Source organism: Talpa occidentalis, unplaced genomic scaffold (assembly GCF_014898055.3).
Source record: "Talpa occidentalis isolate TD23 unplaced genomic scaffold, MPIMG_talOcc4v2.1 talOcc4.10, whole genome shotgun sequence".
Taxonomy (NCBI): domain Eukaryota; kingdom Metazoa; phylum Chordata; class Mammalia; order Eulipotyphla; family Talpidae; genus Talpa; species Talpa occidentalis.
This window is the reverse complement of record NW_023600993.1, coordinates 30,782,099-31,070,456: the sequence shown is the minus strand read 5'-3', so window position 1 is coordinate 31,070,456 and position 288,358 is coordinate 30,782,099. Positions and strand designations below refer to the sequence as shown.

The 288,358-nt window shown below is 41.3% G+C and overlaps 3 protein-coding genes across 13 annotated transcripts; 1 reads left to right on the top strand and 2 right to left on the bottom strand.

Annotated features, from left to right (window-relative positions):
- Positions 1–19,166: 19,166 nt before the first annotated feature.
- Positions 19,167–46,508, bottom strand: ABHD5 (abhydrolase domain containing 5, lysophosphatidic acid acyltransferase). Of its 3 annotated transcripts, none has more exons than XM_037527233.2 (7): positions 46,398–46,508; positions 32,641–32,726; positions 29,747–30,119; positions 23,926–24,080; positions 22,731–22,842; positions 20,087–20,273; positions 19,167–19,522 (listed from the first exon to the last, which is right to left on the bottom strand). In XM_037527233.2, exons 1-7 carry the CDS (start codon positions 46,442–46,444, stop codon positions 19,433–19,435), a joined length of 1,050 nt encoding a protein of 349 aa, XP_037383130.1. In that variant the 5' UTR covers positions 46,445–46,508; the 3' UTR covers positions 19,167–19,432. The 3 variants fall into 3 exon arrangements, with proteins under 3 accessions (XP_037383130.1, XP_037383123.2, XP_037383140.1); XM_037527226.2 differs by lacking the exon at positions 46,398–46,508 and adding an exon at positions 45,673–45,777; XM_037527243.2 differs by lacking the exon at positions 46,398–46,508 and adding an exon at positions 45,609–45,638.
- A 31,917-nt stretch (positions 46,509–78,425) lies between these two features.
- ANO10 (anoctamin 10) lies at positions 78,426–217,709 on the top strand. 5 transcript variants are annotated; one of them, XM_037527155.2, is made up of 14 exons: positions 78,426–78,509; positions 85,639–85,776; positions 86,829–86,981; positions 90,597–90,794; positions 92,215–92,349; positions 99,632–99,751; positions 101,983–102,552; positions 103,896–103,951; positions 106,201–106,275; positions 108,492–108,674; positions 116,425–116,616; positions 116,820–116,948; positions 173,332–173,448; positions 212,835–217,708. In XM_037527155.2, the coding sequence occupies exons 3-14, from the start codon at positions 86,843–86,845 to the stop codon at positions 212,901–212,903; spliced, it is 1,983 nt and encodes a 660-aa protein (XP_037383052.1). In that variant the 5' UTR covers positions 78,426–78,509; positions 85,639–85,776; positions 86,829–86,842; the 3' UTR covers positions 212,904–217,708. The 5 variants fall into 5 exon arrangements, with proteins under 5 accessions (XP_037383052.1, XP_037383082.1, XP_037383063.1 ...); XM_037527166.2 differs by lacking the exon at positions 78,426–78,509 and adding an exon at positions 78,703–78,748; XM_037527175.2 differs by lacking the exon at positions 78,426–78,509 and adding an exon at positions 79,174–79,371.
- A 1,802-nt stretch (positions 217,710–219,511) lies between these two features.
- Positions 219,512–266,262, bottom strand: SNRK (SNF related kinase). Of its 5 annotated transcripts, XM_054693394.1 has the most exons (9): positions 266,098–266,186; positions 263,051–263,100; positions 260,661–260,710; positions 252,301–252,358; positions 248,621–249,314; positions 231,169–231,310; positions 229,317–229,529; positions 226,792–226,926; positions 219,512–223,388 (listed from the first exon to the last, which is right to left on the bottom strand). In XM_054693394.1, exons 5-9 carry the CDS (start codon positions 249,207–249,209, stop codon positions 222,170–222,172), a joined length of 2,298 nt encoding a protein of 765 aa, XP_054549369.1. In that variant the 5' UTR covers positions 249,210–249,314; positions 252,301–252,358; positions 260,661–260,710; positions 263,051–263,100; positions 266,098–266,186; the 3' UTR covers positions 219,512–222,169. The 5 variants fall into 5 exon arrangements, with proteins under 5 accessions (XP_054549369.1, XP_037383015.1, XP_037383025.1 ...); XM_037527118.2 differs by lacking the exon at positions 260,661–260,710 and having other exon boundaries at positions 266,098–266,262; XM_037527128.2 differs by lacking the exons at positions 260,661–260,710; positions 263,051–263,100.
- Positions 266,263–288,358: the final 22,096 nt, after the last annotated feature.

Here is a 288,358-nt window from a genome sequence, read left to right as displayed (position 1 = left end):
GGCGCGCCCGTGCTAGCGCCTGCCGGGTTATGTCCTCTTCCTGGCCCCGCCTACCGGCCTGATTGGGCGGTTTTCAGTCCCGGAGCTGCGTGGACCGGCCGTTGCCCAATCAGCTCCGCGCCTGCACCTGATTGGCACCTTCCACACTCCAGGTAATCAGCTCAGCGCCTGCACCTGCTCGGGCCCCTTCCACATTCCAGGAGCCAACCCCGGGCCTCTCTACTGCCTGCAGCTGGAGAGCCACAGCGGTGGCGCCTCCGAGCGGGGCCCCGTGCTCCTCCCCGCAGCCCTGAACCAGGGGCTGGGCTCTGGGGCGGCGTTTTAGGGGAACCACAGCTGTCTGCCATCACCGCTGGCAGTGAAATGCCCACGACGTGCTGACGCTTTCACTGCCCCAAAGTAGTTTCTGGGGCCAAGCCCTGAGGCCCCCAGGTCAGGGTGAGGGTGGGGTCTCAGTTTGAAATTGACCAAGCGCCCTTGCCTCTGCCACTCCCCTTGCCCACAATGTCCTCAAACTTCCAGCCTATATTAGCTTCCTGTTGATGCTGTACAAGCGACCACAAAGGTAGTGGCTTAAAATAACAAACTCATTCTCTTCTAGAAGGTTTTGGAATGCAGAAGTTCTGGATGATGTGTCTCTCTGAACTGAGATCGAGGTTCCATAAGGCTAGGCTCTTTTCTGGAGGCTTGAGGGCAGAAGAAATTTCCTTGCTTCCAAGCTTCTAGAAGCTCCTTACTTTCCCTGTGTAGAGGCAGGAACAGGAATGGACACAGGGCAGGTTTTCTGATCCCATACAGACAGGGTAAAGGAGGAGTCAGAGTCCTCAGTGGTTTTGCAGTCTTTTATTGGGATTACCAGGTACACGGCAAGCAAGGGTGCTGGGGGGCCGGGAGGCGGGCAGTCCTCCCAGCCCCAGCAAACCTGCACTCTCTCTGGGCTCTCTGGCGTTCTCTGCTTCTGCTTCTTTGCTTCTCTCTTGGCTTCTCTTTGGCTTCTCTTTCAGCTTCTGCTGGCATCCCTGTGACGCCGCCCTTAAAAAAAAAAACAGTCTTAGCCCAGGTGAATCCCATCTACCTATGCCAACACCCCACTCCAGGTGCCCGCCATCAGGCATGCATTCAGGACCGCAGGGTTCGTCATCTATCCTAATGGCGGGAGGGCAGAAAAGCCTGACATTTTTCCTTACCCTACACCCTGACCCGTGGCTCCCTTCTACCTCAAAGTCAGGAACAGCTGCCGAGTCTTACATCACAGCTCTGTGATTTGACTTCCCTGCCTCCTTCTTCCCTGCTGAAAGGCCTTTGTGACTACATTGTGCCCACCCAGAAAATCCAGCACACTCTGTCTAAAGTCAGCTGGTTAGCAACCTAATGCCATCTGCTGCCTTAATTCCCTTTTGCCACGTAATACAGACACTCACAGGTTTCAGGGGTGAAGACCTGGATCTTTGGGATTTGTGAGAGTCCCTTACACATGCTAAGGTCATAATACCCCCCCACTCTCCCTGTCTTCTCCATACAAAGCAGCCAGAAGTAAGTTTCAAAGAGGTTATCAGTGAGCCCATCCCTGGTGTAGGGTAAGGAAAAATGTCAGGCTTTTCTGCCCTCCCACCATCAGGAGAGATGATGGATCCTTGCGGTCCTGAATGCATACTTGATGGCGGACACCTGGAATAGGGAGTGGGCATAGGTAGAGGGGATTCACCTGGCCCGAGACTGGGCTTTTAAGGGCAGCATCACAGGGACGCCAGCAGCAGCAGAAGCCAAGAGAGAAGCAGAGAACGCCGGAGAGCCCAGATAGAGTGGAGACTTGACGGGGGCTGGGAGGCCTGCCAGCCTCCTGGCCCCCCAGCACCCTTGCCTGCTGTGTACCGGGTAAATCCCAATAATAAAAGACCTGCAAAAACCACTGAGGACTCTGATTCCTCCTTTACTCAGTCTGCTGGATTATAGAAAACCTGCTCAGTGGTCTTTCCTGACCTTACACCTGGCTACACCCCTCCATTGATAGTAAGAAAAAAATCTTTAACCAAATCTCCAAGGCCTGGATTATCTGGCTCCTGCCTCCACTCTGGGCCTCACTTGGCTCACTCTTTCCTCTGACCTACAAACTCCTGACAGTTCCTCATCCTCCCCGACCCATCCTGCTGCTTGGTCTCCACAGGGGCTGTTCTCTCTATGGAACCATCTCTCTTCACCTCTCTAATCTTCCCCAGCCTCCAGGTCTTGGTCCCAGGGTCACTTCCTCAGGGAAGGCCCTGACTTCCCTGATGAGGCTGTCCTCTCCTCTCTTGCATTAGCCATGGTTTGTTTAATACAGTCACACAAGTTTAATCACACAAATGAAAACTGCTGTGGGGACGGCTAGGCAGGCAGTGTGCCAGGATGACACTCGCTTTGCTCCCCACCAAACAGATCTATATCCAAAGGCCCAGAACTTGTGGGCCTATCACCTTTACAACAGAGGGGCTTAGTAGATGTGATCAAGTTAAAGATCTTGAGATGGTGTTTTGCAACCATTCCAGGCTAGGTAGGTTCTTTGTCAGTTCTCACAGATGGAGATTTTGGAGCCTTCTGTAGATTTCTATAGGCCTTTAATGCCAAATCATAGTCAGACCAGCTTTCTCTCTGTATTTGGCTGGCTGTCTCCACCCTCTGCCCTCCAGCCTTAGCCCATACAGCCCCTCGCCTCTGGGCACAGAGTGTCCCCGCTTACATATGCGTATGCCCCATGCTCTCTGAGCCCAGGTGCTCATAATTATAGGTGCGCATGCAAGACTGCAGGTGCTGGTCATAGATGCTAATGACAGGAGGGTGTAAAAAGCCTGTTAACTTCATTTACCCTACAGATGGCGAGATTGGTGGGGGCGGGGAACCTGTCATCACAAGAGTCCTTCTAAGAGGAAGGGAAGGAAGGAGAGTCAGAGCATAAAGAGGAGTGGTGAGGACAGAACTAGAGGTCAGAGTGATGCACTTTGACAATGGAAGATGAGTCCGTAAACCAAGGAATACCAGGGGCTTCTAGAAGCTGGAAGAATTTGGAAACAGCTTCTGCCCTATGGCCTTTAGAAGAAACCAGACCTACCAACAATTTTGCCATGAGAGGGAAATCAACAGCTTTGAAAGGACGCCTGGGTTGTCGGGGTGAAAGAATTCACCAGAGACAGTATGGAAAGCAGAAAAGGCAGATCTATCGATTATCCTGCTGGAGAAATGGGGTGAGACGAGAGTGTCTACACAGGGAGGGAAGTTTGAAGCACTTTTTCTACCTGACCTTGTGGGGCTTCTAAGATTTAGGACACAGGCCTGTGCTGGCCGCTATACTAAAATGTGAGACTCTGATTGGTCCCTGCATTTTTCAGAATTTACATCAGCCTTTAACGGCCACAGGTGGGCTTTATGGCACTGCTTCCACAACAATCATTTGGTTCCCCTGCCTGCCCAAGGTCTCAGGCCTGTCTTCCCTGATAACTCTTCAGTTCCCTTTATCTTTTCAAAACTTCCCATCCCAGTCTACAAAGCATGGAAGAGACTGAGCTTTTAACCTTATAAATACCAACAACTTTGATTTTAGGCTTCTGACTCAAGAACTGCAAGACAGTAAGTTTGTGTTGTTTTAGGCTACAAGCCTGTGGCAACTTATCAGAGCAGGAGTAAGCAACCAATACAGAGAGGAGCTGGCTCTCCATGTGCTCAGCACGGTATTGGTCTAGCCCAGGACAGTGCTTCCTACATAGTAGGGGCTCAACGCATCTTTGATAAATGAATGAGTGACCCTGACAGGCACTAATGAAAAAAATACCTGGCAGACAGGCTGGGACAGCCCCAGTACCTAACTATCTTCCCTGTGTGCTTCCCGGATCCTTCCAGTTTCCACAAGAAGAAATGTGGAAAACCACGATGTAGAGCTAATTCGTGAAAGACAAAAAAAAGGGAAGGGTAGAAAAACAGGCTAGACTGTTGAGAGCAATTAGGAGATGCTACCTGTCCTACCACTCTCCAGCCTAAAGGGACCACAGCTTGCTGCCCATGTGCCCTGGCACCGAGGAAGAGGCTGTGCTGCTGGCAAAGGCTTTTCCAGGTCACATAGCCATAAGGCCAGAGCAGGGCATGCTTTCTGGCCTCTGCCTGATGGGGATGCTCTTTGAGGCACAGAGTCACAGGGGACAGCTCCTGGAGCAGCATCTTCCCTCCCATGTTAGGAAAGCAGCAAAACAACAAAGGAAGCCCAGAGCCTAAGTGGAGAGAAAGAAGGGAGTGGGGGAGGTGCTGAGGAGGGATTCAAATGTGTGCACGATGTTTATATCCTCAAAAATAAAAGAATCTGAAAATGGCAAAATGCTAACCTTTGTTGAATGGGTCAGGAGGGGGTTATATTGTTCTCTCTCATTTTGGAAAGTGAAATATGGAACAAATACTACTCTCTGATATGCATTCACAAAGGGGCCATTCTCTCTCTCTCTCTCTCTCTCTCTCTCTCTCTCTCTCTCTCTCACACACACACACACACACACACACACACTCTCCTACATGGGCTAATCGGCCATCCTCTTCTTTTCCTTTCATCACTACAAAAATTTTCTCTGTATATAGAATTTATATAATCTCAGTAAGTAGTCTTAGTGCTTTTTAAAAATTCAATGTTTTCTTATCACTAATTATTTCAACACATTGTTCAAGTTAATTGACTTTCATTGAGTTGATTTACTTTTATAGTAAAAAAAAAGTTTTTCAAGCTCAATGCAAAAGGTTTTTACAAGTCAACAGGATAAAAATGCATTTTTGTTACTGAAATTCCAGTTCTGAAAATATTTATTAGCATTTTCCAGTCGCCCCATCAACAACCAGACAGACATAAACTCTTACCATTTGTATACACACTGTGGATGGCTTTTTTAAAAAACATGTGAAAATATAACTTATACAGATGTGTGTCCTTTTTCCTCTTAACATTCTACCATAGCACCTTATCTTATCATTAAGAACACTTTCTGAGGATAATTTTTTAGCAAATCCTCAACATTCATTTTAATATGTGTCCCATAAACTACTGAGCTACTTAGACTCGGCCCTGCGCCAGCATCTGGGATAATTTTGACGTTTCACCATCACGCGGTGCTGAGGCAAACATCTCTGTGTGTGAATCTTTGACCCCAGCTCTGTTTATTTTCTCAGGGTAGTTTCCTAGAATCAGGGTTACAAGGTGAAAGGGCATACAAGTGTGTAAGGTTCTCGATAACAGCTGCCAAATTGCCTTCTAGAAAGAATCTAACGATGTAATGTGGCCACCAGAGAGTGTCTGGCTGCAGTCAGCTTGGCTAGGGTGCAGGCAGCCTACCTCATCGGTTTCATGTGCCTTTTTTGATCATTAGTGAACTTGAACATCACTTCCCTATGACTTGAGCATTTTTATATCTGCTTTTATGTGTCCACAGTGTTTGCCCAGGTCAAGTCCGGAGTCTGCATAGGTGTGAGAGCTTTGTCCACTCAGGGACAGCATCGTGTGTCTGTCATTTCTTTAAAAACCATGTTGCCTCACTTTAACATTTGCCTCTGGTCCAGGTAAGCCGATCTTGGCTGTGATTCCTTGATTTTGCTTGTCTCTCTGCATTTGGGGGTGGCAGCTTGCCCTGTGGCTTCAGTTCTATGATGGGTCATTCATTTTCTGTTTTGTTTTGTTTTGTTTTTCTCCGGCTTTTTCTTGTTTAAAAATGGAGGTAAGGAATTCAATGGTTCTTTACATATCAAAACTGAGAGCTAAAATCAGAAGAGATTTGGGTTGTTTTTTTCAGATTTTCAACCCTGAATTAAATTGCCCTTGTGGTTATAGGATTATTCAACCATTAAGGAAGTTGAAATTGTCATTAAAAAGCTCCCCCAAAAGAAATCACCAGGCCAGGTGGTTTCATTGGAGGAATCTACCAAACAGTGAATAATCCTAAAATTTTGATTTAAAAAAAAAAGCCCTGCTGAATAATTTTCAATATCTAATCCTCTCCTTTCATTGCCACACATTTTTATTTTAACCTAAAACCATTTCTAGTTTGTATGTGTGGTTATGTATTTCCTTATGTCTTGAGTATTGTCCTCTGGACTGTGGCTTGCAGTAGTTTTAGTCATGCATACTTCCCAGTCAGTCACCACAGTCACTTCATATTTTAGCATATTTTCTTAGACTTCCATTTGCAGTCTTAATTGCCTTCCTTGCTTTCTCTATAATACTGTATGACTTTCCTACCAGAATGTTAAACACAATCAGATAGATATGAGCAATCTCTTGTCTACTTGCCTTTGACCGTGGCATGTGATGGCCCTTTAGCTTTTCGCCAGCATCAATAAAAAATAAAGAGGACAACTTTTCATCACTTTCCTGCTTTGCATGTATGCTCCATTTAAGAGTTGGTTTCCCTAACACTTGATCCGTGGCCCAGGAGGGACGGGAAGCTAGTGCTGTGATGTAGACATTGCATGGGGGGGGGAGAGGGTCTTGAAGGCAAGAACTTTGTCCTAGTCTTGAGCCCCTTGTGTTCCTCTTCTGGGCCACTGCACAGTCAGGCAGAAGGGCCAAGGGCGCCCTGGGAGTGTGGCTACAGCTTGTGGCAGTCACTTCCATTCTGCCCTAGGGCCAGCAGGAACCTCAGATGTCCCCTGGCCAGAATCCCCAAACCAGGCTGTATGTCCAAGGCATCTAGGAAACTTGTCAAATTCTCGTTCGTGGCCTCCCCACCAAAAGAGTCCAAGTCTCTGAAGCTTAATAAGACCCCAAAAGTCATTTCTAGCTTTGGAAGGCTTTAATTCAGTGCCTTCCTTTAACTCCAGGAAGTGACGGCTTCTTTCTTTGGCTATCTTCTGTAGAAGGCTATTTTTGTTACCCCTGCCTGGTGGTGTTAAATGTGTAAACTTAGAGCAAGTCATTCAGCTCCTGAGCACGCTATGGGACACCCACAGGGCCTGAACCAAAGCAGATGAGACATTTAATTTCTGGGCAAGCAAGGAAACTGTTATGGCCATGTAAAGAAAGGATGCCCAGCCCCATGGCCAGGTGCAGATGCTGCTGTTTTCACTAGAACCTGGCCTGAGCATGTCCTTTGCTGGGTAACCCTGTGGCCCTGCTGAGCAGGCCAGCTTCTTGCAAAGCAGTTGCCATTTGCATTTCCCATGGGGACCTCCTTTGCTCTCGCTGACATCTTCCTCTCTGGTGCCAAGTCCTTTCTCTGTGCTGGTCTCATTTAGCCCCCAGCTCCCCAGCATGGCACCCTGTCTCAGCACTAGCTAGCCACACTCCCCTGTCCAGGGCAGTGCTCCTTGTGTGGTCTTTACCAGCAGCCTGGAGCTTGTCAGAGAAATGGATGATTTCCATCAACTTCTCCAGTCCTTGACGAATTTGCTCAAAGCCGCACCTGCTTCAATTGCTCCCTGGGACTTTGCCCTGCTTTCGATCTGCTGGAGCACCTTGTCCAACAGCAACCAAAGGTTAACTCCACCGTACGCACAACTGAGCGCCCGCCAGCTCTGGGAACCCAGGTGTGGAGTCCAAGGAAGTGAGTCCGATGACTTTTCTAGTCCATTAGATGTGTGGCTTTGCCTCATAAGGGTTTTCACTGTGTCTCGCTGACCCAGCCATGCCCTGCTTCCACCATAGAGCCCCATGTAGCAGAGTTGCCAGGTTCCACAGGTCACCAGGTGGGCGGGCCTCACTTACCCTCTGGGAAGTAAGTTCAGGCATGACACTACACCCTCCTCATAACCCGAGGCCCACCCACTTTCCTCTCCAAAGCCCTTTCACCACTTATCATTTGTACCCCACCAAAGAGCAGGGAGCTCACCAGGGCCGTGCCCTCAACTGTGCCCAGGGTAGAACAGTTTATACTGCAAGGCTTGTTTCCTTTTTATCTTACCCTCTGATGATCGTGTATGGTTGTGCAGCCCGTGTAGTGCACAACTCCATGGACGACCATCTACACACACTGAAGGGAGTGAGGTGAGGCCCTGAGAACACTAGTCCTTCCCACCGCTTGTTGCACCCTGATCCTTCCGACCTGTCTAGATCACGTGTTACATCAGCAGTGGCAAATCGTGACCCACGCCAGCTGTCTGGTTATGTAACGTGTTGGACACACCACCACTTACTCATTGTCTGTGGCTACTTTTTGCACTAACATGTCAGAGTTGAGTAGTTCTGGCAACGACAGCGTGACCCACAAAGAACAAAAATGTACTGTCTGGCAGAAACGTGTGCCATCTTCTGCTAGAAATGGCAGGCACTCAGGACCTCTATCCTTTCACCTAGTTATCCAAAGCCTCCCAGGTAGAAGCCCTCAGGGTCTCCCCTGCTGAGGTTGCCAATGTTCCAGAGTCATTTGGGAGGCTGGGCCCAGATGGGCCCACCTAGGCCGGGCCCACCTACACCTGGTTCAGGCAGGTCCTCAGGATAAGGGGAGAAAGAGAAGCATGATGGAATCATGGCAAGAGCTAATGAGGATGTGGTTTCAGTTGGAGACTAATTTCAGCCTGATACCCAGCTTGGGTTTAACCACCCAAGCAAGGAAGCGCTTATTTGGCTAAAGGCAATTCTTCTCAGGGAAGGAGAAAGCTATTAGCCAGTCTGACCTTTCTCACAACAGTTGGGAAAAGAGGATCTGGGCACCACAGCGCCTAACCATGGTCAGCCCTGAGAGCTCACTGTGGAGTGATTGGTCCCTGGATAAGTCTCAGAGATTATTCCTCCAAACCCATCATTCCACCAACAAGAAAACTGATGAGGACAGGGTGGTGGCTTGCCAAGGCCACTCAGCTCATCCGTGGCAGGCTGGGACAAGGGTCCAGACCCTACACCTTCCGACATGGCTTTGCAAGATGAAAGCCAGCCTGATGCCTATGCCAAGGAAACAGTAACAGTCTCCAAGAACCATTTCTCATCACGTCATCTGAAAGCTCTTAACTGAGGGGCTAACATGGTGCAGTCACTCACTGCCCTTGTGCATGAAGTATTTAAAAATTTATGGCACTCTGGTGGCAGAAAAATATGTATGTACCCCTGAATATGTTTTCCTCCTTGAGCAAAGGACATCTGAAAGGAAGTCCTATATTTGCTGGAGTTTCTTCAACAGAGAAACGTGATTCAAATGTAATGGCTGTGGGTGGCAGGACACAACAGCAGCCCAGATGTGAAAGGCAACCACAAGGGCATGCAGTGGAAAATTTTTCTTGCATGACTCAAAATGTTGACCTCTTACTATGAAAAATGGCCAAATCAATTTTATGATGCAAATTTTAAACAACCTATTAAATGCTGTCAGGCTATTTTTTAAAATGGCATTCATTTGAAGCAAATTGATATATTATATGATTGCACTTGAAACCTTGTACTGGTATTTATGAGCAAGACATTTATGCTGTCAACCACAGGGAGGATACGGAGGCTTTATGTCAACAAGCATATCACCAAGTCCCCTACCTGCCAGATCTGAGTGTGAATGTGGGTGCTGACAAGTGGGCTCTAAGATGGCATCATAATCTCTGCCGCCTGGCATTTTTGCTCTTGTGTGACCTCCTCCCCTTAGTGTGGCTGGGACCTGAAACTTCCTTCTAACCAGTAGAATCTGGCAAAGGCAATGAGCTGTCACTTCTATAATTATACTACATGAAATTATAACTTCTGTCTTGCTAGCCTACTCTGTTGTCTTTTCAGGTTACATGTTTGATGATGGAAGTGACAACAACGAGAAGGGTCATGTGGCAAGGAAATGCGGGTGTGTTCCACTGACAACAGGCTATGAACTGAGGTCCTTGATCTGAACCCCAACAACGACCACATGAGCTTGGAAAGAGGCTCCATGCCCACTCAGATTTTCAGGTGAGACCCCACCCCTGGCCACTACCCTGGTGGCAGCCTGGTGAAAGATCCTGGAGTAGAGACCCCAGCTCACCACACCTGGGTTCTCAATCTATAGAGACTCTGGGATTATAAATGCATTTTGTTTTAAGCCACTAATGTTGTACCTTGTTACATGGCAGTATACACACAAGACATCTATTGGGGAAAATGTCTATGAAAGAAAGTGAGTGGGGGAGGGTGAGCTGACAGTAGGAGAGGGAGGAGGAAAGATGAGGCAGAAAGGGTCTCAGACAGCAGTGCAGTTTCAGGAAATTTCTGCCAGGTTGGTGTGAGTACCTGAGCGAAAGTTGTCCATTTTGAGGAGTCTTGCAGGGGCAGGCGTGACACTCATCAGCTTGTTTTCCTATTTTCTATCTCTTTCTCAGGAGGTTTGTTGGACTTTGGCTTCAAGAGGACATCACCAGGTAAGGCTTCTCTCATCAGCCAAGAACAGCGCCCAGGAGAAAAGTCGGTGTGAACCAGATGGCAGTAATGCTCACAGAAGCCACAGCAGAGGTCACATGGGCGGGGCACCTCCAGTATCTGCTCCAGCAAGCCCACCCTCTGCAAGAAGCTGTCTTTCTCTTTGGGTATCTACGAGGAGCAGATCAAACACTGGTGCAAAGCTCATGGCACAAAGCTACTGTTCCATAAATACTGGTTCTTATGAAAGATATCAAGTGTTTATAAACACCAACTTCTTAACATTTCAGTCCAAACACCACCACCCTGCTTCTACTTTCCTGAGCCCCCAGGGCAGCTGCAATCTCTCTCCCCTTTGTAATGAAAATGTTTATACCTCTGTACTTCACAGCACAGTTAACAAAAGTACTCAAGGCAAGGCTACGCAGAAATAGACTCCCAAGAAAACACATAATGCTCATTTTCTTGACTGGTCTCTGTACTGAATACAGTTTTGGCTAGCACTGTTATAGCATTTATTTGTAATAAATATCTATTGTAGCACTGTTAGGGGGAAAGGATGTCCTGAGCTAATTCCATGCAGGCTTTGTGGACTCCACCCGCACTCCAGACCAAAGCCATCAAGACACTGGGAAAGACAAATCCCATCACCACCAAAGGGAAGGTGGCTGGGACCTGAGGGTGGAGTTGAGCAGCCAGGTTGGGTATAAAAACCAAACACGTGGACCTTGGGGCTCTCGCTTTCGCTCGCCTCCTGGCTTCACGGCTCCTGGCTTGCGGCCAGCTCTCAGAGAGCCATTTGGGATTCCTGATCGGCGGATCGGGTAGGACGCATTTAAAACTTTGTCTCCCACTTTTCTCCCTGAGCCGTACATTTCCTCATTTCCCCTTCCCTTGTAAATAAACCTTTTATTAACCTTTCGCATGTGCCTGCAGTATAGATAAGTCCTTTTAAGCGCGTGGGTGAGGACCCACAGTCAGGCACCCCGTTTTGTATCGGGGCTGCCCTGTAACAGAACGATTGTAATCATTCTGAAAATACCTCCTGCCTTGCCAAGGCACTGGCATCTTTGTGATCTCAATCAAAACTTAGCTAGATAAACAAATTATCTACCTTTGTCAAGTGTGTGATCTTTTGTAAAGATCCTGCCCACTCTACCACATAGCAGGTCAAACCTACACTATTATTTACAATATGTGGCAACACAATATAGAAGGAAGCCTGAATGAAAAGAACTAAAGGCGAGACCATTTGGGTTCCAATGTCTTGGCTGACCACTCATTAGCTGTGTGATTTTGGGCAAGTCACTTAACATTTCTGAGCTTCATTTTCCTCCTTTGTAAAATGGAGATGTTTTTGGACATACCTCCCCTCCACTCCCCAGGGGCACTTCCACATCCGCATGTTGTGGAATGAAATCAAAACATCTTAGAAGGTACATGGAACAAGGACAAAAGCAGGTATTTATGGCACTTTTTAAAAAAATGCTGTTTGCTGTCTTTATCCACAGGAAATCACCTTCTTCCAGCTCTTCAAGACGACCTCCTTTCCATTCCTCAAACACACCAAGTTCCCAAATGCATGTTTTCTGTCAAGCTTTTGCCGAGGTCACTGTAGCTGAACATCCTTTTAAACTGTCAAGGAAGGAAAGGTCTGCTTTTCTACAAGAGTAGATCTCTTGGGAGCTCAGTCCAAGACCATTATGAAAAATTCCCTTTTACATAAAATTCTCAGCCACCCAGCAGATTAAAAAGAACCATTTGGAAGTGCAGTGAGAATGCAGCTGCTTGCATTCTGAGGGAGGCCTCTGTCTTCCTCCATTCAGGGCTCTGTGCAAGGCTGAGAGGTGTCCATTTTGAGTGCTCAGACCTTATTCCTCTTCCTTCCTTACTCCTCTCCCTCGCCTTCCTTCCTGGAGAACTCGTTCCATGTCTCAGCTATGGCTTGGATAGTGGAAGATGCTCAGTGGCTATGTGTGTGACATCTAACTTAATGACTGGGGACATGACTGGCTCCTGTTCCCAAGGCCAAAGATTAATGAATGATGAGGCAGTTGTCAGAGCAGCAATTGACAAGTCACAGGACTGTGATTCTCAGAATTCCAGATCCTATTACCCAGCGTAGTAAGTAAACCCTTTATTAGTGTCAGCTCACTGTTTTTGAATTCTTTTTTTTTTTATCAGCACTGGAGAATGGCAATATGGAAGAAATAAATCAGGAGCATCATCTTTTAGGTTTTTTAAGGGCTAGTCTTAGGGAATCATGAAGTTTCCACGGGCAAACCAGAAGTTTCAAAGCATTCATCTCTCAGATTTTTGCTGACTCCTTGACTTATTCATTAATCTTATCTTGTAGTTGGTTCTCTGGGGTTCCAAATAATGCAGAATATGGGGTACTTTACTATTTGAAGCTGTTAGAATCTTACTGATTTATAAGAATTTAGCATTGCTCAAAAATTTAGCCATTTTGCTTTTGCTGGCTTAGTAAAAAATTACAGCATTAGGAGTATTTGATTATAATGACCTTACATGGCTGCAACTACATAAGCATGAAAAATACAATTGCAGAGAGGGCGGAGGCTTCCAGAACAATGGACCAAGGAATTGTTCCAGGCGTCTGGGGCCGCTGGCGGGCAGAGTAAGCAAAGCCTGTGAAGCCAGCAATCGCTAAAGATAGAAAGGCTTAAAAGGAAGCTGCTTTTGAAAGAGACAGAAATGGTGATTTCCAGATGGGATTATTTACTGAAAACTATATTTGGTTTTCATCTCTGCTAGTTTGGGGTTTCATTCTCCTAAAGCAGTGCAAATACCACACTGCTTTTCCTATATTCGCTGATTTTTGTTTGCATTTCCATAATAAAGTGAAATGCCCATATATTAGGTGTGGCCACAGTAAGCTAAGGGTAAAGTAAACTAAGAGCAAGAAATAAGATGCAAGTGTATCTTACAAGACAAGCCTCTATGATCAAAGTCTCAAGCTTGTGCAAAATGAACACTAGAAATCAGTGATCTCTACTCTGACCCAGGAGACCTCCTTCCAATACAACTGAGGAAGAACCCATGGGGGCAGTACATACCCAACAGATAACAAACTGGACAACTAGCAACCACCTGAAGACACTGCAGAATGAACAAAAAGCAAGATGCAGGAAGGGACTCAACACTTAGAATATTTTCATAGCTGCTGGCTTGAGAAGGCCACAACTGAGGGTCAGGAAGTGGTGAGGGGGCCAGAACTCTGGTAAGAAAACTAGTAGCTTTTCTGGCTTCAAGAACCAGACAGCAAGGTTCAGGACAAGCACAGCCACTTCAAAAATGAGGGGGGAGTCCTGGAGAGAGCCAGAGGGAGCCTCAAAGTCTAGATAAAATCTCTGCCCAGTTTTCTGACTGTATGGGGCAAACTACAGCTAAGGATAAAATAATTGAACTGAGATTTCAGCTGCCACCCAGAGATGACATTTGTATTTTGGGTCTAAACAAATTAATTGCCTAATAAACCAAGTAAAAAATCAACGCTCCTATGTCAGATGTACTGGGGCAAAGACAGCACACCCCTTAAAAATGTAGATTCCGTACCCAGATCTGCAGAGTCAGAATCGCCTAGAGGTAGTGCCTCAACTCTGCATTTGTAACAAGCAGCCTTGATGACTCAGGCACACTAGAGTTTGAGCCTGGCCTCAGAGTTGGCATAGTCCATATCTCACGCTCACATGTTTGATGAAACAGGCTATTTGAGGGTGTGGTGTCTTTCTCTGGCTGCCAAGGAAGTTATGTCAGCTGCCCACGTCTTTGGTGCTCCCTATAGGAAACTGAGGTCATTTGGAGCCTCAGTAGAGATGCTTCAACTCCTTAAAATCATACTGAAAACTTTTTGATTTAAAAGGGGGACCCTGGAGAGAGGACAGCTGTCCTGCAGTAGTCTCCTACAGGTGAGCATGAGGCCCCTCCTCTGCCATCCTTTACTCTCTCTGTTGCCTAGCCCCGTGCCTCTCCACCACACAGAAAGCCACATTTCCAAGTCAAATAGATATAAAGATGGTTGGACTTTTCATACATCAGAAATATAGCACGCTGGCTGGCACAGAAAGGCCAGTCATTCATGTCTGGCATCTGGTCTCAACATTCAGTTGCTTCCATTACCGTAACTTCGTATTATAAAAAATAGGAAGCATTTATAGGTTTAGAAGTAGGATATAGCTCATTATAAACATAGCAAACACAGCAGTAATGTTTGTAACGCGCCCATCCCACCACTGTAGTCATTGTGGCTAATATGTCTTAATTTTGCCAAGGAGAAAATGGGCAGTCATTGAGTTTGTCAAACCTGTCTCCACAACAAGTGGCCAGAGTAAGGCAATGTGGCAAACCAGATATACAACACCAAACAAGTGCATTAAGTTTTTCTAAACTTTCAGTACCACCATCACCATCTTTATTTTATACCTTCACTTTTGCTGAAGAAACTGGATTTTTTTGTCCCATGGAATTTCACACATTCTGGAATTAGTATGCTAACATGTTCCTTAATACCCTGTGTTTTTATAAACTGATCATTAGATGCACAGGCTTATAAGACGCAGGTTTAATGTGTTTCTTTTGGCAAGTAATTCATGGCTGATGTGGGTTCTTGCTATTACAACCCATCAGAGCATGTAACATCAGGTTGTTCCTTTTTTTTTTTTTTTTTTTTTTTTTTTAAAGATTTATTTATTTATTTATACATGCACTGGGTACAGTCAGAAGCGCGGGAGGGTGAGAGAATTCACCAGAGTAAATGAAGAAATTTTCCTTCATTTTAGCTGATATGCCAAGAAATCAGGAAAAATACTTCCATTTTTCCAGTTAGTAATTTTTTAAATGAGTTAGTGCTCCAATAACCTCCAAAGGTGATCAATAGTTTATTATTATCATGACCTCATGGAATGCTATATTTCTTATTTCAATCTACTATTCTTTCTCATGCTCAATTTTTTCCATCTTTGACCAATGGGAGTCCCTACAAGTTGGTTCTCCTTTCAGCATGATCTTACTCTGATTGCTTCTGCTTTCAGATGCAAGACTTTCCAGACTCATGTCCTTTCCCTGCCCCTTTCAGTGGGACAGTCTGGGTGTCAGGGTGAACCTACCTCTAAGGGTTATGACTGCTTCTAAATCTCTTCAAGGTCTACATGCTATGTAACAGGCATTTTTCTGAAAGACAAAACCAGTCACAGTATTTCACTGGCATTTCCTATTAAAAAACACATTACAGGATTTTTTCCCCCTTGATTTTATTCATGTCTCTCGTGCTAAAAATTTTGGTTCAATCCCACTGAAATAAGTAAATATTTTCTTTGTCATATATAAATATGCACACAGTTTCAAAATGACAACACCATTATCATTACTAAAAATAAAAATACAGAATGCAATTTAAGATTTCTTTGTGGTTATTTTCTCTGTAGGATATATTCCATTAGGTAAGTGGAGACATAATGCTGGGCTTTAGAGTCATCTGAAATAATTCTTGTATATGTAGTTATATCACCACCATGTTTTAAGAATTGCTTTTAAAGTTTTAATTATAGAAAATACTGACAGGGTCCCAAAGCAAAAAAGTATGAAACAAAGTACAGATGTAGATGCCATCCCTATTAACTCCCTACCACCACTACCACCAAAGGAATTGATTTACTGGCTATTGTATAATACTGCCAATGCTTTAAATAATAAAAAAGCAAACACATATTTTGTCTGTAATTTCGTCTCCTCTTTTCTCAGACAACATATGTAGTATTCCATAGAATAGATGTATCAGAGTTTCTTCCATCGATTCCCTACCTTGGAGATTTGAGTGGCTTCCCATCTTTAGCTGTCATAGTATTGTAATGAAGATTTTCATATGCATACATCATTTCATATTTTTTGTCAGTGCATCTCAGATAGATTCTTAGAAGAGACTGCCAGGTTGAAGGATAAATTCATATTTAATTTCGCTAGTTATTAACAAATCCCATCCACAGTAATTTGTACATTTCACTATTCGACCAACACAGTGCATTATATGAATTGGATTTCTGCAAATCGGACAGATACAAAATGGTATCATAATGGTTTTAATTTGCATTTCTCTTATGCATATTCTCACGGTTAAGGGCTATTTGCATTCCATTTTCTGTGAACTGTCCATTCATCTTTTTGCCCATTCTTTTGGGCAAAGACTCTCAAAATTTAGAAATTCTTCACTTATTAGGGCTATATAAGCCCTTCATGGTAAATACTAAAAATATTTTTGCCAGTTTACTTATGTTTTTTGGCCATCCAAAACTCTTATTTTCAGTTAAAGACATAAGTTTTCCTGTAAAATGTCAGTCATAATAAGGTTTTTTCCTCTCTTATAAGAGAATTCATTCCTTTAGAAGGTTTAATTTTTACAAGTGCCTCTCTGATTCATTTGGATTTTTATCCTTGTGTGCTGTGTGAAAAATGGATTCAATTTTATTTCTTCCATATAAACATACTCGTCTAAATACCACTTTCAAAGTCCCCTCAATAAGCTGCTTCCTTTATTATAGGCTAAATTCCTGGACTTTCTTTATATTGTTTATAGTATGTTATAATATCTAGGAGGATTATCCCTCTGTCCCCATTGATTTTTCTAAAGTTCTTCTGGCTATTGCTGTTTATTCTTTCTAATACCTTTATACAGGAAAAATTCTTCTTGTTTCACTGGGATCTACTATGCCCCTTAAATATGTGAAATATGCATAAATGGAGACATTTCAATATTATTTTCTAAATAATATTCTACAACCAGTTCTAGGCAAACTTATCTTTGAAAATTAGTTTTAGAGAAAACAGAAATCATACTAAGTGATGCTCGGACACAGGTAAAACCAACATGGAGGTCACACAACCACAGAACAGCCTTCTCTCAAAATGCCAGCCAAGTGTTACTGAACACTCGCTGGATTCATGGTTCTATCACACTAGTATGAACAGACTGGGCTGTACCAAAGACTCAAGAAAATAAACAGCAGCTGTCTTATGACTACCACAGTAAAATTTATTCCATAAAATGAATTAAAGTACATTATGCATAATTTAGCAAAGATCAAACACTGTAATAGATTTTTTTCAAAAAAATACTTCACACTGACTTTTCACAACTTCAAGGATTGTGACCTTCTAGGCTGGTTCAATCTTTACAAAATTACATACACTGTATCCCAAAGTAAAAATTAACTTTTAAAAAGAGTTGTGACAACATTTTTGAAATAAGTAACATCAGTCAATAGGAAAGGAAGTTCCACTTGACATTTGGTACATATTTTTCCTGAGTTACTTGGCACACAGCGTGACCAGACACCCTCTTTAATGGTGAACTTAGAAACTGGGGACAAAGTTTCCTGCACAGAAACCCTGTTATAAAAGTGAAAACTGTCATTTACCAGCAAAGGACAATTAAGAGATTGGGTCATATAAAAAAAAAAAAATCACCCAATTTATTTGTACCACTTAATAGGTTTGAATCTGGTCACTGAAAATACTCAAGGCTAGGGTAGAGATATATGACAACATATCTTGGTTCTTATGCTACTTTCTTGCACTAATAATCTGATAAATAAGACAAATCATTCATTGGGAAGCTACCTGTGCTTCAGTATAATCTGTTTTTCTTTTGTAGTGAAGATTTTGTTGAAAATATAACATTCAGTCTTTCTGGCAGTTAATCAACAATGATACCACCTTACATTTCTTAACAACTACAAACTTCCTTATTATTTTTAAAAGGCAACAGTCAAAACCATTAAACCATTATCTTCTTTAGTTCACTGTTTTTATTTATATAATCACCTTTCTTCTAGACAAGCTATGTTAGTAAAACATAAGGCAAAGATGCCTTGTTGGTAACAATTGTTGGTAACAATCCTATTCAATTTTCTTTTGCAAAGGGTCACTCAGCAGCCAGTTACCACGTAGAGCTTTTTCACAGCTTCAAATTAGTTTTCCTCATTTTAAAACAGCAAGAAAGTGCTACACTTGATACTTTGATGGTAGTTATTGTCAAATAGTTCAGTCTAACTTATAGAATTTTTGTAATGTAACTACTTCAAGTATGTATTTTTATCAACACAAGACTTAAAAAAAAAATACCACCAAATCCAAATGCTAGCTCATTTCTGGTGCCATGAGACATAAAAGCACCACCTATTTTTATATTTTAGTGGTAAAAATATCCAGTTTTAGCACCCATCTATAAGTTAGCTATTAATGAAAATATATGATTTGGCTTATGACAGGTAACAGTCTTAATATTCTCATCAAGGAAACATGTTCCTTTTGCTGCACCCTGGCTCACGGGAAAGAAGAGTATTATTGAGGGGGAGAAGAACAGGCTGTTAAGGCTTTTCAATACATAAATCGCGTAAGTATTAATACCACGTTTCCCTGGAATTATAGAATTATATCACACATTGAAGGTTTCAAGGGGCATGTTGTTGCAGATCATATTTTAAATGCTGAACAAGGCTTTATAGCCTAAATAGAGAACAGAAGAAAATCAGAAAAATTAACACTACTAATCAACTCCCATCTTTTTATCCAAAATGCTGTCTCATCACTCCATTTCAAAAATGAAGTATTCTAAACAACTGACAAATTTTTGCCAAAAAATACATTAAATTTTGATTAACTATATCAAATTATTAGACATGGCAAATACAAGCAGTAAAAGAAAATAAAGTGCACATTTATAGTATATAAAATAGACCCAGAAATCACTTTTTAAAATTGGCAATATCAACTACAATATAAAAAGCACCTGGCACAGCAAAGTTAGAAATGAAAAAAATTTCAGTTGAAAAATTACAATTTTTCAATACAGCAGAGGGACAAATAACCTTTTATTAAAGCTAGTAGATCTGGAGACTCTTGTATATTTCAATTTTGTGTAGGAGAAAGGAAAGTCATTCTTCTAGAAGGCACTAACTGGTTTAAATGTGCAAGCGACTTCCTAAAGAAAACATGTGAAAGTACAGTCAGGAAGACTGCATGGTTCTTTTGTTGTATTCCTTACTCTTCATCGTAGTTAGGACTTATTGCTGAGGAATTGTGCCATTCAGCAGGTTTCTCAGGTCACCCTCAATGTGCTCAGTCTACAGTGTCACAGATCTCCTTTACTTTCTGGTTGAAGTCTTCTGGTTGATCTGCATACACATAATGCCCTGCCCCAAGAATAGCCTATAAAGGAAAAGAAGTCAGATAATATGTAAATAAAACACAATGACAGACACAAAGACACTTAGCAATGAAAGTAAGAACAGCTATATCTAAGACAAAAAAGAATAAGCATAAGCAACACTGGTCCATAGATACTATTAATGTATTTTCATCAAATAAAGGAACTGATAATAAAGTGAAAAGTCTGTTGACTTTTCTAAATTTTTTCATATACAAAAAAATCTATTCTAATTTGACCACTAGTTACGGGACCAGTAGGTAAACTAAACAAAGCAAGGATGTGCTGCCCTGTAAGGTGGGACTTAGTTGAGGACCATGGCACCTGTCTTTCAGTCTCTCCCACCTCAGAGATGTTGTGGCTCTCAGGACAGGCAAGTCCCCAAAGAAAGGTGATTCAGTATCTGACATGAAGATCTCTGTGGGTCAAACCCTGCCCCATCAGTCTCTGATTGAGGCTGTAGGTACAGCTCAGATGTGAACAAGCAAGAATGACCTGCAATCTCTTTGAAGGCAAAAATAATAGAGCAGATTTAACCTACAACTGAAAATAAGGCACACACTTACTATTGTCTTCACGTATGAATGTGGTCTTAACGACTGGATGCTAGTGCCAGAATTACCATCGATGCAGGACCGGGCACCATAGATCACTGAAACTGGAATGTCAGGGTGCATTTTACCAATTCGCTGGAGCATTGGCCGTTTTGCCCATCCGTATGGAATAGTCATATTTTTGAATGCTGTCTCACCACTTAAAGGAAATGGGGAAAATCATAAATATGACTCCTGAGGATGAGACTGCATCACTCTCATCAAAACACATTCATGTTTAGCTTCTCCTCTATTTAAGAAAAACCTTAGCTCAAACAGAAAATAATGTACTGGAAAGTATATGGAACAAACACCACAGAAGGTTATACATTTCTGTATCTATGCCACAGATGATATAAACTTTCGTTAAATAAACAAGGCTGCTATAAATTCTAGTTATTAAAAAAATTATTTTCTAAATCAAAGCATACAACCCTAAGTCCTTATCATTAAATTACCTGCAATGATAAAATCTAATACCAAGGTAAGAAGAAATTCAGATTAAGTATTCTTTGTGTACTGTTTATATTTTTCAGTTTTTTGCACATTATGATGCTTGACATCTGAAAAACATGTCTCTGGCTGGGGAGAGACTGTGCATCCCAGAACTAGCCAGTTCTTAGGGAGAGCAAAGGACTCTATGGGGAACACGCCTTTGATATGCAACCTTAACAATCTAGAGCTGTGGTCTACTGTCCTGCCTGCCCATTCATCTCAAGAAGCAATATTCCTTGGCCTTAATCATCCCAAGACCAGGTACCAGGTAATCAGAGAATACCCCTGTATCTCAGAGTCCTCTGAAATTATTCAACTAGCTAATCCTGAAGTGTTTACTCTACTCTGCTTTGCCTTTTCTGCAAATCCCAAAAAAGGCTCTGGCCTATGCTTTTCCTTCACTCTTGCCTTCTACCACCTGACCAAAATCTGGTACTCCCTGTGACTCCTCATGGTGTTCAGTGCCTCTCCTCTCTGATATCTGTGAGTACAGTAATAAACTCTGCTTTACTGAGCCTCTCCCATCTTGTCACAACTAACGTATGAGCACATGGGAGAACACAGAATAATCTGAAAACTCCCAGGATATATCCTGAAGCATGGGTCCTATTTTTGAATGCTCATCACTTAAAAGGAAAAGAAGCAAATTTTGCTTTCATTTCTATTTCCCTTGTGATACTAGACATATTTCTGAATGGCTTTTATGAAGAATTCAAGTTCTACCATAAGAAAGGTAACAAAGTAAGACCATATGGGTACACATAATCATGAAACATCAGTGTAAGAATAAAAGAATAAAACACTAAGACCATGCAGGAAAATGGATGCTGTACCTGGGACAGACCACTAAAAACTATTGGAACAAGTCAAAAAATATTGTGTAGACCTAATTCACCAAACCCAATTGCCTACTGAGTCTTAAATATCAATCTCTTGAGGATCCACAAACCTTTCCAGCCTTCCTCACTCTTGGCAGAGAACCTCTAACCTACATTATAAAAAAGACTGGACTACAGTTACACCTCAATTGCCTCCACGTCCTCAATCTTTTAATGAAGTAGTTGTAGATATTCTGCCAAAAGTGGACTAAGTTTTCCACCCAAATATCAATCTTAGAAAGGATGAGGTACCAGTTCTATGCATTCAAGTGTGATCCATGGCACATCTATACTAGGATCATTGGAAATATTTTATTAAAGATGCAGCCCAGAACTACTGAATAAGAGTCTAGAAACTGGGCTCAAGCATCATATTTTTTACAAGCTCCCCCAATAATCCTGGTACCCAATGAAGCATGAGAACTGGATCTCTCACTTTCCTACTCCATTCCTGATCATCTCCTTAACCCTACGATGTTGTTTGTCAGTCTCCTCCTAGCTTTCCACAATCTTTAGGCTCTGTTTTCTCTGTTAGTGCCTTATACTCAACATCTCCAAGTCCTATTTTTTAATTTTTAAATAAGAACCATCTTTGTTTCTTGACCCTCTTGCTCCCTCTGATTGTTATGCACTCTGCTTCTAATCATTGTAAAAACACATGCAGAATTCCTCTCCCCCTCTACCAACCTCCACTTACTCCTCACCACAGCTGCAGTTTTTCTCACACTGGTCTACAAACACTAAATGCTGCTTAGTAAAAGAGGAGTACAATCATCAAATGAATTTAAAAAATGATGCCAAGTATCTCCTACGTACCTGGTAGATTTAATACCCTTTGTCTAGTCTAAAAAGCTCTAAAAAGATCCATGATACACAAAACCATTTATTTGCTTAATAAAGCACCCTTTCTTTGTAGAACGTTCAGACTCAGTTTGGGAGTGCTATTTATTTGAAGTTCTTCTTTATCTCTCAACCTTGCCCACCTCCTAGACATGCCCAAGAAGACCAACTTCTTCAACTTATCCATAAGTACTTTAGGGGAAGAATGTATGTCAATAGAATCTAGTACTTGTTTTACATAGTAAGCATTTCATGAACAGACAAAAATGAGTATTAGTAATTTAGTTGTCTTTTAAAACTTAGTCATTTAATTTCTGACCAAAGTCTCCTGGACACTCACATATTTTCAAAAGAGGAAAGTCTAAAACACACACACACTATAAATTTAGAATCATAATTCTTACCTTGGAGTTTGCACATTACAGTGATAGATATATTCTGTCACAGTATCATCTTCAAACATTGAAGCATACTTCCTTTTGAAATCAGGCCTTAAACGTTGCACCAGACTTAAACCTATTTAATAGGAAATAAATGTTTAAAGTCATATCAGGGATTTAAATGATAATTAACTTATAGACTAATACAGAAAGTTTTAGTGTTTGCTTGTATAATGAATGCTATGCGAATACGTGTATACATGTATTCATACAGTTTAGATGCAAAGAAGCACAGAGCCTCGAAGTTGCTCACTTCAAGTTCCTTAAGGAAAGATTAAAATAAGTATTAGAGAGTATTATACACTGACTTACAAATGTGCTTTAGGAGCCCAAAAACATGTTAATTTTCAATGACTTTTTTTGCAGAAAAATAAATTCTATTAACAAGGTGGGAGAATAGAGTAACTCACACATAAAATTAACTTTTTTTTTTGTAAAGATTTATTTATTTGTTTGTTTGTTTGTTTGTTTATACAAGCACTGGGTACAGTCAGAAGCGTGGGAGGGTGAGAGAACTCACCAGAGCCAGAGAGGGGAGCAGAGCAGGCAGAAGGACCAAAATACACTGCTGAGGGGAGCAGCGGGCACGGCAGGAGAGGTCTGCGCGCCATGCGGGACCCTCCTTCAGTGGCCGGGGAGCAGTCGGGTATTGAACCGGCGCCGCAGAGGCTGCGGGCAGCTTCGCAACCCAGCGCTCAATCGCTGCGCCACCGGGGAGGCCCAAAATTAACTTATTATTAACTTACTTTTTTCCCCATAATTACAACACATTAACATCTAATTAAAATGAACCAGGACATATTTTTTTCTGTAGAAAAATAAATTCAGAGTATCTTCCCGAGATACTAGCAATACTCTCTGCTAAGGCAGTCCACAGTAACCCCCCACAGTCCCACTCCTGAGGTGAGAGGCTTTAAAGGGGGTGTAGGGCCCCTCCTGCCCCCCACCTAATTACTTATTACAATATAGAGGCTCCTTTTTGTGGAGAGGAACATAGTTTCATTCATCTTTATGCCAGGAGTGGTACTTTTCAGAGGAAGAGGAGAAAAAGTAAGGTTCAGTTTTTCTGTCTCTAAGATTTTAAATATTAATACTAATCAGTAAATACTGTTAATCTATCAACATTTTGTTTTCCTAGGACACAGTCATATGCACTCACCAAAGGGTCCTGCAATCCTGAGGCCAGCCAAAGGGTTAAAGGGAGTCAACGCTGCTCCCAAGGCTCTGATCCAAACTGGAATTGGTCTGTCTTGATCAGCAAGGTCTGGTCGCTCAGGAAAACCCCAAGGTTCCACTAAAATTAGATGACTAACCCTGTTTGGGAAAGAATAGATTTAAATTCATTTGACAACTTCACCCCAGGACTATGAAGAACTAATATGACTGTACAAAATAAAGGTAGAATGAAACACTTTCAAATACCTTCAAATTAAAGACTAATAGCTGGACCTCCCTGGTGGTGCAAGGGATTAAGACACAACCTATGAAGCTATCCGCAGCCACTGCAGCACAAGTTCAATCCCTGGCCAGGGAGCTACACACATGACACAGCAGACCTCGCCTGACTCACCTGCTGCTCCCCTTAGCAGTGTATTTCTAGTCAATCCGCCTATTCTGTTGCCCACTCTGACTCTACACCTCTGAATCCTCTCACCCCTACACCTCTGGCCTCTACCCCAGTTCTTGTATGCATAAATAAACAAATCTTTAAAAAAAAAATAAAGACTAATAGCTGAACAATGGTTGTATCATGCTTTTGTTACACACAAACTTTTGAGATATGGTAGGATTTGAGAGGTGGATGGTAAAAAGAGGGCTTTGTTTTCAATATGTCTAAATGTGGACAGTAAAGGAGCTATAAAACCATGTGGTAACTGTGTGACTACTCTTGAGAAACAAGACAGCATTTGTTGTTTAAGCTACTGGAGATGACATAGATCATTGACCACTCAGAAAAATCCAATGGTTCATGTATCTCAAAACTGATATTGCAGAAATGACTAAAGACTAACATTACATCCATAAAATACCTTCAGACACTAACAATAGCTGTTGCCTATGCATTACTATTCTAAAAATTTAAAAGGCACTGAAACTTTAGATGGGTCCAAAGGGACTTTCAATGAACTTTTCACAAGCACGAGGATAATGCTGAAAGTATACCCCTATGTCTGGGATTGCAGTTTGATGAAGAGAACACCTCTCCCCTACCCATGAATGACATCATGAAATACTGGGATTAGATTCTACCTAATCGCTTCCTAATTTTCTTTCTTACTGACTAAAGGGATACAAAGTCTTTTGTCTAACTGCATATAAAATTGTTTCAGGTCGTAATAGTTTTCATTTTTTCCATCTTACATGACCTGTTTCTCATGAAGGAAAACCAGTATTATCAGCAATAGTTCCATGTGGCTGTATCCAGTTATTATATATCATAAAGATCCCAAACTAAGCAAAAGGTCCTGCCACAAGATGACATTCAGCTGTAAATAAAACCACCAACAAATGCTAGCAAAATCTTCAAGAATGAACTAACAATGATTCTAACATGGCTTTCCAGATGGTTCTCATTCCTAATATAAAATTTTTTCTTATTTTTGTCAACACAGATATGGATGAATTAGTAATAAGACCTTTGCATTTTCTCAAACAGAAACTTCAGAGCATAGACCCAGCACAAAGCAAGGGACTTTGGGAAATATTCAGCAGTCTTTCATCTCACAGATGAGAAGCTGAGATGCACTATGTGATCCATCCCAGGACACAGGGCTAATTAATATAGAACTAGGGCTAAATCCGATATTTCCTTGACTCAAAGATACTACCAGATGTCAAAACAAGCTATTGGCCAGAAGGTTCTCCCTCCTCAGAACAGGTCAAGCAACCTAAGACAAACATGTTAGTAAAGGTAAAGCTTAACTTTGGCTAACTTTGCTCAACTTTGCCCAGGCTTAATATTAGACTCTAAATTTTATGACATCAGGATGATTTAGAGAATGTAACTATGCATCTAAGGAGTGATGTAATTATGTGAGATTTCCACATACTTATGATGACTTCACAGCTTAAAAGTTATATGAGACTATTTTCTAACAGTTAATGTGAAGGGGGATAGAAATGAGGGTTTTTGTTTGTTTTTTAATGGCAGATACTATCTCCAAAACTCCTCTTATTACAGCCCACAGTGAGATTTGATAGAAAGAGGGGGAGATATGTCAGAAGTACGAATATTAAGGAAACAGCCAGTATTATACCACTAAATTACCTCCTAAAGAAAAAAATGAACTCTTTATTAAAATATATTTTAATATTGGGAGTGTGGTGCTTTCCCGTATTTCCTTTAGGTCCTCATTTATAAAAATAACAGTTTTTAGGAAGTATAATTATAGAGTAAGCAGATGAGTTAATCCAGTATGAATTTTCCTGGTCCCCGAGATGACATCAGAATATCACTATTATTTCTTATATTAGTCCTGCATTAGTGGCTAGTAAAATTCATTTAGAGAGTCCGAGATAATCTGTTTTTAATAAAATTATATAATTTGGAATGGAAAGATATATATAAATATATTACTTCACAAAACTTTTCTTTCAGACACACACACACATATAATTCTTATGGAGGTTTATCGTTGATTTTGAAAAAAAAATTTCAAAGCTCTGCAACAATATCTAAACTGTAGCTATATATGGTTTGCTTCCATTATAGGTAAAAGGCCTCAGAAAATAATTATTGCTTACATTTGATGATAAGGATTTTAAAAGAAATAAGCCATGCAAAGCACTTAGGTTTATGGTTATCAAATAATATCCAATAAATGTTAGCTGGTTATAGTAGCACAAATTGGAAGACTACTGGAGAATAACTTATTCAGGAGCATGGGTTGATAGTGGCTAGAGCCACATGAACAGCAAGTGACTTAACTTTTTTAGGCAAGCCTGATCACACATCATTCTAGCCTTGGACCTGTAAGTTCTCAGGCTCTTTGCTAGTGAAAAGGATTATAATAATGACTGGAATTATTTGGTGTTACCATGTATCTAACCTATTATAATAATCCAGAACACACCTCTACTATTCTATAGATAACCTGATGGGATTGTTAGCTCACATCTAAGAAATGGGTCTAGCTGCATGACACATGTAAGTCTGCCAGACCCCTTTGTTAAGAATCAGAAGCAGATTCAAACTGTAGGAAAAATAATGAACCAGCAAAGCAGGAAGAACAGAACATCCCATCAATTTCAAAACATCAAGAAGCATTCTTCTCTAGGTTAGTCATTAGAATAGGTCTTGAGTTTGAGGAGGGTGAGAAGATCACAGCCTAAAGGGCAAAGTGGTAGAAAACAGCTGCTCCAACATGCTGGGACAGTTGAGTCCAAACGCAGGAATATATAAACTTGACTTAGATAAGATTGAAAGTCAGCCACCATCTGGAAATAATGTAATTAAGAGATCAGACAAAGAACCAAACTGCATAAAGGAGTCTACAGGACCTACTTATGGAACAATGAAAGGAGCAATAAGAAAAAGGACCAGAATGAACTCCAGTCAGTGTACAAATGATGCATTCTCAAGATGAAGTTAGCCCCAAATGTTTTATATTGACTTTAAGCCACTAGAGGGAGAATGGGGCAAGCCCAGAAAACAATAAACCAAATAATATGCTTCCAACTTCATTTCAGTAGAACGGCCTTGCTTCTCAAGAAGGGTGGACAAGAAATGCACAGCCCAGGTCTAGGAAAGGAAGTATAGAAGGAAGGAACATAGTCAGGAAAGAAAGCCTGCGAAGGTCAAAAGGCAAGATAATCTCACAATCTTTTACTGGAAAAGAGCAGACTACTTGTAATCTATTCTATTTTATTTGAATTGGATCTCTTTGATAAACATATTCTGACCAACAGGTATCAGAAGGAAAGGAAAATTAGAAGAAAACACTGAACATACAGATGCAAGAAAGGAAGTAACACTTTGGCTATTATAGTTGGCTTACTCTACGCTCCATTCATTCCCATCTTAAGGCAATTGATCAGATACTGTGTGGTGAAGATTTTGCAGAGTGGCACACCAAGATTCCTCAACACAGTGAGTAACCATACACAGCACATTAATCTAAAAGTGAAATCACAGAAGGCATTTCCAATTATTTTATTCCAAAAATAAGTGAAGGGGGGCCTCCCCGGTGGGGCAAAGGGTTAAGACACAGCCTATGAAGCTGTCTGCAGCCACTGCATCACGAGTTCAAACCCCGGCCAGGGAGCTACCCACATGGCGCAGCAGACCTCTCCTGACTTGCCCGCTGCTCCCCTCAGCAGTGTATTTCAGTCAAACCACCTGTTCCATACCCGCTCTGTCTCTGGTGAGTCCTCTCAACACCCACACTTCTGGCCTGTACCCTAGTTCTTATATGCATAAACAAATAAATCTTTAAAAAAAAAAACAAAAAACAAAAATAAGCAAAAGTTCTGTCCCCAAAGCCATTCAAAATTTGTTCTTCTCTCCTGTAGGTGGTTTTAAAGTGGTCATTCCCTTCCGATTCACCGAAGCCCCTTAATTTCTTTATAGCATTTCATAATTGCAAATGACAATTTTACCACATGATCCAAATAGTCAGAGCCATGAAGGGTCAGGATTCTAAAAGTGTAGGGATTTCATGACCATAATCTAGCCCACAGAGTCTCATGTCACATTTCCAGGGGATAAATGCACTAAGACAGACATAATAAACATCTGGCAAAAAACAAAAGAAGGCGAACTCCTACAAATAGATTTTTGTGTTGCACAAGTAATCCTCTCTTCCTCTTCCTACAACTACAGGTAGACTTTTGTCACTAAGCATAGGTTACAATAAAAGATGGCAACCCCAAAAGCTAACTAAGAAATATGGATCTGTTTTGAAAGAAGAGGTCTGCCAGTTGACAAGACTATTACTGTCTAAGGACTATGAACTGGAAAAATCAGGTGTAAATGCTAAAGTTTAGATAAAACTACAATAAATTTTCTCTATTAGAGAAAAAGTTGGCTGCACTAGAGAAAGAAAAACTCAGGTACACAAGACTCCTGGCTCCCCTTGTCAAATTCTACATAAACAATACACCTGGAGTTATGCAATAGGATAGCCTCACAAGTGCATACCCTCACCTTGCTACCATTCATGTCTCATTAGGACTTCAAGGTCAAAGTCAGTTCCAGTTTTGGATTTAAAAGTGAGTATAATGGAAGAACACACTGGCAACACAAAAATGCCTATCTTTTTTGCTTCTTTCCCCCAAAATAAGCAAACTAAAAATGAACTTTACTTCTATTTTCTTAACAATAAAATGTGACCTCCCCCCAGAATACCAATGTAAATAATAGGAAATATCACAAGTAAATAAGGCATAGAAAGGAGGAATTGCTACAAAGTTCCAATGCAAACACTCATCAATTCAATGACTGAAAAATAATTCTTAATTCTTAATAAAGGTTAGGGCATAGTATAATAATAATTAAAAAACCTCTCTAAGAGAAACTATATAGATATATTTTCTGTAGTTTAGAAAAGAGGAAACTAGAGCTTTGCTCTAAGTCACAAAGATAGTACACTAATGTCTAGGTCTTCTAATTTCTAACCTTCTGGCTTCCCATGACAGCTTACAATAACCTGAAAAAGGTTAAGAAAAGTCTGCTGCATCCATAAGTCTAAGGATAGTAACAACAAGCAGTGGCATCACAATAATTATTACTTGTGGCTTAAACTGTATACACTCTAAATTTAACAAATAGAAAATCCTTTCTCAAACCTTTACATTGTGAAGCATGTAACATAATCATTTCTACTAATAAACTGGCCATCAATTGTGGCTACCAGTTTATAAGGTTCTTTAAGAGAATGTCTATCTTGTGATACTCAGACATCAAGAACCTACCCGGATAGGAGTGGGATGGGAACTAGAGACTAGCACTGGGGTACCTCTCTTCTGTTACCATCGCTTACCTTGATGGGTACTTCAGTGAGTAAGCAGCAGCCAAAAACCCACCCAGGTTGTGTCCAAGCAATATCACTTTGTTCAGTCCTAGGGCACATCTCCACTCTTCAATGGATTCCACAAACTGATTCTCTACTTCTTCTGCATCACTGTCAAATCTGGGTCTACTACTTCGTCCAAAGCCCAACAGGTCAAAAGCATAGACAGGTCTATTAGTGCAAAGATCTCCAAAATTCAGTGCCCAAAGTCCAAGACCTCCTCCAAAACCATGGAGGAGGACAAGTGGAGTCTTATTTGAAATATTATGAGAGAACTTCAGTGTCCATATTTTATTTCCATTAGATATACGAACAGGTTCTTTTTTGTATGTGCCGGGGACACCTAAAAAAAACATAAAAGAGAAAATTAAAAGCCTCACATCTTCTAAGAAGGGAAATATTTTCAAAGTGATCATAAATAGAAATCATCTGATATCCATTCCTATGACTTCAGCCTTTATGTCAACTTTTTTTTTTAAAAAAAGTACCTTTTATTGACACAAGTAATTCTTAATTACTGTATTTTACATCTTAGTGGGAAAATCTATCTCAAACAAATCTGAAATACCTGTGGCCAAGGTATTTTGTCAAGTCATGTTAGTGCTTTGTGCTTCTTTCCACATCTATGAAATGAAGGTACTTCACTCCTAAAATCAGAGAGGAACTTAGTGGTCTCTGAATTCATTACTTTAAGGTCGCTAACGACAATAATAAGAGAACATTTAATTTGTAGAGCAAGTGAAGATTAAGCATTGAAGACTGAAGTCAAAATCAAAAGAAACAGTTCTCCCTAAAAAGTAATCATTAATTTAGGAAAGATTAACAGTATCTGTAATAGACACCTAACTGAAATCTTAAGTCATTTCAAAATTTTGTAGAAAGATGGTGGCAGGCATGGTGTGAATGCCACAGCATAAAGCACCAGGTAGTCCCAAGTTTAAGTCCAACAATCTCCCATGAAAAATGCAAATGGTCATAATTTTGTAAATAAAATTTCTTACTTGCCTTCAATACTGTGGGGCAAAATACCCCGTCTCTCCTAAAACTGACAAAAGATGAAACTAATTTGAAGTTAATTTTCATTAAATAATCAACTGAAAAGCTACACTTTAGACATACCCCTTAATTGTGCACATTTCACCTACAGTGGACTAAGGCTGGAAAACCAGGAGTTTTTGTGCTTTAACAAAAGAAACAATTTCAGATTTTATACCCACATAGTGGCAACAAAGAGGAAACCCAGTATTCATTCAGAATATTAACCGAGTCCATGCCATCAAGTGGGGAAAAATACCAACAGTTTAGAAAAGGAAGTGATCCAGCATTAGTGCCAAGTCAAACCACTTTAGCATTTTTGAACACAGATCTCTGCATATTTCAGTAAAAACCACCAGCAACCACATTTAGAGCAGTCCCCCACTGTATTAGTTACTTCCTTTCATGTCTGATATTCTAACAGGTAAATTCTTACTCCCATCTGAATACCTAAAACCAAGTAGCAGGAAATATGTTTGTTGAATGAATGAATTGAGCAGCTAGCACCCTAACTAATCTCTTGACAAGAATTTTTTTTTTAATTATAGTAAACCACAACAACTTCCCCAGCTATTAGCCAAGTATACAGAGTGAATAAGATTTATTTTTATGTTAAAAATCCATGTAAGGTAGCTAACTGTCCCTTCCCTATGGATATATTCTGTTATGGTCACTTACTCCTGAAACATTCAAATATGTAAACAAGAAAATTCATTTATGGTAAGATGACAATCAAGCACAGACAAACATTTGCACATACACAATAATCATGCATGTGAGTTGTACCACTTAATCCAATTCTCTAATTGCACAATAAACACTATTGCTTAAAAGTATTCCATAGATACCTGGGAATCCTCTGACAGTACACATATGGGTAAATTTCAGTGTTCATTAGAAATAACAATAACAAAAGGTTGTACACCATTATAAATGCAGAATCAAAGGCTTGTACTATAACCAAAAGGAATTCTAAGGATTTTGTGACCCTTTCCTTTCACAGGAAAAAAAAAAAAAAACAAAACAAGAAAGCACAACAAAGTGACTTGTCCAAGATCCTGTAACCAACCACCTGATTGCAGACCTGGGCCTAGACCAGGTCACCTGATTCTAGTACAGTATTTGTTCTGTTGTACAAAGCTGCCTGTTCTGAAACATCTAGAGTCTGTTCTCAAAGTGCAGTCTGAGGACACCTGGGGTGTCCTTGAGGCCCTTTTAGGAAGCTCTGAGGATAAAACTATTTTCACAGGAATATTAAGACTGCCTTTTCACTCTCATTTTCTGATGGGCATCTAATGGAGTTTTCCAGAGATCACATGCTATGTGATTATCAACATTCTGAATGCAGAAGCAGATAATGAGTCAGGCTACCTGATATTAAGTCAGACACTAAAGAAATATGTGAATATGTAAACAACGCTACTCTTCTCACTATATTACTGTGGGGAAAATAGTTATTTTTTAGAAAACATGCTATTTATTTTAACATCTAATGGATTTATTACTATGATTTTAAAATAAATAAATTAAAATATTTTAAATTATTCAATTTTAATTTCTAACATGGAAACATCAAAAGCTTTAATCTATAAACAAAGCTCCTTGTGGTCCTTACTATTTAAGAGTTTATCAAGAATGCAAGACCAAAAACTTTGAGACTCCCTGTCTCCCCACATTAATGCATTTGCTGATGACCTAGAAAAGGAAAAAAGATTCTTTTGCCAACAACTAAAACACCATAGAATCTTATCTCGAGTTTTAGGGCCATGCAATACCTTGGGCCTATTTTCATAAAATAGCTCAGTTAACTTAAAAGAAGAAAACCTTACATTTTAAAATTTTCTCTTCAGCTTCTTTAAGGTGTGATGTGGATGTAGGGCACCATGTGGGAAGCCAACCAGTTAGCCATCCTGACCTAGAACATCAAAAAAACAAAATACAGAGTTAAATTAAGGTTCTTCTTAAATCCTAACTGTTGCCTATGGAGAGGAAAATCAGAATAGGGAATTTACTGTCTGTGTGATGGTTATGATACCTATATGTGACAAAATTCACCTAACAGATACAAAGTATTGTGGTGCAGTGCTGAGATACAGACAGGCTGTGAACATGGAAGTAGATAATCAAAGTCTATCTCATTTTCATGGCTAGCGAGACTCCAAATAATAAAACAGAAGCTAAAAACGGGCAGAACAGAAGAAAAAGGCATCCCACATCCCATGCCTTATACCACTTACAATGTATATAAGTACAAAAATGTGAAAAACCATGAGTAGTTTCATTTCAATGGAAGGAACACAGTGGTATTAAAATATATCCATTATGGGCCTCCCCTGGTGGTACAGCGGTTGAGCACTGGGCTGCGAAGTTGCCTGCAGCCTTTGCAGCACTGCTTCTATCCCCCGCCACCCACATGAGATGAGGGTCCCACATGGCGTGACAGACCTCTCCTGCCACGCCCGCTGCTCCCCTCAGCAGTGTATTTCGTCAGTCTGCCTGTTCTAGTCCCCACTCTGGCTCTGGTGAATTCTCTCACCCTCCCGCGCTTCTGACTGTATCCAGTGCTTGTATAAATAAATAAATCTTTAAAAAAAAAAGTACCCATTATAAGGGTTGAGAGACAAGAAATCTTATTAAAATATCTAGGTTAAGAGTAGTAACATATCTCTAAAACAAATCTGCCTAGGCTGAACCGGTTAACTCTTAATGGGAAAACCTCACATTCCAGCAAACAGTAAATGAAAAGAACAACGCTGGCATCACACAGAACACAGCTGAATAAAGAGAACAAAGTGAGAAGATTTGAAGCAATAGGTGAGGAAATATGGGGAGACTGGAAATGACCATTTTCCTAACAGCCAACCAAGGAGAGGTGAGCCTTCAACTTCTGACCTGGCAGCAGCTCACCCAGGCTTATTATCACATATAATCTGAGATAATGTAGCCTGTCAGCAGTTCTCTGACAATTAGCAGGGGCTTAGCACAAAGCCAGTATTATTTAAAGTGAGAACTTTCTGATAAGAGAAAATGAAATTGAGGAAGAGAGACCAAATACTGCAGATTCCAGATGAAAGCGATGGTTATGAAATAAGGCTTTGGCAACAGAGATGGAGACAAGAAAGAAGATCAAGAATACTTTAAAATAAAACAAGCTAAAGGGCATAAACTTACAATTAGAAGATGAGTAATTTCTAAGATCTAATCACACACAGTGAATAATACCATATTACATACTTCGAAACTGCTAAAATACCCTCACCACACAAATTATAAGTTATATGACTTGACAACCTAGGTTAGCTAAAGCTGAGTGTTGATAATATTGCAGTATATTAATGTGTCAGATGAACACATTGTACACGTTAAGGGTATACATGTTATGTCTAAATAACAATACATATAAATAATATGTATAATACATATAAATAATACATATAAATAAATATACATATACATAATACATAATACATATAAATAATAATACATATAAATACATATAATGTACATATACATAATACATATAAATATATCTCAAAAACAAGTAACAACAAAAAACAAACAAAAACAACCCAAAACCTAATGGACCTAATGGTGAATAATTATAATACATGACAAAAATTCACTTCACAAGTATTTGTTGAGCTATTACTATCTATGAGGAACTATTCTAGTCATTTGTGACATTTTACCAAAGGTAAGAGTGATTAGGTCAGGAAATTGCTTTTAAGCTGAATCTTTATAAAAGAATAAAGTTATCTTAACAGGTGGAGTGGTGTTCAGGCATTTCCAGTGAAGGAAAGGGCATGCGCATATACAGAGAAAGAAGCCCATTATGGGTTTTCTGAATAACAAGTGCATTGTTTCCAGTGGCTGCAGTAACATTTTACCACAAATTTAATAGCTTAAAACAACAGAAATTTATTCTAGCACAATCAGGGAGACAAGTCTGAAAAGAGTATCTTTGGGCTGAAATCAAGACATCAGCAGGGCCACACTTCCAATAGATGCTCTCTGCAAAAACCTATCCCTTGCCTTCTCTGGGTCCTGGGGCTGGTGCTAGTCCTCACTCTGTGGCAGTGTCACTCTTCATCTGTGTCCATGACTATCAATACATTGCCTACTCTCCTTTGTGTGTCTTCTCTTCTACTTGTCTGTAATGTCCCTCCGGCCCTTCATTTATAAGGACGCTAGGGATTACAGTTTGGGCCCATCAGGATCATCTTACAACTTTTGAAATTCATTTCTTAAATTCTTATTAAAGCAATATTTATTTAAAACATTATGTAGGTCCTCCAGAGGAGGGTCCCACATGGCGCGCAGACCTCTCCTGCCGCCCGCTGCTCCCCTCAGCAGTGTACTTCGGTCCTTCTGCCTGCTCTGCTCCCCGCTCTGGCTCTGGTGAATTCTCTCACCCTCCCGCGCTTCTGACTGTACCCAGTGCATGTATAAACAAAACAAACAAACAAATAAATAAATAAATAAAACATGCCTCTATTAAAAAAAAAAATTAAAAAAAAAATTTAAAAAAAAAAAAAAAAAACATTATGTAGGTCCTAAGTGTACATTATAATTCAATGTCTGTATAAATTACATTATCATCGCCACCAAAATTCTAGTTTTTATCCACCACTGCCATGCAAATGATCCCCTTTACCCTTTAACCCCTGTGGTAGCCACTATTTTGTCCTTACAATCCAAGAATATGTTTTTATTTTATCTGTCCTTTTATTTTATTTACTTTCACATAGAATGAAGTCATATATTATCTCTTTTCTCTGCTTGACCTATTTTACTTATCATTAATATCCTCTAGGTCCATCCATGTTGTTGCAAATGGCAAAATTTTATCTTTTTTCATACCATTGTATATACTGAGTATATATACATCTTCTTTATCAATTCTTCCATTGGTGGTCACTTAGGCTGTTTTCAGATCTTGGCTATTGGAAATAATGCTGCAATGAACACAGGGGAACATATATCTCTTTGAATTCATTGTTCTCCTATTTTTCAGATAAATACCCATAAGTGGAGTAATCAGATAATATGGTGTTTCTATTCCTAATTATTTTGATGACTTTCCATACTTTTTTCTATAATGGTTATACCAGTTTATTTTCCTACTAAGAGCGTATGAAGAATTCCTTTTTTCCACACCCTCACCAATACTTACTGTTTATCTTTTTTATATAAGCCATTCTCACAGGTGGGAGATGACATTTCATTACAGTTTTGATTTGCTGTTCCTGATAATAACTGATGAACATTTCTCATGTGCCTGTTGGCCATCGTATGTCTTCTTTGCAGAAATGTCCATTCAGATTCTCTACCAATTTTTTTTTTTTTTTTTTTTAATTTTCTAGAGGCATGTCTTATTTATTTATTTATTATTTGTTTGTTTGTTTGGTTTATACATGCACTGGGTACAGTCAGAAGTGTGGGAGGGTGAGAGAATTCACCAGAGCCAGAGCGGGGAGCAGAGCAGGCAGAAGGACCGAAGTACACTGCTGAGGGGAGCAGCGGGCGGCAGGAGAGGTCTGCGCGCCATGTGGGACCCTCCTCTGGTGGCCGGGGAGCAGCCGGGGATCGAACCGGCTGCAGAGGCTGCAGGCAGCTTCGCAACCCAGCGCTCAACCGCTGCGCCACCGGGGAGGCCCTCTCTACCAATTTTTAATTTGGTTGTTTTTATGATGTTGAGTTGTCTCATAATTTTTACTGCAGTTAAGTCAAAAATCTATAAAGACCCAGCCATACAATGTTCAGAGGTTCCAAGGTTAAAACATGGACATAATCCTAGGTGACCATTATCTTTGGGGATCACTACCACAAAATGTAAGCAGAGAGTGTGTTTTAAGGTAAGACACCTAGAAATATTCAATAAGCTGTAGGTGATATACTGATGACAACAATAACAATAATTTACTATTATGTAGCACTAATTAGGAAACAATTCCTAAAACAAGAGTTTAATTAAGGTTCAGAAGGAGTGCAAAGGCAGGAATTAATAAAATTGTCATTTTACATCATCCCTGTCTCAAAGGTAAGGCTACTTTCAGTTGACCTAAAAAGGGAAACTCAAGTCTTGTTTACAGTATTTTAGTTGTACTCTTGGATAATTTTGCCTCTCCAGCTATACAATATTTCCTGCTCTTTTGTTTCCTGGCCCTGAATATCCTTGGAACATGCATTTCTCCTTCCTTTCATACTTCATTATTATTTCCTATCAAATTCAAGTTAGATTTTATTTTCACTTTGCCCACACACCCAAACAGGATTAGATCAAGGTAGCATGACAACACCCTAGGTTGAAGTTCTATTTTCTTCTTAAGTTGTGTTATAAAGTTCCATTTACTTATCAGTATCCTCACTGAATTGTAATAAGGACTCTGTGCTCACCACTGCATTCTTAGTTTCCATTCCAGCACCTGGCACATTAACATACACTGATGATATGAATGAATAAAGCTACTGCTTCATCTGAAATGTATTGGTTGTGAAAAATCAAGTAGATCACTTGAGCAACATGAGAATTTTCTGATAATTAGGTTTTCTCCTAATAAGAAACTGGATTACACATACATGCATATGTTAAAATTCAGCAAATGAACACTTAATATTTAAGCAGTTTATCATAATAAAATTTTACACACAAAGTTAAACAGAATGCATTTGATAATTGGTTGTAAAGAATGTATGACAGATGATTCCTAGTTTCTGTCTTAGGGGCTACTAATAATAACAATGACAGAAAACACACGAATAAAAATAGGTCTGAGTAAAACAATGTGCTAACTTTTGAATAGGTGATCCAGCTTTTTCTAAGCTTTGTATATTCATCCTACTACATTTCTCTGTATAATTTCTCTGGGGCTTATATATAATAGGCACTCAATAAATTATGTTTGCTGGATAATTAAGCCCACTCCAATATAAGTTATTCTCAGTACAACTTATCCCCATTTCACAGATGTAAAAACTTAGGTTCCAAAATGTTAAGTACAAGGTCCAAAGCTATACAACTTGTAAGTAAATAAGTAAGTAACACAAGGAAAAATAAGTTCAATTCTGAGTGAATTTGAAGACCTTCTCAGGTGACTACTTTCCTTAAAATGTCTGAGGACTGACATTTAGGGCTCTTTAATCACAAGGGCCACTAACACACTTCAGGTTTTCACAGCAACCCTTTTCTTCACAGTAGATAATTTCTTTTTTAAATAGAGTTTTTCTAAAGCATATTTAAAGTGAAAGATCTGTATTTAACAAAAGGATAAAGTTGAATTACAAAGTTACATTCCTTTAGCCTACAAAGAAGGTAACTTAAATCCATTACAGCTTACCATCTTCCAATCTTGTCTTTCGCACATTGCACTTTTATAGTACTTCATAACTCTTAAAACTTCACACTATTGTATGCCTCTATGACTTTGCACAGCTCTTCCCTCTGCCCTGAATCCCTTGTGTCACTTTTTTTTAGATATTGTCCCTAATTCTGATGCCAAGTGCAGAGGTCATTAATCACTACTCTAGCCCTTGATACAGATACAGTTACTACTGCAGTAGTTATTTATGTTTTTATCTGCCCAGCTGCACTATGAGCACAATGAATGCTAACCCCATATTAAAAATCATTTTTATATTGCCAGTGTCAACCACATTAAATGGCTGGAAGTCATGTGAAGACTTGACAATTGTGCTTGTAAACTAAAGGCCTTGATCATAAGACATACCAGAAGTAGATGAGGAAAGGCAGATGAAGTTCATTTCTATAGGAAGAGAGCACTTACAGTACAGTGGTTCTTAAATAGGAATAGGGAGATAGGACATAAGCAGGGAAAGGGCCTAAACCATCCCCACTCCAAAACGAAACAAAACAAAAAACAAGAAATACTGATGCAAATAGGTGAATCCAGAAAAGGGTAATCAACAGTACGAACAATATAGGAAGGTTACAAGAACCAGCGTAACCCATATTTTTTTCATATATATGAGGCATATTAAAAGGCTTGAGTATATTATGGCTTTTATCTGCTAGTCAATTTTCTTGTCTCTTTATCTTTAGATGTAAGAATGTCCTAGTAAGTTTAGTATCATTACATATGTATGTATATATGCAAATATATACACACATAAACAGACAGGATTAAAGGATAGGACTATAAGCAGATGTGTATTCAGTCAGGTTTTCATGGCACATGGTTATACTGTGCAGATATTATATGAAGAAAGACTATTAGAACAGAAGATACATAATAGCCTGCAACAGGAAGTGACCTACAACTCAGTATCATTATTTATCTTAAATAAATATCTCTCAAATAATAGCATAGTTCTTTGCCAGAGAGAATCAGAGGTCAGTACAAAAAAAAAAGGAAAATTAAGGGGAAATGAACTATAATCTACTATTGTTCCAAGTGACACCATAAGCCTGCTAAGGCAAAGAAAAAACAAATATAATATTTTTTAAATTAAAAAATTACATTCAAGAAATAATTCAATATCTGAATATCTACTCTGTACATGGCAGTGAAGTTTAAAATGCCCTGTAGCACAGAAACTGTGCCTAACTCTCATCACAAAACCAACTTTCAAAGGATAAAATTGTCTAACCCATGCATTCTGCCTCCTAGTAATGGGTTTATCTGGAAAAAGAGGCAGTATTTTTTTTTTTTTTTTTTTTTTTTTTTTTTTATATTTGCAAGACAAATGCATTACATTAAAATTTTAGGGCTCTTTAAACACAAGAGCCACAAACACCCTCAGGTTTTCACAGCAACCTTTTTCATCACAGTAGATAATTTCTTTTTTAAGTCGAGTTTTTCTAAAGCATATTTAAAATGAAAGATCTTTTTTTAACAGAATAAAGCACAATATTTTATTTCCATTCTTCATGTAACTGTAAAGAAACCTATCTTCTAAGCCCTGATGTCTCAGCCCAGTCCGTTTTGTCTTAACTAGATAAGATGTTTTAGAGAAACTGTCTTCTATTTTAGTCATTGGGATACTTTACAGGATTCAGTGCCGCACACTTAATAGGGCTCAAAGGGACAGTTTCTAAAAAGTGGAAGCAGGGATCTATTTTTCCTTTTTCCATCCTTTAGTTAATTACCCTTTGTTCGTGAGTTCCCACCTTTCGGCTTGCCGCTTCTATTGCTTCAACCCTATAAAACAACCATTCAACTTCATCTCCTGTCTTTGGGATAAATTCACTCCATCTTCAAAGTGATCTTCTGCCCTTTTCACAAGATCCCAGATGCTATTCAGTGCTGTACAGCTCTCGGTTTAGTGGAAGACTGGACCTGTGGAAATGATACTGGAACTAAGGACAGCAGATTGAAGCTAGTTAAATATCCAGTCATTTTTCTGAGGTCACAAGTTTCAAAGTGAAAATTAAGTTTTTGTGGTCCACCTATAAAAAAGAGTTAACAGGACACAGGACTGTTTCCTTAAAGCTATGAAAAATAAATAGAAAAGCAAAACTTAACTTCCCCAGCTTACTTAAACAGATAATCAATGAATACAATCTCCATTGCTGAGACCCTAACTTCTCAATTGTCAATCATAATATAAAAAGCCATTTACCATGTGTACTCTATGACAACAAAAAGACTTAACAGTTTACACCAAAAGGTTTCTCCAAAGCCCCATCAGTGAGCACTAACCATATTAGTGAGGCTGAAGATCCAAGCCCTAAAGCATCTAATAAAATGAGCAAATAAAGGGAATCTTGGGGCCTCCCTGGTGGCACAAGGGGTTAAGATGCAGCACTATGAAGTTATCTGCAGCCACTGCAGCAGGAGTTCAATCCCAGGTCAGGGAGGTGACCCACATGGCACAGCAAACCCCTCCTGTCTCTCCCACTGCTCCCCTCAGCAGTGTTTTTCAGTTGATCTGCTTGTTCTGTTCCCTACTCTGTCTCTGGTGAATCCTCTCACCCCCACCCCCATGTCTGGCCTGTACCCCAGCTCTTGTATGCATAAATAAATCTTAAAAAAAAAAAAAAGGAATCTTACATTATAACCACTGTAACCGATACAGAGAATCACTTCAGTCATCAGACTTCTAAGAAAAGCTTTAAAAAACTTCATTAGTGGTGACCATTCAAGAAAAGCCAAATAAGATGTGCTTAACGAATTAATAGTATTAAGAGCCTAATTTTTAAGTATCCTGAGTTTAAAAGATAAACAGTTTTCCTCCATTTTTTAATATAATTAACATTTTACTTATATCCCATGCCATCAACATATAAGTTGTCTAGTAGTCCCTGTTTTGTCTCTAAGACATTTGACTATCTATAGTATTACTAAACTTGAATTGCTCAATCAATAAATATTGTGAAACAGTGAAAGAGGTTTCAGTGTATTCTGAAGAAAATATACAGAAGTCTGGCCAATTTCCACACACTCTTGGCCACTTAAATAACATTTCTAATTAGGTTATAAGTAAAGAGGATTTCATTATATTACAATGTTTAAAATGACCTCCATTCCTATATTGCAGCTCTCAAAAGACAAAAAATATGTTATTAATGCTTTCTATAAGCTACTCCAAGCACAGAGAAACTATAAGGTTTTGATTTTTATTATGATTATTCAAATCTATTAGCAGTAAGGATATACATATTCCTCTGAAATAATTCCTCAATTAATGGATGGCCTTCTTTCCTGAGAACTACTTCCTAAATCTTACTCTTGGAAAAGAGAAAAAAATAGTACATATAATACAAAAGTGTAAGTTAGGCACTCATACAACATATAATTTAAATGACTAACATGCCATTTTAAATAAATGATACTTAAATGGTCTAAATTGTCAATAACCATTACATCAGTGACAACAAAGGCCCTTTCGTATATTTTAACACATTAATTAGCATTCTTTTAACCTTTTTAATTCCTAACCAATAACTTTTAAAGATCCAGAGTTGGAGAATCAGTGTTTTAGACATATCCAAGTGCTATCTAATATTTTTTCCCCTAATTGTTTTCTACCATCTCTAACACAGAAAACCAACCATTTTGGAATCAGGCACAATATCATCCAACATAAAGGAGTATATTAAGTGCACTTAGATTTGCATTGCTTAACAAATCCAAGTGACATTTCATGTTAGTTCTAAGAGAAGTTCATCCACTAAGTAAAGAAAACAAAATTAAAAATCCTAGGTCTCAAACTGGCCAATATTTCTTTTAAAAATCATCTTTCCACATAATTTTACCGATTCACGATCAGGAATAAGTAATTACAGAACCATGAGGTTTGACTAAAAAATTCCAACACTTGGGCCTCCCCTGGTGGCAGAGCAGTTGAGCGCTGGGCTGCGAAGCTGCCTGCAGCCTCTGTAGCGCCAGTTCGATCCCCGGCCAGCGAGGGTCCCACATGGCTCACAGACCTCTCTTGCTGCCGGCTGCTCCCCTCAGCAGTGTATCTCAGTCAGTCTGCCTGTTCTGTTCCCCGCTCTGGCTCTGGTGAATTCTCTCACCCTCCTGCGCTTCTGACTATACCCAGTGCTTGTATAAATAAATGAATAAATCAAAAAAAAAAAAAGAAGAAGAAGAAAACATCTTAAAAAAAAAATTCCAACACTATGTTTATGAATGGTTATTATAAGTAATATAGGTCAAATTTTTAAGGACTCATTCAGAGATATCTGTAATCCCAAAATGTATTGTCTAGTGTTGTTTTTATTAAGTTGACCATCCATAGGCCTTTATAATCTTTTGTCAAGTTCTCTGTCACAGGACTGAAATCTGAATTTGCTGGTCTGTGATTGGCACTTTGGACATAGTAAAGCATGGGTTCGTTCATCCAGGGTCAAGAAACAGAATCATATTCTTAGCATCTTCAATATAATTCAAGTCCATGATCCTAATTGTTGTCCTAATCAAATTCAAACTTTGAATTTCTTATAGTGTTTGATGTTCCTTGAGTATCAAAGGACGAAAAAAATTTAAGTAACAGCTGTAAAATGTGTAATCAACTACTAGGGTTTTTTTTTTTAATATTAATGTTTGTGCTAGTGCAAACAAAAATTTATTGATGCTTACCATTTATAAAACTCCTTTTTTAAAATTTTATTTTATATATTTTTTACATCATTTTTCATTTTTGCACAATGTATGCATTTTCACCTTGGTTATATAGTCCCCATACAATTCCCACCCGCCCCCCCCCTTGTAATACTCCTTTAGGCTTTATCAGATATTTATGGTATCTTCAAAAGCACATTTATCTATACTACAAAACATGGTATAAGTGGTATAAAGAACATTTAAGAAAATATCATGGACTTCAGAGAGAAGGGAGATCACACCCTTGGGTCACAGAAAAGAACGTGAACCAAGCTATGGGGAAATGGGAGGTGCACAAGGATCATGTCTGGGAAACAATGAAAGCTACAGCTTGGCTAGAGCCAGGGCCCAAGGCAGAAACAAGATTCCAAAGATAGATGGGAACTATGCAGCCTGCAAAGGGCTCTGAAGTCAGGGAAGTCAGATGATAAAGCCACTCTGTGTGGCTGTGCTACAAACAAGGCTCAGCTTCTTGATGATACAAAAGCAACTAATGAAATAAACCAAGTTGAGAGCATAGGATCTGAATGTGTCACTAAATTGGGCAATAATCCAGAACAGGGAATAGGGGGTCTGAAGTAGGTGGCTCCCAGGTGGCAATGGGAATGGAAAGGTGGAAATTTACAAAGGTGTAAATACCATCCTAGTCTGGACATGTTATGTTTGAGGAATTAGGTACAAACATTTGTTACACAATTAGATGTATCACTAGAGCAATATTGAGGAGGGCTCCAAAATAAGGATGAGGTGCCCATCCTATCACAGTCAAGACAGTTCAAGGAATGTGAGTGAACAAAAAGAAAGAACACAGAGCTGAAGACTGACTCTTGGTGAATGACTACATTAGAAAGTGGAAAAAGAAGGGAACCTAATAAAAGTGACTACTGGTCTGACGTAAAACAAGCTAAATGCCATGAGAGCTAGAATGTCTGACAAGAGTTTAACAGAGTAGCTATCCTTACAGTGTCAAACACTAAAAAGGACTCATGAAAAATAAGTACTAAGAAAAATAAAAGCCCACTGATATGTGGCATTGAGGATATCTGTGATTTTTAAATGAGGTGACAGGGTTTCAGAAGGGGAGATGACAAGAGGAAGGAGTCACTAATCTTAGCAGTCTTTTAAAGGACAAGTGATAAATCCACTCTTACTTCTGCAAGGCAGTCAAATTCTACTATAAATCCTACAGTAGGGTGCTAGGAAACCCATGGAGAAGAAAAGGAGGGGAAAAAAAATCCCTTATCTGTAGCATTTTTCTTTATGATTTCATGATATAACTACTACGACCATAGCTGATTTCAAGCTGCCAACAGTTGGCAAAATTTCTGAAAATTTAGCAATTACTTACTTGCTGGTACAAGCTAATTCTAACATACGGCTGCAAACCACCTATTTTATAGTCTCCTATGCAACTGAGCAATACTATGACAGCTTCCCCTCTAAACTCATCTGATATTTAATCATTCTCTAGGACAACTTTGCAGCAATTCACAGACGTCTACCCTACTCTTATTACATCTAACTTTCTCAACTGTATTGCAGCTGAAAGGGTTAGATGTTGAAAGTCAAATGGCTTTCAAGTATGCCTGTCTTCACTAAGAATCACAAAGGAAAAAGACAATAATCATACACTCCAAAAGCCTTCTGCTAGTCATTTTATTGCTTCCTTTGCTAATGTCATCTCCCCAGCAAAACCTGAAATGACACTTAAATAAGTGTCAAAATAAAAGATACAACAAGAACCCAACATTCCACATAAGTACCAATCCCAGTGAAAGTTAACAAAGATAAAGATACTTATACTAAATCCTAATTGGATGTGGGGGAATGAGGAGTGTCAAACCCAACCCTGCTATTTGCTAGTGGTGTACCAGTAGCCCCCCACTTGCAGTTACAACTGAAAAATGGTAACAGTAATAATACCTACTATATAGGGTCACCCTTAGGTTTAATATGAGCACTTTTAGGGACTAGTCAGCAGGCGTAGGAACTTGCTGGGCTGGTACCCTTCAGAAAGCCATACTAGTTTGGTTACAGTACACTGCTTAAGTGTATGCCAAGAGTAAGGAGGAGGTTCATCTCTGTCATGGGACAGCTGGTCACCTGAAAAGGATGTTAAGTCTGTCCCCCAACACTTCCAGTTATCACCTGAAGCCAAAAATTCTTCTCACAGTTGTCCCTGGGATTCCCTAGACCCACAAGATGGAGACCAAAGAGCCCACCTAAACGCAGTCTCAGAGAGAGACAAAAATGTTGACAAAATAGAAAGGAAGAAGCCAACAGTTAGGTTCCTACTTGTGTCCATGTGACATTCAGCATCTCACCTCAACCAGGAAGTTCATCAACACCAGGAAGTTCATCAACCAAAACAATGGACCCAATCAACATAAAAACAAGTCAAGAACAAAACCTAGTTTCTAATATTTCACAACTTTTTCTGTCTGGCATCTTTCCAACTACCCATGATTTCATGGTATTCCATATGATCTTCTATCACTTACGGTATTTCTTCAGACATCTGAATAGAAGTGTTATCAAAATATTAAACAAATGTAGACGGAGCATAGAAGTTATCTACTTTCCACAACAACAACAGCGAGCTTTGAGAAATAAGGCAGTAACGTTCACAGCAATTTAATTTTGCCACTGCTAACTACTATTCCTTTACTGACAAGGGTATTAAATTCGTTACTGGCAAATACAATAATTCAAACTCTGTATATTCGTACATCAAAAAGTTTCACCTTAGACATCCGTCCCCCAACTTCCATAAAGTTTGCTACACGCACTCACACTTCTCCAGCAACGCCAGCTTGGGAGCAAAGGCAGATCTCCATGGTAAAGATCACTAACTGTGAACGTACATTCCATTCTGTAGAATAATTGTGAATCGAGTGTTTTCCACAAACCAAAGCCATATATCCACTCACCCAACCTCCTTTCCCTCACGCTTGGCTCCTCCTTCCCTCGACACCCCCATATCTCCCAGGCCTTCAGGGGTGAATTCGGGCTTTTTCATCTCCCACTAAGCCAAGCAGCGCCGCCCCTGCCTCCAGGGCTCGGGAGGCTGGTCCGCGCGGCACCGCACAGGGCCGTCGCCCGAGCTGGACAGAGCACAGCGCCTACCTGCAGAGCGAAGCCGCGGACAGAGTGACGCACTCGGCGGGCTCCCGTGACAGCGGGTCACCGTCGCGGCCGCGCAGGGTCAGAGCGCGGGTCCGAGGCCCTCGGCCGCCGGGGCCGGGTCTGGACGCCGCGCCGCCCTCCGCCGCCCCCGGGAGCGGCTGGCACCACAGCGCGGCCGAAGACCCCCTCAGCCCCCTTCAGTCCCCCTCAGCCACCCTCAGCCACCCTCAGACACCCCCGCACCCCGCAGCCGACCCGGTCGGGGCTGCTTCTCCCCGGACGCCCGCCGGGGCCGCCGAGCGGGTTACGCGTCCTCAGAGCCCCCGCCGGTCTAGACCCCGCCCGCGCGGAAAGCGCGCGCCCCAGGCTCACGCAACTCCGGCCGCACACACCTCTCGCTAGCGTCCGCAGGGTCCACCTTCTCCTCCGCCGCCGCCATGGCCGCCGTCGCCGCGCGAGACCCAGCCGTCTCTCCAAGCCGGCTGACAGGCCGACTGGGGCCGCCCCAGGCCGCCGCCGCCCTTAAGGCCGCCGCCGCCCGCGCATGCGCCGCCCGCCCCCACCCGCAGCCTTGGCGGCGCGACCGCGCTTGCGCGAGCTCGGCCAGGCCTCACCCCCAGCCTCACCCAAGCCGCGCATGCGCCTCCCCGCCCGGCGCGCGGGGTGTGGGCGTAGGGCCCGTCACTCTGTAGGGGAACCGGTGAGACAGGCAGTAAATAAAGTCAACGATGATCGTATGAACGCATCATCCCCTGACCTTCACGGTCAGGTGCTGGGCACTGGGCAGGCACCTGGGAGTACCCTGGGGACTTAGGTGCCCTGGAAGGACGGTGTTAGATGACTGGTAGTTGCTGTAATGGCGACTGGAAATTTTGTAATGAGTATAACCTTTCGCCAGCACATTCCCACCGGTAGGTAGACAGGGGAGAGGACAACTCACACGACTCTTTAGTCAAACTGTATCCTCTGACGTGCGGGGCACTGGGTTGGGCACTCCCAGACCAGCAACTCCCATCCACCTCGCGCTCTGTATACACGAGAGACCGCAGAAAGTCAGTGGCTAGGTGACTGTGGAAACTGACCCTCTCCTACCCCCGCTTCTTGGACCCTAAGAAGGGTCCTGCATCTATATCTGGGGGGCACCTGCATCTATATCTGACTGGCTGGTTGTTGGGAACTGGACTGCCTGGAGTATGGTTTCCAGCTCAGTGGTGCTGAGTTCAGTAACAAAACTTAACGGATGTGGCAGCCCCTTCAGAAAGATGGGTGGTATAGGCATGCATCCCCAAGAGGTCTTGTGGGACCCGGCTATGAAGGGTCCATCACTCTGTAGGAGTGCTTTTAAACTGTTGCACAGTTTAAAAGGAGAGGGGAGAGGCACATGATTAAGGTTTCTCAGGCTCTAATCTACCTGCAAACTTTTGTGGATCTTGTTAATATACAGATTCCAATTTTGCAAGTTTGAAAAGGGACCTGATTCTCCGTTAATTAATAGAGTTTCTCTATTCTAACCATTGCCCAGTGATGCCTGTGTTTCTGTGGCCAGTCAGCAAACTACGATTTAAATTACAGAGTTCTAGAGCAGTCCTGTCCACTGGAACTTTCTGCAATGATGGAAATACTCTAAAGCTCCCTGGTCTAATATAATAGCCATGAGTCATATGAAATTATGGCGCACTTGAAATTTTAAGTTTTAAAATTTTACTTAAATTGTAAAAACCACATGAGATTAATGGCCAACACGTTGGATAGCAAGGTCTAGATTTATTTATTTATGCATACAAGAACTGGGGTACAGGCCAGAGTTGAGGGGGTGAGAGGATTTACCAGAGACAGAGTGGGAACAGAATAGGCAGACTGACTGAAACACACTGCTGAGGGGAACGGTGGGCAAGACAGGAGAGGTCTGTGCCATGTGGGTTGCTCCCTGGCCAGCTGGGGATCGAACTTGCACTGCAGATAGCCCCATAGTGCTGCACTCAACTCCTTGTGCCACCAGGGAGGCCCGATAAGGTCTAGATTTTAAATTCCTCGTGTATAAAAATGAGAGTTTGAGATGAAACCATTTCCAAGGTTCCTTCTGACATCCACATTGTTGGGGTAAGTGGGGGGGGGGTTGATGAAGGGGCAGATATTAAAGTCTAGAATGAAGCATAAGAGGTTGAGAGTGCCATCAAACGGGAAGAGGGAAGAGGAACATGGTCACCTGGAGACTAGATTCTAGAACTCACTAGTGGAACTTATCCTCCAGACACAAGGCATTCTGACTAGCCAGTGAATGTCAGTTGAACTCTCAGAACCAGATAAAAAGCAGGGCCATAAAGGAAAAATAGAGATTAATTAACCACATCAAAACCTAAAGCATCTGTGTGAAAAAAAAACAACAACAATAAAACACAATGCAAAAATATAGAACAGACTAGGAAAATTGATTTGGGACATATGAAGAAATCAAATTTAATTTACCAAGAAAAAAATGAAAAAAAATACAAAGTAGATTTTAAAAATTCTTCTGAGAGGAGAAAACCCTCAAGCCAAAAATAGCCACAAGATGCTAACACTCATCTGTGATCAAGGGAATGCAAATTGAAACCACAATGACTTAAATGAAAAAGGCTCATGGTACTTATTTGCAAGAACCTAAATCAGGGCCTCCCCTGTGGTGTAGCGGTTGAGCGCTGGGTTGCAAAGCTGCCCGCAGCCTCTGCAGCGCCGGTTTGCTCCCCGGCCACCAAAGGAGGGTCCCACATGGCCACCAAAGGAGGGTCCCACATGGCCACCAAAGGAGGGTCCCACATGGCATACAGACCTCTCCAGCCACCCACTACTCCCTTCAGCAGTGTACTTCGGTCCTTCTGCCTGCTCTGCTCCCCGCTCTGGCTCTGGTGAATTCTGTCACCTTCCTGCGCTACCCAGTGCTTGTATAAATAAATAAATAAATCTTAAAAAAAAAAAAAAAAAAAAAAGAACCTAGATCAGTGCTACCACTTAGTTGAGAGTGCCAAGTCATTTTGAAAATGGTGTAGTAGTTATCTCTGAAGCTGTCTGCAGCCACTGCAACATGAGTTTGCTCCTCAGCCCCGGAGCTGCACACATAGCGCTGCAGACCTCTCCTGACTCGCGCGCCACTCCCCTCAGCAGTGTATTTCAGTGGATCTGCCTGTTCTGCTCCCCACTCTGTCTCTGGTGAATCCTCTCACCTCCCACACCTCTGGCCTGTACCCCAGTTCTTATATGCTTAAACAAATAAATCTTTAAAAAAAAAAAAAAAAAGTAAAACTAATGTGCCCTCGGCCTGGAAAATTGACTTCTGGGAATCTGACCTTTCTCATGTACATGTAGAGAAGACATACACAGATGTTCCCATCAGTATTCTAATAGCATAAAAAATGTTATTAAGAATGCCCATAATTAAGTAAATTTTTGTTCCCCCTCCTCCCATAACATTAAATATTAAGGGGATAATAGGAACTAAGAAAAATCAGGTATATCTTTGTATGCTAATATGGAGAACTGCAGACCATTGATGTGTAAGAAAAGTAAAATCCATTAAATATTAGCCAAAAGTTGATATTAGTATGTTTAATTTTATTTTTTTATTTTTTAAAAAAGATTTATTTATTTATGCATACAAGAGCTGGGGCACAAACCAGAGATGCGGAGGGTGAGAAGATTCACCAGAGACAGAGTGGGGAACAGAACAGGCAGACTGACTGAAATACAATGCTGAGGGGAGCAGTGGGTGAGACGGGAGAGGTCTGCTTCGCTATGTGGGTTGCTCCCTGACAGGCCCGGGATCAAACTCGCTGCAGAGGCTTTGGATTGCTTCATAGTGCAGTGCTTAACCCCTTGCGCCACTAGGGAGGCCCTATGTTTGATTTTAATAAGATAAATTCCTAACTAACCAATCAAGAGAAAAAGAAGAAAAAGAAGGCATGCATTTAACAAAGAGAAAGAGCACAAATAAAATAGAGTGAGCATTGCATGATGTTGTCCCCTCCTGTCCCCATAGCTTATAGTGCTTACAACACTGGGACAGTGGATGTGTGTGTGTACATCAGACCTACAGCAGCACCAAATCTCCCCATCCACATTCAATCAAAAATCACATAGTCGTGGCCCATAAAATAGTTACCAAGTTTGTACCAGCTCTCATAGTGTTGTCCTTCTAATGCTTTTCATGACTCATTAGGAAACCCAGACTTAGAGAAGAAAGTTATAGAAATGTTTGTCAGTGTTATGCTACGATGCCACTGAAGGTGGGAGCAGGAAAGAGAGGAAAGGATGAGGCAAGAGGGGCTAGCATTCAATTTTCAGTCATGTTCCCTGATCCTAAGAAATTTGAAGTCATCATGATTTGGGGACAGAATTTTAACAATGTTCCTTTCCTCCGCATTTCGTTTGATTATAAGAGAAGAGCCTGGACTTTTATTTTCAGTAGAATCAATATTTTTAAAAGGATATGTCCCATCATGTTTCTGATCTTTTATCTTTCTCTGGGCTGCTTTTTTCTGATCAATCCATGCTGAAAATAACAGGCATCCTAATAAATCATGGAAAATGTTGCCCTCCAAAATGTTGACATTGAAAATGTCAGTTGCCTTTCTGTGTTTGAACTTCCAAGGGCAAAATGCATGTCTGTAGCCATTATTTATGCCACTGAATGTTGGTAGCAGGGGATGGTTTATACATTAGCAGAAAGAAATCATTCATACCCATAATTCCCCCTGACATTAATGTTGCCTGTTTATTCACCACCTCATCATTTTGAAAATGCATCCTTGAATTTCATACAGCTTATTGAATAGCCATTCCATTTAGTCTGCACTTGTGGTAAAAAGGCAAATAGCAATTGGTGTCTTGACTCTCTTGCATTTTCTGATGAGTGGGAAATAGCTGTTTAGGATGCAATAAATACTTGGTTCTAAATAATTCAGCAAACTGTCTTATTTAACTTTAGCTCTTCAGGCATGCAGAGAAGAAACAATTTTCACCCATCATTGATTCCATACTGAAATATGTTCTGATTGTCCATGTCCACAGCTGAAGAAAATTTGGGTGGTGTGAGTGGATGAACAGTTAGTGAAAATGCTATTCTAAGTCAGTGCAAAACTAGCAATGATCTTACTGCTTACCTACATGACTGGAGCCGTCACTTAACTGATTCATGAGTTTGCTGTTAAAATATTTAGGAATTTTATGAGGAGGGTGTTAAACCTTAGAACTTCAAATGGGAAGTATTTACAGCACAGGAATTAGAAATCACCTCGAACTGGAGTTCATTTTCTTTTTTTGAGAGCTGGTCTACTAACACACTATTGCCTACCATTTCTCAATGTAGGAAGGGAGATGGCAGGCAAAGAAATGAAGGCTTCACAGGGGAAAAAATTGTACAAATAGACTGAAATACACAAAAAAATAGACAACAGAGATATAATTAGTATCTCTAAAGGGATACAGCTAGAGATAGACATAGTTAAACATTTGAAAGACATACACCTGGTTATTAGATCAAGTATAGTAATTATTCATGAAAGGGAGTCTCAAACTTGTTGTCTTTTAAGTTGAAGTATATAGCACAAATCATAATGATAATCACAGAGTGAATGCCTCCACACAGGCACAATCCAAATTACTAAGCAAATATTGTAAGAGAAAAAGGGGCACTCTGGAGGAAATAATGGAGCAGGCAAGCCAGGCCATCATGCTGCAGAAGAGATGATTTGCAGCTCCTTCATGGATATTTGAACTTCAGGAATTCAGCTGGATGATAAAACCTGCTCATTTTTTTAATAAAATAAATGCTGCAAATCAGTTTATGAAAGCTTTTTTTTTTTTTCAGCTGTGCTGCTGGATGTACATTTAACAGCTAAATTTAAGGGTTTTGGGGGGTGATTCTTCTCCATTTAGACATGAAGGTGTTTCTTAGCTACCCTCCCCTCTTCTTGGTGCAGTCTTTGATTTAATATAATTTCTTCTAAATTCGGGGAAATGGACTGTTATTCTTTTTTCTTTTTCTTTTTTTTTAGGATTTATTTATTTATTTATTTATTTATTTATACAAGAACCAGGGCACAGACCAGATGTGCAGGAGGGTGAGAGGATTTACCAGAGACAGAGTGGGGAACAGAACAGGCAGACCGAAGAAATACACTGCTGAGGGGAGCACCGGGTGAGACAGGAGAGGTCTGCTGCGCCATGTGGGATTCTCACCGGCCGGCTGGGATCGAACCCGCACTGCAGAGGCTGCGGACAGCTTCACAGCGCTGCGCTCAACCGCCTGCACCACCAGGGGAAGCCCGAAATGGACTGTTATTAAACATCTTTTGAGTTTAGCAGCATATACATTATGTGTATTGTTATCTGCTACTCTTGTATTAACTCACCACTCTGCCCCAACTAGTTATTTAAACCAAAGTTGTATATAAACAAAAGTGATAACTAGTGATAAGTAACCCGTAGTTTTATACTTAATTGAATCTATCATTTTTATCCTAATTTTTTTTCATCATATGTGGAGTAAAAAGAAACAGCAAAGGGACAGACAAACCAAAACCAAAACAAACCCTAGAAATCTGACTGTGGTGGTGGGTTGATAAAAGGCTATCCTACCACTTGTGCTAAGGCATTCCCCTGGAGTTGTTTCCAGCAGTGGTGAGAGCTTTGCATTGCTACAGAGCAGTTGAAAAGAATTGGGATTGTGACTGTCTATGAACCTACCAAGACAAGTTCTGTCAGCCTTCTTAGTATGAAACAATAAACTACTAGCCAATGATGTAATTTAGAGTCATAATGCAATGATGGTAAATAAACAGAGCCAGGTAAATAAACAGAGCCAGAGGGTCTATTCCCATTGCCAGTCTGCCCATCCAAGTAAGATACAACCAGTGAGTTAGAGCAACTGAGACCTCAGCTATCAATTAAATTTGTAAATCGCTTATTCACTTTGGCTATTTAATTACAGGAATAATGAATTCACCTTTTTTTGGCCCAGCTTCGCGTCTAAGGATTGGATCAGATGGATTATTTTTCACTCTAATTGAAAACTTGGAAGCCGGGTTGGTTAGTTATAGAAACATTATGTAAAAATACCACCAAAGTCTTCTAAAAAACTTGGATTTTTTTTACCATAACTCTTCCAATCCATTAGTATATAAGGAATGAGCTCCAGATTTTGGGGGTAGAATTTCATTTTAAAATAAACTGAAAATTTGCTTTAATTAAAATATATACATGATAGATCGATATCTCTGATGGACAGACTTTGGTGGTATTTTTACATGTTTCTGTGTTCAACCTTTTTCTCTTTCCTGACCTTTTCCTTATCAGTATAATGAGTCCTCATTTCGTTCTTGAGCGGAAGTCTCAAGAACCCTGTGACCCTGGTTGAATTCCAAAGCAAGAGAAAATTTAGATCTCTTAAATGATATTTTTTTAAACTTTTTAACAGCTTTCAAAAAAGTGATGACTGGATTTAGTAAACAATTTAAATTCCCTAATCCAGAACTAGCTGTTTCATTCCCCATGTAACTACAGTTCTGCAACTTTTCATAACTAATTGTTTGAGTTATCACTGTGATTTAGTCTTTTTTTTTCCAGTGGAAGCCTTTTTTTTTTTTCCTGTTCAGAGAAAGAAACAAAGCAATATTAAATAATTCTTCTTGAATTATTCTTTATCACTCAAAAGATAGGTTTAATCCCAACCAAAACAAACATTTGCATTTTGAACAGCTTATAAATATATGACATAATCATATCTATAACATTATACAGTATACAGCAGTATTGAATTACAACAATATAATGGTGTTTTAAATTAAAAATCTATTTAATATGTAAATGACAAAATTACATTAATATAAATTTGTCATCTATGTTTGTTCTTCTTTCTTTGAAGTTATTGTAATACAAATACATTGAAAACACACGCTAGAAGCACAACCCAGAACCACTTTATAATCGCATAGTTAAATACCCTCATGTTAGGAAACAGCAATCATTTCCCCATGTTTCTTACAAAGAAAGCATTGTCCAGTGTGATTTAACTAATAGAACCACCTTTATGCTACTTGAATTTTCAGCATGGGAGCTATGGCCAAGGAGTAAATCCTTAGGATTTTGCTTACTACCCACACTCTATTCTTAAGTAGAAGTGATATGTTTTTTAGAGAGGCATTGATAGAAAGTAGGGAAGGTAAATAAACAGACAATACAGCAATCAATAACAAAGAAACTTCTTAAATTTTCAGTAATAAGCTACCTTAAGTATCAACATCCAAGAAGGCTCAGATCCAGATTTCTCTTTTAAACCAAAATAAGATATTGCCTTTCCCCCCTCATTTTATAATCTTTTTTCCACTAAAAATACATGGAAGTATGTATATGCATAAATAATCTGTATACAATACAGAAAAATGTACAAAGCAAATACTCATCTCAACATATTAGTATAAAGAGGACAATCATATAACCTCTACCCAGGTCAAGAAATGGAGTAGGCCAACATCTCCAAATCCTCTCCCCTACATCAGTCAATCCCTCCTCTTCTCTAAAAGTAACGCCTCTCAACTTCTAATACCTTAGATTAGTTTTGCCTGGTTAAACTTTATATAAATAGATTCATCAAGAATGTGAGTTTTGGGCCTCCCTGGTGGCGCAGCGGTTGAGCGCTGGGTTGCGAAGCTGCCCGCGGCCTCTGCAGGGCCGGTGGCGCTGCAGACCTCTCCTGCCGCCCGCTGCTCCCCTCAGCAGTGTACTTCGGTCCTTCTGCCTGCTCTGCTCCCCGCTCTGGCTTTGGTGAATTCTCTCACCCTCCCACGCTTCTGACTGTACCCAGTGCATGTATAAACAAAACAAAACAAACGAACAAATAAATAAATAAAACATGCCTCTATTAAAAAAATAAATAAATAAATAAAAAGAATGTGAGTTTTCAAGTCTGGCTTCTTTTATGCAACATTCATTGGTGTGATTACAATTTCCTGTAGATATTCATGCCTAGCATCCAGAAACACCACAATGATCCATGCTATTGTTCTTTCTTCGACATCTTGCTTTGTGTCTTTTGATATGCTTGAATAGTTTTCTATTTAATTTATAACCCTCTTGAATCCTATCACATGGGCTTTAAAAATATACCTTTACTTAAGATATATTATTCTTAATTGTTCAATTTCTCAAAAGAGGCAATTTTTAAAGCACTGTTTCACTATAATGTGTACTACTATAAGTATTTCATATTATTTCCAAGGTCTATTTAAATATCTGCAGTTGTGTGCTCCAATGGTGAGTTTTATTGTGATAGAAGAAGAACGATTAGTACACAAAAGAGAAAGATGAAAACTCAAAATATAAATACATAATACTTATTTATAACCCTAGGAAGAAACATCAAACTGTACAGATTGAATGCATGCTTTACAAGAACGAACTAAGGGTTGTGTGATTTGTTGAAAACTTCACATTTTCCCACATAATAATACATGAAACATAGCTGCTTCACCGATGGGATTTGTGAGGCACTGAAACTCTATCAGTTCACTTTTTTGGCTTCAATCATAGCAATTTATGCAAAAAGAATGTACCGGAAGGTGCCAGAGGCAATAGAGTGGATGGGAGCATAGATAGTGGAGTCAGAATAAAAGTCATCCTGGTGCCTAGAAAGAGAGATCCTTCGCCATCTCATAGAATGAGGAATAGAGGTGGGCCTCCCCTGGTGGCGCAGCGGTTGAGCGCTGGGTTGCGAGGCTGCCCGCAGCCTCTGCAGCGCGCCAGTTCGATCTCCGGCCACTGGCGAGGGTCCCACAAAAAATAAATAAATAAATAAATAAAATGAGGAATAGAGGTAAGTGCCACCAGTCAGGCAGAATTTAACTAAATTTCAGACTCTTCATTCCTCAGTTCAAGATTCACCTTCCAAGGAGGAAGCAAAGGATTACTTTGACTTGAATTAAACTTTCCTTTTAGCTGAGCAGAGGAGATAGTGAGAAGAGGAGAATTTTAGTGACAACCCCACCAATGCAGTGATTTAAAGGAGAAAGCATGCGTTGTACAAAAAGGAAGAATGATGTAAAAAAATACATATATATACAAAAATAAAAATAAATAAAATATAGGTAATTCTAGTAAAGGAAACCAAACGGCAGATAGGAAAGGGAAAAGAAGTCCCAAACCAGTAGTGTCTGCTGCATTCTCCTACAATACAACCTCTGTTTTGGCTCCAATGTGGGCCAATGAAAGTTAAAGCTCCTGCTTAGTGGACAGAGCTTGGAATATATACTCTATATGTCACTATTGCCCCTACCCTTTTCAGATTTATGGACTGTTGGAATCATTGCTATTCCCAGACTTTATTTCTGGGCATCTCCATTCTGATTAAGGAAAACAAACAAACAAAACAAAAGTTGTAAAAAAAAATCAATGGAGTGGGCCTCCCTGGTGGCTCAAGGGGTTAAGCACAGCATTATGAAGCTGCCCGCAGCCACTGCAGCATGAACTAGATCCCCTCCCAGGGAGCTACCCACATGGTGCAGCAGACCTCTCCTGTCTCGCCCACTACTCCCCTCAGCAGTGTATTTCAGTAGCTCTGCCTGTTCTGTTCCCCACTCTGTCTCGTGAATCCTCTCACCCGCCCCCGACTCTGGCCTGTACCCCAGTTCTTGTTTGCATAAGTAAAAACATCTTGAAAAAAAATCAGTGGAGTTCCTCAAAAAAGACTGAAGACGGAACATATTAAGATTATTTCGTGGTGTGAGTTGCATCTGGTGGAATGGAAAGATTTATTTAATTTTTAGATAGAATAGTGTATTCCCTTCAAAGGATTTGTTTACAAAAATACTGGTTTAAAAAAAAACTGAAAGGAAGTCTTTGCCCTTTAGGCTCCACATCATCCTTCATTTTTGTACAATGTATGACTTTCCATGAAATTCCCACCACCAATTCACCCATGCACCATCACCACAGTCCCTTGTGCTCTTCCTACCCCTGTCCTTATCCCTCTCCCTACTCCTCCCCTACAGAATGTCCCTGGTCTATGGTTGTCTGTTGATTTTGATTTTTACTTTATTATAGTTACTTTTTGTTTTCCTGATCCCTAATTTGGTTCCTCTCATTCCTCTTATAAGTGAAACCAACCGATACTTTTCTTTTTCTTTCTGGCTTATTTCGCTGAGCATATTCCCTTTCAGCTCCATCCATGTTGCTGCAAATGGCATGAGCTTATCCCTTTTGATTGCTGAGTAATATTCCATTGTGAATATATACCACATCTTCTTGATCCAGTCATCTATTTTTGGGCATTTGGGTTGTTTCCATAGCTTACTTATTGCAAATAGTGCTGCAATAAATATAGGAGTGCAGGTGTCTTTTTTAATTAATGCTTTCTTGTTCTTTGGGTAGATACCTAGAAGTGGAATTGCTGGATCATATGGAAGCTTCATTTTTAACAGTTTGAGGAACCTCCACACAGCTTTCCATAGTGGTTAGATCAGTTTGCATTCCCACCAGCAGTGTAGGTGAGTTCCTTTATCTTCACACTTTCACCAACATTTGTTGTTGCTAGTTTTTTGATATGCACCATTCTCACTGGTGTAAGATGGCTTCTCACTGTGGTTTTGATTTGCATTTGCCTGATTACAAGTAATGTTGAACATTTTTTATATGCCCGTTGGCCATTTGCATTTTCTCTTTGGTAGGCTCCAATTCTTACCTATAAATGAGTTAAAGTCTTTTTCTTTCATTGGAATCATGTGTGACATTTAAAAAAAAATACTTCTCTCTGATCTCAGTGTGTATACATATAAAATGAAAGTGACTCTTGGGAACTTTTCTGTGTTCTGTGATCACAATGCCCCCTGGAATTTATCTGAAGCGTATACTTTCTTTCTAAAAGTCAGTAACCGAAGTAATATCCTTTATCCTTGGCACCTCAGGCTGTAACTCAATAATTTTGCCTAGACCAAGCATAGAGACATAAGGGAGAAAATTCAGGAGCTGTGGCCAGCATTTTCTGCCAGTCTGGTGCACTAGTTTTTTGGGGCAGGCATCCATTCTGACTAGTCACTGCTTGTTCTAAAAGTGGGTATATAATGTGCAAGATAAGCCTCTCTACATTTGATATATTTATAAAATTTGTTTTTTTGATATAGAAATTATAAAAATGATAATCAAGTATACAAATCATTTTTGTTTTATTTTTACTAAAGCAACATGCTTAGGAAGGCCCTCTTTGGCTCTATATTATATATTCAACTATATTTTCCTCTAGTGAATTAATTTAAATCCTTTAAAGTAGTTTTATTGAGATATAATCCATAAGCCATAAAATCTACCCATTTAAAGTATAGTATTAATGATTTTTAGTATATTCATGGAGTTGTACAACCATTAGCATTATCCATTATCTATTTTTAAAATATTTTTTATCACTCAGAATGGTTACATTTAGGTTTATACTTCATTTTGAGTTAATTTTTCTATATGGTGTTAGGTAAGAATCCAGCTTCATTTTTTTGCCTGTGAATATCCACTTGTCTGGTCACCAATTTTTAAAAAGACTGTTCTGTCTTGATGGACTTGCTGAAAATCATTTGACTATAAATATCATGATTTATTTCTGGATTCTCAATTCTATTCCACTGATTACAGGTCTATCATGAGGCCAGCACCACACTCTCTCAATTATTGTATGTTTGCGGGAAATTTAGAAACAACGAAGTGTGAGCCCTCCAATTTTGTTTTTCTTTTTCAAGATAGTTAGCAATTATGAATCCCTTGCATTTCCATATGACTTTTACCATCAGCTTAGCAGTTTCTGCAAAAAAGGCTGTGGGATCCTGATGGAGATTACATTGAATCTACAGATCATTTTGGGAACTGCTATCTTAGCATTATTAAATCTGGCCCCCTAAACATAGGATATATTTTCATCAATTTAGACCTCTTAAAAAATAGTCTGTTTTGTTAAAAAAAAAAAAAAACCACTTTCCTTATCATGTCTCTAGACTATGTCGTAAGAGAGAAGTGATTTGCATCAGATGATATTAAGCTTTGACTTCACTGGATTAAGTATTAATATCTAAAAGGATCTAGAGATCTAGATCTGGAACAAGAACAGGCTGCCCCAAGTGTTATTGAGGGTCAGGCAAGGAAGATTCAAGACAGACTGCTTGAAGAATGATTGGGAAAGCATGATTAGAAAAAAATGTTTCCCAGGCCTCCCTGGTGGCACAAGGGGTTAAGCACAACACTGTGAAGCTATCCTCAGCCTCTGCGGCACTGGTTCGATTCCCTGCTGGCTAGGGAGCTGACCTACATGGCACAGCAGACCTCTCCTGCCTCCCCCACTGCTCCCCTCAGCAGTATATTTCAGTAGATCTGCCTGTTCTGCTCCCACTCTGTCTCTGGTGAATCCTCTCACCCACCCTACCCCCCACACCTCTGGACTCTACCCCGGTTCTTATATGCATAAATAAATAAATCTTGGAAAAAAGAAAAAAAAATGTTTCCCATGTTTATAAGTCTGTGGCTTAAGATTTCATTAAACCTGTTGGCACAAAGCTGAATAAGACAAGAGCTCTCCTCTCAAGGATTGAATGACTGTCCAGTCTGCCTCTGGCCTATCTGGCATATCTGGGCTAGTTAGAAACATCTCCATCCTTTCTCAAGCTATGTCACTTTTGTTGCCCAAGAAATTGTAAGAAATCACAAATCTGCAGTATCTGCCACATGAACAGTGTGGCGTAGACATGGGCTACACAACTCCCACCAGTTCTTAGAGGAGGAATTTGTAGCGTTTTTACAGCATGTCTTTATGGCATAAACTTACCTATTCTTTTATGTGGTTCTTCTATCTGGCATAGGTTTTTCTTCTGTGCAAGATTATGATCTCTGTGAAAGTGGAGCAGACTAAGCCATAAAATAATATCTATCAATTATTAGGAGACTTGGCTTGGATAGAACTGAATAAAATATTTTGAGAGATGCTGTCAATAGGTTTCCTCCTAAACATAATTCAAATTTCACATCCATTATTTCAAATAATTTCACTGTCCTCTAAAAATACATTTATTTGGTATGACTACAGGATATTAATTGAATGGAACATATACTGCTGGAACATCAGAGGACAACACATAAAAGATGTGATGAGCTCATTATTCACTTGATCTAAAGGTGCTGCCTCACACAGGGCGCTGCTGTATTATTTGTGAGGGAAAGGAGTGCAGGTGTTTGTTATTAGCAATACAACTTCCACCAGCATGTTAGAGGCTGTTGGCTTCTTTCAGAGATAGCAAATTGCTCATTTATTAGATTAGCGTTAATATACATGACTTAATGCACACAATTTATAACACAGGGGGGAAAAGAAGCTGAATTAACACAAACAGAACACAGCTGGCTTAAGATAATTATTTAGGGCTATGGGGAAATGCTCAAAACAACCTAAAACTTAAACAGTAACCCAGTACTTTAATTCTTGCATGTGTACTTTTCCCTAAGCCCTGCTCTCCACTTACCCAGAAATCCTTTGATGACAGCCTCAATTTTTATTGAAGTTGTTTTTTTAACTTCTATGATATAACTTCTGATTGTATTTCTTCTGTGATTATGGTTTATTCAGAAAAGTTCAAGATAACTGCATCTTGTATTCTAAAGTTCAATTTTTTGTTGTTTCTTTTTTAAACCACCCACCAAAGGATAGCAGACTTGACATCCTTGATGATTCTGCTCAGCAACTCCATGATTTTCCTCAATATTCAAAGCAGTTTCCTTTCAACAACCTGTTATTTTTCTTATCTCGCAAACTTGAATGTCCCTTTACCTATTTATTCCCAGCACCTCCCTGTCTCAGACCCATGTTCTACTGTACGTGGTGAATTCCGCATTCTCTACAGTCTTTCACCTCCAACCCACTATTCTTGTGACATCTGTCCTCATGTGGGTGTATGTGTGTCAGTCACAGAAAGGTGTGTATCTCTGTAGGTGAGAGGGACTTTGCATGTGTGTGTGCAACATTTAAGAGACTTATGGCTAACTCAAAGTGGAGAGGATGCAGACTAGACTTACAGGCAGACATCAACATTGGATACCTTAATATAAAGAATGAATTATAATATAAAGAATGAAACATAATATAATATAGTTTGGTAAAACTCATCAGTGAAGCGTTCTGGGCATGGGCTTTACTTTGTAGGACGTTTATTAGATGACTAACTCTTGTTATTGGTATAATCAGATTTTGTATATGTTCTTGAACTGGGTTTTTTTTTTTTTTTTGGTCTATCTCATCTTGGTTATCTATTTTGCTGTCATACAATTGGTCTTGATGTTGCCATAGTTTCTTATTTATGAAAGGGGAGCAGTGATGGCCTCTTTTTCACTCTTAATGTTAGTAATTTCTTAATATTTTCATTCTTGATAGCAGTCATTCTTAATGTTAGTAATTCTCTCATTGTTAGTATCAGCAACTTCGGTCTTCTCTCCCTTTTTTCTTGTACAATCTAGGGAATGGTTTGTCAATTTTGTTGAACCAACATTTGGTTTCTTTGACGCTCTCTCTTTTTTTTTTCTATTATCTATTTCATTTAGTTCCACTCTGGTATTTGTTATTTCCCTCTTTCTGTTTACTTTTGGCTTAGTTTCCTCCTATTTTTAAATTTTCTCAAAGTAGAAAATTAGGTTATTGATACAGATTTTTTTCTTTTTTTTTAAGATTGATTTATTTATTTATACAAGAACCAGGGCACAGGCCAGGTTCGCGGGAGGGTGAGATGACTCACCAGAGACAGAGTGGGGAACAGAACAGGCAGACTAACTGAAATACACTGCTGAGGGGAGCAGTGGGTGAGACAGGAGAGGTCTGCTAGACATGTGGGTTGCTCCGAGGCCGGCAGGGATCGAACCGGCACTGCAGAGGCTGCGGACAGCTTCACAGTGCTGCACTCAACCACCTGCACCACCAGGGGAGACCCCAGATGTTTTTTCTTTTTTTAGTGAGGTATAACTGACATATAACATTCTTCTTTTTTTAATATAGGAATTTACAGCTATAAAATTCAAAGCACCAGTGTTTTTCCCATAAATTTTGCTACCTCATGTTTTCATGTTCATTCATAGCAAGTTATTTTCTAATTACCTTTGTCATTTTTCTTTCTATTACCCATCGGTTATTTGAGAATTTTTACTCATATTTGAGAATTTATCAAAATGACTTCTATGATTGATTTCTAATTTCATTATTATTGTTGTCAGAGAACATTCTTTGTATGTTTTAAATTCCTTTGCCTGTATTCAGGCTTGTTTTATAGGCTGTTTAATAAATCTTGGAGTATATTCCATGTGCACTTGAGAAGAAAGAGTATTTTGCTGTGGCTGGGTAGAATGTTCTCTTACGATATGGGAAAAGTAAATCAAAACTCTTTTGAATCTAAAAATTTGATAACATGCTCTGTGTAGGGTGGGAGTGAAAAATGGGACAAACCCAATGGAAGCTATTTGGTGAAATTTAACAAAATCATATATACATTAATCTTTTTGCCACAACAACCCCACTTCTAGGAATCTACTCCAAAAGCACATCTCCAAGAATTTGCAAAGGGTTAGGCAACACAACATTGTTTTTAGTAGCAAAAACTTAAAAACCTCCTAAATGTCCACAGGCAGCAAAGTCAGTAAGTAATCTGCAATCTGTACACAAATTTGATATCAGGTAATCAAACAGCAGAAGAAAATGTCTGAGAACTGTAAGAACTCCAAAAACACTTGTTGATTTAAAAGGCTATCACACAGCAGTATATAGAGTATGCTATATATATATTTTTAGATTTTTATTTATTTATGCATACAAGAACTGGGGTACAGGCTAGAGGTGGGGGAGGTGAGAGGATTCACCAGAGGCAGAGTGGGGAACAGAACAGGCAGACTGACTGAAATACACTGCTGAGGGGAGCATCGGGTGAGACAGGAGAGGTCTGTCATGCCATGTGGGTATCTCTGCAGCCAACTGGGATCAAACCTGCACTGCAGAGGCTGCAGTGATACAGATTTTTTCCTTTTTTTTTTTTTTAAAGATTTATTTATTTATTTATACAAGAACCAGGGCACAGGCCAGGTTCGCCGGAGGGTGAGAGAACTCACCAGAGACAGAGCGGGGAACAGAACAGGCAGACACAGACAGAGCGGGGAACAAGAATGCTTGCATCACCAGGGAGGCCCTAGAGTATGCTATATTTTGAGGGAAAGAATAGCAATAAGAATATACTTAGATACTTGCTTATATTCAAAAAGAAGCAATAACAATGATTGTTTATAGGGGGTGAGGGGAATGAAGCAAAGGGAGAGGGGATGTGAAACTTTTGTGAGTTTGGTTACCTTTCCATACAGCCTTTACATTGAATCATGTAAATGTTTTACATATTCAAAGAATTAAAATAAAAACAACAAAAAATAAATTCCTAAAATGGAAAACAAATTGGGACAAATGAGGTTAACTCTATTTCATATGTGGGAACAGAGCTACCCAGAATATAATTATTTCAGCACTCTGATTATACACCCTGTGTGGGATATGATCTAAGGATAAATGAATAAAAAGAACCCTTAAACTTCATGGAGATGTTTATTGTTAATATAATAATAGAACTCTAAATTAGGAGACAAGAAAACTTTTTTAAAAAAAAAGATTTATTTACTTATACAAGAACCGGGGTATAGGCCAGATGTGCGGGAGGGTGAGAGGATTCACCAGAGACAGAGTGGGGAACAGAACAGGCAGACTGACTGAAATACACTGCTGAGGGGAGCAGCGGGAGAGTCAGGAGAGGTCTGCTGCGCCATGTGGGTATCTCCCTGGCTGGCTGATCTCGAACCCACTCTGCAGAGGCTGCGGAAAGCTTCACGGCACTGTGCTCAAACTCCTGTGCCACCAGCGACACCCAAGAAAACTTTTTTAATAAACCAAAATTTTCAGTATAAGGAAAAGAAGATGCAAAAACTAGTACTAATCAGATGAGTGTTTTAAAATTAAACACTGTAAGGTTAAAGATGAATTGAGACTATTATATGAACACATCTTTTAAAAGAGCATATGGTGGATGTAGAAAAACAAAACAAAGGCTCAGATAAAACCAAACCAATACAAACCCCAGGAATTTGTCTGTAGAACTGAGGGACTGGGAGGGGAGGTGGGCCGAGAGGACAGTGGACAACGGTGGAGGACTATGGGTATCTGGGTGGTGGGTGTGGTGTGGTAACCTAAAGGGGGAGATTCTATAACTCTAAATCACATATAATGTCAACAGAGTTACCTCAATTCAAAAAATTATATTATCCTAGGGAAAAACAATCTGTATTCTATATATGTCTTTCCTAGCTCTGTATTTCCTGAGAGCACCTGGAAACAATGATACTCCAGTGTCAGTGAGCACATCCCAGATTTTGGACTCTATGTTTCTCAATCATAAGGAGAATGTCCTTATTTTCCAGGATATGCCTGTTGAAATATTTAGGAATGAAATGACATGAGTCTACAATTTATTTTCAAATGTCTCAGCTGTGTGTTGTAGGTGTGGGTAGGTGAGAGGTATCTAATTATTACACTAAGTAATGCTCTTTCCTGCACCTGACATAACCTTGCCAGCTGCCCACATTCTCTGGTAAAAATGGCCTCCATTCTGAAGATGAATTGAAGGCCAGAAGAACACTCACAAAAACATCTAAATTATTCAATTGCTTATCCCTGACACTCAGGGATCCTAAATATAGACAAGGTTATGTATGCTCTAATTTTAAGTGCGTAAAGCTACTTAAATCCCTTCAATTCAGATATTTAAAGTAGAATGCATGATATTTCAACCTTAATAGTCAAATGAATTTATTAAAATACCATCTCCCAAATGCTTTTTCTGGTTTCTTTGCTTGTGGTAGATGAGAACTTTCATTAGCAGTTTTTGATCTTTGATCTTTCCTTGCGAACTGGGAAATGCAGATTGTCATTGAACTGTGCAACTTGCTAGTAGCTTTGGGTCAGTCATACCCATTTTGGGATCTTAGTTTTTCTTTTCTTTTTTTAAAAAAATATTTATTTATTTGTTTATACAAGAACTGGGGTACAGGCCAGATGCAAGGAGGGTGAGAGGATTCACCAGAGACAGAGTGGGGAGCAGAACAGCCAGAATGACAAAATACACTGCTGAGGGGAGCAGCGGGCGAGACAGGAGAGGTCTGCTGTGCCATGTGGGTAGCTCCCTGGCCAGCTGGGATCGAACCTGCGCTGCAGAGGCTGCGGACAGATTCACAGTGTGGCGCTCAACCGCCTGTGCCACCAGAGAGGCCCCTGGGATCTTAGTTTTTCAACTGCCAAATGAAGGAGTTGGATTGATTTTTCCTCCATTATAAATTTTTAAGATTAAATTTTTTTCCAAATAGGGTAATATAGCTGAGGATAGTAGAAGCAGGAAGAACTAGACAAGAGTAAGGCTTCACCGGAATGTGAAACCTGGGGAAGGAAAGTTATTCCTCATTGCAGGTAATTTGTTGACATCAATCCAATGTCAAATTCTTTAAACATGTTAAAGTGGATGAGAGCAACAAAAGTTTCCTCAATTATAAGAACAATGTTTTGGATTATGATTTTATTTATAATTATCCTTATTTCCAACATTTTTTTTTAATTTAGAAGGAAAAGAATGGATGATTCTCCTGACGACTGTAGCTCATTTGACAGCCAGCGCAACTGTGCTAGAGTTAGTTAGGAATCTGTACACACCTCAGATTTTGGCTGAATATGCTCCCAAATAACGTATCATGGCAGAATCATTGCAACACAGTAAATCCTCTGTTCACTCGCATGACTGGGGAATCAGACAATCAACCATGACCAGCTATCAAAAGTGCTAGAATATAAAAAGCACTCAGCATGAAATCTTACTGAAAACCATTTCATTCTCTTAATTATTCATTGGTTTCCTCAGTGTCTGACAGACCTCCAAGGTCATTATTATGAATATTAACTATCACTATAATGTGGCCATGGGAAAGTGTATTTAGGAGTTCTGCCTGTGAGAATCCTGCCAGTAAAAGAAGTCACCATTCTATCTGTTGTGTGAGTAAAGCCACCCTCTGTTACATAGTGAGAAGATGGTAATATTGGAATAAAATCTTCCCCCGCCTTTTGGGTCCTGCAACAGGTATCCACTCTGCATAACTCTTGGGCAGACACCTGAGGGGAGAGGGCATTGGCTGATCGGGGTGCCGGGCATAGAAGTGGCATGGACTGGGACCAGGCAGGGAGGGCAAGTTCTTCACTGGGCACAGGCGATGCTTTGTCCTCTTATCAGTTGTTTTTTTAATTCCACCAACATTGATTAGATGTTGACAGATGCCTTCTGTCTCTTCGTTCCTGGCAAGTGGTGGCAAAATAGTGCTCTGGTTTTCTTTTGAACACAAAAAAGACGAAATAATTGGCTTGAAGCTCAGCATCCCTGAGAAGTTCATTTATTCCTGAGGATAGCTACATTCTGTAGTTGAAATACACTGCAGTATAACTTTATATAATTTTCAGGTTGCACCATTAAAAATCAACATCTATATTCACTACATTAAGTTCACCACTGGAACCCAATTTCTCTTTCACCATACAAGTGACCCCTTTTACTCCATTTAGCCATAGCCCTTCCCCGTTCCTTTTTGGAAACCACGAATTGTTGTTATAGTCTAAAAGTGGTTTTGTTTTTTTTTTTAAAGATTTATTTGTTTGTTTATTTATTTATTTATTTATTTATTTATTTATTTATTATTTATATAAGCACTGGGTACAGTCAGAAGCGCGGGAGGGTGAGAGAATTCACCAGAGCCAGAGCAGGGAGCAGAGCAGGCAGAAGGACCGAAGTACACTGCTGAGGGGAGCAGCGGGCAGCAGGAGAGGTCTGCGCGCCATGTGGGACCCTCCTCTGGTGGCCGGGGAGCAGCCGGGGATCGAACCGGCATTGCAGAGGCTGCAGGCAGCTTTGCAACTCAGCGCTCAACCGCTGCGCCGCCGGGGAGGCCCAAAAGTGTTTTTTTTTTCAAAGATTTATTTATTTATGCATACAAGAGCTGGGGTACATGCCAGAGATGCGGGGGGTGGGGTGGGGTGAGAGGATCCACCAGAGACAGAGTGGGGGACAGAACAGGCAGACTGACTGAAATACACTGCTAAGGGGAGCAGCAGGCGCGACAGGAGAGGTCTGCCTTGCCATGTGGGTTTGGCAGACCGGGGATGGAACTCATGCTGCAGAGGCTGCGGATTGCTTCATAGTGCAGTGCTTAACCCCTTGCGCCACCAGGGAGGCCCTATAGTCTTAAAGTTTATTTTTGTTTTATTTAGCTCATTAGCTGTGAAATCACAAGGCGTCTTTCTCCATCTGGCTTATTTCATTAAATACAATACTCTCTAGGTCTGTCCATGTTTTTGCAAATGGCAGGGTTTTATCAGGCTACCATCCTGTGTGCTGGTTTGGAAATGCCGTCAGAATGGAGTAGGTTGAGTAGATCAGCTTCAAGTCAACTTTTTCTGCAGAACAAGCTTTTTAACCATTTCTTCTACGTCCTCTCAAAACATACAACTTGTTGTAAGAGGTACTCTTAAGCCTATTAGAAATAAACATCTAATGGCTGATATGTTTAAATGTCAGTTCTTCTGGCAAAGCATTATAAAGCAATTCATTCTGGAGTCACTATAAAGAAACACTATTTATAGACTTCCTCAGTGTCCTTCACTCACTGCTATCCCAGCATACATTTCTATAGACCCTCCTCTCAGGCCTAAGCTTGCTTAGGTGAGGTACACTCCTATAGGTTCAACTAATGCTGGAGAAGTTCTCTGAATGAACTGGGCTGCCGTCAAAACAAAGTCATAGTTCACAATATACTCATATGTCAGAAAGTAGTTTCTGGAAAAACAGAATTGCCCATATTTTTACTAAAAACTGATTCCTCAATGTATTTTATGTGTGCAGCTTAGGATTTACATCTGAAACATTAATGCTAGGAATGCACCATGAATACCTAGGCAGGAGGGGATGTGAGTGTTCCTGGCATGTGAGCGGGAGTTGGCTGAGTCATCTAATCTCTGGGTTTATGGGTTTACTACCTTGCAGTGATTTAAAAGGTCAAATTCCCATTCTCTCTTCAAAAGATGAAGCCAAATTCCCCTTCCCAGTGACTGTGGTTTGGACTTAGTGACTTGCTTCTAGCCCATAGAACAATGAAGAAATGGTGTGGACTTTGGGGAGAAGGCGATTAAAGGCTTCCTGCTTGCTCGCTCTGATCCTTCCCTCAACACGAAGCCAGATACCCTAGCATGAGGACACACAGCATTCCTGTGAAAGGGTCCATGTGTGAGGAACAGAGGCCCTGACCAACAGACATGATGTAAAAGCCACCTTGGAAGCTGACCCAACCCAAGTCAAGCCTTCAAGGACTGCCACTTCAGGAGAGACCCTGAGCCAGAACCAGACCCTCAGAAGCTGTGTGAGATAATAAGTATTTGTTGTTTTAATTTCCTGTGTCTGAGAGTAATTTGCTTAAGAGCAATAGGTAACAACAGGCACCTACGTGAAGTACCTGTACACTCGATGGCGCCATTGTGCAGTTGCACATCCTCTGAAGAGCTCCTTCTTATCCTGCAGAGACCCTCCAGCTCCTGCCCCAGTGCACTCTGGGAACCAGGTCCCTGACCCCTGATTCACATAGAGAGCCAAGCACCTGCTCTCTGGACATTAGTGAGCCAAGTCTTTTTACTCTTAATATACACAATTCAATTTTAAGAAGCATCTTGTTTTTCAGAACACGAAGGTAGCAAAAAAGATTTATCACTATGTCCCATCCGTATCCCATTTAGCAGAATGAAAATCCAACATTACATGTCTTCATTGCTCTGATTTTGGCAGTTAAAAATATCACTTAAATGACAAATAATTTAATAGGAGTACTTACAGGCTCAATTTCCCAATTTGTATTATTATTAACACTGTGTAAAAATGTATCAAAAAAATTTCTCTTTAACTTTTTAAAATTGTGATCAAAGATGACCAATATAAATTGCACAAGTTGAACACATTCAGTCTACCTCTTGCTTGTGAAAAGTATTTCTCTCTCAAATATTTCTCTTCTCGATTGTAGTGCAAGTTGGAAGGCTATCATTATAAATGAGGAGTTATAGTCTATTTAAGTCAATGACTGAAACGCTTTGGTTTAGGGAGGAGCATTTTTCCCAGGAAAATTTTAGAGTTGGGCTCACAAAAGAAGACCAGAACATGTATTAAATTAGACTAGTTCTGGTAGGCAATAGACCTTAATACACTGCCATTTTCTATTTTGTCATATGTATTAAAGGACTATATTTATTTTAGAGGTCACAGTTTGCTTTCACTTATGGACTTAGGTTTACTAGGCAATACTGAAATAGAATAATATCCCTAAGATATATTAGAAGTCAAATAGAGAAATTTTTACTTTTGTCTAGAACACATGAAAGAGGACAGAAGACTTTCAGATTTATTGTACAACAATGGTTAATTTTTGCTTCTAGTTTATTTTCTTTAAGATAAGACAAAAACACAGGAGATGAGAGAGATGCATGTATCAGAAGGCACCATCAGTTTAGTTCTACAAAGTTGAGATCCTGGGGGTCATTGTGTGTCTCTGACCCACCAAGTGTCTGGAAGTCCAAGAAGAAGCCATCAACTCAGGTACTGCATTACTGTCCTGTGCTTCCTATATTTAATAGATAAAAGAGAAGTGGCCTACTTTTGTGTCTAGAACACATGAAGCTATGGTCAGGGCCTTTGGGGCCTCAGGCCTTTTGGGTCTGACATGAATGGTGAGCAATAATTTGGCAGAAGGACTTGGGGACTCAAGTTAGATCCAGAATGTTTTGCTTGCTCTGGGGGAAGGAAGTAGATGTTAGTAACAAGGTTTCTTATATGATGTCTGAATTGTTAGACCTGGGCTTAGTGCCCTCATTGTCTTAAAGCAGGGCCGTAGAACATTGTACAGATTCCCAGGAAAACTATCATGGCAGGGCCATCCCATTTGGGGTCATCATCATAAACGACTCCTCTTTTTTCCCTTCCTTCTTCACGACTCTCTTTCCCAGCCCCACAGTCTCCGAAATTTTGCTACCTGTGTAAGATATAGAATATTTTTTCTGTTGGGAAAACTCCTGAGATGTGCTGGTAGCAAGGCTGCTCCTGACTGTTGGGAGAGAAGTCTACATGGGTCTTTGTGTGTCTGCATATCCTGTGAGTAAAGGAATTGACGTCCTTTGTTCCAGACTATCCTTTGAAGGATGTTTTTATATAGCAAACACTCTTGAAGATAGAGCTGGTTTCTCACTATGAAGAGGAGGGCAGATATGTTTTCTGTCTAGGATAATAAAGATAATGTCTCCCTCATGAGTAAAGTTTAGTGGGCCCTTTAAAAGACTAAGGCTTTCTAAACTCAGAGTCTAAGCTCCTACGCAAACACAGGGAGCATGCAGAATCCACACTGCCCCTGTAGGAGCTGAGTCGCAAAGGGAACTGACACAAAATCGGAGCTCATGCTGACTGCCGTGCAGTGAGTGAGCAAGTCCTCTGTCTCTGCCACCTGAATCTTTTGTTTTCCGTTGGCATCCATGAAACTGTGACAACTTATTAGCTCACAAGTATGATAAAATGCCATATATAGTTCTCGAAATTAATGGTACAGATTTTGATAGTTGAAGATACCCATCAGAATCAAAATCTAATGTTTAGGCTGAGCAGTGCTCCTCAGGTGAGCAATCTCATAGAGGAATTCTATTACTTCAATGGCTTTATTCCAGGAATGTATTAGGTACACAGAAGAATCAGAAAAGACCCATTAGCCATTTAGCCTGTTTCCTGCTAAGACAAGAAATTGGAATAACACTAGGAGCCAAATTGTGTCCTTGGTTATTTGGCAGATGTCAAATGGTCATTACTCCTTATTACAGGTTCCCAGTAAAAGCACTGTGGAAATAAAACAACGCTTTCCCCAGGATATTCAAAATATGCATATGACCTTTCCTGTACTAGTTGTTTGTATTCAACACCTATAGGGCAGATGGAACTGTTTACATATTTCTTTCTAGGAGGATGAGAGCTTTTAATGTGTGAAAATACATTTGATTTTCATTCCTAGACATCAAAATGGAAAGCAGAAAGATTTTTTTGTTTAAGTCACCAATCTATGATGCTTTCGTTACAGCAGCCTACACTGACTAAAACACTCATCTTTGACAAAACAGGGAGACATCTGAGGCTCAAAATCACACAAAACAGATGGAACCAGGCCGCAGGGCAGTGAGGATCAGTGGGGACACATGCAGGAGTTGAGAGAGCACACTCATGGTTGCACATCTCAGGCAGGGCTGGTGGGTACTCCAGGGTAAAAGGCTGGGGGAGAGGGTGCACAAAGCTAAGCCCCAGCTAGAGGAGCAGCTTGCAGAGAATGGAAGTAGAAACAACGGGGGCTGGGCTGAATGAGGATACACAGGCAAGCCACGCATTCGCAGAAACAGTCTGCCAGTGCATAGGGAAAAGGCTAGACTGTGAGCAGCCTATTTTGGGGGGTTGACAAAAGGAAAGGCGAAAACAATTCACCAACTTCATTACTAAGACAAAAGACAAACTCCTTCTAGTTAGAAAGCCAAACTTCACCAACATAAACCTTCTTCACATAATTCATGTGAGATGGGAGACAAAGAGATAAAACATGAGCTGGCAGTGCTTTGAAAAGAAGTAAAAGGGGGCCTCCCCGGTGGCGCAGCGGTTGAGCGCTGGGTTGCGAAGCTGCCTGCAGCCTCTGCAGCGCCGGTTCGATCCCCGGCTGCTCCCCGGCCACCGGAGGAAGGTCCCACATGGCGCGCAGCCCTCTCCTGCCGCCCGATGCTCCCCTCAGCAGTGTACTTCATCAGTCTGTCTGTTCTGCTCCCCGCTCTGGTTCTGGTGAATTCTCTCACCCTCCCGTGCTTCTGACTGTACCCAGTGCTTGTATAAGTAAATAAATAAATAAATAAGTCTTTAAAAATAATAAAAAAAAAAAACTATGTATACTTTATAAAAAAAAAAAAAGGAAGTAAAAGGGAAAAAAAAGCCATCAAAGAATTCAGGAAAAAGCTGGAAGCCATCTATGAAAGAATAGACACTAAAGAAAACAGCTGGGGCCATGGAGAGCTCGAATGAAAATAGCAAAACAGAGTTCAGAGGATTAGAGAGAGATAACAATTTTAGATAGGGAGGTCACGATAGGAGGATCTATTGAGAAAATGACAGTTGAACAAAGTCTTAGAGGTGAGGGAGTTAGCTGTGCTTTAGGAAAGAGTATTGCAGGCAGAGGAAGTGAGTGCAAAGACCCTGAGGCAGAGACAGCAATGCTATTTGGTACCTACATATTTACTAAGGTATAATCTCATTGTGAGTTCTCTCCATCGGCATCCTTAACTACCCTTCTTTGTGTTAACTTACATCTTACTAACTTACATCAGAACTACCCTTTTTTGTGTTAACATGCTATGTTAACAGCATCCTTAACTACCCTTGCTTATTGTGTTTTGTTCTCATTCAGCCTTGTTAAGATCTTTATCTTGGCTTTATTTGTGTTTATATTTATGCCTGACTGCCTTTGCCCATGCTTTTATTTTAAAACTTTGGAGTTAATTTGTCTTAGGTGTGTCTCTTACATAGTATATAGAACTGAGTTTTAATTTATCCAGTTTGAACATCTTTGTTTATTCACAAGTGATTTAGTCACATTTACAATAATTTATAGAATAAATGTTTGATTTAATGCTGTCATATCATTTTATGATCTCAGTTCTCATCTTACTTGACACATCAGCACATAGCACAGCTCCTCCTTAATTCAAGTCCTTCATTTGCTTCTGAGACACCACTTTGCCCCACTCTGCCCCCACTGGATGTACTTCCCATATCACTGACCAGTCCTTTCCAAGCTCCTTTGCTATTTTCTCTTATCTTATCCTCTTATTATTGGAGGACTATGGCTCAGTCCTTGATCCTTTTCTCTTCTCTCACAGCCCCTACGCCTCTGCTGAACCCACCTAATCTTACAGCTTCAAACATCACATGTGCATTGATAACTTGCAAATTCATACTTTCAGCTGTCGCCTTTCTCCTGAGTCCCAGGGACCAATATTCCAACTCGGATTTCCAAAAGGCATCTCAAACTCATTGTGTCCAACAGAAGATTCCTGAATTTCACCTAAATTTTCTCCTCCCGTGATCTTCTCTATCTCAGTTAATGACAATGTTGCACTTAACTCCCCTCCTTCCTTTTTTATTTTACATCAAATAGATCATCAATTCCTGAGAACTCTAATGTCAAAATATTTCTAAAGTCCAACTGCTTCTCATCTCATTATCTCTTGTTAAGGACAACGATGAACAAACTTCACTATTGCTAAGAAAAAAAACCACGTGAATATCTCCATGGACAATATGGAAAAAGCATATAACAAAATTCAGCATTTATTCTTGGTAAGTAAAAAAAGTAGCAAGAACTATTGAAGAATAAAATAAGAACTAATGGATTTTTACTTTCTGATAAAACATTTATCTCAAACCCAAAGTAAATCTCCTATTTGTGAGTAAACACCAGAAGCATTTCCTTAATATCAGAAACAAGACAAGAAAGGAGGGAAAAAATCATAATTATTTTCAGATTATGTAAGCATAAGCTTGGAAATATTTTATATTTTATTCTCACGTTGAGATTTTCAACATCTGCCATTTGCTCAGTATAGCAATGATTTTTAACCTCTTTTTTTCTATTTTGGACATTTTTGTGTAAACTTGAAAATCGTAAGGGAATCTTACTACCATAGGAAGTTTTCTTCTGAATATAAAATTAACATAAAGAAATTAGTATTTGTATAACAAGCAACAAGCAAATAAGTTACAATGGAAGAAAAGTTTTCATTCATTCTGGCAACAAGAAAGGCAAACTATCTAGGAACAATATTCGAAAGAAATGGACAAGATTTATGTGAAGATGTGTTCAGTATAGGGGCTGAGAGGGTAAGATACTGTCAGGCTATTTAGTTGATGCACTCACTTGAAATCAGGTAGGTAGAAATTAGGAAACCAGCGGTGCGCAGACCTGTCCTGCCGCCTGCTGCTCCCCTCAGCAGTGCACTTCAGTCCTTCTGCCTGCTCTGCTCCCCGCTCTGGCTCTGGTGAATTCTCTCACCCTCCCACGCTTCTGACTGTACCCAGTGCTTGTATAAATAAATAAATAAATAAATCTTAAAAAAAGAAAGAAAGAAATTAGGAAACCGTCTTATTGTGACTCCTGGCATCCTCTCTGGATAGGAAGGTTGTAGTTTCTTTGTGGCAAATTGCAATCTTTAGTCTCAGGAATCCTGAGTGTCAAGAAGTGGTAGTGATTGTAGCAGCTTTGAGCTGGGGACCAGCTAAACTGGAAACAGTCTGCTAGGCACAATCAGCAAAAAGTCAGAGATTCTGACCACATAGTCCCATGGGCGGGAGAAAAGACTGCAGCAAGTTGGAAAACGTGGTGAAAAACTCCTGATTGTTTTTTCTCTTTTGTTTTGAGGCCAGTACTGTTACAGGGCAGGGAGAGGGGCAACCCAGACCCACAAACCTGCCTGCTCTAAATAGATTCTGCCATCTGCTGCATCAACATAAAACATATGAGACTTTAATGGGAAGGAACTTTAATACAATTAGGAAACAATACAGGAAAGGCAAAGAATCTAGTTTCTAAATCAAGCACCCAAAGTTACCCGTCCCCTCGTGAGTAAAAGTCCACCCAAATGGGATTGGCCCAGACCAAGGCCCCAAAGCCTGCCACAAGTCTATAGCATCTTCCAGTGGGGACCCACAGAAAAGGATCAGAAACCACCAGACAAGTCTGGAGGGAAAAGAGCAAAATCAACATCAAGACAAAACCGCCATTGTCACCTCCCCACGGGTCTCTCACCCACATCTGTTTCAACCACTCTACAACCAAAAGGCAAGCGCAGTTTCTTCACATGTCTCTCCGCTCCATGTGCCTCCTCCAGGTCTCCTTCTGGCTCTCCATCCTGCTTCCTTCCCTCCTCAGTCTCCTCTGCATCTTCTTCTCTTCCTGCTCAGCTCCACCCTCCCTGGGGTGGGGCAGGAAACCTGGAACCTCCCCCTTTCCTGGCGACCACCCTGTTACAGTACCAGTCCTAGAGCTCCAATGCTTTCATACAGTGACAATGATAACTAAGCCCAGGACAAAAATCCTGGGCCTTTGGACACAGGAAATATGTACAATTTTTTGTTATGCAAAGTACAAGAATCCCTGTTACTACTTGTTTTCTCTCTACAGGATAGACAGAAAGTCTAGGAAATATTAAGAGAACCCTACCTTTCTGGAAAAAGAGTCATGGGGGCCAGAGAGTATGAAGGAAATCCCAATAGGAGAGAAGTGGAGAAGGGAATTCCTAATTCTGAGACAGTCTAAGTAAAAGAAATTCTGCTCTGACTAAGGTGTGAGTTGCCTGTTTGAACAAGGAAATTGGATCATGACTGGGGTGCCCAGTGCCCAGTTTAAACAGCTAATTTGGATCTCGTTTGGATTGCACCTGTGGTATAGCAGTTCTGTTTTTTATCCTGTTCAAATATTTTGGTTCACCAGACAGACCAAAGGTAGCATGCTAGAGAAAAAGCATTAAATTCTGATTAATACTTGCCATACAGTTTCCTGAAGGGGAAGAACTGGGGGTTAGACATGTGCAGTTGGAATGTAATTAGTCTGTGCAAGCCAAGAGGTAGCCCAGCCCAGCACAAACTTGAGTGCTCCTGCGCTCCTCCATCCAGACACATGGACTTGTTGCTTCTTTAACAATTCCCTTCTGACTCTCTTCAGGGAGACAGGCTAAAATTCTCCTTACCAGCGCTGGTTCCCTTGTGCACGAGTCTCTAATAAATCCTTGCCTGGTTCACCTGAATTCTCTGGTGAATTCTTTTTCCTAGACAATCCCCAGACCCACACATTTTTTGTCGGGAGAGGTTCTATAATAATTCTGTGGAGAGGTTTGTTATGTAGATACAGGTAACTGATAAAGGAATCCATGTCATGAACTCAGGTCTGCCTTGTGCTATGCAACAGCTAACTTTTCATACTTAATACAAAGTTATAATTTGTTAATTGTGGGGAAGAAATGAGATTGCCCACATGAAAGGCATTTCTTATATTTCCATTCCAATTTTTTTTCTAATCTTTCTGATCACATAAATATCAGAAAGCTAAGTCATTTGGAGGAACGGTCATAACTTCAAGAGATGATAACAAAGGAAGACTGCAATTAATGAGTAATTCATCCCAAAACCTTTTGAGGCTTAGAAGTTACTAGTCCCAAACTTTCAGAAGAGAAAGAACTTCTGGGACATACTATTGCACGTCTTACTAAAAGATAATCCCATGAGAACTGGTCAATAAGTTGTGAACTGCTATGACAGAGCATTGAGGGTCTACAAAGAATGACAAATAGCCATATTAAGTAATTAGACTTTATCTTCCTTTCACCTAGCCTCCCTCCCTCCTGTCTTGAACTTGGAAGACCCAGAGAAGGGATGGTTCAGTGAAAGAACAGACAGGGCTTCCCTAGCATTGCATTCTTGGAGGACTCTGAGCCCAGTTCTGGCTACGCTGGAAGTGTGGAGGGACAAAGACTTCATTTATTCTTTCATTCCACCAAGAGTTACTGCTCACTCTGATCTTGGCCAGTAAGGTCTAGACAGTGGGGATATATCAGTGGGCAAACATGACAAAAGTCTCTGCTCTTGTAAAGCTTAAAGTCCATGGAGACTGACAATAAACATAAGGTAAAACATTAGATGGTGATGAGTGTTGTGCAAACAAGAAATAGAGAGGGCCTCCCTGGTGGCGCAGCGGTTGAGCGCTGGGTTGCGAAGCTGCCCTCAGCCTTTGCTGCGCCAGTTTGATCCCCGGCTACTCCCCGACACCGGAGGAGGGTCCCGCTTGGCGCGCAGACCTCTCCTGCCGCCCACTGCTCCCCTCAGCAGTGTACTTCGGTCCTTCTGCCTGCTCTGCTCCCCGCTCTGGCTCTGGTGAATTCTCTCACCCTCCCGCGCTTCTGACTGTACCCAGTGCTTGTATAAATAAATAAAAATAAATCTTTAAAAAAAAAAACCAAAAAACAAAACAAAACAAAACAAAAAAAAAAAACAATGAGAAATAGAGAGATGTACAGTGGGGAAGGAGAGCAGGTATTAAAGGATGGTCAGAAAGGGTCTTAGTGAGAAGGTGGGATTGGATTCCCTTGAGAGAGAAGAAGAAGAAAACTATCTCCATCATTAACAAAGAACTTTTAGGCAGAGGGAACAGTTAGGGCCAAGAACTCCTTGAGGTTGGAGGTGGGAAGGTGTCTTGTGATTTCTAGCAAAGGAAATGAAACCAGTGGCTGGAAAAGAGAAAAGGGAGAAAAGGGGAAGTAAAAGGTTTCCGAGACAAAGGGAGACAGGGCTGGAGACTCTCCAGATCCCGGTAAGCTATTTGGCCATATTGAATGTAAGTTCCCTTTTGTCTTGAATGTGAGGGTTTAATAATAAATTGCTTTGGATTTTTCACTACCTGAAAGTGAGTTCCAACTAAGATGAGACGTTTTCATATTTAAAAGTGCCCAGGGCCTTCCCTGGTGGCGCAGCGGTTGAGCGCTGGGTTGCCAGGCTGCCCGGTTCGATCCCCGACCACCGGCGAGGGGCCCACAAAAAATAAATAAATAAATAAAAGTGCTCAGGAAATTGGATTCTAGAGCTTAAGAAATGGACTAAGAAAACATGAATAGCCATATTCCTCTCCTTGCACTTTATTGGATCCCACGCCCTCGCTGACCGCCGGCGAGGCCCCGCCTTCCCCATTGTGATCCCGCCCCCTCGGATTGACAGCCACCGAGGTCCCGCCTCTCCACCATGGTCCCGCCCCTATCCGAACTGACAACCCAACGTGGCCCCGCCTCTCCCTCGGTGGTCCCGCCTGTCACGTGGAGTGACAGTCCATGGGGCTCGCCTCTTCCTTTCCAGGCCGCGCTCACTCTAGGCGGCAGCACAGCTAGACCTGTCCTTCAATTCTCCGGGGCCGCCCCTGTCCCTGCCAGGTGATCTTGGCTAGGCCCCGCCCTTGCTGGGGGGTGGGGGTGGGGTGTCAAGCCTCTGAGTAGGCCCCGCCCCTCACGCTGCGGCCACGCCCCTAGGCCACGCTCCCCGCGCTGTCGCATGTAGGCTTAGTCTCCCCGCAGCGGCCACGCCCCTAGGCCAAGCCCCGCCCACGTTGTCGCGTCTAGGCCCCGCCTCCCCCACCGCGGCCACGCCCCCGCCGTCGCGCTTAGGCCGTGCCGCACCCGCCACGCCCCGCAGGCCCGGGCGCGGCCCCCTGGAGCGTCCACCCGCTGCCCCCCGGGTCTCGAAAGACTTGGAGCGCGGCGGCGGCCGGTGAGTGGGGGAGGGCGCTTCGGGCCCCGCTCTCGATGGCCCAGAACCCCAGTCGTTGCGGGCGGCTGAGCCGGGGAGGCGCGCGGCGCCTGGACGTGTCCGGGGCTCCTCCCGGCCCGCCCTTCCTTCCCGGCGCCTCCCGCCGCGGGCGGTCCCGGCAGGGCAAGTGCCCGGGGCGGCCGCGGAGGTGGGACTGTGCCCCGAGGGGAATGGAGGTGTTGCGGGAGTGGCAGTTGCAGGTGGGGTCTGGGGAGAGAGAGGTTGGGGAGGGGCAGGGGATCGGGGGTAAGGGGTTGAGTCAAGGAAGGGGCGCGCTGAGGCCGAAATCTGGGGCTGCTGGAGTGAGGTTTGGGGGGCTTAGCGGGGTGGCAGGGCTGTAGGGAGGGAGGTCGTGAGTGGGGGCGGAGGAGCCGTGAAGCATAGAGGAGGAGAGGACCAGCTCACAGTGACCCGATGATTCATGCTGCTGGGACTGGGGAGAGTTATGTTATTTCCAAATCCGTGTGGCCTGGACAAGCCTGCAGGGTACTGCTCGCCGTCGGGGTGATTGGGCTTCCAGGCTTTTCACTGGGACGCATCGCACAGTTTAAATAAGAACTGCAAGTCTGGGGCAGTACCTGGGGCACCTGAGAAATGTGGATGGAATGTGGTTCTCCTTCCATAGGTTGCTTCTGATTTTGTTGGCGCCTTCACAGCCCCAGCTTTGGTGTGTGCTTTCTTCTGCAAAATCCTGTTCCAGGAGCCAAGACACTTTATGGTGGCCCTGGACTTCACAAGTACAGTTGATGTTTGTTCAAACTCAAAACACAGTTGTATCACATTCCCTTAAATACTGCGGAGTTTTAGTAAAAAGAAAAATCCTGTGAGTTAAAATCTTTATTACCTATTATCAAACTAAGTCATACTAACCTAGAAGACAGGACAAGATATTTCTTTAAGGACCCATTCTGTGAATATGATAAACCATTTGAAATTAACTGGGAAGTAGGTCATGTCCTGACCAGCTGTAACTGACAGAATCTTAGGTTGCAGATGAAGAATGAAATTTTAAAAATCTGAAATAGTACAAAAGACCTGGTATACTGGAGTGGTTTTTTTTTTTTTTTTTTTTTTTGTAGAAAATCTGGAAGCTACAGAAAAATATATGGATGACTTTAAAAATCGCATACAACTCCATTAACCCTATTAGCATTTTCATACAATTATTAATTCTCTGTGGGGTTTTGTGTGTGTGTGGATTCAGATATACCTACTATAAAAATTAGGGTCATGTTGATTTTACTTTATAATTTGCTTTTTCCCCTGCTTAGGAATTTCCTGGATCATTAAAAGTCTGCTTAAACACTTTTTTAACTTTATTTTTAGTTGTATGTATTTCTTTCCTTGGATTTTACTTTTTTGCCAGGTGTATGTGTGTGGAGGGAGAGTTGTTAGAGAATAGGGACTTTTTATGGGTAGGAATCTTTAGTTTAGTTTTTGATTTTTAAATAATTTTAGATTATAAAAAAAACTTGCAAATATAGTACAGTGTTCCCATATGCCTTTCACTTGGCAATTATTGAAATCAGTAATTTACATTGCTGCAGTTTTATTAAGTAACCTACATACCTTGTGAAAGTTTCATCAATTGTCCTACTAATGGCCAGGGTAAATTCAAGGTCCTTCATTGCATTTAGTTGTTTTATCACCTTTAATCTGGGTGCTTTCCTATATAGGATGATCTGGTGCAAACTGTGAATTAAAACTAGGCCTTTAGAAAGCATCTATTTTCTCTAAATTCATATCCAAAACCCCATGCCTTGTGAGAGCATATTTATCTTCTCTTCCTGTATTGCTAAACTAGTATGTTGGATCAAATTATGGAACCAATAAGGTGTTCTTTTATTTCTTTTTTAAAGATTTATTTATTTATACAAGCATTGGGTACAGTCAGAAGCGCGGGAGGGTGAGAGAATTCACCAGAGCCAGAGCAGGGAGCAGAACAGGCAGACTGACAAGCACACTGCTGAGGGGAGCAGCGGGCGGCAGGAGAGGTCTGTGCGCCATGTGGGACCCTTCCCCGGCCAGCACTCAACCGCTGCGCCACCAGGGAGGCCCGTGAACTTGTCCTACCTTTAAACTGAAAGTCTGTGGCCTGGGAACCCCTTCAGTCTAGGACTGCTCTTTGCCTTATAGTCATTACTGGTTGCTGGTTTGGGTGACAGTCTGGATACTAGAGAAAAATTGACAGTATTAGTAGGAATCATACTTAACCCCCTCCCTCCCCCACCCCTGGTCCCAAGATGTCCATATATGTTGAATCATTACCTGTTTTTAGATTGATCCCAACTGGAACCATGGGGTCCTCTTTTGTACTTACTCTTAAAGCCTTTATGTCTCCTCCCCCTGCCCCACTGTGTTTTGGTCTGGATGTACCAGTTAAGCATCCATGGTAATGGTGGAATAAGTTCCCATTGAGACCCTCTGGTAAAAGTGGATCACGGAGCTCTGCTGTCTCCAAGGCTGCCACAAGGCTTCTTATTTCCACCGCCTCACTGTTGAGATTCATACCACTGACCAGGCGGTAGGGAGAAGTAGGATTGGAGCAGGCAGGAGTCCACTGACCAGTGATCTGCACCACTGGAAATCTGCCTTAGCTGCACCTGTTACATGTAGGAGACAGGAAGAGCAGGAACCCTGCGAGGAGAGGGACTCCCCAGAAGTCTTCCTATTGAGTAACAGAAATGTCCTAAGTAGGAGGGGGCACAAGAAGGACACAAATGTACCTTAGTACGAAGAAGAGAGTACACATGGTATAATAGGGGGTACTGGTCTGAGGTAACCCAGCTCTGTGGCTCAGTGGATGTCTCAAGTGTGAGGCAGAGCTGGTCCTTATGGCACCGCATTGCCAGCAGGGTTGAATCCTCCGACAGCGCCTTAGGTTCTGGAGCCTCGAAGGGATCTAGGCTTACCAGGCTCCACTGCAAAGTCTTTGTGGACAGCCTTCATCCCCCCCACATGTTTCATATTACTCAGAGCAGAGTCCAAGCAGCACTGGCACTTGTCTGTGACACTTTTATTGCGCTAAAGCATGCAGCGACATAGCTGTGGCAAGGCCAGTGTTCCTTCTGATAATGAGACTATAAAACAGACTTTATTGATGTTAAGTTCACAGGTAAGGGACAAAGTCTTTATCACGAATGTCATGGTGTCATTCAAAGATCACTGGATTTTCAGACCTGTCCCTGCTACCGTGGTTGTGTGACTTTGGGTTTTCCAACATGACATAGTGAGGTCATGGGCCTAATCGACCCCTAAGACTTTCTGCTGTAAAAATTCTGTCACTGCCCGGCTCTTGCAGTGTTCTTGGCAGTTTCCTACGTAGGAGCTGGCGGGGAGGTGATGTGCCTAAGCGCCAGGTCCTTTCATTTCCGGAACTGTGGAACAGAAGGCATTTCATTGTTAATCTTTCCTCAAAGTAAAACAAAACAATTTGAAAGCTAGGCAGCTTCTTCTGTACAAAGTTGGCATGTTTGTTTTTCCCTCCTGTACAGGCATGCTTTGTTTTATTGCACTTTGCAGATACCGTACGTTGTACAAATTGAAGGTTTGCGTCTGCCTTGTGTTAGGCAAGTTTATCAGCATCATTAGTTGGTATGTTTTTCATCTGGGGAATAAAGCAAAACATTCTTTTTTTTTTTTTAATAAAGATTTATTTATTTATTTATACAAGCACTGGGTACAGTCAGAGGTGCGGGAGGGTGAGAGAATTCACCAGAGCCAGAGCGGGGAGCAGAACAGGCAGACTGACAAAGTACACTGCTGAGGGGAGCAGCGGGTGGCAGGAGAGGTCTGCACGCCATGTGGAACCCTCGCCCTGTGGCCAGGGATCGAACTGGCTGCAGAGACTGCGGGCAGCTTCGCAACCCAGCACTCAACAGCTGTGCCACCGGGCAGGCCCCAAGCAAAACATTCTTTTTACTATCAGCTTTAAACAGCTTTAAACAGTATTTGATCTTTACTAAAGTATCTATTTTACATATATTGTTGGAAATGTGGGACTTCTATACTCAGAAATATGGAAACCCCTTTTTTCTAATTATAAAAAATACCCCCTCACTAACATTCAAATCAAAAATAAAATTAAAAAGAAGGAAATAAAAAGCATTCTAAATCCTACTCCTTAGAAATAACTACTAGGTGAAATATATCTGACTAATCATGGATGGAATTTTTTATTAAAATGCTCTCTATGGACTGACAGCTGTGGACTGAGACATGTATGCAGTTCAGGGTATAAACTTTGGCAATGGGCTGCCTGGTTACAAATCCCAGATTCCCTGCTTGCTGCCTTGTAATAATGGACAAGCTACTTACCCTCTTTCACCTCAACTTTCAGGTCTGTAAAATGAAAGTGTTAAAGTTCCTTCTTATGCAGAGTAGGTAACTAAATGAGTTAATGCTTAGCCCAGTGCTCTGCCCGTAGTAAGTCCTCAGCAGATATTAGCTAGTGTTGTCATTTTGATCTTACTATGGGGTACATATATTTGTAAGTTATGCTTTGCATCTTTTATATTTTTCCAATGTATTATGACATGTTCTCCATTTGAATAGAGCTGGCTCTATATCCTACTACTTATGCTTCCTTAGCTAATCTCCTGTTGTTGGACTTTTATGTTGCAGATTTATTTTTTAGCTAATCTTTAGCTAATCTCCTATTGTTGGACTTTTATGTTGCAGATTTATTTTTTAGCTAATCTTTAGCTAATCTCCTGTTGTTGGACTTTTATGTTATAGTGTTTTTTTTTCTGTTCCTTTGCCATAAATAATAAAGCTGTAATGAACTTCTATATACTTAATGAACTTCTCTCTATATATTTGACTTAGTTAGCTTCTTGTCACAAGTTCCAAAAATAATAAGAAGAAAAAACTGTAATGAACTTCTCTATACACATGTGATTTTATCACCTTGGCATAAATTCCTGACCATCTTGAATGGTATGAGTAGTCAATATTATTTTTCATAATCTCACTATGCTTTCTGAAACAGTGGTGTAATAAATGACAGCATCTGTCAACAGTATGTGAAAATGCCTACATCTACATCTGTGGCAGACTGGGTTCTGTCTGTCTTTCAACTTTGGCAAATTTGAATTAGGAAAAGTATGTTGTTAATTTGCATCTCTCTTATTAATAACTTTGAGTATTTTTTCAAATGTGTGTTGGCAATTTGTATTCTTTTGTGATTTGTGATTCAGGGTTTTTTTTTGTTGTTGATTTATAAGAACTCTTTGTACATCAGAGATAGTGGCACTTTTATTAGTGATACATTGGAAATCTTGTGTCTCAAGTAATGAAAGGCATATAATATCTCAAATGAGATAAAATCAATGAGAAAATTATTATTTTTTAATATTTTATTTTATATAATTCTTACATCATTTTTCATCTTTGTACAATGTATGCATTTTCATTTTGATGATATTCCCCATACAATTGCACCCTCCCCCTTACTTTGACTCTAGTTCTTCCTCTCCCCACCCCTTCCTAATCCCCCCCCATAGTGTGTCTCTGGTTTATAGTTGCTTGTTGATTTTGATTATTACTTTGCATTGATTAGTCTTTTTCCTGGTCTCTTATTTAGGTTTTCTAAATTCCTGCTGTGAGTGAGACCATCCGGTATTTTTCTTTTTCTTTCTGACTTATTTTGCTGAGCGTGATCCCTTCTAGCTCCATCCATGTTGCTGCAAACTGCATGTGTTTATCTTTTTTGATTGCTGAGTAATATTCCATTGTGTATATATGTACCACATCTTCTTGATCCAGTCATCTATTTTTGGGCATTTGGGTTGTTTCCATAGCTTAGCTTATTGTAAATAGTGCTGCTATAAACATAGGGGTGCAGGTGCCCTTTGGAATTACTGTTTCTGTGTCATTTGGGTAAATATCTAGGAGTGGAATTGCTGGATCATATGGAAGCTCTATGTTTAGTAGGTCAAGAAATCTCCACACAGCTCTCCATAGTGGTTGTATTACAGGGCAGGGAGAGGGGCAGCCCAGAACCGCAAACCTGTCTATTCTAAATGGGTTTTGCCATCCACCACATTAATATAAAACATATGAGACTTTAATGGGAAGAAACTTTAATACAAGTAGGAAACAATGCAGGAAAGGCAAAGAATCTAGTTTCTAAATCAAGCACCCAAAGTTACGCGTCCCCTCGTGGGTAAAACTCCATCCAAATGGGATTGGCCCAGAGCAATACCTCAAAGCCTGGCACAGGTCTAAAGCATCTTCCAGTGGGGACCCACAGAAAAGTGTCAGAAACAACCAGACAAGCCAGAAAGGAAAGAGCAAAATCAAAATCAAGATAAAAGCTGCCACTGTCACCTCCCCACAGGTCTTACCCACATCTGTGTCACCCCATCCATGACCAAAAGGCAAGCGCAGTTTTTTCACATGTCTCTAGGCTCCATGCGCCTCCTCCAGGTCTCCTTCTGGCTCCATCCTGCTTTCTTCCTTCCTCAGTCTCTGCAGCTTCTTCTCTCCCTCTCAGCTCCACCCTCCCTTGGGTGGGGCAGGGAACCTGGAACCTCCCCCTTTCCTGGGGTCCACCCTGTTAAGGTTGGACCAGTTTGCACTCCCACCAGCAGTGCAGGAGAGTTCCTTTTTCTCCACAACCTCACCAACATTTGTTGTTGCTAGTTTTTTTAATATGTGCCATTCTCACTGGTGTAAGATGAGATCTCATTGTAGTTTTGATTTGCATTAATGAGAAAATTATTAGTTTCTAGATAGTTCTCATGTTTAGAGTCTCAGAAATATTGCTTTATGACCTGGTAATTATTAATAAGTTGGTCCTTTGTTACTCACATTAGATAGGTCTTTTAGTGCTTAGTAATGCATAAATACTAAAAAAGTGACCTTGAGACATGTCCACATATGCCCTAGTGAGCTTTATTTTTCCTTTAACCCAACCATTATTTGTATCTCAGTTATTTCTTCCCTTGCATACTCTTCATGTCCCAGGTTAAAATGTTGGAGTTACCATCTATCTTTTCCAAGTTGAAGGGTTTCTGGCTCTCAGCCTTCCTTTCTGGAAGGTTAATTCTCCCTCCTCAGTCTGCCCTTTTCCCTCTGGTCTTTGCAGTTGCATTTAGCCTTTCCCTGCGTGTTAGAATGGTTTGATACACACCTGCCTCTGCTGTGTGAAGTCAAGCTCCTAAAAAAGGACAGTGTGGACCTTATTTGCTTTTGAACTTCAGATGCTGTCAGGACTTGGTTCGTGGTAAGCTCATAATAAATGTTTGCTATTTGCTATTTCTATTTAAAAGATAATGATGCTAAGCCTCTCTGTAATACTGGTAAATTAACATTTTTTTGTTATGAAAAATTTCAGAAGTTCAGAGGAGTTGAATGAATAGCAGGAAGAATGCCCATATTCTTGCCTCCTAAATTTATCCATTGAGAGTCATAGCATGGACACAGAGCTAAGCCTCTGCTCAGAAACTCACACAGTGACTCATTACTGATGGCTGGGTCAGATGTAAACTGGAGCATTTCCCTAAATGGTCTCACTTAACAAAATGCTGCTCCTCTGCTCTGTTCTGGCCAGTCTTCCATTCTTCTTCCATGCTGTTTTTATTCTTGCTGCATTGATTTATTGATTTTACACAGGTTATTTCCCTGTGCAGAACATATTTGATCCAAACCTTTTTCAGAGTAAATGTTCTGTGTCCCCAAAGCTCTGATTGCTATCTGCTATCATTTTTTTCATTTGTGACCACACTATTAACTATTTGGTCATGAGTACTAGTTCCTATTTTGATCTTATTTTGATTTCCTTCATAGAATCTTAACATCCTGACTTTTGATTTAACTGGTATCTCTAGTAAAAGATAAAAGATCTGATCTGAAAAGAAATAAGCATTGGCTGCTATGTTAAATAGCATTGCTAATGTATTTGTAGTATGATTTGAATGTGGCATTGATTTATAATACCTGTCTTGTCCCAAATAAAACTTACACACTGCTGGAGAAAAGCAAAAGCTTTTGATCAGTTCAGGTCAGACAATCTGGATCTGCTTGATCAACATGTTGCAAGATTGAGATTTCTCCCAAAGGAAGAGAAGATGTTCTGTGGTATTGGTCACTCCTTTAGTGATGGTCCCCGGGAACTGATTTGCACTCATACTTTGGAGTCATTAATACTCACATAAAGTACAAAGTTAGAATAAGTTTAAAGTGTAAAATTTGCTCTTGTTCAGAATCACTGGGCTGACTCTAATTTTCTCTTTTCCATAATAACCAGTTTTCTTTTCACTTTCTTTTAATTTTTAGCAAGTTTATCAAAGATGAAAGTGACCTTATCAGCTTTGGATACTTCTGAGACTTCTTTCACACCTCTGGTAGTCATAGAACTTGCTCAGGATGTCAAAGAAGAAACCAAAGAATGGCTGAAAAACAGAATTATCACGAAAAAGAAAGATGGAGGTGAGTATAGTGAATACCACTCAGACTTAGTCATGTTCAGTGAGTGAAAATTTATTTTCAAATGTGTTTTACATTTTCTCACTGATATATTTTTAAAATTAATGTTCCTTTATTTTGCTTTTTATTATTTATCTGGGACTTAAAAGAAATCTTTTTTTTTTTTTTAAAGAGGCCAGAGATGCAGTGGGTGAGAGGATTCACCAGAGACAGTGGGGAACAGAACAGGCAGACTGACTGAAATACACTGCTAAGAGGAGCAATGGGCGAGACAGGAGAGGTCTGACTCACCATGTGGGTTGCTCCCTGGCCGGCCGGGGATTGAACTCGTGCTGCAGAGGCTGTGGATTGCTTCATAGTGCAGTGCTTAACCTCTTGTGCCACCAGGGAGGCCCCTTAAAAGACACCTTAAATCAACATTAGACTGTAAATTTCCATTAGACTATAATGAATATGGAGTGATTTTGTTCACAGCTATAAACTCTGTGCTTATCACAGTTCCTGGTGTACAGTAGGTGATTGATAAATATTTGTCCAATGAATGAGCAAGTATCTATTGCGTGTTCTTTGTATGGTGCTGGGGGAAAGATAAATCCAGCCTGTTCTTGCAAAGATATTTCTTGCAGGTGACAGGGTAAGGAGACTTAGTGTAACTGTTGTAGAGCAACCCCGATACAAAACGGGGTGCCTGACTGTGGGTCCGCACCCGCGCGCTTAAAAGGACTTATCAATGCTCTAGGGAAGGGGAAGGGAAGGGGAAATGAGGAAATGTACAACTCAGGGAGAAAAGTGGGAGACAAAGTTTTAAATGAGTCCTACCCGATCCGCTGACAAATGAGTCCTACCCAATCCGCTGATCTGGAATCCCAAATGGCGCTCTGAGAGCTGGCTGCAAGCCAGGAGCCCTAAAGCCAGGAGGCAAGCGACAGCGAGCCCCCCAATGCCCATGTGTTTGGTTTTTATATCCAACCTGGCTGCCCAACTCCACCCTCAGGTCCCAGCCACCCTCCCTTTGGTGGTGATGGGATTTGTCTTTCCCAATGTCTTGATGGCTTTAGTCTGGAGTGGGGGTGGGGTCCACAAAGCCTGTATGGGATTAACTCAGGACATCATTTCCCCCTAACATTACTTCCTAGAAATTGAAGTAACAAAAGAAGCGAACAAAAGGGCTGTTACAAAGCAGTGCTTAGTACCTAAAAGGGAAGTGTATATATACTGTGTTGTAAAAATAAAGGGAAGAAAGCGGTGATGCTTTGGTGATGCTTTTTGGGGTGGTTAGAGATGTCTTTATAGAAGAAACCAAAGTTTAGACCTTTCCCAAAGGGGGAAATGAGATCTAAATCTGGGTGAGAGGGTGGAGGGCTTTTTTTTTTTTTTTTTTATAGAGGCATGCTTTATTTATTTATTTGTTTGTTTGTTTTTGTTTATACATGCACTGGGTACAGTCAGAAGCGCGGGAGGGTGAGAGAATTCACCAGAGCCAGAGCGGGGAGCAGAGCAGGCAGAAGGACCGAAGTACACTGCTGAGGGGAGCAGCGGGCGGCAGGAGAGGTCTGCACGCCATGTGGGACCCTCCTCCGGTGGCCGGGGAGCAGCCGGGGATCGAACCGGCGCTGCAGAGGCCGCGGGCAGCTTCGCAACCCAGCGCTCAACCGCTGCGCCACCGGGGAGGCCCGGGTGGAGGGCTTTTTACATGAGAAAATGCCCCACAAAACTATGCAGAACAACATCTAAGACTTTACAAATGCTTAACCAAACTTAGGCTTTTTTAAAAAGATTGTTACTGCAAACTGAAGTGCTTTCTTAAAAATGAAACTTCGATAAACACATGCAATTTGCAGCAACATGGATGGAGCTGGAAGGGATCATGCTCAGCGAAATAAGCCAGAAAGAAAAAGAAAAATCCCGGATGGTCTCGCTTATAGCAGGAATCTAGAAAACTTAAGTAAGGGACCAGGAAAAAGAATAACTATAAGAAAGTAAAAATCAAAATCAACAAACAACTATGAACCAGAGACATTCTATGGGGGGTGGGGGGCGGGGAAAGGAGGGATTGGGGTCAAAATAAGGGGGTTGCAATTGTATGGGGAATATAAAAATAAAATTTAAATTAAAAGAAAAAAGAAACTTCGAAGTGGAAGTTTTAATGTTTGTTTGTTTTTCAAATAATAGAATCAAAAGAAAATTTATAAATATGTATCACTGCTTGCTAACATCTGAGCTGTTTCACTGGTCTAGGGCCCCTTTAAGGCTCCTGAGATCTCAGAACATTTGTAGTGTCTTAGAGTGAGGGACTACAGTGTACCCCAATCTCTTCCTTTGTTCACTGTGTGACTTTAGGAGGGACACACAAGGGTGGGGAAGGTAGAATCTATCTACTCTGCTGGGACAATAGTAAAGGAAATTACCAAAAAAGTATTCTGGAGTTTTCAGGTATAGGCAATAAATTTAACACTCATGTTTGCTTTTACTCTTTTCCAAATTCCTATTAAAATGTAACGAAAGGGTTTTTTTCAGAAAGATATAAGTACACATTTGACGTAGAAAAAGGACAGCAGCACCATTCTGGAAGCTGGAAAGCAGGTGGATGAGTAGTAATTAGCTTCTCAGACTTGAGAAAGTCAGAGGTGAAGCTGGCTGGGTAGAATATTGAGATGAGTTTGGTTTACACTGCAGAATATTCCCAAAGACTCAGAAGTCAGTGAAACTGAATACACATGAAGTTGGACATAAAATTGGTGCCAAGAAAAAAGAAAAAGAATGACTGCAATCTATTTTAAAAAGAGTTCAATTTCTTGATTCCTTCTGTATTTTACCACCTGGCAGAAGACTCTGCTTATTCTCTGCAGAGGGTCAGATGCATGGATTTTGGCATGGGGACACTATGTACAATTAGACACAGAGAGTCTGTCTGAAAATAGGGCACTAGCTCAATATTTTTACCCACCACAGCTATGTCGGATAAAATTAATATCCTTTAATTTTAATGTTTTTTAATATTAAGAAACTTGTTATTTTTACTAAGTTCAATTTTATATCTAGAGCTAATAGAGCTAATAAATTTTAAATTCTTTTCTCATATCTACTTATGATTTGAGTAACTGTTAAGCTACTTATTAAATTTTCTAGTTTTTGGCATTTATTAAAAAAAGTTTTACAGGATTGCCATCCCCAATTATTTTTATATAGTTGACCCATGGACAACATGAATTGAACTCCATGGGGTCCACTTATATATAGAAAATGTATTTTCTTTCTTATGATTTTCTTGATAACATTTTTTTTCCTCTAGTTTACTTCATTGTAAAAACAAGTTTATAATACATAGTCAAAATATGTATTAATTGACTTATCGGTAAGGCAGTCAACAGCAGGCTAGTAATAGTGAACTTTTTGAGGAGCCAAATGTTATACACAGATTTTCAACTATTCAGGAGGGGATCAGTACCCAATGTCCCTGCATTGCTTAAGAGTCAACAGTATATGCTACTTATTTGGAAACTGGATTTAAATAGTTAATATAATTTCTTTTCTAAAAACATATTATTTATTTAGAAGATTTTTATTTTTGAAACTTTTGTCTCTTTCTAAGATTGTGCTTATCTTTTGTGTTTGAAGGTGCCCAGCTGTTGTTTAGACCATTGTTAAATAAATATGAGAAAGAAACACTTGAAAATCAGAACTTATATCTTGTTGGTGCCTCCAACACTAGACTGTTACTCGGGGCAGAAGCACTGGGGTTGGTTAAAGAGTGTAATGACAACGCCATGCGAGCCTTCACCTACGGGACACGGCACAACTTCAAAGGTTTTGATGGTAAGTCCCAAGATTCTGTGTTTCTGTCAGAATTGATTATCAAAGAGAAGTTTTTGATGTAAGTTAAACAGAACATGAAGCTCCTTGGATGCTTATTAAAAAGCCTGTTCTATTTTCACATAATACAATTCTTTAATCATTTCGGTAGTTATTATAGAATGTGGTACAAATATCCAAACAGCAGACGCTTGCTTGATCTCATTCACAACCAGAGAGCAGAAGGTAAAATGTTCTTTAACTCTAATAATATATATTTTTTAAAGATTTATTTATTTATTTATATAAGCACTGAGTACAGTCAGAAGCGCGGGAGGGTAAGAGAATTCACCAGAGCCAGAGCAGAGAGCAGAACAGGCAGACTGACGAAGCACACTGCTGAGGGGAGCAGCGGGTGGCAGGAGAGGTCTGCGCGCCGTGTGGGACCCTCGCCCAGTGGCTGGGAATTGAACCTGTGTGGCAGAGGCTGCAGGCAGCTTTGCAACCCAGTGCTCAACTGCTGCGCCACCGGGGAGGCCCTCTAATAATATTTTTAACTAGAGATAGAACTGAAGTTTGCCTATATGACAAATTTTCCTTCAAACTCTCAAGCCCAGGCCATTCCTTCTGGAGTCAGGCATCTTCCTGTAAATGAGGGAGAAGAAAGTCTGATAAGAAAATACTGCTTTGGGCCTCCCCGGTGGCGCAGTGGTTAAGCGCTGGGCTGCGAAGCTGCCTGCAGCCTCTGCAGCGCCGGTTCGATCCCTAGCCACCGGGTGAGGGTCCCACATGGTGCAGCAGACCTCTCCTGCCGCACCCACTGCTCCCCTCAGCAGTGTATTTCGTCAGTCTGCCTGTTCTGCTCCCAGCTCTGGCTCTGGTGAATTCTCTCACCCTCCCATGCTTCTGACTGTACCCAGTGCTTGTATAAATAAATAAATAAACCTTTAAAAAAAAAAAAAAGAAAGAAAATACTGCTTTTTGGACAGGTTAATCCTTTTAAATGAGGCACATTTCACTTTGGTCATTTATTCACTGAGATATAAAAATCTAGAGTCTGATGAAATTTAATCACATTTTGTAACTCAGAAAGCCCAGGAAGGAACTAATTTGATTCCAAAGCCAGATTCCTACCCTGATATCATACCTGCCCTGGCTTTTTTGCTCTTCCCAGAAACTGTCCTTCTCTGGAACCCCCTTTGGGCCACCATAGAACCAGTTACCTTACCAGGAAATGGGGATTCTAGGATACTAAACTGCTACTGTGTTTCTTATTACTAGATTTTCCAGTATCATGTCAGTACTGATTTTGTACTTTGATTACTCCTTAAGTTAACTGTTTATCATTAACATCATTATTTCTATAATCCCAGGTTATTTAAATATTAGTCAATTTATTTGACTACTGCTGAGAAAATAACTGGAATTTTTTGTTTTATTTTAGACAACAATGATGATTTCCTTACAATGGCAGAATGTCAGTTCATTATCAAACATGAACTTGAAAATCTTAGAGCCAGAGATGAAAAAATGATCCCTGGTTACCCCCAGGCAAAGTTATATCCAGGAAAATCATTATGTAAGTCATGAAATCAACCAGCTTATAGATATGTATTTGAATGCAACTTTTTAAAATAACAGATTATAGAAGCTTTATATTTTTTCTTTTACTGAAAATGTACACAGTTTTATAACTTATTTTGCTCTAACATGTCTTTTGCATTTAGAACTTTACTATTTTGCACCTTTAAATCAATATATTTGTTCTGTATGTTTTGCCGGTTTTTATTTATTGAGTATATTTATCACAGCATACAGTTAGTTTAAAATTCAGTGTGAACACACGTACATATTATACAGTTAAAATAACAGTTTGGGCTTCCCTGGCGTTGCAAGGGATTAAGTCTCAGCACTATGAAGCTATTTGCAGCCTCTGCAGCACAAGTTTGATTCCTGGCCAGGGAGCTAACCCAAATGGTGCAGCAGACCTCTCCTGTCTCACCCGCTGCTCCCCTCAGTAGTGTATTTCAGTAGATCTGCCTGTTCTGCTCCCCACTCTGTCTCTGGTGAATCCTTTTACCTCCCGCACCTCTGGCCTATACCTTAGCTCTTGTATGCATAAATAGATAAAATAAAAAAAATTAAAATAACAAAGTTTACTTTATGCCCAAACATTGATATAATCAATATTCATGGGGGAATATAAAGAGGAGACGTGATATTTTCCTGGAGCACTCTTCCCATCTCATCTCACTAGAGATGAATACTTGAAAAAAAGGAGAAGGTTTAAATAGATTTACAAAATCACAAAATGCCTGAATACAAATTAGCAGCTTACATTTTCATTTTACATAATTCTGCTTGAATGAGAAAACTAATTTGCAGAATGAAAGTATTTAACTACACTGTGAAATTCCAAGTTTACCTCAAATCCAGATAATGGCAAGGCCTCAGAGCATTTTTTTCTGCCTATAAAATACACTTTAAACATGTAAGCTTTACAGCAGTCCTTCTGCCCACCTGTGACTATGCAGGTGCTTCTTTTCACCAATTCTCTCCCTTTCCCTCATGCCTGCCCATGACCTGTACCACGCTGGTGCTTGCACTGAACTCCCTCAGCACAGGCAGCTCTCCTCAAGGGCATCTGCCTGTGACCATGCAGAACTCTCTCTTAGCAAACCTGTTTCTTTCGGGGCAGCTCTTCCTGCCTGCGTGTGTCTATGCAAGTGTCTTTTATTCTTTTCCCCTTTTATAATATACCTCCTCTTTTGGATTAAACAAACAAACAAACAAGCAAACATGTAAGCTTCTATCACTCCCAGCGTGGTTTCCTTTTAATCATCAGTGTTATACTTTTTCTAGTAGGACAGGTGACCAAGAGCCAGTCGGTATTCCCAGTTGTCACCAAATATATTTTAGATTCAGAGACACCCATTCTGATGTTGCGCAGCCATCACATCTGTCCCCATAATTCTTTTCTTCATCTTGTAAATCTGAAACTCTGTACCCACTAAAAAACAACTTCCTTTTCCCTCTTCAGCCCAGCTCCTGCTGACCACCATTATATGACCTGTCTATGATTTGACTATTCTGTGTGTCTGAAATAAGTGGACTCACATGCCATTTGTCTTTTTGTGACTGGCTTTTTCACTAAGGATAAAGTCCTCAACGTTGACCTGTGTTGTATCATGAGGAAACCTTTTCAAGGTTGAGTAAAGTTCCATCATATAGCTATGCTACATTTTGCTTATCCATTCACATGTTGATAAACCCTTGGGTTGCCTTCTTCTTTTGCCCTCTGGCTGCTTCACCCAGGCTTGCAGAGGTATGGGTGCTCTTAGTTCACCCTGGACTCACTTTTAAGGCCTCTTTTCATAGTTCGTGATTCAGGTTTATAGTGTGGTTCTTTTCTGTCATCACAGGTACAGGTTTCTTTTTATGTTTCTTGTTTCCTTTGTTGTTTTTAGTTTGGTGTCATTAACCAGAACAAGGCCCAGGTGTCTCGTCCCTGTTTATTGCCAGAATTTCCACCTTTGTATTTAAGTAGTTGCTTGTTGCCATGCCCAAATTTTAAATCTTTCTTAATTTATTAATGGGAAGACATGTTTTCAGACTCAGCTGGGCACTGCATCAAGTTAAATACAGAGCTGACTGAGGCACTCTCCTGGTTGTTAGCATAACTATCCTGTGTCTCCTGTTCATCCACTTTAATCAGCCAGTCATGTAGAAATCTCCGATTTCACCTATTAGTTTCTGCACAGGTACATTCTCTTGCTTTGGTTGGGACAGAGATAAGAATGAGTGTGCCCTTTATTAAATGGGGCTTTGGAGCAGTCATTTTCCAAATGTTCCCAGTTGCTTCAAAGAGAGAAATTTTTAACTGAATTGAAAACCATGAAGGAAATATATAATTGGATTTCTCTTGGGTGCATCGGTAGCCAGCCTGGTGCCTTATTAGAAATATCTTTCTTGTTGGCATGGTAAGACTTTTGTAAGCAAGGATCTTACCTTATTTCCCTCCTTCCCTACTTCTCACCCTTCTTCACTCTCTATGTAATAAATAGAAGAGAATAATAAAATAATTTTAATTACAGTCATGTGAGATTTTTTTTTAAAGATTTATTTATTTATTTATACAAGCACTGGGTGCAGTCAGAAGTGCGGGAGGGTGAGAGAATTCACCAGAGCCAGAGCGGGGAGCAGAGCAGGCAGAAGGACCGAAGTACACTGCTGAGGGGAGCAGCGGGCGGCAGGAGAGGTCTGCGCGCCATGTGGGACCCTCCTCCGGAGGCCAGGGAGCAGCCGGGGATCGAACTGGCGCTGCAGAGGCTGCAGGCAGCTTCGCAACCCAGCACTCAACCACTGCACCACCGGAGAGGCCCCATGTGAGATTTTTAATGCTACCTGAGAATCATGTTGATGTTGTTAGACTGAATTTTAAAATACTGCCATGTTTTTTTCCTTTATGTCTTTGAAAATGTGATCCCTAAAATCCTGTGTTGTATTTTGCATCATTTTAATTTTATATCATAGTATTTGGTTGAAGAAGTGGTATATGGATAATTATAAACTGAACTGTTGACAAATTTTTTGTAAAGATTTATTTATTTATGCACACAAGAACTGGGGTACAGGCCAGAGGTGTGGGAGGTGGGAGGATTCACCAGAGACATAGTGGGGAACAGAACAGGCAGATCTACTGAAATACACTGCTGAGGGGAGCAGCAGGCGAGACAGGAGAGGTCTGCCGTGCCATGTGGGCTGTTCCCTGGCTGGCCGGGAATTGAACTTGTGCTGCAGCGGCTGCAGATAGCTTCATAGGTTGCATCTTAATGCCCTGCGCCACCAGGGCGGCCCCTGTTTACAAATTTTAAAGGTAATACAACTTACAGTGACTAAAGTCCTAGATTTTCACCACCAAGTTAATCCACCAAAATACATGGAAAGGCTTGTTTTCACTTTAAGCTTTATTGGAGCCATTATCTGAGGTAGCCTCATCCTTGAAGCTGATTGGGAGGAGAGATTGTAACCTGCTGTGTGCCGGGCCCCCTCAACATTGGGAGTGGCTCGCACTTTTATGAGAAACAGCCCATCCTCACAGACTTACTTTGATTTTCATTGTGCACATAGCAATTATAATTTTGTTTGCCATAATGTTGTGTTTTTATAGAAAGCTTTCATTCAGTAGCTAGTTACTTGTGTCCTTGCAGCCATGAGCTGTGTATGTAAAGGTGCTCTCTCATCCATCAAAGCCACGTGGAGAGCTAGAAATATGCTATACGTAAGTCTCAGTCATTGTGCTCACCTTGGGAGGCTCCCGCTTGTAGTTTCCTGTGTGAGCTAAGATCTCTTCATATTCTCAGATTGTGCCTTCTGCTATTGATTACTAATAGTTAATAGTCATGTAAATAACCTCATGAGGGCCTCCCCGGTGGCGCAGCGGTTGAGCGCTGGGTTGCGAAGCTGCGCGCGGCCTCTGCGGCGCCGGTTCGATCCCCGGCTGCTCCCCGGCCACCGGAGGAGGGTCCCACATGGCGCGCAGACCTCTCCTGCCGCCCGCTGCTCCCCTCAGCAGTGTACTTCGGTCCTTCTGCCTGCTCTGCTCCCCGCTCTGGCTCTGGTGAATTCTCTCGCCCTCCCGCGCTTCTGACTGTACCCAGTGCATGTATAAACAAAACAAACAAAGAAACCAGCAAACAAATAAATAAAGCATGCCTCTATTAAAAAAAAAAAAAAACCTCATGAGTGTTTTTCTTTAGAAAGAGGAGATAGGAGAGCCAAGAATTTCTTATTTATTAACTGTACTCCAAGAAATGTCATTTAAGATTAATCTCTATCTCACAGTGCCTATCAGATCATTATCATGTTTTGATTGCAGGGATGTGGCACATCTCAGATTAGATTAATATTATATTGTTATTCTTTTAGAACTTCTAATATTTATCTTCTATATACAAATGGGTAGGTTAGAGTGGCCAGATGCAACCTGTCTTCTGAAATTATTAATTTATCTTATGAGAATAATGGAGTAGATTTCAAGTAATTATCATGTAGTCGGCATGTACATAAGAAGATTGAGCTGTTGATCTCACCTATCACTGGGTACAGAAGCTATATATCTATTTCTCTCTCTATATCTAGATAGAGAGATCTCTCTGTTGCTACAAGCATATTTGTAGAAACAACATAGGAATATAAAAACGTATTCAAAACACAGCAGAGTTTTCCTTCTTAAGAAAAAAGTGGTGTGTTCACTCCTGAGTGAGAGAGTTGGGTGGGGCCTGGGCGGGGGCTGCTGGTGCATAGCAGCAGCTGCAGGGTAAAGGGGGGCTGTCTTCACCTTGCAAAGGCTGCTGCTGGCCTTTGCCCCCTCTTGGTACTTTGTGCGCTGTTCATCACTTTCTGGACTAGAGGCAGCAAGACCTGCTCCTCAGTGACGCTCTGAGAGATTTTTGTTTTTACTTTAGAAGAAAACTTGTCACGTTAACCAAAAACAGAGGTAGTGCTGTTTTAGTATTGTTATTGCATTATTTGATTTAGAGAGTTCCTGTGTAAGACTTATAGTCTCTCTTAAATTGGATTTTTGTTTGGCTAATTGTTAAATGGCTAAAATGGTAATAGCCCTAGTACTTGACAACAGATCATTCAGCATTCTTGAAGGAAGGAATCTTAGTTTAGTTGTTCTTTTCTTTAAATAGGCCTGTACATCATCACGTTTTCCATAGAAGGTAAAGCTCATGTTAATTACATTCTTAGCTGACTTGGGAAGGTTGAAGGATTTGAAATAAAAGTCTTCTATTTTTAGAAGCTGAAACTAGAACCATACTTTGGCACTGAAGAAGAAGTGAAGCCTAGTAATGTAGGATTTGTGGCTTTATATTCTCTCTGCGTCCTCAGTTCATAACCCTGTTTTAGAAGTAGACAAGCTGGTTTTTATGCCTGCCTGGAAAGTCTTTTATGCTGGAATGGAATCATTTTTTTTTTTTTAATAAAGAACTGAGAAATAGTGAAATAATTTAGATACTGTCAGTTCAAAGTTAAAAAAATTTGATACAGTACTTGAAAAATAACAAGAAAGAATAAGCTACAGCTCTGCATCCCCAAATAAGAGATAAGAATCAGAACTTTTGTGGGTGGCCAACTCATCTTAGCTGAAGAAAAATTTGCTGAAACACTTTAGAATAAAAATATTCAAACAATGGATCTGACCACAGCAGAGGCTGATATAACTTAAACCACATGCCTTTTTTCTTGTTACTGATATTTTAGTATATGCTTTTTAAAATCATTAAGGAGAATGTCATCACAACCCTAGCTTTTAAAAAACATTTTTCTATGTATAACTTATGTACAAAGTATAACTTGTAATGAAGAATCATCAATTACAAATCTTTTCCTCCAGACTCAGACACTTCCCTATTGTCAGTACCAGATATTTCCTCTTTACTATTTTTCTTTCTTTTCTAAGATATTAGATTTAATTGCCCTGAAGAATATATGATAGGGCTTCCATCCAGAGGACACGTTGTCTCTCCTGTTAGGTGTAGTATTTCTACGCTAAAGACTCAGGTCATGTTTCTTGTCCATCCTGCAGGCGTTTATTTGCTGGTCCTCATTGAGAGGCCTGTTTCTGATATTTCATCACCTGTGTTTGGTGACAAGGTGGATAATAGGGGAAACAGTCCTCCAAAGAGATGAGCTGGTAAACCTTAAAGCACTCAAAGCTTATCAGTATATGAAAAGAGGAAAGCATCTGCTATTGATGCAGATGCCATTTTATAAGCAGCCATAGTCTTTCTAAGAGACAGCACTGGGAAAGTGCTCTCTTTCTCTCTCTGATTATGGTACATGGCATTGCATTTGAGTTCTCCACATTTTGGGTCTTAAAGGCTTGAAGGCCCACCAATCCGGTATGTCACTAAGTAATTATGGATGAGAGAATGCCCGGTTTTTATTTGTTATTACCGGGGGTTCTTGTCTGTGATTCAGTTTATCTCTTCAGATACATGCATGAGTGTTAAAATCACACTAGACAAATGACTGCTAAGAGTAGAAAATCTTTTATATTTGCTGTTTGTGAATGTGTAAGCCTTTGCTAATGGTTTAGAAAGGATGAAAATGACTGAACATACTTGTATCAACAAGAATAAAAGGAACCGAACATTTTCTTACCTTCACTGTAGTGGAAAGACAGATTGGAAGAATTTTTCTAAGGGCAGCTTTGTAATGTGTGTCTAAATTTAAAATATGTATGTTTTTGGATCTAGCAATTCTTGTGTAAGGAACTAGTAGACAGGTGGGGAAATGTAAATGTACAAGAATTAACATATAAATAACTAACATTATTTATAATGGTAAAAAAAGGGAAATGCATTTTTCAAAAGAGGATTGAATTATAGCATTTCATACAAGGGAATATTGTGACAGTGCTAAAAAGGACATAACGTTCTATTTATAGTGATATTGAAAATATATTACTACGTGAGAATATTCCATAATAATGAGTATAAAATGATCCCATTTTTGTTTTTAAAATATCTATGATGTGTATTTTAAAGTCTGGCTATAAAGTAAATTGCTGTTTACAGTAGTTAATTTGGGGGGAAGAGAGAAAACCTGAGACCTTTCAAATTCTAATTTGTACTCTACTGTAAGGCTTAGGATTTTACATTGACATGTATTGCTTTCATAAGCAAAGAAAATAGTAATGACATTTACATCCTGAAGAACAAAAGAAAGTGAGTCTTTGGGGTAGGCAGTGTAACAGTGATCTCTGTAGCGCTTCTCTCTTCATTTGATGATGCAGGTCATGAACAATCTCAAATCTGTTTTGTGAAGTTTGGCCCATTTTCCCTCTGCAGTGAGAAGACTGCTCACGTCTGGCATCGTGGTTCAGGTATTTCCACTGCATGATAATGAAGACCTGAAGAAGCTTGAGGACACCTGGTACACTCGGTTTCCTTTAAAGTGTCAGCCCAAAGGTATGTGTCAATCCCTGTTCTCTTACAGGTGAGGAAGACGCAGCGGTATAACCCCCAGGGGTAGACATTTAATGCTCTGCTAGGCGAGACTTACCAGCTGCAGTTGGGTAAAACCGTGTGTGGGGGCAGTAAGGGGACTTCCATGATCCATTCATTTATTTGTTCACTCACGCATTCTTTTGTTCCTTCCTTTATTTCTAGTATCATTGTAGGTGGTCTGAATTACAGATGTTCACCAAATTTCACCAACACAGGCCATTCAGAGTGACCACCATGATTTCCTGTCAGAGCTGGAATAGAATAGATTGTATAAGAATTCAGTTTGTGAATATTTTGTTTTTGAAAATATCCTTCTCTTTGGAGCTAATCATTTGGAGTGGACAAGCTGTGCACGATCTTAGAGCCAGGCTAGCAGATTTAAGATGGTTTATAAATATCTTGATGTAAATTTCTGCATCTATTCATTTTCTCTGAATCCAGCTGTAAGAATAATCATTAATTTACTTTGTATATGTTGAACATTACTTTGTGTAAATTTATGTCAGTATGGATGTCCAAATTTTTTGGTTTTGTTAAGTCTTATAAGCATGAGTGTTATATATAAGCTGGTAGATTTCACCATAAATGTTGCTATCAGTTTTTCTTGACATGGCATTTCTCTTTTAATTTTGTTTAAAGGAATCTCTGTAATATAATTTTCTTTTTAATTTCCATTTCTGAGAATAACTGTTAAGAGTATTTAACAGTGAACAAAAAATTATTTTTAAGATCAAATTTTTAAATGGCATTTTGAAATTTTTCTTGTATTCTCTGAAAGGAAGATTTTTGTTTTTATTAGTTCCTTACCTAATCTTTCCACTCTGTTTATAGGCAGCACTAAATTTAAATATTGTCTCTAGGACTTGTAAGAGACATTATCTATAAGCTACTGTTAGAAAGTAAGAGGAGAAAAGGAGTTGATGGTGAAGGCTGGCCATGCTTGTGGTAGTGGGTTACAGGCCTCCGAGAGTGCCTGGGTGGGTGTAGTAGCTGGGGCAGGGCAAAACTTAAACTCCCACAATCAAAAAAGGGGATTTGATTTAGAGTAATAGAATAACATCCACTGTTTTAATTTGTTTCTGAAAAATTAAGGATGGGAGAAAATAGCTTATCCCAGTTTACTCTAACCCATCTCCATAGACTGATCTGACACATTATCTTAAAAAGAAAACTTTTTTTAAAAGAAGATTTATTTATTTATACAAGAGCTGGGGTACAAGCCAGAGGCATGGGAGTGTGAGAGGATTCACCAGAGACAGAGTAAGTAGCAGAACAGGCAGATGGACTAAAATACACTACTGAGGGGAACAGCCGGCAAGACAGGAGAGGTCTGCCACGCCAAAAGAAAACATTTTAACTGTATATGATTAACAAGAAATAATAACTCCAACTGCTACCTTTCCCCCAGCCCCTGTGTCCACCGGGTCCCACAACAGGATGCACTGACAGTCCAGGTGCTCACCCACGTACAGTGCAGCTGGCACAGAGTGCAGCGCTCCTGATCTCTTTAAATTAGTTGCCGTGTGTAGAACTCACAGAATATTAACTGTGACTTTAATGGGAACTTTGCTTAGATGAAGGTATAGACAAAAGTGTTCCATGACTGTTCTAGAAGCAAGTGTGTAGAATATTGTTTCATGCTTTTGAATAATTTTTCTTTAATATAGTGAAAAATTTGCCTTGCTTGACTCATTGATGAAAATTTATATCTTTGGGTAGGAGGAGCAGGATAAGATGGATGGGAAGTCTTCTTTGAAAAGAACATTTATAATTATAACATTAGAGTGGGAGAAAAGTGGAGAGCATAAATTAAATCCCAAATTAAAATAGCTAATTGGCCTGGGCTGAATTTAAAATAGGACCTTGGAGATTTGGAACAGGCCCAAAGGTGAGTTTTCCTTTGGAAAGAGAGCATCCCCAGATGAAGAAGTAAAGGAGGAACAGATCCAGGATGCCTGGCAGCCCCTGTAGCCACAGCCTGCGCCCCGAGCTGGGACAAGTGTCAGTCTTACCTTATAGACCAGTGGGGTCTTTGTACTACGTGGAGGACAGACTTGCCTTCACATATTGACTGAGAACTGAGGGCATTAAGTGATCCCCGCTTAGCTTAGAATTTCTACTTGAAATTATGGAAACAAATGGAAAGTCTTCAGTATTTTGTACATAACGTTTTTCTCCCCCTTCCATTGTAGATCATATTCGTGGTTACTTCGGTGAAACAATTGCTCTTTATTTTGGATTTCTGGAATATTTCACTTTTGCCTTAATCCCCATGGCGGTCATTGGGCTACCTTACTACTTGTTTGTGTGGGAAGACTATGATAAGTACGTGATCTTTGCCTCGTTCAACCTGGTCTGGTCTACAGTGATCCTTGAAGTGTGGAAGCGTGACTGTGCCAACATGACCTACAGATGGGGGACACTGGTCATGAAGAGACAGTTTGAGGAGCCCCGGCCAGGATATCATGGCGTCCTGGGTATCAACTTGGTCACAGGCAGGGAGGAACCGCTCTACCCCAGCTACAAGAGACAGTTACGCATCTACCTGGTCTCTCTGCCATTCGTGTGCCTCTGTCTTTATTTCTCTCTATATGTCATGATGATTTACTTTGACATGGAGGACTGGGCCTTGGGTCTGCACGAGGACAGCGGGTCCGAGTGGACCAGCATCTTGTTGTACGTGCCCAGCATCATCTATGCCATTGTGATTGAGATCATGAACCGGCTGTACCGATACGCTGCTGAGTTTCTGACTTCGTGGGGTAAGGCTTGATTCTTCGTATGTGTGTCTCATTTGCCTGTTAGAAATATTGCTCAGGTCATGGGATTAATATAATCCTACTGCTGCCTTACAAAGAAGGCCATTGTTGCTCTGGCTTGTTATAGAGACATTAAAAAAGTTCATGGGCTTCCTGAGCTCGATGCTTTCATCACGGTTATTGTGGCTCTCACTGAGCGTGGTTACCGTGTTCTAGCTGCCCTGCTGAGCACTCTGTCTACACTTTGCTGTTTTCACCTCCTCAGGATACATCAAATTGAAGTTATTTGACTATTGTATGCATAAAGAAACTGAGATTTACCTAAGTTCACATAGCAAATTGTACAGCCTGGCTAATCCGGGCCTTACTGTGTCTAAGTACCATAATACTGTGTTTTATGCTGAGGGTAAAATAGATTGGATTATTTTTATGATGCTCTAGCCAGATGAGCTGCATCTAGTACCTTAATACTGATTGTCTAGTTGAATGGGGGCTCTGAGGACTGCTGCTGGATTCAGAGAAGGTAGGTGATTGTGTATGAGTCTGCAGTAAAAGAGAAACTTGCTTATCACTTAAAGATGGTTTTGATAGACCATTCCTTAATATATTTATTCATTCAAATGAATATGTTACTATTCCCCTGGAAAAAATCTAGGCCTTAATGTCAAGGATAATAATAAAGATGTGTTAAATTATTTTTATAAGTCATGTAGTGTGAGGGGGTTAAGGGACCCCTCCAGGGTTAGAGAGTGACTGAGTAGCTATGTTGGTGTTCATGCCTGGGTCGGCTAACACTGACTCCGTACAAGATGATGCGTCTCTTCAGAATCTTCCTTTTGGTCCTTTTATTGCTCTCTCAGGACCTTATGCAGTGTTTCCTTTTATTTGACGAGCATAGAAGTTTGAGTTTTCCTGTAAGTTCATTCTTGTCAGCTAAATATACTGAAACTTTTATTGCCCTACACTTTGGAGGTTGTTTTCAGGTTTTTCCATTACCAGTTTTTTCTATTATCACTTGCTCAATATCTTTTTCTGGGTGTCTCTCTGTGGGGTCATTTGCCAGTACATACCAAATTTCTTTGTAGCAGCAATATTTAAAAAATAATCTCAGACTATTATGCTTTTGCAGCACCATGAAAAATGTGTCTTAAGTTTCTTTCTGCAAATACTCCATTTGTCTTTACCATGGTGGTAAACAGGAGCCATGACTGACATTCTAGAACATTTGCTGATAGAGGTGCTGTTGTTCTCGCTCTGCTCTCACTACAGCTCTCACTTTACTTTGCCACAGTGCTCCCATGCTCCTCTTCTCTGAGAGAAAATGACCTCTCCTTTTAATATTTTAGAGAACCACAGATTGGAATCTGCCTACCAGAATCATCTAATTCTGAAAGTTTTAGTGGTAAGTAGAGTTTTTATATACAAAACCATTTTAATTATGAAAAGTTACATATTGTTTAATATTTCGGAATGTAAATATGAAGACTTGCTTCTCATTTAAGATAATCAGATAGTTAATATACTTTGTGCAAGTAGGTCAGGATTAGTAAATAAGTATGTTTATATAGATATTCAGAGTCTTATTACTAATATGCACATGGTGTAAGGCTTCAGATACAGAAAGTAGGATTATAGCCTATTTACAGGTATTCAAAAAACTAACCATGTTATAGATGTGTCTTTTACTGTTGGTGACTTCTTTAGAATATTTCACTATTCAGTAATCCTTCCAGTTACCCACAGTTTGTTCAGAGAAATTTCTAATGTGTGAGAGGTTCCCAGCATGTTCTGATGGGTAGGAGGAAAGAGAGGGAGCAGGCACTGGGTAAGCTGCTTGCTGTTTGTGTAAAAGCTCACACATTATGCCTCTTCCATTATTATTATAAATAATCAAGAAGTACCAGCTTGAGAGCACCTCATTTATGAGGAAATTACCTCAGCCATCTGTAAGAGAACTGAGAAGCAAGGCAGGTGAATAGAGTCCTCTGAACTTTCAACTGGAATTGATTTAACACAGCCCATGTACTCTCCTCCTGAGAGTGGGATCTAGGCCATCACTTAGAAAGAGTGTTCCAGCTGTAGAAATCATTCTAAGGAACTTATTTATCTGTTTTTCTCAGGCTGAAAAGATCAGAAACCACCACTAAGAAGGCATTTAGGCTTCTGGAAATAGGAAAATTTATAGTGGCAAGAGTGGTAAAGAAATGGAAAATCTGTCACAAGTAGATAAAAGTTCAACATTCATGGTAATTTGGACATTAGAAAAGGGGTAGAAGAGGGGTAAGAGGCCATCCATATCTGAAACGACTCTGAAGGCCTCATTCTAACATGAAATAATCGATATTCAAAATGCTGGTGCTGAATCAGCAAGGAAGTTAGGCCCTGTGTTCTCTGTGAATAAAACAGGGGGACACACAATACATTAAAAACGTGTTTTTTGGTTTTTTTTTCCCAAAAAAGATCATCATAGAGAGCTTTTGCCTGTACAGGTAAAATACTCCATTTGTCTTTAAAGAATTCAGCTGTTTGTGAGATTTTATTATTCTCTGATAATGTCAAATTCAGTGTCAGTGACTGCCCTGTAAAGGCTAGTAAATGAGAATCTGCTCATCTTCCATTGTGTTTCTTAGGGCCGCTCCCTTTTTAATCTTATGGGGAGAGCATTTCTCACCTTGCCCAGGTTTTGCTTTCAATTTCTACCCCAACTCAGCATCCTGACCCCTGTCCTGTGGCTCTGTGGATCTTCCTGCTCACTCCCCATTCCCTGCTAGTTAAGTACACACGCCTGTACACAGAGCAGCCTTTTGTGTCAGGGAGTGACCTGCAGAACAGCTCGTAGGCAGCGTGGGGCTGGAAGGCAGAGAGTGTAGGTGATAGTTGCAGGTCCTTGAGCGGGGGAGTAATTCGAAGAAATGGTACTTGTGACTTGTGGTGGAATCCCCTCTGGTTGCTGTGTTCCCCCTCCCCTCCATACAATGGGCATGCAGGGCAGTCTCAAACCCATGGTGACGAAGATGCTTGCCAGGCCTGGCTGGTTGTTACGGCTAGTATCTCTGTAAGGGTGGGGAGACTCAGGTTTGTGGGCACAAAAGAGGCTCCCTGGACTGGGATGCTTGTGCTGTGGTTCTTGCTGGCACTGCCTGGCCATCCTGATAGTTCTCATGGGATGGGAGTATCAGGCGTGGCAGGAAAAGAGGGTGTGTAGGCAACTTGCAGTTGGGATGGTGTGGGGTGTAATGGGGATCACTATCAATCCTCTTTGCCAGTTCTGCTGCTGTCAGGACTCCTATTCTAATGAACAGGGGTGGGAATGAAGAGAGGTGGGGACTGAGCCTCCCTAGGCTACCTAGGTTGCTTGATCACCAGGTGCGAAATTCTGGGCCTTAGCCTCCTTCTTTTGTAAGAATATAGTAGAAACATAAGATGTGCTGGTGCTGTATTACTCCTTCAGTCCTGGGGCCCCAACCACTTTGTCTTCCTCGCAGCACCTCTCCAGTTCTCCTTGGTTTGCTTCTTGTTTTCTTTCCAGAGTTTATAGATGTGCTTAGTGAGAAGACTGGCCTTGCAGTCTCTGGACTCGTTCAATGCTATGTTTACAGTTGCAGAGCACTATAAAGCAGCATTAAATATTGCTTTCTTTTTTTTTGGCAGTTCAATTTTCTAAATTGCTTTGCCTCACTCTTCTACATTGCCTTCGTCCTGAAGGACATGAAGCTTTTGCGGCAGGTGAGTGTGAGTAACAGAAAGATGTCAAATGGATGGGTTGTAGAGGGGGCTTCCTATTTTCAGGTAATGTAATCATTTCACATTATTATTTTTACAAATAAAATCTTTCAAGGTTTTTTTTAAAGATTTATTTTTATTTATTTATGCATATAAGAACTGGGGTGTAGGCCAGAGGTGCAGGGGGTGAGAGGATTTACCAGAGACGGAGTGGGGAGCAGAATAGGCAGATCTATTGAAAGACACAGCTGAGGGAAGCAGTGGGTGAGACTGGAAAGGTCTGCTGTGCCATGTGTGTCAGCTCCCTGGCCAGGGATTGAACTCAGGCTGCAATGGCTGGCGATAGCTTGGTAGTGCTGACACTTTAACCCCTGAGCCACCAGGGAGGCCCCTCTTTTAAGTTTTTTGTATATTTATATGCCCAAATCTATATTTTAAAAAGTTAGCAATTAAACTGTGTATCATTTTCAGTTGAAGAGGAAATAGTTGAAGCTCATCAACTTATAAGATTAATCACACAGGACAAAAAAGAAAATTATGTAGCGCAGTAAAATCAAATATATGATTCTTCTCAAAACTTGTGAAATCAATGCTAACAGCAAAAAAGGAATTCATTAATTATATTTTTGTGTGTATCAGGGTGGAGGTGATTTGTATAATCTTATATAGGGCTTACATATTTCTTTTTTATTTAAATTAGTAAGTTGTTAACTTGAGAGAACAGCAGATTCTATGCAGTGCTGTATCTTTTCTGAAATGTTTAAGAATGTCTGATATTTGTTTTAGTTTGTTGCTATTTAATAACAGTGAGTGCAAATCACTGCTTTCTCATTTCTTTTTTATACTTTCACCCAGCTATCAGTGAGGATTGCTCCTCTCTATGTAGAGTGATTGTTGGTGAAAAAAGTAAAAAAAAAAATCTAGGCTTATTAATACTTGCATTTTTCAGCAAATTAAAAAACTGGAACAACTAGAGAAAGCTATGAGATTTTGTAATTATGGTTCTACCAGCTTGCATAAAAGTAAAATTAAATGCTGTGCTCTTAAGAGCTATAATAGAAATACTACCACTTTTTGAAAATTGAGAAAGTCCAAAATAATGTATTTGAAATTTATTAATGGATTATAACTTCTCACTTCTTATACTTGGAAAGTCTCTTTTATCTAACAGGAAGCAGGGAGATGGGGAAGATTCTTTAATAAATAGAATTTTAATATCAACAAAGGTGATGTGGGATAGAAACTCTGCTACCATCCAGGGAAAATGGAAATTGACACAACCCCTCCTGGAAACCACTTATGCAGCTTTGCCAACAACCTTCACCAATCCCTAGTAAATCATCAGCGATAGGGCCAGGATTCATGTTTATTGGTATCCAAGGGGCAGTGTTTTATAATTGTAAATGTTAGGAATTCAACAACAGTGTACAGGCTGGTCAAATTTTTTTTTTTTTAAAGATTTATTTATTTATTTATATAAGCACTGGGTACAGTCAGAAGCACAGGAGGGTGAGAGAATTCACCAGAGCCAGAGCGGGGAACAGAACAGGCAGACTGACGAAGTACACTGCTGAGGGGAGCAGCGGGCGGCAGGAGAGGTCTGTCGTACCATGTGGGACTCTCGCCTGATGGCCGGGGATCGAACTGGCGCTGCAGAGGCAGCGGGCAGCTTCGCAACCCAGTGCTCAACCGCTGCGCCACCAGGGAGGCCCTTGGTCAAAGAATTTTTAATGACATAGGAAAGTGCTCATCAGATATTTAGTGAGGAAAAAATACACAAAGCTGTATACCCTTAGGATGATTCTTATTTTATTTTCACATTATCAGAAAGAAAGATCCTAAGATGTTACAGTGGTGCTATGAGGGAGGTTCTCTTAGTTTTATTTTTTTTTAAGTTGTGGCCCAACTTTTTTTCAAAGTCGGCAACCTCTTTTAGATTCATATGTTGTAGCCAGGATGGGATGACAATAAACAATTTCAGGTTAAATAGTTTTTCTTCCAGTTCATAACTGGCTTTTTTAAAATTATAATCTTTTTCTGTCTTTCCTATGGAAAAAAGGGAGTAAATCAGAAACATCATTCTAATGTCCAGCTTTTATAACATAATGATATGGAATCTCAGCTAAGACACATTGTTGTTAATACATAATGTGTATTTGTGCATGGGCGGTGGTTTTGTTAAGCTCACCACCACATATCATTTATGTCCTTCTCTTTAGAGCCTGGCCACTCTTCTGATTACCTCCCAGATCCTGAATCAGATTGTGGAATCTCTTCTTCCTTATTGGCTCCAAAAGAAGCACCACATGCAGATGAAGAGGAAGATGCAGTCTTTAAAGGCAGACATCGATGCTACGTTATATGAACAGGTTGTTCTGGAAAAAGAAATGGGGACCTATTTGGTAAGTTTGAATATTGCTGAATTAAACTTCAGCTGAAAGTGAGTAATAGTTATGTACTGAGTTAAAAAGCATAACGCACAGATACCTTGTGTCAGATGTGACTTTTATTTGTACTTCCAGACAGTTTCCTCACCATGAACTACTTTAATGTTAAAAAGGCACAGTTGTGCATTAATACTATTGTCATGAATCTGAAATTTTGCCTAACAGTGAATTTGGTGAACTGTGTGACTGCTGTGCTGAGGGTGGTGAAAATCTTTGTTCCAAAGATGTCAGAGCAGGGAAGGAAGATGAGATATTCTGCAGAGACAGCACTGCCACTTGCTCTTGACCCTTCAAATTTAGAAAAGATTGAAGCCTATCACTAAAATGAATGTCAATCTGAATATTAATTTGTAGTTTAAATTACTTAATGTTATTGTAAATAAAAGTAGTTCCCTTAAGATGGACATTTTAGGAAACACAGTCTGGCTATTTATAATATTTCAAAAGTCTAACTCATACAGGCTACCTATGTGTTCAGCAAACTTTTTTTTTTCAATAAATTTTATTTTTATATTCCCCATACAATTGCAACCCCCTTATTTTGACCCCAATCCCTCCTTTCCCCGCCCCCCCCTCATAGAGTGTCTCTGGTTCATAGTTTTTTGTTGATTTTGATTTTCACTTTCTTATAGTTATTCATTTTCCTGGTCCCTTATTTAAGTTTTCTAGATTCCTGCTATGAGTGAGACCATCTGGTATTTTTCTTTTTCTTTCTGGCTTATTTCGCTGAGCATGATTCATTCCAGCGCCATCCATGTTGCTGCAAATTGCATGTGTTTATCTTTTTTGAATGGTGTTCAGCAAACTTTTGTTGACCTCTGTCTACATTCACTATTCTGTGTTTTGGTGCAGAGGTGCTGGGGCCACAGTTGCTTGAGGTCACTGTTTCTTGTATCCTTCACCTTCTTGGTATTTTCCTTCGCTGGTTCATTCAGTGAGGGTCCTTGACAGTCTGGTTTTCATCTTGAAAGATTTCGTCTACTGACTACTGAATTTCTTGGCTGATTGATTTTTATAGTTTTTCTCCTATACTTAAGAATTGTAGTTTGTGTTCATCTAGTGTAGAATTTTATTCTCTCTCTGTTCACTTCCCCTGCTTTGTTTTTGCAGTGCCCCGGGCCCCAGGCCTCACTTGCCCCGCCCTGGGCTTCTAAGTCCCCAGTCTAGAGTAGGTGTTTGTAGCTCAGAGTTCCCCCTTACAGTGATGCTGGGAGTTTGGAGAGCCAGTCACAGTGCCAGGAGACAGCATGCTGTGAGAGAGACTAGTGCCCACTCAGCAGCCATGGCTTTTTTCAACCTCCCTTCAAGAGCAGGGCACCACTGTCCTGGCCCGTGGATGTGCTCAAACTGTCTGCTTCCAGTTTTGCCCGTCTCAGTGGGTGCCTTTGATTCCCCCACCCACAGCATACAGATCCGTGCCATCTCCGTTGGTCTGTGGACTTGAAGCCTCAACAGACTCCTGCTTGCCATCTTACATTGAGCTCCATTTCTCACTTCTGCCACTGTTTTCTTGTTTTTGAGTGGTGATACATCTTTTGATTAAAATGTACATACACGCATCAGCATTTTCTGCCATTGCTGTGTTTGGAAGAGAAAATGATTCAAATTATAAACTTAAAGCACGTCTTGACCAGCAACACCCTTTATGTTTATCTATAAAGCATTAAGGAAATGCAGCACACACACTTGCAGCGGGAGAGTTCAGGGAGCATAGCACAGTGTGGAGCTGGCTCAGTGCTCGTGTATTGCCCATCACAAGCTGTCTGATTTACGTGCTGTTAGTATCTTTCCCTTTCTTGATCTAGGGAGTAGTATTTCTGGCCATGTTTATTTTTCTTCCTTCACTCTCTTAGAGAAACTAAACTAGCAGATTGATCTTCCTTTTCCCATGACTCAGTGAATGGCCTGCAGTAATTTAAACAGCAGTCCTTCATCTCAGCACCTTTAATTAAGCTAAGAACTATGTGCCAATAAGGTTACACTGTCAAATTCTTAAATCTTACCTTTTCTGGCATCTTTTGACATCTGAAAATACCTTTAAGAAGGAAGATAAGGTAGGTGTTGCTTTTCCCAATAAAAAATTGGCAACTGAAGCTCTGTTATTAATTATTTGGTGACTACATCAGCACTACCTTGAAGATTTTGCTGTCACAATGCCAAGTCTTTCTGGTATTCAGCGTGAGCTCTGTTCTGTGAGTGTGCACCTGCAGCTTGTGTGGGGCCCTGCGTGATCTGACCAGCTCTCCCTTCCGCATCTCCTCCAGTGCCCTCTTTATTCTCTTCACTGCAACCACATCAGGTATTTGCTATTTCACTTCTCTCCATGTACTTGGAGAGGGGAGATGCTGTCGGGTTACTTTTGTTCTAGGTCATTGTTTGCTATGTACAGATCATCTCCCTGTGTGGATTTTTGCCCTCACTGAAGTCAATGAACTTAAAATTGTATTTTCTGTAATCTTATCCTGACTGCTGTATATGAAGCTAAAATACATTGCAAAGCTTTGGGGAAAAGCAATTTGACAGAAACTTGAAAAATATTATAAAAATAATACTTCATCACTCACTGTAGAAAGCTTAGAAAATGTAGGACAGAGTCAATTAAGAAAATGAAGTCCTTGGTCATGTCCCCACAAGGGGTCATCCCTGGGGGTCTCGTGACCCTTCTTGACTGGCTGTGGGGCTAGGTGGCTCGGTGCCACAGCGCTCCTCCACCACTGCGTCCTCCACCGCTGCCGACTGCCAGCTCACGGCCAGCTGCAGAGCTGCGTGCGGCTGCCCTCACGTGAAGAGACCCCAACCCGGACAACATGTCCACACAGCAAATGAGCTGCCTGCTCATTGAGGAGGTTGGCCCACGGCATAAAGGAGGGCCACTCTCCATGCTGACGGTTTTGGAAATGTAATCATTTTTTTCAGACAGTATTTTTTTTTTTTTAATAGAGGCATGTTTTATTTATTTGTTTGTTTGTTTGTTTGTTTTGTTGATACATGCACTGGGTACAGTCAGAAGCGCGGGAGGGTGAGAGAATTCACCAGATCCAGAGCGGGGAACAGAGAAGGCAGAAGGACCGAAGTACACTGCTGAGGGGAGCAGCGGGCGGCAGGAGAGGTCTGCGCGCCATGTAGGACCCTCCTCCGGTGGCCGGGGAGCGGCCGGGGATCGAACTGGCACCACAGAGGCCGCGGGCAGCTTCGCAACCCAGCACTCAACTGCTGCGCCAGGAGGCCCTTCAGACAGTATTTTAATCTATGTTAATGTTTTCTTATTTAAGTGGATCAATGAGGAACAATTTTTAAAGTTAGTAATGATCACTTGGTAAAACTCCCATACACGGAAAGTCTTTGGTGTCTTTGAAAGTTTTTAAGACGTTAGTTTTTGGAGATCAGACAGTGTGAAAACTACAAATCTGGAATAGTCCCTTGCCTTTTTTGGTTTTTTCAAGGCATTGACATTTGTGAAGTCTGTTTGCCTCATTGTTTCTTCATAGGATTCGAGTTTAGCGGTTTTGGGGGTGTACTTCCTTTGCTACCCCATTAAGAGACAGCAATGTCAGGGTGTTCCTTGTGTCGGGCTGCCTTGTTGGATTATTGGATTGCTCTGGTGACAGGCAAATTGTAAAGGTTCTTTTTCACTTTGTAATGAGTTAAATTTTCTGTGGGTAGAGGTTTTGAGACTATCTGTTTGTTATGAATGGTAGCTCTTTATAAGTAATTTCTAGTTGTTTGTTACTGGTATATGAGAATGCTGTTGACTTTGACCCCAAAACTTTGCTGAATTTTCTTATTTCCCATATTTGGGGGGACTTTATTGGATTTTCTTTGTGGATATTTGTTTCTGCTACAAATAATGGCCATTTTCTTTCTTCCCTCAGTCTTTATATTATCTATTGGGCTCTATATTTTGAATACATTTGGATAGAAATAGTAATAACAGGAATATTTGTTGAGTTCCTGATTTTTTTGTCTTCTCACCATTGAGTGCTATTGTCTGTTCTATGTTTTTAGTAGGAAACTTTTTATGTTAAAAAATGTTCTTTTCTCTTCTTTATTATGAATGATGTTAAATTTTATCTAATCCTTTATTGCTTCTGTTGAGGTTATCATATAATCTCCCTTAATTATTTTATATTTTATTTACATTAGTAAGTTTCCTAGAGAACACTGTGTTTGCATTTAAATGATTATCCCAGACTTCAATATTTTAAATATATACTTACATGTATTTTAAATATATATATTTATAGTTATATAAATATATATTTTTAGTTTTATATTTATAGTTATATAAATATATATTTTGTTAGGAACGCTAATATATTATTTAGGGTTCTGGGGAGAATAGCTAATAACTTTCCTTACTCAGTTACTGAGGGAAGGGCCCCCATGTTATTTATCATGGAAACTCTTTTAACACAGAGTCTAGCATTTGACAGGCACTAAATATAATATGAAATCGAGAGCAATTTTAAGACAGAAACAGCTCAGCTCCTGACATCTGTTGCTGTTCAGTCTATACTTCCTTTCCTTATCATCAAATCTACGCTAAATAAATACATTCAGTATGGGGAACTCTAAGACAGGGTTTCTCCAGGGTGATGTGAAGAGCCAGTGGGGTAGATCACCTGCACCATGGAACTTTGTTTTCATGCATTCACCTATCTGTATGTAAAATTATGATTATCATAGAAATACTATAGTATTCCTAATAACTGCTTTGTTATTAAAGTTTGTATATAGGTTCTTGGAATTGCCTTAGTTGGTCTTCGCTACCTTGCAGCTAATAGGGCAGAGTGTGTCTTCGTTAATGTATGTTTATTTTAGTGTGTGATTGTTTGCTTTGTTAAATTTGCTTTTTTTTTTCCTTTTTGCTATTGGATTATGTCCTGGTTTGTTAAATTTATTGACTTGAAAGTGCTGGCAAAGTGTTAACGTGTAAATACCATCACCCAGAATCACCTTTCGAGGTGGAGACTCAGAGCGCTGCCTTGTGGGGTAGGGGCCCCTGAGTGTGGTGCCCTGACAGTGCCAGCAAGACACTCCTGTGACCTCTGAGGCTGCCCAGCGGCACAGCTGAGAGAAGCGCCTGCCTGTCTCTGTGTAGGCTTAGTCTTTTATTTTATGAGCTGAAACGGCACAGTTTTGAAAATAGAGTGTAGGCTATCAGGATTTCTTAAGACCACACTGTGGTAAAATGGAATGATTGCGGAGATTTTTACTCTTTCCTATCTCTTGCTTGCTTCACTCTTCAGAGAAATAGAATGATGCTATATCTCTGGGCATATTTTAAAACCACATCTGTATGCTGCAATACGACATAAGGAAATACTTTCTAGTGCCAAATGCAACCAAAGAGTGGTTTAGAAACTGCTCACTACTGAATTCCCAGCTGAGCATCAAGCTGTCAGTCAGCCAGCTCCCAAGGCGCATGTGTCTGGTGTTACTCTTTGGCGAGCCCTGGAACAGCCAGTGAGAGGCACTTAAAACCCCTGCTTCATGCCTCAACCAAATATCCAGAGCATCTGAAAGAAGCACTTCCTGCCATTCCCAATACTCTGTAATTATGTCTGGGTATTTTCTATTTTAGTGAAATATAAAAAAAGAAAGGAAACTGACTGAAAGTGGAGTCTGACATATTAAAACTCTCAGCTACTGAGTATAATGTGCATGCTTTGGTGAAGACTGAGTTTGAAGAGGCAGTAATGATAATTACTAATTTTAAAATATTAATATTTTGTGTTGCTTTCAAATATTATGAGTTTTTTTTTAATAAAACTGAAATTATTGCATGTGCACTGGGTAATCATGAGGAAGCCTGAGGATATCAGAAGTTGGGGAGTGTAGCCTTGGGCATCATGAAGGCTGGCTAGCCTGTCACTCAATCATGACATGATATAGAGTGCTGCTGTGCTTCTTTCGGGTCAGAATACCTGTGTTATTGTAATAGGCCTCTAGTGAGGCATTTGAATAGCCTATCAGTGATTCTCTCCAGATACAGTGATGTCACTGAGGTAGACAAGCCAGAATCACTGATGCCCAAGAGACCCACATCAGTGAAGTTTCTATTTCTTCTTGATCCACTTTTCATGTTTTGTGTTATTCCAAGAATTGACCCATTTTCATCTAAATTTTTAAATATATTTTTGCAATACAGTTGTTCATAGTATTTCCTTATGGGGGGAAAGAAGTAATGTCCTCTCTTTCATTCCTGATTTTAGTCATTGGAGTTTCCTCTCTCTTTCTTCTTGTACAGCTGAGGTAATGGTTTGTCAGTTTTATTTATCTTTTCAAAAGAAACAACTTTGGTTTTATTGATCGCTATTGTTTTTGTTTTTGTTTTTTAAATTTCTTTCACTCTAATTTTGGTTATTTACTTCTTTCTGCTTGCTTTATTTTATTCCTCTTATATTTTTAAGACTCTTAAAATGAAGGTTTTAGTTGTTCTGAGGTCTTTATTCTTTTTTAATATGTAACAAAGACATTTACAGTCGTACATTTCCCTCTGAGGACTGCTTTCATGGCATTCCATGAATGTTGGTATGCTGTGTTTTCATTTTCATTCATCTCAAAGTATTTTCTAATATTTCCCGTGACTCCTTCTTTGAGTCATTTGTTTTTAGGAATATGTTGCTCAATTTCCATATAATGTATGAAATTATCAGATTTCCTCCTGCTATTTCCTCCTGCTATGACCATTTTCATTCTGTGATTATCAGGGAAGATGCTGTTTTTAAGCTCTTTAAATTGGTTGAGAATAATTTCATGGCTTAACATCTCATCTATTGTGAACAGTGTTCCATGTGCACTTGAGAAGAATGAGTATTTTTCTGTTAATGTGTACATTGTTCTGTAGATGTCTTTTAGGTCTCGTGTGTGTGTGTGTGTGTGTGTGTGTGTGTGTGTGTGTGTGTGTGTTAGGGCATGACTTCAACGCTAAGATTGGAGGTTTAAAATTCTTCCTTAGCATTCACTTTCTGTTTGAGCAGAAGCTCAAGATCAGTAAGAGATGAGATCTTTAGGGCCTTCTTAGGTCTTTCCTGAGGTTGTGCACGATGCTACGCATGAGTGTGAACTTTTAGATTCCCAGAAAAAGTGTTGAAGCTTTTCAAATCCCCTGTGGATATCACTTTCTTCAAATTGTCCTTTTGAGTTCCCTAACCAGTCTATTGATCACCCCAACTGCTGCCCATCACCTTAGGCAGATTGATGTTAAAACTAATCCAATAAAGGGCCTCCCTGGTGGTGCAATTCTTTATTATAGAATTGCCTTTGAATTTAAGTAAATTCTGTGATTGAGGAGAAGGAATGGGAAAAAACTCTTTGAGGTTTTGTTTAGAGGCCAATGTGGGGCCTCCCTGGTGGTGCATGGGATTAAGATGCAATCTATAAAGCTATCTGCAGCTTCTGCAGCACGAGTTCGATCCCCAGCCAGGGAGCTACCCACATGGTGCAGCAGACTTTTCCTGACTCACCTGCTGCTCCCCTCAACAGTGTATTTCAGTAGGTCTGCCTGTTCTGCTCCCCACTCTGTCTCCAGTGAATCCTTTCACCCCCCACACCTCTGGCCTGTATCCCAGTTCTTGTATACATAAATAAAAAAAAAAAATCTTAAAAAAAAATAGAGGCCAATGTATTGGCTAGTAATGCAAAGTGTTATTATCTTATTTTAAAACAATGCCTGTTTTCTTCTTGTGGTTTACAATTCTAGGGCACCTTCGATGATTACTTGGAGTTATTCCTGCAGTTTGGTTATGTGAGCCTTTTCTCCTGTGTTTACCCATTGGCAGCTGCCTTTGCTGTGTTAAATAACTTCACTGAGATTAATTCAGATGCCTTAAAAATGTGCCGGGTCTTCAAACGTCCATTCTCAGAACCTTCAGCCAGTATTGGTGTGTGGCAGGTAATTATTTGAGAAAATACATTCTGAAAGTATGGCTTTTTTAAGCTAAAGAAAATCAGCATTATGAGAAAAAATTTGAAATGTATTTGGAATGTTTAGAACTAGGGGAAGACTTTTTTCCTAGATTTGAGATAATATGAGCAAAGATAAGGAAATATGGAAGCGACCATTGCATTTTTAATTTCACCTCCTTTTTCTTTCAGCTGGCTTTTGAAACAATGAGTGTTATATCTGTGGTCACTAACTGTGCTCTCATTGGAATGTCACCACAAGTAAATTCACTCTTTCCAGAGTCAAAAACGGATCTCATTTTGATTGTAGTGGTGGTGGAGGTAAGTGATTATTTTAGCCTATTTTAAATTGTTTCCACATCAGACAACTCTGTTACTCTAGAGCATTGGTGCCCTGGCTGTCAGTAGCTAGCAGTTTCACAACATGCATTTACTGGCATGAAAGCATGAAAGTAGTTCAGGTAATGGGAAGACATGAGAATTGATGCTGTGTATTTCCAGTTATTGCCCAAGTTAGTCACTGTGGTAGACAGAGGAGCATGACTTTCTAGCCGTTGTGCTGACTTGCCCAGTGCTCAAAAGATAAGTCCTGTTTGCAACAGAATCCTGTAGATTTTTTTTTTTTTTTAAAGGCATGTTTTATTTATTTATTTGTTTGTTTATACATGCACTGGGTATAGTCAGAAGCGCGGGAGGGTGAGAGAATTCACCAGAGCCAGAGCGGGGGGCAGAGCAGGCAGAAGGACCGAAGCACACTGCTGAGGGGAGCAGCGGGCCGCAGGAGAGGTCTGCACACCATGTGGGACCCTCCTCCGGTGGCCAGGGAGCAGCCGGGGATCGAACCGGCGCCGCAGAGGCCGCGGGCAGCTTCTCAACCCAGCGCTCAACCGCTGCGCCACCGGGGAGGCCCAGAATCCTGTAGATTTTATTGTTTTGATTTTTTTCCAGGTTCTGTCAGTTCTACTTTCTTAAGCAAATAAATCCTAAGAAATGTTTTGATAATGTCTCATTTTGATAAAAAGCCTCATTTGTGATAGGTGTGGACTTGATTGTGAAACTCTAAAACTCCAAAATGTAATGTGTAGGAAGACCCATAATTTCACATGCAAAATACAAGTCAGTTACCTGTCTACTTTTTAGTTTTTCATTTTCTTCATCATGTTCCTGAATATAGATTACTGTAATACTTGAAGAACATTTGAAAACTAACCAATTATAAATGGAAAGATTTTGTAGGTATTTTTTTGTTGCTAGTGGTGATAGTTGTCAGGAGTACTGTGACTGTTCATTTTTATTTATTTAAACCATTGAAGAAGTTGTGGAAATTTATCAAAGCAGAATTTAGCAAGAACACGGAGTGGTGATTCATATAGTTAAAGCTTCAGAAAGTAGAGCTGTCCAGAAGAATTTTAGTCACAAACGTGTACATTTCTAGTAGTGGCAAAAGAAATGTATTCTCCTTTGCTTTTTGCAATCCTTTATCACATTTGATAGGAATCCGTGTTCATGATAGATGCTATATGTGGAATATGTGTTTTGGAGAATGATGTTAGACAGCATTGAGTAGGAATGGAAAAGAAAATGACTCTGGCTGATAAAAGTAAAAGTATTCTGAATTTTTTTAGTTGAATACCTATGAAAGTGAGAAAATGAAACAGAGGTGCTTTAGACACTGGATGGCCAGCTTACCAGGATCACAGTGCACCTTCTTGATTTAGAGTGTGGCCCTTTATGTTGTGCATCTAGGAACTTGCCATTTCTGGTAGATCTAGTTTTAATTAGGTTTTTGGAACTGAAGTACACTTAAAACTAATGAGACTGACAAGGGACTAACCAGAATGCCAGATAGATGATTTACCATATGGAGATATTTTTCCAATGACTGTAACAGTTGGTGTTGAATTGATTATTAGAAGGTTTCTTGGTAAATTTAGAATGCTGGATTAGAGGAGTTTAATAGTCTTAAGAGACCCTAAAAACCTTCCCTACTTCCAAGCAGAGCAGAGCGCTGTCATGAGCCAGATTTTGGCAGCAATGCTGGCTAAGTTCAATACTGCCCTCTTTGTGATCTGATCTGCACTCCTTCTAGATTTCTGGCTGGTGAGTTTTTCTGTATATTCCCATTAATTAACTACAACCTTCTTTTGTATTTGGTGAGAAGGATGGATGGATGGCTGCATGGATAGATGGAGATATACATATATAATTTGCAAATATTTTCTTCCACTCTTTGAAATGACTTTTCACTCTGTTACTACTGTCCTTTGATGCACAAAAGTGAAATTTATCTATTTTTCTTTTTTTTGGCCTGTGTTTTTGGTGTTACATCCAAGAAATCATTGTTTTCTTCTAGAGTTTTAAAGTTTTAGGTGTTTCATATATTTTGAGTTAATTTCTGTAGAAAAGGTATATAAAGGAAAGGGTCCAAATTCATTCTTTCGCGTGTGGATATAGTTTTCTCATCATAATTTGTTGAAAAGACTGTCCTTTCCCCGGTGAATGGTCTTGGCACCCATGTTGAAAATCATTTGAACCATGTATGTGAGGGTTTATTTCTGGGCTCTATATTCTATTCTATCGATCTATAACTGTCTCTTTTTTAAACTACTTGACGGAGGGATGGTTGACATTGAAAAACTACTTATTTAATGTATGCAACTTGATGAGTTTGGAAATCAGTGTACATGTATATTTATGTTGGCACCACACTATTTAAATTACTGTAACTTTGCAGTAAGTTTTGAAATCAGGAAGTATGACACTTCCAACTTAGTCTTCTCTTTCGATTGTTTTGACTAACCCAGGTCTATATTAATGTGCTTGTAGAAGCTATGACTATTTTCTTGATTTCTTTTTTAAAAAAGATTTATTTATGCATATAAGAACTGGAGTGTAAGCCAGAGGTTGAGGGGGAGGGTTGAGAGGACTCAACAGAGAGAGTGGGGAGCAGAACAGGCAGATGTACTGAAATATACTGCTGAAGGGAGGGGAGCAGTGGGAGAGACCTGAGAGGTCTGCCTGCTGGTCAGCTCCCTGGCTGGTTGGGGATAGAACTTGTGCTGCAGTGGCTGCTGCAGTGGCTGCCGGTAGTTTGATAGTGCTGTGTCTTTAACCCCCGCACCACCACTTGATTTCTTAAAACTATTGATCAGAAGTTGGTATTACATTGGCAAAGATTAGTATTAAAATAAGCCCTATCTTTCTACCACAGCAGTATGTTTGAAGATTTACTTTTTTCATCCCTCACTTTCTTTTATTTGAGAGGATCCTGGCTTTGTATTCTAAATTGAGAATTTTTGTGTCAGAACAAAATCAAGCTCAGAGAAACTGTTAGAAGTAACCAAAAATTTTAGTAAGTTAGCTAATTTTATTCTAGTGTTGCTGAGACCTGAGCTAAATGCCATCTGGTCTTGTAATGAATCCAACATTTGAAAAGTTTGCAAATAAATTAGAAAAATTCAGTTTTTTGTTTATTATCATGTAAGTTTGCAAAATCATACTGAAATTCTAATTCGGAATGTTATGGAAAGTTTGTCAAAACCATCAGTGGATCAAATTAGGTTGTTTCTGTTTATAAGATTTTTCTCTTTGATCTGCAAATGTGTTTTCAGAAATGGAGGTAAAATTTTAAATTGTTTTACTTCCTATTTTATTTCCTAGAGTTTAGGTAAAGTTCTTTTTTTTTTATTGAGTTTCTAAAATTCTTATTCCAGAAGCTATTAAATTAGCAACGTCCTCTCTCTCTATGTTTATATATTAATTCATAGTCCCTAAAATTGTAGAAATTTTACTAACTGAAAAAAACATAGTAAGTCTTAAATTTATATACATGCATAAAATAAATTCTTGTGTATATATTTAATGTCTTGATGAGAAAAGCAATTGAAAATATTTTAAAGGTTTTTTCCTTCATTTTCACATCTGTTTTTCTGATCTGAATTTGTTAACAAAGAAAACTTAGAAAATCTAATGAATTTATAAAGTTGATGTTGATAGTGTCTTCATAATTTAAGTTGTGAATGAGTTGTTTTAACAGTTTTTTGGTTCAAATCCAGGAAACTAATTTTTTTTTTTTAAGAAGCATTTTATTTTTTTTTTAAAGTTTTATTTATTTATTTATACAAGCACTGGGTACAGTCAGAAGCGCGGGAGGGTGAGAGAATTCACCAGAGCCAGAGCAGGGAGCAGAGCAGGCAGAAGGACCGAAGTACACTGCTGAGGGGAGCAGCGGGTGGCAGGAGAGGTCTGCACGCCGTGTGGGACCCTCCTCTGGTGGCCGGGGAGCAGCCGGGGATCGAACCGGCGCCGCAGAGGTCGCCGGCAGCTTCGCAACCCAGTGCTCAACCGCTGCGCCACCGGGGAGGCCCAAGTTTTCGTATTCTTAAGGGTTTTTTTAGTACAATTTAAAATTGAGTAAAAGGTAAGTATGATCATTACTGTGTGTTTGTAATTCATTGTCATGTTTTGTGTTTTTACTGCCATCTAGTGTTGCCCTTAAAAACTAGTGACATTTGAGTACTTTTTTTTTTACATTAAAGTAACACTGTATATAACATTAAATAAGTCATTGAATCACTGATAATCACGAGTGTATACTACAAGAAATTCACTTTTAAAGTCCAATTCTGCCCTTTGTCTCAATTTACCTGCTCCCTCCCTCCTTCCCTGACCACGAGTTGGTTTCACAAGTTTATTTTTATATTATTTAGTTCCTCTGTTTTCTCTATGTACCACATGTGAATGAAATCATATGATATTTGCTCTTTTTTTATTTGTAAAATAGTTACAAAAATTTATTGTATACTGGCCGACAGAATAGCTTACTGATGTAGGAAACCACATGAAAATGCTCCCTTGTAGGTTAAAAGTGGTCCAATGCTGGCACTGCCATACACAATGGATTAGATCCATTAAACCCACTGGATTAGATCAATATTAGATCCATTAAACCCACTGGATTAGATCAATATCCAAGTAATTTCTCTTCATTAATATTCATTATCCTCGGTTTTTTTTTTTTTTTTTTTTTTTTTTTACATTTTGAAAGGACAGGTTTATTAGGAAAAGGAAAAAGAAGAAGAGAGGCACCTGCACAGTCACAGGTGGCCAGGAGAGCTGCCTCTGCTGTTTTGCAAAGTGAAAAGGTTTGCAAAGAGAAATACCTGCCTAGTCACAGGCCAGTAGGAGAGGTGTGTTTTGCCAATGCCCATCATCCCCAATTTTGAGACAAATTCAATTCACTTCTTAGATATAATTTCAAACAAATGATAAGTACATTATTTTTGTAATTATTTCTTTACTGTTTACTAAGTTGAGGTAACATTAGTTTACAACACTGTGTAGATTCCACCACTACATTTTCTCAACACTCCCACCACCAAAGGTCCATTCGCCCTTCACCACCGACCATCTGGCCCTTCTACCCATTTCCTCCCTCCTTCCCCTTTACCTTTTACCTTTACCCTACTTACCATTTACCTTTTATCTTCTAGTAACCATCATTCTGTTGTCAGTCTAAAAGTTTGTTTTGTTTTTGTTTTTTTTACATTCTATTTATGAGCGAAATCATACAGTGTTTGTCTTTCTGCTTCTGACTTACTGCACTTAGCATAAGCCCCTCAAGATCTATCCTTGTTGTCATAAATGGCAAGATTTCATCTTTTTTTATGACTGAGCAGTATTCCTTGTGTATATGTATTTTCACCTGTTCCTCCATGACCAACCCATGATCTCTGGATGCTGGGATTGTTTCCTATCTTGACTATGGTGAATAGCAATGCAGTGATCACAGGGATACATATGTCTTTTCAAATTAGTGGGTTTTTTTAAATTATTTTTATTTTTAGGGTGAATACCCAGAAGTGGGATTACTGAATCATATGGTGCTACCTTTAATTTTTTGAGAAACCTCCATACTGTTTTCCATAATGGCTGCTCCAGTTTACATTCCTACCAGCAGTGCACTAGAGTTCTTTTCTTTACATCCTTGCCAATACTTAGTATTTTGACTTTTTGGTAATAGCCAGTCTAACTGGTATGAGGTGGAGTCTCATTGTGGTTTTGATTTGCATTTCCCTGTAAGTGACATAGAGCATCTTTTTGTGTGTCTGTTCACCAGCTGTATATCTTCTTTGGTGATGAGATATAAGTCACATACCATACAATTCACTCATTTAAAATGTACATTCCGAGGCCTCCCTGGTGGCGCAGGCAGTTGAGTGCATCGCTGCAAAGCTGTCTACAGCCTCTGCAGTGCCAGTTCGATCCTCGCCAGCATCGGAGCAACCCACATAGCAAGCAGGCCTCTCCTGTCTCGCTTGCTGCTCCCCTCAGCAGTGTATTTTAGTCAGTCTGCCTGTTCTGTTCCCCACTCTGTCTCTGGTGGATCCTCTCACCCTCCTGCGCATCTGGCCTGTACCCCGGCTCTTGTATAAATAAAAAAAAAAAATCAAATAAAATGTACATTTCACAGTTCTTGCCTGACTTTTATAGCAGGTCCTCACAGTCTGCTGATTTTCATGCTTTCTCTTCTCTTCCCCCATGCTTTCTATTTCTGGAATGGTTATTCCAAAACAAAATTCTGATCATATTTCTCCTCTGCTACAGTTCTTACGTGAATCTTCATTATTTACAGAAGAAATACCTCAGTCAAATACCAAATTCTTTGCAATCTCCCTTTCTCCTTTACCTCCCCTGCTGCCCACTTTGCCATTGGACAGCCCAGGCCCCTTTCTGCAAATTGTTATTAGCATTTTCTAGAATTGTATGTCAATCATGTGTCTCTTCTACTAGACTCTGGGCTTCCTGAGAGCATGGACAAGCATGCAATAAATATCAATAATTGAATTACTTTCAACTGTTTGTTTTCAAGTGATTAAGCAATTTCTTGTTAAATGTTTCTTAATGAATGAATGAATTATACATATATATTTTTGGTGAACATGTAATTAGTGGCAGTTAAACATAAGACAGCTTTATGTTTAAAGAATTTCATGGATCTTTGAGAAGTATATTAACTAAATCCTTAGGTAAAATACTAAAATTATAAAATTTATAAGTGAAGGTGGGCAGAATTAGACAGTATGGTACAACAATTAAGAGTAGGGACTCTGGGTTCAAATCCTAACCCTGTCTTTGACAAGCTAAGTGTCTTTGAGTAAGTTCAGCACTTAAAACTGTTATGAGGACTAACAAATACATGTCCATGGTCTGCTTACTGTACTGCCTGGCAAGGTTACGTATTCCGTATTTGTTAGTTATCGTCACTGTTGTTTCAGAAAAAGACAGTATCTGTTCTCATAGATGTTTCTTTACCTAACTGAAAGGTCTGATTAAACTTGGAGGATTTAATTTTAAAGATGCCTAGGCAGGAAGCTACAATCAACTCCTTGTCTGACCACCACTTCCCAGTTTTGGGGCATGTGTTGGGTTCTTGGGAGGGTGCTTTGGATTAGGATACTTTTGTTGTTGTTTTTTCAATTTTCTTATATCATCATTTTTGTATAATATTTTATTTCTCCCCTCATGTGTAGTCCCCATAATTCTTCCACCAACACAGCACCTGTGACCATCACTATTGTCTCTTCCTCCCTCCCCTGTTTTGACTCCCCCTCTGTATGCCTCAGATCTCTGATTTGCCTGGGACTTTTGTCTTGTTCCTGAGGATTAGGGTACTTTTGAATGGAATTATTGAACTGGGTTTTTTTCTCCCTATGTTCCTGTGAACCTTGGTAATTTTCTGGTCTTTTGTGGACTGTTCCCCTCTGTAGTTTTATCCAAATGAAACACAGTTCTGTACTCTCTTAATGGTGTGGGAATAATTAAAGACAGTCAAGGCAAATTTCTTTCATTGAACACGTATTTATTGTGTCAGGCATTACTAAGATTCAGCCCTGGCTTTAGAAGTGCTCTTCTAAGGCACTTCTTTTTTTTTTTTTTCTTTTTTTTTTTAAATTCTTTTATAGAGGCATGTTTTATTTATTTATTTATTTGTTTGTTCATTTGTTTTGTTTATACATGCACTGGGTACAGTCAGAAGCGCGGGAGGGTGAGAGAATTCACCAGAGCCAGAGCAGAGAGCAGAGCAGGCAGAAGGACCAAAGTACACTGCTGAGGGGAGCAGCGGGCGGCAGGAGAGGTCTGCGCACCATGTGGGACCCTCCTCTGGTGGCCGGGGAGCAGCCGGGAATCGAACCGGTGCTGCAGAGGCCGCGGGCAGCTTCGCAACCCAGCGCTCAACTGCTGCGCCACCGGGGAGGCCCCTAAGGCACTTCTAAAGACAGAATCCTCCATGAAATAAATCAAGTGCAGTACAGGCCTCTTTTCTAACTTTCCCTAATGAAAGTTGGAAGCTTTCTACATCTCCTCCTGACAGTCAGGAGGTCTTTCCAGAGCTCTGGGTGAGGATGATGGGGAAGTTGTCCACTCACTGAATTAAGTGTTCACCAAGAAGCATTTTGCTTCAAATTTGTTTATGTGTGATATTCTTGTTACTGTAATTGACATAATTTAATTAAATGGAATGAAAACTGATGAAATGTGTGTGCTAAACAGAGAGAGCCGTCGTTTCTGTGAAAACCTTTGGAAAGACTCCATAAAGACAAATTGCTATCAGATTGGATAAAGATGAGGCAATTATGAAAGATTAGGGAAAAATCATAAAAATATGGATAGCTTCCAGATTCTGTTTTTACTTTGCTTAGGAAGTGTCTTTAAGTTTTTAGTCTTATTTCAAGAAAACAAACCTGGGAAGCTTTGCCATTGTCATATGGGGTTGTTTATATGTGAACAACAGTGAGAATCCCCATCATTGGATCCTATTTAAAGAAAAGGCGTTATACTAAATGATTTACAAATAAATGTATATTTAACTGTTAAAATAAGACATTAAAGATATGCATTGTTTAGGATCACTCAGTTGAGCCAACTTCTTTAACTTAGGAACTACTGGTCCTGGGTGTACCACGGAAACAGTCTTTCTCTTTCCTGGGAAGTGTGGAATTGGGTCCAACCTTTAAGTTTGACAATTAATGGGAAATACTTGTTTTTTTGAAGAGTGTGGTGCCCTCCAAATTGATGGTTAGTCTATAAATTGTTTGAATGTCTTTATTAACACCTGGTTTTAGTAAATTACATTCTCTTAAGGTAATATAGTGGCTAACCTAACTTAGACTTTCTTGTCCTAGAAAGTCTAAGAAAATGCAGAACTCACACCTCTGAAAAGATCAGTTTATATTCAGAATGGAGTTGTTTTCAGAAAAGAATTGTACAAGTATTAAGAATTAGAAAACTCATTCATTTCTTTACAGATGTATATTATCATTTTAAAGTCTAGCTAAATGATTTTCTCTAAAGTGAAATCACAGAACATCATATTATACATATTAAATATTAAGTACCCAAATATCCAAAGCCAAATAAAACAACTTGGCTGTTTCTTTGAGGACTGCTACGCTGGCCTCCTCCCAGTCAATGTTTTCAAGGCTTGCTGTCAGTTGCCTGCTCCCTCTGAGTCTCCTCTCCTACCCTAGCCTGTGCCTCCCACGCTCCATCACTGGCCTCAGTACATTGGCTGCCTCTTGGCTTTTCCTACTAACGCCTTCCTTTCATGATCGTGAACTTCCCTTTCAGGTACATAAACCAACTCTGAGTCAAACTTGCCCCCGCGCTCTGCTTTTCTGTTTCATTTCTTTGGGGGAATGGGGATTTTTGGTTTCAGTTTTTTTCCCCAAGGATGGAAAACAAGTTTTGCTTCAGAAAATGCAAAGAGACTTTAAGAACACAAGCTATTCCCACTGTGTATAGTAGTGAATGGAGTTTTGAGAGGGACCCTGGGACTGCTCCAGACAGGAGTAGGGTGGGGTGGTGAAATGTATGGGGAGGGTACGTAATGCAAACTGGGGGATGAAAGACAACTGATAGAGAGCTAGGAGCTGATGATGAAAATTTTACATTCCATTTGTACTTCTTTGCAAAATGGTCTCTTATAACACACTGGCGGAACTGCAACATTCATTTCCTGTCACTAATGTAAACTTGACTTGGCCAGTCCAATAATAAGTAGCAATGAATAGGTTGAAAATGGAATCTACTGTATCCCCCACTGTGAGAATGAACTTCCACATCTCTCCTTACTAGGGAGTAGTCCCCACTTGGGAGTGAGGGGAGCATGAAATAGGGTTGTGCCTGAGAAGCCTGACCCCTGTGCGTATCACACCGTTGACTTGAACCCACGCGCCTCCCCTCCTGTCTCAATGAAGTCTCTCCTGGCAGCCTCCAGGTCCCTCTGCCCCCTCCTCTTCTGACCAGAACACTGGCTGGAGTCTCTTGAGTCCTCTTTTCCTTGTTCCCAAGTCTACCTTGCATTTCAGTTTCTACAGTTTATTGATTAGGTCCCCGTTCTTTTTACTTGCTGTTCTCACAGTTTCTTCTTCTGCCAGAAATAAAAAAAGAAAAAACTGCCAGAATTGTTCTTAAAGATCTATCCTTGAAGTTATTCTGCTTTCATGCGACTTTCTATTTCATGCATTTAAGAAGCTGTTTCTGAGTTTAGTGTAAACGGAAACTACGGAGCAGATAAATCACATTCTTGCCCTCTGAGGAAGCCTGGACCCAGGGGTGGAACATTTCAGAACTCATTTTTGATGCCTTTGTTCTTGATCTTTCCTTCAGTTAAAACGGTGTCTTTAAATTCATGCTTATCAACATCTAGATCCTGCTTAATAACTCATTTCCTTTAGGAACGTTTTCCCAAATCCAAAATGTTGTGTTGGTCTTTAGACCAAATCTCACTTCAAGAAACATTTAATTGCTTTTTGTATTGGAATTTTGCATCAAATACTGGGCCAGATTTGAATAATGTTTTTTTTTTAACAACATAGACATTGATATATTAATTGCAATTGATGAAATGGTGTCAATTTGACCAGCTCATACTTTTTCTAGTTACTTTGATGTATTGTAATTGTTCTTTTGTTATTATTTCTGTTTTCCTTTTCCTCTTCCAACTTTAGTCTGTATCTTTAGTTTCTTTTGTAGCCCCCCAAGGTGCCATGTTACCAAGACTAGATTAAATTAGAAACTTTATGAGTGTGTGCTGTGGACTCCGAGGTGCTCATAAATGTAAGATGGTAATATTACCACTGTCATTTCTTTCTAATTAATGAAATGTGTCTCCAGTTCCATTGTGTTATGAATGTTACTAAAAATGAACTATTTCCAAATATATTAAGAACCATGAAAGGAAAGAAAAATTTTGAACGTTGATTCTAGTCTAAGAAAATTTCTTCTTACCTTACATATTTTAGTTAAAAAAGCTTGTCTCCCATCTGAAGGAATGTAAATGTCATGTTTTACACACATACGTGCTTGCACACATATATGTATTTGCTTGTGTGTGTGATTTGTTTATGTGTGTTTTGCAAGATATACCTATTCTGAGCCTGCAGATCAGGTTTGTGCTCTGACAGATGACCTACAGAATGTAGAGATGTGATTATCTCCCCTGCTGTGTCAGGCCCTAGGCCCAACCACTTCTCCCTATGTGGGAAAGGTTGCGCTTCTCTTCTTTCCGTGGCAGCACCTTGCGTAGAAACTAGGTACCATCTGTACTAATATGTCTACAGTGTGGTCACTGGTGTGCTTGCGACTCAGGTTAAGGGAGTATTCACAACTAGAAGTCAGGGAGAAACCCACATGGCATGGCAGACCTCTCCTGTCTTGCCTGCTGCCCCCCGTAGCAGTGTTTTGGGTCTTTCTGTCTGTTCTACTCCCCGCTCTGTCTCTGGTGAATTCCCTCGCCCTCCGGCGCCTCTGGCCTGTACCCCAGTTCTTGTATAAATAAACAAACAAATAAATCTTTAAAAAAAAAGTCAGTAGGATTGGAGCAGAAAGAATACAATGTATTATTATTATTGGTAGTAATCAGTTATAGAAAAGGAACCACAGGGAAAAGCAGCTTTCAAGATAGCCAACAATATTCTTCCACAGCTGATAAGTCCTTGACTCACAAAGGGTTTGCAAAGCACATATGAGCAAGGTGTGGGGAGAGCTCTTTGCATTGTCTTCTCTTTGCCAGTAAGATTATCTGGTAGATTTGTTGTAATGTGCATCCAATCTAAATTTGGACATAAAAATTTAGCGAGGGTGGTTGCCCTGGTTTAGGAGTGAGGTGTGTGACTTATAGCACAAGGGCATTTTTGGAGCAATGGAATTGTTGTGTATTTTGATTGTAGTGATAGCTTCACAGCTCAGTGCATTTATTAAAGCTCAGAGAGCTGTACACCCAAATGGTGGGTTTTCTTCTGTGTAAATTAAAAATAAAATTTTAAATCTCTAAACATTTATTGAAAAATGTTTTGAAAATCTTTTTTTTCCCTGTGGCTTAGGGCATATTTACAAGATGAAGGAAGTCATTTTTTCCTCCAAAATGAAGACCAATTAATCTAAAATTTGATTTTACATGGCAAGCAGCTCTTTTCATACTCCAACTAAGAGTTTGTAATCGAATTTTTTGGATATATTGTTAAGAGGAACATGTTAAAGGAAGTAGACCTCTTTAGTTTTTCTTTCCTTGAGCCCTCCTAACTCCTTTCAACATAAAAGGAGCGGCTAGTCTTGAGTATTGTTACTGATAAGAGCAAATTAATGAGCTGAGCCATAGTCTCAGACATTTGAGAAGTCGCTGGTCATGCTTATGAACAAAAATGATTGGCTGTTTTATGCTTTGTTGTTTCTAGAACGTGGGTAGTGCACATTAATTCAGGCAATTTTATGTGAAGTCATTTGCTGCTGTGCAAAGCCTGAAGACACAGGGTATCCTTGCGTGCTTCTCCCCCAGTGGAATCTGTAGAGGGACTCGGGAAGCGGCACCTGGAGGCCACTGAGAATTCCAGTGTTCTGATGAGTGAGGGATCACGTTGATAGCAGTTAATGGGGTTATTAAAGGCCATGAAGTTTGTATTTGGTAATTTTAAATAAATTCAACCTAAAAGAAACATTTTGAACAACTTGATCACCTTGAAAGTTTGTTCAAAGCATCCTATCTTAAGCTCTTATCAACTGATACCATGGTAATTAGTTCACATGTCAGCTGAGATTAATGGAATTCGGATTTCAGGATTTTCTTCCTGTTGTCTTCATCTGTGTGTCACTGAAACCCGCTGTCATTTGTGCTCATCATAATTTACATTGTTACTCCATACACTATGTTGGTCTGAGAACTGTTAGTAGTTTTTTTTCTTAAAGATTTATTTATTTATTTTTATACAAGAGCTGGGGTACAGGCCAGAGGCGCAGGAAGGTGAGAGGAGTCACCAGAGACAGAGCGGGGAGCAGGACAGGCAGACAGACCGAAATACACTGCTGAGGGGAGCAGCGGGCGTGACGCCACGTGGGAATCTCCCTGGCCAGCTGGGAATCGAACCTGCGCTGCAGAGGCTGCGGACAGCTTCACAGCGCTGCGCTCAACCCTCTGCGCCACCGGGGAGGCCCTGTTAGTAATTTTTGAAAGATCAGGAACATGTGGTAAAATATAAAGCCAATGCTCCCTTAAGAGAAAATGTCTGGGTGTGGACAAAAATGTCAGCTGAGCTGTCTGTGCTCGGTGACGTAATGGATTTGCGTTCTGGCACAAGGCGTTCTCTCCTGGTCACTGAATCTGAATTAACACCCATACCGCTGAGCAGAAGCAGCCACCTGTTGTGTTGTTACCATTCTTGGCTCTGCAGCTACGGTGTCTCACTCTACTACTCTGTGACTGTCCACTTCCGGGTGACACTGGGACAGTGGATGGAGGTAGAGGACTGTCCTGTAGTAAAGGTCACCTGTGCCACATTGGGTCAACAAATCATATCCTTTAGAGACTTTGCTGCTAGGAAAAGTGTCAGCCCCAGGTGAGCATCTCTTCCCGGCTCTTCCTTTATATATGTGCAACTTTTAATCATATTTTCTGAGATGCTTTTCTTTCCCATATTCACCTCTTGTATGGACCGAGTTTTGTCTCCCTTTTCTACATGGCTTGCTGTTTGATAATAGCTTTTGATGCGGTTTCATTTTTGTTGTTAGCTAACAGAATGGAAACGACAAAGGCATTTCCTCACTGAAATAATAATCTTTAAATTTTTGTATTCATTTTTTAAATAGTAATGCTTTTACATGACTCAAATTTGAAAGCTTCAAAGACATAGTGATAAAATCCCTCTTATTTTGTCTCCTAGTCAACAGTGTCTCTTCATGGAGGCAGCCAATGTAATTGTTTCCTTATATATATGCTCCTAAAATATGTAATGTGTATATAAATATACATATATTTATGAATACATTAAATGTATATATTTTATACATTAATATATATGAATAGGGATTCATGAGCAGTATTCAGGCCATTTATTTTATACCTTGTTGTTTATATGAATAAAAATACTATGGGTAATTAAACAAATTTATGTAAAGGAATGCATATGTAAGATGACCTCTGATGCTATTGAACTTTGGAATTTATGACTCAAATGTTCTTTTATGAAACAGTTTTGACCTTTTCAGTATAATTAAAGTTCTTGCATCATGAAAAATGACAGGTAGAAGGATAATACTGTGCTGCTTGATTCATGTTTGGTTCAGTTTCACCTACATTTTAGGAAAAGCCAGAGCTGCTTATCAGTAACAAACTTTGTCGGCCTTTTGCCAAGTATAATACTAGGACTGGATTGGGACCAAAGCAAAGAAGTAGTCTATTTGTACATTTATTATAATTTTTAAATAGAATGAAGTTTTAGAATTACTCCTAAGGCTAGAGTCTAGTTAAAGAAATAGTCATGCATTGATGGGAAAAGAATCAATTTTAGCAGCCTAATTGAACAAAAATGCACAGGATTAAGGCATTTTTGAGGTTGCTTTTTAAAAATAAGTTTCATAAAATTTAAACAAAGGTCATGATTCCATAGGCCATGAACTCTACTTTGAATAGCAAAAGATTCCTCAAGAAGAGTTAAGTTCCTGAACATTTAAGACTATTTCCTATAAATTTTATACTTAAAAGACAGCTTGGCTGGATAAAAAATAAATTGGCTCAATTTTCTTAATGTTTCTTGAAGAGGCTGCTACTGTATTGTCATGCTTTATTGCTGTCAAACTGAAGGCACTCTGCTGTTCTTCCTCTGTTGAGTGATGTCATCATTTTGCTTTGAAACCTGTAGGGTCATTATTACTTTTGTCTGTAAAGTCTAATCATTTGAAATGTATATGTCTCACAATTGACTGGTCTAGATCACAGATATACAGTAGGTTCTTTTAAATGTAGTTTCACATCTTTTATTTCTGGATTATTTTCTTGAATTACAATTTTTAAAGTTGGGCTCTATTGTTTTGTTTTTCTCTAGGGCTTCCAGTTATATGTATTTTGGATTTTCTTTATCTTCCATATCAATCACTTATTTCACTTCACATTTCTCTTTATTTTGTTTTATTTTATTTATTAAAGATTTATTTATTTATGTATACAAGAACTGAGGTACAGGCCAGAGGTATTGGGGGGGTGAGAGGATCCGCAGAGACAGAGTGGGGAACAGAACAGGTGCAATGACTGAAATACACTGCTGAGGGGAGCAGCAGGCGAGTCAGGAGAGGTCTGCTGTGCCATGTGGGTCACCTCCCTGGCCGGGGATCGAACTCGTGCTGCAGTGGCTGTGGGTAGCTTCATAGTGCTGGGTCTTAACCCCTTATATCACCAGGGAGGCTCCTCCCTTTATTTTATTTTTGTCTTCTTGATCTTTTAAGCCTTCCTTTGATGTCCCTTACAATATTTTCATTTCTATCCATTTGCTACTACCCATTTTGTAACTTAATCCTCATTTCTAAGTTGATTTTTTTCTTTTTTCCTCACTTCTTTACTGGGTTGTCACTCTCATTTCACTTCTTTTCCTGTTTGTTCCTGATATTTCTGTTCTGAGCTTTAAAAATTCTCATTTAGAAGTTTCCTTTTGCATTTGTAAATGCTTATTTAAGTTTTTAAATTTACATTCAAGTATTGAATTACAGTATTCATCTGGTTCATGTTTTGTTTGCCTTTTTTTTATTTTGTTGGGGAACAAAACCGCCTTGATTCTCAATGTTTATTTTATTCTTAGTAACTTTATACAGATGTTTTCTGTTTGTTCATTTTTAAATGAATGACTTTCTTGAACTGGCAATACAATTTTTGGCAGGCAGGGATACAGTGTTTGAGCACTTTACTCAGTTTTTCAGTTCAAAAGTGCTCCCTTCTTCTGTTTGGTAAAATGCCTTTTTCTTTAATGAGTACCTTCTTTGTGGTGAGGAGTATAATAAATATTGCTCTGGTTTCTGCAGGACAATAATTTCTACTTTTTGTGCTTCACTTTCCCATAATCACCAGCCTCCTAGTGATACCTGAACCTTCTATGTAGTCTTCCCCTCCAAATGTGCCCTTCTAAGATAGACTCTCTGGTTCTGTTCACTTTCCAAGTTCCATGGTCATTATTCTCCAGGAAACCTCTGATCCACCATATGCCAAACCTGTTCTCAGTGGTTCCTTACTCTTTTTGCAGTCAAATGCTCTACCACTGAGCTATACCCCCAGTTCCTTACTCTTTTTGGACTGATTTTTATCTGTGTTTCAACACCCTTAGAATTCTATTCCTCTTCTTAGATTTTTTTTTTTTTTTACAAAGTCTCTAACTTGATTTCCAACATAGATATGAGCTCTGGAGTTGATCTTATTGGATTTGAGTGTTTATTTCCCTGTTTTCATGTTTGTGTCGTTCCCTGTTTAGTCAAAGGAATGAGTAATGGATAGTTTGGTTTGCTCACTCCTTGTTAATTTGTTTGCTTTTAAGGATGGATGGAGAGATTTGAACTTAGAGGACGCCATTGTCCTGCAAGAACCCAGAATTCTGTAGTAACATTTTTATATTTGAAAAAAATTGAATTTATTTTGGTATTTTCAGGCATTGAGAACTAAGTATATATTCATTGAGAACTAAGTAAGAATATTTCATCTTCAGTTTAGTTTATCGTCATATTTTATTATATATTATTTGGATTATCATTATACTTTAATTTATACCTAGTTCACTATAAAATCTATTCTTATTAACATAATAGATAACATCTAATGAATCATCTATAAGGAGCATGCTGGGCATGTTATAATAGTTTAAATGAATAAGGGGCATTTCAGAATTGAATTTTTAAAAATATAGGTCACTGAGCAAAATGTGAAAACTTTTCACAGAAATTCTATTCAAAAATCTCTGCGTAGTTCAGAAATTTGTGATTTAAATCCTTTGTAACTTTGCCACAAGCCACAAAAGAGCAGCAAGGGGTGTGTGTGTGTGTGTGTGTTATCCATTGTATGTGCCATATATGCGTATATATGTGTGTATTTTATAAACAGACACTGTTTCTCTACTACTGAAGTCAGAAAGTACGATAGAAATTATTTTAGGCCTTGGGCCTCCCCGGTGGTGCTGGTTGAGTTCTGGGTTGTGAAGCTGCCGGCAGCCTCTGCAGCGCCATTTCAATCCCCGGCTGCTGGCAAGAGTCCCACATGGCGCGCAGACCTCTCCTGCCGCCCGCTGCTCCCCTCAGCAGTGTACTTCGGTCCTTCTGCCTGCTCTGCTCCCCGCTCTGGCTCTGGTGAATTCTCTCACCCTCCCGCGCTTCTGACTGTACCCAGTGCTTGTATAAATAAATAAATAAAACTAAAAGGAAAAAGAAATTGTTTTAGGCCTTAACAGTATTGAAAGGATCGCGACTGTTACTTGCAGCTAAAAGAAGGGTTGAAAGAATATAGGCACTATATAACATTTATAAGATATTTTATTTAAGTAAATATTCAAAATATTTTAGAAAACTTTATAGTAAAATTTAACATACATAAAGACATTGATTATGAATGCCAAACCCAATAAAGTTTCAAGGAGTTAGAACATTTGTCAGGCAGAAAATTTTACCAAAACCCTTCCTAGCCCTTCCCAATCACTGCCAGCCAAAAGTAACCACTTTTCTGATGTCCATTTCCATTTAGTTTTGCCTCTTTTAAAATGTTGTTATAAATTGTATCACAGCATATTCTCTCAATATATATTTTCTATGATCTCAGTCTGTTGTAATTGTTTCCCTACTATGATGCTTTTTAGCAGTTTCTTTTTTTTCCCACTGACTCGTTAATGAATCACTTAGTGTCTCTGTGTGGATGCGTGTGATGCAGCTGGCAGGGAACCGCAGCACCCTGCAGACGCACGGTTTCCAGCATGATAAAAATAATCATAAACATTACATCTCTAAATCCAGAGAAGAACTTGTCAAAATGATGGTTAATTAGAGAGATTAATAAAATATGAAGATATTTAAAGATTTGTGACTGAACAGAACAATTAGTATGTTACTAATTCTGAAAGTAAATCTAAAATGGGTAAGATAATTTTACAGTCCATATGTTAGTCATATCCCTGACTAAAGAGACAAGTTGGCAGTCTTATTAAAGCTTCATCATTCTCATCATTCACTTGTTTTTATTTCCCTAAGTGTGATGATTTCAATGACTCTTTTCTACTTAATACTTTCTAAGCATTATGTGAATATGCTAGAGTGTACTGACTGTTGTCATTTGCAAACACAAGTGCTAAATGTGTGGTAAAACAACAAAATAAATTACTGCAGAGCAGAGTGATGAAGTTAGCATAGTACAGTAGCAGCAGGACCTTGGGTTTGGAAGGAATGATCACTGGAAAACCTGAGGTTTGAAGTGCCCAGCCTCAATTAGAGTCTTAATAAGTTGCTGGCATTTTGACATTGAAAATCAAAGAGAAGTTTGCAATGGAGAGGAGCAAGTTTGAAAACTGGTCTCTGCCTTTCATAAATGTGTCAGCTCCCTCCCCCTGCCACTACCACTTACAGGTTTATTATAGAAACTTTGTGGCGACAAAACACCTTTCCCTATTAAATAACTCTACTCCCTTTATTTTTTATTTTTTTTTAATAGAGGCATGTTTATTTATTTATTTATTTGTTTGTTTGTTTGTTTTGTTTATACATGCACTGGGTACAGTCAGAAGCGTGGGAGGGTGAGAGAATTCACCAGAGCCAGAGCGGGGAGCAGAACAGGCAGAAGGACCGAAGTACACTGCTGAGGGGAGCAGCGGGCGGCAGGAGAGGTCTGCGCGCCATGTGGGACCCTCCTCCAGTGGCCGGGGAGCAGCCGGGGATCGAACCGGCGCCGCAGAGGCCACGGGCAGCTTCAAAACCCAGTGCTCAACTGCTGAGCCACTGGGGAGGCCCTCTACTCCCTTTAGAATGTAATTCTTCCTTACCAAATTCGGTGACCTGATCACATTTGCCATTTTAAAAACCAAAACACCCCCTCTCTTACTCATGATGAGGGGTTTTTCAGAGGAGTCAAAAGTGAAAATTAGTTAACTATGGAGGCCTAGGGGAAGAATCCTGCTTGGATCAAAACTGGCATTGGCTCTTCTGGAGAAGTACATGTGGGAAGCAGTATTCAGGGATGTCAGAGATGCGTGGATGTGTGATGTATTAGGAAAGAGGGTGATATTATGAGATACTCTTAGGTTTCTAGCTTGGTAATCAAATCGGCGTCCAGTCAGTGAAATAGGGGACACTGGTAGAAGACTGCTTGTCAGACAATCCCACATTTGCTTCAAGTTCCATGGAGTCTTGGGTACCTCTGAGATAGGCAGGATTAGCCCAGCAGGCAGATGGATGAGCTAGAAACCCAGGTCCTGAATGCCCTGTGTAGGGAATCCATGTTCCCTTTCCCTCCCCCTCCATCTATTGGCCCAGCCTGTGGTGCACATGCTTTTTTCATAAGATACTTGGAGGGAGAAATATTATCTTGCAGAAACATTCTTGGGTTTTGGGCCCCCAGGAAAAACTACAACCTGGACAGATAAGTACCGTGGGGTAGACTGAAAATGCAGAACCATTGCAGCCACGCTGGGATTACTACTTTGCAGTCATGTCTCAGAATCTAAATGGAAAAGGATAGGGTTAAGAGTCAGAGACTCACAAACTTGACGAAACTATGCCCTAACAATTCTCTGCATTCCTCCACCCTCAAGAACACAGATCTTTACAGCTGGGTGCAAAATGTACTCTTAATAAGAAACCTGCCCACACAACCATTACTGAAACTGAAATTTTATCATTGTGCGCAGGGACAGCTACTTGAAAGATAGCATGGCAGGATAAATAGACATGATTCACACACAGTGCTTGGTTGAGGTGACTCAATTCATTCTAGAAATTTATTCTTTGGCTGCTATGAGAGATTTGAATCCTGTTTTCTTCCTCCCTCTCTAATATCTATTCTTTTTTCTTTTTTTAAGATTTATTTATTTATTTATACAAGCACTGGGTACAGTCAGAAGCTCGGAAGAGTGAGAGAATTCACCAGAGCCAGAGTGGGGAACAGAACAGGCAGACTGACGAAATACACTGCTGAGGGCAGCAGTGGGCACGGCAGGAGAGGTCTGCGTGCCATGTGCGACCCTCACCAGCAGCCGGGGATCAAACCAGCGCTGCAGAGGCTGCAGGCAGCTTCACAGCCCAGCGCTCAACTGCTGCACCACCAGGGAAGGCCCTCTAATCTCTATTCTTCCTTGACAATGGGCTGCTGCTTCTTCAGATCCATTGCCACTCCTGTCTTTTATTCCTGAGCCACTCCATGTATAATGTGACTTCCATGGCTTCCATTGTAGCTTTGAGTGAGCTCTTTCCACCAGGGCTTCTGCTTTACTTCTAGTACCTCCTCCTGACTGTCACCTGTGTACCTACTTACCCAGTTGCCTCCACCTTAATGTCACCCAGCAATGACTGTCGTAGGGGGTGTTATGTCTGTGCCTTGCAGCTGTGCCTCCAGCATCCTTCCTAGATAAGTTCTGCATCATTTTGGACATTCTCCTGACTGGGTGACTGCCAGGTCTGGTTCTTTAGACATTTTAGAGGGTTTGTAAGCTCTACAATAGCCTTTTAACAAATCCCTTCTTTGCCCAAGAAAAACAGAATTGGTGTCTGTGGCTTGCAAATTAGAACCCTGCTTAACTCAAGTAGATTTCCAGCATTAATACCTTTAAGGATAGAGGCCAAAATGTAATTATCTATAACTTTAGTGGCATGCTTCTAAAGTACAAGCATGATGTAACTCAGCTTGTACATAAGTGAGCGCACCATCCTTTAAGAAGGGGGCTTGTCTTACATGTGCCGTGACACGAGCAAGGGCACAGGGCTTTCCCTTGCAAAGAACATCGAAGCATTACTATGATAGTAAAGAGGTTAAAAGTGGGGGTGTAGTAATAGCTATGGACCTTTTTTTAAAGATCTTTTTATTGTGGTGAAATATAGATAACGGAATTTGCCATTTTACCAATTTTAAGTGTGAGGACTCATACTTCCCAATTTCAGAACTTCCTACAAAACTACAATAATCAAGACAGCGGTGCTGGGATAACAAGGGATTGATAGATGGGATAGAATTAAGAGTCTGGAAACTCTCACATGCGCTTTTTGACAAGAGTGCCAAGACAGTGCATTAAGAATAAAGAACAGTCTCTTCAACAAATACTGCTGGGACAACTGAATATCCACATTGCTAAAGAATGAAATTCTTTTTAAGATTTATTTGTTCATGCATAAAAGAACTGGGATATAGGCCAGAGGTGTGGGGGGTGAGAGAATTCACCATAGACAGAACAGGGAACAGAACAGGCAGACTGACTGAAATACACTACTGAGGGGAGCAGTGGGCAAGTCAGGAGAGGTCTGCTGCGCCATGTGGGTATCTCCCTGGTCAGGGATCGAACTTGTGCTGTAGTGGCTGTGGCTAGCTTCATAGGTTGCGTCTTAACCCTTTGCGCCACCAGGGAGGCCCTGAAGAATGAAATTTGACTCCTATCTCGACTCAAAGTGGATTAGTGTCCTAAAGGTAAGGCTGGGTTGGGCTGCGGGGCCGTGGCAGGGATGGAAGGGACCATGCCTGGAAGGAGTACGTATCACTTCTACTTATTGGCTGTGGAAATCAACCAGATACATTCAGAGCCGTATAGCTGCAGGGAGGCTAGGGAATGTGGATGCAGAAAGAAGAGGAAAACAATTTAGGCGAAAAGCTAACTTCTGCTGCAAGGAGATTATTCTTGGTTATTCTTTTGCCTTTACAGTTCTAAAATTCTGCTCTATGTTAGCGCTCCCTCACTGAGTCCTACAGTTAGAGGGATTGAAAAGAAGTGAGAACAATAACACTCAATTACCTTTTCCCTGGACAGACACAAAAAAGAGTAAAGTTCAGCCAGCAAAGTTTTCACAGAAATGCTGTTTGCAGAAACATTCTGTGAGCCTGTGAACCTACCTGTTTGCCAAAGCACAACGCTGGCTTGAGAACATGATGATCTTTCCTGATCTCTGGCCTGTTTCTTTTGAGCTAAAAACATAAACATAGGCCTCATTTGTGCAATGGAAGTTCTGTGGCATCATTGAAGATGAATGAACACTGCCTTAGGGAAAACCAGACAAACCGATCGACCAGCAATGGCTCCGAGTGAAACCAAATGAATTAAATTCCATCAAACACCCTCTGCAGTGGCCATCAGGAAGTCAGACATGCCCATGTGGGGACCAGAGCCCTCCCCTCCATGGCTGGATCATGGGAGCCAATTTTGCTCATCTCTCTGAGTCAGTCTCTTGACGGCATCTGTTTTGTGAGTTCAGTATGTGTATTATGGAAGGAAGAAGTAGCACTCATCTCATCTGTGAGTTTGTAATCTAATTTGTAATGTGTTCTGTGAATATAGTTATAGAGACTGATGGGATTGCTAAAGGGAACCAGAATACAGGGTGCACTAAAAGCAAGGCACAGTGCTGTTCACCTCTAAGAACTGCCTTCTGCCCTGTCTTAAGGGACCTTGCCTGACTATCACAGAATCCTGAGCTTCTTTGTTACTCCCTTTTCCCCACAGCATACATCTACTTTCCAGTGTTTTTAAAATACATGCCTTTGAGTTTAGTTCTATGTTTAGGCTAAATGTTGCATTTTTAAAGTAAACAATCCGGGAAAGACTATAAACCAATGCTGAATGAAGCATGGTCTGCAGACTGGTGTTGGTCCACAAAGTGTTTGGCACTGGTCCACAGTGAGATAAGCACAGAACCTGGGGCTAAATGTTCAGAACCTTCTAAGACAGTCTGGCAGCCATTTCAACTTAGAATTAGTGGGGTCATCTTGTCGAACAAGTAGATTGGGGTTTTGCTTGCATGGTAAACTGCCTATCATGCAAGCTCCTTTTGGTAACATGCAGTATGTATTGGTCTGCTCTGGCTGCATAACAAAATACCACAGACTAGGTGACTTAAACAACAGAAATTAATTTCTCAGAGTTCTAGAGGCTGTCAAGTCGAAGATCAAGGTGTCAGCAAAGTAGATTTCAGTCTGAGGTCTCTTCCCTTGGCCTGTGATGGCTGCCATCTTGATTTGTATGTGACCTTGGTCTTGTGTGTGTGCAGAGGAAGAGAGGTCTTTGGTGTCTGTTATATGGAACTAGTTGTCTTGCCAGCCTTCTGACCTCTTTAACTCTGATTAGCTCCTTGTGGGCCTTAGTTCCCAGTACGGTCACATTTGGGGCTGGGGCTTCAATAGATACTTTGGCGGGGCACAGACCAAGCACAATAGGGCCAATAGATCGGTGCTTAAATGCAAGGAATTTAAAAAATTGGTCCCTCACCACATACAGTTTGAGAAACTTTATTGTAGATATAAATAGGGGTAATTAACCTGAGCATGAGTAGATATTACTTAAAGAAACAGGAAACAATTAGTTTTGGGTTAAAAATATTTGCATGTTTATGAAATTTATGTATCTTGACATTCACTAAAATTGTTTTGTGTGAAATGTTGACTTTTTCGAGATTTGAATAAAGACCAGAAATGATGTGTGGATAGTTAATTCCTACAGAGGCCTGTGCTGAAGCTTGGTACTGTCACAGTGCAGTAGTGCTATCCTGTGTAAGCAGCCCACTCACACACCTGCCTCTGTCCACTGGCTCTTGCCTTCTGGCTGCTTGAGGCCCTCTCCTCATGGCCTTGCCACACCTCAGGCACTTCACCTCATCCCACCAGAAGAGTGCACGGCAGCCTCCCTGGGACCCTACTATTAATGCTTTCTTCTTTCTCTGTATTTTCTATCTCAACAGTAGGATCTTCACCATCATGGCCACTTACTTGAAGCCAATGAACATTTTTTTCATTTTCCTCTTTTCCTCTAGACTTATTTGTCTCTTACCTGCTGATTCTCCCTCCAGATTGTCTCCTGCATCAGTTTTCTCCTGTCTGTTCACCTTGCAGCAGGCCGCAGCTGCCCTGCCTTCTTTCAGTGAGCACCAAACTGCTCTCCCTGCCTTCACCGTTCCCTCCAACCCATACAGATGTTGCTTTCCCAGACCTCAGGAATTACACACATGTGCCTGTCACTACTCTCCTGAGCTCTTGGGGCACACCGGCTGCAGGTACACCAAGCTGTCTGTTCTGTGCAGCACACTCTAGTAGCCAGTTAGCACCTTGTTCTACCTGCACCTGCACTCAGGGTGTCTTGGCACAATCTGGCCTTCTTTCCTTGCCCTGTGCTGGAAGGTCTAGCTGCAGGCCACCGAGAGACCATGAACACACCTTGTTTTCTTTCTTAGGGAATACGATCCTTTATTGTGTGATGTCCAGCATCTTGCAAACTTATTTCATGAATTTTGGTTGTTGTCATGTCAGATGGGAGGGTTATTCCATCATGGTTAAAGTCATAGTTGCCTATTGGGGTATTTTTAATAAGCAAGAAGGTAATATGTTTATTTAAACCAAATGTGTTAGAAGGGTGAACTATTTTCTCTTTTCCGCATTATCAACTCCATTTCCCTAGTTGCTGAGGCCCCAAACCCTGGAGTTGTCCTGATGTATCTCCTTCCAACCCCAAATTCAGAGTCTTGTTTACTGCAAAATGCAGTTGGCTTTTGAGCAAATCAGGGGTTGGGTGCAGACCCTTACCCTCACCCCTGCACAGTCAAATATCCACATACAAATTATACTTACCCTTCCATATCTGTGGATGCTTCTCTGCAAATAGGAAAGAAACCCTGCTTGTGGGTGGACCTTGTTGTTCCCGCATCAACTGTGATGTGGGAGTCTGACTTCTGCTCACGAACGCCACTGCCTACAATGCCGGCCAGTTACACATTGTGACTTCGGACAAAGTACTGAGTCTGCTTGTATCTCTGTTCATGATCTGGAACAGAATGCTTGGTAATAGTGTCTACCCAAATAACATTGTTAAGAAGAGGAAATAAATCAATATTTTAAATGTGCTTAGAACTGTGTCTAGCACATGGTGTTTGTTAAGTGGACAAGGACAGATCTGTGATTCTTTCTTGGGTCAGGCTGGCTCCTGAGATGGTGACCTTCCATCTCGTCTCTCTTCCCACTTCCCATGTGCCAAGAACTGTGGTCAGGGCTGGAAAATACAAAACAGTGAGAGGGTGGACTTCTTCCCAGAAGATACTTGCCAGTTGGCTGCGTGCCCGAGCCTAGATACATGAAGCCAAGAGTGAATCAGGTAGAACCATGACTGGCAAATGAAGGAGAGGTTGTGGACGGCAGCCCGCCCCACACGACTTGTCCTGGCAAACATGTCCAGGAATGGGGTGAGAAGTGGGCACTTTCCAGTGAAGGCGCTGACTCTTCTTTTTTTTTTTTTAAAGATTTATTTATTTATTTATACAAGCACTGGGTACAGTCAGAAGCACAGGAGGGTGAGAGAATTCACCAGAGCCAGAGCGGGGAACAGAACAGGCAGACTGACGAAGTACACTGCTAAGGGGAGCAGCGGGCGGCAGGAGAGGTCTACGTACCACGTGGGACCCTCACCTGTGGCCGGGGATCAAACCGGTGCTGTAGAGGCTGCGGGCAGCTTCGCAACCCAGCGCTCAACTGCTGCGCCACTGGGGAGGCCCACGCTGACTCTTCTTTACACTCCCACACAGCATTCAGCCTGGGCTGTCCTGCTGGGAAAGCTCGAGCTCATGACAGCCTGCATTTATGCAGCAAGCCTGTGCTTCTATACAGTGCAGTGCTTGTACCAGGGGCTCATCACATGTTCCTGAACTGCCTGGGAAAACACACGGAACTGTGCAGTGAGGAATCGGTGCCCAATGCCAACAGGCGCTGATCTGGCCTCACAGTGAAGAGCCCCTCACACTTTGTGTTTTCTGAGTTTCTGAAGGCATTTTCTTCCTCCAGAGATGCTCACACATTATGTTCTTGTCAGGCTGTAGATGCAAATCTCCCTGGTCCTCTCGGGTATCAAGGTCAGGTCAGGCTGTGCCTCGTGATACTGAAATGGGGGGATGGAGGGAGGTGAGAGTCCAGAAATGAAGGGTGATCACACTAACAGACATAACCAAAAACTAAATGAATGTCCTCTGCCTGACTATGTGTCTGCAATCATGATTTACATGTGAAGAAAAATGCTCAAGGTTATTTTATAAAAAATTATTTTCAGGAAGAGATGGGGACTGGATGTTAGGCATTAATTTAATATGGACGAGTTTATGCAGGCTCCACTCTTAGGCTAAGTAGAATCGGTAATGTCAGTCTAGTGCTTATTAAAGCTTTTTTTTTTTGAAATTTTCCAGATACTGTCAAATTAATGAATAAATTGATATATGAACTATATTTTGTGAATTAAAAAAATCTAATTTGTGTTACTAGAGTAGCAATAACAAAGCTAAACAACCGAAATGTATAAATAAATTATGTTAGAAATAGAATGACACTATTTTCTATTCTGTGCTTATTGCAACTCCATTATTTTACTGTCATCAGTTCTTTTTGCATTGACTATCTTTGTAGTACTTAAAGCAATACTCTTTATAAGGGAAATCATTAAGTTTCAGGTGTGCATCATTAAAAACCAACATGTATATACAACATTAAGGTATTCATGTTGGTTTTTAATGAACCACACCTGAAGCTTGCATACTGTTATAATGCAATGCTACCTCAGTTTTCAGAAAAGTGAAATCATTAAAGTAATCATGAAATTTTGAATGTTGCTTATAGTAATTCACCGAGCATATTAATCAAACTATACTATTCTTACTTATTAACAATTTTAATTAAATCATGAAATGGGATACACATTAGGTGGTTAATTTTTGTCATCTTGAGAACATGATTATACTGAAACTAAATAAGACTGTATCCTGCCTTTTATTTGAAAGAAAAAAAGTCTTTTTTCCAGTAGAATCAGAGCTATGAATAGCACATAGAATGTGACCTCTGGACAACTTAGTAAACTATTAGGGAGTTTTTATGTAAACCTGGTGGGCTTAATTGTCAGCTAATTGCCACTTGAATCCAGTGCACTCCTGTACATATTACTTAGGTCTCAGGGAATTCAGTAGAAGGTGCCTAATCAGACCATGGCACAGTGATGGTGCTGTGATTTTTTACACTGAAATTAAGATTTCAATGTATAAATAAATCTTTATTTCAATGTAGATAATCATGGGTTCACTTACAGTTTTGAGGAATAGAAATAGAGCCCCCCTGTCTCCTCCAGTAATAACATTTCATAGAACTGCGGAGTCACACCACTTGGGACCTGATGCTGGCCCTTTGTGGAACTTGTTTACATTAACTTTATTTGCTCTCATCTGTGGGTGTGTGTGTCCTATTCTCTGTGGTTTCGTAGCATGTGAGGGTTTGTGTGGCCACCCGCACTGTCAGCAGACAGAACAGCTCCGCGCCCTGCAAGGATGTCTCCTGGGACCTTTGTGACCACCCTCCCTCCACCCTCTCCACCTTTTACTCCTGGAAACCACCAGGCTGTTCTCTGTTTCCAAATGTTGCCTTCTAAAAAATGTTCTATAAATGAAACCATACAGTATACATCCTTTGGGATTGACTTTTATTTATTTATACAAGCACTGGGTATAGTCAGAAGCGCGGGAGGGTGAGAGGATTCACCAGAACCAGAGTGGGGAACAGAACAGGCAGAGTGATGAAATACACTGCTGAGGGTATTAGGGGGGGAAAAGGATGTCCCAAAGCTAATTCCATATAGGCTTTGTGGACTCCACCCCCACCCTAGGTCAAAGCCAAAGACACTGGGAACTCCAAATCCCATCACCACCAAAGGGAAGGTGGCTGGGACCTGAGGGTGGGGTTAAGCAGCCAGGTGGATATAAAAGGCAGACACGTGGGCTTTGGAGGATCCCCCATTTTTGGCTCTCTGCCAGCTCGCAGTGTCCAGCCAGCTCTGAGAGTGACTTTGGGTTTCCAGGTCGTCGGATCAGGTAGGACGCATTAAAGACTTTATTTCCCTATTTTCTCCCTGAGTTGTACATTTTCCTTATTTCTTTTTCTCTTGTAAATAAACCTTTTATTAACCCCTTTGCGTGTGTCTGTAGTAGAGTATTCATAAGTCCCTTTAAAGCGCGCGGGTGAGGACCCACAGCCAGGAACCCGTTTAATATCGGGGTTGCTCTATAACAAGGGGAGCAGCTGGTGAGGCAGGAGAGGTCTGTCGCGCCATGTGGAACCCTCGCCGGCGTCAGGGGATCGAACCGGTGCTGCAGAGGCTGCGGGCAGCTTCGCAGCCCAGTGCTCAACCGCTGTGCCACCAGGGGAGGCCCAGGATTGACATTTTTAACTCAGCACAGTTTACTGGAGATTAACCCAAGTTATTATTGTACCAATAGCTTCTTCCTTTTTATCACAACTCAGTTTATTTAACCATTCCCCACTGAAGTACATCTGGGCAACCTCCAGTTCTTGGTTACTACAAATAAACTTACTATGAATATTTTTTACAGTTTTTGTGTGAACATAAGTTTTCATTTCTCTGGATACATAACCAGGAGTGACGCTACTGGCCTGTATGGTAATTGCATGTTTAGTTTTATAGGAAAATGCCAAACCGTTTTCAGAATACTGTACCATTTACATTCCCACCATGTCTGCATGACGTAGTCTCTCCACATCCTCGTCAGAATTAGGTGTTGTCACTAATTTTTCTTTTAGCCATTCTGATGGGTGCATACTGCTATCTTGTGGTTTTAATTTGCATTTTTCTGGTGATAGATGATGCTGACGTTTTCAGGTGCTTATTTGCCATCTTTATATCCCCTTCAGGGAAATATCTGTTCATGTCTTTTGCCCATTTGTGTTTTTAAGGTTCTTTACATACCCTAGATAGTAGCCCTTTGTTGAATATGTAGTTTGCAAATATTTTCTCTCAGTCTGTATCATCACATAAGCTTTCACAGAACGAAAGTTTTTAATTTTAATGAGATCCTTCCTCTTCATGGCTTTTTGATATTTGGTCTTTTAAAAAGTAGGGAGAAGTGTCTTCTATAGTATTAGAGCATATTTCTCTTATAGTTATTTTTATTTTAAAAATTTCTTCTTTTCCCCCACTTTCATGCTCTCTTTAGCAACCTAAGTTTGTTCTCAGTTGTGAGAATATTTCAAGTTATTCCAACTGTAATTTATTTCCAGTGTTCTTACATTGGATAAGCATCTTTACATTTTTCTCCTACCCTTTACAACATCTAGAAAATTTCTTCTTCATTTGACCACATTTTTGCAAGTGCTTGCTTTTTAAAATTATGTGATTATGCTTTTCACTATTCACATATTTAACTATAGAATTTCCTCCCCTCCCTTTTTTTTCCCAAAATCAAACCCAGTGTGCAGGTGGCATTTCATTTTTACCACAGTTTATAGTGAGTCCCTGGAGCCTGTGGTGGAGATGTACATGTTTGTATATTCATTCTGACCACTTAGGAAAAGGCTGTCCCAGTCTATCCAGTTCAGGGACATGCCTTTCCTGAGTGTCCTTGGCTGCAGGGCCTCCAGTGACCCTTCTGCAAACCACCATCAGGTTTGCAGCATTTCCTGTCTCTGTCCCTTGGTGAAGAACTAGGCCTCAGCTGGGAGGTCAGCAGGCAGCGCTGCCTGGTAGCATGCTGAACTGCCAGCTCCAGTGGTCACGGCTCGGGGGAGGGGCGCCTCGCACTCTTGACCTGCATTGCATGTGCTTCCTGTTAAGGAACCAGCCCCTGACAAGGAGCCCCGTACCCCCAGCTCTGAGCCTGTGATAGGTCCTTAAGCCTTGTTGAACACCTGTTCCTCCTCTATAGAGCAGGGGGTGGAGTATAATGCCCACCCTGCTTCCCTCAAAGGGCATATCAGAAAAATTCTTGCATCTTCTTTCCTGTTTTATCGGGACTCTGGTGAAAGTACCTGCTGACTCCCTGCTGCTGGGGATGCAGAAAGAACCATACATTGGCTCTTGGGCAAAAAGATAACAATGTCAAGTCTACTAGCAAAAAAACCCCTGCTGCTTTTTTTTCTTATGAAACTGAGATGATCTCTAGAATAGAAATTATAACTCATTCAGTTAATTTAATTAGGATTTATTAACATCTACTCAAAGCCAGACACTTTTCTTATCAGTGATGACACAGCAACAAACAAAAAGAAGTATATATTTTAGGGGGAAGATAGATAATGAATAAGGCAAGCAAATAAAATATATAGTATGTATAAATGATAAGTGCTAAGGGAGAACTGAAGTGAGGCTTGGAGATGGGACGTGATGATAGGGTATAGTGGTGGTGGTTTTTGGGAGGTTGTCTGGGAAGGTTTCCCAGAAGGGTGCCGATAAGTCAAGGCCTGGAGTAAAACCCTGAGGGGATCTGGGCCTAGATCCCCTCAAGAGGCAGCATTGGAGAGGGGTGGGGGGAGAGTAGGAGATGAATCTAGAAATCCTGTAACAGGGCATAGGAAACCTGAGTGTGTAGGGCTTTTCAGCTCACAGGCAAGACTCTGGCTTAACTCTAGGTGACATGGGGGCTGCCTGAGATTCTGAACAGAAGGTGGACTGTGGGATTTTTGTATTAATGGGGTTCCCTGGCTGTTGTTGTGACAATGGACTGTAAGGGGTGAGAGAAAAGGTAGAAAGACCAATTAGGAGACTGTGGCAATGATCTCCTTGGCCAGGGTAGTAAATGTGGAGGTGGCTCCAGTGTATTCTGGATATAGTTTCATGGCAAATTAGAGGGACTTGATAATAGGTTACAGGTAGGACATATCAAAAGAGAGGCATCAAGTTGCTAAGGCTATGTTTAGCCTTAGCAACTTAGAGAAGGGAATTGTCATTGCTGAGATAAGGACAGCATTTTAAGTCAGTTTTGGCAAAGAAGGTCTAGATAATACAAGTGCATTTTATCTTTTTTAAAAGTTGAGGATTAACAAACATACAGTAAAGTGCTTTAAAGTGTAGTCATTTTAAATTGTAGCTTCAGCAACCCTGTGTCTTAAATATAGTTTATTCATCATAAAAATTTTTGGATGGAAATGTTTTTCTTTTTTCTCTTTAATTATTTACATCTTAAACTCTTTTTATTTTTAGTTCTTCTAAGAAGCAAGGTAAATCTGTCTGTGCTCCAAATGGAAATAAAAAACTCATATGTTCTGCAAATATCTTTTATCCCTATTATGCATACTTATAATATCCTGGCCCCCTGTGGGAGAGGTGTAAAAAAAGGCATGACCTCTACCCTGAGGGGCCATACTACTGAGTTAAATCAAAATAAAAATGTAAAAACTGCAGAATAATGACCAGATTCAAACAAACCTCACTGACAGGCAGTTTGGGATTCGTGACTCTGTGCCTGTGTAGTTACCTACTCGTCTGGAATATCTGTCTCGAAATGACAGTGTTTTGATTCTATTGATATGATCTGAAAAATGGCTTACTGAAAAGAATGTGTGAAAAAACCATGTTACTTGATGAGTAAGAAAGCCTACTGAGGTTTTGAAGTACACCTCAAATAAAGGGCTTTGATGTGGTTTCTTTGGGGGTGTCACTCATAACCCCTAGAGAAGATGTCATCTCAAGTAAAACACATGCTCTTCAGTCAAGCCATTAGTGAAATAATGTTGAGGGAATTCAGCCTGTGAGTAGCCCTTGTGCTAAGCAGGAAAAATACTCTGATAATTAATTAAAGCACTTATAACTTGAATCTGATTTTCCTGTAGAAAAAGTAATGTGGGAGAACAATATGCTGACCAGGGATCCAATGTTCAACATGTTGTACAAATCACCAGACACCTTGAATTTAGCTACATTTATTTTCAGCTAAAATCGACCCACTATTTAGTATAAAACTTGTATAGTAATCAGAAACCCAGTTACCAATGACAGGATTTTATTTATGCCAATACCATCTCAAAAAAGCCACTCTTGTTTTTGTGTATTCTACTTTAATTTTTGTAAAGCAAATCAGAGAAACTTTCATTGTACTTGGAAAATTCAGAAGAATTTTATTTAGACTTTTGCCATCATCTTTAAATGAAATTTTGAACTACTTGGCCATTTTTCGAGAAACAGAGCCAAGAATAATTTTGTGAAAAGACGTTTTCCTCTAAACTTAGTGACCTACTGTGATTAAAACAAAACAAAACAAAACAAACCCACTATACTTCCCTTAGCAATGGCAGAAAATATATCACAGCCATAGCTATAATTTGTTAGATACCAATCACACGGCCCATCTGTCTCATAGTAATTTACCTCTTTTAGTGGAGGTATTTCATGTTTTTTCTTTGGTTCATCAGCCTTTGGCTTTTCTGTTTGTGTTGATTTTTCTCACCTGTAGATGCAATTTATCGCCTCACTGTGTAGCAAGACTCAAAGCTTCAGTTCAAATGGCGGCCTGCACACTTAGGCAGGGATTGGTTTAAAATCTACTAGAAGCTAATCCTATTTAATTTCTTCAAAGATGATTTTGTAGTCACAAGAGAAACTTAAGTATTTTTATGATGTGGTTGCAGCTCCCTTCCCTTTGCCTGTCACTGCTCTTTTCCAGCCTCCCTTCTCTGTGCTGCTTGGCTCTCGGGCCCCTCCCTTCAGTCTTTGCTGCTGAATCTTCTGATCTTGAAGGTAGCAGATAAACTTGTGACTCAGGAGCCATCATATTTGATTTTTAGGTCTTCTTCCCTGTCCTCATCTACTGGGATGAATCTTTGTAGTGAACTAACTCTAAGGTTTGGATTTCCTAAAAGGAAGTATCAGGTGATACAAAAAATAAAAACAGAAATAAATGACCAAAACAGGAACTTCTGAGCATCTGAGGATGGTTAAAGGTGTTTTAAACCACTAGAGGGAGCCCATATTGTTCCCATCTCTGAATCCTGTAATGTTTAACGGCGTGATTTTATTCTCCATGGAAAAGTTACTTATAGGTACATTATTTTAACAATCTCCTTCAGTTTGCTTTGAAGGCGGAAATGCGAGAGTACCAGTTAGGAGAACACTGTCTACTCTGGTGGTTTTGTACTCCATGTTCTGAAAGTGGTATGGGCAAAGAAATCTGAGCGAGGACCTTGGGATGGCTCCTTGGCTGGTCGCTGCTCTCCGCCCCTTCCCCATAACACTCACTGCCATCTTCCACCCCATCCTTATGCCAACCCCTGGGAAGATTTCGTCCCATTTGACAGCACATCATGCTGAACTCTGGGCAAATGGATGGTGAATGATACAACTGTCCTCACGTGCGTAGAAACTTCCAGCTTTACCTCTCTTGCTTTCCTCTGAGGAACTTGCTCCTAATGATTTCTCAGATACCCTTCATGCCTTTGAATTCTCTGGGTTTTCTATCTTTGTATCAGAAGAGTTGTGTTTGTGTTTTATTATCTGAGAATGACTGTGCATGGCAAGGATTTCACAAAATACTTGTATTTTAACAGTCAGGTTACTGAAACTATGAATATAAAACACAGAATGTTTCTTATAATGTTCAACTTATAATACTTTTCTCATTTGTAAGTCTATTAAATTTTACATAAGAATCATAGTCACTTTCAAATATGTATCATTTTTATTACTATTTAGTGAATTTATAAACAAGCACATTAGGATTCTCTAAACAGTTAACAAAATTAGTTCATTAAGTTAATATGTAACCTTTATTGCAGACTTCATATATATGACTCAAACATGTCAAAAGCTTGACAGGGCAGCTTTGCAGTCTAACATTAAGCAACTCAAACCAAACAAGTTTAATCAAAAAAGCAGTGGATGAGATTTTGTTTAACATTTCTAACATATTAAAAGTAAAAAAGCACAAAATAGCCCAATGATTTTTAAAAAGTATTGTTGCAGCTTTGTGTTAGGACTTAACCCAAGTATGTTTATATTCATTTCTTCACCCCAGGGTTCCTCACCCACCCAAAGGGAACAGCATGACCATGTCAGACCCCTGGACTTGGTGAGGCTGGGCCCCAGGCCTGACGCTAGGAATGCTTCCATTACTTCTACCAAGGCCACAGTTTATATTGAACCCATCTTGTACAAGTTGCCTTAGAGTAATAAGACTTTTTTCATCCCTTTAAAATAATGTCTTGAATGCATAAAATTTTATAGCTCTCACTTCTGAGTATGAATTATTTATTGAGAAATCTGAGTTGATTCAGTTCTTTACGTACCACACACTCCAGCCCTGTACAAACCTTTTACAGGATACTTCACCTTTTGCTGTTTCTTCTGCCACCTTCTAAAATGATCTTTAGGAAGTCATGTGAGTCTGGAAGCTTCTCCAGCCTTTCTAAATTTCACACCATCCACCACTATCAAGTTGACTCCCTCTACCCATTCTCCTCACTTCCCCTCCCCTTGTCCTCTGGTAACCACTAGTTTGCTGTCACAATGTGAGAGTTGTTCTTGTTTTGTTACTTTGTTCTGTCTTTATATTCCACATGTAAGTGAAACTGCCCAGTGTTTCTTTTTCTCACTTACTTCACTTAGCATATTTAAGTTCCATTCATGTTGTTGCAAAAGGCTAGTCTTCACCTGTAAACGGTTAAGAAAAATTCCACTGGATGTTTTGATATATATCACATCTTCTTTATCCAGTCATCACCTGTTAGGTTAGGTTGTTGCCATGTCTTGGCTGTTGTAAGTAGAGCTGCAATAAACATGAGCAATATTAAGAAAGTGAACAAAACACTAACTCATTTATTTTGTGGGCATCCCTATAGTTTTTCCCTTTTTTCTTGTCCTGATAGATAAAGACCCCATCTTTGTTTGTTAGTCACATGGAAACAGGAACTTTTTGTTTTGGTAACAAAATGCTCCTCTAGCACAAAAAGGAATCACAAAATAAGTTTCTCTAGCATGTACTTAGAGTATCGCCTAATTGAATCACAAATATTTTGAGCACTTGAAAAGGAAAATTGTCAAAGAATTTATTCTGTCAAACTGTGTGATTGCTGTAGTGTTACTGTGAACACACTCTTTTGTCCCTTGTGTCTTAAATGTTCACCCTGAAGAGTGCAGGATCCGACACTTTAGCTCACATGAGACGCCTATTCAACAGTGCAATAAGCTATAAACATATAACCTCCAAATAAGTAGTTGATTGTGCATGCTATGGGGGAGAGTTCAGCCCCATCTTTGTAATTAGTCATGGATGATATTGGCTTATGATTCTTGTGAAGTACTGAGCAGTTGACTGTCATCAGTCATGTCTGTTGCATAGTTAGGAACCAGGCCGTTAGCTCAGACTCTTAAATAGAAATCTGCCTGCAGAAGAGTGTCCTCGGGTCTGGAGGCAGAGAGCTTCTCTGGGTAGACTCACTTAGGAGATCATTTTTTTCCACAAGAAAGGAACAAAAAGAAAGAAAAGCATTTGAAAAAACTGTAGAGGAAGAATCATCATTATTGGATCTCTGTTTTGTGGCGCTGGGTGCCCAGAGCACAAGATGCTTGTAGCATAAAATCATGTGTCCTTAGAGAAGATATAATCAAACCATCCTTAAATATGACCCGAAACTGAATCTCTTAAGAGACAAATGTAATAAGCAGCCTCTTCCTTTAGAATGGATGTTCTATTTATTGGCTTGCCTGCCCAATACCCATTTCTGCTGGAAACTGGCCTCCCTCTCTCCCCCACGGCAATGGGCGAAGCCTGCCTATTGGTCAGTGGTCAGTGTGGGCACGCCCAGCCCAGGCTCCACCATGCACCCCTTCGGTGGAGGGTGGGAATTGCCATGAAGGGCAGTCTGTCTCTGTCTGTCTGTTCTGCTGGATGGGGCAGCTGGGAACTCAGCAGCTATTATGGTCCCACAGTATGGGAGCTAGAGAGAGCCCCTTAGAATATAGAATGGCCAGAAGTAAGACTCAGAAGAAAAGCATTAGGAGCCATGGAGATTTAGCATGTTCATCCAAGTGGATCATCTCATGTTGTTCTGCAAGGCATGGCAGAACAGGGAGCAGTTCCTGCAGCCGATGTGCTGGCGGGTAGCCAGGCACATATTGGGAGCAGGAGGCCTGAGTTAGTTGGCTGTGCAGGAGCTATCAGTGACATCCTATGGTTCTCTCAAGGCACAAATTAAGTGTCAGTCTCACTGCCTGCCATAATTTAAAAACTGAATTTACATTTTTTTCTGCTTAGAGTTGTCCAGGTATATTCAGTTTCCTGTCATTATGCTATTTCATTTTTTAAAGTAATACATATTCGTAATTTTAAAGAACAAATATTCCATTCAGAACAATAACAAAACAACCAGTCCGTGCCCTTTCCTACCTTCCTACAGTCAGTCATTCAATATTTTCACCTTTCCTGTTGCTAGACGTCTCTGCTTGTCTAAGCAACATGCTTTTTGTTAACTTTGTCGACACCTGACTATATAATGTGAAGGTTTCTACACCCAGGGTATACAGGAGCTCTTTCCACGTCTCAGAGACCCATCTGCTGTGCTGCAACGGGATTGGGGTGCTGCAGCCTGGCATTTTAGTGAGATTAGGGAGATGAGGCGAGCAGAAATAAGTTTATTTATTCCAGAAGTCTCCCAAATCTCAATATCATAATTTATTTTATAACTTTGGTAATTAACTTTTCTCCTGCTCAGTCCATTCAGTACTTATTACATGGGAATGCCGGTAGCTGTAAGCTTTTTTCTTTTCCTTTTTTTTTTTAAACTCCAATCACATTTCACTAAAGTTCATTACTTTTCTGATTTTTATTGAGTCCTGTGAATCTAATAGTTTTTGGTACATACTGAATTTTAAATTGGCCAGCCTCTGAATTATTATGTCTTCCCTGTTTACTGTTTATTTTTTGTTTCTACCTCTCCCTACTTGAAAAGGAGTAACAAAATTAAAAATATGAGTAAGATAGATTAAGAAGCTTTTAGAGAATATCTAGAGTGATCAGACAGTGTTTTTACCCATCCACACAATATGAGACATTTAATACAGCTGGGCCTTAAAACTTGCTCTCAAATTCTCTTGTCAGCTGAAATGAAAAAGGGAAAGGTAGTACTTCTTTTTTTATTACTAAACAAAAGTAAGTTTAAAAATTCTTCGGAGATAACTTTTTGAATTAAACTCAAATATGACTTTATCTTATAATTCTTGGGCTAGGGAACCTGGATTTACATAATGATCGATGTCCTCCAGCATAGTTTTAGAAAATATGCACAATTTGCCATTGAGGTGGGTCAATGACCACTTGTAGCGTGCCCTAACCTAGCAGAGGCATTTCTGAAGGGAACTGTGAAATTATCACTTAGGAACTTATGTTTGCTTTCAGATGCTCCAGCCTTAAAATAGAGATAGAATTTGGAAGTCTAATACCCTGTTCAACTTTTTCAACTGTTTGATTTCTCAAACTTACGCCAAATGTTACATCAAGTCAATTTATTTTTGAATTATCTGCTCCGTATGCATGTTGCCAGTATTTTGTATTATTTAAAATTAGGACAATCTTATCAATTATGAACACGACACAGGAGTGAACATTAAGCACTTATTAAATTAACTACTTGGCCCTGAAAACTTCTCAACTAGAAGGCCAACCTACAGTATCATAGGCATAGCTCTTAGAGTAGATAGAGCCCTGCTGATCTTCAGTTTTGTCATTCATCAACTAGGGGTATTACTGCCTACCTCATCGGGCATTAAATGAGTAAGAATATGGAAAGCACAAAGAGGAGGGGTTGGGTCATGGTAAGTACTACATTCAAGTATTAAAGTGTTAACTTAAAAGGCAGAAATGCTCCCCCAGACTGACTGCGCTGGCATAGCTTTAAGGCATTCATGCCACACTAACCATGTTTGCCATTGGGGTACATGTTGGCTGTCACCTGAAATGTCCAAGGCTGTGTCTAGTGTCCATGATACTTCTCCATTTTCTACTTATAACCTATAACAGCAACACTTTTTTTTTTTAGTAGCTGAAATACCATTGCATTTTAACATTTAGTTTCAGGTGAACAGGCACCTTCTGTGTTCAACAGGGATGCCTCGTCAACCCATCATCCTGTGTGCTGTTGCACATGACCAGGTTTTGTCTGACAATAAAGGGAGGTATGTGGATATTTAGGATATGTGCTTTGACACCAGCCATCCCTTCCCACTCTGAGCTTACTGCCCATACAGTTTCATGGTCCAGGATCTGAAGAAGTATTTGAGGGGCCTCCCCTGGTGGTGCAGCGGTTGAGCGCTGGGATGCGAAGCTGCCTGCAGCCTCTGCAGCGCCAGTTCGATTCCTGGCCGCTGGCGAGGGTCCCACATGGTGCGCAGACCTCTCCTGCCACCTGCTGCTCCCCTCAGCAGTGTACTTCGTCAGTCTGCCTGTTCTGTTCCCCCCTCTGGCTCCGGTGAATTCTCTCACCTCCCACGCTTCGGACTGTACCCAGCGCTTGTATAAATAAATAAATAAATAAATCTTTAAAAAAAAAAAAAAGAAAAAGAAGCAGCATTCGAGCCTTGCATCTGTGTTGTCATTGTTCCATTTGATCAAAAAATGACAGTTATGTAATGATTTATTGATTTAACATTTAAATAACTATTAGCTGTTCTTAAGTATTTTCTTAATAAGATGAACTTCTAAGAAGGGTAATAGTAGGTGGAATGTGTCTTGCTTCCCTTCCTACCCACACCTCCTAGGACAGTCACTAGTCTTCCCAGGCACTGTTAGGACAGTTGGCATATGGCAGATGCTGAATAACAGTTTGTTGAATAAATAATTCTAAATTGATTTAATGTTCATAAATAAGAAGGAAAATGTACTACATCTTATTTATACATCTGGGTAAGTTTCATCCAGTGCAATTCTTTTGATATGCTGACTTTCTAAACAGTTTGTAATAATGTATTTTAATGCCATGTAACATGATTAATTTTTATTTGAAGGATAATGAAGGATTTTATTATTTGTAGACTCCAGGATAAATAATAGGGCCTGGGACAAATGGCAGGGAGAGTGTTACAGGATGCCAGCAAGGGGCAGGTCAGGAGTGGATGGAAGACCTACTTTGTCTTTTTCTTTTAACCATCTATATACATTATTTTCACAAATGAAAAAACAAAACAAAACCCTGACCTGTGGTAAAAGGAAAAAGTATTGTAATTTGTGCCTAACCTAGGGAGAATTATATTGACTTTGTTAATTAGATAAATAGTTGGGCAACAATTGTAGCTCACCTTCCAAGGCATACTTAGTAGTTCTGGGGACTGGAAATCTTTTTAATGAGACTTTTTATAGATTGTTCAATCAGAGATTATAATATAATGGAAATTTTGATTTTTCTCCGGGAAAGATCCAAAAATCTGCCCACTCTGGAGATCTGCCTCTCTTGAGAATAGATCAGAGTGATTATCAATCAGCAAACAGGTTTGCCATGTTATTTTTTCTTCAGAAATCCATGCTTATCCATGATGTTACAGCTTGACTTCTTTTTTTGCATTTACTTTTTTTTTTAAATTGAGGTAGCATTGGTTTACCACACTGTGTATGATTTAAGGAAATAGGTTCAAACCTCCTCAGATGTTGTGTTTCCACACCTTCCACTAAAGCACCCACAGTCCTTTACCTTGGACAATTGGGTTCCCTCCCCCCTGACTTTTTATTTTAAACAGTTAATCTTAGGTTATCTCATTGTTTTAATATTTATTAGCATTTCTTGCCCATATGAAGTTTTTCTTGCTCATACAAAATGATCTAACTCAAGATCTCCTGAAATAGTGAAGTAAAGAGAGAAATAACAAAAATTACAAAAGAAGAAGAAAAGTAAGGGGAAACCCCATCAGCCCAGAAGCAGGAAAGGAAGTGGTGCCCATTGTGCCCTACAAACATTGATTCATCGCCGATCTCACACAAGCGTACATGTTGGAAGTAAATACAGAGGGAAGGGTCAAGTATGAGGAGGGTCATGGGTAGAAGTGTTGGGGGAACTCAAGGAAGAGGACACAGATGTTTTCTTCTGAGACCTTCTGGTCTCTCCAAGAGACAGCAAGCATGTGAGTGCTGAGAGAGAGGAAGCAGAGAGTGGTGTTAGATATTTGAAGAGATGTTAAAGTATAGAATCAAATAATTGGGTGGGACAGGGGGAAATAGCAATTGTCAGTCCAGAGAGCCCATTTGAGGTCATGAGTTTAAAGTGGGGTCAATAGACTTGTATTTTTTTCCTCCATCCATTGTTGTGAGTGTATTGTTAAAAATTAGAGCAATTCTAATTAATCATGGACTTTTACTTTTGGGGATTTTATCAAAATATGAGAGTACCCATGGAATGTATCATATGCAGAAATGGCATCAATGAAACTGGCTACAGCATAAATTTTAACACCACTGATGTTCATCTGGAGGCCCTGATGAGATATCCTCTGCAGGGGAGGTATCTTGTAAGGTTTTACATCAAAATCTAGACTTGCAAGAAGTATTCCATTTCCTAAGCATAAACTTCTAAAAATTTGAAACTTTATACTTCAAAATTATGAGACATTTTATGGCAAGAATGGAAAAAAATAAATGTTTTGTCAATACTTGGTTTATTTTCTTAATATTTCTTTTTTAATTGGATAAACTTCCCTTTTAGTTAAATCTGGGGTTGAATGTTTGATATTTCTTTAAATAGACTTCCAACAGGGGGAAAGTGTTTTGTGAATATTTTCTGGGCCATCACAGCAGTGTTATGTAAGAGGAAATCATTATAACATCCTTCTAAAAATACTTTAATGGAAAATTATCTTGCAATCAGAATATATCTGTTTAAAGATGTAATATTAAAAAGCTCTGCAATCTTCATTTACAATGTAACTTAAAATTAATAGACTAGTTTTCAGAGCTGTTTCAGTTTTACAGAGAAAATTATATAGAAAGTGTGTTACCCTATGCCCTAAATTCCCCCAGTTTTCCCTGTGATTAACATCTTACATTAGCATGGTACATTTGCTATCATTGATAAACCAATATTGATTTATTATTTTTTTTTTTTTTTTAGACTTTTTTTTTTTTTTTAATAGAGGCATGCTTTATTTATTTGTTTGCTGGTTTGTTTGTTTGTTTTGTTTATACATGCACTGGGTACAGTCAGAAGCGCGGGAGGGCGAGAGAATTCACCAGAGCCAGAGCGGGGAGCAGAGCAGGCAGAAGGACCGAAGCACACTGCTGAGGGGAGCAGCGGGCGGCAGGAGAGGTCTGCGCGCCATGTGGGACCCTCCTCTGGTGGCCGGGGAGCAGCCGGGGATCGAACCGGCGCCGCAGAGGCCGCGCGCAGCTTCGCAAGCCAGCGCTCAACCGCTGCGCCACCGGGGAGGCCCAATATTGATTTATTATTAATGAAGTTTCCCAGTTTACATTGGGGTTCATATGGTATCATTGGAATGGTTTTACCATCTTAAAAGTCTCTTGTGCTTCAGCTATCATCTCATTTTCCCTCCCTCTCCCCCACAAACCATTGGCCACCACTGATCTTTTTACTGTATTTTTTCTACAGTGTCTATAATTGGAATCATACAGCATTCAGCCTTTTCAGACTAGGTCCTTTTACTTAATCTTATGCCTCTAAGGTTCTTCGATGTCTTTCCATGATTTGATAGCTCCTTTCTTCTCATCACGGAATAAGGCATTCCATTGCATCATACACTGTGGTTTGTTTGTCCAGTCATCTGGTGAAGGACATCTTGGTCGCTTTCACTTTGGGGCACATATGGCTATAGTTGCTGTACCCTACAATGTAGTTTTTAAGTATAGTTGTAATTGTTGATACCTCTGTTAAGTTAGCACTGCCCCTGTCTTACCTGACTGCTTAGCCCAGATGAGTCCAAGAATGTTTCCAGCTGGCCCTGGTCATCGCAAAGCTGAAAAACAGACTCCTTGTTTCTTGGAGCTTACAGTCTATTTAAGGAAGAGCTGGATTATGAAAATACACATCTAAGGATTTAAATACACAAATGCATATGATAAGTTTTAAGTATTTTAGTATTAGAAGATTCAATGCTGGGCGCAGAAATTGCTTAAATAATAATTGGAGACCCAGAGTAATGGGCTTCCTTAGAGAGTCTTACAGAAAAAGCCTTTGTGACTTCTGCTCTGTGACCATTAAGCAGCTCTTATTTATAGTAGTTTTATTTCTAAAGATAAAAATTATGATTCTTGGCAGTTCCCCAAACCCTTAAAGCTTTCACTCCAATCAGCACAAGTAATAAAATAATCATCTTAACAGGACTTCAAATATTGTAAACATTAAGTAGTGAAAGGTTCTTCTCTGGCCATGTGCCTTCAAGTTCTATTGATTTGATGAATCAATAGGAGATGAAATTAATATGAACCTGGAAGAATCGTCAGGAGGGAAAATCATGAAAAGCTGCCGTTTGATGTAGGATTGAAAACTCAACCAGAGGCTTCAAACCGAAACCACCACCACCACCACCACCACCATCAATTTTCCTCTGAGTTTTATGGTTTTTACATTTTATATTTTTATCAGTGATCCATTTCAAGTTAATTTTTGTGTATAGTATGAACTATTTTTCTTTTTTTTGTTATCATTGATAAACCAGTATTGAGGATTTTTTCTTTTTTCCCATGTGGACATTCAGTTGTTATGATAACCATTTGTTGAGGAGATTCTTTACACCTATTGATTCAACTTTATATGTATGGCTCAATTTCAAGACTATTCTATTCATCTATAAATCTATTCTTTATGTTTTGATTACTGGGATTTTAAATTTTCAAATCAGCTGTTGCACTCTGCAATATGCTGTTGTTACTCAAAATCGTTTTGCTATTCTAGTGCTTTGCATTTTAATTTAATCTTATAATCAATTTGCTGATTTCTGCAAGAAAAAAACCCAAACCCTTTTGGGATTGGGTTGATCTAGTCTACCAGTTTGGTGACAATTGGCAGAATAAACAAAAGATGAAATGACTGAGCAGTCGAAGGTGGACTAATGGAGGTGGTTGGACAGAAACAAGGACAGGGAGAGAAAAAGAGATGTGCCTGCAGGGAGTGACAAGTCAGCCCTAGTTCATGGCGCCTTCAGAGTTTGTTCTCTTTGCATTCAGTGGTGCTGCCTCATGTTCTACCTAATTCCATGAGCTCAAGCAGCTCAGAGACTCACCTCTCTAGAAACGTGCTTCATAGTATGCAAGAAATTGACTTAAGTCTCACGAGAGACTTAATGCTCTGCATTTCCTGTCTGCTGGTGTTAGTAGGAATTCATAATTCAACAGAGAATTCATGTAGAAATACTGTCTTTGTTAAAATATTTTCAAAATATTGTCACCAGCAGTAAAATGAAGATGTCCAAGAATTTTGTGGCGCAAATCAAATTAATGCAACTTAAATTCAAAAACTTTTCAGGGCTGCATTGTCTTGTGCTGAGGACAAGAAGGGAAAAATAGGTATTGTGAAATCTTTGTTAAACTTCTCCTTAGAGTGGATTTTTAGGGCCTCCCCGGTGGCGCAGAGGTTGAGCGCTGGGTTGCGAAGCTGCCCGCAGCCTCTGCAGCGCCCGTTGGATCCCCGGCCGCCAGCTGAGGGTCCCACATGGCTCACAGACCTCTCCTGCGACCCGCTGCTCCCCTCAGCAGTGTACTTCGTCTGTCTGCCTGTTCTGCTCTCCACTCTGGCTTTGGTGAATTCTCTCACCCTCCCGACTTCTGGCTGTACCCAGTGCTTGTATAAATAAATAAATAAATAAATCTTTAAAAAAAAAAAAAAAGAATGGATTTTTATGAAGTTATCTGTCTGTCTTAAACCTTTACGGAGGTTCTCCTGCTTCTGCTGAGAGCCATACTACTCTTGATCAGCAATGGTCTTCATTGTTAGGGTCTCTCGACAAGGACTCCAGGATCAGCATTTATAACAGGTCTCTAGGGTTTTAATATTTCTATTTTACAAGTAACAGAGGTCATCTATAGCATGGTGGGAATATGTTTGTTATCTCCCCCTTTATAGTTAATCAGCTGGGGACAAAACCAGGGTTCCTGACTCTTCCCAGTATTCATTCATCCACTGTCTTTGTGGCCAGGAGCTCAGTGTCACTCAGTGAAAGGGAGGAAGAGAGTCTTGAGTGATTATTCCAAGCTCACACAAAAAAATGCCCATAGCAGTAGAAATTGGGGGGGGGGGAGGGTGGCCTTTGGGCTGCAGACACAGCATTGTTCAGCTGTCCTTGAGGCTCCAGCCTCTCCCGGGACAACGCCTAGGACACATTAGTTAATTTGATTTTCACCTGGTGCTGATCTCCTTGCAGTTGATTTGTTTTAGAATGTAATTTTCAGTTCAGAGATGGAAAACAAAAACCAGGCTATGAATTAGAAGCCTATAGGAAACATATCTATTCTAAAGTGAAACATGAGCTCATGTTTGCAATAAGCAGTCCCTGACAGGGTAAATCCCGTCGGTGTCATTAGTGGCCTGCTAAGAGTTATTTCGTGTGTAAGTTACTCATCTCAGTATCAAGTGCAATTCTGTAGGAGTCTTTTTATCTACTTTTCTCTTGGATTTATTTCAAAGCACTATTTAAGCTTTGCTTTTCCTTAGATTCAGCATTAGCTAGTTTAGCTTTTGGCAACTATTATTCTAGTTCCTATTAAATACCATCCATAAATTTGAAATGATTGTACCAAAATATGTCAACTTTATAGAATGGTGACGTGCTGTTTGGTGTATCGCCATGCTACATTACAGATGTTTCTGGAGTAAGATTTATGAGAAATACTGGAAAGCTTCAAGTATGAACAATATATCCCTACTAACTGCATTTCATTTCTAAGAACACTGTGATTGCTTTCTCTCTTTGAAGTATGACAGCTACCACCTCAAATACACAAAGTCCATTTGATCCTACCTGTTGACTCATGGCACAGATGTCTTCCCTTGTATGTTATGCTGATTATTTCCATTTCTGTGGCCCTCCCTCTACATAGGCGCCTATGCTGGAATTATGTAGTGTATGTCCTTCTCTTTCATCCATTTATTCATTATTTATTCATTGTGTTGTCTTTTATATGTTTAAATTTCTGTGCATGGATTTGGGCTCTGAATCTCTAATTATTTTTCATTCAGTATTATGTTTACAAGAACATGTTTATAATGTCTATGTTGCTGTGTATAAATCTGGTTCATTGCCTCACACTGCAACGTAAATTTTCATCTTCTGAGTACCAGAATTCCCTATCTGCTCTCCTAGTGAAGGACACACATCCTGCCCCCAACTCTTTGCTTCTAAATCCAGTGCTCTGTGAGGTCGCACAGTCTGACGTTTGCTCTCTTGTACACGTGGACACGATCTTACATTGAAGCACGAGTGGAGAAAATGCCCAGGCTTAGCAGTTGTTTAGCATGTAGAATGTAAAAATTAGTGCCACTTATGTAATTTAGAACTTTAGGAGCTTTGAAATACATACATTTTGTATAAAAGGTGACATTCAAAAGTGCAGTTGAGATCACTGTGCAGTATAAACTGCACTGTCTGAAGATTCTATTTTTGTAGCGTCCTTTTCCTTGTTCCTAATGGCTCTGCAGGTGTTGGTGACGGGCTTCTTACTGAACCAGGTTCCTAGGGAGGGAGCCAGCCACTTTATCTGAGAACTGGGCAAAGTAACACATCTATTTCTATTTAAAGGCAAAGACATTAATTGTTTCATCATGTAGCAGGTACTTAAGGGTTTTTTTTTTTTAACTGTTAAATGTTCTCTTTGCTATTCTTCTTGTCCATGTATCAGAATTTAGAGTTAAGTTAACCTTTTTTTCTTACTGCACTTTGACCTTCCTCTAGAATAGCCAGGCCTGGGAATACTGTCTCATGTACCACAGGATATTAGAATTTGTTTTTTATATGTTTTTTTCACCTTGTGCCTGAAGACCTAGAGTCAGAATCTGGTGCCCCCCCCCAGAAAAAAAAGAAAAAAAGAAAAACAGAATGAAAAGAGAAGGGTTGGAACCAATGTTTGATTGATTATATGATTATTTTTAGTAATTTTGGAAACACAACTTACTCAGAGACTGAAGGAAAGACCAAATCTGCAGCACCCAGCAGTCCTGGGAGGGACCTGCAGATGGTAGAGGGTAAAAGAACAGCCAGCCAGCCAGAGCAGTTCTGAGCAGCTGGCCCGAAGAGGGAGCAGTGGGATGAAAGGTGCCCAGGGTGATGGCAGCTTCATCCTGCTGACCGGGCCTCCTCCAGTGTGCTGCATCTCACCCCAGGCCACTTGCCCACGCTCCCTATGGACCTGGCTGGCTGGCTGGCTGTCTCTCTCTCTCTCTCTCTCTCTCTCTCTCTCTCTCTCTCACACACACACACACACACACACACACACACACCCCACTACTGCCATGGCAACCAGCTCCCTCCACCTCTCTCCTCCACTGACATATCTACCCACTGACATTTTTTTTAAGATTACTTGTGCATACAAGAACTGAGGTACAGGCCAGAGGTGTGGGGGGATGAGAGGACTCACCAGAGAGTGGGGAGCAGAACAGGCAGATCCACTGAAATACACTGCTGAGGAGAGCAGCGGGCAAGTCAGGAGAGGTCTGCTGTGCCATGTGGGTTGTTCCCTGGCTGGCCGGGGATTGAGGCCAGGGATCAAGGCCAGAGATGAAGGCCCGGGATCGAGGCCGGGGATTTGAACTGGTGCTGCAGTGTCTGCCAATTGCTCGACAGCGCTGTCCTCAACCCCTGATATTTTGATCTGCATGTATCATATATCCCTTGGTATGATAAGGGGTGTGATATACAGTCATGCCCTTCACCTTGTCGCTGCTGTGTACCCATGTGACTGGCCTCAGTTTAAATTCCTAATCGCTGACCTCAAGGGCCCTCCATGTTGCCTGGGAGTTGTGCATATTTTCTTGATACTTTCTCTTTCCTGCTCTCCTCTTTCAATCCTCCAGTACCTCATTTCCCTCCTCATTTCATGATCTTGTTTCCCACTTCACTGAGAAAACAGAAGTGTGAAATGAAAACATCCACCACCTGACTCAACGCTCAGGCGTTGATATTTGACCTTGTTACTGTGGGGGAGCCCTGCCTGTGCCCCACGAAGGACACGCCACACCTGTGGGCTGGTCCCATCCCCTCACCTCTCTCAAGAACACGCTTGAGCAATCCCTCCCACTCTTGCCTGCAAGAGGATACGTGGGGTTCTTTCCCACGGGCACAAAACATGCCCTGTTTCTCCCATCAGGTCACATCTCTGGAATTACTGCTCCATTCTTCTTAGATTCAAACTCCTTTAGAAATGTCATTCGTGGTCACTGTGTCCAGTCACTCACTTTCTCACACCCTGTGTCTACCTTTGTCTATAAGCAAAACCTCTTTGGCTTTACAGAGCACTTCTCACTACCCCACGGCCATCCCCATGGCAAGGCCACAGCCATCTCTTGCTCAGTTATTGCATAATCTCCTAACTGATCCCTGCTTGTGCCCTGGCCCCTTGGTCTACTCTCAACACAGTAGCCATCTAGATTCTCCTAGTAACCTTCACCTTCATGTTACTCCTCTAACCACAAACTTTCAGCCGGTTTCCACCTCATTCACTGGAAAGCCAATGTCCTCCTGGTGACTTCCATTGTAAGGGTCTGCTCCCATGTTTACCGCCCTGCCTTTATCTACTCCTCTCACCTTCAGTTATCCTACTCAGGACATGCTGGCCTTGCCCCATGATCCTGAACAGACAGCCAGACTGTTAGCTCAGGGTTTTTACACTTTCTTTTCCCTCTAACCAGAATGCTTTCCCTGGGCGTCATCATGTCCAGCTGTTTACTTCTGTTAGGTCTTTACTTGAGACTCACCTTCTTGGTGAGGCCTCTCTAGTTTTATTTCATTGTTGTCTGAAAATATAGTAGGATTTCTATGATCTTAAATTTGTTAAGATTTATTTGGTTGTCTAGTGGGTTATCTGTCCTAGAGAATATTCCATGTGTGTTTGAGAATAATGTGAACTCTGATGTTATTGGGTGGACTTTTTTTTTTATGATTGTCAGGTCCAGTTGGCCTATAGTGCTGTTCAGTTCCTTTGTTTCTTTTTTTTTTTTAAAGATTTATTTTTATTTTATTTATTTATTCAAGCACTGGGTACAGTCAGAAGCGCGGGAGGGTGAGAGAATTCACCAGAGCCAGAGCAGGGAGCAGAGCAGGCAGAAGGACCGAAGTACACTGCTGAGGGGAGCAGCGGGCGGCAGGAGAGGTCTGCGCGCCATGTGGGACCCTCCTCTGGTGGCCGGGGAGCAGCCAGGGATCGAACCAGCGCTGCAGAGGCTGCGGGCAGCTTCGCAACCCAGCGCTCAACCGCTGCGCCAACTGGGAGGCCCTCCTTTGTTTCTTTATTTATCTCTGTCTGATTGATTGATCCATTATTGCAAGTGGGTTGTTAAAATGTCCTTCTACTATTGTGTTACTCTCTATTTCTCCTTTCAGTTTTATCAGTGTTATGTATGTATATATGATGTTTGTTTGTGTGTGTATGTATTTGTAATGTCTAATCTTTCATTTCTGCATTTTGTTTGAGTCTTTTCATCTTGGTTAATCTTGCTAAGGATTTGTGGATGTGTATGTGTATGCACACATACATATATCTACATGTACATGGTAAATTGACCATTTTATCATTAGATAATGCCCTTCTTTGTCTCTTATCTCAGTCTTTTATTTAAAATCTATTTTATCTGTTATAAGTATGGTCATCCCTTTTCTTTTTTGATTACCTACTGCATGAAATGTAGTTTTCCATCCTTTCACTTTATCCTATGTTTATCCTTACATCTCAAGTGGGTTTCTTGTGCACAGCATATAATTGGTGCTTGGACTATCCATTCAGGCCTTCTGTGTCTTCTGACTGGGGTGAGTAAGCTATTTATATTCAAAATAATTACTGATAGTAACATGATTGCATTGTGTCTACATGTAGACCTCCTTGGTTCATCATAGTTCTTTGACATCCCAATTGGATATTCATTTTCGTCCCCAGATTTGTGATGGTTGTGGGCATTATTTCTTTGAATAAGCCTTCTGTCCCTTTCTCTGTTCTCCTTCTGAGTCCTTCTGATAATGAAGTATTGACCTCTGGGATAGTATCTGTTAAGTTCCTTAAGTTTTCTTCACCTTTCTTCATTCTCTTTTTTCTTTTTGCTTCTGTAACGTGATCATTTCAAATGATGTGTCTTCAAGTCTGCTGATTCTTTCTTCTGCTTGATTAAATCTGTTGTGGAACCCATCTAGTGATTTTTTTTTTAATCAAGTTGTTGTATTCTTTCCTAAGTGTAAGTCCAGAATTTCCATTTGTTTCACTCTTTTATAGTTTCTATCCATTTCTTTATATTCTCATTTTATTCATACATTGTGTTCTAATCTGTATTCCATATGTGTTCATTGTTTGTCTGTGTTCTCTTGTATCTTATTAATATTCTTTAAGATGCTTATTTTGAATTTTTTTCCCAAGTGATTCATAGGCCTGTTTCTTCAGGGTTAGTTTTTATAGATTAATTTTGTTTCTTTAGTTGTGCCATGTGACCCTGTTTCTTTGTATACCTGTTATTTTTTTCTAGGATTTGGGCATTTGAAAAAACCAGCTCTCCCAGTTTTTACAGACTAACCTTGTCAGGGAAAGACTTTTATCATTCAGCCCAGCTAGTGATTCTGAGACTCTCAAACTTTTCTGGGGATGTCTTTTCTGGTCTTGTGCATAAAATTTCCCAAATAGGGAACTTTCTAGTTTCTTTCTTAGGAGTTCATAATCTCTTGCTCCCTCCAGTGTCTGTCTTCATTACTGCAGATTGTCTGGTACTTCAACAATTCTGCATGCTCCATTTTGTTCTCAGTGGCTCCCAGGCATCCAAAGTATGTTCAGTCTTCTCCAGAGCTCTGAGTCTAGTAAGAATAAAACAGTTCTTAGGGCAACCTCCTGAAAAATTGGAACATTGAATGTATATTCCACTCTTCTCTCCCTGCCCCCTACCATTAGAAACCACAAATTGGATATTTTCTCCTAATTGCACTGAGTTGTGCCAGTTTAAAGGAAGGACTATTGTAGGTAAAATGCCACAGCTTTTCATAAGTAAATGCAATAGCTTTTCTTGCTCATTTCAGTGTGAGTTTTCTTGACTTTGTTCTTGCCTTGGACACTTCTTAACTGGTTTCTGGCATTCACTAAAGGCTTTCAGGACAGTGTATTGTTAAATTGATGTCTTTGTAGGGGAACAAGGTTTGGGGTTTCCTGTTTGGTCATCTTACTGACATCACTCTGGTCTTTAAGTCTTTAGGAGTCCTTAGGAGTTTGGCATGACCTTGAGCTTTCTTTTTCTCTTAGGCCTAGCAAACCCACATAAGAAACTCTCCCAGAAGATTACATGTTTTTCTTTAACGGGCTGATCTCTGGTTTTAGTGCAAGAGTAAAACCTGTAGTCACTCCATTAAAAGGTATTATAGAAAGGGCTCCCCATGGCCCTGGCTTTTATGAAGGTGGTTCTTTAATGCATTCATTTTGGTGCTGACTCCCTGGCCAAATCCTTTCCTTTTGCGGGGTTGAATCTGTTATTAGCTCCTCTCTGAGTTTCCTTTAGGGAGGATCTGTCTTTGTTGCAGGAGACTTCAGTTACAGTTTTCATTCCCTCATGCCTATATTCAGAAATTCTAGAAAATTCTCTTGTTTTCTAGCCTTGTTCCTTTTAGAATATAATTTCTGTCATTTCAGGGGACCCTGGGAGGTGGAAGAAGTAGATGTGTGTGCTTGGTCTCTTCCATCTTGAAATGAAAATCCCTGAGATTTTTTCCTTAAGAGCCTAATTCCATACTATTTTTTTCAGTCTCCATTAATCATTTTTTATTAATTGGTATTTGGCATGCAATTTGTCTGGTAATCAGCTGATGCTTTTTTGAAGAAGTTTCTTTTATTCATTGGTGACTAGGCTCTGAATGGGAAGAAGTACGTGGCAGACATACCATTGTAGAAATCAAATTAGCTTTTCAGAATTCTAAGAATTCAACTCTAATTTGCATGCATTTTCTATTTGAGAAGAGACAGGGTTGGGGACACACTGCTACAAACACAGCTGCTGCTGTCGATCATATCATGAATTCCTGAGTTTTTGTAAAATAAAATGGTTCTGCTCACTCTCTGGCATCTGGATGAGACTCCCAAGTCTTTGACAGCCCTGCAGTGACCAAAGGTGAGGGACATGTGATCACAGAGAGGCAGGACTTTACCTCTGGCACCAGAAAACATTTAGCTTCTGGGTGCTAATTTTCTCTGGTTCTGTTCTTTCTTCCCTTTCCAACTAAGACACCCTATAATCATTACTTGAAACATATTGTTATGGGAAGCCAACTTCTTTGTATTTATTAGTTTTAAAATCCTACACATCTCTCCACAACCCTCCTCCCCCCAACTGTTTCTTTTCTCCTTAACTTTGTTTAGGATATAATTTTGAATTTTACTTTAAAAGAAGATTGTTGGTGAAGAATCACAGTCATGACCCATAAAATGTCTTCTCTTCATAGATAGGCTATGAAAAACCACCCCAACTATTCATTTTGAGTGTGTTTTTCTTCAGATCTCAGCAGATTCATATCTCATCTTAGGTTTTCTTTTATTTACAAAAACAAGTAAAAATAGCTAAAATGCTTTTCACAATTTTTTTTCTCAGTTCAGTTAGCATAAAGCATTCCCAGCCTTGAAACAGATTTGCTGTATAAAAAATGTAAAGAAGATTTTAAAAATTGATCTTCTGGAACACTGTGCTATAAATATTACTTAGTTTCCCAAGTTTGACCACAAAAGCTTAGTTAATCCATCATGATGCTTAGCTTGTATCCTGGGTCCTGGGTATAAGAACCCGGTAAGAGGTGGGGTAGGGGCATCTTTTTTATCCTATTTCTGATCATTTGATTTTGATTCCTTCCTGCTTCTCTGTACCTCCCTTCCTCAGAGCCGGTGCCCTACTGCTGAAGGCGCTGTGGTGTCTTCCCCATCCCACTTCCAAGTCCTCACGGTGCTGAGGGCATGGTGACCCATAAAATTTATTGGGGATGGTGAGCAGACAGTGTTTGCTAACACCAGCTAACTGTATTAATTGGCAGGCATCTGTGAATGGTGATGCAACTCCTTTCCTTTTTAAAGATGATGTTTCTTAAACAAACAAACCTGTCATTGGAGGAACTTTGAGAGTGTGGCAATGTGAGGGGCCAGGGTGGGGGTCAGTGTGACAGATGATTTTGAAAAGGAAGTGGTGGAAGAAGGCCACCATGTGAGCAGTCTGGCCTGCCTAGGGGGTCACTACACATTTACAGAATGAATGAGTGGACACAGTGATTACTTTCCCTACCCTCCACCCCAACCCTCCCTCCCACTCCTGATTGAAAGCCAGACTCTGAGTGGAAAGTTGTGTCTGTTTACTGGGAGAGTGGGAAATCATGACCTGGTGGAGTTAGGAGCCTAGCAGGGTGTGTGTAAGTCATTTATTAAGCAAGGAAGGGAACCCTATGTTCTTTTTCACATACGTGGCTTTTTTCCTGTGTAAAAATAATGCATGTCTGTTAAAGACTAAAGAGAAAGAGATTGCCCTTGGTGCCACATGCGAAGAAAAACTGCCGTGAGGATGTTCAGACACTTTCTTACAACCTAAGTAAATGAAGTTGGTGCTTTAGTATTGTTTTGTTCTTTTAAAATACTTTTTTTCTGCTGAAGATTATGATCATCTGTTTTGAGGAAATGATACTTATTAATGGTTTAAGATTAGGGCTATAAAAAAAAGTGAGAACACTGTGGGTAATTCTCACCTCTCCTTCCTCATTTTAAGTACTGAATTGCATATTCTGAAGAGTAGATTTCTTTTTAAAATTCTTCTCTCTGTCTGAAATTAGTGGCCCTAAGTGCCTTTTTTCCCCCCGTGGTCAGCTCTCCCTCCACTGCTGTGACATCGCCAGACCCTGTTTGTGGCTAAGCCCCTGCCTTGTGTGCTGGTCTAGCTCTGTGCCTTACAACTTCTCCTTCCAGGATCTGTGCCTCTTTCCACTATTCTCATTCCTTTTCCAGTGCATCTCAACAGATGCAAGACATACACCTTTAAAAAGCAAACACCTGGCTAGCCACAAGCTACCACTTCATCTCTTACCGCTCCTTCCCAATGAGACTTTATGAAACTATTTTTGTGCCTAGGACCCAGAGTCACCAAAGGCCTCCTGGTGATTAAGCCCAAATGTTTCTTTTTAGGCTGCACATACTTGACCTTCCAACAGCTACCTCGACTGGCTCCTTATCTCCCCTTTGCTTCTATAACTCCAGGACCTTCTGGATTTCTGCCTTTCCCCACCTGCTTCTTCTTAAGCTTCTTTTTGGGACTCTCCCCTTTAGCTACACACATTTCTCTTCCTCTAGGTCCATCCTATGCCCTCTTCTTGCCACATATACACACACACTGATGACTTCCAAATTTCTGCCTCCAGCCATCTTGTGAATTGAGACTCTCTTTTCCCACTGTCTGCTGGACAGTCCACTTAGTCCATAGACATCCGGAAGAGTATGACCCACACAGACGCCATCTCCCCCCCCCCCCAACTTGCCTTTCATCCAGTGCTTACCATGGTGGTGGATGATCACGGAGGCCCTCAAGTCTTCTGCTAATGATCTCTCCAGTTATTTTGAGCTTCATCCCCATTGCTCTTCCACACACTTCAGGTCACTTTGCTGATTTCTCAGCACTTCCAGAGACTCCTAAATTGTCCACTGAAGGAGAAGTCTGACCGCGTCACCCCTGTATTGTTACCTTCAGTGCCTCCTCACTTCTCAACTTGGTTTTGCAGCTCTCTTGTCATCAGACTCCTGGTTGCCTCTGGCCCCTCCCTCTTCAACTCCTCGGTCCCTTTGTATATGTGTTTTCCCTGGAAACACTCCTCCCCTTAGCTAACTTCTCATCACTATGACTGCTCACATGTTTTTCCTTCAGGAAGCCCTCTTTGGCCTGCTAAAAACAGAGAAAGCCACTGGTCTTTGTGCTCCTGGCACCTTGCACCAACCTGACAGTAACGCACACCTGGTACTACGTGGCCTGTAAGTTGCCCTTCTTGTCTAGACTGTGAGGCAGGACTTCATCTCTCTCGCTGTAGTCTCCTTCACACTTAGTCTAGCCCAACAGTCACTAATGGAGTGGAAGACAACACCACTCTCCTGCTGGCTCTCGGCGGCACTAGTAGCTAGCCAGAAAAGGTGCTCCCCCTGCGGTTTTGTGTGCTTCTTCGAGGAGCAGAGAACCCTGAAACTGTTCAGTGGGAGGCTAAAATTTTGAGACAAGTAGGTCTCCTAAGAACCCATTTTGAAAATATAATTCAAAGGAAACTTATTTCTTCATATTTACTCTAAACTATTTTTAGGAAAATAAACTACAGAGAACTACTTGTTGCCATCTATGTGTTTTAATCATGTTAAAATGACTTCCTATTTTAACTAGTATTGTGTAATAAATACCAACTTTTTTCAATGCATGAGAGTTTTATGATCACTTCATATGGAGACCCCAGCACTGAGAGTGGTGACAGCCTTGCTAGCCCCAGTAGCAGTCCTGATCCCCAAGGAAGTGTGCACACCTCTCCCAGGCACTTACATCTAAGGGGAGGCCTTGGCAGGTTCTTTTTTCCATACTAATTCCCACCAAAGCTCCAAAGAAGATTTGTTAGGCGAATGGAAGAGAGCCAGTGACTGGGTCATGGTGAGGGTTCTGGCAACTTGAGGACACAGTTTCTGAAAAATATGGAAGAGTTCTTACCCACTAATTTATTTCCTGCCCACTATTTCCACTGAATAGGTAATAGTCTTATATAAAATTATTGCTTACTATATCAGTGGAATGAAACAATGACACATATAGCTTTTTTCTGGATTACTCATTTGTTCTTTGTACATTACATCCAGGTTCCTGTTAATTCAACTAGATCAGCTCAGAATTACAACATATGACATCATGTGGTCCATGCTTTATTACCTACTTGTCTTCATTACCTAGACATCTAATCAGAATCTTCTAGTGTCTTCTTTGGTCATGGCAGTCACTTTTTGGTGAAGACTGCCCATCCGTGGTCTGTTTCAGATCTCTAGTTAATACGAGGCAGTGCCTGGCCAACCCTCTGGTTCTGCCGATTTCGAAGTCTTTGGAATGAATTATTGCTTTTTTCTGGCATCATGCTGGCTTACTTAATTGTTTCATGCTTCTCCCAAGAGATCTTGACATGTTATTTATCCTTCATCCTCCTCTTGTGAATGTCACAGTAAGGAATTCATTTACTATTTTCCAGCTCTTTTCTTTTTCTGTCAGTAATTCAATGCAACATTTCTTAGAGTTGTTCCCTCTCCTTCACTCATTTTCTTGATGCCTTTTAATTATTTCTCAACTTTAAGAATTATTTCACAGCTTCTACTATTTAGTAATTCATGCTATCCTCAAAGAGGTTACTTTATTCTTTTGATCATTCAGATTTCTGTGGTATTGATCCTGCAGATCAATGATGGAGAAGAATCAATATCTTGAACCAGTGTGGCTGAAGAGCAGGTCTAACAATGGAACAATCCTCTTGGTTTATTTCTGTTCTGCAGAGAAAGAAGCAAAATTATAAACCTTATATTTTATGTTATAGAGAGCCTCTTTAATGTTGGTATAGAAGAGAAATAAAATAGCTTTTAAGCTCCCTATTTCCCATAGATAATGGGTATACTCTATATTATAAAGGGTGCACTCTACATTTCTGGGTGCCCCTCCTATACTATACAGAGTTAGCAGCCAATGTAGTTCATCACAATCAATATGTATTGATTATTATTTCATGAAAGAAACTACACCAGATAGTACTGGGGATACAGAGAGTTCAAGGTATCTGATGTTTAAGCCACATGGATGTTTTGTTAACCTTAATTTGAAATGTAGCGCAGAAAGGATGTTGTTGGGTAAAGAGTGGAGTGACTCTGCAGATGGTGTATGCTAAAGTACCTTGGGAGTTAAGTCACGTGTAGGGAAAAAAACATTTTGGGAAAGTAATTTTGAATATACTTTATTTTCCTAAAGCATTGAGAGTAGTGCATGAAATCAATTTAAGGTAATAAGTGATTTTAAAAGAACGGAGCAAAGTAAGTCAATAATTATTGAATGGACCACAGTAGGGTGGGTGAATTAAATGTAACTCATGAACCTGGTTGATCTCTGATTTGTCATGAAATTAGAATTTGGTAATTAGAAATTACCAAGATTAACGAGAAGGTTCACAGATTGCCTAGTTACCAATTTATTTCCCTGCACATGTGGCTCACTGTGTTAACGTCAACAGGTATTCTTTTTTATTTTCAGCATGCACTCCTGGCTTTAAAGTTTATACTTGCATTTGCCATACCTGATAAGCCACGGCATATCCAGATGAAACTGGCCAGATTGGAATTTGAGTCTTTGGAGGCACTCAAGCAGCAGGTAAGGGCAACTTTCCTGAAAATAAATTTATTTCTTTAGCAAATGCCAAGAGACGTAATTCAAAATTCAGCAGACTCACTCTCAGTATTTCCCTCAGTCTCGAAGCTACCAGTTTAAATAAATATAGAAGACAGCACTCTGGGGTGGCATAAAACAAAGCCAAAATACTAGTAACATGAACAACACAGAGGTTTAAAGAATGAAATTAAGCAAAACAAAAATATTCAAGCTATGTTAAATAAAGAATAGGGCTAGCATTCAGCAGAAGAATAGGCAGAGATTTCCAAGAATCACTGTGGGGCAGCTTCCCACAGAGTTTAAGTCTGCCTCCCACGGAAACATTACTAGAGAAGTGAGTAAATAGAATCCTGAATACTGTCTTGCAGAGAGTGGGAGAGAATGTGAGAAAGTGTGGGCAGAAGCAGCAAAAAAAGGTCATCAAAGTGGAAACCACTTCCCAATGACTTCAAGAGAGAGAGATTCCCAACATACCCAAAACTTGTTTTCTCCAATGATACAAAGGAATGTAACGATCAAACCAACATGACGGTTTCATACTAGGGATAATCTCTGGGCCCAGGACCTCTCTGACCCCATGATCTTTTAGATGTCCAAAGCATCTTTTATAGGAATATTTCCTCTTACATTTGGGGAATTGAAAGGGAAAAAAATGACCTCTGTTGCCTTGGTGTAGGACAAGTTCACTAAGCATTAATGGCAATGTCAGGATACCCATTTTCACCACTGGCACTCAGCATTGTGTAGAGATGCTAACCAATGCACCTAGACAAGAAGAAGGAATAAAAAAGTAGTTTAGGAAACCTGGAAGAGGCAAATTTATCATTGCTTGAGGATTGTATCTGTAAACCTCAAGATAAGTTAATAGAAACAACAAGAAATTTGGTGAGGAGGCAGGTTACAAAGTGTATTGAGAACTGTTTCCTTACAAGAAATAATAACCAGTTTGAAATAGTATTGAAGAAAATTCGTCATTTATAGAAGAGACCAAAATTTGAAACCTATAGGTGGTAATTGAGGAAAACAATATGAATAATCTACATGAGGAGTATTTTTAAAACTTGAGTGGGATCAAGAGATTCAATCTTGTGACAATGCGCTGCCAATTGAAACAAACATCAGGGGATAGAACAGCAAGGAAGGGGGGACAAGGAAAGGTGAGACTCTGGCTGTGCTAGCTATTAAAATGAATTCTTAGTTACAGTAATTCATTTTTAATTAGGGGAGAAATGGACAGATCAGTGGAGTAGAGCAGAGTCCATAAATGGGTCCGAATAAAACAGGGACTTTCTGGTAGTAGTGACATTTTATGTTAGTGGTGGAGAGGGATGGATTGTTTGTTACAGTTTGATGACAAAGAGTTGTTTGGAGGGATTATTTCACTTATTCTACCTACTTCCACACATAATCCCTCTCCTGTGAAATTCAGGTGGTTAAGAGGTTTCAATGTAAAAAAAACTTGAACCATAAAATGTCTGTAATAGAGCCTGAATATATCTTACAGTGTAAACACCTTCCTAATCAGGATACAAAATACAAAAATTGAAAAGTAAAATACATGAAAATATAAAACTTCCATATGACAAAAAGAATATGGAAGCTCAAAAGAAATATTGGGCAAACTGGAGAAATATTTGCAACACACGAAAGGTACTTAGTATCTTTAACTCAAAACAATTTTCTATAAATTTATAAGAAAAGACAATCCAATAATCAAAAGATAACATTTAAAGAGATACCCATCCTCACTAAAATTAAAGAAATGTAAATCCAAGCAACAGTGAAACATCAAGCTTTATTGGCAAATGCCGGTTGATAAGCTGTCCTCTTTGGGTATGTGAGAAGGGGACACTTTTGTATACTCTTTGCAAAAATGTGAATTGGTTTAGCCTTTCTAGAATGTAAATGAATCAAAATATAAATTACCCTCCAACCCAAAGTCGTTCTTGTGAGGGTAACAGTTACACCTGCACAGTACACCAAAATAAAGTGATCAAAGCACTTTTATTACTGAAAACCTGGAGACAACGGAATTCCTCAGTAGGCTATGGCTAAATGCATTACAGTATATCCAGGTGATAAAAATCTATGAATCCACTTTTTAAAAAACGGTCTGTTTCTGCTGCTGGGGGGTGTGTGTGTGTGTGTGTGTGTGTGTGTGTGTGTGTGTGTGTGTTGGCTATTAAGTGAAAAAAGGAAGATACAGAAAAATCTTTTGAGTCAAATGTTGAAAGAAGAGTGAGTTGAGGGAAGGGGAGAAGGGGAGAGAAACGAGCGGAGGAACGCTCATCTGCACATTTGTTTCTCTTGGAAGGACTCACTGGAGACCTTGAGTGTAATTACCTTTGAAAAGAGATTTCTCTTTTCATGTGCACTTTGAATTTTCTGACCATGTACCTGTGTCACATTTTAAGTACAGTGGGAATTTTTTGGAAGGGAGACTATTTGCCATGTGTAATTCCTCTTTTCTGCATATAGAACATCGATGTCATAAATAAGGGGATAAAGCCCTTACTCCTTTGATTTGAGTAATTTCTTCAATTTCCTTATACCATTTTCAGACACACACGGTGGGCACAACCTTCACACATTCTTCCTCCTCCTATTTACAATCATTTCTTTTTTATTTTTAGAAGAAATGTTTTAAACATCATGAAATTTTTTAAGTAAAATTTATTTTCACTTACTATGCATTGTAGACATGAAATTTGAGGCCATGAATTAAGTGTGGAAACCAAGATGCCTTGTGACACAAAGTGGCATTTGTTTGTAAATTCCTCAGTAGACCCGTGGCAAGACCATGAGCAGAGGGCAAGTCTGCACACTAGTAACTTGGCACCCCGTTCACTGTTTTATAGTGTTTACTCAGCATCTCTCTGAAAAAGAAGTGAGAGCAGAGTAGAATGAACAGTGAGGGTGGGCAGTGCACGCCCCTGACAGCAGCGTGCCTTTGCTTTGCGAGGAGAGAGTGGGCACAGGTCTGAGTCATAAGCCTCAACATTCATATCCTCAACTTACACATACCCTCCTTCCTAAACCCCAACTAGTGAAGGGTGCCAGGGGCCTGCTGGTCCCTCCTAGCTGTCTGTAGCCAGGCCGCCTCTCCTTTCACTGCAGCCTTCCCCCCACTTTGCAGACCTCTAAACCATCTTGAGCCTTCTCTGCCCCTTATCCCCAGATAAAAGCCTCCTAGGTAACAGAGAAACTTTCAGAATGTAGGTGTCAGATCAGAATTGCTTTTAACAAAGGTCTCCCAACTTCCCACCTGCACACCAATACTGAATCCATCTCCTTATAAGATATGATTCCAAAATATGTTCAATAATTATTTATCAGAATGTATGGTATACTTATATATTTTTATCATATCTGTACCAATATTAATTTTAATGATCAATCATTTAAATCTGAAGAAAATTTAAATCCTTATCGTGAGACATCTAGTCACAGGAAATTCTAAGAGCTTTAACAATTCAGTTTATGAGCATGTTATTATTGCGGCAACATAATGCAAGAATGATTGATAAAGACATTCAAGTGAAAAATACATGTTATTAGGATGCAAGTTTTTGGGAGAAGTGGAAAGAAAATGTTTCAAAGAAGGCAAATTAGGAAAAACAAAATTTTTGCTATTAAGAGCATATTAGTATATTTTTTAAGTGGGCAATGGTGGGTATCACATTACTTTGGCATGTATATTTGGGATCTGTTGCACACCTTCAAAAGTATGACCTAAATATGTGTCAGTATTTGCAGTACGCTGAAAAATATATTTTGCAACTATTTAGTTTGTGAGAAAAACATTAGATGCTAACCTAAAATTATGGGGGTTGTGTGTGTGAGATGAAGCATCCAAAAATTTTGTAAGCAAAAATGTTTTTAATGTACAACATTGTCTTTGCAAGAGTTTTTGTAAATTAAGTTTCCCCTAGTACATTGCTAGTGAGGTGTCATAGACTGTGGCAGGCAGCTACCCAGCTGGTGTAAACACACCTTAACTCCAGGTCCAGTGAGCAAAGCTTTCCTGGCACTCAGGATTTCACATTGCCCTGTATTTGTCTTTAAAAGCATATGATCTGTATTGATGTTGCATGTTATTAACATGTTTCTCGTTACTGAATACATTTGCCTAAGCATCCTACTGCAGAGCTGTTGTGTTGGCTTTGGTGGGGGGAGTGTGAGATGGTTATTAGTGTCTGCGTTGGCTGTGGCTGTGTCGCTTCTCAAGTCATCTCCACTCCTGGATTTCCATATCTTTAGGTATAACCTACCTGACAGTGAAGCAGAATCCCAATTCAAAAGTAAGAGAGATTTATAGTCATTGTCATTAAAAAATGAAATACTAACAAAAATTTTATCTCATTATTTAAAAAGGAGAAAAAGTCTAAAAGATTTCCAGGCTCTTTGGGAATTTTTTCTTCTGAGGTCATAATGTGATTCTCTGACAAACATCTCTTTCTAAGAAAATCAACTTAACAACTGATTTTGCTATTAATTTCCTGGAGGGACAGAGATGTCCAGAGTTGTCAGCTTCAGTGTATTTATCAAATGCCTCCAACCAGGATGTGCCAGCGTGTACTGAAGGTAACTCTTCATGCAGGTACAGCTAGAATGACTGTGCCATCAATTGGGCAGGAGGCAGTGCTGGACCTGATGGTCAGGGTCCAGGGAGTGCTCCTCCCTCCATCTGTCTCACTGCTTTTTGTTAAAATTACAATCTGAGGATAAAAGGTGCAGGACAAAATCTGGGCAGAAGACCCCGTGGCAGCTGCCCCTCTCCTCTCTCTCATGGGTCCAAGGCTTTGTGCACAGTGGATTCTGCTGCATGGGCCCCCAAAGTTGTGCTGCCAAGTTGGAAACCAAGATATTTTCATCACATTTCCTGATTCATCTTTCTGTCCATAGGTTCTAAAATGTCCAGGAGGTCTCGGGTATGAAACACTCCCCACTCTATGCTTTTCAGAAATTCAAAGTAACTGATTTAAATCTTCTATTTACTTGCTGAACTACTGCCATTTCTAGGATATAGAATTTTTTCATATTTTTCTTACTCTGACATTTAACCATCTGCTCGGTAAATAAAGAAGAGTTTCAACTCCCTGGGCCATTCCCATGTTCCAAAGGCAGAGGGAGCTTCTGCCACGTCATCTGGTCAATTCTTGGTCCCCAGATCAAAAATGGAATTATTGAAAACATTTAAGAATAAATCTCATTAATGCCTAGACTATTCCCTGACTCTTTCACTAAGTGACCGGAAATCAACTGTAAGTTTGTCGATCATAATTACTACTTAAGAACAAATATCATGTTTAATTTGTATTTGATTGGCTACTTTTCAACTTAATTCCCATTTTGTGGCCAAAAACATGATTAAGAAATCTAAGTCCTCCAACAATTCTTAACTAGGACTGTGTATCTGGACTGTAGAAATTTTGAAGAACACTTGTGCCTAGGCCCACAACTTAAAGGCTCTGATTCCAATAAATCTAAAGTGGGGCCCAGGCACCTAAACTAAAAATCCCCTCTACTGCATCACACCCCTCGCCCTCAACCCCAGCCTCCAGCAAAGGCACACGCCGCGTGGCCAGGAGTGCGAGAACAGGCGAGCTCTGAGCTGAGTGCTGCACTCAGAATGAGTCGGTAGCTTCTTTGCTGATCAGCTTTTTGATTAATAAAATGAAGCAATGGTTCCATTTTCTGTGGGAAGGCCCGAGATCTGTTTTTTAGATGAGCATATCAGGACTCTAAGGAGGAGCCCAGGTCCCATGTGGAGCAGTGCTCTGTGGCCTGGTATTCCTCTCAGCTGGCAACGGAGGAAGCCGTGGGGAATGCTGGCATGGATGGGAGGAAGGTACTGGGAGCTGTTCTATTTTCAGGGTCAGATAGGAAACTCTGTGGCATTTCTAAATATATAAGCAAATTAGATATACTTGAAGGTGAGAAGCAAACTGGGAAAAATAAAATTGTTTGCTTTGCAAAGGGCATTTTCAAATGATTAGGCTTCAGTTGGTGAGACCTTTACAAAGAATTCTAGACAGTAAATATCATCCTAGTGATGCCCTTTTATTTCTTTTCGAATTGATTTATTCAACTCTCAGTAATTTTAAGATCCCATTAAAAATAGAAAGGCGTCTTCTCTTCCAGCCTGGAGCACAGGGGCTTCCTCAGCACAGTCGCCACTTTAGCAGCCTGGGGAGCCCAGCCCTCCCAGAGCAGGGTCCAGGTGGAGCCAGGGAGAGTGCTAACAGCTTCAAAAATCAGTTGAGAGAAGACAAGGACTAAAAGAAGACACCACAATGCTAATTACAGCGCTCAAGGGCCTCAGTCGGTTGTGGAACTCTTGACTCTGCAGTCCAGCCGGGCCAGGCTGCATTAAATGTTAAGAAATGCCTCCGTCTTGTAGGGTTAAGTATATTTAAACCACTTCCAGCATCTCCCAAGAGTTACTGAACTTTTCTTTTCCAGTATTTGTGTTCTCAAGTTATGGCTGATATGTAAGCATTTTTAATGGAAAGTTAAAAGTTTCACAGCATAGGCTGAGGATGCTAAAGTATTGGGCTGTGAAAATATAATCATGTATTGATTTGCTGACATGAGGTTTAGAATGAAATGTTGACTCCAGATAAAGAACTGGCTTCTAAGAAAGCCTGTGAGTGGCAGTGTCAGAGCTTCAGTCCTTGCAAAGAGGATGGTCCGTTTCCCAAGGTCCCCAGTCAGGTCCAGGCTTAGTAAGCTTCAATGAAAGGTGGATCAAAGTTCATAGTGTTTCAAGAGTTCAGGGGACCCCTCTGAGCCTGCCTCACCCTTTTTTCCTGTCAGGTGGCTCGTCTGTCAGCCCTGTGCATCTTCAGGGGAGTGACTTGACCTTTCTGTGTCACAGTCTCCCCAACTGCCAAGTGAGACCAAGAAAATGGTGCCTCCACATGAGGATAGAGTGAGGCTGGGGTCAGTGTGAGTAAGACAACCTGTGAAGCCTGGCAGTAGGGGGTGGAGGTGAGGCTGATGAAAGAGGGGACTACCTCCTTAGGTCTGGGTACCCTGCATCACTGGGTGAACCAGGAAGGAGTTCTGGGATAACATGATAACCCAGGCTAGACGACAAGTCAGACTTCACCAGCAGTCATACCTGTTACCATGACCTACACACAGAGGGCAGTACTTACAACAAGGCAGGGACGAGCCAGCATGCAGCAGGTGGGGATCTGAGCCTGCGCTAAGCCTTCTCATGAGCCGTGCACCTCAGAACCGTTCCCAGGTAGAGCCTGTTAGCCCTTTGCAAGTGATTTTTCATACAGCAGATTTCTCTAATACATAAGTGATCACTTTCTTCCATGGTGATTAATACTCTAACAAACACTGATTCCTGTGTGCCTTTCAGACCCCTCTCCTGTTACTTCTTCCTCTTCCTCTTAACACTGTGTCAGCAGCTTCACACTCATGGATTCCCAGATACCCCCGCTATGTCCATCCCCTCAGCTACACAGACCACCAAAGCCTCCCCTGTTGTGTGATGTAGGGGTCTGGTGACCAGTTCTGTGCATTTGCCCCACTGTGCTTGGCCAGCTGATACCATACGCACCCCTTTGTCCCCTCACTCTGTGCAGGACCTGGTGCCCAGTAAACTCTGCCTAAATCTCCACTTAATCAAACTGAGCTTGTTGACTCATACATAGTTCAGAAGCTAATATATTAAGTAAATGACAAATGATGTCCTTGGACAAAGAAAAAAACAAAAATGGAATCTTAAAATAGGTACTGTGCAAAAAATGGAACAGTTAGGTCATATGTCTTTCTGGATCACTGGGGAAGAGAACACTTTCTGATGAAGTACATGTGAGCAATTTATGTGGGCCTCCAGTCTTGATAAAACTAAAGGATTTTTCCCCCAAAACACTACCTGGGGTTGAAGTCCATAACAAGGGTAACCCTCAAAAGGGAGCTGTAAAATAATCCCATATTAATCCATATAGTTTTCTTTAATAGTTGATACTTTGCACAAATTCAGACTGGAATAATTCTGTCCTTATCACTTACAGATAGACTATTATTTAACCCAATATTCTTTGTTCTCACTAGGAAAAAAAAAAGTGCATGGAGACACCCAGACATTAAAATGCTTTATTAAAGCTCTTGAAAGCTTCTGGCCATTGTTGTCTTCCCTAGCAAACAATCTCTGTGCATTGCAATTTATCTCATTTCCCTGGTTTTCTAACCAAAATTTAAAATTTGAATATCTTATTTTTTTCCCCCAGTGTAGAAGACATGGCCAAACCCAAACCAGATTTGTTTTTACTGGTGGAAATTACGGATTGGACCATGAAAAAGAATAAAATTTATTTTATAAAATAAATAATAAAATTTATTTTCCTGGTCATCATAGGAGTATATCAGGAATAGTGGGAGCAGAAGGGGCCTAGAAACAGAGATCTACCCCAGAGAGAAGGGCCTCAGGGCCACTGTACCTTACAAGTCATGCCCTGTGTTTTGGATTGTGTCCATGTATGTCATTAAAGTGTGTCTGTATTTGTAAAGAAAATAACTCACCCCATAATAAGTCACTCACTCTAAAGATTTCAGAATGTTTAAAACTATACATTAAAAAGATTAAAATATTAATCTAGTAAGATACTGAAAGTTCGAAGAATTCCATGTCAGATTCTGTAATAGATTAATAATCACATTGCCTTGAGGGCAACATGTGTGGGAATAGGTCTTCCTTATCCTGGTAAATGCCTACACTATTGCACATCTATTTACTTTTTTATCAGATGTTGCAGGTTATTAAAAAGCTGTACTGTTGGCTTCATCAAGGTCAAAGATAATAGTCTGTAACCACCAAAACTAGAAGCTTCGTAGGGACAGGATTACTGCAGACACAGAATTTGTATTAGCTGATGAATGAGACAGGAATAAAGGAATATGGCTAGGGCCAACGCCCATCCTTTTGTGCCTTTTCTATTACTAAATTCAAGTCCTTTGACTTTGAAGTTATTGTCTGTGTGTTATATTTTAGTATTTACCCTATCAGGAAAGCATAGTCTCTTTACTTTGGCTTTTTTATTTTTATTTTTATTTATTTTTTTAGATTGATTTATTTATTTATACTAGCACTGGGTACAGTCAGAAGCACGGGAGGGTGAGAGAATTCGCCAGAGCCAGAGCGGAGAACAGAACAGGCAGGCTGACTAAGAAGTACACTGCTGAGGGGAGCAGTGGGCGCTCCAGGAGATGTCTGTTGCGCCGTGTGGGACCCTCGCTGGCAGCCGGGGATCAAACTGGTGCTGCAGAGGCTGCAGGCAGCTTCACAGCCCAGCACTCAACCGCTGTGCCACCAGGGGAGGCCCTACTTTGGCTTTTAATTATTAGCAAATTGCTAAAATAAAAAATCTTTCATTTAATATAACAATATTATTTTCCATTGATTTAGAGATATGATTGAATAATGTATCACACAGTGTGAATGTAAGCCTAAGATATTGAGCTGAAAGGTGATTGGCAGACTAGGAAATTTAGACTTTAAATCCTTTAGAATAGCAGTTGGTGATTTGTCTCTTTGTCCTATGAATGAAGTACAGAAAATAAGGAATGTTTAGATTTCATGACTTTTTGCCACCTAATCAAAGGAAAACAATCACTTCATATCAATAATAGATATGAGAACAAACAGTAAGTTATACTGAATTCATATATAAGTCAAATTTATCATTTGACCCACTGCATTGGGATTCCACATACTCACTTCCCCAGAGTGGTTGATGTGCTGGATTCAGAGAATGGGCCTGGATTATTTTGCTCCTGTAGTTCCCCAGGATAACCATGAAATAAGATTCAGTGCTGGATTTTTTTTTTTTTTTAAATTTTTTTTTTTTTTTTAATAGAGGCATGTTTTTTTTTCTTTATTTATTTGTTTGCTTGTTTGTTTGTTTTGTTTATACATGCACTGGGTACAGTCAGAAGCGCGGGAGGGTGAGAGAATTCACCAGAGCCAGAGTGGGGAGCAGAGCAGGCAGAAGGACCGAAGTACACTGCTGAGGGGAGCAGCGGGCGACAGGAGAGGTCTGCGCGCCATGTGGGACCCTCCTCCGGTGGCCGGGGAGCAGCCGGGGATTGAACCGGCGCCGCAGAGGCCGCGGGCAGGTTCGCAACCCAGCGCTCTACCGCTGCGCCACCGGGGAGGCCCCAGTGCTGGATTTTTGACCTCATGCTTTCTGTACATTTAACCAGATGTCGTTGGTGATGCCATTTACAAAAGAGATAAAGTGATGTGAACAGGTAAAGAAAGTGGTGGGAGAGGAAAGAGCAGAATATCAGACCTGATAAAATGTCATTGGAATAGGAAATTTAATTCAAAAGTACGTCATCGTCTCTTTCCTTTTTCCTTTCAATATCTGTTTCATGTGTTTTCCCATTCTAAACATGTGGTTAGGAGGAAATGAATTTTTCCCTCAAATTTTTGATTTCTTATTAAATTTTTTTAATGAGTAGCTTTTTAGAAAGACTCTGCAAGGCAGTTATTATCTACCAGGTATTATCTATCAAACTGTAACTTTAAATTCTTGATCTGCCCCTCAAACCAATTTGGAAAAAAATCTCTTGTCATTTGTCATTTGGGAAAATAATTGCATCTCAAGATTCTCTCCATTTCTTCATTCAAGTTGCTTAGAGCAGTGTTTGTGTGGGTAGAGTTGCAGAGTCTTTTATTTGAAATTTTCTTGAAAAAAATGATAGGCATATTTTTAATTTGCAAGTCTGGTTTTAGTCACAGGCATGAGAGAAAATGAACTGCCAAATGTCTGGGGAGCATAATCCCAGCCCCTCTGCTTTCACTCTGATAACTATTGTTTTGATTAGACACAGAACTAATTCAGGTTCCTTTTTTTTTTTTTTTTCTTTAACTTGGACTAACGGTTTCACTTTTTATAAAAATCTGTGTTGTAGAAAACCACTTCTAAAAACATCAATCTGAGTTATTTAAACTTTGTTCAGGATGGCTGTGCACAAATAATTTCTGTGAATATGATGTGTGGTTAAACAGTTACAGTCGGAGAAACTCACTCAAGAATTGTCATTTTTATTCACAGTCTGAACCAAAACATTGGCCTTAAATGAAGCACTTTGGTTCTCTGAGGACACAAATGTGCCAGTGGCAGGATGGATGGTTTGCTTGCCTGGAGTGTTAGAAGAATGCCCTCCCCATTTCTAAGTAACCCTGGGCAAGTCACCCAACCTGAACCTCTCTGAGCCTCTGTTTCTTCCGTGTAAAGTGCACACGATGACAGGGACAGGCTGAGCAGGTCAGGTCAGGCCCAGGTCAGGACTCTGGCAGCTGTGGCTTTTCCACCACCGCCCATCACGGACCAGTGGGTACCAGTGACAGAATTCTCCACTGAATGCAACAGATAGCTTCTCGACCATTCAGAGATAAAATACTCCTGTTTAATATTCCATCCTTGGAAGTGGAAGTTTTTAATCCTCCAACCTTAGAGAGCAGGGAGAAGACAAGTAACTACTTGCTTTGGAGATTTGCCTGTTTTCTGGCAAGGGTCAGCCTCAGGTTGCTCCCAGCCCTGTGAGTCCTTAAAAAAAAAAAAAAAAAAATGCTGTCTAGCTATATTTTAACCCAAAAACAGGTAGTCTTGGAATGTCAGTCGACCAAAACTAATTGGGATTTGAAGTGAGTTTCTGGAAATGAAGAGTGCTGTCAGGTCAATGAACAGGGGCCACCCTTCAGTAACCAGCATGGAGCTCTTGTTGAACAACCCTTCCTGGACTCATGCTTGAAAGAGGAAGTCTTTACCATGGCAGAGTTCGCTGAACGTCAGCTTTGAGGTAAATTCGAGCAGTTTCTAGTAAGAACCATTGTAGTTCAATTAAGATAGAACTGAGCTCCCAGGACAGCGCTCGGTACAACCTGTCAGTCACCAGGTTCCTTCCTTCCATCCTTGTTTTTTCCCTGTTTTCCGGGAAAGAGAAAAGGACTAAATGCAGATGCCCGCTCTTCAAACTTGATGTTATCTAAATGCCTTCCTTTTAACATTTTTTGCTTTGTGCTTGTTACATTTTGAATCCTCATTTTTTGTTTGCTTCATTTCCCTTTAGCAAATTATCTCGCTTTTCTTCCATTATCTTGGCAGATGTCCATGTGTCCCATTTTTATTCTGCTGGTTCTGTCTTCCAGGATTAAAGCCCTGATTTTCAAGCCCCTCCCTGGGATGGCGCGCAGGCCTGTGGCCTATGCTCTGGGCCTGTGTTCCTGCCCTGGAAGCACTGTGCTGAGGGTCACTTTACCCTCAGGAAAGCTTTCTTCTCTCAGGACTGGGGATGTGGGCGGGAGGAGGCTTCAGAGCCCTCTCATCTTCAGACTGACCAGGAGAGCTTGGCAGAGCCCTCCCAGCACAGCTGAGTCCTTGGGGGGTAGAGGGGGCGGCTGGGAGCCCTGCAGGCTGCTTGCCTGCTAGTGGCAGGTGAGGTGAAAATAGATCTAATTCAGACCCTGCTGCCAGAGATGCAGCTCTGCAGCCAATTTCACTTGCTGTTCTCTGAAGAAAAGGCTCTGCCTCTGGTAATGTTCATAAATGAATTCACTTGTAAATGCTGCCATAACAGGAGGCAAATAAGGAGCTGATTTTTAACTTAAACTGGAACCTAAAAGTAAATGCATTCCAGGTGAAAAAAAGCTTTCTGCACATCCTCTCCTGTGGTTGTGGACTTACAGTAAGACAGGGTGAGCAGAAGCAGGAAGCACAGGGTTAAGCCTGAGAGCGTTCCAGCAGGAGGTGCCTCCTGCCACAGAATTGTTTTATTCCCAAGTACAGGCTTTTCGATGGCTCTGTTAAATTAATTTTGTTTGAGATCATCATGCACACACAAACTTTTCATTGTCCGAACTAGGCAGGGAGTAAAGACAATTGTTTGCCATTTGTGTAGTTTCTTTGATTAAAAAAAAAAAAAATCTCTGTGAATGAGTGAAGCCAGAAGGCTTGGACAGTCCCAGCTATGGAGAGGAGCAGTTGATTCAGAAGTGCTGGAACATGCTCTGGAAAGGGAACAAGAACAGCTTCTTGGGGCCAGGGTAGGGAGACGTTGCTCCCAGGTACTGGGACCCCAAGAGCCTCCCAAAGTCTGTGCAGTTGTCTCCAGTTGTCTCATTTTCCACCTCTTCAAATGAACTGTGCCAGTGTTTCTTATCTGCTCCTGGCCCTACATCTCTGTGTTACCACCTTTTTGGCTCCCTCCAAGTCCCTTTCAAACCAGGTGCACTTGGTTGGAGGGGGTTAAGCAGGAGCACACTGGTGCTGTGGTGGGAAGGGGCGCTTTGATTTTCATTCAAGTTCGATTGTGTGACCTGGTAGTTTTTTTCCAGCCCTAGTTCAGGAATCTTGTTTAAAGCCAGCAAATGTCAGCTGTAATAGCCTAGATAGCCCTTGTATTTGGACTTGTTAGTTAAAAATACACACACATATTCACACAAATGAGCTTCTTCCCTCTTGGGTACTTGGGCCCAGAGGCAGTCACAAGGTATACCCATCAAACACCTTAACTGTGGAGAGAAAACAGCTGAATCCTTGTGAGCTAATTGCCTCTTAACACAGTGGCAATCTCAGAAAGAAATGGTGGGTCAGCACGTAGCTCATCCCCTTGTAACTCATTTGTCTGAAAAACAATCACGCCAAGATGTAGTTGTTCCCGACACCTAAAATACAGACTGAGGCATCTTTACATGGTCCTCCATTAGACCTGAACCCATCTGCTTGTTTGCAGCCAAAGTATAAATTTTCCACTGCTCTGAGCAACTTGGTGATGGCACCACTCCAGAGAGAGAAGCAGCGCAGACCTGGCCCTGTGGAGGCTCTCCTGCCAGCCCCGCAGGCCCTCCTGGTGCCTTTTCTTGGATTTGATTAAGGAACAAAGAACCAAAGAAGAATATGTCTTTTCCAAATTGGGCTCCACTCCTCTAATATTTTCCTGTGCTTCCAAAGGACTTAATCTCTCTAATCTAATCTGCCTTCAGTACCCCTTTGCCTTTGGACTCTCAAAGTAATTAGTCCTTAGTTGTAAAACAGTTGTCAAAATCAACATGATTTGCTTTGAAAGGGATGTCAGTAAAACGGGGAGGCAAAACTCTCTTACAGGAAAATTCAGTAGCCCGAAAGGTGGTATTAAGTATGGCACCAGAGTGGGCTGTGTCACCTTGGATTCTTAATGTAGCTTCCAGGAAATTCTGCATTAACATCTTAGTCATACTGTATGTGTACGCATGTCCGATTTTCCATAACCAGCTCCCTGCAGCATCACACTTAGGTGTACTAGTGAATCCAAACTCTTCTTGCCTGAGGCTATAGATACAACTGTTGAGGTAGCAGTGTGCTTTTCAATGCACAAAGCAGTAGGTGCACACATCAGCAATTTGCTGGAAAACTTTGAGATGATGATATTATGGAACTTTCCAAGAGTGTTATAGGTGAATCGGTGAAGTTCTCTGCCATGTAAACAGAAATGTAGTCACTTATGCAAGAGTATCAGAGAAAAGTTATTCTGCAGGCCAACTGGAATTTTATTCTTAACCTAGAAACACTCACAGAAAACGTCTTTCCACAAACATAACACTGTTTTATTCAAAGTGTATTTTCTCCTGCAACTAAGAACAGTGACTTTAGCGTGGATTTCTGAGCGTCCAGTGGATGAGCCTGAGTAGGAGAGATTGGGCTTGGGATTGTTCCCTTCTTGGTACTTGTATAAATATTACCCAGGTTGAAGAGTGTCTCTCACTGTTTTCAAGAGCATATCAAAATAGTTTACTATGCTGTGGACTTGGAATGTCTTTTTTTTTTTTTTACACAAAAATGTAAATACACAAGCACTCACAATAGTGCATATGTTAAATAGTATTAGATTTTAATAGTGCAGATTTCCCTTACAACTTTGGTGATGGAATACAAATACTCTTGCCCAGCAGAATCAGATACGAGGTTAGAAAGGTTTAATATTTTTAAAGTAATTTTTTAATGATAATAAGGGGCCATATTTTTAATTACTTCGAGGAATGATTTTTTTTAGAATTAGTTAATTAGTAAAATAGTTAAAAGCAACACTGTTCAACATTCTTTTTCCTTTTGTTTTACCATTTTCTTTGGTTATATTAAATATAGATTTTGTGGGGCCTCCCCGGTGGCGCAGCGGTTGAGTGCTGGGTTGCGAAGCTGCCTGCAGCCTCTGCAGCACCGGTTCGATCCCCGGCTGTTCCCCAGCCACTGGAGGAGGGTCCCACATGGCGCGCAGACCTCTCCTGCTGCCCGCTGCTCCCCGCAGCAGTGCACTTTGGTCCTTCTGCCTGCTCTGCTCCCTGCTCTGGCTCTGGTGAATTCTCTCACCCTCCCGCGCTTCTGACTGTACCCAGTGCTTGTATAAATAAATAAATAAATAAATCTTCAAAAAATAAATAAATAAATATAGATTTTGTGAGGCAGGCGAAAGTGAGGTAATCTCGAAATATAAAATATTTTATTTTCATTTTCTAAAGCAATTAATATGGTGGAAACAATTGCAACTTCACAGTAACTCAAAGAAAACACTCAAATCTCTTCCTCTTTCCAGTTTTCTTAGAGGGTGGATCTTCAGGAATAATATTGCTGAAAAAAAGAAAAAATATTCAAATGAAATGTAAAAAGTTATGACAAGTCAGTCCCCTTTAAAGCACTTGAAGACACTTAGCTTTGATAGTGCCTTTTTAATGCAGTATTTTGTTAACACAACATTAACCCCAAGTGTGAAGCATAAATTAGAGGGGTTGGTTGGTTTTTATCTTACAATTAAGTAGTGTAACATGCATATGCTTTTGAATGTTTGTTACAATTTTACTTCATTTGTTGCAATTGTTCCTTTATTGTATATTTAAATTAATTGGTAAAGCTCATTCCGGTTCCCTGCAGTAATTAATTATAAGTAATATGAACTGCATTTTACATCTGGAGAAACAAGATTCTGAAAGATGCAGACTCTTGGATGCAGAGGAAGTAAGCACAGTAGGTACAAGAATAGTTTTTTCCTGACACCATAGCTCCACCAACTCTTCCATTTCCACACCTCTTACATGGATGCTGGACTCTTGACTGGGCAGTGGTGCTGGTGTTTAAATCAGCTTACCAGGTACTGCTGAATAGCTCATGGCTGAGGCAACTGGAAAGCCAGACGATATCTAGAGCTCTGGAACCTTTAGACTGTGATCCTAGAAACCTCCCCCAGAAAGTGACTCAGCCAGGACTGGCAGGAGAACTGTGCAGGCCTGTCCTCATCAGGCCTCCCGCCTCTACCCCCCCACCCCCCATCCTTTTGTTTTAGCACATTCTCTTCACGCTGCTCTTTCCTTCCATCTACTTCTTTTCCTAGAAAACTCCTCCTCCTCCTCTTTCAAGACTCTTGGGTCACACTGTCCTTTGTGGACATAGTGTGGTACTGGGTGGTGACCACTGGTTTACATATCTGTCCTGGAATGGGCCACAAACCCTGTGTGTTCTTAGTACATAGCTTGTGGTAGATGGGCCTCAAAGGGTGACATACATCCCCTGACCTGGTGGCCCCACATTTGCACATATACTCTTCGAGAAGGTAGTGCGGGCTCCGCCGCTTGTGGCAGTGAGGACAAGCTGGTGGAAGATCCTTAGGGACAGGCCCTGCCCCCAGGGACTCAGGAAAGTGGGGAGTAGGGAGAGAAACATTGTATTCTAGTCTGAGGAGAACCTGCAGGTAGTTTGGCAACTTCTTAGATACTCTGGAGGTTTGTGGGCCTGAGGATTCTAGTCTGAACTCTGGGACAGAGAAGTCTCACAAACTTGGGTAAGACCTCCAAGCTGTGCTTCCTTGTCCTCATTGCTAAACTGGGCTCTTGGACCAGGCGAGCCCAAAGGCAGCACCACGCTCCAGGGCAGCTTTTCTCCAAGGGATTTAGCATGGCCACTGCAGCCTGGGGTGACCCTAACGGCTGTTCCCCTAGGTGTTCAAATGACAGGTGGTCACTGGCACCATTGCATAAAGATTCTTGAGTTCCCACAGGTGAGGAGAGAATTTGGAATGTTGTGAATGGAAATTAGTGTTCACTTCATTTTTGTTGCTGTAGAGCTGTGAACTATGTTAGCTTTTTAAAGGATGCATCTTGGGAGTGGGTGGGCAGGCCTCAGGGTATGCCAGGGACACCACCTGTCCCTACCCCTTGCCTCTGGCACCTGCTCTGTGCTTGACCTGAGTGTTCTGCAGGACCAAAGCATTAACTTTCAAAAAATTAGAATATTCAAAGAAGGCCTCCAAAAAGAAAAAATAAAATAAAATAAAAGGCTACATAACACAGCTCTGTGGGTAACTAGGAGGTAGAGATGCGGTTGGCTTTAGGGAGAGGCTTCCAGTATTCCTTTCTTCAGAGGCATTCTGCATATTTTGACTCTCATGAATTGACACGGACTTCATCAGTAAGCCCGCAATGTCATAATAAGTGGTGTTCCTGTCAGCCATGATACGTGTGCAAGAGGCCATTCCCCACGTGTCAAGAACTTCTCAGCCTAGCAGTGTGACCTTTATTTCAGAATCAGAATCAGTAACAACAGGTGATGATGGCTCCTTTTTTGCCTCTGAGATTTCAGTATTGGCTCACAACATTTAAAAATGTGCCTCTAAAAATGTGGTCATGGTTGCTCTTGGTGTTTCCATGAGGTTTCTGGTGGGAGAAGGCTGTGACTCAGCATGGCCCAAGGCAGCCTGCTCAGGATTTGCAGGCCTGACCCTACCAGAGCAGAAGCACAGTGTCTGCGCCCAGGCCTGTTCTGTTCTGGAGGCCTGCTCAGAGGACCAGAAGATGGACGGAGCAGCTGCTGTGGCAGGTGGGGTCTTCTGCTCCCCTGAGAACTGAGTTTCTGTGACCTCCCTCTTAGCCCCACTTCCTCCTCGGTAAAACCAGGGTGGGGCCAGCTTCCCAGGGCATCTGGGCACTGCGAGCCTGGCACTGCCTGACCACAGAGTGCACGTTGGTTAAACTGACATCTGAAAAATGTGATGGCTTCTGGATGCATCAGAGAATGCAAAGGAAAGGTTGGGAATATTGGGAGCTTTTTGTGTCTTATTTATTATAGCTACTATACTAGCAGTGAACATTTTTATGTTTATGGAAAGGACTCTAGTCTGTAATTAGAACAAAAAAGCAAACATGCAGAACTGTCCCAACTTCAAATCATTAATTTTTCCAATCAGAAAATTCTCTGGGATATTTTGCAACAGTCCATTTTACCTGAAACAAATTGAACTGTGAAACTACTGGTCTGTGAAATGATTGAACACATTAAAAATGTGTGTAAACAGCCAGGTCAAAATTAGTAAGAGAGTCTAACTGCTGAAGCAGAAGCCCATTAACAAGTGAGTCTTAAAGCATATTTGTGGTATATTGTTTGTGTTTGTGTCCCCCTCTTTTAAAAAAATTAATATATATTTACACAGAGTGATTTAATATCTGAACTTCAGCCTAGAAGGAAATCTGGAATTTGGGAGTTTTTTATTTTGTGTTTTGAAATGAACTGTGCTCTCCTTTGGCTCATGAATGATTATAATGATGAAAAGTATGTGTTTGATAATACTGGTTTGGGGACTTCACCCTAGCACTCCCTTCACCATTTCTGTGGCCAGCCTGTCTTACTCAGGAGAAAATACTATAGCAACACCCTCCACCCTGCCCCCAAAAAACTAGTCTGTGGGACCAAGATTATTGAGACTTAAGGAAAAAGTAAAAACTCTATCAATAGAGTTTTTAAAAACCTACTACTGTTTACTACCGGCTAGATAATAAAAATAAACACATATGTGTACTTTTCTTCCAGAGAACAGATAGAAGCAGACTGAAGCCCCCCCCCAAAAAAAAAGTTGCTAACATGATTGACTATGAGCTAGATTCTTGGCACAGTCATTCTTGCCTTGTACCTGTGCCCCAACATCTCCCCTCCACAGAGCCAGATACTCTGCAGCCAGAAGAGCTCTCTGGAAGACAGTGTTTACCAGAGGGGCAAGAGACCCATAGACGCTCTGACTTTCCCAGCTTCCCAGCCAGCAGCCTTCTGTAGTATCACTGTTGGCCCAGTGATCTGTTGGCCGGTTCTGCTCTCTGTCTCTGGGGATGGCCTAGTGGACGTTCTGTGGGAAAGTGAGTTCACAGGTCCCTTACCATCTAATAGGACTTCCCATTTATTCCTGCCTCCTCTGAAAATATTTAAACAGAAAGGGAATATTTACACAGAATGGGAAAATATAAGAAAAACATAAATCCATTTTAAAATGTTGGAAAACAAGAAAGCAGGCCTCAGCTAACCAAAAATCCTTGAGAAATTTCTGTAAAACAGAGGCAGAATAGGAATGGTTGATAGAACACTGGAGCAGAGAAGCTATAGCCCTTTTAGACAGGACTGACTGCTGGGAGCGGAGAGTGGCCCCTAGCTGGACAGCTGGCGGGCATTCCGGCTCTGCAGGGAATCAGGGCATCAGCCTTGGGCAGTAGTCAAAGGACCTCCACCTCCTTAAAGGGAAAAAGAGGGAGGGGGAGGGAGCTTATGGAAGGAGCCTTGGGACTGTGAGGGATCTCCCAGGAGCCCCAGAGTGAGGGGACTTGAGGAAGGCCACAGTACCCAGAGACTAGAGATGCTAAAGCTGGACACGCGGCTGCTGGCGGCCTGCACATGCGCCTGATGAAAAACATCTTGTTGGTACATGCAGTCTGCTTACACCAGCCCCACTTCAGCTGGTGGAGAAGGGAACACCAGCGGGACCAGGAGAGAGGAAACTACCTCATTATTACCCTAGTGTCCGCAGACCACCAAGGATCCCCTGGTTCTGCTTTAAAGTATAAAGAAACCACTAAGAAGCATCAGATACTTGAAGAAAACCAACAGTAAGAGGGAGACACACACTCAGGATGTCCTGCTGATTTTTGAAAAGCACATAGACAGGAGAGTTTTCTGTACTAGAGGTGCTGGAAAACCTGAGTACCCATATACAAAAAAAAAAAAAAAAAAAAAAGAGCACGGACCCACACTGAACCCTAAAATGGACCATAGACTACGTGTAAACCCTGTAAATCTCTTGGGGAAAAAAAACAGGATAAAATCTCTGTGACCTTATATTAGGCAAAGATATCTTAGATACAACTTGAGCTATAAAACAATAAATCAGTAAGTGGCACTTTGTAGGAATTAAAAACAGCTTTTTGAATGTCTGCCATCTCTATAATGAGAAAGCTAAAGGAAAGCAGGGGAATCTGCTAGAAAAGTGTCCTGGGGGCTCTGCATGGGAGAGTAGCTGCCCGCCCCTCCCCCAGCTCCTAGCCCTCTCTCCACAGGGTGGGAACAAAAGCAGAGAGAGCAGAAAGCCCAGCAAAATCGTAGTTCCCTGAGATAAGAAACTTTTTAGGAAGAGCCACAGAGGAGTATGCTTCCCTTGAATGCCAGGAAATATGGAATTTGAGGCGATTGGGGTGAACTGGTTTGAACTGGGCCTAGCAGCCCTGGGTGTACAGCTCAGGACCGAGCTTACTGTATAGCTGTGGATGTGTGTCCTGACTTTGTGAGGTCAGTCATTGCATCTGTGAGGTGACAAGTGTGAGAATTTGAGGTCCGGGACGCTGTGCCTGCAGGCAGCAGCTCAGGGCTACCCAGTGCCTGTGCCACCTCTCATTTTTCTTCACCAGCCTGGGCAGCAGTCTGTCATATGTGAAAACTACATGCACATCTAAGGTGGTTTTTCAAAGTGTTTCCTATAAATTCCAGCTGATCTTCTTGCATGGAAGAGAAAACCTAGGCTCTAGTGTTATAAGTGTTATAAAAGGGATAAAACATTCCTGTGCAGGGTGGAAAATATTCAAGAGGAAGCCAGGAAAACAAATACCCTAAAGAGGCTTAAAGTCAAGAGGTGAGGGTGGAAGAATTTGACACAAGGGGGAAAGAAAAATGCAGAGCTACTGGTGATGTATTTATGACAGGAAGGTTTTCCCATGGAGGGCAAATCTGGACTTTTCAAGGAGAAAGCTGCATACCAAGCCTTAGTATAAGATGAAGAAATCAGAGAGAGGTTGGAGGGGGCCTGCTACTGACCACAGGGACCACGATGCCTGGGACTGGGGCCAAAGGACACCAGTGTAAGGCCCACGCCACCAGGCAGGAGGGATCTCGTCTCTGGCACATTTTTCCAAGATGTGAAAGCAAATCTGCCAACACTTATCAGCCCTGCCAGTCACCCTAAACTTCCCCTGATTCTTGCGAAAATTAAGTGCGATAGAAAAATGTAGTTATAATATCCAGTGAGTGTTCACAGCTCCCCTCCCCCGGCGTATTCTTTCTCTGCTATCTCAGCCCCCAGGCTTGTGTATGAGGCAGAACAGTGAGGGGTTGGGGTTGGTGGAAAGGACACACTTGATCGTCCTTTGCTGGGAAGGGAACAGGAGAGGAGGCCTGGGAAGGAGGTGGTGTGGCAGAGTCCTGTATCATCCAGTCCTGTATCAAAGCCTGTCGTCATCTTTTTAAGTGCCAGCATCTAGAGCATTCCATCTACCCTTGGGGGTGCGTTTGCCTAACACTCAGAACTCCTTGCAAATGTTAATCTGTCAGAACAAGGTGTATTCCCTTCCATTGCTACTTAATATCTTCCCCCCACACCCTTTTCTGCCTCGTCCTTGCTAGAAGAGCCTGCCTTTCACTCTCAAAGTGGAAAATGTGCCTGTGTAATTCTACATTAGGTCCGCGTGGTCTTTATGATCCTTTATTATATAGTCCTGTGAAGACCTGATGCTGGGAGAACCGGGGCGGGGGGGGGGGGGGGGGGGTGGTGCTTGAGCGAGCTACCGTGGGCTCTGGGTGAAATGGGTCGCTGCTGGAGAGGTTCCCTCACGTTGTTTTTCTGCTAATGTTGACGCACAGCGTAAGAGGGGGCTGGTGCTATTTCAGATTGGAGGTCAAGATTTTGTAACCATAAAGTAAAGGAAAAAAATAGCTACATGGAATGTCAGAGAACATGACTTGAGTTTCTAAATGTGGCTTAAAATATCAGACTCTAACAACCAATAGAAAGTACTCAAGATACACTAGAAAAACGAACTTGCCAGAAAATCGGCCAGTGTAATTAAGAGAACTTTAAGTTATAATTTAGGGGAGAAGAACATATTCCCAGACAAAGCCTTCGGACTAAGTAGAATTATAAACAGCAGATATGACATATTTAATTAAGATGCCCAGTAATTTACAGGAGGACATAAGGATGATGAGGTTTAGGAACTTTCATAGCCTGGGATGTTCTGGGTTTTTGCATATAGAGAATAAAAGTTACTAAATGAACTTGAAGTATCATTAACTCTAAATCTGTAAGTGGAACTGTCCCAGGGCTGGGGGAGCAGCCAGTGACATTTTAAAGATGCAGGCTGAGGACATAGGTAGGTCTTTTCTGTTTCCCCATCCAACTATTCTCAGTATATTAGCTTTCCTCATGGTCACAGGGTGTTGCTATAGCTCCAGGCACTATATCTCCACACGTGTCCACAGGCAAGGGGCAGAAAGATGACTTCTCTTTAGAGTCTGTATCAGAGAATGAAACGTTGCCCCGAAGTCCCCCAGCAGACTTACATTCAAGCCCCACTGGCCAGGATTTAGGTCTTAGTTCAGGCCTAACTACTGAGGAAACTAAGACAGCACCTGGGATTTTCTTCTTCTCGAGTGAAAGGCAAGCTCTTATAGTAAGGAAGAAGTAGAGACAGGGTGGGGAGGGAAGGCATTAAGTAGCAATGGAGGGAAATCTACCCTGTTCTGATAGATTAACATTTGCAAGAAGTTCTGAGTGTTAGGAAAATGCACCCCCCAATGGGAGAGGCATGAAGTGAAGACTAACAGCAGGTAGAGAGGTGATGGAATGCTCTGGATGCAGACATTTAAAAAGATCCTGACAGTCTTCAAAGATGAAGGTCAAAAAAGACAAGTTAAAATTTAATCAGGATAAACTGAAATTCTTGCATTTATTTTTTTAAAAAAAACCACAACATACAGGAAAAAAAAATCTGACCAAACCAAGTGCATATGGTAAAGGTAGGCCTGTCCCCTCAGCTCAGCGTTCTAATGAGCTGGACGTGAGACTGCAGAGAAACTACGTGTCAGAGGCTGCAGAAACAGAGTGATGTCCTGTTCTCCCGACCTGTCTTTTTCTCTGCATTTCTCACCACCTTCATCCTTTGGTATCACACACTCTTTGCTCAGAACACCCCTCTAGTGACTTCCCTTAACAGTCAAGTGCTGGCTTCTCCAGACTCTCCTGACCTCCTATCTCCCCAGCCCCAAGTAAGAACCCTCCTCTGCCACATCATTTCCTCCCCAAACTCCTGCTTAACACTTGCTAATCCCTCAGCCCTACTCATTTTGCTGCTGTATGCAAGCCCTGCCTTGAGGGGCCTTGTAGGGACCCCTGGTATCTGCCCTGAGCCTGCCCCCAATAGTGTATTATGGCTTCTCATTGACCTAATGAATTAATAAGTGGAGATTCCAGCTGTATACAGGGCACATGGAGAGTAGTGTCCCAAACTCTAAAGTGCCCATGAACACCCTGGGGGCTGGTTAAGCAGATTTTGAGTGGACAGGGCTGGGGTGGAGCCTCAGATCTTCATTACCCCGGCCTCCCAGGCAAAGCTGGGGCGGCCTCTCCTTGGACCGCATGGCATGGCAAGGCCTGAGTACCATGTTAATTCCAGGAGCTGCATCTCAGCAAAGACTGAAGAATTTAAGAGATCGGAAGGCTCTGAGACCGAGGTCAAGTTGTTTTCTCTCTCATGTTTTAGTTTCTTATTTCACAGACTGGAGATAGTGATAGCATCCAGCTGGAGCTGTTCAAGAGTGGTTCACACGTGCTGACAGAGTAATAGGCACAAAGGAAGTGGTGGCTGTTCTCACTGTTGTCATTTGTTACGACTCCAGAGGGGGACCTGTGACCCCTGACCCGGAGAAACAGTGGGTATATTTTGCAAAATATGAAGACCTCTGTAATCATCAAACATGACCAGAAGGCGGTAGAGGAGGTTGAAGTCTTCTTGATGAGAGCTGTCCTCCCTCAGACTAGAAGTGTTCAAGCCAACCTTGCTGTCCAGCTATAGGGGCAGGAAGGGCCACAGTACAGATTTTCTGTGATTCCAAGCAGACGGGGTAAAGGAGGAGAGAGTCCTGGAGCCCTCAGTGGCTTTTGCAGCTTTTTATTGGGATGTACCAGATACATAGCAGGCAGGGGTACTGGGGGGCCGGAAGGCTGGCAGGCCTCCCAACCCCCAGCAAGTCTTCACTCTGTCTGGGCTCTCTGGCGTTCTCTAGCGGTCTCTGCGCTCTCGTAGTTCTGCTTCTGCTTCTCGGCTTCTGCTGGTGTCCCTGTGACGCCACCCTTAAAAGCCCAGTCTCAGCCCAGGTGAATCCCATCTACCTAAGCCCACACCCTACTCCAGGTGCCCGCCATCAGGCATGCATTCAGGACCGCAAGGTTCCGTCATCTATCCTAATGGCGGGAGGACAGAAAAGCCTGATACTTTTACCTCACCCTACACCAACTCACAGGAGGGCCAACAGACAGGGGTTACCACAGTCCCCCCAGCTCTGCTTTTATAAATGGGAGGGACCTGGGTCTGCAGAGGCACAAAGTGGAGAAACAAATGAGCGGGGCTCTCCTCCCATAACGTCCGTCACTGGGAGCCAGCTCTTTAGGAACCTTCATGATGTGGCCAAAAGGAGGATTATTGTTTGTTTGCTTCCCAGAGTTACCAAAGGTGATGTTTAAAACTAAGAAAAAGACCAGAAAGAAATGGTAAAATCCTTCCATAGTTACTGCACCTTTATCCCAAAAGCACAGGAAGCCACTGACAGGCTGAAGCATGGAGTGGGCCATCGTTAGACTTACGTCCAGCTGACATCAGAGAAGACAGACTGGGGGTTATAGCCAGAGAGGGTACAAGTAGGTCAGTCAGGAGGTTGTTCTGCCGGTTCCCTTGGTGGGTTCTTGTGCAGCTGGTCAAGATGTAGAGAACTAGACAAATTTAAGAAATGATTAGAAGATGACATCAGGCAAACTCATTTTTCTGAAAGTTCCTGTGCCGTGTGCTTCATTAAGTGGGAAGACAGTCTGTCTCCAAAAGATGGTTTTGAATATAGTTTTGTCAATTTAGTAACATCCAAGAGAAGACGTCAAGCGGGCATTGTTTATGTAAATGTCATGTGAGTTCACGGGCAAATCTGGGCTGGAAATAGCGGTGCATGCGTGGGCTGCATGTAGATGGGCCGAGGCCGTGGGTGCGTGTAGCCTCTTCCAGGGAGAGCGCAGGGAGCTTCGCTGACCACTAGCCATCTGTGGCTATTTAAATTTAAATTTGTTCAAATTAAATCAGATTAAGAATTCAGCTCCTCAGTGGCACTAACCACATTTTGAGTGCTTAATAAAACCTCCCTATCATCACAGTTCTGTTGGACAGTCTGATCTAAAGTGAAAAGAGTGGGCCTAGGCTCGATCCTCGAGGAATGCCAGCTGTTGAGGTCTCTCGAAGAGGATGGCCCTGCAGTGCAGATAGAGAGGAGGGAGGGCAGGAAGGCAGGTAAGTTGTCGAGAGCAGCGGTGTCAGGAAGGAGGTGGCAGATGTGGCCAAATGTCACATGTGACTATAAAAGCCGCAGGTGAAGACGAGGAAATGCCCCTGGGATTTCACAGAGTGGCAGTCGGGTGACCTTCGAGGGAGCCATTTCAGCAGGCTGATAGGGCCAGGAGCTTGTAGGGAGTGACTGGGGAGCAGAAGGTGAGAAAACAACCAGGGTAGATGGCTATCACCATGTTGGCTGGAAAGAGTGGGGAAACTAGAATGTCAGCTGCAGGGGAGAGTGAGGGTGAGGGCAAAGGGGAGCATTTTGTTTCTGTTTAATGAGAGAAACTAGGATATGTTTAATAGACTATGGAGAATTCTAGGAATTTATCCCCCAGATATACTCACATGTACACAAGGACACATGCACGCATGCGCACGCGCACACACGCACACAATCAACCTAGATATCCTGGTTTAGGGGGATTAGTTAAATGAACTGCCCTGTCTACTCAATAAAATGTTGCAATCATTCAAAAGAAAGAATTTTCTTTTCTTTTTTTTAAATTTTATTTTTATATTCCCCATACAATTGCAGTCCCCTTATTTTGACCCCAATCCCTCCCCTCCCCGCCCCCCACCCCCATAGAGTGTCTCTGGTTCATAGTTGTTTGTTGATTTTGATTTTCACTTTCAAAAGAAAGAATTTTCTACAATTCCTGGTATGAGAACATCTTCAAGATATATTAAATTCTTTTGCAAGATGCCTAACTGGGTATATTGTACTACCCTTTGTATTAAAAACAAGAAGATAGATATTGTAGAAATATCCTCTGCTGGTATTTGATATTTCTGAGAGAATGATTGTGAAATGGTTAATGTAAGAAGAAATTGCCTCCCAGATGAGGGACTGAGAGACAAAAGTGAGAATGGATCTTTTTTCTTCACAGTAATTTTATTGTGCTTGATTGCTTTAAACTATGCATATGTAGTTTAAAATTTAAAAAGTACGTGTAAAAGTCAATAGGAAAAAACTGACCCATCACTTCACCTTTTAAAATCTTCTAGTGAACAGTCTCCTGTATTATGTAAGAAAAAGGTCTGGTTTTTAGAAAAGATACCCTAATGTGTTTAGAGGAAAAGTTACATGCAACTTACTGTCAAGGGATTCAGAAGGAAAAGCATAAAGAGAAGGCTAAGGTAAATAGGGCAGAATGGAAGCAGCTGGTAATATGCATAAGGGTATTTAAGACTCCCCAATGCTATGCTTGCAATATTTCTGTAAGTTTGAAATAATATCAAAATGAAAAGTTTGAAAAACAAAATTCTCAGGCCCCTCTCCAGGCCTGCTAAATTGCAAGAATTGCAAGTGGGATCTAATCCTCAGATACATTGCATGGCTGAGCAGCAAGGTTTGGGACCCAGAACTTGAGAGTCCACTTCATTTTACACTTAAAGCTCTCTGCACATGACATCAGAAATTGCCAGTTGGACTTTTGCTTCTTTTGGGTAAAGGAGGCTGTCTCATGAGGTGTTCATCCCTGACCACAGTCTTGACTTTCCTCCAGCTAAGAAGCCTTCTCTGTTTGAGGGAATGGGGTTTTGATGGCAGAGAGGGATTTTGAAGCCTGGGAAAGAAAGGAGACCCTAAGGATGGGCAGAAGCAGTTGGTCTCAGCACAGAACTGTGCAGAAGCCCCCCCCCCCGCCCCATCTCCCTTGGCTCACCCACAGTTCTGTGCCACATCTCAGAGCTCTTGATCACCCCCAGCACAGGATGAACATGTTCCTGGATGAACATCCTTAGCCTATGACCAATCTCTGTGCTCAGGAACCCACTGGTTAGCTGGGAAATCCACTAGCTGGGAGATCCACAGACAGACGGTATCGTACCTGCTCCCACACCCAGGTCCTCTGCACGCTTGGCACAGCACAGCGGCGTAACAGGGTGGTACATGCCGGTCCTGCCTGGGCAGGCTGGGGGAGGCTTCACGGAAGATGTGATAGATGCACTATGCCTTCAAAGAGCAGCAGGAACTCTCAGCCTTATGTGAAGCCATGGGCTCAAAGCCATAGAGACCGCTGCTAGATCATTGTGCTGGGCACAGAGGTCAGGAGTGAGCCCAGAGCGGCCTGCTGTGGTTCCTCAGAGCTTCCTGCACGAAGGTGCCAGGCAGAAGGAGGTAAAGAGAGGACTTGGAGGTCTGGGAAGGGAGATTCAAGGTGGGTTGAAGGTCCAATCCAGGTGTGTTAGCCTGAGGGCTACAAGCCCAGCAGTCTCCCCCACGCTCCCAGGGCCTGCAGGCTCTCGACCACATGGCAGTGAGGCTGATGTTATGTAGCTTAAGTGGGGGTCAAAGAGGGTTCCCTGGAAGGCAAGGACCAGAGCTGCAGGCGGAGCTCCTCACCAGGCATAGCGTTACAAATGGTGAGCTCTTGTACCTGATGAGGGTTTTGTGTGGAAATAGTTGTCCTGCCATTGTCCTCAGAGACATTCAACTCTGACTCACCCCATTGTTTTGTTTTGTTCCATTTCCGCCTGCTGCGTGTTTCCCCTTGTGGTCAGCCATCACTTCCTCCCAACCCAGGATATGCAGCTGCAGGCTGTGTGTGCCTGGGGAGTGACTGGCTTTTCTGGCACAGTGAAGAAGTCTTGAGACTAATACCAGATTATTTTTTTTGAAAAGAAAAATGGTGGGGTTTTATCCCTGAGCTTATTCTGTTAAACATTATGGATGTTTTCTCGTCCAGTGGTTACCATGTCTGTTTAATTAAGCCTGTATAAGTAAGAGCATCCATCATCCGTGTGCTTTGCCACGCGGTACCTGGAAAGGGCAAAATACACACGCACACACCCCCCCCCCCCAGGTGCAACTGATTGACTGGTGCAAGCTTGTCTGTCTGACCTGTCAGAAACAACTTATGGAAACATTGGTTTGCTTTTTCCACCTCAAAGCACATAAATTAACTGTCAATCAGCTGTGGGCTTTGTCAGTGACACAGAATCACTTCACCAAAACCTGGTAGTGTGCTCCTAAAGTGTATATTGCATGTCCTCTTATCAAGAGGATCTGCAGGTCATTCAGGGTCACAGGCAAACTCATCTATATTTTAAGGTTTACTAGGGATTCCCTGTTAGCAAATAGCCTACCTCTTATGCTCTCTGTGCCATTCTCGGTATCATACAAGAGAAAAGCTGTAACAGCAAAGAAAAAATTAAGTGTTTGAAGTCTTATTTAATTCTACACCTGTTAGATAAGTCAACCCATTGATGTTCCTAATCAGCAAGACAAGAAGGTAGAGTTCTGACACGCTCATGTCTTCACCTGTGGTTGGAAACGTATCAGCGGCAGGCGGCCTTGTGGCTCCGGTGATTGTGCTGGCTGAGAACCTCCCTGAGACTGATCTCATTTCCAGAGGTCAGACCAAAGAGAGCACTGATCACCAGAACTTTCCACTTTCTAAAAATGTGTGATGGAACAGAGAAGGAGGCACCTTTCTGCTCTCCCAGCAGAACATACAGCCATATCTTTAGCTTTAGGAACCGCAAAAGAACCAGGTGGATGGAACCAAGAAGGTATTTGCCACCAAATTCTTTTCTGTGGTGATTTTAGGAGCCTTATAAAGTACATATTATTACTTCTCTTACTTTAAAAATTTCTGAATATGTATGCAGATAGAATTACATTTGAACCCTAACTTTTTTTTCTTTCCGAGTTCACAAGCAATATTTTTTTTTCAATAACACACCTGAATTTGGCAATACTGGCCCTACCTGAAGAACCAAGAACCTCTTTTAAGTTCAACCGTGCATTTAGAGCCTAAGAAAAATCAGAACTGTTCCATTTCCATGAGGTGGACAAAGCATGACCTGTGCTAGTTCATATAATAAATTAGCAATTATGATATCTCCAATACTTTGGAAAAAACCTAGGAGAGTCTTAGACTATGGTCAGAAACAGGGGTGTCCACGTGCTATTTCTCAGAACCTTTCTTTACCCCCGACCACAGCATCTTGGAGCTTTCTCTTTGAGGTACGTAATAAACTCACCCATGATCGCACAATTAATTTCATGAAAAAAAACCTCAGAACACCCAGAGTCAGTGAAGAGGACAAGCTCTTGAGTACCTCCAGATCAGCCCTGTCTCCTCCCCAGGGCTTCAGCCTGAAAGCCCCCGCCCTGAGCCACACGGCTGCGCTCCTCAGGATGGACCCCCTCCCCCACATGTTAAGAAGGAGAGGGCTTGATGGGAGAAGAGCTGGCCAGAGCAGGGGGAGCTCAGCTGGGGCAGCCCAAGCACCTTGCCTGCCTGTCGTCACCTCCTCACAGAAGCTCGGCACACCGGACCCCCCCTCGGCGACCATGCAGCAGGGACCCTCTCCCTCCGGTGAGGAGCGGTTTTAGCTTCCCAGACGGTACCAGGCTCCCTGCGCAGAGCGCAGAAGGCTCTCCAGAGGTCACGATGGCTTTCCTCTGTTTGCTCCTCTGCGTTCTTCTTTTTTCCTTCCTTTTTAAAGTTGTTTTTCTCCAATTGCTGACAAGCAGCCAGAAACAGAAGAATTCCGAGGTGTTTTCTTGAACAGAAAGTATCTATACCATATCCTCATCTCAGAGGCCTGAACAGCGGATGAGTCCTTGAATTCACCACTTTCTTGGAGACGATCCAGTCCTCTCCGGGGCTCCAAAGGTAGAGGAAGCACAGGACGGTTTATTTTCCCCTTGTCCCCAGCAAACCACATGAGTGGAGAGGGAGAAGGACACTTTCCTAAACCAGGGACAATGTGAGAGATGAATTTCATCCCTGTATAATACTTTTAATCAAAAAAAAAATAGACATGAGCTTTAAAAATCACCCAATTACTAACACCGCCAATTTCAAGGTCTGGCCTGGCCTCTCCTCTGGGAGGACTGCGGTGGAAAGATGGTCCCTTGGACAGGGGGGGTCAGTGCCGTGGGTAGCCTGGAGGGACTTTGGTGGCTTCTTGTCACCAAGAGTATTGGTGTCTGTAGGGTAAGTCAAGTGTCAGGCTTTTTTGCCCTCCCGCCATTAGGACTGATGATGGAAGCCTGCGGTCCCGAATGCAAGCCTGATGCACCTGGAGTAGGGTGTGGGCATAGGTAGATAGGATACACCTGGGCTAAGCCTGGGCTTATAAGGGTGGCATCATGGGGACCCCAGCGGAACAGCAAAACGAAAGAGAGTGAAAGGAGCAGAGAAGCAAAGGCCACGAGAGAATGTCAGAGACCCCAGAAAAAGTGAAGACTTGCTGGGGCCTGGGAGGCCTGCCAGCCTGCCGTGTACCTGGTAAACCCAATGGAAGCCTGAAAAAGCCACTGAGGGCTCCAGGACTCCTCCTTTACCCCATCTGCCCGATCATAGAGATCCTGCTCTGGCCTTTCCTGGTGCTACAGAGTCACAGTTCTAGATTTCAGAAAAATTGGAATCTACTGCCTTGATTGCCTAAGTGCGTTCAGGAGCCTGTGACATAGCATTGCAGAGGGCTCAGTGACATGCCGTCAGCCTGTATTTAACCGTCAGTGTTGGTTTCAGGGCCTGCCACTCACCCAGGAGGGGATATAGATGATGGAAAGTTAAAGTGAAATGAAGGACGTAGGGCAGGAGCAGTGAGTAATCCTACTTCACGAGTCTTCGATGGGAGTAAGTGGGAATTCGCTCTCCTCAGGGAAAGTGGGGCCAGGTGATGGAAGGCCAAAAGCCCCTGCCTAGTACTTAAGGCAAAAGCACAACCTAGCCAACCCTCCCAGGCCCTGCTTCACCCCAGCCCTGCAGAAGGAGCTCTGGTGCTGGCTCTGATTCTAATGATGGGGAGACGAGGCCACCCAGAGTGGGGGATCGAAAGGTGCTTGTACTCTGGTGGGCAGCAGGCGTGATGAAGAGTTTTGGAAGTCATGGTCAGTGCCATCATTACTGCTTTGGTTTTCATCATAACATTGATTTTGAAATTCTAGGTGGTGTGTGGAGGGCATGGATGCCTGGTTTATCAGAGGGTCGCCCAGTGTTTACACCAGGAAACACCCCCACTTTTGGGCTCTCCAGGCTCTTGCCTTTGGTGATGCGTGCAGTGTTTCCGAAGGCCGAGGTCCTGCCTGTGCTGCGCACCTGCTCATGTCCACCGCAGCGGGTGGGCACACAGAGGGGCCCAATCACAGGGCCTCCCCACTTCTGCGCTCTTTCCTGCTGGCAGCTGCAGGAGTAACTTAGATGAAAGGTTGTTCCCCCTGACGGCTAAGAAAAATCTTTACTTTAAATTTTAAAACCTGCTTGGCTGTGCCCTACCTTCCACTTAGTGGACTGTTTCTCATCCTTTTATGTCCCGAGCCCCTTGGGTTTCTTTTCATGCCACAGTGAAAGTGTGTCCCTTCATGTGCCGTGACCTGGGACCTAGATGGGAGGTCAGGGACATTAGATCCCTCTAACAGTCAAAGATGCCTCCCTCAGATGGTCACCGAGTCTCCCCACTCTTGGGGTCCCTTTGGAGACCTTTGGATCTCTGTGGCTTATCAGTAGTGTTTACTTCTACTCTTCAGGCTTCTAAGCCTCTGTGCAGCTCCTTCATCTTACGAGGGTGAGGAAGGCGCAGCTCTCCAGACGGCCAGTGCCTCCAGCTTTCAGTGAAGGAAGCTGTGGGGATTTTCTCAGGAGCAGTCACCGCGCTGGGCGTCCATTATCCCTCTGTGTCCACTGGCTTACCCACCCTCCAGCCCCCCAGCCAGGACCCCTGAGCACTGTTCTGCCCTGAGCTATCAACTTAGGACCCAGAGATTAAAGATGAGTGTTAACCAGATCATGGGCTTGCCCCTGGCTCACAAAGGCCCCTAATGGCCTGTCTGACACACATGGAGCTCCCTGACCCTGCAAACTCCTGCTGTGAGACCAGAGTGCTGCCTCCTCCTTGGCTCCCGGGCTTCCAGGCAGGAAGGGAGTTAAATCCTGAAGACCTGACGTGCCCTTCCTCCCAGGCCGTGGCCATATTCAGGCCAAGACTGAGCTAGTTCCTGAGTAAGTGATGCTGTGACAGTCTTGTCCAGGAAATGCCTCCCGCAGTCCAGGTGCTGTTGGCGTCTAGTGGCCTGACCCACTGGCACACCAGCACACTAGTCGTGTCATGGGCTGGTGAGAACAAGTCTGAATGCCCCCCTCTCTCCTCTGATTGGCAGCCCAGTGCCTGGACAGAGGCTCTCCTATCCGTGTTTCACTCTACAAAGCAATATCCTACCCAGAGATCTACTTACTTCAGTGAAAGATGTCATTAAAAAGTGATGTAATTTTTAAAAGAAACGGTTATTTATCACTAATTTGGGGCAAACTGGTTACTGTACTATTATGTTTCTGCTGAATACTACATGTTTGCCAGGCTACAAAATGCTTTCCCCACTGTTGCACACAGAAACCGTGTGGTCTTCACCTGTCTTTCCTGTCCTCACGCCGCGGTATCTCGCGCGTGTCCTCACCCATTCCTTTGTCACGCTCTCCCTTAAGTGGTGGTGACACACATGGTGGGCGGCCACTCCGGAGTATTGACTGTAACTTTCATATCTATCTCTATTATTTCCTTAGAATTAGTCATAGTTTACTTTTGACCCCAGGAACACTGATTCTTCCTGTTCCAGTTTTACTCCTATTTTACGGATTCTGTCTGCGTTGTGACCTCACCCGACACTAGGTCTAGGGCCTGACAGCTCCAGGCCCCAGGCCAGTCCTTTCTGCCTCCCTTTGTGGATGTTCCCAAGGGACCCCTCGGTCCTCTGTTCTTATTCTCCATACTCATTTCTGGATATTTCCAAAATACAGCCAATCAACTCAGCTGCTTTTTAGGCAACATCTGTCCTCTTAGCTAATAAAGGCAGACATCGCTTGTTTTAACCTTTCTTTTTCCTGAATAATTTATGAACATCTCTAATCCTCTTTATGTGTTTAGTGAGTTGCATTTTGTTGCCAGTTTCCCTAATTCTGTATGTTTTGCCTTCATTGGAGATGCTCTTGGTAGCAGTTCACCTGTCACCAGTCTTTTCAGGACTTTAGCTGTGATTTTTTTTTAATTAACTCTTAAACTTCCTATCTAGAGTTGTAAACAACTTTTAAAATATTTCTTAAGTTTGTGCTGACAGGTCAGGATGGGGGCGAATGTGATATCTTCTAGGGTTACACTCCCTCAGGTTAGAGATAGTAGCAGCCGGCATCTGAGCCAGGTGGAACAGATCAAAATCTAATCTTTACCAAGAATCAAAATAACAGCAAGCCTTCACAGGAGAGAGATGTGATCCATCTGAACCTGAATCTCCCAGCATAAGTAAATCTGGCGGGTAGCTGGGGGGTTGTTATACTAGTGCAAAACCAGCACAGAGTCGGGGTGCACCGTCAGGTAGGGCTGGGCAGTCTGCAGGTAAGACTCAGGCTCTGGAGCCAGTTCAGCCTTCTACGAGCTGTGTGACCTTAGGCAGGTGTAGGGGCAGGACTGGGCACACTGCAGGTTTTCTGATCCCATGCAGACCGGGTAAAGGAGGAGTCAGAGTCCTCAGTAGTTTTGCAGGGTTTTTTTTATTGGGGTTCACCAGGCATATGGCAGGCAGGGGTGCTGGCTGGGAGGCTGGCAGCCTCCCAGCCCCCAGCAAGTCTTCACTCTATCTGGGCTCTCTAGCGTTCATTCTGCTGCTTCTCGGCTTCTCTTTCGGCTTCTGCTTCTACTGCTGCTCCTGGCGTCCCCGTGATGCTGCCCTTAAAAAAGCACGGTCTTAGCTCAGCTGAATCCCATCTACCTATGCCCACACCCTACTCCAGGTGCCCGCCATCAGGCATGCATTCAGGACAAGGATCCATCATCTATCCTGATGGCGGAAGGGCAGAAAAGCCTGATATTTTCTTTACCCTACAGCAGGTTTCTCAACCTCCCTGTGCCTCAGCTTCATCTTTTTTTTTTAAAAGATTTATCTGTTTATGCATACAAGAGCTGGGGTGCAGGCCAGCGATGCGAGGGTCAGAGAATTCACCACAGAATGAAGAACAGAACAGGCAGACTGACTGAAATACACTGCTGAGGGGAGCAGCAGGCGAGACAGGAGAGGTCTGCTGCACCATGTGGGTTTCTCCCTGGCCGGCGATTGAACTCATGCTGCTGAGGCTGCAGATTGCTTCATAGTGTGGTGCTTTAACACCTTGTGCCACCAGGGAGGCCCTCAGCTTCATCTTTAAAGTGAGGAACATAGTATGTCTCTCTAGAGTGGTTATGAGGAGTTTGTATATGTGCAGTTTAGAACAGTGCCAGTGTCTTGTAATGAGGTATAAGGATTGGTACTTTTAAGTTAAAGACATTAAAAGTCATGCCAACAAAGCTGGAGGGAAAACGTGGTTTTCATGTTCAAGCACAATTAGAAATGCAGGAAGAAGGGCAGTGGGAGGTAAGAAGCCAAGAGTCACAAGAAGCTGGGACTGAGGACCACACATGAAGCCCCAGGCTGGCACCCCAGCACACCTGCCTGAGTCCTGTGAGAAACCACCTGTGAGAAGCCTCTAGAATGGAGCGTGTCAGCATATACCGAAGCCCAGGGTGCCCCAAAAGGGCCTATTACACTAAGTGCTGCTTTCACAGGTATTTGGATGAATGGAAAGGATCACATTTAGGGTGGCCATAACTTGGAAGCGTCAGTACCCACTGATGGAGTGGGGCAGAGGCGATGTGCTGCTCAGATGAGGGCTCTTTGTACCTAATACTGTTTCCCAAATGCAGGGAGGATGACACCCTCGCATCAGTGTGGTCACTTGCTAGCCTCTCAGTCACCTGTGGGGGCTTCCTCACCGTAGCGCTGCGGGGGTGTAATGACTCACAGCCCACGTCTGAGACACAGCCATAGAGAATCAGACGCACTTGGCTCTGTTCCAGAAGCCTCCGAGTAACTTCATGCCTGCAGATGGTTGGAAAGCAAGCCTCTGGCTTCCGTGGGCGCCTCACCTCTGTTGCAAGTAATCTGCATTCTTAAACTATCTATGAAGTTTTTTCTCAATGTGCCTTTCATTTCTGCTTTTGAAAGTTTTGCTTTGAAACTCAGGGTTCAAAGGTTTATTTAAGAAGTAGATGTTAAAAAAATTCTTTTTTTAAGTCAAACTGATATTTTCTCTGCCTGGGGTCAGCTGGGTTCAGGTTATTGCAGTTAATGAACTCGTGGGCACTGGCTTCTCATTGGTTGGCTGAGCCAGGCCTGACCATCAGGTCTTGGAGCTTTCTAGAAGCTGGGTTTTTAATCTTCTTGAAGAAATATGCATTTCCAGCAGGAACTGAGCTGATAATTTGGCCATCTACCTGATGATGCTGATCTTTAGAACTTGAATATGTCTCATTTACATCCCCATAAGAAAGGAGGCTTCATTGTTCCTCTTAATCATGCTGAGATTATCAGATGAATTATAATCCCTCTGGCTGCTGCTGCAGGCTTGAAGTCGTGGGGCTCTCCCCACGTATTTAGAAACACTGAGGCTGCCCGTGCTGTTGGGGACCCTGGCGTGCGTGCCTGCCTGCGTAATGTCAGTTTGCTCTCTGGAGATTAGGTATTACTAGAAAAGAACATTTAAAACAATAAACATTGAAGGAAAATAGTATGATTGGACTGCAGGAATTAAAAGAGGAGAAACCACATTAGATTTTTTTTTCTAAAGGGATAATACTGCTCCCTCCTAACCACCCATATCCCAGCCAGGGTTGCTGAAGAGGCAGCCTGATCCTGGTGGGACAGTGCAGACCTACTTCACCCCAGCGCTCCTGGCAGGAGCCCACCGTGTGGCCTGACAGGGATCTCCCACCGCCTCCTGCCACTCCAGCTTGCTTGTGAAGGACAGGCAACAAATCAGACTCCCCAAACTGGGGTGGCTGTGCAGAAACTTCTAGGTCTTGTTAAAAATTCTGAGTCCTAGGACCTCCCTGTATTAGCACCTCAGGGAGGGATTTGAGTCTAACAAGGTCTCAGGATTCCATGTGGCCAAGCAACCGAAGGTTTGTTGGGCCTGAGGCACAAGAGGTTGTGGGGTCCTTGAGCATTTCTAGAGTAAATGGACTCTTTTATGCCCTCCTGCCACTAGTGTGGATGCCCAGGGCTGGGGGTGTGGACACAGGCACGTGTGCCTTTGATTGTGGACTCCTGGCCAGAGAGCGCAGGAGTGCGCATGTGTAAAGGCTCACACCTGTGACGAGAGGCTGAGTTAAAAGGGCAGCGTCATTACGAGGCCCACTCTGATGAGAGGACCACTCTGAGGTGAGGCAGCGCTGTGTGAGACCAAGAAAGCCCAAAGATTGGCGGGAGTTCAGGGGCTCGGTTGCCTTCCTCCTTGCATGCCAGCTTCCCTGCCTGGTGTGCCTGGTTGCCCGAAAGAGTATTAAAGCCTGAGAAGTCCCACTGAGGTCTCTGGACTTCACTTTGTCTCCCTGGGTGGCCAGTGACCCTGCCCTGTGCATACTGGCATCAGGTCATTGTTTCTACCTTTGCTACCAGCAGTGCAGCTCTGTGCTGACGCCCCACAGCCTCCAGACATCCCCGGCTTTTAGGAGCCGCCCTGAGGGGGGCAGGAGGGTCTGAGCACCCCCCGTCCCCCAGCCTGGGTGAAGCCCCCAGCCATGGGCCTGAGAGAAGGGGCATCTCCAGAAGTCAATCAGGGCTGGGTGTTTCAGAGGAGAGGGCCCATCAGACCCTCCCCATCCTCTGGGGAGCGCTGCAGTCCCTCTCCAGACATCAGGGGCTCCCAACCACAGCCATGTAAATAGGGGAGCAACTTGCACCTCACAAAGAGCCTCAGAGCCTCCTTTTGGATCAAAATCAATTTGATCAAAATCCATTGACTTTCCTCCCGAGGTGAAATGCTGGGGAAGCAGTGCTGGAAGATTCTGTGACAAGCTAGGGCCCTTTCCTCCTCATCATGTTCTAGCTTAGTTAAATGTATGTAGCTTTTAATTTCTTAGAGTTAATTATTAAGTCAGGAAATAGATTCATCTCCTTTCTCTCTTCTCTCTCATAAAAAGACATTTTCAAAGGTCTCATGAGTTTTAAATGACACCAACTAGAAGAGTCTGCAGTGAGTGGGGGCTGACGCGGCTGTTTTCTGTGTGGGGCTAGTTTACCTCAGTGACAGGTGATGAAGCGGGCCTGTGACAGGACAGGCAGTACCTGGCGCGGAAAACAGCTTCTGGGGAGACGCCCACGTGGCAGGGCATGTCTGCTGCTCCAGGTGAAATAAATAAGCTGACTCCACCCCAGTCAGGCCGAAGGTTACGTAAACACTCCAGCTGTGGGTCATTCAGACGGGCTGGTTGGGGCCCACCTCCACCCCCCTGTCCACCCCTGCTCCGGGCGGCTGTGTCCTGTAGGAGGAGCCCGTCCCCACCCTCCCACCAGTCCCCACCTCATCGAAAGCCGTCCCCCATCCTTGCGGAAGACGGAGAGCCAGGCAGGCCCCTCCCTCACCCAGAGAGGGCGGCAGCCTATGGAGCCCACCTCTGAGCCGCCCTGTGCAAGACAGACCAGGCTCAGAACAGATGAGAACTGCACCAAGTAAAATGGGGTCTCTCGAGATAACAGAGATCTCAAGGACCTGTCAGATGGGAGATGGGGTGAAGCAGGAGGCCGAGGCTTCCCCCTCCAGTGTGTGAGGGGACTCTTCTCCCTGAAAGCTGGGGGGAGTGTGCTGTTGCTTGCAGCCAGAGGTGCAGCTAGGTACCCGTAGCCATGTACATAGGAGAGCAACTTGCACCTCATAGGGAGCCCCAAAGCCGCCTTTTGGATCAAAACCAATTGGATCAAAACCCATTGATTTTCCTGCCAGGTGAAACGCCGGGGAAGCAGTGCTGCCAGACTCTGACCAGCGAGGGCCCTTTCGTCCTCGTTACGGTTTGCGCAGTATTTGTGCTCAGAGCTTTGTTTTTCTCATAAGCAAATAGCCCTTATCAAGTCTGTACGTGTATCTTAAGCCACATTCCAAAGTAGTTACTCATTTATTCAAACAGAAGGGCAGAGCTGTGGTCATGTTTTCCAGCACCCAGAGGACAGAGGTGTCTGGGACCTGAGGGCTGGCTAAGGACGGGAGGTGCGGCCCCAGCACTGGAAGCAGGGGTCTCCCCACCATCTCCACCCCAGCCCCCAAGGCTGCCTTGACCCTCGGGCACAGGCGACACCTGAGTCTGGGGAGATGGATCTCCTTCCTGCCCTTGCCCCGGGGGTGACTTCATAGGCTGTCCCGGGCGGCTTGGCGGGGGGCATTCCTCTGGCTGTGGGGACAGAGGGCTGCTAGGATGTCTGCGGGTCTGGAGCATCTGCTCTGGGTCAGGGACGTCCCGCCGAGCAGCCCCACCGCCACCTGCACGGTGCCCCGTTGCTCCCCCTGCAGGGGTGGGAAGGCAGGCGCAGAGGAGTCACGTTGCCGAGGTCACTTGGCTTAGGGGGCAGAGCAAGGACTTGGCCCCGAGTCAGGGCTCCAGACCCCCTGCTCTGACCTTCCACCTCCCCTTAGCCCCGAGGTCCAGGGAGAAGAGATTCCAGCTGCTGCTCTTTCAGCGTCTTTGAACGCCCTCACGGAACACAAGGCTCTTTCCACCCACGTCCGCTGTTTCCTACCGTGTCAGGGGCAGAAACGGGGCCTCTGCACTCCAGGAAGCTGCAGGGCCAGGCTCTCAGGGCAGCGTGTGCTGTGCCAGACCCCCAAGAGCACGGTCGCCCACGGCCCGCTGGACTCGCACCACTCACCCCGGCCCTGTGTTCTCTCAACAGCAAATGAAGCTCGTGGCTGAGAACCTGAAGGAGGAACCACGGGAAGGCGAGAAGCAGAGGGCGACCTGAGTGCCCGGGCTGCCCGGGCTCAGGCAGAGGGGCTGCCTCGTGGCTCCTGCGCCCAGACACGGCGCTTGGCCCGATGAGGCGGCTCCTGTGGGGCCGGCACCGCCTCCCTCCGCAGTGTCCCTGCTCGGGCAAGGGGCAGCTGGACCCAGCTTTTGGCTGTCCCCTCACCCTGTCCTGTTCCTGCCGGGTTTCTGCCCAAGCCCCGCGCCCACTCCAGCTGCCTGGCCTGTTGCAGGACTCCTGCTGCCCTGAGCCTCGTGCACCCGCCGATGAACCACCAGCTCTCCTCGTTGCCCTCGCAGGGGCCACCGCACCCAGCCCGCCATGGCCCAGGACCCCTGGGGTAGAGGGGCAGGTCGAGGTGCGCCCACTGCACTGTCACCAGAGCCATTCTGAGGGGCCTTCCTGCTGAGCCTCCACTGAGCTGAGGCTGTATTTCCAATACCCGATGACTCTAAATACCTCTTCCTGGTTCTGTTTTCCAGTATGTTACAGGCTCTTTATCAACAGAACCGAGCTCTTAAAGATGACTTGCAACAGAACCGAGCTCTTAAAGATGACTTGCAGCTCTTGATTCCCCCCCCACACACACACAGATGGCTCACTCTGCTCTGAATAGAGCCCTGGGCTGCGTCGTGAAAGGTGGAGCTGAGGAGGGCTTGGCTTGAGGCTGTGCACCTGGGTGCCACTTCCAAGGCCCAGGCCATTTTCAGAGGTTGTGCTGCCCCTGGAGCCTACCCCTAGGGGGCTGCTGGGATGGCTTGCCTGCACTCGGCTCCGGGCCTAGGGGCCAGCTGCCATGGAGCACCTGCCTCCAAGAGGGATGAGGCTTGGCTTTGCCCAGGGGCCGCTCCCTTAGGTAGGCACCTCATTCACAGAACAATAGCCCACAGGGGCCAGTGGTATCCAGCCCACCAGGGTGCAGACCCTGGGGCCCTTGGCTGCTCCCCTGGCGGTGGTCTAGCTTTGAAAACCACCCCTCAAGGGTCAACCTGGCTTCCTTCTCTCGTGCTTAACATTCAGCCCATGAAACAGCCAGCCCCTCCCCACCAGGGCCCATGTCCCTCACAGCCGGGGCACCACAGACCAGGGGCCCTTCTCCCTGAAAGCTGCAGGTGCCTCGGCATTGGGGGAAGGTGGGGAGGGACTGAGGGGCCTCAGCTTCCAGACCTGTCTCCTTCACGCAGGGGTCTGGCACCTTAATACCCTCCTCCACGTCAGGATGGAATGGCCTCAGTGGTCCACATGTCATGTTTCTGGAAGCCCCAACTCTTCTAGCAGCCTCCTCTTGGTGATTCAGTTGGTCCTGCTAGACTACCACCATATTTGCCAGTGTGGGCATGTTTAAATTGGCTTTGCCCTGCCCTGTTTGGTCTGAGGCACTCCATGGCACAACTTTTCAGTGGTGGTTCAGTGCTTGACAGTCTTTCTAGAACATGCTTGTGTGCCTCCTTGCCACCATCACAATTTGAGCCCTGAGCCCTTAGATCTGCCTCCTGACCCCAGCCTGGGGGCCGATGTTTCTGGGAAAAGAAAAGGTTTGGATGGAATCCCTGGACCCAGCTTTTCCTCTCCCCTACAGTCAAGCCGGGGGTCCAGTCCCAGGAATACAATTGGGTGATCAGCTCGTCTCCCTCTGAGGCTCAACACCTGTCTCCAGACTGGTCTTACACCATGAGGTGCCAGCACCCAGCTGGGGTTCTCTGTGCTTGTGGCCTTCCCAGAAGCCTCCCCCTGCCCTTCATCAGTCTGACCAAGGCAGAATCACACCATCCAACCAGGACTAAGCCCCATGACAGGGAAATGGAAGCCCTGGTCAGCATGGACACCCAGGACCCACCTCCCCTGGGACCAGGCCCTGGGCACCGGGCCACAGGGAGGGAGTGGAGGGATATGGGAATCAGTCAGGCTGTGTCAAGAGGGAAGACTGCTAGGCCCCTAAGTTCTTTGTATCCAGTGATCCAGTAGGGGCATCTAGCATGAGGCAAGTGCCCAGGAGAAGGGCTGGGAGGAAAGGAGGTGCCCTTCATGGCCCACCTTTTGTATACCCTTAGTATCTGAAGCGATTTGGGAGGCATCTAGGATGATGCTGTCCCACCATGCCACCTGCACCTGACCTCACGCATCGTAGAGGGTGCTCTTCAAGCCCCTGGTCGTTCTCCACCTGGCACCATTCACTCAGCCGGCTCCCTGCCCATCAGGTCATCCTCCTCTGACTCCTGCCCATCTACTTGCCTGTTACTCTTGTTTCTGGCCTCCATTCAGCCCTCAGACCCAACCCACACCACTACCCTGCTGGCCATGGGGTCCTTGTGACCCCACTCGCTCTGGTTATGCTACCTCAGGCCCTCATGGGGACCCACCCACTACTCCCCTCCTGGACACCCCTGAGGACTCCTGCTGACTGAAATCCTCTCTCCTTGTTCCTAGCTCACTTTCTCACACACACAGTTGACACGGGCTGGAGGCACTGCCCCCCTTGAACAGATGGGGCCTCTGGAGGGCCAGCCCTAGCCTGGCTAAGATAGGGAAACGGTGCAGTGGTGACAGCCTCGGGGTCTCCAACCAGCAGGGCACAGCTAGAAAGGGCTGCAGGCCTCATTTCTCGGGTGTGAAGGTCTTCGTCCACACTGGTAAACGAGAGGAGACTAAGAGCCTCTCTGAACTCCCAGCCCAGTCTCCAAAAGTTCAAGGAGGCCTGGAAAGAACCTCAGCAGCCTCTGAGAAGCCAGAGCTAGAAGGAGGTGATGCCAGCCCCGCTCCCCACACCACCTTGCCCCTGCTGGGAGGGCCCGGGGAGACTGCTGGGCTGCAGCGGCAGGAAACTGGGAGAGGCTGCCTCTGCGTTGCCGGTGGTTCTGTGCACCCCAAGGCTGCTGGGCGGGCTGTGCCATGAGCTCTGCTCTTTGTCCCACTGTGTGGCGCCCAGGGATAGGTGTCTCCCCAACTATCACACTCCCCCTTAACTTCCCTCCCTCAAGCCAGGAAAAACAAACTGTCACAGAATCCACAGATTGGCAGTGGACCTTGACCCCAGTGCATCTTGGCCCCAAGTGTGATTCACTTCTCAGACCAATTATGTTCTCCAACACAACCAGCTGTGTCACTGACATTTATTGGGGACTCCTGTGGGTGATTGGGCTGTCACAACCCACACATGCTCCACCTCTCTCCAGAGCATGGAAGTTCCCGAGCCAGCGGTCCACAGAGTTCCCAGAACACCCCATGGTCAGACCTGGGCCTCTGCTGGCAAAGCCCAGCCCCGAGGCTTGCAGCCTCCAGATGGGTAGGTGTGGGGTGGGGTGGTGGCGTGTTCTCTTCCTCCTGGGGTTCACACTGTCACACTCCCCACCAGCAGCTCGAAAGCTCAGACTTGTTAACAAATCTTTTTCTTAGTGGCTTTGGTGAGAAAACAAGAAGCAACTGGGTTAGGGACATGCAGCTGCAGGCCAGGGGCTGCTATTCACCTTCACATATGCTCTGGGAATCAGTTTCCTCATTTGTCCCCATTTTATAGACAAAGACATTACAGCATGTAGGGTTCCGGTGACTTCCACAAGTTCTCACAGCCGTGTGGCTCACTCTCCACAGGCCCTCCTGTGCCAGGATGGTTTGTGTATGCCACCGTCCCCAGGCCCTCTCCTCATCTTAACCCCTGCAGCTCTTGACCTTCTTCCAGCAGGAAATTCACAAGGAGGAGGAAGGCCAACGTAAACAAAAAGAGGGTCCTGGGACTCAGGTTCTAATTACCCAGTTGGTTTACAGATCCCGCGGCCCTGCTAGGACAGAGCGTTGTGCTGTACTAAAGGACTGGGCAAGGAAATATTAAGGCACTGGGCTACAAGCTCCACTTCAAACCACAGTGGCGAACTTACATATATATATGCATCTAGTTACCTAACTCACACCTGAACAATTCAATTTCCATGACACTCTGGTCCTAAGGGATGGCAGATGTGCAGATGAGACCGGGGGGACAGCTGACTATAGCTCCCAATGAGAGACCATTTGGACTCAGGGGCCTAGATCCAGTCTCACATTTCCCAAAGAATTCCAGAGTGTTGAAGCTAACCTGGGCTGGTCATTCCTTTGGGACCTGCTGTCTGGGAGGAAATTAGGATTGGGGAACAAGTGGCTCTTAGCCGCCAAGAGGCTTATGGCCTCTTAGGAATTAATACCTGAAAATGGTACTTCAATGTATGTGTGTTAGAAGCCTGGCAAAAATCTGGACACACACTTTAGATGGAAGTCAGCCACAAGGTGGAGTTGATTTGGGTTATTAATGCAAATCCTGACTGGTGTCCTTCCTTTAGCTGCGGCCCAAGTGCCAGGGGTCATAGGGCCATTTATAGTTGTGAGCAGCTGCTAGAGCAAACTGCCCATCAGTGGACAGGCAGAGACACCCCAAGATGGCAGGCAGTCAGGCAGGTCCTAGAAAGCAGTCACCTTACCATAGCAAAGATGGCCTCCCCATCTGTACTTACCTGACTCGGTTATCCCCTGCAAACGTTTCTCCACTGCAAAACTGTTATTCCAGTGATTTTTCTTTCCTAGGTGGAATCTTTTTCAGGAGCTGCTATTTAAAGGTCAAATGCAGAAAACCAGCTGTAATCTGAACAGCCTAGCTGAGGCGCAAGCATGTAAAAAGAGGCTCATGTAGGGCTCCACCCCAAAGAAAACCATGGCCCCTGTTTGCTTTAAAAGTAGCTCCCTCTCCCAATCCCAAATGGAAGTCCCCTCACCTCCCAACCCACCTTTTTTTCCCATTGCAGGTGAAGCAATAAAGTTCTTGCTCTGCTTTACCCAACCTGGTTATATTAATTGGCTTACAATAACTAGACAGCAGATCTTGGGGTTGGCGAAAACTCCATGTGTAAAGGACAAGGCCTGTAGTACAGCTTTTGGCTTTGCATTCTGGGGTTGGGAGGGGTGAAGTCACTCCAAGTGCTGCTTTAATTTCCATTAGGGTGGGGACATTTGGTTTCCGTTTTTCTAGCCTGCAAGCTGTATAAAGGGAGGTATGTATACATGTCTGCACCACCAAAGTGCCCGCTGGTTAACTGTTCAGCATTCTGCTACAGGGCCGCTGGAACCTGGTCCTTGCTTCTCACCTTCCTGTTGCTGAGTACCCCGGCTAACAGGAAAACCACACACCCCAGTCCATCACCAGTGAGAAAAAGGCCCTCCCTGCCCTGGTAACCAACCCCATAAAACCAGTATCATACAAAGTAGCTTTCAGGACAAAGAATAATGACCTAGGGACAAAGAGCAACACTTCAAAACCGATAAGAGAACATAACTCCTAAAATGTGTACGTACCTAACAACAGATCATCAAATTTCATGAAGCAAAGCTACTAAAACTAAAACTAGGCAAATCCCTAACAGCCCTCTCTCAATAACTGATATGAGACAGAAAATCAGTAAGGATATAGAAGACTTGAATAACATTAATGACTTGAACTGATGGGTATAGAACATTTCACCAACAGGAACACTTCAAGCAGTCACAAAACATTCACCGAGATAGGCAATTATCTGAGCCATAAAACAAGTTGGGTCCTAATAGAAGTTTTAAATGATTTAAATTATACAAAGTATAATTTCTGACCCAAACAACTAGAAACTAGTCAGAAAAACTTATGTAGAAAATCCCCAAGTATCTGAAAGTATACCTTTCAAAACATGATTTAGTTTTACACACATCACTGAGTGCTGCGTGGAGAAGAGAGGCCAAGCAAACGCAGGGAGGCCTCTGCTAGGCATTTGCAGCTGTCCACATGAGTGATGATGGGGTCATGGACCAAGTGTTAACAGTGGTGGCCCTGAAGGGTCAATTCTTGAATAGTAAGATTCACTGATGGTTTGGACATTGAGGTGAAAGATCACGCCAAGATTCTGAATTGTGCAAAACTAATGAAGGTTTGAAGTTGCCATTTATGAGACAGGAAAGATTTGGGAGAGTAAGGCTTGAAGACAAGAGAATAGGAGTTAAGCCTATTATTGGGTTCTCTCAGCACATAGCTGTTAGACTGAATGGAAGTTTGAGTGCAGCTAGAAAAGGGAAGCAGAACGACCTTGGGGCATTTCAAATTTAGAGGCTGTGAGAAAGAGGAGTTGGTGGTGTGAAGACTACTAAGGTAGAAATGGGGTCCTGAAAAACAGGTGGTTTATGAGTGATCAGGGCATTAAAATTCATCACTGGATTAGTGGTTGTCTGGGGGTGAGGATGGGTTGGGGAGTTGAGAGGAAAGGGAAAATGGGTATCTCTCTACTCTCTATAAGTTTAGGTTAGGAGGTTTAGGGCAGGACAGAAATACATGCAATGGTAGGAAGGTAGAAGTGGGAGCTTGTGGCAGTTCTAATGGCTTTGATTCAATTACTAGGGAGCATGGCGAGCAGCCGAATGAGAAAAACAGACGAATTTGGGAAACACAGTATAATTAATGGGCAGTCCCGGCGTCCACCTGAGACCTGCGCTCGTGAGTTTAAAGCAAGAACAGCCAGGACTGTATTTTTCAGTCACATCTGGTGGTTGCAGGTGTGCAGCGTGGAAAGTTGGGTCAAACCCCAGCTGCAACAACCCAAAGCTGAATTCATGAGAAGAAATACAGGGAACACGATTTATATTGCTGAACACCAATATACTCTTTATTATTTGGATTCTTTTTCCCATTTGTCACATACCTGTCAATGTTTACACAATGAGGAAAATCAACCAGCAGTGGAAGCAACCGACCAACTCAGCTGATAATTCTGTACCCTCTTAACACAGGAACTCTTACTTGGTAGGGATAGCTCTGATAGGTTCTCACAGCTGTTCTGAAAATCGGTGTCAAGATTGTCGCATCTTTAAATACAGATAGAACTGCCAGAAGTACATAATTTTATATTTATATATATATACACACACATATATGTATATATATATACACACACACACATACAGAAAAATACAAGACTAATTGTTTTTCCACAATATTTAATTTACACACTACTGTAACTATATGCAACTTCTGAAGACAGGTTAAGGGGTACAAGAAACTGTTTAGAGCAAGTAAGTAGTTTGGTCCAATATTAATGTAATGGTTATTCGCTCCCTCCCTTTTATGTGACGACATACTATGACATACAACACATGCACAATCATTCACTTAATGAACAAATGAGGAAGACGCCACTCAGACTAACATTTGTATACCCAGAGGGTCAACCAACCACACACAACTAATAAGGCTATAATACAGCTATGCAGCATAAATGGTCAACACTGCTGATCCTAAAGTGAGCACCATATATACATCTGAATATAAAAAACTGAATCTGAATTGAAAACCAAACACATATGGGTTAGTTAAAAGGTGCCATTCCAAGGCTTTACATAATCACAGGAAAAAGTATTTACATTACTTGGAAAACAGCTGCAACAAAGAGTTTATTGCCAATGCCCTTTATAAACTTCTCTCCTACGTTTAATACAGATGTTACGCTCACTATCTATGTGAACCACACATCTTATTTCTGGCCCTGTTTAAGATCCCTGCTCAAGAATTTCAAGCAAATATGTTCTATGGCTTCACCCACACGTCTATTCTCGTAGCTTTCAGTTATAAATATCACAATGAACTAGAGCTGTAGCTTAAAACGTATCTAGCCTAGGTCTAGAAAGTAAAATAGGTATTTTAAGTATCATCTCCACTTAGTTTAGTAGGTATACTGTGAATTCAGAGTTCTGAGTAAAATACATGGTACCCTAAAGTAGCAGAGTCGGTGTGTGCTTGGAGAAAGCGTGGCCCATGGCGTGCTGTCCGTGGCGCTCTGCCCACTCTGCGGGCCAGGTGGCGGTCACTTCAGAGACGTGAAGGGAGGCTGATGAATGTGGGAGAGCTCCCGGGGGCCCAGCCCCATCTCATCACCAACATTGCTAATAAGCATTTCTCTTAAGACTCCCCCAGGGCACAGCATGAAACCGTAGTCTCTGGCCCCTTTCCAAATTAGCGATCTGCAAGATACTGTGTTTATAAGATAAAATGCCACAAAAGATGACTATCTGGTCAAAAGTAGTCTTTGTATAGGAATAGTTTAAAGCAAGAGTTCTTTGATTACTGTTTGGCAGGAAGGCAAAGTGAAAAACACTTAGCAAAAAAAAATTTTTTTTTTTAAAAGCCAACAAAGCAGATTTTGTGTTTTTGTTTGTGTGTGTGAATTTTACCCTTTTATGTGATTTTGATGAGCCAATTTTCACAGCTAGCTGAACTAGAGGATGTAAAATAATGGTAGTAACAAGCGACAAGTCCTAAAAATCAAATCCCATTAAGTTTTTTCAACTTACAGGGTTTTGACTTTGCCAATCTCTGTGTGCACCTTTGTTTCCGTATTAAGTCTGACAGTTTCCTCTCTCTACACGGTTTTAAAGGAAACCCTGGGGTGTGCCCTACAGGAAGGAATTTACACTGAGCATCTTTTTTGTTCTGTTAGACAGACATACACTCTATAAGTAGAGTTAAGACATCATCAGTTCACTTTATCACATTACAAAATAAGATTGTCTAGTTGTAATTTATCACTATGGGGGAAGCTGCCTTATAAATCTAAGTACTTTATCTCACCTATTACAAAACAAGAAAATCTTTTTCAGTTAAATTTTAAGAGCCCAAACTTTTTTTCACACTATAGCTTAAGACAAACAGGTGTGGGGATGTTGAAATCATGGTTTTAAGGTTCTCAGTGCAGACGCTCGTTGTACTCTGCTCTGCACAGGCCTTGCAAGGCTGGGCGTGCATGCGCTTCTGACTCCAGGCCTGTTGGCGTCACAACGTTATTGCTTTGGTTCTGTCTCAGACACCACGGAGTGTGCCTCAGAGCACGGAGTTTCCATATCACAGAAGGTCAGGACAGGAATTTAGATTTTTCACAAGGAAACAAAAGCATTTTTTCCTTTCTCTAGGTTAAGTGCAGAACATCAAATTTCTAAGTGCTCCATTTATATTAGGTTCCAAATATACATTTTAATTTAATCCTGATCATCCACATGAAAATTATAAATGTAAAAATTACACAACAGACTTTTCAGCTGGAAAAGAAAAGTAGGGTCTAGCAGCATGCACAAGGACCATGCACTGTCACATCGGCAGGCGAACAAACAAAAAATAATAAATAATTGCTTCTAACGCCCACTTTAAGAGAGTAAAACTGAAAGGAACAGTGAAGTGAGCCAGTCTTCACTGCTCTGAGCAGGAAGCGTGCTGGAGGCTGAGCGGGCCACAGTCAAATGACGTGGCAGCAGCTGGCCGGGCTGGAGGCGCACAGCAGCCCCTCCTTAGGGTTCCGCTGGATGTTCACAGAGATGGTCTTTTCACACAGAGGTAGCTGGAGCACGTTATTTTTCAGGTTCTTGCTCTTTATTCGTTCTAATTCAGTGGTGGTGCCTGCCACATGGTCAGAGAAAAACTTTATGCGGCCCACAGCAGGGGCCTGCCCTGCGTTCCCTGTGGAGCTGATGCACATTTTCCAGCTGGACTTCTCTTGCACTTTCACGCTGGAAAACGACAAGCCGTTCTGTGGATCGATAATGTACTTGGTGCTCCCATGAAGCTGGGAGCCGAGACAGAGGCTCATGAGTTTCAGGCTCTCAACGAGCTCCCCCGCGCTGCGTGAGGCCAGCTGCATGGAGTTGCCGGGGCCGGCGCAGCGGCGGGTGGTGCCGGACGTGTTGGTGGGGTTGCCGCCAGAACCGCTGGAGGGGCTGCCCCCACCGGCATTGTTCTCGCTGGGGCTGGCCTTGTCCGCCCCTCCGCTGCCGTTGCTCGGTTTGCTCTGGCCCCCCCCATCTCCCTCACTGCCAGGGGGGCCCTCGCTGCTATCCCGGCGGTGCCAGGAGTAGGTGAACCCACTATCTTTATCAAGCCGCCGTCGGCTTTCAGAATCGTCATCGCTGGTCTCCGAGCTGCTGCAGCTGGAGCCCCGGCCCTGGCTTTTCCTCCGGTGGTAGCGTTTGTGAACTGTACCCGGAGAAGCAATGTTCATCTTTAACCTGCTCAGCTTGGGAGGCAGATTCTCATCCATGTCAAACTCGTCGTCAGATTCCCCTTCCTCAAAGATCTGGTTGAGCACGGGGGCACTTTTCCTCGACGTCAGCCGATTGGTCACAGAAGGCTTCCGGCGCAAAACCACTTGTGTTGAGAGGGACATGGGCTTCTTGTCCTCTTCATCTTCCTCTTCATCTTCTTCCACCCGAAAGAGACACTTCCGCCCACTGGCCGTGGATTTCAGGCCTGCGGGGGACACCGTGGCGAGTGCGGGTCCAGCCAACTCGGGGAGGTCATCCTTCTTAGCTGGGTCACACAGGCCTTTGCTCCTGTGGCCATTGAGGACATTGTCGGCAGCCCGAGCAGGAGGCTGAGGGACCGTCGTGTGGGACAAAGGAGTGGCCGTGAGGTCATCCTCAAGGTCCTGGGGCACATCGATTTTGGTTGGCCATGACTGCCTATGTAACAGATGGGGGGAAAAGTCATGTAATAATATACAGATTTTAGCAGAGTATATTATATAAAACTTACTAGGGCAAAATCCACAGACGTTAAAAAAAAAAAACAAACCCAGCAGCCCGCACACCCATTCAACATCCTGTAAACATCAGCAAGGACACCAGAAGGGCAAATGTGGTTTCGAAACGTGATTCAGTCTGGCTTGCTGGCCAAATGAAAAGTTCACTGCAGCTGCCAGAGAAGGGGGCAAAGAGTTACTCCATCTTCTCTACACAGAAGTTTTATCCCACAAGAAAAACATTTGGGTATGCCAGCAGCCAATTAAGCCAAATATAAATAAGATTTTTAAATGCCCACCCGAGAGTAGTGAATAGTGAAATCCATTATTATTTAAACTGTGATTTTATTCCTCAGTGTGGAGTCACACAAGAACACTGACAAAATTAAAAAAAAAAAAAAACAAAACAAAAAACAAACCCAACTATGAAAATGGAGTTTCTAGCCTATTTTGTAAAAACACTTTGGAATTCTCAACTGTCCTCTCGGCTGAGGAACATTAAAACAGTCACTTCCACACTATGGTATTTTCCCTTCACACCAATTACACTATCCTAGAGTAAAACCTCATTCAATCTGTAGCTTTAAAAACCTCACAGAAATTTAAACAGACTTCTTTGCCCTTCCCCTACAGAAGTCTTATTCCCTCTGGAGGATCGAGAGGATCTGTTCACTGCAGTCACTGCGTTGTAGTTTATAAATGTAGTTGATAAATGCAGAGTGTTAAAAACAGTGTTCTAAGGTCAAGGAGTATCTCTACACAAGTCATCTGTCCTCCACCAACATCACTGCACAAAACCCTGGTGTGCCTCATGGCCTGGAAAGCTGCCCACCAGGTTCCTTTCAGTTTGCTCCTGAAAGAGCAATCTCTCAAATCCTCACCTGGGCACACCCTGGCAAGTCCTGTGGGGCGGCCAATTCATTTGAGGAGGGGCACAGACTCTTCCCCTCTCCACCCCAACCTAAGAGAAAGCCAATACCGCTCTCCTGAACTCACCCTCAGAAACAAGATGAGTAAGTGCTGCTGCTGTCGTGGCCACTCTACTGGCCACTCCTGAACTACTAACTCTATATGAGTAAATCAAATTGTTAAACAGCTCACGTTTACTGAACACATACATGCACCCGACACAGTGCTGGGCTGACTCATCCTTACAGCACAACGTGCAAAAATCGTGGCTTAACTTAATGAAAGAGAAGATGACTAAAAGTTCTGGAGCCTGCACTAGCAGGTAAATCCATTTCATCCCACCACAACTCCATGAAGTAGGTGCTCTCATTATCTCCCTTTACACAGAAGAAATCAAAACACAAAGTAAGCTGCCAGGCTACTCAGGCTTGAAGTGACATCTTGGTTGGGTCCCGTGGTTACCAAACCAGAGGAGTGATACCACTCTGCAGCCTGTGGGCCTCCCGATGACTGCCGTAGAAGGGAGGGGAGCTCTGCGGTCAGGCCTCAGTGGTTCTCCTCACTTCCTATCTCTCTCTGAGAGGATGCTCCTGTGCTGAGGTCAGTTCCCAGAGGACTTCACAGTCTCCTCGAACAGACCACACCATGCTTCCACCCCTCACTGACAGGATCAAAAGCAAACAAAGTCAAAGACTGCTCTCTGAAGCTGGCTTTCCCTGGCTTGACTGCCTGTCCCTCTCCCCAGAACTAATTGTGGGTTTAAACACCAATCTCGACCCAGTAAAGGTTTCTACATCCCAGGTCACTCTGACTCCAAGGTATCCCCAGTAAGTTAGGTCCACAGTTTTGACAGTAAAGTCACAGTTTGAATAAAGACCAACTGCCAGCAAGCCCTAGGTCCAGGAGGAGGAGCAGGCCTCACACAGTCTCCACTCCAGAGTCCCCAGGAGGTGAAAAGGAAAACTGCATATGAGGCTCTGATATTTTTGTATAGCACAGTTGATTTTGCAGTTCTATAGTATAGTAACACAAATTTAACTTATTTTGGAGTTAAATTTGGCCTATCTGGCCAACTTTGGAGTAAGTTCTAATCTCTTGCACTGAACAGAAAACAATTTAAATCCAAATAATCTCTTCTCCAAAAGTCTGGGGAGGCTCCAGACTCAGTGGCCTGGAGTGTGGCACTCTGCTCTGAGGTTGCTCTTATCCACCAGAGGGCTCAGGCCAGGCCTGTGTTGATCCTACCCTCTCGTGTTCTGTCTAAGGCCCAAGGGTTCCCTCTCTTCCTGCAGCTACCAAGAGCACACCTAGTTTTCATTACAGAAGAATATATCCAGGATATAAAGGAAGTAACCAAATTCATTTTCCAATGAAGCTAGGATCCTAAGTCTTTATTCTTTAGCCACCCATGAATGTTTTTTTCTCTTTTCTGTCACTCCATCCCAAGTAACAACCTATATATTGCACGCTGATTGCGAGTGATTTCAAATCCAATGATTTTCGTTTTTAAATAATAATCATGATTACACACGCACTACACATACACTCACACATACATAGTTGAATGTATCAGTATAAGCAGAGGATTATTCATGTTCAGGAGTGTCCAATTCTATGGATTACCTTCTCTGAATGGATAACAACAAATTTCAGAGATTTTATAATCATGACACAGGAAGTAACCCTATGTTTTGATCTTAAATGAAAGCTAATATGGCAGACATACAAGATAAGCAGGAAGGCAGGGGGAAAGGAGATGACAGAGGAGGGGAAGAAAAGAAGAGCGGAGAGCACATTCACTCCTTACTGAGCTGCTACGGTGGGGGATAGTCACCACGATGACAGCAAATACAGGGAGCTCAATTTGAAGAACTTTACATGTATTAACGCACACACCCCTCACCACAACCCCCGGACATAGACAGTATTATTACTTCATTTCACAGGTCAGGAAACTGAGTCAGAGAGAGGTTAAGTGACCTCCCAAGGTCAAGCAGCTAATAAATCATCTACGCTAACCTGACAGTCACATCCCTGAAATCCTGAGATGACATCATGGCACAAAAATGTTATGTATGTCTTTTAAAAATTATTTCAAATTACTAAGGAGAACTTGACCTTGTTCCTGGAGTAAAAATATTAAAGAAAATAACACATTAACAGAGGTCAGACCTAGGAGAATTTAATGCAAACAGCTGACTGGCTTGAGGTTGCAGCTCCTCTCTCTACTGAGCCCAGAAGCAGAAGGTGTCCTGGGTGACAAAAAAACCCAAGGCCCTCATGCACATGTAGCCCCTGCATGGTTTCTCCACTGAGGCTGTCATCACCGTTTTTACTCTTACACCACAGAGTTAGGAAGCATTAAAAAAAAAAAGGAAAAGTTCACTATTTCAAAACGTTAACTTACTAAAATCAGTGAAGATTTTTTTTCTCACCTAAACTGGGCCTTAATATTGCTAGGACTTGCAGATCGGGTCTGTATTTCTTTCTCTTGCTTTTCCCTCAGGATCCTTTCAGCAAGTAAGAAGTAAGTGGCTGTGATGTGATTATACCTGTTGGTTTCCAGGGCTCTGAGGAAAACAAAGGGAAGAGTAAATGTAAGATACATTAGCAGATTTTTACCAGCAGAACTGATTTTTTTTAAGTACAAGCAAGTGAAATACAATGATTTGGAATCTTTTAAAATTATGAAAAAACACAAGGCAAAAAATTCAAAGGTCATTTTTGAAATGAAAAAAAAAAACTTCATAAAGCTATTTAATTAATATGAAAAATACTAATGCTGATGGCAACTGAATGGGGTGTCAGTTTTAGACACATAAGGCAATGAAGTTTTCAAGAATGTATATATTATCCAAAAATTTAACCTGCGCCAAAAGTGTGTTATACCAGCTTGCTTGCTTGCTTCCATTAGAAGTATAAAATTATACGAATGTGCACTGAAATACTAGTACCAATCAGAAAAATTAGGATAAATTTCTTACACTTTCTGCATATATTGGCATTTTGGGCATTAATCAATTATTAATGTAATTGAGATTTTGCTATTTATCCCTTCTCTGAATTAAAAATCAAAGCATTCATTCACTTATTTTAAGAGTAACTACTGCCTCAACTATCTCTTCTGGTGGGCACCCTGCTGGGAGACACTGAGGCAAAAGCCCACAGGGCACATAGCCGTGCTTGCTCTCCTGCAGTTGGCCTGTTGGGGACATAGGCCCAGAATGCCACAGAAGACCTGTAAGGCCCAGAAATGCGGCACTACGCTTTTTGAAAGCTTCCCACAGTTAGTGACAATGAACCAAATGAACACTTGGGAAAGAAAAAAATGCAGAAATCACTTTTCACAAAATGTACAGTGGGGTCACAGCTAATGGAGACAGTGCAGGCTGGGGTATGAGATTCCCAAGAGCCCAAGGTGAATTCAAGGGCTCAGAATGACTGTTCAGAGCAGTTTCTTTGGCTGAGCCAAAGATCAAGTCGTCGGTGTGCGTTGCAGGTATCAACAAACCTGTGTCTTTAAACTTGGGAACGACCTTGAGAACGCACCACAGGCAGCGGGAGAGCTCACTTCTCCCAGCTCCTGCTTCTACCAGGGGCACTGACCCTCGGGTGATGGGCAGGCATAAAGTTTATACTTAAACTTACACGAATTACATCGTTCTATGTAACTCTACTGCATGTTTTCATGTAAGCTAAACATACTGTCACTGTAAGGAAATATAAAGAGTCTTTTTATCCACTCAAAATGAAAAATCACTTTCTCCACATTCCTAAAGTGAGTCTTTGGCAGGAATAGCAACTACCCTTCTCTTCCTATTCCTTTAGGTCATGTAAGAAGCTGTGGGTCAATCTGTGAAAACTTACAACACATTTAGAAACCTGTAGACACTTGTATTTAAACCCCAGTTATGAACCTGGGTTTACTTTTATCAATCTTCATTTCCAGTGTACTAAAAACACCTTAGAGATGTCTGTCCGTTATGCAGACACCACCCTTCTCGGGGGCCAGGCCACTTGAGTGCTCTGCGTGGCAGTCCTCAAGCCGCAGTTTTGTAAGTCTAGCCTGGAACCTCCTTTCCCCGAGATCCAGTAACTGGGTCAGATCAATCAGTCATGCCAGAGGGGCCCTCCGATGGGAACCTCTTTTTTGTCCCCAGGTATGTCCTCTTTCCATTATATCCAACTGTTGCATTCAAAAGATTAACTTCGTTTGTGAAAATGCCTTCCTATTTTCATAGACAGGGTCTCTTAAAGAAATGAATCATTGTTAAAACAAAGCCATGCATCTCCTTTTTTGTCCCCCCAGAAATGCATCTTTATATTACTCTTGATTCCAAACTTCTTGGGGTTATTAAAAACTGGTTTTGGTTTTAAAGGACTTATCTTGTGCGTCCCAGGCTTCTGCAGCAGGGTTTGCAAAGGGTCAGAGAAGTATGCATTCTGGACTCTGTGGGTCATGTGGTCTCTCTCACATCACAGCCCAGTGCATCCAGAGACAATACGTAAACGCACGGGCATACTGTGGTCCCGGGAAGGTTTACTTACAAAATGTGTGACTGGCCTGATAAACCAATCCCTGATTTAGAGCACTCTAAGTGTGCTGCTGCCCCATTCTCCCTGCTTACTGCAAGGACTAGAAAGAGACACTGGAACAAAGGATACAAGGGATGTTCTAGGATACAAAATAGGCCACTCCAATCCACCCCTGGAGGAAGGGACAAAGGCCAGAGCATTCCCCAATACTACCCAGCAATGACTTACTTGTTCACAAGTACAAAAACAAACACAACAAAACCTGTGAGCCCAGCAACGGGTCAGGAGCTATAGAAATAAATGACATACGCCTTGCCAACTAGGACCTCTATTCATAACACAGTGGCCGCAGGCCCTGATAAGCTGAGAGCCCATTCCAAGACTCCTAAACCCGTGGCCCCGATATTAATGAGTGCTGACATACTCTACAATGGCGTCTCGATCCGCTATGTCCCCAAGCACCATGCGCTGAATGATGCTGTTATGCTCCTCTTCTGACAGGTTTTTGTATGACACAAGTGGGATGTTATACTTTGTGGCTGGTGAAGGGTCTACTCCCTGAAGCCAAGGATGGTTTTCAATCTCTTCTAAAGAAGCCCTTCTCTTGGGGTCTCTCTGTAACATCCGTGTGATCAGGCTGCAAAGGAAGTAAGTCCATTGTTAAAGCTAACTGCTGGAAGGGGTTGTTATTGGTGGCTTACTTTATTCAAATTTATTTCCCACATTTATACCATCAGTTTCATTAGGTTCACTTGTGGTGGTGATGGGGCAGATGGGAATAAAGATTTAGTAACCACCAGACTCAGAAATTAAAAAATCACAACCTCGAGATACACTGATAAATCTAATATACAGCTATAATTTCCTATCATCTAGCATTAACTCTAGGTATCAACATCTACTTTCGAATTAACTGTGGCTTGGTGGCATACCAGAACTAGATACAATGATCAGTAATGATATACAGAGTACAGGAAGTCCACTTCTATTCCAGAGCAATGAATGACCCTGCTGATTAAAACACCAAAATGCCATATAATGTGTCATTAGACACATTATGTTTAAAGGCATTGTGTTTGCAAAACAATGAACAAACAAATTAAGTAAGGAATACTTACAGGTAAAAATAGAGTAAAGGCAGAACTCTTAGGTGGCAAATGACAAAGGTGGTCTTTGGCCTAACAGTTTCTGGTTCAGTTTTGAAGTCTACAATGAGTGCATGAAACAGCCTATAACAAGTAGGACCTACTGAAGGTGGCGAATACAACCTAGAGTCCTTGTAAAGTCTTAGGACACCAACTTCAGTGTGAGGGTGAATGAGGAACAAATCTGTTGTTCAGATGTCAAGAAGGAAACTTGCCTGACTCAACAATGGTTCTTAAGGTAGGGCCGGAGGATTTTGTCTAAGACTTTCTTACTATAAACTGGTCCTCACACAATTCTATGGTCCAAATTAATGACTATGGCACACTCAAGTTCTTACCCATCCCATCCTACCCCTTTTCATAACATGGTAAGAAAAGACTGAAGACAAGATTCCTCAAGTTATCAGGTTTGCTTCTTACCACCTAATGGAAGTAATTCAAAATCCTTTAAGTAAGGGCTGTAATCTCAGTCGTTATGTATTAAAATATACCAAGCATAATGTTAATGAAATACTAAACTTCTGACATTTTATTCCATTATTGTATTTTTCATTACACATATGATTGTTACTATAAAGTACTTTAAATTTCAAAAATTCAACTTGCACATACTTTGGTTGCTGACTTCCCATAGTTACATAAGCCAAAACAGGGTTCTTTAGTCAACTGGGAGGAGCAGTGTGTGAATAAAATGAGATCTGCTATGTAAATCCTAAAATGGTATGTTGATGGTCTATTTCAGGAAAGAAAGCGCACTAACTCTCTGGAACTTAACTGCAGGTGGTCTTGCTTTCTGTGAATGCAAGAAGAGGAAGGTAGTTCCCAGGGTAATATCTAATTTCCAATGAAAGTAATGATCTCTTGTGAAGATGAAGGGGCATGTATGTAATGGGTTTATTGAAAACAGGCATATTTGAAATACAGACTAATACTGTACTCTCACATTAAATTTCAAATCACTCTGGGGCTAACCCATCAAAATATACTTAAGAGAGTAGAAATATTAAATTCAAAAATTAAAATGAAAACAAATTCTCGGGTATTATCATCTCAAATTTTTGACATGTTGATGGAATAAAATAAAATTTCTGAGTGCTTAAGGTTTCCACATGCTTTTGTTTTTTTACTTACTCTTTACACTCTTTAGACACGTGGGACGGTACTGTATATTTGCAATCCATAATCATTGTCAATGTTTCACTGTCATTGGCCTCTTGAAAGGGTGGCTGCCCACACACCAGCATGAAAAGAATCACTCCCAGACTCCAAATATCTACAAATCAAAGACACAGTGTTAAATATTGAACTGGTTAGGAATCCAAAAATACTAAGATGAGCAAAAGCAGACTCACAATATTACTTCAAACAGTCAAAAACACTCATATTCCAAAGTATGAATGTCTAAGGAAGCAAACCCAAGCCCTGATAGGGCAGGGAAGGTATTTGTTTTGTTCAATTTCTGTGTTCAATGAAAGTCCACGCAAGCACCAGGTACACACTGAACGATCAGTTCAAAGAGGAGATGAATCAGTCCATTTCCTAATGGTAGGAACATCAGCTGGAAAGGACCCATCATGAGCCCCCGAACACTGGGGAACACTGCTGTTTTTACATGATACTACACAGAGGTAAAACAGACATGAAAAGAATTCTGCCCACAAAATCCTTTACCTCAGTTGTTCTTGACCTCAGTCCTGGGAGTTAACCAGATCATGTAACTTATGGTCATTCCACAGATTTGAAAATTAAAGTTCAGGAGGAAAAGGTGAGAAGGGCATGGAAGGAGGTTTTATTTATTTATTTTTTAAAAAAAAAACATTACTGGGGGGCCTCCCCGGTGGCGTAGCAATTGAGCGCTGGGTTGTGAAGCTGCCCGCAGCCTCTGCAGCGCCGGTTCGCTCCCCAGCCACAGGGCAAGAGTCCCACATGGCGCGCAGACCTCTCCTGCCGCCCGCTGCTCCCCTCAGCAGTGTATTTCGTCACTCTGCCTGCTCTGCTCTCCCCTCTGGCTCTGGTGAATTCTCTCACCCTCCCGTGCTTCTGACTGTACCCAGTGCTTGTATAAATAAATACATAAATCTTTTAAAAAAACTAAAAAAACATTACTGGCAATGACTGTTCATAGGTTAACAAACTCTGATGACTGAAAAATCAAACTTAATGTTACGACTACCTGAAGCATATGTTTTTATTTCAGATCTAGTTATAGGCTCTTGATTTATAAAAAATGACAGAAGAAATAAATAGAGTTCCTTGGTTAAATATCTTTCAACTCACAGAACTGTGGAATTGGGTAGAAAGAAAATAAAGTCTTAGTTTTAATGGTGGGAGTTACTGGTCTGCCTTACTGGCAGTTCTCAAACTAGCTGGAAATGAGATTTCAGAAATGAGTATACTGAAGCCTTATCTACCAACATTCAGCAAGTGAATTTTCAAAATTCAATTGACTTATGCTATTTCTAGTCTTGAAGGTGGAGTTTATATTACAAAGTTCATTTTTAAGCAGGCTAACAAAAGGGCAAACTGTAAATAAAACAGAATAAAAGAACATGCTAAAGATTAATTTGAGGAAGAGCAGTTGCCAAAGGGGGCGGGAAGGTGTAGTGACTACTGAGTAATTTTCTGAAAAAATCATTTCTGAACTGGATTACCTAGACAGCAAAAGAAAGAGTAAGAATTAGAAAGCAGTAAGAATGGAAAGACCGGAAGAAAGGTTTTAGGAAGAAGCCTTTATTTTTTCCTCTTTTATCAGTATAGCCATGAGTCAGCAATAGGAACAGAATGTCCTAAACCCACTACAGATAGAGCAGGGACCTTCTACTATACCCCTTGCAACTAGCAGGATTTATGCAATCACTTTTTAGTTCCAACTGTGGTCACCAGCAACTGACGTATGACCCAATACTATGTAAAAAGAAATGCATCCTTGCACTGTTACCAAAGAATTTAAGGCCCAGGAGCTCTCTAATATAAGTAGGACTTTGGTTTCTTGTATAATATTCAGAAAACTAATCATTAAGAATCTTGATCTAAGGTCAGTGATTGGTTCAACAGACATGACTAGAAACAACTGTAAAACTAGAAAACTGGTCATTTGAAGTAACGGTGTAAAGATCGGGGCAGAAGAGGAATGAAATATGCACAAGTCCACATTATTCCTGGTTCTATCATTACTCTAGTTAGGAGCTAAATCTTAATATTTAATAAGAGGTCATTTCTTTTCTTTAAGAAAGTTAGAATGAATGTCATTACCCCAAACCTACTACAAAAAAAACAAAAAACAATCCAAAAAAAAACCTTTCCCAGACCTGAATCCATCTAAATGTTCCCTGAGAACTTCAAAAATCAATACTACCCAAACAAAGCTTATCTTTGTTCACCCAATCCTATTTGTCCCCATCTGTGTTCTATCCTGGCCAATGGCACCTCCACCCAATCAAATCTTAGGAGACATCCCAGACTCCCCACACTGTGGGTTCTGACCTCCAGGCCAGAGATCCTGCCAATTCTATCATATGCTTAGAATTCTTAAGTGATTCTAAATCTACCACTAACACTCATTTTCCACGAAGACTCCCCAAACCTTGTTACCTAGACCACCTCGTGATTTCAGTCAGTATCATCACAATGAGCTGTAATTACAGATGTTCTCCTATTGCCTCCATTACACAGAACTCCTTGAACAGGATCATGTCCTGTGCACAGGTAGTGCCAACCTGACAGAAGTCTGCTGTATGGAGTGAAGCTAAAATTAAAGAGAAAGCAATACTTCTTGTAAATACTATTTGGGGAGGGTCCCCAAAAGGCAACTGAAGCAGTTTCAGATATAAAGACAGATACACAAGATTATTCCTTTCTTTTTTTTTTTAAAGATTTATTTATTTGTGCATACAAGGGCTGGGGTACAGGCCAGAAGTGTGGGGGGTGAGAGGATTCACCAGAGACAGAGTGGGGAACAGAACAGGCAGACTGAAAGACACTGCTGAGGGGAGCAGCTGGTGAGTCAGGAGAGGTCTGCTGCGCCATGTGGGTTGCTCCCTGGCTAGGGATCGAACTCGTGCTGCAGAGGCTGCGGATAGCTGTGGATAGCTTCATAGGTTGTGTCTTAACCCCTTGTGCAACCAGGAAGGCCCCAATATTATTCCTTTCAATAAAAGCTAAATAGGAAAAGAGACTAAGAAATGCTCAGACTTGACTGTAGTTGGGGGATCAGTGAAAAGTAGCTGCAGTTTGTTTTAGTCAGCTGTTAAAGGCCTTGTGAAATTTGTTTTTTTCTAGCCAAAAGAAAACAGGAAAAAGTTCAAGAAGTCAAAGGTTACCGATCACATACCGTGCAGCCTCACACGTTCACACAAATCCAAACCAAAGAAGCAGCAGACACCCTTCCAACTTAGCATTCCTTCAAAAATCACTTTAAAAATCTGATTTGGGTCAGAAAGTGAACTTTACCAAGTAAGAGGGAAAGATAAGTCAGGCTAAAATGAAATAGTTGTGAGATTTCTTTCAATATGGCTTAATGAAAAGAGCATAGACCTGGGCTAAAACTTCAAAGAGGCCAAGGTTAAATCATACCTTGGCCATTTAATTAGGCTATCATTGTATTCTTGGCCACGTTACCTGGCTTCTATAGCTCTTAGTTCTCTCTTCTATAAATATGCACACCAACACTTACCTGGTCATTTCTGAGAGGGTGTCTGCACAAAAAGTGCAGATCCTACAAGGACTCATTAAAAAAAATTGTTACCTCCAGGCAAAAGAGGTTTTATACTTTAAAAAAAAAAAAAATTTACTTATTTATACAAGAGCTGGGGTACAGGCCAGATGTGTGGGAGGGTGAGAGGATTCACCAGAGACAGAGTGGGGAACAGAACAGGCAGACTGACTGAAAGACACTGCTGAGGGGAGCAGCGGGCGAGACAGGAGAGGTCTGCCCTGCCATGTGGGTTGCTCCTCAGCTGCCGGGGATCGAACCGGCACTGTGGAGGCTGCAGACAGCTTCACAGCGCTGAGCTCAACCACCTGCACCATCAGGGAGGCCCGAGATTTTATACTTTTTACTCAATATACTTATGAATTATTTTATGTATAAGAACATTTACTTATTGTAAAAAAAAGGAACTAAAAGTTAGCTGTGCTTCAGCACTGTGAGGCTGTCCGCAGCCTCTGTAGTGTCGGTTCGATCCCCGCTGGCCTTGGAGCAACCCCCATGGCGAGCAGACCTCTCCTGTCTCGCCCGCTGCTCCCCTCAGCAGCATATTTCATCAGTCTGCCTGTTCTGTTCCCCACTCTGTCTCTGGTGACTCCTCTCACCCTCCCGCGCATCTGGACTGTACCCTGGCTCTTGTATAAATAAATCTTTAAAAAAAAAAAAAAAAAAGTTAGCTGTGCTTAACAGTGTTATGTGTACATACTTCATACTTTAACTGAGTAAGCACAATCTTTTCATAGGAATGTAAAGGTTAAAAAAAAAAAAAAAAAAAAAAAAGAAGGGCCTGAGACAGTGATTCTCACCCTATGGTTTGGGATACTTGATTCTGCTAGGTTCCCTTGACGGATTATAGATCAATCTCTCCACAGCATGAATAGCTATAGTAGGAATTATTTTAATTTTTAGTATAAGAACTTCCTTCAAGGATTAAGAAAACTCAAATATTAAACTCACTAATGTTCTGTAAAAATCCTTAACTTGTAAAATGTGATGAAAGAAGAAGGGCAGGATTATGGTTCCACACAATCTCTGCATAAAGTTCAGGTTTTCCATCTTAATATGACAGTGCAGGGAGAGGGCCTTGGTCCCAGGAAGTCAGGAAAGGAGTTGGGTTAGTGCTGCTGGCAGTTTCATCCTCTAGTTCTAGTATTTCTGTGCTTTAGGTTTTCAAGGAGAAGGTGACACTAAAGCCAGAGCCACCACTGGACACCCATGCCTGGTACATTCCCAGACAAAGTTAGCCAGGGTATTCTGGCTGTCCTGAAATTTCCACCTAGCCAGAACCAACCTCCCATGTCTTTCAAAATACCTCCTCAAGGCAGAATCAGTTTCAAATTCATACCTTTCCAAAATTAGATCTTTAAAAGCACACCTTGTAAAACCTAAATTATTCCTTTTACAAGCTCACAGGAAAAATCTCAAGCTTTTGTCAAATTTTATTATACCAGTTACAAAACCTAAAATGTTCAAACATTAGAAATATGTTTTGAAAAGTAGAAACGGGGCCAATAGCAAAGCAACATACTGTAAGAGTACATTCTTCTACTACAAATTTAAACATAATGCTCTTCCATGGGGGTAATCTACTGGACAACTACCTTGCTGTGGACACAGTGATTTTCAAAGTCATGGAAACAATAGGAATAGATGAATTGAAATTCCAGATCAGGAACAGCCCTGTCTAGAGTGCAGGCAGAAATCCAAAGAAGAATCCTGCGGCCTTAGAACTTTTAATGGATCACAAATTGGTCCTTAAAAAAGGTTAAATTCAATCAACTAATACAATATAAGAGCTACAAGAGGATCCCATATATAACATATATTTAAAAACCTGAGGAAAATAGAGCTAAATATGTAAGAATATAGCTTGTAATGGACATACTTAATATCTCAAATATTAATCAACTGTATTCATGTACACGCCTCTAAAGAATATGTTAAGCCAATTGCAGTACTCTGGAAACTACCACTGGGTACAAAACTGAGAATCACACCGTGTAACTTAGGCTCATACCATCTAAGGGGCTTCCCTGCCATCTACTCAAGTTCCATGTTAAGTCTTATTAAACTGGAAGAATTCCCAAAAGTCAGTGAAAAGTGGATACATACAGATTATGTTAATAACATAAAATGTTTTTAAAAATATTTTACCAAACATACCAGTTACAAAATAAAAAGAACACTGCACCCCCAATGACTTGATACTCCTTATGGGACCAGCTGTGTATATACCATTTACCTCCAATTTTCCATTACAATCTTCCCTAGTCAAAGCTGAGACATTTAAAACACAGTAAGGAAAATGAGAGAGCTAATGTAAAAAACAACAATGAGTTAGAGTCAGGTAGTCAAAAGCACAAAAACAGGGACAATATTCTACATCTGTATTTTATGCTCCTAAGCTTATTTCCAAACTGCTTGTGCTCATTTTAGCCACCCAGTTGTGGGCCTACATTTTACTTACAAAGACCAGACCTAAAAAAAAAGGCATCACAAATGGTCCCGAAACATCTCTGAAACTGCACTTATGTGTGCATCTCTCTGAAGAAAAGAACTGCAGTTTTCATGAGGATCAGGAGAGCAGGACTCGTGAATATAACACAGAGCAGGAAAAAAGGAGGCAAGATGGAAGCAAATGGAGATCAGCAAGAGCCACAGGCGCCACAATGAAACTGTAAGGTCTACAAAAATGTCAATTTTTGTTTCTTTAGTTCATCTCTGTAGTTTTTATTCATTTGAACAAACATTAAAACCCTGTCCTGTTTACCAGGTGCTGTTTACCAGGGTTGGGACACAGATAAGACATAAACAAACACACAGTTCCCTCTCTCAAGGACCCTACTATTGTGCAAGGGGGACAAGCGAGCCATCTGGAGTAAGCGAGCCTTGGCATTGCCCCATCTTAATTCCAAAGGGAAAAGGCAATCCGGGCACGTGTCCTCTGCATCTCATCATGTCTTTTTTTAGTCATCGACAACCCCTCCATTATTTTTACCCAGCAAACTAGTATGCTTACTCTAGAAGAATACCCTGGGCACCAGCATTTAGATGTATCTACGAAGAGGGTCTTTACTCCACCAAGTCTTGTTTTTCTACTCACCAGAGTGCTACAAATACTAGGATCCTACAATTTTTTTCTTTAGGTTCTAAATTTTAAAATAATTCTGAATTAAAATTTTAAAAAATTAAATTTTACACTAAATTGGATCTTAATTTAAATATGTCACTATTAGGTTAATCAAAAAACATTGGTAGATAAGTCAATATTCCCCAAAGATCAAGAAGTGACACAGTATGACAGGAATAACAAATGAAGGAAGAGCGAAGGGCACACGCCTGGCATCCTGGTTGTAATAAAGCACCAGTTCCACAGTATAATCTCTGCTAATTAACTTGACTTAGCTCTGTGGTGCCCTGGTGTACTTCTGTCCTCCATCTTTTTCTACCAAAGTCAACATTAACATGTGAAGATCAGACTGTTGGAAGCCACAGAACTTAAAAGAAAGAAAATCACACTGCATGATAATGTGACTGAAAGTGTTTCCCACACAGCATCATGACAAAGCAGGACGGCACACATAACCAGAAAACTAGATCTGTCACTAACTAGTTGCATAGGCTCCCAAGAGTGAGCCCACGAATGAGCAAGCACAGCACCTGCATGTAAACGTGCGTATCTTCCAGCAGTTCTTACAAACACTACAGTAATGCACTCAGGCATGCGGAGCTCGGAGTCTGTCCAGCAATGTGTATTGTGCCTAACAGGACTCCAAGTTTGTTGTGCTAAAAAATCTATTCTAACTCTTGCAATTTTGTTTTGTAACCCAGTCTTTCTTCAAAGTATATGCTTCTCCCACCGCCCCACCCCCGGCAAAAGCTTAAAAAAATAAGAAAGCAGATTTGGTATTTTCAACTCCCTACAGTTTCCTATGCTACAATCTGAAGAGAATATAAGTAGATTCAGTTCCTATATGTACTTCTGTATTAAAATAGTTACTGTTTTGGGTGGTTTGAAAAGCTCCTCTGAAGTTCCAAGAACTTCCAATTATCAAATAACTACCAGGACTTTCACTTGTTTTTATCTAACATTAAAACACACACACACACACACACACACACACACACACACACACACACACACACACACAAATATCCCTACTGTAGACATTAACCTATTCCCTAAATACAAATTCCTTGAAGTTTAATACAGCTAAAAACAGATGCAAGAAAAACACAAGAGCAAAGGTCTTGGCCTGCCTTTCCTCCCAGTTCTCGCACAGCAGCCAACATTTCAGAAATCCCAAGACAAATTTCCAAAGGAGACGAGAACACCTCAGAAGAAAAGTAAGGCCATGATCTTTTAAATGCCCTCTGGGACAGCAGCTGCAGCCCCACAGAAAGAGAAGGCATCCTGTGATCTCTGCAGAAGAGGAAATGCTGAGACAGCCACACCAAACAGAAGGCTGACTTTGTGTGTGGTGTTATGCTAAGTATTTAATATGTATTCATCGATCTAATCCCTTCAACAATCCAAAAGGCAGGAAATGGTGTTACCTCCATTTCACAAACGGAAATAACAAAAAGAGAAATGAGTTAGGAGAACAGGCAGCGCTGGGGCTGTCCAACGTGGGGTATAGACTAGATGGTGAGGGTGGTCTGGGCTGAGGGCAGGAAGTGCAAGGGCCCGGAGGATGAACTGGGTGTGGAGTGTGACTACAGCAAGGAGGCAGGATGACTGCAGCTGAGCTAGTAACTGGGAAACAGGGAAGGGAAAAGCATCCTTTACCGGGAAGAAACAAGTAAGCCAATCTTGAGGGCTATGTTGGCCAGTGTGAGGCATCGGTTTTGACTGTGAATGACATAGAAGTCTTTTAAGTGTTCTAAGTAGAGAAGTGACATGATCAGACTCAAATTTTACCAGGAAGTGAAAAACACCATTTCCTTATGAGTGGCAGTTACCGAAACTGCCATCTTGGTCTGGACCCAAGGGCTCTTCCTCTCCTTACAGCTGCTCCTCACTTAATTCCCAATATACCCGACCCCCCTCACCTGGAATTTGCCACATCTGAGAACTGTAGCAGCAGGAAACAAAGGAAAGGAAACCTGTTTCTAAAAACGTTTTCCTTCTCTTCTTCCTAAGTACATAAGGTCATGCCGGTCAGCCCAATCCCTACCTCCTCAGAGGAGATGCCCAAAGACTCAGAGCTTGGTTCTAGTTAGAAGTTATAAACAGTAACTTCCAGTTTCTATTCAAATAGGAACTAGTTACCAGCCCTGCACATCTTTGTCCTTACACACAAGATTTTAGAGGAGTGAGTAAGAGGTGCAATAAAGTTCACTTTAAAAAAACTAAACTCCTTTCTAGTTAAGAGTAGTTAAGTCTTCAGAGAACTGTGAATCTTCTAGATTTATAGCACTGAGGCAGTGAGGCAAATTTCTGACCTTGGTGAGGCCAGGTGACACCCTAATCAGAAGCTCCAAGGGACAGCAATGGAAAGGAAGCAAGCAGGACAATCTGTGGGCTCCTTCATAAGACAAAGGCCCCTGAGGATGTCTGGCTGGAAGTCCCAGGCATGAAACATTATCAGAAAAATTTTCAAAGGTCTTAATCTTGTCTTCACTTACTCATCCATAAATGAGCACACAATTTAAAGTGGGGGGTTGGGGAAGGGCCTCGGAGGGGATAGATTTAAGTACAATTATCAACATCCAAAAATGAGAAATACATATTCTCAGTTGCCTAATCCTAAAGAGGTTGAAGAAAAAAATTTTCCCTAAAACTTACTGATTCAGTTAAATGAAAATGTTGCATATCCCTCCTGCCTCCCTTCACTAAAGAAATTTGATTCTATAGGTTTAAATCAAGGGCAAACAAAGCAAGATGCACAGAACCCCATGGAAACTTCTCAATGTGGGCCACATTCAAGACTCTAAATCAGACTCTCTACAGGTGGGGCCCAGGCAAGGCTTTCTGGTATTTCTTCTTTTTTTTTAAATCTCCTCCAGGGAAAACTGATGGGCAATGAGTTGAGAACCACCAGTTTAAATCTTACCATACATAACTCTCTTACCAGTAACTTACTTTCTAAAATAATGTCAACATCCATTTCATTTGATTTGAGCCTTAAATATAGTGAGGACAATAAATACCATGGCTAAAAATGCAGTAGTGAAAATATCACACCACACCAATCACATCTCTCCTACTTTCTATCCTTGAAAAATCAATGGTTGTTAGTCTGAAAAACCCATCTATCTAGTACCTAGATTATACCATGCACACTTAATGCTCCAGAATCTTTATTACAAACATTACTTGAGCAATAGCTTATTTACAAACTTTTATAAGTCTTTTACTCAAAAAGATTGACTCAAGGCACAGAACCTCTGCTACCTGCCTCTCAAATACTTAACTACACCACATTCACATTTAAAAGCCAGTACATTGTGAACATAGAATAATGCCAAATAAAGTGGTTTTATTTACAGGTTTATGCCAGATCAATTTTTGAAATAATTGTCATTTTTCAAAATCATGTGAAAAATCAGTTTAGGGGAGAATTTTCACTTTTCTTTTTGGTTTCATATGACATGAGATGATGTTACACTTTGAGAGTATGTGACCTTGCACCTGGTGGTGGGGGGGGCACAAAAGTGTCCCACATTTCTATGGATGTGTTTTCCAGTTCTGAGCATGCTTCATGTGTGCGCCACAGGCCTGGGCCTAGGTTGAGAGGCTGCTTATGCTGGGCACACCTGCAGGCAGGTTTCATGTTGACTTTTTAAAATAAAACAAGGTGCTGCTTTAAAACAGACCAAACTCCTCCCCTATGTAAAAAAGCCACAAATCATAAAATGAGTAATCCCCAACTCCAGAGTCCTCAAACTCTGTGATTCAAGCCTAAAGTCTTCTAATCTAGATCCAGCAGAGCCCATAGGTCCAAGTGGCATAGTTCAAGAGCTGGACTCTGGGACTTTGAAGGTCCAAGTAAGAAAATACTGAAACATCACTAAGGCATGTCTCTAACCAATGGAAACTTTGAAGAAAATGAAACTGTGTACACTCAAGATTTGGGGCAGCTTGGGAAGGACTGTAAAATCAAGCACATAAATAGCTTTTCTAGAATAAATTTGAAATGAAATCAAGAGTTACCAATTCTGACATAACTATGGCAGATTTATTTTTTAAAAAAAGAAAATTTCTGGGCCTCCCTGGTGGTGCAGTGGATCGGGTGCAGCGCTGTGAAGCTGTCCGCAGCCTCTGCAGAGCCTGTTTGATTCCTGGCCGGTCAGGGAGATTCCCACATGGCGAAGCAGACCTCTCCTGCCTCACCTGCTGCTCCCCTCAGCAGTGCTTTTGGTCCTTCTGCCTGTTCTGCTTTCCGCTCTGTCTCTAGTGAATCCTCTCGCCCTCCCGCATCTCTGGCCTGTACCCCAGCTCTTGTATAAATAAAAAAAAAATTCTAAAAAAAAATTGCTGATGTGGTTATATCCTTCTGTACTATTTCAAAGCTCCCTAAGAAAGTTATCACAGCTTAAGCTATGTTACCTGTACAGGAGTAATCTTTCAAAAATGTTTTAGAGAAAAATATTTTAGCAATTATGCACATAATGCTGCAATCACAGTTCTTTCAGGGGCCACCTGTTTTCTAAATTCTCTAGAAGACTATTTTATAAGGGGGGAGTATGATTAGATTTTATACCAGGCCTAGAGTACAGCAAAGACTGCCTTAAATATGTTAAATGTGGTTTCTAGTTTAGCCACAATTAGTACTTGAATATACCAAGATAGCCAAAAGTTTGCATATTATGCAAGTTATTAGCAGTATATAGTCAAGAATATCTCAATTAGTTTTACTGATCCACTTTTTTTTAAAGACAAGGCAATTCTTTTTAGACAGACCAGTCATTTTTAAATTCATTAAAATGGATTTTAAGATGTTCTTCACATGCAGTTAAGTTAACATATGCTTAACAACATATGCTTAACAACATAATATGCTTAACAACATAATATGCTTAACAACATAATTCTAAGATGTGGCCAGAGCCGTCATCAAATCTGAAGGATTTACTGAACCAAAAGAAAAGAACTTCTGCTCTAAAATAAATGCAAGTACAAACTTTTAACATGATGAAGGCAAAATGCTTCTACCTCGGTGGATAGGAAATAACTTGGGAGCTGATTACCTAATTTAAAAAATGTTTTTATTTAATTATAGACTCACAGGCTTTGGCCCCCACCCCCCAAAAAATGTACAAGGAGGTTCCTTGTACTCTTCACCCAACGTGCCCCAGCAGCACATCAGAACCAGGAAGCTGACATTGGTACAGTCTATTTGGTACGGTTTATTCAGATTTGTTTCACATGCACTCCTTGGTGTGTGTGCAACATCTATGCAATTTTATCATATGTGCAGATTCATGGAACCAGATACAGAAGTGTTCTATATAAGACTCATCATGTTATTCCTTTTTACTGCTCACCACCATAACCTCTGGCAACCACCACTCTGCTCTCCATCTTTACAATATGTTATTTCAAGAGTCATACATGAACTATATAAATGCATGAGCTTTCTAGGTCATCTTTTATTACTCAGTATAATTGCCTTAAGATCTAGCCAAATGATTGTATCAATAGTTTATACCCTGGTATTACTGCATAATATTCCAGGCAAGGATATACCAGTTTAACCATTTAGCTTTCGGAGGACATTTAGTTTGTTCCATTCTTTGGCTGTTACAAATAAACATGTATGTACAGGTTTTTATGTGAATATAGGTGTTCACCTCTCTGGGATAAACATCCAGGACTGCAACTGCAGGACTGGATGGAAGTTTGTCTTACAAAAAACTGCCAACTATTTCTCAGAGTGGTTGTAGTAGTAATTCCTCCTTTGTTATTATTCTTTTTCAAAAACTCTAAACCCTTCTTCTTTTCATACAAATTTTAGAATAATTTTGTCCATGCCTATAAAACTTTGTTGGGCTTTCTACAGGAGAAACGACTTCTGTACTATGTTGTCTCCAATTCATGAATATGATTAGTCTATTTACTTGGGTCTTGTATGATTTCTTTCATTAGCATTTTATAATTTTCAACAGATTTTTTGTTATATGTGTTTTGTTCAGACGTATACACATTTTCTTTGGCATAACTGTAAACAGTATTGTATTTTTAATCCTGGTCTCCACACATTTGTTGTTAGTATAGAGAAATGCAATTAATTTTATGTGCTGATCTTGTATCTTGAGATCTTGCTGAATTCATTTATTGAGTCTAGGAATTTTTCTGCAGATACCTTGAGATTTTCGATCATGTCCCCTGTGGGTTGCAATAGTTTTATTCCTTCTTTTCCAATCTGTATGCCTTTTTGTATTATTTGGAATAAGAATGTGCATCCTTGCCTTATTTTCAGACTTCAAGGGAAAGCATTCATTAACAACATGCATTGCAGGGTTTTTCTTTTTTTTGTAGATACTCTTTTGATCAAGCTGAGAAAGTTCCCATCTCTTCCTAGTTTACTGAGAACCAACAAAGTAATATTTTAATGTAGGACAAAAATACAGATTTATGAAGAATTCATTTTTTGCATATTCACATGCATGGGTGTACTTCTCATTAACTATGGATAACCTCCACTAAATGTTAAACTACAAACTGTAGTGAGTGCATCTAGATTTTTTTGTGTATGTACCAAAAAGCTCCACACTAGCACTAAATCCAAACCTTTGCACTATTTATCAACAGGGAATCATATTTTATTTAGTTTTCAGTATCTACTGCATATTAACTAACCAAGTAATAAATGAATACAGAGACTGAATACTTCAACTTTTAAACAGCTTGTCAATAAATTACAAAGCATCTAACATGGGGTCATGTAACATTAGGAAGCCTCTGAGTCTCAATAAGACTGTAGACTTCTCAATACCAAATGCAATTCATTTTAACTTGAAAATAAAATTTCAGTGAAGTAGAAAAATAGTCTTAATGTCAAAGTTTACAACAACTGAAAACTTTTATCTGTGATCTAAGAAAGTTTTCCCATTATATGGTTCCTACAGTGAAGGGATCTTTAAAGCTCTCCTTATTTTTTAAAGCAGGGTAGGCTCTTTTCACAACTGTCGCATTGAAAAAAATCTCTCAACCCAAAATTCACTCAGAGCCACACTATAAGCAGCCCACCCCACTGGGAAAGCAGCAGGGCACACCAGTTACAGCAGAGCCTGATCTTTCCAGAGCAAAGGCATTAAGTGTGCCTTACCCCAGCACACACAGGGTCCATCCAGAATGGAAACTGGAAAGAACAGCATGCAGCAACACAATCAATAAATGGGATTAATTAATTCCTCTCACCCCATAACTCACCGAGCACGAACAAGCAGACAAGTACCAGGTAGAAGTGACTGGGGGCATTACAGATAAAGGTACACTGATAATCTGTCAAACAGTAAGACCAGCTATCCCACCTGGCCACACCTTGCTCCTCTCCCACCATCCACTGGATGTAGACCTTAATACTTAGATATGAAATTCAAACAGGCTATGATGGAATCTCAAAAACAGAAATAAATACACAACTAACACCCAGCCAAAAAAAAAAAAAAAAAAAAAGCACCTCTCTTACTATGAGAGGAACCAAATACATCAGAAAAGAACTAATAACTGAGAATAGCCACTTAATAGAAATACTTCCAGAAGTGTTAAACGATACCTCACAGAATGAATGAAATGCAGTACTACAATGAAAAGTTTCAGACTTTGCACTGGCAACTTTAGAAGCAAAAAGATGACAGGCAAACAAAGTTGGCAGGGAGATAATTTTGAATATGTATTTTCATACTAGCCAATTATCATTCAAAATATCATTTTTAGATGCCAAGGACTAGGGGAATTTTTCACAAATCCTCTCTAAAGGACTACAAACAAAACAAAATAACTCAAGTGAATGAAGGGAAGGTGAAGAATCAGTGGTAAATTAAGAAATTTTTTTAAGATTAAGTCCAAGTAAACTCTTATTACAAATAAAGCAAAGAGGAAATCGTTTCTAAAAGGGATGTAAAGCAAATTATAGTCCTTGTTTGTTGAGTAGAGGGGATAATAGCGTTATTAACTGGATAATAAAGGTAGACACCAATACAAAGAGAAACAGACTGCATATCTTACAAACCAGTGGAAGAGGAAGAGCAAAGAAAACCTGAATTACCCAACAAAATATGGGAAAAGGTGATGAACAAATAATAAGACACATGGAAGACACTAAAGTAGATCACACAAATAAATCCAAAATTAGCACAAATAAAATTCTAGTAGTAGTGTGAATGAATTAGATTTACCTATTAAGAGACTGACAGATTAGACACAAAATGTTTTGAAAAGATAAACCTAAAGCAAAACAAAATAGAATTCAAGGCAATAAGCCTCAAATAAGCATAGTTTCATATCAGTAAAAGGCATAATCCATTATGTAAAATAAATTATAAACTTTTATATACCTAACAGAGCTTGAAAATAACACAAATCAAGCAAAAATTAAAATTCACTGTAATTCTCTCAGAAAATAGGTCAGAATAAAAACATAATGACACAAAGGAACAAATTACATAATTAACAAGCTCAATTATAAATTAACTCTGTATGCATCAAAAATACAAATATTTTAATCATACAGGGAAGAGCAACCAAGAATTTACTATACATTTAGCCACAGAGAAAATCTAAAATTATTCCCCAAAGCAAAAACCAATCAGGTATATTTATTGACTAGAATATACAAAATTAGAAGTCAAAAACCAAATAATTGAAAGGAAAATAAATCCATCTACTTTGAATTAAAAAATACAACCAAGCTCTCAATCCTACGTAAGAAAGGAAACAAAAAGGAAATGCCAAGATCCTAGAAAAGTTATTAAAAATGAGAAAGTAATGATACAGAAAAAGTACAACTGATTAGTAAAATCAAAATCTGATTCTTTGAAGAGCAGTAAAAAGACTAATCCTGAACTACATCTCAAGGTTGAAGACCAGTGTACTCTGAGTTGTTTTAGTTAACAATATCTGGTAATTTGATCAAAATGACAGATTTTAATCTTTCTCCTAATTGTGAAGTCACTTATTCTGGCACAATAGTACATCAACAGAAAGAGAATTATCCATTTGTTTTTCAAAGCACTTGTATATTTATTTCAATCACACAATTATACAAAATGAATTGAAATAAATACAATTAAAGAAAAGTTACTCATGAACACCACCCAACCCTACTTTACTAGCACAATGTAATCATTTCTCTGACCCCTAAGCATCCCTTCTGGATATTTTTTTTTTTTCCTTTTCAAAAGTTTTATTATGCAATATTTAGGATATGAGGGGGAAAAAACATCATTACAATGAACACCTGTGTACCGACCACCTACCTAGGGAATACACATCAGCAGTATAGCTGAAACAGTCTCAGTAGGCCTGCCACTTCACTATCTTCATTTCATGTATTCTTCATACTTCACTACATATGCATGTGTCCTGAACATTACAATACTGCTTTATGGTTTTAAACCTTTATATAAATGTTAAAATACTTTACCTACTCTTCATCAATTTGCTTTTCTCTTAAACATTACACTTATGAATCCCAGCCATGATGATAGAGTATATTAATTTTCACCAACATAGAGAATTCTATCATAGGACTATTAAACAATTTATTAACTTTCTGATGTACATTCAATAATGCTCTTAAAAAGCTGCTTTGAAAATCTCTGTATACATGAATGAAAGCTTCTCCAGGTATATACCTAGGTATATACCTGGGTATAGAACGGCTGGGTCTCAGGATGTGTGTATCTAAATCCACCACATATTTAAAAATTGTCTTCTACATAGTACTAGAGCTCCTGATGTCCTATAGTCTTATCTACACTTAGTTTTGCCTTACTTTAACTTGTTCCCAATAGGAAAAGTATGAAACAGTATCTTATTATGGTTTTGATTTGCCTTTTCCTGATTATCAATGAGTTTGAACTTTTTTTTCAGACATTCAGGTTTCCTCTTCTGTAAATTCTTGGCTTCATGTTGTAATTAGAGTTGCTCCACTAATCAAAAATCCCTGGCCCAAATATGCTAATGAAAGACTTCAGTGAAGTCTGGTTATCGGTAGTGACAGAAACCACTCATTAATCCTCTATTCTCCAGAACACATAATCTAAAATGAAAAGCAGTGTCTTGCTGAAAGGGTATTCAATATAGGATCAGTGCTCTCCAACGTGTCTTTAGTCTCATGTAATCTTTATTTCACATGATCAGAATGCAAATGATGAAACACACATATCTAACAAAGATTGGAATAATGTTCATGAGATTATGGGATTTAATTTTATATTATGGATGACAAAATAAAGCAGAGGTTAGGTACACTGTTAAAGGTCACAATGAATAAATGGTAACAGTGCCCAAATTCTTCAAACTGCACTGTAACAGTCACAGTACCTTCCCAACATGGGTCTCAATCAATGTATTCTCAGGAAGGAGATAACTAGGGCCACTTCTAGAAGAATTTAAGATAGCATCTCTAAGAAATTACAATGAGCAGATGAGAGGTTATCTTAGTGATACTCATTTCCCTCTGTGGTTTAAGACTTTGGACATTTACTATCTAAAGGATAAAATAAACTAATCTGTTGGGTAAAGGATAAATAAACTAATCTGTTTTTAGGGATATATGGCATTCATGAAACCCAATGTGTTAGTGAAGACACATTTAACACAAATTCTCTTTGAAATTATTTTAACAGGAATAATAAGTGATGTGATCAACTACACTCTTGCTGGTAGAATTCAAGTGGGCAAATAAATATTGGAAGGTTACGTACCTACTGCAGGTGCATCATACTCATCACCAAGCAGAATTTCTGGAGCAGAATATGCAAGAGATCCACAGCTTGTCGTGAGTTTCTTCCCTGGTTGAAATTTGTTGCTGAAACCAAAGTCTGTCAACTTTACAAGACCTTGTTTTTCAAAGAAGACCACATTCTCTGGTTTTAAGTCTCTATGAACCACATGGAGTTTATGGCAATAAGATATAGCATGAACTATCTGAGCAAAGTACTTCTTGGCCAACTCTTCATTAAGCCCCTCCTCGTGTTTCATTATGTAATCAAACATATCTCCTCCATCCCCAAGTTCTAGAATAAGATATAGTTTGGTCTGGGTATCAATAACTTCATAAAGGCGTACAATGTTGGGATGCTGCACTAGTTTCATGCATCTCACTTCTTGGAAGAGATGACCAGTGGCTAGGGTGTCCAATTTTGTCTTGTCAATAACTTTTACTGCTACTTTTTCACCTGTAAAGACATGCCTCGCAAGTTTAACCACTGCAAAATGACCTCGCCCCAAGGTTTTATCCAGATCATATAACCCAGCGATCTTTCCATCGTATCCTCGCTTGAATCCTGCCATGCTGGTCCAACAGAAGAAAAAATATTTAGGTTGTTTAAAATGATCTTCTCATATAAGAATATCTGGCAAAGATAAGGAATTCATCTTCAATGTTGCCATCGACATCTACAAAACAAGAGGAGGAAATTAAGTTTCTGTGACTTTATTCTAGAGCTTTTAAAACAAATTTTAAGAAAAATTTGAAGTAAATAAATTGAGACCTACTTAACAATTATTAAGGTTGAGAATTCAAATACCATATTAAATTTTACAGATGAGAAAACAAGTTTGTTGAAATAATTTTATGATAACAGAAATAAGCAAACTGGCAAGTTTAACAATCTATGTTAAAAAACATTTCTCAAAAGTAATTTTAATTAGTATCTTAAAAATCAAAGGCAAGAACTGACAGGACACAGATTAAACATTTAGACAGAAGCCCAAAAACTTTTCCCTGTTATCCCAAGACTAGTACTATTTCCTTAAGAACAAAAAAATTGCTTCAGCGAAACTATCTCTAACTCACTCAGCTGGAATTACCTTTCCTTCTCTGTTTCTCCAAAGAACCTTGGGATACTTCCATCCCATGTGGCTTTATTCTGTAAGTTTTTGTATACACTATCTCCATCCCAAGATTGTAAAGAGTGTTTTACATATAACAGGTAATCAAAATTTTGTTAAATTTTGAAATGCAACTTTTGTTCAAAATGTTTACAAGGCATTTGTTTGGTCTTGCATCACTAGTGCCTCAAATGGTATCTGGTACACAATAGATGCTTAATAAATATTTGCTGACTGACTGGTACCTACTCTTTGTATTTATCGGTTATGTTTATCTTTATTAGTTTTCCAACTCTCATAAACAAAGCCCATTGTGACCTGCTTATACGTCAAGAATAAACAAGTATGTATTCTTAAGTTATCTGAAGTTTGAAAAAACATATTTCAGATGGCATTTGAAATTCTCAGCCTTGATAATATAAACATTAAAATGAAGAAATAGGTTCTTATTAATGATCCTAACTCAGAAAAATAAGTAAATGTAAAAAATTATACAAATTAGAACATCACTTTAAATATCACATACTGAACTCCCACTGTCATTTTTTGATCAAAATTTGATAGAATGATATTCAATGAAGAACACAGCAATCTCCCAATACTAGTTTTTTCCTATTAATACACATCTATCCCTCCACTGAAGCTTTTTCTAATGCTCCCAATACATAGTTTCACATTTTTCAGTTACTTTTTATTAAGAAAGTACTGCTGTTAACTCCATTTAAGTGAAAATATCTCAAAAAAAACCCCCAAAACTAAATGGTACCTATAACATGTGATTGTTTTAAAGCACTAACACTAAATTTCTTCAAATTTCATTTTTGTTTAAAAAGAACAAATCAAAAGCTAACATTTATTAAAAACCTACTGTATGCATTTGTGCAAAATGAATCATACTGGATTGTGTCAATGATTCTGACATTCCTATGAGGTCAGAATTAGTCCCATTTTTATAGACAAAGACAGTCTATTCTAGGTGTATATAAAGCCAAGATTCAAAACTAATTTTTACTTCAAAGATCACATTCTTTATAAACATTTGATCACTCTACTTGATGCTACATTTAGGATAATGTTATGAGCAAAAATACCAATTCAAGAAGAGGCATAAGGTCATTCTGAAATGCAAACTGAAATGATATGAATAGCATATCTGAGGTCACCTCAAATATATACATTTCTACTGTTACCGTTTACTAATATGTTACTATATTTTAGTAATTTTACTCAGTAATTTAATAAATTAATATCAACTACCATTCACTGAATGAGTATTACAGGCCAGTCATATATTAAATATTTTACATCCTCTTCATTTAATCCTTATGATCATCCTCGAAAATAGGGATTATTAGCCCCATTTCCAGGCACAGAAATTGTGCTACAGGGCCAGTACCTACAATAGCTGGGATTCAAACCAAGGGCTAACACCAAAGTCTATGCTTTTAAGCACTATGTTACATTATTTCTTTTAATTAATTTTAGAACCAAAACTAAGTTACTAATCCTGTTTCTATTAAGAGTTAAAAAATGAACAAGTACTATGTACAGGTGTTAGAGAAAAAGCCTGTTTCTTCTATGCCATGTACTATTCTTGTTCTCTGGGCTAATAATTTTAATGATAAGATTAACAGGAAAATCCAAGTTGAAAGACTTTTGCTTTATTTGGAAAGCAGTTCTCTAAAAGAAAGTTTTTCAAAAATAGGGACTCTAGTCTAGCTCCAGGAGGGCGGAAGACTATCCTTAAATCTTTAATTTTGATTATTAAGGCAGTAATTATTTTTAAAATTCTTGCCAAGTCTATGTTTCAATAAGACAAGCATGCAAATGCAACTCTACCTTTCCAAACACACTTCTTCAGCTTGCCCTCAAGTTATATAATATTTGTTTTCTTCATCTATTACTAAATATATTCCTAGCAAGTGGCATATAAATCAGATTTTATAAATAAACCTGTTTAAATTAAATTTTCATTTAGTTTTTAAATTTTGCTTTACTATAAATGAATATAGTCAAGGAAAACAGTCTTTTTTCAGGATCTCAGACAACCAGAAATAATCACTATTAATATGCTGACCTTTCTCTTCCCAGATCCATGCCAGCAGAAGGGCACAATGGAATAATTTTTAATTTACTAGCAAATTCACAGGAAAGAACCTAATAGGTTTCTTCATAATGACAGACTACCCTGTAGTGAAATAACTAATCATTCTCACTATGAAAGAATTTACTTTCTTTTGATACTCTTTTTGTATACATATTCATTTCTCAGTGTCTATAAATCTAGAATTACATACCTAAAACAGGACATTGAGATCAACTGAAGGTTGGGATGGGGGAAATGTCCTTGTTATTGAAAACCATTTTAAATGTTAGTTAACTGTCTAATCCTATGATTATCAAGTGCATTTTGAGTTAACATAGGAAATAATTGGTTTTTCTTCTGTGAGAATCATCCAGAGCCCCCAATGTCATTCTGAACATCGATATCAAGTGTTAAGATATGGCTGATACACAGTAAAGGTGACTTCACACTGGTTGCAAGACATACCCTGCAAACTGCATACTGAATAATCCTTGTTATCACTGTTTTGCTAGTTGTTTTTCTCCTAAAAGAAAATAGAGAAAAAGATTTCTATTTAGTTCTATTTGTTTTAATTTTGCTTAAAACATATACCCTAAGGTTGGATCCAGATAAACAGATAAAAACGGCAAATTTGTCTTTATGACCCAGTCTCCCGCTATCTTTTTTCCCTCTATGAATTACAACCCATTCAAGGAGTCTTCAGTCAACAGGAATTTCACAGTGAACAGATATAGAGAATGTTCCAGATAGACAGACCTAAAAGATTATTCCACTAGAAGAAGTTAATGTGAGTAATGAATAACAGTAAATGCGCTGTTTTCTAAATGCCTCCTGGCTAACAGGCATCGAATCCATGTTTTACTGTCTCCTCACTAAGAGCCTGCAAGGTAGGCACAATGAGGTTCAACCGACCTAGTAAGTAGCAGTCCAATCCTGCTCAGCCTGGCTGCAAAACCCAACTTGCCCGCAGGAACAAAACACTCATTCCAATAGCCAAGGAAGGCAACCTTTTCTACTTACAGAACCCAGTTATAATGGCAGCATCACAAAATACCTTCGCATTGGAAGCTTTCCATTGTGAACAAAGAAACCATCACTATGAACAAATAGAATGGGAACAGATCACTTACATCTAAGATTGTGGCACAGTGGGAAGGTACTGAGGTTGCCTTGCAGGCCTTTTCACAATATTTAAATATTACACAAATAACTAAAAGGTCTAAACATTCATACTAGGGCAAGGCATTACACCACTGAAGGTGAATGTCCAGGTAATCACTAAGCTTACGCTAACACGAACTTCAGAAAGGAGTGCAAAGAAGTAGGAGAAAGTAGACAGGAAAGGCAGAAGGCATAAGAGGAAATGTTATGCATTACCCTTGGCTGCTTCTTTTTTTCCAAAAGCCCCTTTTTGTCCATAGTCTTTATGGCACGGTAGTGTGGCTGACTACTGCTAATTCTGAAAGACAATGAATAGATCTGAATCCCAGCTCACCAAGCACTAGCTGTAAGACCTGAGCAATACCTGATCTCTGTATGGTCAGTTTCCTCATTAGAAAATGTTAGCAGTAAAGAGTACAACCTCACAGATTTCAGACGGGATGAAATCAGTTAGTATAGGACAAGTGTTTAGAATAAAGCCTGGCAAGAGCATTCAGTGAATACTAGCTGTTACCACCACACCACTGTTAATGGTGTTATCTCCCCCACCTAAGTAGAAATCTTTTTTAGTCTTCTATGCTATATCAAGAGAATGAATTTAGCTGTTCAGTGTCCTAAAATGCATTACACTGAAAAGGAGTACTGTAAGATTATAAGAAACAGGAAATAATGTCTCTAGCTGGGCATCAATCAAAGTTCTTGCTTTTAAAATGATAGAGTTTATATCAAATCTACCCTTTCAAAAAGGACAAAATGTTTATTTACATTTTCCCATAAAAGTTATATGTTCTTATAGAAAATATGGAAAAGGTAAAACAGGAAGTAGAAAGACTAAAACAGCACCCATAGTCCTACCACTGATCAGCACCATTAATACTTTATTGTTCTTTCTACAGATAATTATATACAGCTTTTTTGTATTTTTTTTACAGATGTGTGATCATTCTATACATAACTTTGTATCTTATAGTCTGCTTTGTTCCACTTGACATATCACTTCCCTTTGTTTTAGTATTCCTTTCAGTTATGAAATACCTGTACAGTACAGGAAAAAATACAATTAGAACACTCTAACAGGCAAAATATGGGGGGAATTAAAAAAAATCCACTATTCCATCCTCTGTAATATCCTCTATTAACCCTTTGGTATACAAGCTCCCAAATTATTCTCCATGTAGATGGCCACACACAAAGTTTTTGATAAAAGGGGCTAGCCCCTTTCCACCCCCTACCTCCACACACAGAAGAAAGAGGTTTGCAAGAATTTCTCTCCACAAAACAAATTAATATAAGTTCAGTTTAGAAAATTTGGAAAATGCAGAAAAACACAATAAAGAAAATCAACTGTAATCTCATCTAGGATGACCTGTCTTCAGGTCTGAATATATACACATAGCCTTAAAACCTATGCTTCTTTACAAAGCTAAGGTACTGTATATGAAGTCTCAGAACCACTTTTCCCTCTATTTTATATGAGAAACATTTTCCCAGGCACTAAGTTCTCCCAAACCAGTATTTAAATGAGTACATAACTAAAATGACGTCTTTTAAAATAGCAAAAACACTAAGTCAGACCCTCCAAAGCAGTCTTATTTAGCATAGGTTCACACATGCATATAACTAGGCTGGACCTAAATCAAACAGTTCAACTAACCAAGAGTGTTTATAATATGGAAATTCATGTTTGAGAAATAACTACTAGTATGTGCTACAAGAAAATACCGATGTTCTCCCAGCTAAAGAGAGCAGAAGCAACCGAAGTGTGCGGGTGTGGCTGGAGAAGAGGAAGGAAGTGTGGGTGGCCCTACACACATTTTGCAAGCTGCTGAAAACAGTTGTAAAACCAGCCTCTTTAAACCTACTGTCAATCTGAAATTCACCCTGTTATTCTTGTCAAAATTTACTTTTAGCTTTTCACTGATATCATCACCATTGCAGTATGGTCTGTATGTTAAACAAAATTTTCCTACTCACTTCTCTTCCCAGGAGTGGTGAGGACAAAAGAGCACAATGAAGCAAGGTGGCTCTCTCTGCCTGGATACCATGAACCAATCCATGGCTTTACAAAGTAGAGGAGCTGAATAAACAGGGCCATGGGCAAACTCAGGCTTCTTCTACAGTCTCCCGACATTTTGTTTGGGGTACTATGAAATTCCCCGAAAATCAGACTGCCAATATACAGAAACTCCCGAACAAGTTAAATGCTTGGGGTGGGGGTGGGGGGGTGGATTGTGCTAATGCTCTCCCTCAAACACAGACTACTACTAAAACGATGAGTTTTTGTAAAGTCACACTAAAAGTGTATTTAAGCTTCTTATACATGTAAATCATCTGTATCCTTTATAAATAACAAAAAATGAAAACTGTAATTCTTACTCATGGGAAATATCACACTGTAAGTTTATAGACAAGCCAACTTAAGTGGCAGAATTACCACTCTCTCAATGAGTATTACCATCCTAATCTTACTGCTAAAATTTCAGATACCTGGAACAGAAATGGTAGAGGTTGAAAGGAAAACAGCAGATTATATCCTCAGTAATATCAATAACCTCCAGGTGAAGCAAAGAAAACAACTCTACCATGCAGTCATCGCTGCTGTTCTCTTTATCCAAAGTAAACAGTAGTCCACATTTTTAGAATAGCACTCCTTTTCCTGGGAGTACCAATATAAACCATAAATAAAGATGAAGTCACAAACAGGTCAACGGGTCCTAACATAAAGAAAAAAAAAATGTAGTTTTCACTGGCTTGGTTGGTTATTACCATGCAATTATCACTCAGTATCAGCCTACAGTCACTAGATGGAATTAAGATGGGAAATACACATTAAAGTCATTTACTGTTAAAAATGTCTTAGTAGGCAAAACCATACCTCCAAATGTCTCAGAAAGTACTGTCCAAAGGAAGGTAACTGCACACTGAACTATGTTCTGAAAGGTTTCTTCCAAGTACTCAGTTTTAATGGACGCAGGCCATGGAGGTGACCAGGAATAAGCAGCTAAAAAAACCTGCTCCTGTCTCTCAAGGCGGTGACTGGGTTTTGTACAGATCAACTCCTTAAAGTGCTGATTTAAGTAATCTTTATTTTGTCCAAGTAAAAACAAGCTCTATTCCAGGGTATATCAAGGAATTTGAATGTATGTAGGAGTCAGGCAACTTATTAGGTGACATACGTAGTACTTGCTACTTATAGAGAGAAAGAAAGAGCTTAACATCCAAGCCTGGACCAGCAGCGCAGGTAAGATGAAATTCCTAAACAGATTCTACCTCTTGTTAAAGTAAAGAAAAAAGCAAAAGGTATCAATCACCATTTCTACCTGTGGATAAGACTTAGAGCATTAACATAATTAAAGAGTTCACATAAGAGAGACATAATAAGCAAACCCACTAACAGTCATAGTTGCCAAGAAAACAGAATATTAAGTAGGAAGTTATGAAGAATTTAAGAGTAATCTAAATCTCTCTTCTAAAGCTTTCATTAACATTGTCAAAACTCATTGTAACTCCCTATCATCTTTTCGTCCCCACTGATACTGTGATGAAGATGGTCATTAAAAATACCCAAAAAAAGATTGCTGGAACAGAAAAAAATAAACAAATCCATAAATAAAAATATAGGCACCTAAGATTTCACTGACTTTGACTTCAAAGAAATCATTTCAGGGTTCTTTTACACTGTTGGGACTGCAAATTATCTCTGAAAGGCAATTTAACAACACCTGCACCAAGAGCCTTTAATAATTGATATCACTGATTTAATCATCTTACTAGATGTATATCTTACAGAAATATCGATGTGGAAAATACTTAACAGTATCAATAATATTTATATGTGCATAAAAACCAGAACCTACAGGTCTGCAATAAGGAAATGGTTAAATAAACCACAACATACCTAACATTAAAACTGCTACTATTTTGAAGATATTTAATCCAATGGGGAAATTCTCACAGTAAAATGTTACATAAAAAATTCATATGCCAAATTTTATGGCATATGATCCCAGTTTTTAAAAAAAGTGTACTTTTTTGTCTGTATATATATTTTTAAAATACATTTTAAAATGTTAAATTGCTAGGATTACAGAATATTTTTTCTCTTTATAGTTTTCTGTTCTTTTCTAATTTTTGGCAGTGAAGTATATGATGCTTTTATAATCAATGAAAGGTAGATGTTACTTAATTTTTGACTTTCTGAACATAATTACTCAGTTTACTTTTCCATTGAGACCTATGAAATAAATGAATTTCCCTGAAAATATATTGTCTAAAGCCTAGTCATATAATCTTAATAAACAAGACACATTTCACTGAAATATTTTATGTCCCTTGAGGGGACAGGTATGCAATTCTTTAGGTTGAGGAAGAACAGGAACACTGAATCTATTTTTACTACAAAATATCTGAGACCTAACTGTAGGACACAACATGGTCCCTCTTCTTTAATACCTTATACATAATCTACATATAAAGAGATAAATAAATAAGCTAGCCCAGGAGAGGTGTATCAATGGAAGGTAAAGGTTACTAAAGAAGGCAGGATGATCAAGGACAGGGGCTGCCCACAGACCGGGCTTACCCTTCCGAAGGCAGCAGAGGAACACCATTCCTGAAAGTGGGGGAAACAGAAGTAGCAAAGAGTGACTATGACTCACTGGCTTCAAAAAAGAGAACACCAGTTTGGGTTAAGTTATGATTTGGAGTCGAAATGAATGTTTAGCAGGGTTAAGAAAGCTGATCATGAAAAATATTTCTCCGCTCACCATAACAAGTAGGATGAACTCTTCCCAAAACTAATGGAAACTTGCCATAATAAGGACTTCACCACATATCTTTGAATTATACTGGTTTAATTAAAGTGTCATCAAAAAGTTAAAAATTCACAGAAGCAGAGTCTCATCATAGAACTGACATGAATCTTCTACAGAAGTGGAAAAGTCTTTAGGTATTCACATTGAAGCAACAGAGGAGTAAGGTCATTAAAGAATTTAAACCAATTTAAGCATTCACGATTCACTTTAAAGTTTATAAAACACCAATTTTTGCTTTTACTTCGTTAGATTTCTCTCATTATCACCTATACAACTTTCCTAAAAATCAATTACTAACCTAAATAGGTTTATATAGAAATAAGTCAAAACAACAGTTGACTTTTCTTTCATTGTCTCATTTAAAATTTTCACAATGTCCTTTCCACACAACTGCCCATTTTAGAATTCCAGTTTTGTTTTAATGTAGGTATCAAAAAGAGTAAATTATTACCAGAGATCTCTGTGTATACTGAACTCTGTATTTCTTATATCACTACCTCCTCACAACAGGAAATACGATGGAAGTGTTACAGCTATTTTACAGATGAGAAAGCGGAGTCAAAGCAGTGTCTGTCCCAGTCCTATACCAAGGTTAAGAGCTATCTGGGTTGCAAAGCAGTGATAGTGAAGGCAAAGATAAACAGCTGGGACTACATCAAATTAAAGAGCTTCTGCACAGCAAAAGAGACAATAACAAAAACAAAGAGAAACCCCACCAACTGGGAGAACATTTTTGCACCCAACACTAATGATAAAGGACTGATCACAAAAATCTGCAAAGAGCTGATGAGACTCAGCAACAACAAAGAAAATAATCCAGTCAAAAAATGGGCAGAAGAGCTAAAAAGAAACTTCTCTCAAGAGGAAATGCAAATGGCCAACAGGCATATGAAAAAATGTTCAACATCACTTGTCATCAGGGAAATGCAAATCAAAACTACCATGAGATACCATCTTACACCAGTGAGAATGGCACATATTAAAAAAACTAGCAACAACAAATGTTGGCGAGGGTGTGGAGAAAAAGGAACTCTTCTGCACTGTTGGTGGGAGTGCAAACTGGTCCAACCACTGTGGAGAGCTGTGTGGAGATTTCTGGACTTACTAAACATAGAGCTTCCATATGATCCAGCAATTCCACTCCTAGGTATTTACCCAAAGGTCACAGAAACATCAATTCCAAAGAACACCTGCACCCCTATGTTTATAGCAGCACTGTTTACAATAGCTAAGCTTTGGAAACAACCCAAATGCCCAAAAATAGATGACTGGATCAAGAAGATGTGGTACATATATACCATGGAATATTACTCAGCATTCAAAAAAGATAAACACATGCAATTTGCAGCAACATGGATGGCGCTGGAAGGGATCATGCTCAGCGAAATAAGCCAAAAAGAAAAAGAAAAATACCGGATGGTCTCACTCATAGCAGGAATCTAGAAAACTTAAATAAGGGACCAGGAAAATGAATATAAGAAAGTGAAAATCAAAATCAACAAAAAACTATGAACCAGAGATACTTTTTGGGGGGTGGGGGGCGGGAGGGGAAGGATTGGGGTCAGAATGGGGCGTTTGCAATTGTATGGGGGAATATAAAAATAAAATTTATTATTTAAAAAAAAAAAAAAAAAAAAAGAGCTATCTGGGTTGGACTCTAGGTCCCACTGACTTCCGGGTCCTACATGTTTTCCTGTAACAGTACAATGCCTCTCTTTACCTACGTCTTTCTAATTTTCAAGGAATAATAGCAAAATAGAGGGCAGGATGCTTTTATAATCTATGAAAGGTAGAAGTTACTAAAATTTTAACTTTCCAAACATAATTACTCAATTTACTTTTCCACTGAGATCTATGAAATAAACCTCCTCAGCCTAAAGGAATTGCATCCCTGTCCCCTCAGGGAAGCAAAATATTTCAATGAATGGGCCCTATTTAGTAAGATTACATAACTAGGTTTTAGACAATATATTTTCAATTTTCATTCTATCCTGACATTTCTCATATTCCTCCAATTCTGATATGCCATACAAATTACCTCCTCTACAACCAGTTAAGTGGAGGAAATTTCCTAGCACCACCTAAGATTTATAACATTATCAACAAATGATTCCATTAGAAATGTTTTGAAATGTTTTAATGCTGCTTTTTTAATCTGAAAAGGGAAGTTACAGGAAGATAACCATTCAAAAAAACAGATTGAGGTAATTACTGGTCATCTAAAAATAGAATAGCACCTTGAAAATAACTTCACAGTCAAGTTTGCATATAAATTTTGTGATGGCAAGATTCCTCCCAGTGACACAGAACAGCCAACATCACATAAGCAATTCAGATAAAATTCAGGCAGGTTCTGTTTTTGGTTTGAAGTCTTTGTCCTTTCCCAAACTGCAATTTTAATGTATTTTGCAAATTACATTCTCTCCATTTATTTCCAAAAAGCATTTTCCTTCACAAGAGGATTAGCAAATACTCATAAAATAGGAGAGCAAAGAATAAAATCTAGCCATGAAACTGCAGATTGAATAGTCTCATTCCGAATTTCTTCAGTAGCACTCATAATACCAAGAGAATTCTTCAACCTGTAGAAAATGAGGTAAAACAGAAAACTAAACTTTACTTTAAAATTCAACCACTGGGCCTCCCCGGTGGCGCAGCGGTTGAGCGCTGGGTTGCAAAGCTGCCTGCAGCCTCTGCAGCACCGGTTGGATCCCGGGCTGCTCCCTGGCCACCGGAGGAGGGTCCCACATGGCCACAGACCTCTCCTGCCGCCCGCTGCTCCCCTCAGCAGTGTACTTCGGTCCCTCTGCCTGCGCTGCTCCCCACTCCGGTTCTGGTGAATTCTCTCACCCTTCCGCGCTTCTGACTGTACCCAGTGCTTGTATAAATAATAAATAAATCTTTAAAAAAAAAAAGAAAGAAAAGATCTTTAAAAAAATGCAAGTATTATTTCTAAAAATAAAATAAAATAAAATTCAACCACTTTGCTTTTGTCCACTGCTATAAAAAGGCTAAATAAAATGAGTATTTTTAAGAGTGCAGTATACAGTACATTCCAGCTTCCCTCCTAATCTAATATTGGCTAACAAATTATCCTAAATCTAAAATGAACTCTATCTAGTAAAGTTATACAGTAAAACTTACATTTCCTTAAATATAATCTAATATAGAAGAAACATGAATGAATATTAAACCTGCTTTGACAGATTAGCCAAACATTCCCCCTAACTATGCAACAAAGGTCACATCCTATAAAGGCCTAAGAGATGTGTGTATGTATAGAGATAGGAGAGAATATTAGAGAGGAACTGGGATAGCACTCTAAGAGTCTACATTTCAAATTTTTTATTATTATCATCTCCATCACAGAGGTACACTTTAAAAATTGTCAAAATTCATTTACTCAGCAAATATGACCAGCATCACAGTGCAATGGACAGAGTATCATAGGATCTGAAGCCCAACAAGTTACTCAACTTCTATAACCAAGCATGCATGTCTTTATCTATAAAACAAAGATAATCACTACCTTGGACAGTTATTACGAAAGCTAAATGGGATAATATATATTAGCAAGGTATGAGTGGGATCAAAATCACCCAGCAATTTTTTCACCAATTTTGCAGAACCGGGTTTCCCTCCCTGCAAATTTCAGTATTTGAGAAACACTGCATAGTTCCTGATTTTATTTGGTATTAGTAACCTCACCCTTAACTGGCCCGATGAACTGCCCCTAAAAGTCTCTAGAAGTAGTAAAGAAGGTCCCTGCCTGTCTCAAGTTGTTTGTAATTTCTTACATGGAAAGACCTGCTGGAAGTGTTCTATCCCCTAAATCTACCTTGGCGAGTTCACAGGAGGCATCTCCAAGAAAGCTGTGTTTTTGTTTGAGCAAAGGGTAGGAAGGAGGCTTTCTAGGAGAGACCTGAGCGAGCTTATTGTGACTGGACAGCAACAGATGCAGAATACGGTAAAGGTCAGGGAGGTAGACAAGGACAAGAGACCCAAAAGGTCTTGCATTTTATATTCCTCAGGTGTGGCTGGCCCTGATTTGTGCTTTAGGGTCCAGCTTAAAAATCACCTTCCTGCCCTTTCTACTTCCCCTGCATATCCCTGCATACCAGCTCCTTGTGTCCAGGTACCATGCCCTTTTCTACTATGGCTCTTATCATAGTGTGATTATATAATAATCTGTGTGATTAAGTGATTAATAATCTGTGTCCCTCACTAGATTAAATTTTAAATTCAGTCACTGTAAGGCCCATGTACATTTTATCCAGCTATGTATCCCAGGGCCTGCCAAGTAGAGCATCTACTCAAAAATATATAGATACATTTTTTTAAATGAACAAATGAAAGCTGGCACTAAGAAGCCAAAGAATCCTGGGCAGGGGAACAGCAATCAGAGGTGACAATGAAACCATTCTGGCAGCAAAGTGCAGATCAAACCAGAAGAGCAAGACCAGAGTTGGGAGACAAGACTACCGAAAAGGTCTCCAGGTAAATGATTACTTAGACTTAATGAGGGCCGCCAGTAACTGGGCAGTGATGATGCAGAAATAATAATGGAGACACCTTTAGGAAGTAGAATCTAAGAACTCAATGCAGAGAGGGGAAATTTAGAATGACTCTAGTGGAGAGTGGTGCCATTCACTCAGATCAGGAATACAGGACAGGTACAAATATTTCCTGAGTATCTACCACATGCTAGTTTAAAGTAAAAGATCTGCCTCTAGTTCTGAAGTTCTATGACTGAGAAACAATTTAAACCCAGCCCAGCTAAACTAAAATGGGTAAGGATTCTACTAATAGCCTTCATGAAGACACTTCTTGGGTGCACTGACTGCACAAGGCATTATGCTTTTCTAGGGCTGTAGAAATCAAAGAAGTGGTCTCTGCCTTAAGGAGCTAGCAATCTTTTGGATTTGAGACCAGTAATTGCACGACAACAACTGAGAAACTGAGTCTGATTTGACTCATACTTCTGGAGCATTGACTTCATAACCTAACATATTTCCAGGCCTATATGTAGTTGAAAGATTATTTGTTTAGACAGACAGAGAGACAGACCTAATCTTGCTCTGAGGCTGGAGACACTCCAGAACTTAAAACATCATGACATGTGAACAGTTAATGCCCTCTGCCTTTGAAGCAACTGCTGAGGTAAGCCCATATGGCAGCAGTCAGGGGATAAGATACAAGTAAGGAGGGGAAGAAGGCTGATTTCTCATGGAAGAGCCTACCTGAGCAGAGGCCAAATGCTGGAGGTGCCAAAGCAGAATCTCAGGAGGTTCTGGAAGTGACAGTAGAGAAACAAATATTCAGGTAAGGTAGGGCAAGAATCCTCTTTAGACAGGCTCCTCCCCTACCACTGGCAAGAAATGGTTTCTCATGGGATATAAGTCCTTAACCCAAACTCGATGTCCAAAAAAACAGATGAGAAAATGATCCATTATGAATAATGTAGCTGCAGATCATCCGGAGCAGACAACACACTTCCAGGGCTTACTTGTGAGGCCATTAAGTCTAACTTTACACTAGCTTTTCCCAAACAAAAGCAAAATACCAACCCATCCCTAAAGTACTAATCCATTTCTTCCCCTTCTTTTTTTTTTTTTTTCCCCAAATGAACAGTTCACCATCTCTATAACTTCAACCCATTTCACAAACCTGGCTCCAAGATCTTCCTCTACCACTTGGCCGTATCTTCTCATTCTCCCTGAACCCTGAGTCCTTTCCCCGCTTTCTCTGTCTAGGAACTCTACCTATCCGTTAAAAACAGTTCAACTATCACTTCCTGTGGAAAATATTCCCAAATCAGCTTCTGAGGGGTTTTGCCTATGCCTCACCACAGCATCTGCAGGATCCTATTGTTACTGTTTATTTCCAAAGCCATCAGCTCCTAAAGGCAAGTACCAGTTTTTAATTCACTTTTCTACTGTCATTCTCCAACCCAGACCTTTAAAATAGAGACTCTAAAAATAAATGGTCATAGGTTAATTTACCTTCAAAATTGCTAGAATCCGTTCAACTTTTCCACCTAAGTTGTGCTAAGAAAGCACCTGAATACACATGCACACTTGAGAAATACCTAAATTTTGAATAACAGTTTCCTTATAAAAGCATCATGACTAAAAAAACTCAAGATTGGTTGTTAAGCAAATAGCTGTCATGCAGTTAAATTCAGACTTAGAGATTCTCCTCTATGTTTTTAATTCCTAACACTTGTATCTTTTTCTTTCTGGGTAGTGTAATGAGCTCTTAGGTTCAGACAAGCTGTTACAAAGAAGAAATCATGCCTTATTTATATCATGCTTAGAACCCTGGCTGTTCAATATCTCCAAAAATAAATAGTTTTTCTCCTATTTACTTTCACTTTCTATATGACATGCCCATAGTAAAGTGAGATGAATAGCATTTTCTGCGATCACTAAAAACTTCATGAAAACCCTTCAATTTTAATATGGACATTTAAAGTCTTCATTTTAGGATTATGGAATTAAATTTAAACCAATCTACATTTATGTTTTATAAAAATAAGTAAATTAAGAGACTTTACCACAATCATGCAGAAAAATTTATTCATATACTAAAAATTAACAGGAGACTAATTTTTATGCACAAAAATAAAACAATTTGTGTAAATTTATAAAACTGAAAGTAGAACTCCAAGTCCCCTGCCTGGAAAGTCTTAAAGATGGAGTATTAAGAAAAGTTAGCACTGGGCACTTGATTTTCACTGCTTCAACACGTGACCTTGGGAATGTCATGTAATTTCTCTCATTTCTAGTTCTGTAAAATGGGAATGTCATCTGTTTGCCTAATAAGGACAATCAGACAGTGGGATAAAAGAATCAATATCTATTTTTTTTTTTTAAAGAAACTTGTCTAATTAGTATGCTTTAATCACCACTTGTACAGTACATTCCTTCTCAGGAATCCAATTCCAAGAGAAATATTTAAGCAGACGCTGAAGACAGATTTCCTTAAGGGAATGATTTTATAAATCTGGAAAGCAATGTAACAAGATTATAAATTAACAAGTTGATTACATAAGTCTTGACAAACCCAGGCTTTAAAGTACACTGATACACATGCTGATAGATTGATTTGGGACACAGCGCCCCAACCATGGACAAGGAAGCCAAACTGAGGCATCTGATGCTTGATGGGAATTCGATGGAAATTCAACAGGATGACCAATATTTGCAGTTCCATCACCTGCAAGCCCGGCTTCACCTTAAAACCTGATAAAATGTGAAATGCATTAAGAGACAGCTTTACCTCTCGCTAAGACAGAAATTGCACTCAATTAAATGCAAAGGTGGTGGTGGTGGTGGGGAAGGTAACGTGACAGTTTGAAACCTCCTGTATCCTTAGGCAACTGCACATTTAAGAACCCTACAGTTAAACCCCCCACATCAACACCAATACAGGACTTGAACAGAACTCCCTACGAAGCTACTGGGTTGCATGTGCCCCAACTGCTAGGAACAGCACAGCTCCAGACACCCCCCGCCCCCACCCCTCCAGATAAAAAGGCTAGCACTTTCCCGAATCCCAAGTCCAAGTAAAAGGCAGGAAGGTTTATGTAAAATGGTCCGGCAAGAAATCAACAGGCGATGACTATGGAAAAGAACGGAGGTTTCCCAATCCGAAAAAATTCTAGCTCTCCCTCGGGAACGGCTCTGCTCCTCCTTCTTTACCCCGCTGCCCTTTCTCTACAAACAATATCCTCATTCTATTGTAAGGCTGCAGTTTTACCAAGGAACCCCCTTGCTGCGGCCGGATTTCCAGATTCGCTGCAAAAAGGAAAAACACATCCAGGGCAGAATGCACACCCCACTGAAGACCCCGGTCGCGGCGAGCCCGGCCGGGGCGCGGGGCCGCGCGGGCGCCGCACTCGGCCCGCTCCGGGGCGGGGCGCGGGGATGCGGGCGCCTCCCGAGGTGCCGCAATCCCGCCGCGGCCGCAAGGGCAGGGCCTCGGGGCGCTCGCGGCCGGGCGCCGCAGTGACGGATCCCGCTCGGGCCCCGCCGCCGCCCCGCCGCCAGGCCGCGCCGCCGCCTCGGCGGGTCCGGGCCGCGGCCGCCCGAGTCCCGCGTCCTCCCGGGCCCGCGCCGCAGCCGGCGCGGGGAGCGCGGGGCGCGCAACTTACTTTCCGCCCGCGGCGGGCGACCCTGCCCGGGAACCCAGCCGGGCGACAGCGCGGGCGACCCGGAGGCGGGGGCCCGCCCACACCCCCTGCCCGCGGCCGCCGCGCCCGGCCGCGCTCTGCGCCCGCCCCTACCTCAGCCGCCAGGCGGGCGTCCGTCCGCAGCGGCCGTGGCGCCGACGACTCCCTCCCGGCCGCCGAATCCCCGCACCCAGCGCTAATCATAATAACGAGCGGGCGGCCGGCCGCGGGGGGGGGGGGAGGCTCGCACTGCGCCTGCGCGGGCCACACGTCACTGTGACGCGCCGCCGGGGCGGGGCCGCGGGAGGAGCGGGGCGGGGCGCACCTGCGGGCCCCGGCGCGCGGGCGGCGGGCGGGCATCCTGGCGGCGCCCCGACCCCGGCGGGCCCGCGCCGCGGCCGGCGGTAGGAAGCGGGCGAGTCGCCCGAGGAGGCTGGGGCGCGAGGAAGGAGGACGCGCCAGGACTCGGGACAAAGGCCGAGCCAAGCAGCGCGAGCTGTCGGGAGAAAGGGAAGGGAAGGGACTGGATCTGCTCAGGATGCGGCTTCCTGAGGGCGAGGGGCTGGGAGCTGCGAGCACCTTGCCCGTTTGCGGGTCGACACCATCTCCCGCCCACGTTTAGGCGAGGAGAGGGGGAGAAAATAAATATATACTCGTATACGCGTTCCTACATGTGTTTTTTTTCTCTGGAGTTTCTTCTTTCTGTGAACCCCAGTTTTGAAGGACTCTTGTTGATCTGGCTGCTGTCTAGAAAAAGGTCCGGCATCAGAACGCACTGCTGGCTTTAAAGGTTAGCGGGAGCCACTGGCCTGACCAGGCTTCCTCCCCTTGGAAACAACGTGGAAAGGCAAAAGGTCGTGAAAAGTATCAAAACATGCAATCAGGACTCAAAACACGCCGGGCATCAATCGTGGCTCTGCATGCTCCGGCTGCATAGTCGTCAGGCCGGGTGGCTCAGGAACCGAGCTTAGCGCTGGCTGGAGAGCGCTTGCTGGCTGCGCAACGGAATCAGCTCTCCTGGGTACCTGGAGGGGAGCAACAAGCCAGATGTCAGGTTTATCCTGTCTGCTCTTCCCTTTCTTGTTTCTTCCTCCTTTCCAGCCCTCTTCCACGAAAGGACTCGTAGCAAAGCATACAAGCACAAACAAAGCTGCTTAAATGCTCTGAATTTGATTAACTAGAAGCAGAGGAGAAATCTGGAAGGCTTTAGCAAATGTCTCCATTGACCTGCAAACATCAGAAGCCTTGCTTTCATACTTTCAGTAGCATTAGCCTTTACATGACTGAAGATAATGGGGGATGCAAGAGTGGGTTGTTGGGAGGTGCAAACCCTCAGGGTAACAAGCAGGTTTTCTTTTAAAGGGGATCCCCAGTTGCCCTAATGCCCTAGCATGGGATAATGGATCATTGACTGGGAAAAGCCTCAGGCCCTGGGCCTCAGGCTGGGCCTCTGCATGTCAGGTCTGAGTCAAGGCCTTGATTCTGGGATCGTTATGACTTAGAAAGACCATTAAAAAAAAAATGATCCTACTTGGATACATTTTTAAATCCTGACATTCTAACTCTAGCAGTATGTTAAGCAAGAGCTCCTAACTTGGTTTGTGGAATTCGTTCCTTTGTTGGAAAGCTAGAAAGCTGGAAGACTGTGCCCTTTTCCCCTCAGGGAGATATCACTATTCAGAGAACCCTGTAGCCAAGTAAAGGGAAAAAATACCACTCTAATGGTCTCCCAAGGGAATGATACCAATGGTTGAAGGCCTCCACTACCAGGTCCATAGCCCCTGAGATGTAATAATAACCACAAAACAATGGCCATACTAGATAAACCCTTGCAAAGCCAGTGTTTATCTTCCTGCTGTGTAGCTCAGGTTTTGAATAAATTCTATAAGGAAAACAAAGGCATAAGAATAGCCAAACAATAACTGAAAGGGAACAGAATAATAAATTGATTTAAATAAAGTGGACTCCAACTCTCTTCCAGAGAAGGATGCACTACAGGCCACGTGGTAAATCACTTATTCATCCCCAGTGTTTCTTAGGAAGCTGGAGTGCTGCTGGCAAGAACATGACCCATTTTCAGTTCCACACCATAAATGTGGTAACATGATCTGATTATACTTAGGCAATATTTAAAAATATTCAAGTACAAATTAATATATTATTACTTAACTTTGAATTTAAGCAAATGTGTTTATTGTTAATGATGAAACCCCCTTCCCCAATTTACCCTGGGGCTTTCTCCAACACAAACTGCTTTTTTAATGTTAGGTCTTTTTATGGACCTGTAAGAAGCTTTAATTAGATATACAGACTCAACAAAAAGACAAGATGGAGCATGCAGGCTTGTTTTACAGTCTCTGTGATTCAGATCTCAAAAATAACATAATGCCACCAATTTAAGTAAGTTGTTTATTGGAAGGAAACCAGGGAGATGCTACAAATTACAAGAAGATGTGAAAAGCAAGGAAATTCATGGAAGGGTTGCCATTTTCATCTTAGGACTCCCCCCCAAAAAAGCAGCATGTAAAACAAGGCTATCTTCTCCAGATGTTGTCAGTTTTCATATTTTACAAGCAATTTTTAAAAGATACACTTGAAACAACAGGTATTAGTATTCATGCTTAATTCGAGTTGTGACATTTCATTTATGATTTCCTTTTACTTAATCATTTTGTACATCGACATTTGTGCATTTTTAAATCCTGACTTCATCCCAATTGGACTAAAATAATACTTCATTTGAATGGCCTCAAGAGGGTTCCCCAAAGACTTTCCCTCATCACCGCCTTGGCATCAGTTTGTCTTTCTTGTATCTCAGTTGTCAGGTAAGGTCATTGTGTATGTGAGAGAGAGAGAGAGAGAGAGAGAGAGTGTGTGTGAAAGAGAGAGAGAGAGGTTTGATAGTTACAAACCAGGATTGAAACTAAGGGCTGCACTAGCCCTTAACTCTGGTTCTTTGCCACCTGTGAACCAGGGAAATGTGGGAAACCTTGCCTGACATTGAATGCCTGCCCCAACACTAAAAGCAGCTTGCTTGACTTTCTGTTTGTTTCCTCTTCTGTAAAATGGAAATGGTAATTATGATAACAATACATTTCTTATAAGCTATAGTGGGGAGAAATATCAGGATGAAACCAGAGGGGTGGGGGTGCAAAAATTCACCAGAAACAAAGTGGAGAGCAGAAAAGGGGAATTTATTGAAATACCCTGCAAGAGAGCAGGGGGCAAGACGGAAAGGTCTGCTGAAGGATTTGTGGCTCCCTTTTAAACCTGTTTTCATGGCTTTTCATGACTGGGGAGTCTGCCTCTGCCAGTCGCTATCTGCTTGAACATCAGGTTTGGGTGGACCTTCCGTACAGGAGGCGTCCTGCCTGGTTCTGTTTGTCCTGTTCCCTCATTCCTGGGAATTCCCCATGACCCCCTATGGGTCATGTGGACCCATGCCCAGGTCCCCATGGCAACTCTATGGATGTCCCTTTCTTATCTAGATTGTGTCTTCCAGCATTGTTCAGCTGAGTAAAGTGCAAAAAAACTAAGCTTTAACTATTAAATGTACGCCAACGTAAGGTTGGTGTAACGCAGTAGTTCTCAAAAAGTGTGTTTCCTGGACCAGCAGCATTAATTTCTTCTGGAAACTGGATGGAAATGCAAATTGTTGGGCTTCAATCCAGACCTGCTAAATCAGAACCTCTGATTTCTGTCTGAATAAGACTTCTAGGTAATTCTGGTACAGGTTGTGAACTACTATTGATGGAATTAAGCGAGTTTATATAAAGTATTAAAGCAGTACCTGGCACTCAATAAGCAGTATATTTATGAATATTTATTAAATGAGTGCAATATGATGTTGCCAAGATACATAAAGTTTAATTTAGCCCCAAAGAAGCAGGCCCATGTTCCTTCAAGAAATTAATCCTGTTCAATCCTTTATCCAGAGACTTTCAGAGGGCCCTTCATGATCTGGTCTCCTCTTTCCTGCACTTTCTATTCTCATGGGTACCAAATCTCCAGACTTCTCAGTTTTTAGAAAGGGAATTGCTTCGTCACACCTTCAAGTCTTTGCCATTCTGTCCCCTTTCCGGAAATATCTCTCAACTCTTTACTTCCTACATTTGCGATTTCCTGAATTCCTACTTACCCTTAAAAACCTAACTTCAGAGTCGAACCTTTTTCACGGTGCCTCATTGTCTATCATAGGGCTTTGTAATTTTACTCTTCAGTTTTTCCCTTTGGAACTAAAATTCCTGGAAGACAAGGATTTTATTTTATTCAAATTTCTATTCATGCTGCTTGGTATAGAGAGCTTGGGGTATTTTTTCTATATAGGTTATTTAAGAATTTGAATTCATTATGAACATCTTAAAATTGGGAGATTTAATTTCTTAACAATTTTACTGAGATGTAATTTACTTATTATAAAATTCACTCATAATACATGGTAATTCAGGGATTTTTCGTAAATTTGTAAAAGTTGGCAACTGTCATCTCAGTCCACTTTCAGTAGAGTCCCATCATGTCCACCAAGTTTTCTTATGTGCATTTGTAGTCAGACACGTTCCATTCTCCAGTTCTCATCAACCAGTGATTTGCTATCTACCACTAAAGATTTGCCTTTTCTAGAAATGTCATATAAATGGAATCATACAATGTGTAATCTTTTGCATCTGGTTTCTTCCACTCAGTGTGATGTTTATCCATGTTGAAGCATTAGCAGTTCATTATTATTGCTGAGGAGTATTCCATTATGAAGATACATTAGATTTTGTTTTCAGTCATTTACCAGATGATGGACATTTCACTTATATCCATTTTTTGCTATTATAGATAATGTTGCTATGAATATTTACATAAATTCTTGATGGGAATATGTTTTCATTTCTCTTAGAGATATTGTGGATGGAATTATTGGGTGATGTTGTAACTATGTTTAACATTTTAAGGCACTAAAAAAATGTTTTTTGAATTGATTATTCAATTTTACATTTCTACCAGCAATATGTGGGGTTCTAGATTCTCCATATCCATGCCAACACTAATACATAATTATAATATTAGACTTTTAGGTATCACTATTTTAACAAATATGTAGTGATATCTCATTGTGATTTTAATTTGCATTTCTTTAGTTTCTAATCATGTTGATCATCTTTTCATGTGCTTTTTTCATATGTCTTCTTTGATTAAAAAAAAGTCTGTTCAAATCTTTTGCCCATTTTTAATTGGGGTATTTGTCTTATTGAGTCATAAGAATTTTTGAAACATTTCAGATCCAAGTCCTTAATTAGATATATGATTTGCAAATAAGTATTTTCTTCCAGGCTGTGGCTTGTCTTTTCATATTTTTTATGATATCTTTGGAAAGTGCCAGAGATTTGAATTTTGATGAATTCCCATTTATCAGTTTTTTCTTTTATGAATGTTTTTGGTAGTATATCTAAGAAATTTTTGCCTGAGCCAAAGTCACAAAGATTTTTTTCCTGTGTTTTTTCAAGTTTATGGTTTTCAATTGAACATTAAACACTATAATTTATTTTGATTTAAATTTTAATTATGATATAAGGTAAGGGTATTTTTTTTTTACTAATGTATTCTTTGCATGTAGGTAAAACTGCCCCAGAAGCATTTGTCCAAAAGAGTGTCATTTCACAATTGAATTTCCTCAACACCTTTATGGAAAATCAACTTAACCACAATTGGATGGATTTTCTGGACTTGTTATTTGCTTCTTTTGATCTATATGCATAGTCTTATGCCATTTTGACATAATCTTGACTATTATTGTTATAATAAGTTTTTAAAGTGAGTAGATTAAGTCTTCCGATGTGGTGTTCTTTTTTAAAATCATTATGCTATTTTTATGTATGCAGCATTTCCATGTAAACTTTAGGATCAGCTTATCGATTTCTACCCAAAAAATATAAGGACATATTTTGATTGTCAATGGTATTGTGTATACAGACCACTTCAGGAAGAATTACTGTCTTAACAATAGTGAGTCTTTCCATTCATGAACATGGGACATCTCCCCATTTACTTAGATCTTTCAAAATTTATATCAGCTATGTTTTGTAGTTTTTAGGTCTTGCATATCTTTTCTTATGTTATTTCACAGTGTTTTATTTCTTTTATGCCTCTGTGAATTGCATTATTTTCATTTATTTTTTGAATTGTTCCTTATCAGTATATAGAAGTATTATTTATTTCTGTATCCTATGACATTTTCATTTATTGTATTCATTAGTATTTTCAGATACAGGGTTATACTATCTGCAGAAAGAACAGTTTTACTTCTTTTCTAGTTTGGATACCTTTTTATCCCCTTGTCTTCTTGACTGGCTGTAGCTTCCAGTATGATTTGAATAGAAGTGATGAGAGCGGACAGCTTTGCTTTATTCTCAAATTTATGGAAAACACCTTTAATCTTTCCTTAAAAAAAAAAAAAAGACAGATAGATGCTTTTTAAAATCTGTTTGAGGAAATGAGTGTTTGGTTTTGTTAAGTGATTTTTCTGCATGTATTGATGTGACCATAGTAAATTTTGTCCTTCATTACATTAATATGATGTGTAGCATTAATTACTTCTCAGATGCTAAATCAGCTTGCATTGCCAAGATAAATCCCACCTGGTCATTTTTATGTGTAGCTGGATTTGTTTTTTGTGTTTATATACATGTGATATATTGCAATGTCATTGGCCTTAATGAATTTGAAAATGGATTCTTTTTGAGAGCCTGTAGGAAAAAACCTAGTTCAACTAACACCTGGATTTGAGCCTCATGAAAACCTAAACAGAGAATCTGGTGAAGTCTGCCTGGACTTCTGACATTCAGAACTGTGAGATAATAAATATGTGTCAATTAAGCCACTAAAGCTTGTCATAATTTTTTATAAAGCAAAGAAAAGTAATACACCAACTTTGTCCAGTTTCACTCTGCCATAGCTGGAAGTTCTACCTCATGGCAGTTAATTTTGAAAAATAAAATCAAGATTTCTAGCTTCACTTGAAAAATGGGAATATCTTGCAAGTTGAAATTTGGGTTTCCCACATGTCAAACCATCTGCTAGAGCTGAGCCGTGACTTTCCCCATCCTCCTTATGAGCCAGGGTCTAGGTCTTCTAGTTTATCACCCTAGGCCTGCATCTCCAATTGCAGGCCTAGCCCGTGGACATCTGGGTCTGTGAAGCACTTGATTAGCACATGCCCAACTTGTAGTAATAAATGCTCAGTAAATGTTTATTGGATGAGTGAACCAAACCACAGAGTAGGCAACATGTGGGGGGATTTTTACATACAAGTGCATAAATGGATATTTGGGATGGTTGATGACATTATACCCTTCAGTGTACTTAGGGTGGAGTTAAGGGCATGACCCAAAGAATCTGTGCACCTGCAAGAGACTTCCAGAAAGACCCATCAACTTCTGTTTACATCTCATGTGTGCATATGGCCAGTCCTAGTTCCAAAAGAGGCTGGGGAATCATGTCAACTTCTCCTACAAGGACATCAGGGTTCTGACAGAAAGGAGAAACAAGGATGGATATTGGTGTAGTAATCAACAGTCTCAACACCCAGACCCCAGAAAAGAACATGACCAGCCTTCTTGTGGCCCTTCCCTTCAGTATTCCCTAAAGGGTAACCACTGCTGTCTTATACTATTGTCTCTTCTTCAGCTTCAATAAGTGGTCTCATACAGAGTTTCTTCTTTTTTTTTTGTCTGAGCTTTTACTTGAAGCATGAATATTAAAAAATAAAACAACACAATCAGAGCAGGTCAATTTTACATGACTTATTAATTAGCCTTGAGGAAACCATGACTATCTGTAATGGAATTATCCACCTCTGTTCCTTAAGTTAGTTATCAGTAAGTACCCATTTGCCCTTCAACCATGAACAGTTAAGAGAAATGACAAGTAGATATAAACAACTAATGGGGGCCTCCCCGGTGGCGCAGCGGTTGAGCGCTGGGTTGCGAGGCTGCCCCGAAGCCTCTGCGGCGCCGGTTCGATCCCCAGCTGCTCCCCAGCCACCGGCGGAGGGTCCCGCCTGGTGCACAGACCTCTCCTGCCGCCCGCTGCTCCCCTCGGCAGTGTACTTCGGTCCTTCTGCCTGCTCTGCTCCCCGCTCTGGCTCTGGTGAATTCTCTTACCCTCCCGCGCTTCTGACTGTGCCCAGTGCTTGTATAAATAAATAAATAAATCTTTAAAAAAAATTAAAAAATAAACAACTAATGGTCTTTCCCAGGGGAGGTACTCAAAATATTTTCAAATCAGATCCACATGATCACTATATGTGTGGAAGCCCCTAGTTTTGTATGGAGGGAGGGTCTTTGGGCCCCTGGGATGCCAGGCCTCAACCCTCAGTTGCTGGATTATAAGGACTTGGGCAGGGAGGGCCATTCCTCAGAGAGGAGCTGGGACTCTGAGGCTCCAGGCAATGGCTATGTTTCCGAGCAGAATAAGCTCAATATTTTAAAGTCAGTCCTGAGTGCTGACTCTGTAATGCTGCCCTTCACCAAACAGCACCAAGAAGCTTGTGGTCTCTGGTGAAACTGTGGCCAGGACATATTCTGGTATCACTACAGAGTGAATGATGAGGTGATTCTGGTCTGTCCCCTTACAGACAAGAGGAGACAGGACAGGGGCAGCTCAGATCCTGCAGCTGGAGTTGGTACCTGATAACCAAGCTGAGCTGTGCTGAGCCACAGGGCATGGATGTCAAAACAGCTGACATTTATTTCCTTTGGGCAGTCTTGCAAATGAAAGCTTTACTCATTTCTAGCTCATCATTCTCTTTAACTGTCCCACCCTGCTTCAAAATCAGAAAGAGTTAGACATTATATAAAAATAGAAAATAAGAGCAAGATAAGGAAAGTTGATTTAGGACTCAAGACAACTCTCCCAGAAATGGTAACCCTATATTAACCCTCTATTGACTCCTAGCCCTACTCCCTTGCCTGTTGGGACTAGAGAGACCAGCAAAATTGCTCATTTTCCCAACCTTCCTTGCAAGTAGGGGTGGCCATATGATCCAGTCTGGCCAATAATATCTAGGAGTAATTCAGCTGGGGTGAGGATGATTTGGGGAAAGTGTTTGATTTTCTGATACAAAGGGACAGCTGCAGCTGGCATTGACCTTCCCCTCTCTTTCTGCCCTGATTATGGGCAGGATGCCTGGAACAGGAGCTGCCATCTTGCAACCATGAAGGAGAGGCCAAGAGAATCACATCAATGCTGGCTCTGGATCTCATGAGCTGCTGAACAAATGCTAACAGCTGCCTACTCCAGACTTTCTGTTCTGTCAAAAATCGGAATACTCTGTTCATAATGCTCACTTATAGTTGAAAGCATTCCTAACTAGTACAATTCAGTAAAGGATTACTTGTCATGAATAGGCAAGGGGGTGGGGGAGGCTTTTCCAAGTCTAGTTAATGCAGCAGATAGAAGCTGTGAATGCTTTCCTCAAAAACAAGAGAGCAGAGAGTACCACTGGGGTCAAGTCAAGACGATACAGAAGCTGACTATGATTCATAAAGAAGTTTATTGTATTTATTTTTTTCACCACTCTTTTACATGGCTGGACTTGTATTAAAAGTTAAAAACATTATTTTAATTTGATTTTCCAGCATTCTAGATGCCAATAGCAACATAAATGAGAAAGCAAAAAAGAAAAATCCTTGTCAGGGCCTTCCCTGGTGGCGCAGGCGGTTGAGTGCCGCTCTGTGAAGCTGTCCACCGCCTCTGCAGCACCGGTTCGATCCCGGCGGCCGGCGATGGTCCCACATGTCACGGCAGACCTCTCCTGTCGTGCCCGCTGTTCCCCTCAGCAGTGTATTTCATCAGTCTGCCTGTTCTGTTCCCTGCTCAGTCTCTGGAGAATCCTCTCACCCTCCCGTGCATCTGGCCTGTACCCCAATTCCTGTATAAATAAATAATCTTTTAAAAAAAAACCTGAAAAAAAAAGAAAAATCCTTGTCAAAGTCTGAATTTTATTTCTTTTCTTCATAGAGTAACTTTTATCAAACCTAAAACTAATATTACAATCACAAAACTAGTCAGGTGCCTGTGCTTTAATGCAGAGACTATTAGGGGCACTCTAGAGATACTAGTCCTGCCCAGCACACCTTCCAAGGTCTTGTCCATCTGTGTGATTTTTGGTGCTTCCCTTTGTTCTTGCATGTCCCCAAGAGCACTTCGCTCTTTCTCTTGACTTCTGATAACTTGTCCCACCTCTTCCACCAGACTGAACTGCTTCTTCCACTACTACACACCCACCAAGGACCAAGAATCAATTCTGGTTATTCTCTATATTACCCACAGGGTGGCTGGTATTAACACATAGAAGTACTACATAAATACTTGGGGAATATATGAAGAAAATCCACTGTTTTACACCTGTAGAGTCTGAAATGCCCAAGGTCAAAGTTTCTGTGCTAGAACTTCAATTCTTCAGAGTCTGAACCATTCCTGAGAACAGAAACCTCTGGTTCCTAAAGCAGTGCTATATCAAAATCTCCTTTTTGATTCATAAGAATCTTCCTTTTTATGTGAGGATCTTTCCTCTCGCCAAACATGCCCTTTCCAATGCTTCCCAAGCCCCCGTTTTCAAAACAAATTCATCATATTCTCTGCCATGACATGTCTTTCTAGAAGCCATTACTTAAATAGTTTTTAGGCAAAAGATTATTTAAAAATTATACAGCACAGACAATGAGGTGTCTTCTTTAATAACAGCAGAAATACATGAAATCCTCAACAGTCATGTTTTCAGAACTATTAACTTGTCATTTTTTTGAGTTTGGGCCCCAAAGTCACCATAATGTGCATGGGAATCTACTCCAAACTGAAAATAGCATCGGTTTTCTTCATGCCTTGCTGACCAATTTGAGCCAGTCTTTAGCCAGAAGTCATTTCAGTTAGTCCTCCCAACCCACCTTCCAGAAAGACCCTTTTTTCTGACTGGGGGTGGCCACCTCACCCCCAATCACAAACCAAGTGAGGCAAAGTCAACCTGGACATTTGTCTCCCATCCTCATTCCTTGTTGCTTCCTTCTATATCCTTCAGGTTTTAGTGTCAGTGTTCCAGTCTCTGAAATTCCAGACACACACCCTAAACCTGAGTTGAGTGGCCTTCGTTGTGCTCCCATAATATAGCACCTGTTATCTGATATGATTCTTCCAAAATTCTCTCTTATCTTCACTCCTCCAACATAGAGACTGCAAGTCTCACCCTGGTATCCCCAGTGCCAAGTACATGGTAGCTACTAGTAAACACTTGTTTTTGTGACTATCAAGGAGTTGAATGAATGGCTTTCAAGATTCAAATGTGCAATAATTGAAACTCTAAAGTTAGACCATCTTACTTGTTACAGAGTTATAGAAATACTTTTGGTCCTCAAGGTTAAACTTAAATAAATTGTGTTGGAAAGGGAGGAGCCACTTAGTCTTCAGAAAGTGATTGAAAAATTGGATGGGAGAAATGGGCAGTTATACCGGTACCCATCATCACTTCCTCTCATTCTTCTCTTTCTCTCAGGCCAGCACCTCTGAAAGAATATCCTGAGGTTTTACTTGGCCCCTTCATCTAGTTTTGCCCTTGGGAATAGAGAGTTGGAATTGTGGATAGTGGTGAAAGGAACAAAGACCACTGGCAAGAGCTGAGCCCTCCTTTCTGAGTGCGGCACACTCCTTTACACTGCCTGGGGACTTGGCTCACCTGAAAGATGACTAAATTTTGATCCCCAATCACTATTGGGGCCCCTCCCAACTGGGGCCTTGTGACAAGACATGATGCAAATTAGTAGATCTCAATCTGTAATGAGGAGGATGGGTGTGGATTTTCATGATAATCCCTACTCTTCCTAAATGGTAAACTCCCATTTATTCAAGGTAATGGAGTATTTATGTGAGCTTAGAGTCAAGAGAAGGGCCAGAAAATATCCAAGTACAAACTGTGGAAAGAGGATTTTTTTTTTTCAACAAACGCTTATTGAGATAACATGGCTTATAATATTACGTAAATTTCAGGTATACAGTATTACAATTTGACATCTGTATATCCCATCTGTGATCTTTTACATGGCCTTTTATGTGATCAACTATAACAAACACTACACTAAATGAAATCAACCAAAAGGCTTCATTCAGATTTCAGTTAATAGTCACGATCATTAACTGGGGGCGTTGAGAGGTGGGGAATTACTAGATTCTATAAATTGAGGTTTAATAAGCAGGAACTGTACTGTCACCAAATGTCTATAAGTTCAGGCCTGCAGAGTTGAATCATATTAAACATGGTATCTTTCAGCAGATTCACCCATTGTTAGTTCTGGTCAGATATGATCAGTTTTATATTATTGTCATTGTATACTCAATGTCCAAAATAACCTGCCCCAGATGAGAAGTCATTTAGAAAAGGAGGAAAGATAGGAACTCTTGGGCCAAAGGCCATGCTCAAGGTTCAGAGTCAGTTACACCATCATCCTAAGCATTGGGAACATGAAAATTCTAAACCACATGTTATCTTCAAGGAGGTCACTGTTCATTTGTTGCCAAGGTGTTATCAATACACAGTGCAGTCATGCAAGAGTTCAGAGACAGGAAAACAAGAACATGTCCACAAGCAGATGTACATATTGCTTTTAAGTGATACCAAGCTTTTATCTTGGCAATGCAACCAGACCCACCAGTCTTTCAGTTCCATGAGGGCAGGAACCCTCATGGAACTGAGGGTTTTTGCTCACCACTGTAGCTCCAGCATTCTGCAGTGATGCAAGGCACAGCCTAAGAGCTAAGTAAATATTTGTCAGATGAATGAACCAATAAGCATACTGTCATGTATACTTGGGAAAAGAAAAACTGAGAAGCAGAGAAGCGAACTGATTTATTTGAGTTGATCATCACCAACTCAGCAGTTTCCCATTTGACTCATTACAGCTGGTAGCTCGTAAAACATAATCAAATTCTTGTTCCTTTAGTATTCTCTGGAAGACAGGAAAATATAGGAACATGACATATATATGTAGGCCCAAAGGTAAGATTTGACGCATGTCTAAAAAGTGGTGCCTACTATTTACAAAATTTTGGATAAAAAGAAAATTTCTTAGAAGGAATAGACATTGGATTTTAATGTTTTCAATGGCGAAATGACAAGTCTCCATGCCTCTGTGATACTATAGATACTGTGTAGCCATAGTGTATGTCAGCTAATTTTCTTCTATTAGTAAAGGACATAACGGGGAATTTACATAAGTCAGAGAATATTTTAAAATTCCAAACAGAAAACAGCTAATGAATTTGGTTTGGGGCATCTTGTCACCAGAAAAATGATAGACCTTTCCTAAACACCTTTGGCTGTTTGCTCATCAAGAAAATTCACACATTTACTTTCTGTAAAAAGTGTCAAATGAAAAAAAAAACAACAAACCAGGCTGAGTGCAGTTGTACTCCTATTCTCCTATTGGGCTGGGGACTGGGCCTGTTCTTTCAACTCAATATATGTTGGGAAAACCTTAGAGAACCATGAGAGAGCTCCACTCAGAGAAGGTGCATGAGGCCAGTATCTTTTTGTTCAATGTCAGGGAGATTTTACAGGGTGCAGACTGAAATGCTGAGTCCCAGTTACATTCTCACCCATGGGACCAAAAAAAAAAAAAAAAGCCTGTGTTTCTTTTGTTTTTAGTAGTGCTTTTCATGATTTCCCCAAAATTTGTCTCTGCTGCAGTGACTCCCACGAGGCCTTCCTCAAGCCTCTAGAAGCTCCTGATCTGTACTTTTATCCAATTGTAGGATTGTCTGCATTGCAAATCCTGCTGGCTTTTCTCTGCTGGTAATTTTTTGATGCTTCCTGAAGTCAGTCAGTTATGAGTATGTGGGTCTGAAAGAGCCTTTAAAGAAGCCTTAGTCCAGCCTCATGCATTTAGATCCTGTTGGTTCCTTCTTGTCCCGAACTTTGCACAGCAAACAAGGAACTTTGCACAGCAAACAGGGTCTAAGTAGACCCTGATGATGCATCTAGGATGGGCCACTTCATCGCTCCCAGGCTTGGTCAAAGCCTTGGTCCAGCATTGGGACTGAAATCCCAATGGGAGAAAAAACAACACTGTCTTCAAAAGGTCATCGAAGTGAAGATTAAATAAGTGAACTCACGAAGAGAGCACGGAAGGATCAGTAAATGTCAGCTGTACCAGAAGTAGGAGGAGAGTTCCTAGTACCTTTGGAGCAGGAGTTCTGATGCCAAAACACCAGACTTGGTATGAAAGCAAGGCCCAAACAAAGAGATTAAATGGAAGGTACAAAGGCTCTCAGGGCTGTAGCTATTTTGGTAATAGCCGTTAATATTTAAAATGCTCATCTCTCCATAAACAGCAATTCTACTTTGCAACCTTTTGTGTTTCTACCCTAAAGAAACCCAATCACCCTTACACAGGCGGTGTGTTCAAGCATGTTCACCATATCATTACACTGTAGCATTACAGAAAAATGATCTAGTAGTCCACTCATGGCTTTTAATTGTAGACAGTGGCATACTCTCCAGCAAAAGGATGGGGTGGCCCTCTGTTTTTTGACATAGAAAATTCCTCAAAACACATTATTGGGTGGGAAGAAGAAAATTGCAGAAAGGCACAAGAAGCACCATTTATGTGAAAACCCAAACACAAAATAACCCTATATGATTTCTCTAGGAAGATGTGTATTTACAAATAAAATGAAGATGTTCTAGAAACAGGGTGTGGGAACCAGATGAGACATCAGTTGATTATTCACACTGTACTTCACATCAAAAGTAAAAGTCGTCACATATAAAAACTAATTACAGCTATTTATGTATATACCTAATGTCTCTAGGCATGTATAACAATTATGATGAATGTAACAGAGTATACTGTTGAAATAATCTATTATAAATTTATTAAAGTAATTTATATTTTTATTTATTTAATGTATAATTTATATAGGAAATAAAAGAGTCCCTTTAGGGTGTCAAGCGTGGTCTCATTCCCCAGTGTACCAAATCCTATATGTTTAGGATGTGAGCCAGCCAAAGACTTACATTTTTAGCAAGGCAATTCTGCTGTTCTTGATGGTCCAAGGCCCACGTTTTGAGGACATTTCATTTAAAAAGTCTCTTATTCCACTGTAACTCACATATGAGTCACTCAGGAAGTTGTGAAATTGCAGGTATGGAGGAGGGGTTGGCATTCTGGTCTCTCACAAGCTGATGTGGCCAGTTCTCTGGTGTGATCGTGAGGCCTGACTGAAGAGTCAGGCTTTGAAATGGGTAGAAAGTCAGTGGGTACAGGAAGGCCCTGAAAAGATGAGGACAGATGTGTGGAGGCAGAAGTGGGGAACGAGGCCAAGGAACAGCAAGGGGGACCGGTCTGGACAAAGGGGCAGCAAGAGAGTGTGGCTGAGGACCTGGCCCTTGGTCAACTGCAGCTGCTGCTGGTTTTAGGGTGTATCTCAACATCTCAATCATGAAGAGAGGAGAGGACAAACATGGGGTGAGAGCCAGAGTGGCAAGATCATGGCCCCAGGCACATGTCTGAGGGGCAGCTGGGCTGGCTTGGAATTGAGATCAGGGCTGCCCAGCAATCCAGGCCCCCACAAACAGGGAGGAGGTTGCTCTAATTATTTTCCTGGCATGGCAGTGGGATTCTGTATTACAGGAGGCCTGGAGCTGCTTATATTATTGAATGGACACAGGGGATACTCTTCAGAGACACAAAGCGACTGTAATTTTTCTTTGTGTGATAAAACACTTTTTCCAACTTGGTAGAAGAAAGCTTTACTTTAACAGGACTCGAGCCAACCAGCTCATACAACCTTCGAGAGGGCTTCAGGACAGTGTAGGTGATTAAGGTCAAGATGAGAATACAGGCTGGGGTAAGGCAGGGACAGAGCATTGCAAAACCCCACCATTCCTTGTCACACTTGACCTTTAGGGAGGCTATTCAACTCCGAATAGTTAACTTAATTCTCTGCTCTAATTTTCAGGAGGAGATGGAGCCACCCACTTTTTTCCCAGGCTCATAGCTAGATTGATTTCAGAGCAGCAGGCTCCCATTTGTGCCCGATTTGCATTTCCAGCTCCAGAGGCCTCCCAAAAGTTTCCCCTGATCCCCCCCCCCCACCACCCAGAGCAGGCAGTGAGCTCAGGCCCAGGGGCCTGCGCTGCGCACTGTGGAAAGGACGCAAGACCTTTCCAGTCCCATCTTACCAAATGCCCCCACCAACACAATGGAGGGAGATTTTGAAGGGGCCAGGAGAAACTTCTACCTGATCTATAATGACCATTTCACATTTTGAGCTTTTGTCACTTGGAGATTACCAAACAATCTGTTTAAATTGCATCTGAAGGAAATACAGGCAGGCACCTGCATTAAAACTTGACATGCCAACTTTGATTGCAGCTTAGTAGAATTAACAATGTACGTGAATGCTTACATGCAAAATTAAGGATCCAGTTCTGCTGCAGTAATGAGATTATGGGTTATTATAAGTACATCTTTTACAATTTGGTCTTAATGGTGCCACTGTCTTTTCAATTAAAAAAAAACTTATACACACATGAATATTTTTATAAATCAAGTAATCTAATTTTTTTAAAAAACTTTTTTTAAATTAGAAAAGCAATACATGCTATTATGGAAATAAAGATGGTATGATACAAACAATAAAATTACCACCCATTTCTCCACTTAGAAATGAGTATTTTTTAGCACTTGAAAGAAGAAACTGGTTTTCTTAAATAAGCTTTTTATTTTGGAATAATTTTTTTAAAGATTTATTTATTTATTTATACAAGCACAGGGTACAGTCAGAAGCGCGGGAGGGTGAGAGAATTCACCAGAGCCAGAGCGGGGAGCAGAGCAGGCAGAAGGACCAAAGCACACTGCTGAGGGGAGCAGCAGGCGGCAGGAGAGGTCTGCGCGCCATGTGGGACCCTCCTCCGGTGGCCAGGGAGCAGCCAGGGATCGAACCGGCGCCGCAGAGGCCGCGGGCAGCTTCGCAACCCAGCACTCAACCGCTGCGCCACCGGGGAGGCCCTATTTTGGAATAATTTTAAACCTACATACAAATTGTGAGGATAATGCAGAGTTCCATACCCCTTCTCCTGGCTTCTACAGTGTTAACATTTTATATAACTGTAGAGAACATTTATCAAAGCTAAAATATTAACATTAGTACAACACTATTAGCTAAATGACAAAGTCTACTTGGATTTCCCAAGTTTTTCCTTCTTCTGGTCCAGGATCCCATCCAGGTTATGCCATTGGAGAGGCCCGATACTCAGTTTCAATAAGTCATTATTCTACCCAGGGGTAACATATAAAAAACTAAAAATAAAGTATTGCATTTATATGATTTGATATTTTTTGAGCCGCAGAATGAAGCACTGGATATCTGCAAACTTTAGAGGTATGGTATATAGCAGGTGTCTTAGTCCATTTGGGCTGCTAGAAAATACCACAGCCTGGGGGTCTTCTAAACAGCAGGGAAGTATTGCACACAGTTCTGGAGGCTGGAATGGGAGGTGCTCTGCTCTCCTGGCAAGGACAGACTTCATGGCTTTGTCAGTTACATCTGCCTCCAGGGCCAGGTAGCCCCTCTTCACTGCCTGAGGGCTTTCTGCTATGGCTTCAACCTCAGTTTTGTGCATTGTGACAGCTCAGGCATGTCATCCCCTAAGTCTCATCATAGGACACACCCATGAACCTAGAGCTTATTTTTGAGAGTACTGCTAAGAGCCACACGGTAACTACCAAGGGATAGCCAACTCACTCAGGAGATTTTTGAAAAGCCATCAGGGACTCACACATTTGACAAGAGAATGGAGAACCAATTCTGGGACTCTAGAGGGTGAGACATCAGAAACGGTGTGGCCCACGTGTGGATGCCTTGGTGACAGAGTGCATCCTCCATCTGCCCCGACATAATACTCTCGTGAGTCTCTGGAAAGATTGGCTCCAGCAGCGACAGGCCTGCTCTTATGCCTTCCCCTAACTCCCAAGACCACACACAAAGAGAACTTCCAAGTGAGTAGGATACGACAGCACAGAAAGTCGGATTTCAGACAGCTCAAACTATGATATATGCCTGCTACGATACTGTGTTTATTTCTTCACCCGTCTTCTAAAGACTACTTCCTATGAGCCAAACCTGGTGGGAGGGAATCGGAAAGAACCTTCTCCCTGGGAGTCTGCATTTACTCACAGATGGGAAGCACACCCATAGTCTAAGTGTTGGAAGGGCCTCACAGCAAGTCTGTGCTGGATGCTGAAAAGCAGGGCTAGTTAATTCTGTGTGGGGAGAGCAGGAGGTGGCTGATAAAGCTTGATAGTAGAGGTAACACTGGAGCTGTGTCTTGAAGGAGGGTTGTTTGGCTGGCAGGCTGCTTGTAGACATGTTTGGGCAAAGGATGAGAACATTCCAGTCAGAGAGAACAACAGATGCCAATGCACGGAGGTGTGAAGTGGGCACAAGGTAGAGGGAGTTGTAAGTCATTTGCTATGGCTGGAATTCCCAGTTTGAATGAATCCTGGCAAAAGAAAATCTACAGTTGCTCAGATAACATGGGACATGCCTGGGACTTTGAATTTCATTCTCTAGACCTGCACTAACACAGTAGCCACCAGCCAGTATGTGACTTTCAGCTTTAATTAATCAAAATAAAATAAAACTAAATTCAGTTCCTCAGCCACAGTACCCATACTTCAAGTGCTCAGGAGTCACTTTAAGTGCTCAATAGTAAATAGTCAAGTGTTCATTAGTGACGTGGCCAGGGATTACCATGTTGGACAGCACAGATAGAGAATATTTCTGTTGTCACAGAAAGTTCTACTGGGCCTGCTTCTCTAGGTTGCAGGAATCATGGGAAGATTTGAAGCAAGCAGATGACATGGTCGCATTTCATAAAGCCCTCACTGTGGCCAAGGAACATAGATCAGAAAGGGGCATATCAGATGGCTGAGATTGGCTAGAAGACCATCACCACCACAAGTCACACCAGAAGAAGTGGCCCTGTTTGCGGAACTTCTAATTTAGAGCTGAGTGAAGAATTAGTTAGGGTCACCAACATACCCCCTCAGTCCTGATGTCCTCCGACCCCAGTTGGGGAGACAGGCATCCCTAAAGGATCATAAACTAGTATATCTGGGCAGATGACCCCATGGGGATGGATTTCATTTCATCTTCAGTAGGTCCTAAGGCTTGCATGATAAACTTAGGGTATATCCACAAGACACAAGGACACCTCAACCTAGGAGTCATACCAACTGGATGGAGAAGACTTCAATGTTGCCACCTTAAAGGTCAGGTCAGATGTTCAAGTGAATCCACAGTTGCCCATTGTCCTTAATATCGAAGCAGCCAGAAGTTGGGAAATTAAGAAGGCAGTAATAACCCCAAAACCTGACAGATACCCTGTGAGCTCTGTTAAGTTTCCCCAGCTGTTTGCAGTTGCAGACCTGGGATATGGGTCTGTTGACACACCCAGGCTCTGAATGTTGTTAATGACAGTGTGCCCAATGTGCTATTGACTCAGATGGAACACTCAAGAAAGATTCTGCTTGGGGCGGCTATGTTCTGAGGGTGTGGATGTGCCACATGAACTTCTCTGGAGTGTGTGAAAATCACCCTCTTGTTCCTGGCTGAATCAGAAGCAGATCTGGAAGTCAGAGGACCTGGTCCAAGGCCAATGTCGCCAGTCAACCGAAAGCAGACTTGTTTCTAATGCTTCTCCCACAGACCCACAAGTGCAAGTCAGGCCCACTCCTAAACCTTTAGAAGTATTAATTCATTTAATCCTCACAATAACTCATGAAGCTGATGTTATTATTGCCTGTACTTAAAAGATGAGGAAACTTAGTCTTGGCGGTTAAGCCACTTGCCCAGGTTTACAAAACCACCCATGTCCAGCCCAGCCTCCTGACTCTGATGACTGCTTGCCATGCACTGCCAAGAAGCATGTGAAGAGTTTGGGCCCTACACTGCCAGCTGGGTGCTGGGTGCTTCCGCTGTTAGTGCACAGTGATCATGTCCCCATGGTGGGGACAAGCGCTCCTTTAGGGAGGGGCTAGTACAAACACCCCAAGCACATACCAAGTCCACACTCTTGATTACTACCACAAATAACTTCTGCCCTCATCACCAGATGCAGCCACAATGAGACCCCTTTACTGGTGCCGCCCACTTCCTTCACAGCAGGTGATGGGCCTCCACACACACCCTGTGGAGAGACGCCAGTTTGAGAGGCAGTCATTATGCACGGCATGCTGGCACAGAGGTGGCAGTGCTCACCTGCAGGCTTTCCTGGTGCTGGGCCACGCACCCACCTGTGTGCCCGCCCACACACTCCCACCCACTGAGCTACCATTCTTCGTTTCCTCACTTCCAGCCTCAGCGGGTCAGCACGGGCGTGCCTGAGGACAGCTTCAATTATTGAACATACTGCCCAAGGCCAATGACTGTAAATCAAGATCATCTGAGAGACATCACCAACCAAATTCTAACCCTGGGGTCAAGGTAGTGATTGGAGAGCTCAGTATCTCTAGAGCTCCCTGGTATTGTTCATATGGGTGATCCCAGCAACTTGTATAGGAATTTATCAATACATGTAATGGAAAAATCCAGGGGTGTCTTTTTTAGCTTCTGGTCTAGCTTGAACCAGGAGCTAAAAGGGTGTCAGTAGAATTTGAATTCTTCCAGCTCCATCACCCACTTGCAGTTTCATCCTTGAACCCCATGTATGACTCAATCCATATTGAAAACTAGGTGGTGGCAGAATGGCTAACTTCAGTTTTGCTCAGTGGAAAAGAAGACTAAAAACTCTTCCAATAACTTCCACCAAAAAATTCCTTAGGGCCTCCCTGGTGGCGCAGGCGGTTGAGCGCCGCATTGTGAAGCTGTCCGCAGCCTCTGCAGCACGGGTTCGATCCCGGCCGTCCAGGGAGAAACCCACATGGCACAGCAGACCTCTCGTCTTGCCCGCTGCTCCCCTCAGCAGTGTATTTTGTCAGTCTGCCTGTTCTGTTCCACGCTCTATCTCTGGTGAATCATCTCACCCTCCCGCACATCTGGCCTGTACCCTGATTCTTGTATAAATAAATAAATCTTAAAAAAAAATTTAAAAAAATTCCTAAGATTCACTCTAGATTGGTGTATGTGCCTGTCCTTGAATCAATCTTGGATCAATTGTTGTTGCCAGGGCTAAGGTTAATTCCTGAGAAATGAAGACTGGACAGATCCCCAAACAAAAATCAGGGATCTTACTACACAAAAGTTGAGATGCTGAATGGTTAGACCGCAGATGTCTAGTACAGATAGATGAGGAAATTATCCTTGATGAGATCTAGGGAAATAGAGTGATGTCTGTGGTCCACACAGCAAGAAAACAGCAGAGCAGAGTTCTCAAAGTCATTCTTTCCATCTTTAGATCCACTGTGTATGTGTGGAAGCCCAGAAGCATGTGTGTGCATGCAGAGAATGTCCTTGGGGTTCTGTTTTACTTTATGGCAAAGCCTGTTGTTGCCTATCCGTTCACAGTACCCATTTCCTCACCTCTAAGCCTCTACTAGATTACAGCAACAGTCTTCTGACCCTCACCTTGCCTCAAGCTCTACAATCCATTCTACCTACAGTACACAGAAATTTTTCCCCTCCTGTACTTCTTCGACACAGGAGTGAGCCTTCTGGTTTCTGCAAGCCTTTCTCTGCCACCTCCTGCTCATGATCTCATCCAGTCCAAGGAGAAGTCAACTTCCCCCATCCCAAAGCATCATTACCTGAAGTTGCATCATCAACTGAATCACTCCTTTAAGAATGAGAAACCATGTAAAATAGGATACATGGTCCTTACCATTTTCAAACTGTTCCAAGCAATGGCCAATGGGAGCGTCCTTTAACCAGAGCATTCTTCAACTGCACACTCTCCTAGGCAGGGCCGGCTTGTACTGATGCTTCACATCACAGCTTAGGCCTCACCTTCCCCAGGAAGTCTTCCCAACCCTCTTAGGGGCACCTCTGTTTTCTTGCTGGCAATCTGCCATGGCATGTGGTCTTGTTAGGACCTTAACTCCTGTGGATTTCCACCTTCCACAAATGTGAGAAGCTGATTCCCTACTGTTACCATCCCCATACAGACAGGACAGATGTGTGGCTGATGCTTGTCCGCTGTCATGTTTTCTTCAAACACACCAGATGGAAGAAATGGCAAAAGGGCTTTTATCCTATTGGCACTGACCATATTCTCTGCCATTAAACTGTTCCTACAGTTCCATCTTATTAGCCTTTATACCCCCAGTGGCTTTCTTTCCTGTAGTTCTTCAACACAGGTTTCCAACCAGTTTCTACAATCTTCTTTGTAATTCTGTGTCTC

Bases quoted from the DNA above. Each gene is read 5' to 3' on its own strand.
- ABHD5 (XM_037527233.2), bottom strand. From the start codon at position 46,444: ATGGCGGCGGCGGAGGAGAAGGTGGACCCTGCGGACGCTAGCGAGAG. The intron at 24,081-29,746 runs GTAAGCGATGGT...TTTCCCAAACAG, and splicing joins TCACTGAAGTACCCATCAAG to GGTTAGTCATCTAATTTTAG. The intron at 22,843-23,925 runs GTGAGTGCATAT...CCTATTAAATAG, and splicing joins CAGGATTGCAGGACCCTTTG to GTTTAAGTCTGGTGCAACGT.
- ANO10 (XM_037527185.2), top strand. From the start codon at position 86,843: ATGAAAGTGACCTTATCAGCTTTGGATACTTCTGAGACTTCTTTCACA. The intron at 92,350-99,631 runs GTAAGTCATGAA...TTCCCTCTGCAG, and splicing joins ATATCCAGGAAAATCATTAT to TGAGAAGACTGCTCACGTCT. The intron at 106,276-108,491 runs GTGAGTGTGAGT...CCTTCTCTTTAG, and splicing joins ACATGAAGCTTTTGCGGCAG to AGCCTGGCCACTCTTCTGAT.
- SNRK (XM_037527118.2), bottom strand. From the start codon at position 249,209: ATGGCAGGATTCAAGCGAGGATACGATGGAAAGATCGCTGGGTTATAT. The intron at 231,311-248,620 runs GTACGTAACCTT...TTTGATTTGTAG, and splicing joins GTATGATGCACCTGCAGTAG to ATATTTGGAGTCTGGGAGTG. The intron at 226,927-229,316 runs GTATGTCAGCAC...TGTTTTCCTCAG, and splicing joins GATCGAGACGCCATTGTAGA to AGCCCTGGAAACCAACAGGT.